The 288,358-nt window shown below is 44.0% G+C and overlaps 1 protein-coding gene across 3 annotated transcripts; it reads left to right on the plus strand.

Moving 5' to 3' along the window:
- Nucleotides 1-201: 201 nt before the first annotated feature.
- On the plus strand, nt 202-186,998 carry LOC115470009 (solute carrier family 2, facilitated glucose transporter member 5-like). 3 transcript variants are annotated; one of them, XM_030202851.1, is made up of 13 exons: nt 202-276; nt 5,537-5,604; nt 6,885-6,983; nt 10,785-10,945; nt 27,464-27,588; nt 31,711-31,856; nt 51,266-51,398; nt 73,762-73,949; nt 83,103-83,213; nt 98,936-99,037; nt 104,436-104,511; nt 170,320-170,447; nt 174,336-174,718. In XM_030202851.1, the coding sequence occupies exons 2-13, from the start codon at nt 5,560-5,562 to the stop codon at nt 174,546-174,548; spliced, it is 1,527 nt and encodes a 508-aa protein (XP_030058711.1). In that variant the 5' UTR covers nt 202-276; nt 5,537-5,559; the 3' UTR covers nt 174,549-174,718. The 3 variants fall into 3 exon arrangements, with proteins under 3 accessions (XP_030058711.1, XP_030058712.1, XP_030058710.1); XM_030202852.1 differs by lacking the exon at nt 202-276 and adding an exon at nt 186,825-186,998 and having other exon boundaries at nt 5,524-5,604; nt 174,336-174,528; XM_030202850.1 differs by lacking the exon at nt 202-276 and having other exon boundaries at nt 5,524-5,604.
- The last annotated feature ends 101,360 nt before the right edge of the window (nt 186,999-288,358 follow it).

A 288,358-nucleotide genomic window follows, 5' to 3' on the forward strand; every position in this document is an offset into this window, starting at 1 on the left:
TTTTCATGCATATCTCTAGCAGCCAAGTGGGAACACCAGAGCACTTTGCCAACCTGGAAGATAATACAATAGATTTTGTATCCATCCTCTTCCTAGGGAAAGTGTTGACCGAGTTATACCAACTGAAGCCCCGCTGCATCATCTGAGCCAGCTAATAATAGAAGAACTCAGTTAGCCACATGGAATTCTACACTTCCTGATCTTTTTATACTATCTGAACGAAAAGCATTGTGAGCTCAGTAAGTTGTTGCATCCTGAGCTCCTGGTAGCTTATCTGTGAGTATTATTTATTTATTTATTAATTTGTTACATTTGTATCCCACATTTTCCCACCTTTTTGCAGGCTCATTGTGGTTTACATTATGCCGTAATGGCGATCGCCATTTCCGGAATGAGACATACAAAGTAGTATTACATTAACGTTCATAAATGTATTGTATGAAGAAGGGGTCTCAAATTCCAATCCATAGTTTGCTTGAACGTAAAATTGGCCCTGATGTGAACCACTGAAACTTCATGTGACTCTTTTGAATGGAGAATGTTCATCTTAGAGCTCATTCTCCCTCCCCAGAACTGTGAAACATAGTGTGATACTAATTCTTGTGTTAATGCTTCAATCGAGCAACCCGGTATGAGCAGGGTAAAATGAACGAAGCAAACAGTGACTATGCAAATGCTGGAGAATGTTACAAGCGTTAATGCATGCTAGCAAGCTTTGCACAGATATATTATATTAAACCAATCGCAAACCAAAATGTTACACACAGGTTTTTCGTTGAGAGGTAAGTGACTTCAGATACCCGGTGCTAATTCACTCCATATTGAAAAGCACCGCTCGAGCCGCTGTGCCGCTGGTTTTCAAGATTACCAGTGTGGTTACAGGCGGGCATCCTCATAAGTTCAAAACCCTCCCTTTGATGCTAATTCACATACACTTTTTTTTATTATACTTTATATGCAGGAATTAGCACTTATCTTTTCTGGGCGTTTTCTAGTAGGTTCGCTCTACTGCGCGCTCCTGTTTCGCTTTAGCTTGATTAGGAGCCGAACCCCCGATATTATGTTACTTTGTGTTCTGTTCCTCGTACATACCATCTTAGGTCTATTGACATGATGAAACATTTTCAAGAGAAAGGCTACCCTCTTAAATGTATCAATAAGGGGTTTCAGAGAGCATCTGGTTGTTATAGAGATACATTGTTACAACCGGCTCAAAAGAAAACTAAGGATAAGATTATTTATACTTTACCTTTTAACCATATGTCCAACTCCATCGTGAAAATCCTAAGGAAACATTGGCATTTGCTGCAAAGAGTAGCCTCATTCAATAACAAAGAATTACTTGTAGCATACAAGCGTGAAAGAAATCTCAGAGGTCTGCTTGTACCATCTGCATTATCCAATCATACCATATACCATTAAGGAATTTATCTATAGGATATTTTCCATGCAGATCTTGTTCCATTTGTATTGTAAATATGAAAACCAAGATCTTCCACATTCCGTCTTCAAATAAAAAAGTATATCTAAAACAATTTTCGAATTGTAAAACTAAAAATGGCATCTATGTAGCTTTATGTCCGTGCGGTTTAGCATATGTAGGTAAAACTAAGAGGAAGTTTAACGCTAGAATAATTTAATACAAGAGTGCTTTGAAAAGAAACACACTAGACATAGTAACATAGTAGATGACGGCAGAAAAAGACCTGCACGGTCCATCCAGTCTGCCCAAGAAGATAAATTCATATGTGCTACTTTTTTATTTGTACTGTCCTCTTCAGTGCACAGACTGTATAAGTCTGGCCAGCCCTATCCCCGCTTCCCAACCACCAACCCCACCTCCCAACCACCAGCTCTGGCACAGACCGTATAAGTCTGCCCAGCACTATCCCTGCCTCCCACCACCGGCTCTGGCACAGACCGTATAAGTCTGCCCAGCACTATCCCCGCCTCCCAACCACCAGCTCTGGCACAGACCGTATAAGTCTGCCCAGCACTATCCCTGCCTCCCACCACCGGCTCTGGCACAGACCGTATAAGTCTGCCCAGCACTATCCCCGCCACCCAACCACCAGCCCCGGCACAGACTGTATAAGTCTGCCCAGCACTAGCCCCGACTCCCAACCACCAGCTCTGCCACCCATTCTAGACTAAGCTCCCGAGGATCCCTTCCTTCTGCACAGGATTCCTTTATGTTTAAAACCATTAGTCGAACATTCAGTTGCTCTGGGGCAAAAATTTGAAGATTTTTGTTTCTGTATATTATTTGACAAATTTGGAGAGGTGGACCTATTGATACTTTCCTTTTGCAGAAAGAACAACAATTCATTTTTGAATTAGAAACTTTGTATCACAAAGGTTTAAATATGGAACCAGATTTATCAGTATTTCTTTGATGTAATACAGCACAGATAGGACACTACCTTATTTTTAAATGATTTTGAATGCTTGTTTTTACTGTACAATTCTTACCATATGTTTTATTTCTGGCATAATATTGCCTTTTTATACTTTTATATTTTATTTTAATTTTTGGATTTTAATTTTTTTGTGTTATTTGAAGCACAAGATCGTTTGTCACATTAAGGTGTCTAGTGATTCATAAATAAGATCACAAATAGAGACTTTATTAGTTTTTATTTTTTACTATTTAGTTTTTTGACATTTTATGAGTATTTATGGACACACACTGCTTTTTATGTATACTTCTGGACACACACAGTAAAAACAAGCAATCAAAATCATTTAAAAATAAGGTAGTGTCCTATCTGTGTTGTATTACATCAAAGAAATACTGATAAATCTGGTTCCATATTTAAACCTTTGTGATACAAAGTTTCTAATTCAAAAATGAATTGTTGTTCTTTCTGCAAAAGGAAAGTATCATCAATAGGTCCACCTCGCCAAATTTGTCAAATAATATACAGAAACAAAAATCTTCAGTGGACATCAGTGAGTTCTGATATTTTGTTTCAGTTCTTTGAATGATGAGTAGTTAGAGATGCCAACTTGTTAGATAATGATGAGAATACCTTAATATAGTTTCTTCACAATGTTTACGTTTTTAGATTAATTCTTCTTTTCATTCGGATTTTGCCGCCGCTTTCACCCAAGTTAATCCTTGTATCACAGGAATAGAAGGTTGCCGTAAGTTGGTTGAATCCTGTGTAATTTAGTCTCGATTTTTTAATATGGAGTCAAAGCAATTAGTTTGTGGTAAGAGAGAAGAGAGTTCGCTCATTGTATCTGGAAGACAAGTTTTAGAGATTTTTTAGATGCTCTGTTCCTTAGTATATAGAGAACTTAGTTATCCACTTTTTTTAATAATAGTATTGCACAGTAGCCCACGGTACAAATGAGATGTAAGTTAATTGAGTTTCAATCTACATCTGCCTTCTCTCTTTATTTACTCCAGGCCTTGAGCGCTGTCTCCCTCTAATAAGTATTCTCCCAGCCATCCCTCCAAGCACTATCTGGCTTCCCATTCCCTTCCCTCCAGGCATGTCTCCTTTGTCTGTCTCTTATCCCTATCCCTCCCACATCCCAAGTGCTGTCTTCCCGTCTTCCAGACACTCTTGCTCTCTCCTTTCCTTCCTCTCCCTTTCTGTTCTTTCCAAGCAGTCTCTTATGGCAGCTGCTTCACAGGTTAACTCCAGGCTCTCCTCCCCACCACATCAGTTACATAGATCACCTTGGACCCTGACCCTGTCCTAATATTGGTGAGAGGTCCAGGCACTCTTGTGCGCCCTCTTCTCTCTCTGGCTGATTTACTGAGCTGGCGCATCAACAGTATAGCAGCGAGGTTGGTAGAATAGGTTTAAGTTTTTGCAAATGACACTAAAATCTGCAGGACAGTGGAGACAACTGAAGAATTAGGCAAAAATATGTAGTCATGCATGCGTGGTACATGAATCCAAGGGCACAGTAAACAAGTAGAAATGAGGCATGATATATTGTGACCACTGATCTCAAGAAAAGGAAACAGTTTGATAAGGGTACGGCCAGGGCCACAAGAATGCAACCCTATGTAGGAAAAGATATAACAGATCCTGATGACCGCATAGCCAGTTGGAAGATGCATGGGGGAGAGGGAGGTGGCATAGGGTGGGTTACTCTCCAACAATAAATTATACCTTCAGATTTTAACCTGGCTACACTACTACTACTACTACTACTACTAACTAGCATTTCTAAAGCGCTACTAGGGTTACGCAGCGCTGTACAATTTAAACATAGAAGGACGGCCCCTGCTCAAAGAGCTTACAATCTAAAAGACAAGAGAACAATCTAAAGACAAGTGAACAATCTAGAGGACGAGTGAACAGTTAATCTGATAGGGTGGATAGATTGGGGCATTCTATCTATCTCGAGCGGTTAGGCGCCGAAGGCAGCATTGAAGAGGTGAGTTTTAAGCAGAGATTTGAAGATGGGTAGGGAGGGGGCATGGCGTATGGGTGAAGGAAGATTGTTCCAGGCATAGGGTGAAGCAAGGCAGAATGAGCGGAGCCTGGAGTTGGCAGTGGTGGAGAAGGGTACTGAGAGAAGGGCTTTGTCCTCTGAGCGGAGGTTACGGGCGGGAACATAGAGGGAGATGAGGGTGGAGAGGTAGTGAGGAGCCGCAGACTGAGTGCACTTGTAGGTAAGGAGGAGGAGCTTGAATTGTATGCGATATCTGATCGGAAGCCAATGAAGTGATTTGAGGAGAGGGGTGTTATGAGTATATCGGTTTTGGCGGAATATAAGACGTGCCGCAGCGTTCTGAACTGATTGAAGGGGGGATAGATGGCTGAGTGGGAGGCCGGTGAGGAGTAAGTTGCAGTAATCAAGGCGAGAGGTAATGAGAGCGTGGATGAGAGTTCTGGTGGTGTGCTCAGAGAGGAAAGGGCGAACTTTGCTGATGTTGAAGAGGAAGAAGCGACAGGTCTTGGCAGTCTGTTGGATATGCGCAGAGAAGGAGAGGGAGGAGTCGACTAGGTTTTAGAAAAGATGGGAGAAAGGCAAAGCAACATTTTCTGCTACAAGTTGCAGTGTAGACATGGATATTATCTGAAAATGTGCCCTCCCTTTTCTGTCTCTCCTTATTCTCGCCTGAAATTCATTTCAGGCATCTATTTCTCACTAACATATTTTGAAATTGTAAACCACGTGCTTGTCATGTTAACAAAAAGGTCACTGTATTAAAGAAAATTAACCATAAAGCATAAACCATACACTGTTTTTTTTTGCTTGCTTAATCTTTTAGTAGTATGTCATATGATTCTCTTCTTTGCTGAAAGTCTACTGAAGATCAGCTATCGCTCTATATTTCACATTAGAGCCCACCTCCCGTTTATCATTGGATGGATCTTCTGATTGATTTGTAGACCACTTGTCAATTAGAAAGTTTTAAGACCTGCCCTCACGCTTACCAGTCAATTGTCCTAATTATATATGCATAAGACTTTGCTAGAGGCAAGGGGTGGAAGAGAAAACAATTTGCTTATTTGCTTACATACTGTGCTGTTGCTGTTTTTTCTGCTTCTCTCTTTATGTTCAGATGCCCAGTTACATGCTTTATAAATGGATGAGAAAGAGACACTTCTTTCTAACAGGAAGCTGGCTGGGGTAAGTTATTTACTCTATCCCTTTTGTATGATTTAGGCAATAGAGTCACTATATACGTGTAAGCCCCTTTTGTAGAGGTGCCTAGGCAAACGTCTAGACACAGCCCGGTAGGTGGGAGAAGGGGCACATAAGTTATTTATTTGGTGGTACTAGGGCTGGGGCCAACCTTAAGGCTAGAGGGCTGGGCAAGCCAGGCATCAGACTTTCTATCCACACAAGAATCCAGACTTACACCTTGTCACTTAAAAACTGGAGCTTTACTCTATTATCGGAACATTGAATGCCATGTAGAATGCCAACTTATATATACTTGGATATCCATTCCTCCTGCTCACACTTCTTAAACGCAAGGCTACACAGGGCAGGATGGGTATTCAGTGAGATGTTACATTTGTGCAAGTTGATGATTACACAATTTAAATTAAATACCTTAACTGCTATAGCCTGGTGCAGTTAAAGATGTTTTTTTTTTTCTTTAATTATTTCCTTCACTCTGCCATGCATGTTGGGTCCCATAGAAGCAGGGCTTTTTTTGAGGGGGTACTGAGTACCGGCACCTTTTCCATTGTCTGCTACAATTGACCCATGGACCCCAAGTTTCAATGGAAGAGCTCAGGCTCTACACACCAATTCTGCCTTGTCATAGATTCTGTGACTGGTTGCAGGGGGCCTGGCTGTTGTGGGGTGGGTTTCTCAGTGATCACCCCACCCCTGAAGGGTGGCCTAGCATTCGAGTACCGGCACCTTTTTTGCTAGTAAAAACGTACTGCATAGAAGAGAGGTATGGGATGCCTAGACTCGCCTTGCTTCTTCCCCAAGAGACTATGCAGGGTGAGAAGAGTCCCCACAGCCAGTGTTGTTCAAAATACTTAAGTAAAAGTAAAAATAAATGTATATTTTAAAAGTGAAGTAAAAGTACAATGAAGAACACATTAAAAAATTTTACTTAAGTAAAAGTAAAAAAGTTACTGCCTAATATAATACTTTGTGAGTAAAAAGTAAAAGTACCGTAACTACAGTGAATACAACTATTGTTAACATTTTATCCCAACAATTGTATTGCTCCAGCCTCTGAATCCTTGCTCTTTGCAAGTGCCACACATGTCTAACTGGTTGGGTATAGACTGGTTGATTCTTTTTTTTCTCAGAAGCCATCTGCAGGCATTGGCAAAGAGAGCCAAAAACGCATTTCAGATTCATTAAGGGAAGGTGAATGGGGGAAGTGCTGCAATTGGAATTGCTTTGATTTGCTATCTTCTATTTTTTCTTGTCTTTCACAGCATCTCACATTTCCCCTTTTGGCTGCTGGATTTCTTTCCTCCTTTGGATCTTCTATGCTCTATGGTTACAACCTGGCAGTGGTTAATTCACCAGCTGAGGTAAACCTATAGCTTGTCTTTAAAAAAATACATAAATAAAATAATTTTGAAAATATGCATATGCTCCAAGGTTCCCTTTTCCATCTCCTTGCTTCACGTCCCTCTCCCCCATACATGGGGCAAAAGAAATCATCAGATCAGTCAGCACCATTTAGAGCATCGGTGTGAACAAGGCAGCAGACAGTAGGGATCTCTCTTGATCAAAGAGATTTTTTTCCAACATTAGATGGGGTAGGCTGATGAAGACCGGAGGTAGATTGGAAGCAGGACCATGGGGTTGGAACCCCTCATGTTATCCACAGGAATTTGGGACCTTAGGGCAATGTTTTCTCTGAACTTGGGATGAACCTGTACAAGAGAGGAGAAAGTGAGTATGGGGGGGGGGGAGGTAGTCATTAGGCCACAGTGTCACATCTGTGGTTGTGACCCCCCTTAGGCTTACCTTATTTCTGGCGGTCAGCTTCTATGCTGGCTTCTGTCTGGTCTTTCTGAGTTAGTTCTATCTCTGTGTGCTGGCTGCTTCCAGCATGGCTCTGATTACTCCACTATACTGCACCTGTGTGTGTTAAGCCTCTCTGGATTGTCTATGTGCTGTTTCCTGTTCCAGACTTCAGCCCAGTCCAGTCCGGATCTTCCAGCCTGCCAGACTTGCTTGTCTTGTTTGAGCCTGCACAGCACCCATAACTGCCTGGTGATTGCTGCTGCTGAGCTTATTAGCCATTTGGAAACTCTCTGCTTTGCCTTTGCATCGCCTAAGGCCCTGGTTTGTTGGTGCTTGCTGCACTTCTGCCTAGTCCAGTTTATAGTCTGTATTCTTGCCTGATTCTAGTTTAGTCTTTGTTTAGCTTCTTGTACTGTATTGCTTGTTTCCCAGTATTGTTTCTTGTTTGTATGTCTTTGTCTAGTTCTAGGTTGTCTGTGTTTCTTGTTCAGTGGCTGCCTGGCAGCTTTCAGTTCTGTCTCTTATCTATCAGTGTTTGTTCCTTGTTTCAGTGGCTGCTTGCAGCTTTCAGTTCTGTCTCTTGTCTACCAGTGTTTGTTCCCTGTTTCAGTGGCTGCTTGCAGCTTTCAGTTCTGTCTCTTGTCTACCAGTGTTTGTTCCCTGTTTCAGTGGCTGCTTGCAGCTTTCAGTTCTGTCCCTTGTCTGTCGGAGAGTCCTAGTCTAGTATTCTGCCTAGCCTCCCTGTGTGCTCTAGTCTCTGAGTGTATCCTGCTGGTATCCAGTTCCGGCCCTGCCCGGCAAGTCCTGCCAGCCACCTGCACCCAGGGGCTCAACTCCTGAGGAACGGTGGTCAAGTGCAGGTGAAGTCTAGCTGGCCCTGTCAGAGTTCTGCCTTATCCCTGTGTAGGGTGGTTTTGCCTGCCACTGTCGCTCCTCGGCAGTGGCCCAAGGGCTCACAATCCTAGTTCCTGCGTTTTGGAAAACGTGACACACAGTAGGCTCTTTAATCATCTAGAAGGGGAGAAGGGTCATTGACCTGTACACAACCCTTTGTTGCCACTTGGATAGGGTGGAAGGGTTGGGGGATCCAAGCCAGGACATCAGCAGTCTTGTTAGCCTTCCAGATGCAGTTAGTTTTTTGATTAACCATTGAATTAATGCAAATTGTTTATGTTGATGTGATGTTTCTTAAGCCATTTTAATATTAATAAGATGTTTTGCATGAATTTGCATGTAAGGTGACTTAATGGGTTTTTTTCCATGGTAAGGCCAATTTTTTGGTATCGACTTTAAAGCAAGAAGATGTTATACAAAATAGGGATACTATTCGATGTGCAGGAGTGTGTTGACACAGTTTCTAAAATAGACCCCTAAATTAGCAATTATATAAAATTAGCTATGAGGCCCTTTTACTAAGCTAAGTGTCTAAAATGGAGTTACCGCCCAGCTACTGCGTGGCTCTTGCGGTAATTTCATTTTTGGCGCGTGTCCCAAAAAATAATTTTTATTTTTGGACGTGCATATTTGATGCGCGCAACGTGGCATTTGATGCTCGTAGATCATTACCACCTGGTTACTGCGTGAGTTTTTACCACTAGATCAATGACTGGTGGTAAGGTCGCAGACCCAAAATGGATGTGCGGCAATTTTGATTTTGCCGCACATCCATTTTCAGCAAAAATTTAAAAAAGGCCTTTTTTACAGGTGCGCTGAAAAATGGATCGGCACACGCCCAAAACCCACACCTATACTATCGCAAGCCATTTTTAAGCGTACCTTAGTAAAAGGACCCCTATATATGATATCTGATGAAATTTACAAACTCTTAAGAGGAAAAAGTTTTCACAGAATAGAGCCTGAACTGACCTAAATTTCTTTTTTTGGGGGGGAGGCGACAGGGTATAAAAAATGCCAAATATCTACAGATATTCAGCCATTTACAGCTGAGGAATTTTGTGTATTTCAGGGCATGCATATTTATATCCACTTTATAAAGAGACAACAAAAAGTAATTGTTTATATTTGTGGCATGAGTACATCAAATGACCTAGACCATGAAGAGAGAGATTTCACAGAACTAAATCTCAGAATAGACTCTGCTTCTTTGAGTGCCTCCTGTGTAGTTAACTTAGCAGCAAGCCCTGAAATAATGCTTTAATATTCTAATTCAAGCTGCATTGACCCCAAAATGAATTCTTAAGCTAGAAAATATGGATGAGAGCATTGTACAAAAAAAATTTATTTTCAAAACTTTTATACTGCCTACATCAAGTTGGCTGGCTTATGGTAAGGTCTCTATTACTGAAAAATCAACTGTGGTAGAGGGTGGAGGGGAGGAGGCAGCATGTGATGGAAAGGGTGAATAAGTCTGGTTTTAAATTCTTTCCTATGTGCATTCTTTTGAAATCTGTAGCTATTTCTAGACATAATATATAAAGCTGAAATCCTAATGTGAGCGTATTATCTTATACGCTGTGACGTATGTTTATTTATACAGAACAACACTATCAGGCTTATTTTCGAAAGAGAAGGGCGCCCATCTTTCGACACAAATCGGAAGATGGGTGTCCTTCTCACAGGGTCGCCCATATTAGCATAATCGAAAGCCGATTGTGGGCGTCTTCAACTGCTTTCTGTCGCGGGGATGACCAAAGTTCACGGGGGCGTGTAGGAAGCAAACTCCGGATTGGTCTAAAAACCTCCATGGATTTTCAATCTGTGATTAAATTATTTGTGATTTTTAATATATGTATATCCTTTTACTTTCTCTTATGTTCTTAATTCTAATATTCTGTGATTAACAACAAAGTACTGAAGGCACTTAGCTCAATATCCACGGAGGTTTTTAGACCAGTGATATTACCGGAGTCTGTCTAACGCCAGCATTGAAATGAGATATTTGCTGCTGTGCCCAGGCGTATGAGGTCTTTTCCTCCATTCTAAAGACATAGTGTTGTTTTGTATAAATATACATACATCACGGCGTGTAAGATAATAAACTCACATTAGGATTTCAGCTTTATATATTATAAATTGAATTACTTTTGTTGTAACTTTGCCAAATTTAATTTGAACGAGGGCTATTTCTAGACAGCCACCATCTTCATTAACTCATCTGTTGATTTCAATAATATGCTTTTAAAGACATAGGAAGCTTGAAATAAAAGGAACTAGATGATTTTGGCAATCAAAAGTGACTCAGTTAATGCAATGTTCTTTTGGTATTGGGAATTGTATGATCATTTCTGAGTATTTGTAAAAACGGAACAGATTTTCCATAGTTTGAATGTAGGTAGTTTTGGGGTTTGTTCACCCTGTAACCCAACCTGCACCTGTTACGTGTCTGCATTTATTTTCAGCATATAAAAGCATTCTACAATGCCACCTGGTTCTATCGTTATGGCCAGCCACTGACTCTAAGTCCGCTCATCCTGATATACTCACTGACTGTTTCTATATTTGCCTGCGGCGGACTGCTAGGATCTTTGATAGTGGGAAAGCTTGTCTCTGGATATGGAAGGTAAGTGAAAAGCTATTTTATGGTTTCAGAACTATAGGGTGCGACAAAAAAAAAGTAACTCCCTAGAGTTTTTTTGCAATTTTCTCAACAACCACTTTGAATTTCAACAAGAAATTTTACATACTTATTTAGTCAAAATACATATTAAAGAGCATTTAATTATCTTAAGCTTTGTTGATGTTATTGACATTTTAGCATTACTACCTAGTGCTTTTTGCGTATTAAAAATGTTCAATCTAATTAAAAAAGGGAAAAAATATTCAAGGTAAAACACACTAAAATAACATTATTCAAATGATATCATTAACAACGTGTCAGAATTTGAATGCTTAAAGTGTCCACTCCCCAACTTTAAGATAGGCCTTCAGTCATTTTGGGAAGCTCTTAACAGCTTTATCAATTGGTCCCTGTGGCAGGCTGTCCAAGATCATCTGCAGCACTTCCTTGAGTTCGGTTTGCGGCTTTGGGTGGAGCTTGTGATAGGCCTCCAACATTGCTGCCCAGACAAAAGTCTACATCACTGTGATGTCATTAACAGTAAGCTGGTACCCTGGGTTTCAAATAATGGTTGAATGCGTAAAAATCACTGGATGGTCATGCTAAAAAGTCAGTAATTTTTCCATGTTTAAAAAAGATCTCATTCTACTTGGCACTTAAACGTAGATAGTAACACAAATAAACTGTAAAATTTCACGTTGAAAATCCAAGCGGTTGCTGAGAAAACAGCAAAAACCTCTAGGGGGTTACTTTTTTTTTTTTGCTTCACCCTGGACAGTTTCTCTTTCTCTGTGCTAAGTAGAGAGATGTGGTATCCGTGTTAGTCCACTTCTAAAAGCAGTCAATAGAAATAGAATAAAATAAAACATAGAAAAGAAAATAAGATGATACCTTTTTTATTGGACTAACTTAATACATTTTTTGATTAGCTTTCGAAGGTTGCCCTTCTTCGTCAGATCAGAAATAAGCAAATTTTGATAAGTAACAGCATATATTAGTGAAACATCAAAGCCCCTTTCAGACTGACTGTTCACTTGTCTTTTAGATTGTAAGCTCCTTGAGCAGGGACTGTCCCTCTATGTTAAATTGTACAGCGCTGCGTAACCCTAGTAGTGCTTTAGAAATGTTAAGTAGTAGTAATAGTAGTAGTATTTCAGTGACAGTCTGAAAGGATGAGGGGGGGGTGGGCTAGGTGAGAAACAGAGAGGGCTGAGAGGATGAGGGACAGGGAGATATGTATGGTGATCAGAGGGTGACAAAGCAGTGAAATTTCATGGTTTATAATGGGCTAGAAAACCCAGATCTTTGTTAAGTCCTGTCCGGTGGGTGCCAAAATATTTAAACATTTTGACTTCAAAGGTCTTGCCTTGCTGTATTGTTTTAAAGTTTCCCTTAAGTATTCTCACCATAAAATCATTAGTACAGTGTTCTGGTTTTGTAAAGTGCTGTCCCACAGAGGTAACATCCTGGTTGGCACATTTTTTGATTAGCTTTTGAAGGTAACCCTTTTTCTTGAGATCAGATAAGCAAATGTTGATAAATATCAGTATATATAAGTGAAACAAAAAAGCATTCCAATGTCAGTCTCACAGGAAGAGAGTAGATTCCCTTCCTTCCCGTTCACATTAATTGATTTGATTTGCTTACTTTATTTATTTTTTGTCTATTAGATTGTAAGCTCTTTGAGCAGGGACTGTCTTTCTTCTATGTTTGTGCAGCGCTGCATACGCCTTGTAGCGCTATAGAAATGCTAAATAGTAGTAGTAGTAGATTGGGTTAGGTGAGAAACAGGGGGAGCTGGGTAGATGAGAGACTGGGAGAGATGGATAGTAGATAAAAGAGTGACAAAGCAGTAGAATTTTGTAGTTTATAATGGGCTAGAAAACCCAGATCATTGTTAAGTCCTGTCTGGTAGGTGTCAAAATATTTAATCATTTTGAATTCAAATGTCTTACATTCCTGAATTGTCTTAAAGTTTCCTTTTAGTATTCTCACCATAAAATCATTGATGCAATGTTCTGGTTTTGCAAAGTGCTGTCCCACAGAGGTGACATCCTTGTTGACATTGGCATTTTTCATATGATGTCTATGTAGATTAAATCTGATCTTTAGCATCTAGCTTGTTTCTCCAATATAGCACCCTTTTTCACACTTTTTACATTGAATGATATATCAATTAATTAATCTCTTGAAGAATCTCTACTTGAAACCAACTGAGTCAGTTACTAAAGTTGAAAAATATTCTCAGTCTTCAATTAGTTAACATAAGTTCTAAAATAATAATGTGGTCAGTTCATACCCATTCCAACCATTATATCCCCAAGGGAATATGTGGCAGTGTCACAGATGGAACCATCATCGCACATTAGGCATTTGAAATCCCTGAATTATGTATGTATGTACATACAAAGTTGCCTTCCACAGCACTATAGTTGATCTCTTCTACCTGTCCTAAAACAATTATACCTGCAAGTGTTTTGCAATGTACATTAATATATCGCTTTTTATCAGTGGCGTTCCTAGGGGGGTTGACACCCGGGGCGGATCGCCGATGCGCCCCACTCCCCCGGGTGCAGCGCCCCCCCCCCAGTGCAGCATGAGCCCCCCAACCCAGCGAAAGAACCCCCCTGGGTGCACGCCGCTGGGGGGGGGGTGCCGCGCGCCGGTCAGCTTCGTTCGTTTCCATGCTCCCTCTGCCCCAGAACAGGTTCCAGGGCAGAGGGAGCATGGAAATGAACGAAGCTGACCAGCGTGTGGCACCCCCCCCCCCAGCAGCGTGCACCCAGGGTGGACCACCCCCACCGCCCCCCCCCTTGGTACACCACTGCTTTTTATTCATTTATGCATTGAATGATATATACCACATTTGAAGACGAGCATGTGAAGGATTACTCTCTTTGAATATTTTTCCTTTGTGAATGACTGGGGGATCCTGTGAAATGTGTTGGCGCCTTTTGGAGCTGGATATAGTGCAAGGATGTATGTCACTCTCTTCTTTTTGTGTTTCTATTGGAAGCTTGCTTTTCACTAGTTTGTGTTTTAAATTGGGTGGCTGTCAGAAGGCCAGCACTGGCGGTGATGGGAATATCTCTTTCAGAGTGGCTGTACATCTTTTATGATTGCTCTCAATTTTTCTAGCTCTGGGTTGTATGTCACTACAAGGGGGATTCTCTCTGTGGCTTTCTTTTCCTTGTACTGCAATAGGTTTTCCCTGGGTATTTTAAGGGAAGAGGCAACATTCTTAGAGATTATTTTAGGGTTTTACCTTTTTGTTTGAAGGATTCAGTCAGGTCTTTGAGGTGTTTATCTGTCTCTTGGGTCAGAGCAGATATGATGGTATCTTGTGGCTTGGCTGTGCATAATGGATTTTTTTTTTGTATGTGAAGGGTGGAAGCTGGAGTTGTGGAGGTAACGGCATCTGTCTGTAGGTTTCCTGTGTATAGATGTTTGTACACAGCCATTGCTGATGTAAACTGTGGTGTCCAAAAAGATTGGCTTTTTCTGGGGAGTAGTCAATTTTGAATCTGATTGTAGCATGGTATGCATTGAAAGAACTGTGAAACTGTTTCTTCCCCCTCAGTCCAAATCATGAAAATATCATCAATATACCAGTAGTATTATAGGGGTTGTAGCTGGGTCCCCCTTCCAGGACCCAGCTGGGCTCGACCCTGCTTAGCTTCCTTCTTCACCCGACTGTTGCCTCGCTCCACACCACCTTGGCCTGTTCTGGGAACTCAGCGCCAGACCCCCTGAGAGTTTGCAGGACTTCCTCCTCTCTCTATTGTTTCCACAGAGGCTCAATCAAGGCAAAACGTTTATAGAAAAAAACCTTTATTTTCTTGCTTTCATTCAGCATAGACACAAAGGGAAAACACCTTACTCCCAGGTTGTTAAGGTTTGCTGCCAAAGTCTCATTCAGGGTTTAAACAGTCCATATAACTTCACTTCAGCCAAAATTACTTCTTTTCGGGAGGAGTGGCCTAGTGGATAGGGTGGTGGACTTTGGTCCTGAGGAACTGAGTTCGATTCCCACTTCAGGCACAGGCAGCTCCTTGTGACTCTGGGCAAGTCACTTAACCCTCCATTGCCCCATGTAAGCCGCATTGAGCCTGCCATGAGTGGGAAAGCATGGGGTACAAATGTAATAAAAAAATTATCCGAAAGAAAACACCATAGCTTGGTAGGTTGCAGGCCCAGACCTTTCCAGTATGAAACAGTTTACACAGTCTTTCTTACAGCACAGCTACACAGCTTTGGTCCCACCTGGTTCAGACTGGGGTTTCAATTGTGCCCAGCCCTCTTTCTCTCCCAGGGACTGCACCTGTTTCCTCTTTAGTAGAGATCTCCCCCAGCGCCTCAGTCTTTCTCCTCTAGTCTTCCACCAGTCTCTCCAAGGCACAGCTAGCCACCCTCTTACAACAGCTTTTCGGGTTTGAGCCACAGCTCCAATCTCCATCTGTTCCTCCTCTAGTCCTTCAGTAACCTCCATTTTATCCTCCTCTTCAACTTCCCCTGCCCCTAACCTCTCCAGCTGGCCCTCATCACCTCCCTCAGAGACCATTTCCCAATCTTCTATCTCCTCCCCTAATTCTTGCACAGCCGGGTGGGGAAGAGAGGGATTCTGGGACTGGTAGTTCCTCCTCTTCTTCCTTAACCCGGCCAACCTCTCTGACTCCGGTAGCGCAGCTTTCTGAATATGGGTGTTGTGCACATGAAGTCTGCCCCGTTGGGGTTCCCCGGCTGCCTGCACCCCCCTTCTGCGTGCCTTCCTGGATCCCCTTTCACCTATCACCTACCCTCTCACAGGGTTTAGTCTGATATGTATTCAAAAATGTCTTTTCCAGTTCTGCCATGAATAAGTTAGCATGTTGGGGTGCCATCCTAGTGCCCATTGCAGTGCCCATGATTTGCAGATAGATATCATTGTTAAAGTGGAAATAATTGTGAGCTAGAATAAATTTGATTAATTTTATAATAGTTTCCGGTGAGTATCGGTGGTCCAGGGTGGATGTTTTTAGGAGTTTATCACATGCAGCTATGCCATCTGCATGGGGGATGTTGCTGTATAGTGATTCTAAATCCATTGTGACCAGAAGGGCACCCGCTGGTAATTGTTTGATGTTTCAGAAAGTCTGTGGTATTTTGTATGAAGCTGTTTCTGTTTTAAGAATCACTTCTAGAAGTCCAGATACTTCCTCTGTAAGGGCCCCTTTTACCAAGCTGAGGCAAAAGGGGGCTGGCTTTGGCGTGGGTTTTACATGCAGGCCGAGGCCCCCTTTTACCGCAGCTGGTAAAAGGGAAGTCTCGCTTTCCTACAGGAAATGGTTGTTTCTCTTGCCGTGCGGTGATTTCGAGGGGGAGTCCTTACTGCCACCCATTGAGGGTGATGGTAACGGCTCCCGTGTTAACCCGTCAGTAACCGTGCAGCACATGGCACTGTCCAATTACCGCCGGGTATACTCCGGTGCTACAAAAATAAATAGTGTGGTCAGTGTGGGTTTCCCTGCAGGGCATCTGCTGACTTTCTTGATCTTTTAGTTAGTTTGGATTCTGATTCTCACATACCTCAGATGGATTGGAAAGTATATCTAAGTTATTTGGGGCTGCAGGTGTTGCAGAGCTGCCTGTGCTCAGAGATGAGATGTTTTTCTCTCTGTGGTTCTGCAGGAGAGGAGTCAGCTTTTTTTCCTTTTTGCGGATAGCAATGCGTTGATTTTTCACTTGGATTTTTTGCAGGTCCTCCTTTAGTTGGCTCATAAGGTAGGGATGTAGTTCCTCCATGTTCCTTATGATTTCATTTCTTTGGGTTTTTATCATTTTCTTCTTTATGTAAAGTTGATGTATAAGTTCATTTCATAGTTTCTGACTAGTGTGTTTGCACAGTTTGTCTGCAGAGTCAGAATCGTAAGTAATAGCCAAAGGATTTTTGATCTTCAGACCTTTGGGAATGATGTCATTTTTCTTGCAGATGCAGTGGCATAGGAAGGGGGGCGTTGGGGCGGTCCGCCCCGGGTGCACGCCGCTGGGGGGAATTTTGGCTCCGCTGGTTCCCTGCTCCCTCTGCCCCGGAACAGGTTATTTCCTGTTCCGGGGCAGAGAGAGCAGGGAACCAGCGGAGCCGATGCAGCTCCCAGTGACGTGCACTCGGGGGCGGATCGGCCCTCTCGCCCACCCCTTGCTTCCAAATTCAAGTAAGAATGTGCTCCGGGAGGGTGCGCGCCGAAGGGGGGGGGCGCTGTGCTGCACCCGGGGAGGGGGGGTGCGCCAGGGGCGCAGCCAGACTTGCGTGGGAGGGGGGTCCACAGCTCGAGGGGAGGGGGCACATTTTAGCCCCCCCCTGCCGCCGCCCCCCTCCCGCCGCCATTGTCGCCCCCCCGTCTCTGCCGACCCCCCCTCCTGCCACGAACCCTCCCCCGCCGCCGCCTACCTTCCGTTTTGCTGGCGAGGGACCCCATTCCCCGCCAGCCGACGTCCTCTCCCATAGAACGCAGCGGCACTGTCTGGCAGAGAAAGTCTTCTTCCTTGCATGCTGACGTCCTGCACGTTGTATGTGCAGGACGTCAGACTCAGAGAACAGAACTGTTCTCTGAGGACGTCTGCATGCAAGGAAGAAGACTTTTCTCTGCCAGTGCCGCTGCGTTCTACGGGAGAGGACGTCGGCTGGCGGGAGTTGGGGTCCCCCGCCAGCAACACGGAAGGTAGGCGGCGGCGGCGGGTTCGCCAGGAGGGGGGTCCCCACTGAAATCTATGGGGGCCCAGGCCCCCTCAGGCCCCACGTAGCTACGCCACTGGGGTGCGCAGCAGTGACCCGTCCCGGGTGTCAGCCGCCCTCGCTACGGCACTGTGCAGATGGTCAGAAAATAAAGATGACTGTTCATTGCTGTTTCTTTTTCTATAAGTTTGTTCATTTGCTTTTCCATGCGGCTGTATGAGGTATCTTCCATCTTGTGTCAAGTGATGTGGTAGCCATGTTAAGTCCACTTTTAAAGGTAATAAGTAGAAATAAAACAAAAACATAGAAAAGAAAATAAGATGATGCCTTTTTTCTTTTTTCTCTGTACTGAAGAATCATGGAGGGGTTAATAATAGGCATGATGTTGAGGAAATAATTAGAGGTATAGCAAAGAGAGGGAGCAAAGCACAAACAAAAAGTCCAAACAGCAAAACAGAAAGTACCAGGAGCCTTCAAAAAAAGGAATAAGAATTTTTAATCAAATGTATAGATAAAACAATCCTAGAATGGACCCGACATGGTCCGTGTTTCGGCGCACAGCGCCTGCGTCAGGGGTCACGAAGTGTAGCAAAAAACGTATGGCTGTGTTCAGTGGTCTCTACATATAATCTATATTTAATAGCACCAGATATGAGCCTCTACACTAGGGTTGTCCAACCTCAGTCCTCGAGGGCTGCAATCCAGTCAGGTTTTTAGAATTTCACATGCGTGTGATCTATTTGCATGAACTGCCTTTCATTGTATGCAAATAGATCTCATGCATATTCATTAGGGACATCCTGACAATCCGACCTGGCAAGGGCCGAGGTTGAACACAGATAGGGAAGGGATTTTGAATTTAGCTCATACCTTTTTTCAGTTGAAGCTCAAGGTCAGTTATATTGAGAAGTATTTTCCTATCCCCAGAGGGTTCACAATCTAAATTTGTATTTGAGGCAATGGAGGGTTAAGTGACTTGCCTGAGAAAACAAGGAACGGCAGAAGGATGATGAACCCAGTTTCTCTGGTTCTCATCCTTCTGCTTTAAGTATAGGACTGCTCCATATAGTAAGCATATCATATATGTTTTGCTGTGCGGCCCAAATTATACCTGCTTTTAGAGCGTCACAGAGAAATGTATAATCTATATGTGTAGTGATGTGTAGAGCAGGGGTTCTCAACCCAGTCCTCGGGACACACCAAGATAGTCAGCTTTTCAGGTAGCCACAGTGAATATGTATGTATGCACTACTTCCATAAGTACATAAGTATTGCCATACTGGGAAAGCCCAAAGGTCCATCGAGCCCAGCATCCTGTTTCCAACAGTGGCTAATCCAGGTCACAAATACCCGGCAAGGTCCCAAAAATGTACAAAACATTTTATACTGCTTATCCCAGAAATAGTGGATTTTCCCCAAGTCCATTTAATAACGGTCTATGGACTTTTCCTTTAGGAAGCCGTCCAAACCTTTTTTAAACTCCGCTAAGCTAACCGCCCTTACCACATTCTCTGACAACGAATTCCAGAGCCTAATTACACATTGAGTGAAGAAAACTTTTCTCAGATTCATTTTAAATTTACTACATTGTAGCTTCATTGCATGCCCCCTAGTCCTAGTATTTTTGGAAAGCGTAAACAGACGCTTCACATCTACCGGTTCAACTCTACTCATTATTTTATAGACCTCTAACATATCTCCCCTCAGCCGCCTTTTCTCCAAGCTGAAGAGCCCTAGCTGCTTTAGCCTTTTCTCATAGGGAAGTCGTCCCATCCCCTTTATCATTTTCGTCGCCCTGCTCTGTACCTTTTCTAATTCCACTATATCTTTTTTGAGATGCGGCGACCAGAATTGAACACAATATTCAAGGTGTGGTTGCACCATGGAGCGATACAAAGGCATTATAACATCCTCATTTTTGTTTTCCACTCCTTTCCTAATAATACCTAACATTCTATTTGCTTTCTTAGCCGCAGCAGCACACTGAGCAAAAGGTTTCAACATATCATCAATGACGACACCTAGATCCCTTTTTTGGACTGTGACTCCTAACGTGGAACCTTGCATTACGTAGCTATAATTCGGGTTCCTCTTTCCCACATGCATCACTTTGCACTTGCTCACATTAAACGTCATCTGCCATTTAGACGCCCAGTCTCCCAGTCTCGTAAGGTCCTCTTGTAATTTTTCACAATCCTCCCGTGATTTAACGACTTTGAATAACTTTGTGTCATCAGCAAATTTTATTACCTCACTAGTTACTCCCATCTCTAGGTCATTTGTAAATATGTTAAAAAGCAGCGGTCCCAGCACAGACCCCTGGGGAACCCCACTAACTACCCTTCTCCATTGAGAATGCTGACCAGTTAACCCTACTCTCTGTTTTCTATCTTTTAACCAGTTTTTAATCCACAATAGAACACTACCTCCTATCCCATGACTCTCCAATTTCCTCTGGAGTCTTTCATGAGGTACTTTGTCAAACGCCTTCTGAAAATCCAGATACACAATATCAACCGGCTCACCTTTATCCACATGTTTGCTCACCCCTTCAAAGAAATGTAGTAGATTGGTGAGGCAAGATTTCCCTTCACTAAATCCATGTTGACTTTGTCTCATTAAGCCATGCTTTTGAATATGCTCTGTAATTTTGTTCTTAATAATAGTCTCTACCATTTTGCCCGGCACCGATGTCAGACTCACCAGTCTATAATTTCCCGGATCTCCTCTGGAACCTTTTTTAAAAATTGGCGTTACATTGGGCACCGTCCAATCTTCCGGTACCATGCTCGATTTTAAGGATAAATTACATATTACTAACAATAGCTCCGCAAGCTCATTTTTCAGTTCTATCAGTACTCTGGGATGAATACCATCCGGTCCAGGAGATTTGCTACTCTTCAGTTTGTAGAACTGCCCCATTACATCCTCCAGGTTTACAGAGAATTCATTAAGTTTCTCCGACTTGTCAGCTTCGAAAACCATTTCTGGCACCGGTATCCCACCCAAATCTTCCTCGGTGAGGACTGAAGCAAAGAATTAAATTAATCTTTCTGCTACGGCTTTGTCTTCCCTGATCGCCCCTTTTACTCTTCGGTCATCTAGCGGTCCAACCAATTCTTTTGCCGGCTTCCTGCTTTTAATATACCTAAAAAAAAATTTTTACTATATGTTTTTGCCTCCAACGCAATCTTTTTTTCAAAGTCCCTCTTAGCCTTCCTTATCATTTGCATTTGACTTGACATTCCTTATGCTGTTTCTTATTATTTTCAGTCGGTTCCTTCTTCCATTTTCTGAAGGATTTTCTTTTAGCTCTAATAGCTTCCTTCACCTCACTTTTTAACCACGCAGGCTGTCGTTTGGTCTTCCGTCCTCCTTTTTTAATACGCGGAATATATTTGGCCTGGGCTTCCAGCATGGTGTTTTTGAACAGCATCCACACCTGATGTGGAACGGGTAGCATTTCAGAAAGATGAATGCTTTGTTTTTGAACTGATGGGCTGTTACCATATTTTGAAAAGATTATTTTTTATTTTTCGATTTGGATTTTGCTCACACCTTTTTCAGTAGTAGCTCAAGGTGAGTTTCATTCAGGTACACTGGGTATTTCTATTTGAAGATATCAAGATAGTATAATTGCAATACTGATGTCATTACTATCAAGTGGATATAATTGCTGCTCTTAAATGAAAATGAGAAAAAAAATAAAAACATATGGAGAAGATATAAAATAAGTTACAAACGTAAATAAACAAGTAGAGCTATTGGATTATGAAAAGTTCAGTATTTGATTGGAACCGGGATTCTTGAAGGTGGCAAAAAAGCAGTCATGGTACTGATTTGCCCCGGAACTACTGAGGTGTTTTCCTCCATTTTTAGATTCACATTAACATAATTGTGAGAACAATTAATAAAAATTGTTTATAAGTATTGGCACGTTTTTTGGGTGTTTTTGTGATTTGGTTATCATCTGGTTATTTTTTGGTCTGTCTTTTTGTATCCTATCTTTATATGACTAAGTTATCCATATAAAGTTACAAGTGAAATGGCTGTGTTCAGAATTATCTTGTCTGTATTTGGATCGTGCCTAAATATTGCCATTATCTGGATAATTCTGGGCCACTCTCTGGCATTCCTTAAATCCCACACCATTTTAAGGGGCCCTTTTACCAAGCTGCGGGAAAAACAGCTCTGTGCTAGCGGCGGGGGGGGAGGGGGGTTCCTGAGTGCCAGGTCCCTTTTTATTGAGGTGGCGATAAGGGTTCCCGCGGTAACCTAGCAATAACCAGGCAGCGCATGGCGATGCCCAATTACGACTGGGTTACCGCCACGCAAGCCATTTGTGGGGAGTTTCTTTTTCCCCTGGAAATGGTGTGCTCTTGGGGCAGAATTACTGCAGGCAATCGTGTTAGGCCGGCACTAGTCTCGATTTAGTATTCATTAAGCCCGCGTTGGGCTTACCAACACTTTGTAAAAGACCCCCTAAATTATCCGTTCAGAGGGGCAGGATTTGAAAGCAAATTATTTATCCATTTAACTAGAAATTAAGGGCCTTGTTTACTAAGGTGCGCTAGCGTTTTTAGTGCATGCTAGAAATCAGCACACGCTAATGCTAGATGCTAAATTAGCATGTGCTCATTTTTAGCACGTGCTAAAAATGCTTGTGCAGCTACAGCGCAGCTTGGTAAACAGGGCCCTCAGAAATCAACCAGAAACAAACAAATAAGCAAAGAATGAAATCAGCCTAGTGGTGGCAGAGGTAACCCACATCATAAAGGGGCGATATGATTGAGGTCTACAAAATCCTGAGTGGTGTAGAACGAGTAGAAGTAAATCGATGTTTTACTCGTTCCAAAAGTACAAAGACTAGAAGACACTCAAGGAAGTTACATGGAAATACTTTTAAAACAAATACTGTAGGAGGAAATATTTTTTCACTCTTTGCCGGAGGATGTGTAACGGTGGTTAGCATTATCTGGATTTTTAAAAGGTTTGGACAAATTCCTGGACGAAATGTCCATAGTCTGCTATTGAGACAGACATGGGAAGCAACTGCTTGCCCTGGGATTTTGTAGTATGGAGTGTTGCCACAATTTGGGTTTCTGCTAGGTACTTGTGACCTGGCTTGGCCACTGTTTGGAAAACAAGATAATGGGCTAGATGGATCACTGGTCTGACCCAGTATGGCTACTCTTATGTAAACTCTAGTACTAGAGGTACTTTTGCACTGAGAATGTTTGACTTTTGTTCATTTTGGGCTAGATTCTGTATATGGTGCCAAAAAATCAGCGCTGAAAGAAATGAGCACTAAGTGCTGTTACAAGAAATGATTTACTTGGGGAATATTGCTCTAAAGCACTCACTACTGTTTATAATTTAAGAGCAGGTGCTGTATTTATAAGTTTTAGGATATTAATTTCTCCACCAATCACCAAAGATGATAATTGCAATAAATTAAATAAATTAAGTATATATCTCTGTTGAAATGCAGTATTCTGTACTGCAAGATTTGAAAGCATGTACTCAGAGCATGGCACTAAGTTTAAAAGTGTCCATGCGCTATCAGTATAACCTTAACAGATACCATATACTCAGAACACAAAGAGACTATATTTTTAGCTTCAGAAAAGGTTTATTTTAAAATATAATTGCACACGAGAGATAGGTTTTTAAAGAGATCTTTACAGATAATCTGTACTTAAGTAAAGTAAAGTAGCAGGTCTAGATCAAAAGTTATGTTACTTACAAGTCCTTGTTACATAGTATGAACAGCATGAGGTAAGCACATGTTTGCAGAAGAGGTCCTCATAGCAGGCAGGTGGGCTACAGGTCCCAGGAAGAGAGAATCTGTAGAGAAGAATCTGTGTTGCAGTTGAAGGGAGGCATCTGCTTGTCTGGAACAGCTTCTATCTTTTATACTCTTGCAAGCTGCAGGAAGACATGCCATGTGAATCTCTGTCTTGGTTTCCTGGTTTGCACACGACCCGGAGTAGTTGCAAAGCATTGTGGTATTTTGGTCTCATGTCTTATGACATCACAAGACTTTGCTGTCTGGATTTTGCTGACAAATGGTTTATTGTAGTGCAAGGTTTTCCCTGCTTGAATTTCTGTGATAAATATTCTGATAAGATTTGTCTGGGGCGGCCAGCAGGTGTCCTTTGTTTTTAGTAGCTGTATTTCACACCTTTCCCACCTGCCTGTCTCCTTGCCTCTACTGGATACCTTTGATATTTGTTGTGTTGATCAGCCAGGCTTTTGATCAGAGGAAGAGAGTCAATTTAGCCTTGAGGCAGTCTCTTATTTGAGAAGTCTTTTGTTAACGAGGGAGAAAAAGGGAGAGGTGAGGTCAGCAGTACCTTTTGTCTTTTAAATGTCTTTTAAATGTCCCCCAAAGGGAGAGGGAAGAGGGCTTTGGAATGAAAGCCAGTTGCTTCTTCAAATATATTTTTAAAGCTGTATTTTTGTATTGCTATATATGATCCAGCAAAATATCATGCTACATATTTCAATAATAAACTGATACCATTAGAGTGCTACTCTATAAACGGCACTCCGAGTTGGGCGCTGTCTATAGATTAGCACATAGCTCCGGGATCCATGCTCAGTTTTGGGCATGAGGATTTATGCCAACTATGCCTTAATCTATAAAATTGTGCGCAAATTCTAGGAACGCCCCTGACCCGCCCATGCACATCCCATGACCACACCCCCTTTTTGGATTTGTGTGTAAAAATTTATGCACGTCTCTTTATAGCATACTGACAATAAAGATGTGCATGTAAATTCAAATTATTGCCAATTAGCACCAATAATGGATTGTTAGTGCCTACTTAGTGACGCTAATTGGCATGCTATGGAACTAAATTGTACATGCAAATTGGGCACTTCCAAAATTTGCGTACACATTTTTGAGTGCCATATATAGAATTAGAGGGTATATCTTTCAGGTATTTGGATATACCTGTCATGCCCACCCTTCATCTGTGATATACTTCTCAGGGATTAAGGTGCAAAGAGTGGTATCATACACTGCAGTGGGCTACTGCTCGGTTCACAGATTAAAATGTAAGAGTGATAAAGTAGTTCTCCATTAATGACTGTCTAGGAATTCACCAACACAGCACATTTGAATGCATTACCATCAACTTCTTACCTATGACATCACTTGCATGGCTTCAGTGATAAATACAGTTGTTACTAGGGTTGTACTGAATATTTGTATTTGATTCGACTCAGCCCCAAGTAGATAACCCGAATACTAAGGGTGGGAAAAGATGAAACATTTTAGTCACAATTAATTGCGCGACTAAAAATTTTAGGGCCCTTTTACTAAAGCGTGTAGGTGCCTACATGCGAGTAACGCGTGTCAAATTAGAACTACCGCTTGGCTACCGTGTGCCCTGGGCGGTAATTCTAATTTTTACTCGCGTCTGATACACGCGTCGGAAAGTATTTTTTATTTTCTGGCGTGTGGTGCTAACCAGGCGGTAATTGGCAGTGTACATGTGCTGATGATTACCACCTGGTTAACATGCGAGACCTTACTGCTAAGGTCTCAGACCCAAAATGGAGGCACACCAGATTTTATTTTGCTGCATGACCATTTTCGGCTAAATAAAAAGTCCTTTTTTGCAGGCGTCCAAAACATGCGCCTACACTAGCACAGACCATTTTTCAGCTCACCTTAGTAAAAGGACCCCTTAATCACACTATTAATCATGGCTAGGATTACCATTCGTCCGGATTTCCCCGGACATGTCCTCTTTTTGAGGGCATGTCCGGGGCGTCTGGCGGATTTTGCCCGCGCCCACGTTTGTCCGGATTTCTGGACAAACGTGGGCATGGGTGCGGGCAGGCGCGTGCATGCGGTGGGCGTGTGGGCGGAAGATCGGCGCCGTGGGTCTGGTCTTTCGTCCCCTCCCCTTCCTTACCATGTTCCCTGGTGGTCTAGTGACGTCTTCGGGGCAGGAAAGAGCCCCCTCCTTCCTGCCCGGAGCGCTGCCTCCCCTGTCTATCATCCTTCTCGGTCTGGCTGGGGATTCAAAATGGCCACCGAGAGTTGAACTCTCGGTGGCCATTTTGAATCCCCAGCCAGACCGAGGAGGATGCAGCAGGCAAGGGCAGGCAGCGCTCCGGGCAGGAAAGAGGGGGCTCTTTCCTGCCCCGAAGAGAAGACGCTACTAGACCACCAGGGCTAGATAGTAAGTGAGGGGGGGGGTATGTGACGGGGGGGGAGGGGACTATGTGACGGGGGGCAGGGAATAGGGGCGGAACGAGGACCCAAAGGGGACGTGGCAGGGGTGGAGCATGAGGCATGGTGGGGCGGGGTAGGGGGCGTGACATGTGTCCTCTTTTTCAGAGGACACAAATGGTAACCCTAATCATGGCATGCATTTTGGGCACCTGCATTTCAATTTTTTTAACATTGACCCAAACATCCTTATCCTGCACAACATGCTATTCAATTACGGGTGGGCAACGATGAAAAATTGTAATTAAAGTTAATCAGGGTATTAAAAATTGTAATCACACCTCTGGACTGGATAGCGTGTTACTAGTAAAATCCCACTGCATGGAAATATTTTATATCTGCTGAATATAATGAAAAGTTGCATACACACCCTTCTTTCCACAGCACATTGTTCCCCCTCCACTCCATACCTTTCTTCTCTCCTGCTGCATCCTTCCCATGTACATGGCACCCAAGAGTCGCTACTTCTGCTGCTAAACCTGCTACCCCTAACACACAGACACCCATTTTCTCCTCTCATTCTGCTGCTGCTCCTGACCCCTCTCACCCCCTCCACCAGCGCATAGGACCAGCATCTCCCCCTCCCCCACCCTCACATTTATCTTAACATTTATCTGGCTTTTCATAGGATCTCCACGTTATGCCCAGGTGAAATAGGATAAGCAGGGGAGAGAAAGCAATGCTGGACAACAGAGAGGAGTTAAAAATGTTGAGCAGGATTAAAAACTTTAATCCTAGTTAAAATGTTTAAAAAATAAGCAAATAAATAGTGGACTAAATGCGCACCCCTTCCGAATACATTATTCGTATTTGGCCAAATAGTGATTTAATTTTGAATATGAATAATCCAGAGTTGTACTGTGATAAATCCTATTGAAATAAACACTTGATTTCTGATTTCACGTTGGTTCTTTTATTAATTGTTTTGTTAAAGCTCAATGTCCGTTATTCCTATTTGGTATTTGTATTCAGCCGAATAATATTTTTATTATTTATATTTGGACGAATAGTAAAATATGTTATTTGGTACAGCTCTAGTTACTGCACATACTTTTGTTTTATCTTTCACTCCAGTAGTCTTAGAGATACCAGTGTGAGATAAGTTGTAAATCTATCCTATCTGTTTGCAAGTAAAATTCAAAGCTTATGGCTTATGCAACTTGAAAACTGTTTGATGTACCCCACTGTAAAACAGCAGGAATGATCCAGTCCAGAGGTGGCTACACTTCAAAACAAAAAGTGCCATGGGGGTGGGGGGGGGGGGAGTAACTTTTATTCATTTAACGTTCCATCAGCCTCAAGCTGAGAAAACTCAAGTGCTTCCAAATTCTGCATCTGTGGCATAGTGACAGAAAGAGCTACTGCTATATTTACAGACTGCTCTCTCCTCTTAAACTGATTGACGTCTCATGTGATCCTGACAAGCGGCAGTAAATCCTTCAAAGGTTATAGCACCATAATACAAAACAGCCATTCATCCTGTTTAAGGTTGAATGAACGGGGCATAGCGCTTCACTTCTTCTGGTTAGTATAACTCTGTGTGTCTTTTGTTTTACAGGAAGGGTACAATTGTGAGGAGTGCACCATTGGTTTTCATAGCGGGTGGCATAATGGGTCTCAGTCGCGTTCTACAGTCTCCAGAGATGGTCGTCATTGGGAGGCTTATCTCGGGACTTCACTCTGGTAGGATTTCCCAAAGTCTTGGAAGAGGTCTAAAGAGAACACTTCTAAATGATGCCCTGCTAAGTTCCTGTCCCTCGCTTGTCATATTTCATAGATACAGTATTAATCTTGTGCAATTTTTCGAATTCTGTAAAGATTGAGTTCAACTTATCTCTCCTGAAATAGTCACCTTGAGGTTAATATTCAAAAGGATTCACGAAGTTAACTGAATGTTGCCATTATCCCCAGGATTCTATATATAGCACACAAAATTGTGCATGCAAATTTGGGTGCACGCCCAATTTAATAGAGTAATGAACCAATTAGCACTGCTAATTGGGCACTAGTAATCAATTATCAGTGCTAATTGGTAATAATTAGAATTTATGCCAACATCTTGCTGGGTGTTATTCTATAAAGCTGCACGTGTAAATTCTTGTGCATGGAGGGGCAAGGGCGTTTCAAGAATCTGCACGTGGTGCTGCAGAATACACTAGATCAGGGATTTACACCAGGACGTTATGTGTTGATCCCAGCGCCACACGCTATTCTATAAGTGCACCCAAACCAGAGCACCATTTATAGAATAGCACAGTGATTGTCAACCTTTTTCATCTTGTGGCACACTTAGAAGGTGCAAACATTGTCGAGGCACATCATTGTCTGTCCCTGCTAAGATCCATTCTATCCTCACCCATACTTGTAACCTTCAGAAGTATTTATTTATTTACTGGGGTTTATTAACCGCCTTTATGAAGAGATTCACCCACGGCGGTGTACAGCAGGTACAATTTTACATAAAACTTAAAACTTTGTTAACAGCATAACAATAGTAAAATGACCAAGTTTAAACATACAATACAATAAATGAGGTAAACTTGAAACCTAATTATAGGGCTACCATGAAACAGTATCAAAAATATACACATTTACCAGCACTGGAATTCAAATACCAGAGATACAATTCGATGTCAGCATAATAGTAATGAAATAATGGTGGCGAAAATCAACTTGTAACGTTCTGTAAAGCATGCTGAAATACTCGTAACGCTCATGTCCCCCGCATGGAAACGCCCCCTTTGCAGTTACGCGTGAGAACACTTAGGCGCCAACTTATTGAAAAGCGCCTAACTGCCGTTTCAGCTCCAGTTTGATGCCTAACATCCATCAAGTCCCATTGCCGCGCCTAACTTCAGGCACTATTTCTAGAAATCTCCTGATAATGCCTAGAATACCGCCCTTATGCACACATCTGTACACATCCCCGCAAAAGTGCCAGCGAAGTGCCCTATGCGCTATTCTAAAAATGGATGGAGCATGGGCGGGGCAGTTTATTACATTTAAATATGCTACTGAAATACATTACAGCACCAGTATATCTGTTACTGGGAAACTGAAACAAGATGGACTATTACAGATTCCTACACAGACACCACATGCCAGCAGAATCATTTACCTCAGCTGCAAGTACAGAACAGAACTCTGTCCTGATACAAAATACAGAACCGCAAAAGAACATACAGACACAAACTGAAAGCAGAGATACAGGACTTTTGCATGTTGCGCAATGCCAGAGAAACAAAGAAATGCCTGTCCTCCTGTAAAGTGCAAAATAAAACCAGCACATGCAAATTCTCAACACTCACATTTCGATCACTAAACTGAAAATAAAATCATTTTTTAAAATCTGGCCCTTTATATTCCAAGAAAAATAGCTTTTTATGGGAGGGATAACAGCTTTAGGTGAAGGCGACATGAGTCCTGTTGAGGTTCCTACTACAAGCACATGTGTGTTTCAAAGAGGTAAGATAAGTGAAGATGCCAGTAAATTCTAGATGTACATATGGGAGATAGAGGTTGTCAACGTCTGGTTCGGTCTGTTAATAGGCAAAGTAAGTAAGGTCAGAAGTCTTGTAATTCCAGCCAGTGGCGTAGCCACAGGTGGGCCTGGGTGGGCCAGGGCCCACCCACTTAGGGCTCAAGCCCACCCAACAGTAACACTCATTTAGCAGTAGCTGGTGGGGATTTCTAGCTCCACCAGCTGAAGTCTTTCCCCTGATGGTAACAAAAACGCTACTCTCCACGATACCGGCACCTGCGCATTCTCAGTTTTCAGCACATGCCTGCTGCAGAGTGCTAAGGTGGAAAGAAGTGTTTTCATGCCAGCCGAGATATATTTTGGGTGGTGGTGGTGAGGGGAGAACACTTGGTGCCCACCCACTTCTTGTCTAGGCCCACCCAAAATCTGTTGTCTGGCTACGCCCCTGATTCCAGCAATACGTTGGACTTCTGCTGTAAAATTAAACCTTCACTTTGTTTGCATCGTATGATATCTGTAACCCAGATCAGCCCTCAACTAGCTCAGTTCAGGGTTCCTTTCACTCAGTCCGAGCTGGGTCACAAACATATTCTTTTCATCCCCTTTGTCACAGGGTCCACACACACCTCACTCACAGTTCCAGTTTGCCTGCAGTCGAGCTTGGGAGTGGGTTAATGGTCTGGAATAGAAATCTGGGGTACTTTTAGTTTAAGAGAGCCTTAACAGGGGTACTTCTCTCAGTCCAGGGGCAATCACCCTCTCTATCATGCAAGAAATCCACTCTGCACTCCAGGAGTTTTATTTAATGTAAAATAACCTTACTGGAACTTCTGCAACCAACAGTTTAACACCTCTAAACTCCTTAAGTATATTGTACTCCTGAAAACATCATGATAATCTCAGCCACACTTTGAGTATGACAATGCTGCACATCTATATATATAAAAGGCACCACCAACGTTCTATGAAGCCTCCAGCCGGAAGTGTGAAGCGCCAGAGATATCCGGTTTCCCCATGAGTGAAGGAAAACAGCACAGCACGAAATCCCTCTCTCTGTAACAGTGAAGGACTCAGAGGGGGGAGGGGAGAGAGATGCCCTCACTCTCTCTGTAACACAAACACAGAACAGCAGGAAACTTAACACTGAAGCAGTGGCGTAGCCAAGGGTGGGCTGGGGTGGGCCCAGGCTCACCCACTTTAGGTTCAGGCCCACCAAGTAGCAGCACACCTATAATGTGGCTGGCAGGGACCCCAAGCCCCACCAGACAAAAACTCCCAACAACTGTTTGCTGCGGTGAAAATCTGCTATTTAAAAGGTATATGGGGGAGAGGGGATGTTTGAAAGACCATATGGCATGCAGGTGAGAGAGGGAGAAACCAAATCACTTGTAGGACAAGTTGGAGTTCTGCCCACCTACCTTGGGTCCAGGCCCACCCAAACTTGGGTGTCTGGCTACGCCCCTGCACTGAAGGACTGGACTCGGAGGGGGGAGGGAGAGAGGGCAGAGGGCAGGGACACACACTCCCACATGTACACTCTGAAGAAAACCTTGCTAGCCCCCCCCCCCCCCCCCCCGTTTCATTTGCATCAGAAACAGGGCTTTTTTTTTACTAGTATTTACATAATCTCCTGTCTTTTACCCATCCTGTTGTGCCAAAAATAAACCCAGGGCTACTCCAGTTACTCCTGATACTTATCCAACTCCTTTGGGCACAGACCCCTTAGGCTGTCTTTCTTCCAGCAATGCACCTTTCAGGGCTGCATCCCGGCCTTGAACAGGCTTCCCCTGCTCTGGTTCCTGCTTCCAGGCTGGATTCCCCTTATCCACCTGAAGCTCTGTTTCCTTATCAGTTGTCACTTATAGGAGCAGCAACTCCTTTACTCAGCCTGCATTCATTTCTTTTACTCCAGAATACCCCAATGCCCCCTATAGAATCTATATGCAACCTTTTCTGTTGTATCGTTAAATTGACTGTGTTGTACAATATGGCAGTAGGAACTTCCCAGACGAATTAACTTAATGTTTGCTAAATGGAAATTGTATATAAAAATTCTTATGAATTCATTAAAAATAGATGAACACAGAAACATAATGAAGGCAAGCATGTCTCTGGTTTGTCATTTTTAAATATATAAAATATTTATCTGAATCTTTACTCTTTTACCATTTTCTTGTCTGCCTCTCTCTTTTGCCCTTTCTTTCTTGCCTTTATTCTTTAACTTTGCTTCTGCCACATGCTAGTCTCATTCTGTTCCCTGTTTTCCTTGTCTTCTATGGCTTCCTCCTCTGAACTCCCTCTCACTACATGTATTTGCTTTTCAGGCATTTCTCTCAGTGCAGTGCCCATGTTTTTAGGAGAAATTGCCCCAAAGAATCTGCGTGGCTTCTTGGGCTTGATGCCCAGTATCTTCATCTGCCTTGGAGTGTTTGCAGCACAAATATTGGGACTTCCCGAGCTGCTAGGAAAGGTAAGTGGTCACCCTGGGAAGCAGACCTGGGAGGAAATGCACCAAGAAGTTAAGAACAAACGTCATTCTGCTAGTACAGTGAAACCTCGGTTCTCGTTGACTTCGGTTATCGTCGGTTTCAGTTTTCAGTGAAAAATTTGTCTCGGATTTTGTTGGCATGCCCACGTGACTTCGCTGCTAATTTTGCGAAAACAAAGGGCGACCCACGCGTTCTCCTGCTCATTGTGGTGTTGTTTCTCATTGTGTGAGCATCACCCCGCGCGTCTAATGCAACGCGCGCAAGATAAAATCACATGTGCTCAAATCTCATTTTCCCTGTTAAGTGTTTCCCTTGCTAATAAGTTAACCCTTTCCCTTTAGCTCTATCATGAGACTATATTTATTCTCTATAAAATGTGTTTTTGGTATGTATTTTGGAGCGTCTAGAACGAATTAATTGGATTTATATTGATTCATATGGAAATAATTGCCTCGGTTTTCGTCTGTTTCGGTTTTCATTGATTGTTTTCGGACGGATTATCAATGAAAACCGAGGTATCACTGTACAACTAAAAATGGATGGTCAGGGCAAAAACAAGGAGTAGAGTTCGTAGACATGGCCAAAATTGTTTAATCTCATTTGAGCCTTATTTAGGGCCCTGTTTACTAAGGTGTGCTAGTGTTTTTAGTGCATGCTAAAAATTAGCACGCGCGCTAATTCTAGAGACACCCACATATAAGGTTACCATATTTTGCCCCCCAAAAAGGAGGGCACATGCACCGCCCCTTTCACACCCCGCCCCCTTTCACACCTGCCCCACCCCCTTTGAAACCCTCGCTCCGCCCCTGTCCCATTTCCCCTCCCCCCCTGTCACACACCCCGTCACTCCTTCTCCCCGTCACCCCCCTACCCGTACCTTACTACTGCCCTAGTAGTCTAGTGACCTCTTCGGGGCAGGAAAGAGCCCCCTCTTTCTTGCCCAAAGTGCTGCCCTGCATGCATCCTTCCTGCTCGTGATCTCGGCGCCGATTCAAACGAGGTCACTTCAACTCTCGGCAGCCATTTTGAATCGGCGCCGAGATAACAAATAGGAAGGATGCTTGCAGGGCAGCACTCTGGGCAGGAAAGAGGGGGCTCTTTCCTGCCCCGAAGGTGGAAGAGGTCACTAGACCACCAGGGCAGTAGTAAGTAAGGGGAGGGGAGGCTAGCAATCTGCCCGTTTGTCCAGAAATCCGGACATATGGGCAGATTGGCAAAACCCACCTGGTTGCCCGGACTTGTCCTCAAAAAGAGGACATGTCCGGGTAAATCCGGACATATGGTAATCCTACCCACATATCCCCTTATGAACACTTCTTCACTAGGTCACTTTAAGGGAAGCAATCTGGCTTACCTAGCTGGGAGGGAAGGGCTTAGGCTGAGAGGAAGTTAAAACCCCAAAGTGGGAACAGAACAGGGAGATCCCAAGGAAGGAATCCTCTTGGCATGTCCCAAGCTGGCTGCAGTACCGGGAAGAGAGGAGCAGCCTCACCTTTAGGTCTCCACAGTCCATAGGTAAAGGACTGCCAAGGTAGGAAGTTGCCTTGATTAATTTGTGAAGACCCTGGTCCTGGGTGTCCAAGCTTGAACCAGGCAAGGTTTTATCTGTGAGTGGTTTGAAACTGCTGTATGTTGTGTTTGGGCCTGGCCAGAAGCCCTAATCTAATCTAATATGGCTTTTATAAACCACTATTTCCTGCAAGGGTCCAAAGCGATGTACAATAATAATTAAAAAAAGAAAACAAATTCAATATAAAACATACAATTGTACAAAATCCAAATTGCACAGTACAATTATGCAGTATAAATCATCAATTAGGGTAGATCTACAACCAAACATTCAGCCTGGGCTGTGCCATTGGTTGGGAATTCCCCCTCCCATGACTGACTGCCCTGTGTCCTATTTTTTCAAATGATCATTCTGGTTTACACCATCTTGTCTTTAGCATTTCGGTAGAAACAAATAAATATACATATTTTATTTAACCCTTTAGAAACGAAGGCTGGCAGTTAAATTGTAGGTGATATTTTTTTGGTAGCCTATTTCAGTACATTTTTCACTAACCTAATGAAAGAACTGTGGGCCTTGTCACAAAATGCGTAGCCACCTGCCTGGGGTTACCCTGCAGCCACTTAGAGGGTCTATCTCCAGCACAGCTCAGGTCCGCCTGCACCTGCTGCTTGTACTCTACACTAGCACCCTCCTCCCACTGACTGGGTCACAACTGCCTCTGGGTGAGTCTCCCACTCTCAAAGTTTCCCCAGTGATTTCTAGGTTACTGCGGCCACACTCCCAGTAGTCCCACAGTTCCCACAAAGCACTTACAGACCCAACACACAAACCACCAGGATTCTTTATCAGTCCAGACAAGCAGAATGAACAAACAATTTTGTTTATTCTCATAAAAATTGAACACTGAACAAAAATGTGCAAATAGGAAACAGTAACAACTAACTGAAAAATGGATCAATTAGAACACTAACTAAGAGGCCCTTTTACTAAGCCGCATAAGTGCTTACACATGCCCAATGTGTGCCAATTCTGAGTTACCGCCCAGCTACCGCATGGCCCAGATGGTAATTTCATTTTTGACGTGCATCTACTATGCAAGCCAGAAAATAATTTTTATTTTCTGGTGCGTGGTGTTACCGGGCAGTAAAAGGCATTTGACGTGCGTAGACCATTACTGCCTGGTTAACACATGAGACCTTACTGCTAAGTCAATGGCTGGTGGTGATGTCTCAGACCCAAAATCGATGCACATCAATTTTCATTTTGCTGCACGTCCATTTTCGGTCAAAATTTTTAAAAAGGCATTTTTACAGGTGCGCTGAAAAATGGAATGTGCCTATTATTATTATTATTTATTACATTTGTACCCCGCGCTTTCCCACACATAGCAGGTTCAATGCGGCTTACATAGTAAATAGAATTACAAAGTCTTGAAGGAGAATGTTACAAGTTGTAGTAAACATAGTAGTAGTGGGGTTTTGAGGAAATGTAAATTGAGCATGGAGAGGTAAACAAAGATAGGATGAGGAAAAGGATAAAAGATTGCGAGGGGTAAGGAGTAGGAAGGATGGAGAGGAAGAGATTGAGGAATGAGCATAAGGAGATTGTGAGACATGGTCAAAGGTAATAATAATCATCGGGGCAGGAATCATGTGGGTGGGCTTAAAAAGTTAAGTTGGGTCATTAGGGTAAGCTTTCTGCCTACTCTACCGCAGGCCATTTTTAAGCACACCTTAGTAAAAGGACCCCTAAACATCTATATACTGTCTAAACAGTAGCTGGGAAGATCAGAACATATCATTCACCAAGCCTCAGCAAAGAGGTCTGTCTTTCTTTCTTCCTGGCTAAGGCTGAAGCAACAGTCAACATCTGCTGGGTAATTTTCAAAATTCCAGGCCAATCAGAGCCCAGAACAGTCAAGTTTCAAATAAAAACTGGTTACATCACTACAGATACTTTCTATTATCTGTGTACCAAATAAAGAAAGAGAAGTCAGTCCTCTGTAACAGCTTTAAGCATAAACATACACCATTTGCTGGCTAAACAGGAGAAATACACTTCAGAACATAATGCAGGAAAATATCCAATACATTTTACATGCTTAAAACACACTGTTTCTTCATAGGCCTCTTTTACCACCTCGCTAGCGATTCCCATGCAGCATTGCCAACAAAGACCCTTGGCTTTGTCAGCATTGCCGCACTGGGAATTGCTAGCGTGGTTTAGTAAAAGAGGCCCTATGTCTCCTGAAAGCAAATCACAAATTAGCGGCATCAGAAATAAAGGAAAACAAGCCAGATGTATCCAAAACCAGGGATTATTTTCTTGAATGGAAGGCAGAAAAAATGAACACACGACGTGGAGGGTAATTTTTGACAGGACATCCAATTCAGAATTGGGATGTCCTGCTCATAATGTCCAAAAGAAAGTCCATCTTACAGCCATTTTCAAACAGAAAATACGTGAGCATGTTCAAAATGAACAACCATTTTACACACTGAAACATCCAAATTATAAATGCATGGGAGGAGAACAGCAGCTGCTGGGGGGATTCATGAGGAGTCATGCCTTAATCCCTCCAGTGGTCAGTTGCTCAATCAGAGCACCCTGGACATGACTGAAACAGGTCTAAATAAAAATGTCTTTCTTTTTAGACTTGGATGTTTCTTCCTGTTCAATTATCACTGTTGGATGTCCTAATTTAGGCCCCCTCTAGTCCTGCCCAAAACACACCCACATTCACCCTTGCTATATGGACTAACTGCAGTGTAAGAGGTCCAAAATCTGCTGTTCCAAAATTGCAATTTGGATGCTTTTAGTAGATGAACACTTCTGTTTTGCCATTTTGAGACATCCATATACTTTGAAAATGAGCCCAATAGGGTGAGAAAAGTAAGGAGCAGGACCTGTTTCTCTGGATTTAAGAATAACTTTGTGTATTGGTATTTTACTTCAAATGGTGAACTTACCTTGGCTACTAATTATGGCTTATTTATGAACATTGGACTGGAGAGTTTATGGATAAGATGAGTTTCCTTATGTAAATAATGTGGACAAATGCAGTGATGCACATTGGAAAGAATAACACAAATCATAGTAACTTGATGCTAGGGACCACTTTAGGAGTCACTGCCCAAGAGAAAGATCTAGGTGTCATTGTGGACAGTACGCTGAAATCTTCTGCTTAGTGTGCGGCAGCAGCCAAAACCAAACAGAATGCTAGGAATTATTAGGAAAAGGATAGAAAATAAGAAAGAATATCATAATGCTTCTGTATTGCTCCATGGTGCGACTTCACCTTGAGTATTGTGTGCAATTCTGGTTATCGTATCTCAAAAAAGATATAGTGGAATTAGAAAAGATTCAAAGAAGGGAGACCAAGATGATTAAGGGGATGGAATTCCTCTCATATGAGGAAAGGCTTAAGAGATTAGGACAGTTCAGCCTGGAGAAGAGACAGCTGAGGGGGGATATGATAGAGGTCTACAAAATCCTAAGTAGAATAGAATGGGTAAACATGAATCGATTTGTTAATTCTTTCAAAAAGTGCACTCAATGAAGTTACATGGTGATACTTTTAAAAGAAATAGGAGAACATATTTTTTCACTCAACGAATAGTTAAACTCTGAAACTCGTTGATGGAGGATGTGGTAACAGCAATTAGCAGATCTGGATTTAAAAAGGTTTGGACAAGTTCTTAGAGGAAAAGTCCATAATCTGCTATTAAGGTAGACGTGGAGTAAGCCACTACTGATCCCTGGGATCGGTAGCATGAAATCTTGCTATTCTTTGCGATTCTACCAGGTATTCGTGCCCTGGCCGCTATTGGAAGCAGGATACTGAGCTAGATGGACCACTGGTCTGACTCAGTATGGCTATTCTTACGTTCTCGTGTAATGTTTCTTTTGTGCCATAAAATATCTGTTGGACTAACCTTTATGTAGACATTAGATACAGAAGACCAGTACTAATGGAGAAAATATTAAGAGGCCCTTTTACTAAAGTTCGGGAAAGTTTTGCACTTACCGAGCAGTAAGTGCAGTGTGTGCAGTAACGCCGTGGGGTGTTCTTGTACTTGAACGTAACTTGCCTTGAGCTACTTTAAAAGGTATGAACTTAGGGCCCTATTTACTAAGTAGGCACACTAATTTTGTAGAGCATGCTAACGATAGAGACACCCATTATATTCCTATGGGTGTCTGTAGCATTAGCACGCTAAAACATTTGTGCGTCAACAGTGCGGCTTAGTAATCTAAATCCCTTACCCATACACTTAGCACACAGACAAAATCTTTACTGTGTGGTAAGTGTACTGATAGCCTGGATGCACTTACCACTTCCCAAAAAAGGAGGCGCTATCTGCAACAGTGACAGCTTGCATAAGTTACCATATGCTGTCAGTAATGCACAGTCCATGCCCATTTCCTGCCCATAACTTACCTATTTTCCGAACCATAACAGGGCATGCAGTTAGTACATGAATTAGCATGCGCTCTCATGTTATCATGGTAATGGTTACCAAGTCATGTGCAGGGAGGTCAATTCTGCAAGAGGGTACCTATATTTAGTCACCTATGTGGTGCCTATTCTATAAAGGAAAGTAGGCTAAAGAGGTTAGGGCTTTTCAGCTTGGAAAAGAGACACTGAGTGGGATATGATTGAGGTCTACAAAATCCTGAGTGGTACAGAACGAGTAGAAGTGAATTGATGTTTCACTGAAAAAGTACAAAGACCAATGAAATTACATGGAAATACTTTAAAAACAAATAGGAGGAAATATTTTTTCACTCCATGAATAGTTAAGATCTGGAACTTGGTGCTGGAGGATGTAGTAACAGCAGTTAGTGTATCTGGGTTTGGACAAGTTCCTGGAGGAAAAGTCCATAGTCTGCTATTGAGATAGACATGGAGAAGCCATTGCTTGCTCTGGGGTTGGTAGCGTGGAATGTTGCTAATATTTGGGTTTCTGCCAGGCAGTGGTGTACTAAGGGGGAGGCGGTGGGTGCGGCCCGCCCCGGGTGCACGCCGCTGGGGGGGTGCCGCGCGCCGGTCAGCTTCGTTGTTTCCATGCTCCCTCTGCCCCGGAACAGGTTACTTCTGTTGGATTATTTGTAGTAAATAATTAGCAGATTTTAGTACACACAGCTTCAGCTTTAGAAATGTTAATTTCTTTCTTCATCTCTCTCTCATTCACCCCTGAATAATTCACTGCTGAGTCACTTTAAAGTTGAAGTAACAAAACATCTGTTTACTCACAGTTTGCAGTTAGATTATAATCAGACAGGCTTATATATACATATTACTATACATTTGTATTATCAGCTCCTTCCATGTGCTTAGATGGTAATGGATGCTCACACCACCATAGATCCTCTCAGGTTAGGAGAGATCATGAGCTCCATGTGCTCCATGTGCTGCATGTGCTGCATCTAACCCCCACAGGAAGTTGCATAGCTGTGTGACCTCTCTAAGTAATTCACATCAGAGGTCACAGAGTAATCACAGAGAAATAATAGGTGACAGGCAATGCATGTAAAATACAATTACATTCCAACAAACCCCTTCTCATGCATAACTGTCATGCAATTATTTATTCATACAAAGTCCAAGCTTTATACGCAGATTCACAAAATGTTCTCTGGGTAACGGTTTGGTCATGATGTCAGCTGTCATCTCACTGGTGTGACAATAGTGTAGACTGATGACCCCTTCTTTCGCCAACTCTCGCACGTTGTGGTATTTCGTTGCGATGTGCTTGGTGCGTGACTGAACCTTGTCATTCTGTGACAGTCGGATGCAGCTCTGATTATCTTCCATTATCTGGATTGGTCTCTTTTCAGCTATTCCAAAATCCAGCAAAAGTTTTTCAATCCACATCAGTTCTCTGCACGCTTCCGATACGGCCACATATTCAGCTTCTGTAGAAGACAAACTCACAATACTTTGTTTATGACTGGCCCATGAAATTTGTACATTTCCATACATAAACACATATCCACTTGTGGATTTATAATCAGAATGATCCCCTGCCCAATCTGAATCACAGTAACATATTAGTTTTGGATTACTATTGGCTGAAATCTTTAATTTACAATCAATGGTACCCTTTAAATACCTTACCATCCTTTTAACCGCAGTCCAATCTGATTTGGTAGGTGAGCTGACCCTTCTGCTCAAAATTCCTACTGCATTTGCTATATCAGCCCTGTATGTGGTAGCTAGATATAAAAGCTTACCTATGGCTGATCTATATTGGATGTTATCTGGTAAAGGTTCTCTTACTGTTTCATCCTTCAGAAAATCAGTGATCATGGGAGTGCTTACAACTTGGGCATCTTGCATACCTAAACTTTCAATAAGCTCATTTATTTTCTGCTTCTGGCTTAGAAGATAAGAACCATCATTTTGTTTCTCAATTTCTATACCAAGATAGTATGACACATTACCCAGTTCTTTTATCTCAACATTCAGGTTTAAACACTTTACAATGTCCTTGTACTCTTGCTCACTTTCGCTTGCAATGAGCAGATCATCAACAAAAGCTAAAATGTATGCATATTGTCCATTTGTGCACCTAGTGTACAAACATTTATCTGCTTCACCTTGCTTAAATCCTAAATTTGTCAATATTTCATGCAATTTTTCATTCCAACATTTTGCACTTTGCTTTAATCCATAAAGACCTTTGTTTAATTTACACACTAGCTGTCTTTGTTTTGTATTTATGAAACCTGTTGGCTGTTCCATGTACAAGTCTTCAGTTATATCTCCGTGAAGAAATGCTGTTTTCACATCAACGTGGTTGACTTGCATGCCTTTTGAGACTGCAATGCTCAGAAGTGTTCTGATTGTCGTGTGTTTCACTACAGGTGCAAACACTTCATCAAAATCTTCTCCATATTTTGAAGATATCCCTTTGCCACTAATCTGGCTTTATACCTTTCCACTTTTCCTTGTGCATTCCTTTTTAACTTGAATACCCATTTGCATCCTATAGCTTTCTTGCCAGGAGGTAATTTTGTAAGAATCCAAGTATTATTTTTATCCAATGCATCAATTTCTTCTTGTGCAGCTTTACGCCATTCAGCAGCTTCTTCTGCTGGCATTTTCTCAATCTCATCCCATGTTAAGGGCTCTTGAGCTTCTGCTGACTTTGTTAGGTAAGACAGTCTTGGGGGTGGAACACCTTTGTTTTCCCTGGATGAGCGTCTGACAACAGGTTGGTCTGACCTTTCCGCATCCTCTAAATCTGAGAGTACTTCTCCAATTGATTCCCCTTCTCCAACTGTACTGTCTTCTTCAATGATCCTTTCTGTGTCTGCTTCCTCTGCCTGTTCCTCGTTAGATACAGATGAGTTGCTTTCAGACATCTGCCTTGGTATGGCATTTATATATACTGGCATGTCTATTATGGTTCTAGTTTCATATTCTGGATGATAAGGCTCATCTGGGATAATCCAGCCTTTATCGACCCTTTTGTTTTCATCAAAATATGTAACATGTCTTATGCCAACAATGCCAGTTTTCAGATTCAAAATTCTATATCCTTTGTGTCCTGGAGTATAGCCAACTAAAATGCCCCTTTCTGTTGTGGAATCCAGCTTATGCCTTCTTTGCTTTGGTACATGAGCATATGCTGTACTTCCAAATGTTCTTATGTGTGACAGGTTTGGCTTCCTACCATGCCATGTCTCATGTGGTGTGCGCTCAGCGCCTTTAGTTGGCATTCTGTTTTGTAGGTACACTGCTGTGAGAATGGCTTCCCCCCATAGTCTTTTAGGGAGATTGCTATCTGACAGCATACATCTGGTCATTTCCACAAGTGACCTAAATTTTCTCTCTGCAACAGAATTTTGCTCTGGTGTATAAGCTACTGTTGTGATATGCTGAATGCCTTCTTGTTCTAGAAATGTGCGCATGCTTTGTGAAGTGAACTCACCACCATTGTCGGTCTGAAGAACCTTTGGTTTTCTTTCAAATTTATTTCTCACCATGGCTACGTATTTCTTCAGCATGTCTGTGACTTGACTTTTTTCTTTCAGCAAATAGGCCACACAGTATCTAGAGAAATCATCCAAGAATATTAGCACAAATCTGTTATTTCCCAATGATGGGATATTAAACGGTCCACATAAGTCACTGTGTATTAAGTCCAGTACTTTATTACTCCTATTTCCTGTGTATGCAGGAAATGAGGGTCTCACACCTTTTTGAGTAACACAGTCTATGCATTTCTCCATTTTACCAGCATTCTTCCTTACTTGCGCCATATGTGAGGCTTCACCTGAAATGCTCAGTTTATAAACATCATTATGCATAAAAGCTTCAGCATACACTTCATCATTTTTAGAGATGGTGCACTTACTGTTTTCAAAATGAATCGCAAATCCCTTCTTATCTAATGTAGATACACTAAGCATATTACAAACTGCTTGGGGAATATACAAGACATCACTTACAGGAATTTCTTTAACTTCATTAGACACTTTGCATTTTAAGAATCCAATACCTTTTGCTTGGATCTTAGCAGTCCCTGCGTTTGCAGTTTTAAGAATACCTTCCTCTGGACACATTTCCTGAAAGAAATCCTTAGAATTGGTTAAATGGCATGTGCTCCCCGAATCCAAAATCCAAGTACTTTCATTTGAATTATTATTTACCATAGTCAAAGATTTTTCTGCCATTAGAAAGCCCTTGTGTTTATCTTTGTCCTTCATACATTTCCTGGTTTGAAAATTCTTTAGTTCCATTGGCTTAGGTGAGCTAGAGGGAGTGTTTTGTGTTTCCTTACACCATTTAGATACATGTCCCTCCTTTCCACATGAGTAGCAAATCAGCTTGCCCTTGGGTGGAGTTTTCCCATAGCTCCGCCTTCCTCTGTTCTTTGCCAAGAAATTTGTTTCATTTCTCTCTGACTTGCTTTGAGAACACATCTCCTCAGAATCATTTATTATGCATTCCTGCCTTAGTTTTGATGTTGTCTGTTCAAAAGATTGCCCTTCAATGGCCTCATTTACAGACCTAAAAACATCAAACTTCTTTGATAGTGAGGTAAAAAGAAATGCTCTTTTCAATGCATCACACATGGGAATTCCAGAAAGTTCTAACTTTTGAAATGAAGACATAAGATGCATAATGTGATCATTACATTTACTTTTATCCCTTAATTTGGTTTCATTCAACTCTGCCAACCAAATTGGTTGCTGCTTTGCATATGTAGTTGCATACATAGTTCTCAGTTTATATAAAATGTCCTTTGGTGTATCTTTTCCCTCCACTAATATGGCTTGTTTCTCTGAGAGAGCTTCCAAAAGCATGCACTTCACATAATAGTTTGCATTGTCCCATTCAGCCATATTTTCAGCTGTTCTGTCTTGGTCTAAGCATATATTTAATCCTTTTGCTCGAAGGAGACATATGAATCTTAGTTCCCACTGCTGATAATTAAACTCAGTTAATTTTGGCACCTTGAGAGAATAGAAAAATGGTGAATTTCTTCCCTCAGCCATTTTCTTAGCCTTCTGTCTGCTGTGTGGGGGGGAGAGAGAGACAGACTGAATCTTTCCTTTAAAACTTAAGAGAAAAATGTGGCCTTTTTTTTTTTTTCTGCCTGGTAATATTTCTCTTCTTTTTCAATTCTTGAACCCTGGGCCCATAACCCTTTTGTTGGATTATTTGTAGTAAATAATTAGCAGATTTTAGTACACACAGCTTCAGCTTTAGAAATGTTAATTTCTTTCTTCATCTCTCTCTCATTCACCCCTGAATAATTCACTGCTGAGTCACTTTAAAGTTGAAGTAACAAAACATCTGTTTACTCACAGTTTGCAGTTAGATTATAATCAGACAGGCTTATATATACATATTACTATACATTTGTATTATCAGCTCCTTCCATGTGCTTAGATGGTAATGGATGCTCACACCACCATAGATCCTCTCAGGTTAGGAGAGATCATGAGCTCCATGTGCTCCATGTGCTGCATGTGCTGCATCTAACCCCCACAGGAAGTTGCATAGCTGTGTGACCTCTCTAAGTAATTCACATCAGAGGTCACAGAGTAATCACAGAGAAATAATAGGTGACAGGCAATGCATGTAAAATACAATTACATTCCAACAACTTCCTGTTCCGGGGCAGAGGGAGCATGGAAACAACGAAGCTGACAGGCACGCGGCACCCCTCCCCCCAGCGGCGTGCACCCAGTGGGGGGTTCTTTTGCCGGGGTGGGGGGGGTGACGAGGGGGTTTGCGCTGCACGGGGGGGGGGGGGGGGGGCGCTGCACCCAGGGGGCGGGGTGCATCGGCGACTGCCCCGGGTGTTAGCGCCCCTAGGAACGCCACTGTTGCCAGGTACTTGTGACCTGGATTGGCCTCTGTTGGAAATAGGATATTGGGCTAGATGGACCATTGGTCTGACACAATAAGTCTATTCTTATGTTCATGTTTGTATGTTTTCTTTATAGAATACTACTGTAATGTATGAAATATGCACTTATAATTTAGATGTGAGCATTCATGCAACCGTGGAGGGGCATAATCGAACGCAAACACCCATGTGTAAGAATGTCCATCTCCGAGAACGGGTCCGTGAAGGGGTGGGCCGAATCGTATTTTCGAAAAAGATGGACGTTTATCTTTAGTTTTGCAAATACGGTTTGTGCCAGGCAAATGCATTGGACGTGGGCGTTTTTGAGATGTGGGCGTTTGTTTGAGTTGGGCGTTTTTGTTTTTCAGCGATAATCGAAACCAAAGCGTCCCAGCTCAAAAACGACCAAATCCAAGGCTTTGGGTCATGGGAGGGGCCAGGATTCGTAGTGCACTGGTCCCCCTCACATGCCAGGACACCAACCGGGCATCCTAGGGGGCACTTTTAAAAAATAGGAAAAAACATTAAATTACCTCCCAGGTGCATAGCTCCTATATCTTGGGTGCTGAGACCCCCAAATCCCCCCCAAAACCCACTCCCCACAACTCTACACCATTACCATAGCACTTAATGGTGAAGGGGGGGCACCTACATGTGGATACAGTGGGTTTTGGGGGGGGGGGTTAGAGGGCTCCCATTTACCATCACAAGTGGTACAGATAGGGGGGATGGGCCTGGGTCCGCCTGCCTGAAGTGCACTGCATTACCCACTAAAACTGCTCCAGGGACAGGACTTGTTGCTGCTGTATAACCTTGGCACAGCAGTTCACACCGTAAGACTAATCTCGCTGAAAACGTCCTTTATTTCAATAACCGCGTTTACTCACAGTTAACTGCAGATCAGAGGTTGTGCCCCACTGGCAACGAGTCTCCCTGGTACTAAGATTAGCAGTAGCTCAGAGCTGGCAGAATGGTGTACAATGACCTCTTTCAGCAACAGTCAAGGTAAGAACTAAGTTCTGTAACGTGGCTAACACACGAAAGGGATCTAAAACGGACTTACAAAAATGGCCACTACCTTGTGGACTACCGGAAACAAAACAGGGCACACTTTGACCCAGTAAGCAGAGGGAAAAGCACCATCGGAGAAGAGCCTACCAACTACCAACACAAGCTAGTGAAATCACAGAGCCCAATACCCTACACCCACCACAATGCAATGCTGATGTGACCCTGCAGTGCACCCGAGAGCCACATCTGACCCAGGGAATGGCTGTGAGAGGATCGAACACATTCTGCTGTCATGGAGGTGGGTACGAAATTTGAGGGTGGCATAGAGGCTGGGAAATAAGGTTTTTCCAAGTGGGGTTTTTGGTGGGAGGGGGTTAGTGATCACTGGGGGAGTCAGGGGAGGTGATTCCCGATTCCCTGTGGTGGTCATCTGGTCATTTAGGGCACTTTTTTGGGACCTGTTTGTGAGAAAAAACGGTCCAAAAAAAGTGTCCTAAATTCTCGCTAACAACGCCTTTTTTTTCCATTATCGGCCGAGCGCGCCCATCTCTGCTTGGCCAATAACCACGCCCCAGTCCCGCCTTCACCATGCCTCCGACACGCCCCCGTCAACTTTATTCGTTCCCGCAACGGAGTGCAGTTGAAGACGACCAAAATCTGCTTTCGATTATACCGATTTGGCCGCCCACGGGAAACGGACGCCCATCTCCCGAACATGGGTGTTTTTCTCCTTTCGAAATTAAGCAGGATAGAGTACTATCTGTTTAACTAGGTCGCTGAATATACATACGATTGATAACTAACTATCCTCCCTGTTTACAAAGCCGTGCTAGTGGCTAAAGGTGCAGTAATGCTGACACAACCCATTCACTCAACTTTGTAAACAGGGGGTTAGGTCTGCTGTATAACAAGCCTAACATTAAATGCCTGACATCAATTTATTATAGGGGTTAATTCTATAACTGCTTGCCTCCATTTAGGTGCCCTGAGGTCACATGGTAGGACCCTATTCTATAACGGAACCAACGCACCTGGATTCTATTGTAGAATACAAGCACAACCTAGTATTGGCACATCTGACATCTCGGAGTCCGCAGTTACCCCAGCCATAGAGCTGGCATAAGTATGAATGCCTAAATGTGGCAGCGACACAGTGCATGTAACTTTAGAATATTCTGTAAGTTACATACATAAATGAGAGCCCCATCCATGTGTATGGACACTTGCAAATATGTATTATGCAAGTAGAAAGGTAGTTACAGATTAGCTTTTAAGTGGAATATTGGCACATATTTGCTATCATCCTAAACATTTACATGTGCAACACACGTGTAAAGGGTAGTTCCTAGTTTGTGTTAAAATGACTGAATTTCAGGACTTCTGGGGTAAGGAAGAGGAACTCTGGGTCAATCTAGAAAGAGGGAATGGCAAATGTATTCACACTGGTATGATACAGGGCTCGTTCACGGACATAAGAAGTGGGCTAACATTTATTTATTTATTTATTTATTTATTTATTTATTTATTTATTTATTTATTTTGTTGCATTTGTATCCCACATTTTCCCACCTTTTTGCGGGCTCAGTGTGGCTTACAATACATTATGAATGATGGAAATACATTTTGTTACAATTCGGTTATGGATTACATTGTGACGAGTTATACGAGACATAATCAAAGTAACGTTAAGGAATATATCGATGGAAAAGAACGTTGAGACATTGGAAGGAAACAACGAGGAGCCAAGGGGCAATATATCATGACAGAAAACATATGGTATACATTTTTGTGAGTAGAGGTATATGTGTGGTGAAGTTTCAGGATAGGAAATTCATAGTGGATGTGTTGATGTATGACTGAACATTGAGTGTGGATTTATGTGTTTTGGTTCTTTCCGTAAGTTTTCTCAAAGAGATGTGTTTTCAATAATTTGCGGAAGTTGGTTTGTTCGCAGATCGTTTTCAGGCCACGTGGCAGCGCGTTCCAGTCCTGTGTGCTCGTGTAAGAAAAGGTTGACGCGTGCAGCGCTTTGTATTTCAGGCCCTTGCAGTTAGGGAAGTGGAGGTTGAGAAAAGTTCTGGATGATTTTTTAGCGTTTCTGGGCGGTAAGTCGATTAACTCAGACATGTAGGCTGGGGCTTCTCCGTGAATAATTTTTTACATAAAGACATTCAACGTGTAGCAGTGAAAGAGGAAGTACTACTAATAGGTGATTTTAATATGACGGATACTTATCGTTTATTAAAACTTGCTATGCAGCCACGTTGCCTGGCGCCCTGTTCTGTTTTCAGTCGCTGTGCACATTCAGCTTCATTAAAACGAGCGTGCACAGCGACTGAAAACAGGACAGGGTGCCAGGCAATGTGAGACCAGCGAGGGACGAACGCTTTAGCTGATGGGGGTTGGGGACCCCCGCCAGCCAAACCGGGGGCCCCAGAGTCAATTTGGAGGGGGCCCAGGCCCCCATGGCCCCTCGTAGCTTTGCCACTGCTCAGGAGACACCTAAGGAAATACGTCACAGAAAGGTGGTGAATTTGTGGAACGGCCTCCTAGTGGAAGTGGTGAAGATGAAGTCTGTATCTGAATTTAAGCAAGCTTGGAACAAGTACACATAGGATCTCTGAGTGAAAGGGAGAGTAGATGACATGAATGGGCAAACTGGGTAGGTCATATTCAGGCATATTTTCAAAGCACTTTGGGAGGCTAAGTTCCATAGGTTTCTATGGAACTTTGGGAGGCTAAGTGCTTTGAAAATGAGCCCCATTGTCTTTCTATAACTTCATTTTTCGTTGTTTATAGAATTGCCCTTTATTATTATTATTATTAGCATTTGTATAGCGCTACCAGACGCATGCAGCGCTGAACACCTGAGACAGTCCCTGCTCAAAAGAGCTTACAATCTAAATAATACAGACAGACAAGACAGTTACGGGTGAGGGAGTAATGGGAGCTAAAAAGCAGCAGTGAAGAGGTGGGTTTATAGGATGGCTCTAAAAATTTTGCCTAAAGTTAGGTGCAGGGATAATATACACTAAGCATGAATTTTGTAATGACAGTGGTGCACACAATTGCCAGTACAGAGTGCTAGCGTAAGGCTACATTTACATGCCTAACTTTAGGCGTGAGCACTTATGCTAGCTCAGTGGCTAGCGTAAATACTTGTGTCTAACTGTAGGCAGTTGGGCTCATAAATGCTTGTATTCTGTAAGCCATGTGCATAACTGCCTGGCCCGTTCATGCCCCTTCCAGGTCCACATCCCCTGCAAAGTTGCATGCTCTGAAATTTGAATGTGCAACATAGAATACTGATTAAAGGCAGTTATGCGCATAACGGCTAATTGGTGCTACTTAGTTCCAATTTTGGCCAATTATAGCCTATTACTCATTAGCACCATTTATCAGCTAATTATTAAATTAAGTTGCGTGTGCAGCTGACCTTATTGTGTGGCAAATTTGCATACTAGTTGCAGATTTGTGCACACATCTTTCTATAATTGGGGGGGGGGGGGGGTGTACATATAAATGCCAGCTTTGACTTTGCCCTGTGTCAGTGTTAGCTGCTTTGTATGTGCATGCAAGCTGGCAGTTTAACAAATTAAATGGACTTGTCTTATACTTTTAAACACTGAATACTGAGGAATAAGCCATGTGCCGACAAACTGTGTAATCCTGTCCCTTGCCCATGGGGAGGGGAAAACACTTCAGCCCTAGAGGCTGGACTAAGAGAGGCAATCAGACTTAGATATAGGCGCAACAAGTAAAAATCTTTATTGGTATCTCACTAAGCCAATACAAAATAATTGTTCTCTCTGGAGCAGGTTGTCACCCAGTAGCCAGACACACAGACTGAATAACAAAATTGCTCAGCAAAAACTTTCTTAGCCATCACATATATACTGCTGTAAGTTTCATTTCTCCTAAATCATGTGATTTCTCCTAAACTAACTTATGATCATATATGGATCTTCCTGTTTCCTTCCATCACACAATATAGTAATATACAAAAATAGCAATTTCCTGTATTCTACCATCCTCTCCTACTTGTGTTCACATGCACACTTTGTGGCAATTGGCTAATTCCTTATCAGTAAAGCGTGCTCACAGCGTGCCAAATCCATGTAGCAAGCTAGTATGAAACACCTGGTGTCCTTTTTCTCAGAACACATATTTCCGTTGGAACATCTTGGACTCGCAGGGTCCTCAGTCTCTCATCACCACCAAGGTTATATCCAATTGTATCTGCCATATATGGGCCGCATAGCCTCATTTCCTCCCAAGTGTCACCTTGACATATAACATGTACTTTCCATTTACTGAGAAACCACTGTAGCTTACAAGCAGCTGCAGGAAGAAACTAAAAATATGCTGACAACAGCAAGGCTAGGAAAACTGAGGGCTAGCTGGGCCATATTACAGGCCTAGTATAGGAAGGAATATACAAATCACATATCTAGCTTTGAATATTGACTCCCATATGACCTTTAAAACTTCACTAGTTCTTTTTGTCTAAATATAAGACATGTATTTATTTACAATATGAGCAAATAACTCATGGAGTACCTATTTAAACAGCTGTAGAGTTTGTCATGATTTATTTATTTATTTATTGCATTTGTATCCCACATTTTCCAACCTTTTTGCGGGTTCAGTGTGGCTTACAATATGAGTTAAATATTGGAAATATAATTTGTTACAGATTGGTTATGGATTACATTTTGCATAATTATGCGAAACAATTGGAGTGTCCTTGGGAGTGTAACAATGGAGCACAAACATTGAAACATTGGGAGGAAACAATGGGAGTTTAGAGGGCGATAAGAAGGCATAAAGACATATGATATATATCTTTCTGTGATTGAAGTTATGAATGATGTGATATTACGGGAATGAGAGTTCCGAGGTGAATGTGTGATGCATTCGTGAATAGTAGGTGTGGACTTTATGTGTTTTGGTTCTTTCCGTAAATCTTTTCAAAAAGATGGGTCTTCAGTGATCTGCGGAAGGAAGCTTGCTCGTTGATTGTTCTTAAGTTGCGTGGCAGTGTATTCCAATACTGCGTGCTCATGTGAGAAAAGGTTGATGCATGTAGCGTTTTGTATTTCACGCCTTTGCAATTGGGGAAGTGGAGGTTTAAGAAAGTTCGGGATGATCTTTTGGCGTTTCTGGGTGGTAGGTTTATTAACTCAGACATGTAGGCTGGGGCTTCGCCGTGAATGATTTTGTGGACTAATGTGCATACTTTGAAAGTGATGCGTTCCTTTAGTGGAAGCCAGCGTAGTTTCTCTCGTAATGGTTTTGCACTCTCATATTTTGGTTTTCCAAAGATGAGTCTGGCTGCCGTATTCTGGGCTGTTTGAAGTTTTCTCAGTGTTTGTTCTTTGCAACCTGCGTATAGTGAGTTGCAGTAATCCAGATGGCTGAGCACGAGGGATTGTACTAGGCTGCGAAAGACGGATCTTGGGAAGTATGGTCTTATCCTTTTAAGTTTCCACATGCTGTAGAACATCTTTTTAGTTGTGTTGTTAGCATGAGTATCGAGCGTTAGGTGGCGGTTGATAGTGACTCCAAGAATCTTTAGCATTTCTGAGATTTGAAGGTTCAGGTTTGGTGTGTTTATGGCTGTGAATTCTTTTGTGTTGTATTGGGAGGTGAGTATTAGGCATTTCGTTTTTTCTGCGTTTAATTTCAGACGGAATGCATCTGCCCATGTGTTCATGATGTGTAGACTTTGATTGATTTCGTTAATGTCTTGTTTGAAGGGGATGTATATTGTCACATCATCAGCGTATATATATGGGTTGAGGTTATGGTTTGATAGGAGTTTTGCCAGCGGGATCATCATTAGGTTGAAGATGGTTGGTGAGAGAGGTGATCCCTGTGGAACTCCACATTCAGGTGTCCATGCTTTAGACGTGGTCGAATTTGATGTGACTTGATACGAACGTTGGGTTAGGAACCCTTCGAACCAATTCAGGACATTTCCTCCAATGCCAAAGTATTCGAGTATGTGTAGTAGGATTCCGTGGTCAACCATATCAAAGGCACTTGACATGTCAAATTGTAGGAGGAGTGTATTGTTGCCAGTTGCAATTATTTGCTTAAATCTAGTCATAAGGGTGACTAATATTGTCTCTGTGCTATGATTCGACCGGAATCCTGATTGGGCATCATGCAGTATTGAGTGTTTGTTTAGATAGTTTGTAAGTTGTTTGGTTACCATTCCTTCAGTTATTTTGGTTATTAGTGGTATGGATGCTACTGGCCTGTAGTTGGTTATTTCACTCGTGCATTTCTTTGTATCTTTAATAATTTAGGTATAAAATTGCAAAAATAACAAAATTGTGGCAGATTCTTTCACCATTTACAAATGAAAGAGAACAAAACCAGCTGGCTGTGTAGCTTAATATGAATCCATTGTATAAAATATGTGCATTTAAAGCCATTATGCAAATTAACAGTGATGTGAAGGAACCTTTTTATATCTGTTTTCTTGTAGGATGAATATTGGCCTCTCTTCCTCTCCTTAATAGTGGTGCCCACTTTTTTACAGTTCTTGCTGCTGCCCTGGTTCCCAGAGAGCCCCCGGTACCTGCTCATAGAAAAGGACAATCCTCATGCCAGCATTCATGGTAAGTGGGGAGGCTAGCAGTAAACTCACAGAGGGAAACAAGTTAGGGTATGTGTCATGGAACACCTAGCCATTTGCCTGGGGCTACCCTGCGGCCACGTAGAGGGTCTATCCTCAGCACTATACACTAAGTTCAGAATTTAAAATTTCAGATAAGCTGAGATGGAGGGCCAGTGTTCTTCACTAAGGAGGGGAGTGGCATGGTCATAACATTATACTTAATGTATACATTTCAAGGCTGTGGAATGGATCAACTGAAGATGCTTGAGAGACTTAAGAGGCAAGCCATTGTACAAGGTGTTGCAATAGTCTAGACAGGGAACAACCAATTCTTTAGCTGATTTTTTTTCTCTAAGAAAATTGCTCAACTTTGCTCTTCATTAGTGATTCCCACGGAGGGTGGAGGATCATCTAGCGACTTCCAAGCAAATTTGCTGGGTACATGGAATCTTTAACATCTATAATTAATCATATCTTCTATCTCTAAAACTTTCTCCTGTTTGGATCCTATTCTTCCTAAATGGATTACTATTCTTCATCATAGGTTAGTTCTCTTTGTGTTCGCTATGATGAATCACAGTCTAGAGGCTGGAGTAGTACTATCCGGTTATTACTTCAGTTAAAAAAAAAATCCCTCTTCTGATCCTGAAGATCCAACTAATTTTAGGCCTATCTCAAATCTTGTTTTACTTCAAAATTTGTTGAGAAATTAGTGCTAAAACAGTTGAGTATCTTTCTTGATAAAAGAAATGTATTATTTCCAAGACAGCCAGGATTTTGGTAGGGATATAGCACCACGAAGGTACTGACAGCATTTCTGAGTGAGGTCCACTCAGTGCTAGACAGTGGTCAGTTAATGCTTACTGTATCCTTAGATCTGGCTTTGGCCTTGTCTTGTAGATCATGAAATTCTCCTCCTGGGCTCTAAAATATAGGTATTATAGGAAAACTGTCGAGGTGGTTTGGCCTTTTCTACAAAACCATTCTTTGTTGTTTCGAAAAGACAAACAGTGTTTCTCTTGCACCGTGGTCTCCAGTGCTTTTTGACATCTGCTTGAGCCCTCTGACAACCCTGATACAGGAGGCTGGATTTAGTACTTACATCTATGCAGATGGTATTTTAAATGTAGCTAGAATTCACCCTACTTCACTTGATTTAATCCCTCTCCAACATTGTCTAAACTGAGTGCTATCTTAGCTTCAGAAAAACTACTTAGCCTTAAATTCGACTAAAACATCTACCCAGCCAGATTTAGTCCTCGTACTGTAGAGGACACCTATTACGACTGTAGATTGCTCCAGATATCTTGGAGTAATTTTGGACTATGGCCTAACCTTCTCACCACATATTTCAGAGGAAAGGCTAAACATAGTAACATAGTAGATGACGGCAGAAAAAGACCCGCACGGTCCATCTAGTCTGCCCAACAAGATAAACTTATATGTGTATACCTTACCTTGATTTGTACCTGTCTTTTTCAGGGCCAGACCGTATAAATCTGCCCAGCAGTATTCCCCGCCTCCCAACCACCGGTCCCACCTCCCATCTCCATCTCAGACCGTATAATCTGTCCAGCAGTATTCCCTGCCTCCCAACCACCAGACCCGCCTCCCATCATTGGCTCTGGTACAGACCGTATAAGTCTGCCATCTACTATCCTCGCCTCCCAACCACCAACCCCTCTTCCCCCCACCTGCTCCTCAATCCAATTTTGGCTAAGCTTCTGAGGATCTATTTCTTCTGCACAGGAATACTCTTATGTATATCCCACGCATGTTTGAATTCCGTTACCGTTTTCATCTCCACCACCTCCCGCGGGAGGGCATTCCAAGCATCCACCACCTTCTCTGTGAAAAAATACTTCCTAACATCTTTCCTGAGTCTGCCCCCCTTCAATCTCATTTCATGTCCTCTCATTCTACCACCTTCCCATCTCCAGAAAAGATTCGTTTGCGGATTAATACCTTTCAAATATTTGAACGTCTGTATCATATCACCCCTATTCCTCCTTTCCTCCAGGGTATACATGTTCAGGTCGGCAAGTCTCTCTTCATACGTCTTGGAATGCAAATCCTATACCATTCTTGTAGCTTTTCTTTGCACCGCTTCCATTTTTTTAACATCCTTCGTAAGGTACGGCCTCCAAAACTGAACACAATACTCTAGGTGGGGCCTCACCAACGTCTTATACAGGGGTATTAAAACCTCTTTTCTTCTGCTGGTCACACCTATCTCTATACAGCCTAGCAATCTTCTAGCTACGGCCACCGCCTTATCGCACTGTTTCGTAGCCTTCAGATCCTCAGATACTATCACCCCAAGGTCCCTCTCCCCGTCCGTACCTATCAGACTCTCCCCGCCTAACACATACGTCTCCCTTGGATTTCTACTCCCTAAGTGCATCACTTTGCATTTCTTCGCATTGAATTTTAATTGCCAAACGTTAGACCATTCTTCTAGCTTCCGCAGATCTTTTTTCATGTTTTCCACTCCCTCCGGGGTGTCCACTCTGTTGCAAATCTTGGTGTCATCCGCAAAAAGGCAAACTTTACCTTGTAACCCTTCGGCAATGTCACTCATAAATATATTGAATAGAATCGGCCCCAGCACCGATCCTTGAGGCACTCCACTACTCACCTTTCCCTCCTCCGAGGTTAGGGCTTTTCAGCATAGAAAAAAGACAGCTGAGGGGAGATATGATTGAGGTCTACAAAATCCTGAGTGATATAGAATGAGTAGAAGTGAATTGATTTTTTACTCTTTCAAAAAAGTACAAGAACTAGGGGACACTCAATGAAGTTACATGGAAATAATTTTAAAACAAATAGGAGGAAATGTTTTGCTCAGCAAATAGTTAAGCTCTGGAACTCACTGCTGGAGGATGTGATACCAGTGGTTAGTGTATCTGTGTTTAAAAAAGGTTTGGAGAAGTTCCTGGAGGAAAAGTCTGTAGTCTGCTATTGAGACAGACATGGGGAAGCCACTGCTTGCCCTGGGATTGGTAGCATGGAATGTTGCTACTATTTGGGTTTCTGCCAGGTACTTATGACCTGGATAGGCCACTGTTGGAAACAGAATACTGGGCTAGATGGACCATTGGTCTGACCCGGTATGGCTATTCTTACGTTCTTATGATTTTTTACACTGCAACAAAAACATCATTTCACTAGGACTATAGGTCACTTCATATCTGATAGTAGAGTGACAAGTAAGATTATGTTTTTGGATGTGAAGATTCGAGCAGGTGCCCAGAAATTGTTTACATCGGTATATGTTAAACCTACCGATAGAAATTCATTATTAAGGGATGAGAGTATGCATCCTATACATACAAAAACTAGTTTGCCTTTCTTGCAATTTTTAAGATATTGAAGAATTTGTGATACTGTGGACCTTTCAAATGTGAAGCCTTAGGTCTCAGAGAGAAGAGTTATCCCCGGAAAGTGGTGAAATCTGCCTATAAACAAAGAAAGATCCAGAGTACCTGAATGTAACTCACCTTGAGCTACTACTGAAAAAGGTGTGAGCAAAATCGAAATAAATAAATAATAAATAAATAAAATAGAGATTTGCTATTTCAATCTCATTCTAGTGAAGAATCTGGAGTGATTAATTGTATTTTGAAGTTCGCTGGACTTTCCCCAAAAGTTGCCCAGTATATTAAAAAACATTGGAGAGTTTTGTTTGTTTATGACCAGTTGTCGGAATCAAGATGTATGGTGTCTTTTTCTCATAATAAAAATCTGGGTGACATATTATGTAAATTGGATGTTTGGACTGAGAGATACTCTACTGAAAGGGGGCACAGAAAATGTCAGGTTTGTGAGGTTACCATAGAAGGCTCTACGTTTAAAAAGGAATATAACTGTCCATAATACTTGTTCTACTGATTGTACTTCGAAAAATGTGATTTATGTTATCAAGTGCACATGTGGATTGCTGTACGTTGGGCAAACCTCGGAGTTTTAAAACCGGAATGATTGATCTTAAACATTGTAGCTGTAATAATAAGCTTGAAGCCCCAATGATAAAACACTGTATGTTATATAAACATGACTTTAAAGATCTTCAATGATTGATCAGGTGGGTTTAACACTGCATGTTGGCAGCATCAAGAAATGGTTACACCAACGTGAACAACACTGGAGTTATCATTTAAAAACTGTGGCTCCAGAAGGATTGAATACAGCAATGGAATGGCATGCTTTCTTTTGAATCTGGTCCTTTAATTGAGAGGTGGTTTTCTATTGGCTGGTTTAGGGAAGGCATCTAGCTTAACCCCAGTAGCCATCTTGTTTTTGATTAATGTAGAGAGAAAGTTTCTTTGCTTGATGCAGCAATAAGCAAAACAAGTGACCCTTGTTGAGCTAGTGCAGTTCTTGGTGCTTGATTGAATACTGTGGACTGCAAAGCTGGGAGATGACCATAGGAAATGTTCTTTTTGCTACTTTGATTATCAGTAGGATTGGAAGGCGCCATCCCATGAAGCTAAGTAACTGTTCTCTGTACTCTTGTGCTGTATTTTTGGATTAAAATATTTTTTGGAACTATGATTTTTTTTTAGCAAAGTGTGAGTTGTGAAGTAAATTTACCCTTTTGATTATATACTTGGGCAATTTTTTTTGAAACAGTGATTTTTTCCCCCCCCCCCCCCCCCCCCGTAAGTAGTTCTTTGGGGTTTTTTTCCCCACTATTTGGGGTTTCCCCTTGACTATTGAAACCTATGATAGGACTGGACTCCATTGGGGCAATAGCTATTTGATTGCCAGCGGTCCCTGAGTTTTGAGTTTTCCTTTTATTAATATAATTGGGTTTTTATGTACATGGCACACACTTGTGTGTATTATTTTTAGTTTGCATCCTCATATTTTGTGCATCCTTTTTTGTGACATTTTCTATGTCTGTATTACCTTCCATGAGAGCTACCATCACAGCTTTCTGTTGAGATGAAAGGGATACTCCTCTGAGCTTTTTAGCTACTTGCTCCTTCCATAGGATGGATGGAGTCATAACTGGCATCAATCAGCCCTCTGTTTCAAGCTATGGCAACTGTTTTCTGGAGACCATGCTTATCTACATACCTGACTACATCCTGTATCCCTGTACTAAGCAGGAGAGGAGATTTACAAACGGGCTTCTTTGACATATCTTACTTCCTGAATATCATCAGGGCTGTTGATTGCACTCATGTGGGTTTGAGTTCTCCAAGAAACCTAAAGGACATCTACCAGAACCAGTCCATTGTACAAAGTAGAGAAAGCTCATCCCAGCTCAAAAGCAGTGCCACTCTGAGTATTCAGGTCTGCTGTGACTATTACTTACTGGTTCCCATCATGATGGCAGCACATGAACGCTTGAGATTCAGGAGAAAGCATTCTATTGGGTAAATCATCAGAGCAAATATTTACTTGAGTTTAGACCAGTAGTTGGTGAAACTCAACTTTGCCTTCCTCTTTCTCATCCCATTTTGAATAATTAATGCAATGCATCCACAATAGGTCTCAGAATGAAGACTTAGATGTTACTCTCTTCTCCGGATCAGCTTTCTTAACAGGACTGTCTTTATTTGCGACCTTATGATGGCTTACTTCAGGAGCCTGGAAGCACATTGAAAGATAAATGAATAGTTTCCTCAGCAGTCTTGTTCTTCACCTTGATTGTCTCCTTCAGGGAGAAAAACCAGTGCCAGAGCCCAATATTCACCTTTTCTTCGCCTCTCTTCTCTGTCTGCATGTTGAATTACCCTGTGCTTTCAAAGCAATGATCATTTAATATTGAGACACTGCTCCTGCCCTTTGCAAGGACTCATAATTGAAAGACTGAAAGAGAGGAAAAGGGGAGCAGGGTGATGTGTAGTCTCTGGCTGTTAGAACTGGATATAATATATGGTATCAAAAAAGCACATTATCTTGGATCCACAAAAGCAAGTGTATCAGAAGCCAAATGCTTGCTGTCTGATGTGAATCAGTTTTGTGCAACTTTCTCAAAAATCTGTATTTTCGGGGCTGGTGTCAAGATGCTTGAACTTGGTAAAATATGTTTGAATTAATAATAAGAACCTACAATTTTCAAAACAGACAGTTCACACCCAACCTAGATGTCTATTAGCTTCATTTTCTAATCGGCATTATAACACACATTAATGCCAATTAATGTGGGCTTATTACATGGTATTTATCGCAAGCCCCATTATGTTCAGGGGCTAAAACCAGCACTGGATCATCTTGTCCTGAAAACTGGCACCCCCCTCCCCTCTCCCGCATTGTCCGAGCATGGAATCTAAATTATTCTCTCACCCTTGTTGGTTCAGCCTTCAGAACGGGGCTAAGGCATATTGATGGGAAACTGTGTGAAACATTATACTGCTGCAGCCCATGTTATATCTGCTCAGAGGAGAAATGAAGGATTCAGTATCCAGTGCTGACAATCTACTACTTTTCATGTGGAGGTAATTCAACAAAACTGTTTAAAAAAAAAGAAGCAAATGCCAACCAGGTTGTTGAGTTTAGAGAGAAGTCAGACCCTACAGTGTTATTCTTTTTTATACACATACCCAATTTTGTTATTGTTGACAGAGTGTTGATGAAGTTTTAACACTTGTTAGTGTAGCTGACAGTTTGTTCTATACAGTACAACAAACAATATTGCCAGAAATATGTCTGCTTACATTTTACTAGGATCAAACGGACTTGCAGTGGGTAAGCAGTTTTCAAAAGTCACCTAATTGTGGAATTTTTTTTTGTACCCTGTGCTTTCCCACTCATGGCAGGCTCAATGCGGCTTAGGTACTTATTTGTACCTGGGGCAATGGAGGGTTAAGTGACTTGCCCAGAGTCACAAGGATCTGTGCCTGAAGTGAGAATTGAACTCAGTTCCTCAGTTCCCCAGGACCAAAGTCCACCACCCTAACCACTAGGCTACTCCTCCACTAGCAACATTCCATGTAAAGGTCTGCCCTTGCAGCCGTGCAGGCTTCTGTTTCTGTGAGTCTGACGTCCTGCACATACTCTGTGAGTCTGACGTCCTGCACGTACGTGCAGGACGTCATACTCACAGAAACAGAAGCCTGCGCGGCTGCAAGGGCAGGCTTCTACATGGAATGTTGCTAGTGGAATAGCAACATTAACATTCCATGTAGAATCTCAAATAGTAGCAACAGAATCTCAATAGTAGCAACATTCCATCTAGAACCTCCAATAGTAGCAACATTCCATGTAGAATCTGAAATAGGGAAAGGGAACTGGGACTTGATATGCTGCCTTTCTCTGGGGTGTACATAGTATATACAGGTACTTATTTGTACCTGGGGCAATGGAGGGTTAAGTGACTTGCCCAGAGTCACAAGGAGCTGCCTGTGCCTGCAGTGGGAATCGAACCCAGTTCCCCAGGACCAAAGTCCACCACTCTAACCACTAGGCCACTCCTCCACTCCATTGGCTATTTATCCCAGAAAAAGGGCTTTCTGAAAATTGCCCATATTGAATGTGGCTAAAAGTATGAGCGTTTGCTTGGAAGGCATGGTTAGGGTTGGGGAAACAGTAGCACAGATAGTTTTGCCTTTTCAAAAGTATGTGTGATGTTTTTGATGGACTAAGTACCTGCAGAGAAAGGAACTACAAATCTCCATCACGACTGTGCTGTTATTGCTTCAGTGTATTGTATTTTTATGTACTATTATGCATGTATTATTGCAACCCATTCAGAACTATGGATGGTGAGGCCTCTAACTTTATAAGGGAACAGTATTCAAAGCCAGTTAAGAGAGCCTCTTGCCCGGCTCTGAGTGGGTCCTGAGGGAATATGTAGCGGCACCTACCCATATAGGACTAGATTCTATATATCACGCCTAAAAAAATCAGCGCCAAAACAAAATACACCTAAGTGTATTCTATAAAGTATGCCTAAATTTATATGTGGTTTATAGTAGAGAGGTGTGGTAGCCGTGTTAGTCCACTTTTAAAGGTAATCAATAGAAATAAAACAAAATAAAACATGGAAAAGAAAATAACTTAATACATTTCTTGATTAGCTTTCGAAGGTTGCCCTTCTTTGTCAGATCGGAAATAAGCAAATGTTGGTAGATGACAGTATATATAAGTGAAACATCAAAGCATTTCAGTAACAGTCTAACAGGATGGGGGTGGATAGGTGAGAGACAGGAAGAGTCGGGTGGATGAGGGACAGGGAGATATGCATGGAGACAGGAGGGTGACAAAGCAGTACAATTTTATGGTTTATAATGGGCTAGAAAACCCAGATCTTTGTTAAGTCCTGTCTGGTGAGTGTCAAAATATTTAATCACTAGTAAAAAAGGCCCGTTTCTGACACAAATGAAACGGGCGCTAGCAAGGTTTTCCTCGGAGTGTGTATGTTTGAGAGAGTATATGTGAGAGTGACTGTGTGTGAGAGAGAGAGTGAATGTGCGAGTGTGTGTGTGTGTGAGAGAGAGAGAGTGAGTCTGGGTGCGAGTGTGTCTGTGAGAGAGAGAGTGTGTGTGTGAGAATGAGAGTGTGTGCAAGTGCATATGTGAGACACAGTGTGAGAGAGAGAGTGTGTTTCACACAGATACAGTGTGTGTGAGAGAGAGAGAGTGTGTGTGAGACATAGACTCTCTGTGAGACAGTGTATGAGACCAAGAGAGTGTGTGAGTGACTGTGTGATACATAGAGAGTGATTGTGATACAGTGTGAGACATAGAGTGTGTGAGAGACAGTGTGTGAGAGTGAGCGAGAGAGAGAGAGTGTGTGTATGACAGAGATACCTCCCCCCCTCTCTGGTGTCAGGCCCCCTCTCTTGTGTCAGCCCCCCCCCCCTCTCTCTGGTGTCTGAGCGTTACTGTGCAGGACGCTGAGCTCTGGCTGTGCTTCAAGGAACTGACCAATCCTATTTAAATAGAATGCACCTCCAATATTCTGAAGCCGAGAAACTTCGTGTGGTTGGTCACTTCTGCTTGTGACGAACCCGGAAGTAAGTGATGTCAATTCAGGAGATGGATACAGAGAGCAGGAATGCCTCAGCCATGCAGTCAGCTTCAGAATGTTGGAGGTGCGTTTTATTATATAGGATTCTGACTTCAAAGGTCTTATGTTCCTGTATTGTTTTAAAGTTCCCTTTCAGGATTCTTACCATGAAATCACTGGTACAGTGTTCTGGTTTTGTAAAGTTCTGCCCCACAGCCGTGACATCTTTATTGGTATATAGAATACACCGAGTGCCTGTATGTGCAACTAAATTTAGTCTCGAGCGGTTACGCTGTATAAAACTTGGTGTAAATGCCGACACCTAAATTAGGCACGGACCAGGTGTATTCTATAACAACACACATAGATTTTAGAAACACCCACGACTCGCCCATTGGTCCACACCCTTGGCCATGCCCCCTTTTCAACTATGTGGCTTAGAATTTACACGCATCGCGTTATAGAATATGCTTAGACTGTTGTGCTTGTAAATTCTAATTAATGCCAATTAGTGTCAATAATCTCTTGTTAATTTGCAATTATCAGCACTGATTGGCTTGCTAACTAAGTTGCACATGCAAATCCAGAATATGACCAGATTTGTGCGTGCAATTTAGAATCCGGGGGATAGTTCTGCTGAGTATCCCCTCTAATCCCTGAAACCAGTTATTGCACGGGCAGTCCGGGGGTACTTAATTGGATAAGCATCAATATTCAGCCCTTAACCGGTTAAACTAATTGTCCAAATAGGACTGCATAAATAGCAGTCTGATCTTTGGCCAGTGTTAGGTTCTCAAGTTCAAAACACGCAGGCACGGACTCTGGAGTAATCGTGAGCCCTTGGGCTGCTGACGAGGAGAGGCAGCAGCAGTCAAAACCCACCAACCAACACTGGGCTAGAACGCACCTGACTGGTATGCACTGAACTGGAACACACTGGACAGGAACACACGGGACTAGAACCAGGCTTCACCTACACTTAGCCGCCATTCCCCAGGGGTTGAGCCCCTGGTTGCAGGCAGCCAGCAGGACGTGGAGGGAAACTGGTACTGGAACTAGCAGGCTGGAACACCAGGAATCAGGATTCAGAAGTGCCCACAGGCACCTAGACAATAGCAGGGCAGACAGGGTTCAGAAGTGCCCACAGGCACCTAGACAAAAGCAAGGCAGACAGGGGTTCAGGGTACTCAGACAGGAGGGAAAGGAAGCCAAAAGCAGACAGGATTCAGAAGTGCCACCAGGCACCCAGATAAGAGCAAGGCAGAAGTGCTAACTGCACCAGGAATACAGGGTTCTCAGACAGGAGGGAAAGGGAGCCAAAAGCAGACAGGATTCAGAAGTGCCACCAGGCACCCAGACAAGAGCAAGGCAGAAGTGCTAACTGCACCAGGAATACAGGGTTCTCAGACAGGAGGGAAAGGGAGCCAACAGGACTGGAATCAGGATAGGATTCAAGGCAAGCAAGACAAGGCAGAAGTGCTAACTGCACCAACACTAACCTGGACCTTTGGCGTTTGCAAAGGCCCTGAATGGAAGAACACCACTTCCTTATCAAGGCCCTGACTGATGATGTCACAACTACTGGACACAGGCAGGAAGCATACTGAAGCACAGAGAGGCTTAACATACACAAGTGCAGTGTAGTGGAGTAATTAGAGCCACGCTGGAAGCAGCCAGCCCACAGAGACAGAGCTAACTCAGGCAACACACACAGGTGCAGTATAGTGGAGTAATTAGAGCCACGCTGGAAGCAGCCAAGCACACAGAGACAGAGAGAAAGCTAACTCAGGAAGAACAGACAGAAGCCAGCTACGAAGCTGACCACCAGAATAAGGTAAGTTTGAGAGGGGTCACGACCACAATTGTAACAGCCAGTTTAATTTAACTGGTTAAGGGTGAATATCGTAACTTACCCGGTTAAGTGTCGACCAACCACATATACCCGGATATTTAATGCCAGTACCTGAACATGACTGGGCATCACACATCCAGGCATAATATTGGAGGCAGCAGTCATTGTTTAAAAAAACAGCTATTACCCCTAAGGGCCAGATTCTGTAAATGGCATCTAAAATTTAGACGTGTCCGATTAACACGCCTAGGAGTGGTTCCTAAGCCATGGAAGCATGCTTGTGTGTGTCCTGTTTTGAAGACACCGCAAGGTAACTGTGTAGATGTATGGAATTATCATCCAATCTCTAACTTAACCTTTACTACTGAGATGGTTGAACAGGCGGTGCTTACATATTAATTGATTTTGTGGAAGGAGCAGGGGTCCTACATCCGTATCAGGCATCCTTTTCACTTTTCATCTACCTATTGGCTTCCCCCTCTCCCTCCCATCGTCCCTTCTGTCCCTCTCCTTTTCCAATCTCCTATCCCCCTTCTCATCTTTCACCCACTTCCTTACTCTCCCATTCCTATTCTCTGTACCCATTCTCTTAGCCCTCATCTACCCTCCACTGCCTCTCATCTTCTTACCAGCCCCAGCGCCATCTCCATCCCTGTCTCTCCTTCCTTCCCTTGCCTTCAGGCCAATTTTTTACCCTATACCCCATGTCCAACTGCCTCTTCCACCATTTTAACCCCATTTCCACCATCACATAATCCCTTCAGAGACCCATCCTCTTTCTCCCACATCCCTTTCCAGTACCCCCATCCCTTTTCAGTGCCTCTCATCATCTCCAGTCTTCCAGGTCATAAGTACATAAGTATTGCCATACTGGGACAGACCAAAGGACCATCAAGCTGAGCATCCTGTTTCCAACAGTGGCCAATCCAGGTCACCAATACCTGGCAAGATCCCAAAACGTATAATACATTTTATGCTACTTATCCCAGAAATAAGCAGTGGATTTTCCACAAGTCCATTTTAATAATGGTCTATGGACTTTTCCTTTAGGAAGCCATCCAAACCTTTTTTAAACCCCGCTAAACCAGCTGTCTTTATCACATTCTCTGGCAATGAATTCCAGAGTTTAATTACACATTGAGTGAAGAAAAGGTTTCTCTGATTTGTTTTAAATTTACTACTTTGTAGCTTCATTGCATGCCCTTTAGTCCTAGTATTTTTGGAAAGCGTAAACAAATGATTCCCATCTACCCATTCCACTCCACTCATTATTTTATAGACCTCTTTCATATCTCCCCTCAGCCATCTTTTCACCAAGCTGAAGAGTCCTAGCCACTTCAGCCTTTCCTTATAGGGAAGTCGTCCCATTCCCTATGTCATTTTCATCACCCTTCTCTGTACCTTTTCTAATTCCACTATGTTCCATTATGTTTCAAACTTACCCCAAACTTTATTGCCTTTTTTGCCCCTCTTTTCTTATCCATTTCACACCCTCATTCATTCCCTCAACCCATCAACATACCTCACTCATACTTACCAGTGCCAAGTACGAGCATTCCTCAAAATTCCCATGCCATCTGCCCTATCTGTTATTCCCTGCTCTACTCCCCAACACACTCTTATTCAATCACCAAGTCCTAGTCATCTTCTGATCTGTGCCCCTTCTCCCCTAGTTCCATCCATCTTCTGCTTTCCAACGTCTCCTGTCCATTTGACATTTCTTCTTTCTTCATGTCTACCATCATTCCCTCTGTGTTCTTGTCTGTCATGTCCAGCACCTCCCCTCTGTGTCCCTGTCTCTATTTCACTCATGTTCAGTAACTGCCCTCTGTGTCGTCATCTCTACCCTGTCCAGTTTCTCCTCTCCTCCTCTCTTCCCTTTCTTCTGTACACCCCCCCCCCCAAGCCAGCACTTCCTCTCTCTCCCCTCACCCTCCCCATGGTACCGCATCTCTCTCTCACTCTCTCTGGCTCCAGCATCTTTCCTACTCTCCTTCCAACCCATCTCATCTTTCTCTTTTCCCTCTGGTCAACCCCTCCCATCCCAGCATTTCTCTCTTTCTCCCCATGGGTTCAGCTTCTCTTCCCCTCTCTTCCTCCAAGCTCTCCCTTTCATGTTCCTGTCATTAAAATTGTCCGTAGTACCTGAAGATTGGAGGGTGGCCAATGTGACGCCTATTTTTAAAAAGGGTTCCAGGGGTGATCCGGGAAGTTACAGACCAGTAAGCCTGATGTCAATGCAGGGCAAAACAGTGTAAACTACTATAAAGAATACAATTACGGAACACATAGACAAACATGGATTAATGGGACAGAATCAGCGTGGGTTCAGCCAAGGGAAATCTTGCATCACCAATTTGCTTCATTTTTTTGAAGGCGTGAATACACATGTGAATAAAGGTGAGCCAGTTGATGTAGTGTATCTAGATTTTCAGAAAGCTTTTGATAAAGTTCTTCATGAGAGAGTCATGGGATAGGAGGCAAGGTTCTGGTGAGGATTAGGAATTGGTTATTGGACAGAAAACAGAGGGTAGGGTTAATGGTCATTTCTCTCAATGGAGGAGGGTGAACAGTGTAGTTCCACAGGGATCAGTACTGGGACCGGTGCTGATAAGATATGGAAATTGGAACGACGAGTGAGGTAATTAAATTTGCAGATGACACAAACTATTCAAGGTTGTTAAAACACTTGCAGACTGGTGAAATATTGCAGGAAGACCTTAGGAAATTGGAAGGCTGGGTATCCAAATGGCAGATTAAATTTAATGTGGACAAATACGAGGTGATGCACATCAGAAAAAATAATCCAAATCATAGTTACCTGATGCTAGAGTCCACCTTGGGAGTCAGCACTCAAGAAAAAAAATCTGGGTGTCATTGTAGATAATACGCTGAAACTTACTCAGTGTGCGGCAGCAGACAAAAAAGCAATCAGGATGCTAGGCATTATTAGGAAAGGGATGGTGAATAAGACCGAAAATACTATAATGCCTCTGTATGACTCCATGGTGCGACCGCACCTTGAGTATTGCGTTCAGTTCTGGTTGCCGTATCTGAAAAAAATATAGAGCGGAATTAGAAAAGGTTCAAAGAAGGTCGACCAAAATGATAAAGGGGATGGAACACTTCTCATATGAGGAAAGACTAAAGAGGTTAGGGCTCTTCAGCTTGGAAAAAAGATTGATGAGGGTAGATATGATTGAGGTCTATAAAATAATGAGTGGAATGGAATGGGTAGATGTGAATCGCTTGTTTACTGTTTACAAAAATACTAGGACTAGGGGACATGCAATGAAGCTATAAAGTAGTACATTTAAAACAAATTGGAGAAAATATTTCTTCACTCAACATGTAATTAAATTTTGGAATTCGTTGCCAGAGAATGTAGTAAAAGCAGTTAGCTTAGTGGGGTTTAAAAAAGGTTTGGATGGCTTCCTAAAAGAAAAGTCAATAAGCCATTATTAAAATGACTTATGTTCTCCTCCTCTCTCCCTGTGGTCTGGTGACATTTTTCTCCCTATCCCTTATACGATGTGGCATCTTTCACCTGCCTACCCCATCTCCCTCCCTTTCCTGCATTACCCCCAGTGTCCCTATCACTCCCCTTTCCAGCATTACCCCTCGTGTCCCCATCTTCTTCCCTTTCCAGCATTACCCCTCATGTCCCCATCTCCTTCCCTTTCCAATATTACCCCTTCCAGCTTATTTTCGAAAGAGAAAGACGGCCATATTTTGACCCAAATCAGGAGATGGGTGCCTTTCTCTCATGGGCACCCAAATCAGTATAATCAAAAGTCGATTTTGGGCGCCTCCAACTGCACTCTGTCGCGGGAACGAACAAAGTTGATGGGGGCGTGTCAGAGTCGTGGTGAAGGCAAGACTGGGGCATGTTTATCGGCCGAGGAGAGATGGGCGCGCTTGGCTGATAATGGGAAAAAAGGGCGCCAGAAGCGAGAATTTGGGTCACTTTTTTTGGACCCTTTTTTGTCATGAACAAGTCCCCAAAAAGTGCCCCAACTGCCCAGATGACCACCAGTGGGAATCAGGGGTGGCCTCCCCTGACTCCCACAGTGGTCACTAACCCCCTCCCACCCTCAAAAAAACAACTGTAAAAACTTTTTTTCCCAGCCTGTATGCCAGCCTCAAATGTCATACCCAGCTCCATCACAGCAGTATGCAGGTCCCTGGAGCAGTTGTTAGTGGATGCAGTGGACTTCAGGCAAGTGGACCCAGGCCCATCCCCCCCCCCCCTACCTGTTACCCTTGTGCTGCTAAATGAGAGCGCTCCAAACCTTCCCCAAAACCTACTGTACCCACATCTAGGTGCCTCCCTTCAGCCATAAGTGCTATGGTAATGGTGTAGAGTTGTGGGGAGTGGATTTTGGGGGGAATTTGGGGGGCTCAGCACCCAAGGGAAGGGAGCTATGCACCTGGGAGGTATTTTAAATTTTTTTTAAATATTTTTACAAGTGCCCCCTAGGGTGCCCAGTTGGTATCCTGGCATGTGAGGGGGACCAGTGCACTACGAATCCTGGCCCCTCCCGTGACCAAATGCTTGGATTTGTTCGTTTTTTAGCTGGGCGCCTTCGGTTTCCATTATCGCTGAAAACCGATACCGCCCAGCTCAAATCCGTCCAAATGCGATGCATTTGCCCGGCACAAACCGTATTATCGAAACAAAAGATGGACGCCCATCTTTTTCGAAAATATGGTCTGTCCCTCCCCTTCAAGTACCCGACCTCGGAGATAGGCGCCCATGGAGATGGGCATTCGCATTCGATTATGCCCCTCCTTGTGTCCCCATCTTCACTCCCTTTCAAGCATAACCCAACCTTCTGGTCACCATCTTCCCCCTATTCCAGCACTTCCCCCATGTCTCCATTTCCTTCCCTTTCATGCATAACCCCCCCCCCCCCTAGGTCCTCATCTTCTCCCTATTCCAGCACTTCCCCACATGTCACCCCTTTCCATCATAACCCCCTATGTCCCCCTCTTCCTCCTTTTCCATCATTGTCCTGTACCTCCATCTCCTCTCCTTTTCTAGTAGCGTCCATATCTCCCCCTTTTCCAGCATTATCCCCTTGTGTCCCTATCTTTCTCCCTTTCCAGCATAACCCCCTGTGAAGAAACTGTGTGTTTTAAACCTGTAAAATGTATTGAATATGTTTCTGTCTTATATACATCTGAAATATATTTCTCTTAATTGGCCAGCAGATGGTGCATGTTTATACTTAAAGCTGTTACAGAGGACTGACTTTTTTTTCTTTTATTTGGCACACAGATAATAGGAAATACCTGTAGTGATGTAATCAGTTTTTATTTGAAACTTGACTGTTTTGGGCTCTGATTGGCCTGGAATTTTAAAAATTACCCAGCAGTGGATGGCTGTTGCTTCAGTCTTAGACTGGAATAAGAGGGAGACAGATCTCTTTGCTAAGGCTCTGTGAACAACTATCCAGCTTATTTTCGAAGGAGATCGCCAGCCATCTTCCGACACAAATCGGGAGATGGCCAGCGATCTCCTGAAGCCGGCCAAATCGGTATAATCGAAAGCCGATTTTGGCTGGCTTCAACTGCGTTCGGGGCCGACAAAACTTCAAGGGGGCGTGTCGGCACGGTAGCGAAGGCAGGACATGGGTGGGACGTGGGCGTGCATTGAGATGGCCGGCTTCGCCCGATAATGGAAAAAAGAAAGCCGGCCTTGACAAGCATTTCGCCGGCTTCACTTGGTCCCTTTTTTTCAGGACCAAGTCCCAAAAAAGTGCCCGAACTGACCAGATGACCACCGGAGGAAATCGGGGATCACCTCCCCTGACTCCCCCAGTGGTCACTTTTTTTGTCAGCCTCAAATGTCATACTCAGGTCCATCGCAGCAGTACACAGGTCCCTTGAGCAGTTTTAGTGGGTGCAGTGGACTTCAGGCAGGCGGACCCAGGCCCATGCCCCCCTCTACCTGTTACACTTGTGGTGGAAAATGGAAGCCCTTCAAAACCCACCCAAAACCCACTGTACCCACATGTAGGTGCCCCCCTTCACTTCTTAGGGCTATGATAGTGGTGTATAGTTGTGGGGAGTGGGTTTGGGGAGGGGGGGCTCAGCACCCAAGGTAAGGGAGCTATGCACCTGGGAGCTACTTTAATTTTTTTTTTACTTTTTAGAAGTGCCACCTAGGGTGCCCGGTTGGTGTCCTGGCATGTGAGGGGGACCAGTGCACTATGAATCTTGGCCCCTCCCACTACCAAATGCCTTGGATTTGGCCGGTTTGAGATGGCCGGCTTCGGTTTCCATTATGGACAAAAACCGAGGCTGGCCATCTCAAACCCAGCCATCTCTGACATTTGGGTGGCCCCAACCGTATTATTGAAAAAAAGATGGCCGCCCATCTTTTTCGAAAATACAGTTGGCTCTGCCCACTTGCGGAGCCAGCCATGGAGATGGCCAGTGCCGTTCGAAAATGCCCCTCCACATGTCCTGATCTTCCTAGGTACTGTTGAGACAGTATATAGATATTTCGTTAGTTTTCTAATTGATCCATTTTTCAGTTACTTGTTACTATTTGCACATTTTTGTTCCATTGTTCAATATTTTTATGAGAATAAACACAATTGTTTGTTCTGCCTGTCTGGACTAATAAAGAATCCTGGTGGTTTGTGTGTTGGGTTTATGAGTGCTTTCTGGGAACTGTGGGACCACTGGAAGTGTGGCTTCAGTGACCTAGTAATCACTGGGGATAATTGGAGAGAGGGAGACTTGCCCAGAGGCAGCTGTGACCCAGTCGGTGGGAGGAGGGTGCTGTTATCAGCCAATTATCGTCACTAATTTTCTCATTACTCAATTGGGTAGCGTGTGTAAATTGACCATCCACACAGTTTAACGCACGCTACTTGCCGCGCCTTATTTTTAGTGCTGATACTTATATGGAGTTATACATTCACTGGAGACTGGTGAACATATTACTCTATTATCTTTGTATTTTTAGCCACTAGTATTGGTCCAAAAATCCATCTGAATAGCCCAATACAATCTGTAGAGTAAGAAGTTTCCTGGAGGAGTGAGAGCAGACCAGAGTTATCCAGGTAGCAGGAGTGTAGCCAGACCTCGCGGTGGGAGGGAACCAGAGCCCAAGGTGGGGGGGGGGGCACATTTTGGTGTGCCACTGCTGCCTCGCCGCTGCAAATATCTTGGCTGGTGGGGGTCCCCAACTCCCGCCAGCTGGTCGTCCAGCACCGGTCTCTGGTACCACCACGTTGCCTGCCCTGCTCTCTCTCTCTTCCCCTCACGTCCTGCACGCTCCTTTTAGTGAAATTGAGCATTCTCATTTTCACTAAAAGGAGTGTGCTGGATGTGAGGGAAAGAGAGAGCAGGGCAGGCAACATGGCGGTGCTGGAGACCGCCGCTGGATGAACGCTTCAGCTGGTGGGTGTTGGGGACCCCTGCCAGCAAAACCAGGGGCCCAGAAGAAATTTGGGGGCCCCACCTAGTTACATCACTGCCAGATAGTAGAAATTTTCAGCCAGATAACCTAAACATCGGGCTTAAAATTAAACATATAAAGCTGGATTCTGTAACTGGCACTCCAAAATTCGGTGTCGAAAAAAATTGGCGTGAACAGTATTTTATAACTGGTGTTCCAGGATCCGTACCCTTTATAGAATAGGGTGTAGCGCAGGGATCCGCACTCAACTTTGGGCATCAGGAGTTACACCAACTGAAACCACGTGCAAATCCCAGCATGTAAGTTTGGCGCAGATCTGCACTGTTCTACAACACTGCGCTCATTTTAAAGGAAAGCCTCTAACCCGCCCATGCCACTCCCATGACCACGCCCCCTTTGCATATCTGCTTGGAAACACTTAGGCGCTATTCTAGAAATGGTTGCATCAGTGTGTTTTCACACGGATCTGCCATTTCTGCCTTTTTTTCAGTTTGTTGCATCCATTAGAACGCTTTTCCATACTGAAAATTTGATGCAGAAGTAACTCCTGATATTCGGCACCATATATAGAATTCCCCTGAAAGTTACTGTGATGATGACCATGTAATACCTATATTCAACACCATGGACTATGCTGAATATTGGGCCCTGTACTTCTATTTCATACTTACATGATACAGTGCAGAACAGTGTTACTGTCCAGGTAAGTGCCCAGTGCTACTGTCCAGTGTTACTGACCAGTATGACTTCACAGTCAGTTAAACCACCTCCTCCTCCCCAAGTAGAAATCATTACCACTAGACTCTCAGGCCCAGATGCATCAATCAAACGTTAAAAAAAACCTAATAGGTAAAAGTCCTAACGAATCTGAAAAAACGTAGAATGCACCAAAAAAACAAGTCACACACGTTCAGTGCGGTATTGAAAAGTACAATGTATTAAACATTCATAATCCCCGTCGATAATCAGCCCCTAAAGCATGCACAGAGCAGCCAAGCGTTATGCTGGCTGCTCTGCGCATGCCACAAACGTCAAAACAAAAAAACCCCACAACACAAACACGTGGCTCCCCGCTTCCCCCTGCACTAGAAGAAAATAAAACAAAAATCAAAATAGATTGGGAGGGGGCAAGGCGCTCATCAGGAGCGTCCTGTATGGACGGCCTTGCCCCCCCCCCCCCCCCCGCGCTGTTCCCCGCTTCCCACCGCTTCCCCCTGCACGAAAAATCTTAATTTTAGCAGCCCGGTCCCCCTCCCTTCCTGTTCCTTTCTCTCTTCTCTGCCAAAGCTCCGCCTCCTGTCATCCTCCGCCCTGTGCCCCGCCCCCCTGAGGTCGTCGCCGCCGCTCCCCCCCTCCACCGGGACCACCCTCCACATTACCGGGCCCGCGTAGCGCCTCTCACCGCTGTCTGAAGGCGCTGCACGGGCAGGAAGAAGATCTGTTCGTCGCCGAGTCTTCATGACGTCTCTCCTTCTCTGGCCTAGGCCTGCCCCCTTCTGAGAAAGGAAAGAGAGAAAGGAACAGGAAGGGAGGGGGACCAGGGCTGCTAAAATTAAGATTTTTCGTGTAGGGGGAAGCGGCAGGAAGCGGGGAGCAGCGGTGGGGGGGGGCAAGGCCGTCCATGCAGGACGCTCCTGACGAGCACCCTTGCCCCCTCCCGATCTATTTCGATTTTTGTTTATAGTTTTCTATGGATGCAGGGGGAAGCCTAGGAAGTACTGCGGTAGCGTTTTTATTTAATCTCACTTTTAAACATGCCAGCTTGGATTTCTATGCTGCAGGGGGGAGCGGGGAGTAGCGGCATGTCTGACAGCTCAGGCCTTAAGGACAGCTCTGACTACACGTAAAATATATCGCGGTAAATGATTCGGTGCAATTGTCGGTATGGTTAGTGCATCCCGAATCGCCCACATTACAATGGTAGTTACTCTTTTGTATTCTGTTTTCGTTAGCTGCTTGCTTCGTCGGAAAAAGGCCTTTAATGCATGCAACGGTTAGGAATTTCCTTCGTTAAAGGGTTGTTAAGGTTTAGTGCATCTGGCCCTCAATTCTTAGATGAATCTTCTTTATTGCAATTCTCCCAATACACAAAGAGATTCCAGTCTACAATTCAGCCGCCTGTAAAGAATTGTGCCTATTGCAACATGGAGTCTGTACCCAGCCACCTTTGAGACAAGGAGAGGCCAGATCTCAGCACTGTTGAGAGGCACAGCTGTAAACTCAAGCAGGGAGAAGAAAGGGAAAATGCCTTTTACAGCAACCTAAGGGAGAAGCCTCTAAGAGACTTGGGAAGAAACTTATTCTGAGGAAAGAGCCTAAAGGAGAGAGAGCACTGTGAGAGAACTGGGAAAACCTTGGGGAAAAGATCTTTGGGGAAGCGAGTACCCAGGGAAGAGAGTATCTCAAGGAGAGAGAGAGAGAGTGAGTGAGGAGGAAGAGAAGGTAAAAAACTTTGATGGAACCATAGTGGAACCAAGAAAGGTCAGCTCTCAGAAAAGCTGCTAGCACATGGCAGGGGCGTAGCCAGACCTTGAGGTGAGAGGGGGCCAGAGCCCAAGGTCGGGGGGGGGGGGGCACATTTTGGCCGCCGCCCTCCTCCACTGCGGCCGCTGTACATCTTGTCTGGCAGGGGTCCCCAACCCCCGCCAGCTGAAGCACTACCACCCAGGGGCGTATCTGGACTCCGGCGGTAGGGGGGGCCAGAGCCAGAGGGAGGGGGCACATTTTAGCGCCCCCCCCCGCCCCCCCCCCCGCCGCCGAGCCCCCACCGCCACCAATGACTTAGTCTCTCCACCCCCCTCCCGCCGCCAACCCTCCCCCGCTGCCGTTCTTACTTTTGCTGGCGGGGGACCCCAACCCCCGCCAGCCGAGGTCTGCTTCCACCTGCCGCTGCCTTCAAACCTTCTTCTTCAGCCGGCGGGGGACCCCAAACCCCCGCCAGCCGCCCCGCGCTGTTTAAAATTCATCTTCGGCCTCCGTGGCCGTGCTGCTGGGATAGGCGGCGCTGTTGAAATCCACTTCGGAGTCTGACGTCGCAGCACGTACAACGTACAACGACGTCAGACTCCGAAGTGGATTTCAACAGCGCCGCCTATCCCAGCAGCACGGCCACGGAGGCCGAAGATGAATTTTAAACAGCGCGGGGCGGCTGGCGGGGGTTTGGGGTCCCCCGCCGGCTGAAGAAGAAGTTTTGAAGGCAGCGGCAGGTGGAAGCAGACCTCGGCTGGCGGGGGTTAGGGTCCCCCGCCAGCAAAAGTAAGAACGGGCACGGGGGAGGGTTGATGGCGGTAGGGGGGGCCAGGGCAAAATCTGCGGGGGCCCAGGCCCCTGAGGCCCCACGCAGATACGCCCCTGCTACCACCGCAAATGCCTTGGCTGGCAGGGGTCTCCAACCCAGCTGAAGACTTCATTCAGGGCTGGTCTCCGGCGCCACCACCACTGCATTGCCTGCCCTGCTCTCTCTTCCCCTCATGTCTGGCATGCTTCTTTTACTGAAACTGAGCATGCTCAATTTCACTAAAAGGAGAGTGCCCAACATGAGGGGAAGAGAGAGCAGGGCAGGCAATATGGCGGTGGTGCCACAGACTAGTGCTGGACGAAGTCTTCTGCTGGTGGGGGTTGGGAACCCCTGCCAGCCAACCAGGGGCCCAGAGCAAATTTGGGGGGGCCATGCCCTGTGGCCCCACCTGGCTATGCCACTGGCACATGGCATGCAAGACACAGGCTGAGCCTCGCTCTCATATGCAGCCTGCAGGGGCAAAGAAAAAGGGCTGGCCTTAGCTCAGAGCTAACAACCAATAGAAACAAGCTCACAAAGAGCCAATCACAGGACACTGCAACTGTAGACGGGGGAAGGGGAAGCCCCAGTAAACAGTGCTGTCTGTACAAATAATATTTCTATTAAATATACACAATAATGCCCTCTACCCCCAAGAATATGGGGGCAGCTGAAATATCAAGACAGCATAATGTAGCGAAAAGCCCATAATGCACACCTAAGCCATTCTCTGTCATCAGCAGGGAAAAGTGGCAAGCCATCTCATACAGCTAAAAAGTCTGGGTCAAGGTTGGGCAACTCTATTGAACTAGTCTTTACTTTATTCTTGTATCTTGTAGCACTGAAGTCCTACCACGGTGACTGTGATGTCCATGACCTCATTCAGGAGATGAAGGATGAGAAGAATTCCCTCTCCTCGGTGGAGATGTGTTCTGTTCAGGAGCTGTTGTCAGACCATTCTTTGAGGTGGCAGGTCATTACCATTGTGGTGATTAACATAGGCATGCAAATGTCTGGAATAGATGCAGTAAGTATTGTATCTATACGATTGTACAAGGGCTTTTTCTTTCCTTTGATTTCTTAATTGAATGTTGTGTCTAGAACTTTTGGTCATTTTTTGTTTCTCTAGTGTTTGTGTTTAAGTCAGTTATCAGAGGTGTTTTGTCTTGTTGAAACAGCAGTAAAGGCTGAATTCCACAGTTTTTTTAATACAGATATTTAGAAATGTTAAAAACAGGGCTTTTTTTGAGGGGGTACTTGGGGGTACTGAGTACCGGCACTTTTTCCACTGTCTGCTAAACTTGACCCATGGTTCTCGTATTTTAATGAAAGAGCTCACGTTCTACATATAATTTCTGCATTGTCATAGATTCTATGACTGGTTTCAGGGGTCCTGGCTATTGTGGGGTAAGTCCCTCAATGATCACTCCACCCCTGAAAGGTGGCCTGGCATTTGAGTACCGGCACCTTTTTTGCTAGACTACTACTACTACTACTACTATTTAGCATTTCTATAGCGCTACAAGGCATACGCAGCGCTGCACAAACATAGAAGAAAGACAGTCCCTGCTCAAAGAGCTTACAATCTAATAGACAAAAAATAAATAAAGTAGCAAATCAAATCAATTAATGTGAACGGGAAGGAAGAGAGGAGGGTAGGTGGAGGCGAGTGGTTACAAGTGGTTACGAGTCAAAAGCAATGTTAAAGAGGTGGGCTTTCAGTCTAGATTGGTTAAAAATATCCACAGTGCTTGCAGGATGGTACACACGGGACTGTGAACATATTTTCAAAGGGGAACTCCCCATGGAAATTGCGTTTGACAAGTTAAGTGGACAGTGAATGTGGCTCATGAGACCAGGTGTACTTTTGAACCTGCTTGAAAGCAGGTATGAATAACCCTTTTTTGCCCAATGAGCATCAGGCAGGTTACTTTAAATAATTTATAGATGGGTCAATATTCAAAGTGATTTAACTAGGCAGGAGAAGCTCCTGCCAGGTTAAATTGCCTGCATGGGACTAACCATGGATATATTCAGTGGCACTTTAACCAGATAGTGCCACTGAATATCAGCACTAAAGGGCTGATATTCAAAGTGAATTAAGCGGGGAAGAGCCTATACTGCCCGCTTAAATCGCTTTCCACCCACCTAAGTGGAGATATTCAGCAGCACTTAACTGGAGACAGAGCAGCAGCAGAGACAGTAAGAAAAAAAATGATTCCATCTCAGCGAGTGACTTTCCAGCTTTGGCGGGAGGGCGGGAGATGGCCCGCCAAAGCAGGAGTCTCCCGCTGAATGCGAGAGACTTGACAGGTCTGTACCTAGACAGACATCAGGGTCAGGACTGGGGGGGGGGGGTGTTGTTCAGGTGGGGAGGGGAGGCGAGAGGACTTAGGAACATGAAGGTTTATTTTTTTTTTAATAGTTATGCAGATCCCGGCTGATATTCAGCCCCGCACACTCTTAGCCCCCAGTATTCAGTGCCGGTGCCCAGATATGGCTTTGGAACTGAATAATGGGGGCTAATTGTGCCAGCAACGGTTCATATTTTTAAAAAATGCTGACCACTGTCGGCTGACTATTGAGGGGGTCTCTGCCTAAGCCGAAACTGGCTATTTAGTGAACGGACTGGTGGCGAAGTCTGGGTGGAGTTGGCACTTAGCTGGTTAAGTGCCGATATTCAACATTTAGCCGGTTAACTTAGCTGGCCAAATAACACCGCATAAATAACAGTCCTACCTGTGGCTGTTTTAACTTAACCAGTTGGCTGAATATTTGCACTTAACCGATTAAGTTCTGGCTAGCAGTACAAACCTAGCTGTTGAATGCTGGTTCCTGGACGTGGCTCACCATTGAATATCGAACATAAAACCAGCGGCAGCAAACAAATTGCTGGTTGCTGCTGGCTGAATATTTACCTCAGAGTTTGTAGGGAAATCATAAGCAGGACCAGTTTACACTGGAAGGCACACTGATCACTTGGGGGTCCTTTTACTAAGGTGTGTCGAAAAATGGCCTGCGGTAATGTAGATGCGTGTTTTTGCGCACGCAGAATCATTTTTCAGTGCACCCGCAGAAAATGCCTTTTTAAAAATTCTTGCCGAAAATGGATGTGCGGCAAAATGAAAATTGCCGCGCGTCCAATTTTGGGTCTGAGACCTTACCGCCAGCCTTTGACCTAGTGGTAAAGTCTCACACGGTAACCGGGCGGTAATGTAATGGCCTACGCTCGCCAAATGCCACTTGGTGCGCTACGCGTGTTCGAAAATAAAAAATGATTTTTCGGACGTGGGTATCGGATGCGGCTTAGTAAAAGGGGCCCCTTAGTCCAGGCCAGAAGTTGCAGTTCTGAACCAAAGGTTTATTCAAATTTAGATAATGTAGACAACAGTATGGGACGCTTACTACATAAACTATATTCAAGCAGAAATAGTAAGAAAAGCAGTTTCAATTGCTTAGTCTCTATAAAGGGTTCTTAGGAAGTCTATGGGCTGCAGGAGTTTCCTGTTGAAGGTCTTCTTTACAGCTGATTACAGCTTTACCCTTTCTGGACCTCTCCTCTAGAGAACAGCTGCTCTGTAAGTCCGTTATTTTTAGTTGAGCTCTCTGAGCCTTTACTTACAGTGTCCTTGGTCCTGCCAAGCCCAGTGGAAGCTGGAGCCAAAGACAAGGAAACTTCCACTGGGCTTGGCAGGGCCAGCCTTAGCAACTGTGGGGTCCTATGTGGACCAATTTGATTCCCCCCTCCCCTCCGGGATAAGATTTCAAATGAGGCGTCAGTGATTTATTTTTTTATTTAAACAGAATTCTTTAATCCTGACTACTATTGTCATGTAAGATGAACACACCAAAAATTCAACTAGTGGATCGATAACACTTCAAACAAACTCCATAATATGGAATATATAGTAGTATGTGCACACACATTACAGTTCTTATATCATTTCTTAAGTGTCTTTTTACTTTTTATTCTAAAAAAAAAAAAAAAAAAGGAAGAAAAAGACCTCAGTTGGCTGTGACTGTCTTACCTATCTGAAAAGCAGAGGTAGACATTTGTGTTTTACAAACTGTTCACAATTCTCTATCATTGGTCTTAAAAACCTCCATGATTTTTAATTCAAAATATAGACATAAATTCTTAAATCTTCTCAACAAAGATGAATATATACTGTGCGTGCGAAAAATCGTTTAACAGCAGGAGCAGTCCCAATGGGGACTACTACTACTACTTAGCATTTCTATAGCGCTGCTAGGGTTACGCAGCGCTGTACAAGTTTAAACATGGGGAAGGACAGTCCCTGCTCGAGAGAGCTTACAATCTAAAGGTTACAAACTATGTAGTCAGTGTAGGTATCATGAATGGGGAGGGTGGTTAGGCGCCATAAGCAAGGGAGAAGAGATGGGCTTTGAGTAAGAACTTGAAAATGGGCAGGGAGGGCGCATGGCGTATGGGCTCGGGAAGTCGGTTCCAGGCATACGGTGATGCAAGGCAGAAGGGGCGGAGTCTGGAGTTAGCGGTGGTGGAGAAGGGTACAGATAGGAGTGCTTTGTCCTGAGAGCGGAGGTTACGGGTGGGAACATACGGGGAGAGGAGGGTAGAGAGGTAATGGGGGACTTGAGATTGAGTGCACTTGAAGGTCAATAGGAGAAGCTTGAACTGTATACAGTAGCGGATCGGGTGCCAGTGAAGCGACTTGAGGAGAGGGGTGATATGAGAGTATCGGTTCACGCGGTAGATAAGACGTGCGGTGGAATTTTGGATAGATTGAAGGGGGGATAGATGGCTAAGCGGGAGGCCAGCGAGAAGAAGGTTGCAATAGTCAAGACGAGAGGTAACGAGCGAGTGGACGAGGGTTCTGGTGGTCTGTTCAGAGAGGAATGGGCGAATTTTGCTAATATTATAGAGGAAGAAGCGACAGGTCTTAGCTGTTTGCTGGATATGGGCAGAGAAGGAGAGGGAGGAGTCGAAAATGACTCAGAGATTGCGGGCTGAAGAGACGGGGAGGATGAGGGCGTTGTCAACAGAGATGGAAAGTGGGGGAAGAGGAGAAGAGGTTTTGGGTGGAAAGACAAGGAGCTCAGTCTTTGCCATGTTCAGTTTCAGATACCGGTTGGACATCCAGGCAGCGATGTCTGAAAGGCATGCCGAAACTTTGGCCTGGGTTTCGACTGTGATGTCGGGAGTGGAGAGGTAAAGCTGGGTGTCATCAGCATAGAGATGGTACTGGAAACCATGTGATGAGATCAGCGAGCCCAGGGAAGAGGTGTAGATCGAGAAAAGAAGCGGGCCAAGGACAGATCCTTGAGGAACCCCAACAGAGAGCGGGATGGGGGCTGACGATTAATGCGCTTAGTGGGGCGAGAGACAGATGATGCTAGGGTATCCAGAGCAGTGGAGAGAATTTCATTGTAGGTAGAGACAGTTGTGTCGACAGATTCAGAAGACGAGATGGAAGGGACCCGTTTCACCTCGTAGGCTTCCTCAGGGGAATGAGCTCTCTGCCAGCGATTTATGCTGCAAAAAACAAAATATGTTTAAAAACTGAAGACAAGAAAAAACAGTGCTCACAGCTGCTGTATTCTGCAGGGTTTGATGTTGCCTCATTTGAGGCTAGCATACACTGAATTGCAATAGTCGAATTTTGAAATCAGAAAGGCATGTATGGGTGTATGTAAATCAAGAAGTCTGCACAATGGGTGAAGTCTGTGCAGGGCGAGAAAGCCAGATTGGATAACACGAGAAGTTTGTGTATGGAATATTAGGTGTAAGTCGAGAATTACACCTAGGTATTGAAATAAGTCAACTGGACAAATATCCATATTAAAAAGATGAAGAGCTGAGGAGGGTTGAGGATGATGGCCTCAAATCCAGCAGCCCACTGTCTTTTCTGGGTTCAGGATCAATTAATGATCATTGAGCCATTGAGATAGTAAAAGTAGGCATGCTTGCAATGCTGTGAGATCAGGACAGAGTGGAGAGGTGGGGAAAACCAGCAAGATGTCATCTGTGTAATAGAATGCGCGAATGTTGAAATTTTGAACCAGTGTTGCCACATGGGCGTAGTTTGGGGGGGTGAGGGGGGCATGGGCCCCCCCTAAACACAGGCCTGTCGCAAAGCTGCAGGCAGTTCTCGGTCCCTCCTTCCTGCCCTCAGCTCCCCGACAGCCCTCCTTTCCGTTCCTTCCTCCCCACCGCGTTTAAACCTTTTATTTTCAGTCACAGTGGCGGCAGTGAAGAAGACAACACAGCGGGCTCACCTCCAGCTTCTCCCTTCCCTCACTCAGTGTGCCGCCTTCCAGCGATGATGTATTTCCTGTTTCTGCGAGGGCGGGACATTGTGTGAGGGAAGGAAAAGGCTGAAGGCGAGCCCACTGTGCTGTCTTCTTCGCTGCCATGGCAGTGAAGAAGACAGCACAGTGAATAGTTGGACATAGATGGGGGAGGGCAGAGGAAAATCGCTGGAAATGGATGGGAGGACAGGGAGAATCGCTTGACATGGAGGGGAGGGCAGGGGGAGAGAAGAGATCGCTGGACATGGAGAGGAGGGGAGGGCAGGGGAGAGAGGAGAATTGCTGGACATGGATGGATGGAGGGGGCAGGGGAGAGAGGAAATTTGCTGGATATGGATGGATGGAGGAGAGGGCAGGGGAGACGGTAGAACTAGAGGACATGAAATGAGGTTGAAGGGGGCAGACTCAAGAAAAATGTCAGGAAGTATTTTTTCCACGGAGAGTGGTGGATACTTGGAATGCCCTCCCGTGGGAGGTGGTGGAGATGAAAACGGTAACAGAATTCAAAAATGCGTGGGATAAACATAAAGGAATCCTGTTCAGAAGGAATGGATCCTCAGAAGCTTAGCAGAGATTGGGTGGCAGCATCAATGGTTGGGAGGCAGGTCTAGTGCTGGGCAGACTTCTGTGCCCCAAAAATGGCAGGAACAAATCAAGGTCAGGTATACATATAAAGTAGCACATATTTGTTTATCTTGTTGGGCAGACTGGTTGGACCGTACAGGTCTTTCTCTGTCGTCATCTACTATGTTACTAACCTCATATAATTTTTTGTAATCACCATGATGGTTTTCTCCTTGGTTTCACTATATCTTTCAGTCAAGCTGACTCTCTGGCTCTGATTTTCACACACTTGTTTTGAAGAATCTTCATTACCTTTTCCAATATCCATGGAGACATGAGGTTGATAAAAAAAAAATTGTTCTTCACTATACTTTGTGGCTTAGTGGAAAAATAGTGCTTTATCAGGATAATCTTCAGCCTGGCGAGCCCTAACAATCATTACTCTAGCCATTTAAAACGTGCCGTGAAGTTGCTTCGGTTAAACTGTTTCAGTCTCCTACCAAATGAAAAAAATAGCATAACCCTTCTGCCCATTAAAAATGACTTTTCTGTTCTTTATTGGACATTTATTATTCAAGGACTGTGATGGTATGTAATTACTGACAGATAAAATGGGCTGAGAGTTCCCTGCAGTCATAGGTGTCTGACCTGCTTCCAAATGAAATCTAAAATTCTGAGACAGTGCTGAACAAGAAACTCACAGATCATAACTTGAGGCTGATGTATAAAGGTTCTGTAGGATGTTATGGTCACTATGTTAACGTGACTTAAAGGGCCCTAATGCAGCTTAATTTACCGCGATGATATTTAAGTCACCGCAGGTTACACAGTAATGAGTTATAAAACATGCTAATTCCTGTTTTGCATCTCATTACTACCCGAACATGAAGTTGGGGCTACAAAATCATGGTAAAATAACCCCAGATTTTTGCTGGAGTCATTTCACCACTTGGGAGCATCTGGCCACAAAGCTGCAACCTGATACACCTGGGCCAACAAAGCAGGTTCCCCTTGGCTTACCGCACCCCCAAGCTGAAGCCTCCCACATGTCCCCATAGCCCTAAACGGACTACTGTAGAAGCATTGGTAGTCCAGAGGGTTCTTCGGGCAGTTGCCTCTGCCCAGTCTTACGTCTGCCACAAAATGGTGCCCATAGCGGTAATCTTGTGCAACTACTGCTGGGGTCATGTTCCTGGTGGCCCAATGCTTCCGAGAATAGCGCTGCTTGTGAGGTGGCTTGAAGTAGTGTTATTCTTTTGTCACTGGATTCAGCAACATGTGGTGTTGAGATCCCGCAGTTTGCTGAATCCCACGGTAAATTAAGGTGCAGTTAAAGGCAATCATCTGCTACATCTTGATGAATTCCCTCCCTAAATCTATGTAGACATACGTAATGGACTGCATTATTATATAAATTCGCAGTAAATAATGCACCTTAAAATATGTGAGCATCAATACATAGCCATTATTAGAATGGCTGCTTATATCCTGGAAATGAATGCATCGTAATTTGTCTTAAACATTGGCCATTGCCATACGTTAATATGCAATAACAACCTATTTCATCACATCTTAGTATGTCGGCCTTTCAGTCTACATCAGGCAACACTGGATTCATAATAATTCAGTTTTGATTATCCTTTCAAGTTTCTACTCTCCTTCTCTGCTTTACCTACCCTAATATTTGTAAATCCTTTTAAAGCCTGTATTTCCCATACTCTGTATCTATCATCCGTCTTTATCTTTAACCAAATCTGGGTTCTCTTTGCAGCCTTCCTCTTCTTCAGACACCCATCACCTTCCAGCAAACACGCCTACCAGGTGCTGAAGAGTTAAGCTGAGCTCAAAGAGTTTTATGCCCACAATTGTTTTTCATACAGAGAGGAATTCTGCTGATCAATGGATCAGAGGGACTTGCCTGAAGTCATTCCATTCTTTTTTGTTGATGTTAAGGCTTGACTTTTAGAGCAGTATTCAACTTAGCTGACCCCACAGTCAACAGTGATGAAATGCCTTTCCACAGTCCTGTAACACTATTTGACAATACTTTCCTTCTTTTGGAGAAAATAAATATTTTTTTAAAGAAAGTAATTTTCCTCTGTGTTCATGGGGTACAAATAATTCCTTTCCTGGTAACTATGTAGAAATGATCTTCCACGTACCGGTCTATACCTTGTGAAGAATGGGAACAGATATAATAGAGACATTTAAATACCTCTGTGTCAGGAATGCACAGGAGGCAGGCCTCTTTCAATTGACAGGAAGCTCTGGAATGAGGGGGCATAGGATGAAAGTGAAAGGGGACAGACTCAAGTAATCTAAGGAAGTATTTTTTTTAAGAAAGGGTGGTGGATAAGTGGAACTACCTCCAAGCGGAGGTGGTATAGACAAGACCTTATCTGAATTTAAGAAAGCATGAGACAAGCACAGCGGATCGCTAAGGGAGAAAAAAGAATTGTACAGCTTATTATATTAGTTGGTATGGATGTGCAGACTGAATAGGCTCTATGGTCTTTATCTGCCATCATTTTCTATGCTTGTGGTCCGAGGACTTGACAGATTTAGGACAGCATCATGGCAATCAAAGGCCTTTAGTGTTATAGGTCCAATGAAGTGGAACGAGATACCTTTGGCACTGAGAAATGAAGTTAATTTATTGTCCTTCCATAGCAACTTGAAAACGTTTCTCTTCTCAGCTGATTGTTAATTTTTGGAGGGAAGGGGCTAGCATTTACTTAGATTTTTACCCCCCACCCCTGTTTACTAAGCAGCGCTAGCGACTGTGGTGCGCTAATGCCCACACAGTCCATGGGCTGTGTTGGTATTTCCGCACGGCTTAGTAAACGGGGGTTAATGTTTAAATGTATTTTTAAAAGGTGATTTGATCTGGGTTGGCCATGGGGGGGCCTCAGGCTCAGGATTCTTGTATTTCTGGTTTCTATCCATTGATGTCTATTATGACTCTGTAAACCATTTTGAATGAATTTATTAAGATGGTATATAAAGCCTGTTAAATAATTAAAATAAATGTTTCTAAATATGCTACCTTTTCAAAAGACAGTCACATCCCACCCCGTATTTCAGTGGGTATTCTGTATCACTTGAAATAAGCAGGAAGGGAGGAGAACGCAGAGAATCTACCTGGGAAAATAGACAAGTTTCCAGCAACTGGCATGTCACTCATTCATTAATTGAATTTTCAGTCTATATGAATTCATCAATGTTGTTTTTGTTGGCAACATGCTAATTCTATTAGTTTTCTATTAGTTGCCTGTATAATATATTGCTCGTGAATGTTGCAACTTACTTAATTGTAATCTTGCAGATCTGGTTTTACACTAATGCCATCTTTGCAAATGCTGGAGTTTCTCCATCACAAATTCCATACACAACAGTGGGGACTGGTGCCATTGAAATCATCGCAGGGCTGCTTGGTGTAAGTTTAATTTATTCCTTATATTTTGAGATAAAAGGTGAATTTAGTGGTGCTTCGAATCACATGGCACTGGCGATATCAGCTATGCTGCAGAGAATGAAGTTACTACACTGGCTCCCTCTTAAAGAACGCATCACGTTCAAAATATGTACCCTAGTTCACAAAATCATTCACGGAGATGCCCCAGCCTACATGTCAGACCTGATAGACTTACCACCTGGGAATGCTAAAAAAATCATCCCGCACATTCCTCAATCTTCATTTCCCCAACTGCAAAGGTCTAAAATACAAACTAATGCATGCGTCAACCTTCTCCTACTTGAGCACACAATTTTGGAACGCACTGCCGTGCAACTTGAAAATGATATATGAACTAACTAACTTCCGCAGACTACTGAAGACCCATCTCTTTAACAAGGCATACCACAAAGATCAACAAATGTGAACCCCTCCACATATATCCAGAATTGACTTATAAAACTTGCTTGTTATACTATCATCATGCTTTATCATTATCATGTACCCAAAATCCTTCTGTAATACTAAATGTCTGTTTTCTTATGTATTTCCACCATCCATGATGTATTGTAATCCACATTGAGCCTGCAAAGAGGTGGGAAAATGTGGGATACAAATGCAATAAATAAATACTAGAAATGCTTTTAGCTTCTGGGCACAGAAGGACAAATTAACTTAGGTTTGGACAAATTTGGATGGGCTGGAGTGGGGCTTCGATGACAACTTCAGAAGTTGGAGAACAAGCCCAGTGCTGGGCAGACTTCTGTGGTCTGTGCCCGGAAAATGGCATGGACAAATCAAGATCAGGTATGCATGTGTAGTATCACATTATATCTTATGTTATGAGTTTATCTTGTTGGGCAGACTGGATAGACCATACAGGACTTTATCTACCGTCATCTACTATGTTACTCTGATACGTTACTATGGGGCTAATTATCGAAAGAGAAAAACTTCCAAAAAGTGTCATAAAGCACCATTTGGATGTTTTCCCTTCTCAAAATGTCCAAATCAGTATTTTTAAAACCTATTTTGCAGATGTTTATCTATGCAATTCATCTTCAGTGCATCCAAATCACAAGGGGGTGTTTCAGGGGTGTTTTGAAGATGGGGTTAGGACGTGCCTAACACTTGGATGCTTTACTTCCATAATGGAATAAAACAAAAACTTCCAGGACTAAAAACTAAGATGTTTTGGTCTAGACTTGTTTTCAGAACAAATAAGGCACAAAAAAGTGTCCTAAATGATCAGATGACCACTGGAGGGAATCAGGGGTGACCCCCCAATACCTCCCCAGTGGTCACTGACCCCCCCCACCCCACCTAAAAAATGTTAATAAAAATATGACTTACCAGCATCTATGACAGCCTCAGATGTTAAAGTCAGGTCTATTAGAGCAACATGCAGGTCCCTGGAGTAGTGTAGTGGTCGGTGCAGTGCACTATGGATTGGGGGACTCAGGTCCATATCTCCTTTTACCTGTCACACTTGTGGTGGAAACCCCTCCCAAAGTCACCAAAACCCTACTGTACCCACATACAAATGCCTCCTTCACTCATAAGGGCTATTGTAGTGATGTACATTGGGGGACAGTTCGTTTTGGGAGGGTTTTGGAGGGCTCAGGGGACAAGAGCAAAGTTGAGATGTGCACCTAGGAGCATTTTCATGAAGTGCACAGAAGTACCCTCTAGGGTGCTCCATTGCTCTCCTGGGATGTCTGGGGGACCAGTCTACTAAAAATGTTGTCTTCTCCTACATCCCAATGGCATGTATCTCTACGTTTTGCACTTATTCAGGGTTTTTTTTTCTCGAAAATGGACCAAAAAAACAAAATGTCCAAAGCACAAAACCTTTTTGAAATAAAAAGTTAGATGTTTTTCTTTTTTGAGTATGACCTTCTTTCCTATTCGGATTTTGGACGTTTTGTGCAAAACGTCCGAAGTCGGACTTAGACATCATATTGAAAATGCCCCTCTATGTTACTATTAGCTTTTGAAATCCAAGATAAGGTCAATTATAATGAGGTACAGTAAATAGTTTTTAAAGGGGAAAGAAGAGAAGGGATTTTGGATTTTGCTCACACTTTTTCCAGTAGTACCTGAGGATGACTTACATTCAGGGGACATACAGACTATAAATTGGCGCCTCAGTTTACACAGCCCAATGCCGTGTGCTTAGCATCGATTCTATAATGGCATCTTGATGCCAAACTATTGTTACAGAATATTAGCATAAGGTTGGCAATGCTGTGCTCATGTGTAGGCAATGCCTTCTTACACCATGTCAATGGTGACCATCTCTGGGGAAAAGACAACTAAAGTCACCAAAATCAAAGAATGAGATTTTAATGAATTCTGTTAGAGCAAACAATTTGTAATACAACAGTCCAAACCCCATCCATTTTTGTGAAAAAATAAAAATAAAAACCTTACAGAAGTTCAAACATACAACGTTTTCAGACTGCTTAGGGCTCCATGACATGAAAAATTGGCCATTCTCAACGTTTTGCATCTGCTACTTCAGTCCCCTTTTCCCAGAGGTGGTCACAAACGCATAGGCCGTTGTTCAGTTATAAGTATCTTATTGCTAAAAGTATTAAGTATTTTCCCAAAGACAAAAGAGGGCAATTCTACAACTATAGTTAAGCACCTGGTAGGAGCCTACTCTATGAAGGAATCAAGGTTCCTGCTTTCCTTTGTAGTATATTAGCCTAACATTTAAAAGTTAGGCACCAGCAATAGAGCTGGAGTGTCAGCACCTAAATGCTGCAGATACATGCATAACTTACAGTAGACTTTAAACTGTGCAAATTTGAGCCATGCCCAGTAGACACTTATCTGATTCTGGGTTCCATTCAACTCTGCAGTCCAGGAACCACACGACACTCCAGTAGGCTTAATAATAACTTGAACTTTTATTTGCAACTTCTGGCAAACTCTTGCCTCAATAATTTCCCAACATAGTCAATGAAATAAATAACTCAAGGTCAGACTTCACCGTGGGGGACATCTTTCCCTACATCTTTCAGGAGTATTTACCAGGAGCAGTTTCCTTTCCAGGCTATATATATAGGCACAACCGCTCTATGCCTATCCTGCAACCAGATGTAACCCCAGGGCTGATTTCTCCTCTGATACACTCTGTTATCACTAGGTCTGGACCTGTCATAGCTGTCTTTCTTCATGGCTGTCACCTCACAGGCAAACCCCAGCAACGGTCAGATCTCATCTTACCCTGAACCCCACTTACAGACCGGACTCCCCAATCTGCCTGAAGCTCTGGCTCCTTTATCGGCTGTTGTGAAACTTGACAGCAACTGTCTCTTACATTTAGCCAAATTGGAGTTGGCACTTCAGAACCCCCCCCCCCCCTTAGTTCTTCCGCAGGTCACTTGGCAAGGGGCTTGTAGGCAACTCAAGACCTAGGCATCCAAGGACACTTTCCCACTCTAATTCTGTTCTTTTATTTCCTCTCAAACGTCTCCCAAGCTGTAATTCTACAAATCAGGGGCACTATTCTTCTGCATTTTATTCCATACGCCCTCCCCTGGGCTAGGGCTTTCTCACACCCAGGGACCTCCCAGTCATTCCCCCCAGTGACTCTCTACCAGGCTTACCCCTTCCGATAATTCCCAACCTAGCCAGGGGTTTCATGTACATCCCTCTTACAAATGTGTGCAGTGTAAGTTAAGCGCATATTTATAGAATAGGCCTTGGGTGGAATTTTGATAGCTAGGCATTATGCTAAATGTGTGACCTACTGAGCGCAACGGTACCAAAAGTGAGGTTACAAATAACAGAGATAAAGGCTATAAAAGGAAGGGTAGATTTGGGCAACTTTCATTTTTGAAAGTTTTGTGTACTATAGGGTCAGAAGGAAAGGACTATGCCATTTGTTTTCTTACGGATTGCAGATTCTCACTGACTTGTTCTTGCCACTCCTAAACAGGCCCATTTTGAATCCACATGACATGCCACTTTCTTTTTCATTGCACCTAAGCTCTGGAACGATCTTCCCTCTTTTTTGAGATCTGAACTTTCTTTTTCACAGTTTATGTCCCAGTTGAAAACCCATTTTTTTTTCGTTAGCTTTTGGTATCTCACCCCATGAGACCTAGTGATGGCTGGTGTGATTGACATTGCTGTCTTGACTGACTGACTCTTTCCTATCTAACTTTGGCGTTCCTTGTAATCGATTTTTAGTTTTCTTTTGTAAACCACTTTGACTTTGATTAGAAATGGTGGTATATCAAATGAACTCCTCCACATATATCCAGAATTGCCTTACAATATTCGCTTGTTATACTGCTATCATGCTCTATCATTACCATGTTACTCAAGTTCCTTCTGTAATACTAAATGTCTATCTTCTTATATATTTCCACTATTCTTGATGTATTGTAAGCCACATTGAGCCTGCAAAGAGGTGGGAAATGTGGGATACAAATGCAATAAATAATAATAAATGCAGTAATAAACATAAACAGAGATATAGATGTTTTAAGTTATTTTTCAATTGTGATTTTCCGAAAAACATACTTTTTTATTGATAAGTTTCTCATTTTTTAAAGACGTAATTAGTCTGTACCTGAGGCTGAAATTTTGCAGGATTATGCAGTTGATATCCCTCTATCTTGTGGTATAAATAAGTCACATACCCCACTTTTGGTACCTTGTGTAAATATTAGGCCAAAGAAGGCATTCCATAAAGGGCCATCGTTGATCTGGACTTCTAGAGCCTCTTCCATAACGAAAAGTAAGAGTCTACTTTCTTTATAGAATATTAGTGTAACCAGCAGTAGTATACCAAGGGAGGGGTGGTGGGGGCAGTCCCTAATGCCAGTTCTCCCTCTTGATCCCTTCCCTGATGCCAACACTCCTTCCTGATCCCTTCCTCTGAGCATCAGAGCCTCAGTGTTTTGGTTAAACCCTGGCCTCAGCCGCCAATATAGATCAGTGACGTAGCTACATGGGGCCTAGGGGGGCCTGGGCCCCCGTAGATTCTGCCCTGGCCCCCTGCCGCGACCTTCTTGAACCCCCCTCCTGCCACCAACCCTCCCCTGCCATCGCCACCCATCCCACCGCCGCGTGACGTACCTTGTTTGCTGGCGGGGGTCCCCAAACCCCGCCAGCCGAAGAGTCTGCTTCAGCGCCGGAGTTAGTAGACTCCAGTGCCTTCATTCAACGAAGTTCGTGTGAAGAAGATCAGCTGGTTTTGATGCCTTACGTCCTGCACCTTGCATGTAGCCCCAGCACTGAAGCAGACTCTTCGGCTGGCGGGGTTTGGGGACCTTCGCCAGCAAACAAGGTACCTCATGCGGCGGCGAGATGGGCGGCGGCGAGGGAGGGTTGGTGGCGGGAGGGGGGGTTCAAGAGGGTCGGCGGGGGGGGGGGGGTCCAAAACTGGCGGCAGTAGTGGGCGCGCGGGGGTCGGGGGGTCGGCAGCGGGGGAGGCGGCTAAACAGTGCCCCTCACCTCGGGCTCTGGCCCCTGTCCCGGCGAGGTCTGGCTACGCCCCTGATATAGATTGGGATATTCAGCACCAGAATCTGGAATATGGCCTAGGATGACTATCCAGACAGAGCAGCAAGTGTCACTGTGAACTGGATATGGCACTGTCCAGCCTGCTCTCTGAAGAGATATCCAGTTATAGTTAGGAAGCCTTTGTGCTGTCTGGATAGCACTTGAGAGAGCAGGCTGGATATTGCCATATCCAATTCACAGTGACGCTGCTCTGTCTGGATATTCATCATAGGCCATAATCCAGATTCTGGTGCTAAATATCCCAATCTATATTGGCTGCTGAGGCCAGGGTTTAACCAAAACACTGAGGCTCTGATGCTCAAAACTCCTGCGCTGTTCTGAATAGCGCTGTAAAATTACTACCGTAACAGTGCGGAAAAACAACACCCTAATGCTCGACGCGAATAAGATGCAAAAATAGGAGCACTCATAGCATTGAACATTAGGGAGTTTGTCGAGAGGATTATGTTTTGGTGCGGGAGAATTGTGCTTGGCGCATGCGCAGAAGAGTTCCGCGGTAACCTCGGCTCCTGTGCGCTTGCGCCTGGTAAAACCTGGCTGTGAAGCACACATTGGCGTCTATTTTTTTTCAGCTTGGATGCTTATATTTAGGTGCAGGAAAGAGACGCCATTGTGTGCTTTCACTTGGGTCTGCTGTTTCTCGCAGCCAGCACTTAAGAGCTTGCACGGGCTTCCTTCTGCTTCCAAAAGCAATTGGAACCAGCAGCTTTTGCAGAAAGAATCACGAGAGAAGCATGAGAATCATGGGAAATCCTCTCTTCAGCACCCTAACGCCTTCTTCGACCTGTCACTGGTTTTTACAGTGGTAAGGCAGTTTTGTTTCGGGTGCTCTTTTCTGAGCATTGGGGAGGAATACAAAATGACCTCATTTAAATGAGCTTGACTACATTCTCATGTTATCTGCGCTAAGGCCTGGGGCGCTCATTTGCTGAGTTAGACCCCTCTGAACATTCTGCGCTGGTAAGTGCAGGTGCTAGTACGGCACTAATGGCCTCTAGCGCCCGCGTTTACTTTTGAGCATTGGGGCTTCAGTGCATCAGCTGAATAATGGGCGAAGAGCTCTATAGCATTTTCGATACCTTGTGACTTTGAAAAACTTCCTGGGTGTCTTATCCTTCATCTCACTTTGGATTTTTTTTTTATGTTATATTGTATTCATATGCTGCCTGTCTTAAACCGAAGTTTGACCAACTTTGAGTTTCCTAACAGATCTTCATAAGGTGGTCATGATCCACTTATGAATCTCAGCCCTCAGGGTGAGTGCCCGGGAGCCAGGTTCTGTGCTGATGTTCAGCTGGGGCCGGCAAAGATCTCCAATAGAGCAGGTTGTGCTAAAAGGCATGGGCACTGCTGATCACTCTGGTCTCGTTGGAGTCAGCGGTTATTATGCTTTCTGATTTAGAACCTGCAATTAAGCTTTTTTTTTTTCCAACAGCAAAAATGTCCCATAAAGGAATAGAAAATGTATCTTTATTATAGAGAAAAATATGATGCTTTCCCTCCCATAAAGAGTAATAAAGACTGCACTTTAATCAGCAGGTTCTCTCCAGTCCCCTGCTTCCTGCCTTTCTCCCCCCCCCCCCCCCAATGCTATCCCAGACCCCCTACTTTAACTGCTCTAACAGACTCACTTAGCTGGAGAGTTACCACAGTGGAGCATAGATTTATAACCCAACGTGGCTTCCATATTTTTAACCCAGGGCTGGCCTGAACTATATAACACTAAATTAGATTTTTGACAATTAGAGAGACTAATGTGAGCCACTGGATCCCAGGAGCAAAATTTCACAGCACGACCTTTCTTTAATAAACATAACAGACTGCAGACGTGAGAACTTGCATTTTCTCTTTCGCTTACTGGACCAACCCCTCTATCTTCTTTCTTTTGTCTTTCTCCACTCTCTCTCTGTCTCTCTGATCGGTTGGGTAAGTGGCCATAGCTTTAGCTACATCCTTGCTAGAAGCAATAAGGCTGTTTGAAATGGTGGAGAAGGGAAGATTTTTACAGCAGGCGGCTCACATTCGCTCAGGCAGACTCATAGCTCTGTCAGTCTGATTGGTCCTGAGTGGAGGCAGGAATGGCACCCAATGGTCACCAGGAGATTGGTTATAAAATTACAAGCATTTGTTCTGCTGTCAATATTTTTTTGCTGCTTTTGCTCAAAGCTTTTTCTTTCTCTCTCTCTCTCATTTTCCAGTGGGGGAAGAAAAGTTAGTGCTAAACTGGTGCTTTTTTTTTTTTTTTTTTAAATCTCTATTTACTCCCACCCTCCTACACTTATTGAATCCTTTATTATGGAATTTGGTGTTATATATTCAGGGTTAATGGCACATTACCTTACCCGTTATAATCTCAAATTTTTGAGTGATTGAGGAAAATAAATATGGGTGTGTTTTGGAGGTGATAAGAAGGGGAGAAAAAAAAAAGATCAGTATAATATCTTCTGTATACAAAATTCTCTTGGCATAGTTTACTGGGAGACACTGCAATTAAAAAGAAAAACGGTAAACCTTCAGATGCTGTAAAGGTCAGATGTCAGCAGTATTCAGTTTATTGTCTTTCAAAATTATCTTCTGATTTCCATAAGATCTCGATTTGAATCTTCTCAGAAAATAGTTAAAAGTTGACTGTGGTTGAAAATTAGCTGCACAAAATATACAATAATGAGAAACCGGTTTGCCAGAGCATAGATCTATAGGCGAGATAATGAAGAGAGGTGAATTATCAAGCAGGTTTTTATTTTAACTCTATGGAAGATGTAAAAACATTTTCAACTAGGGTTACAACAGGGACTCTTCAACTTGAAGAACACTACTCTTCAAGCTAAATGAGAATATCTATTAACCATGTTCTTAGAACTGTCTCTTTTTATGCATCAGCCACTGGCAACGATTTACTATATATTTCTCAGGCTTTAACAAGTACTCAGACTCTTCTTACTCTGAACATTTATCTGCATTGTTTTTCTATTTGCATATATCCAAGTTTTTATAGATCAAGCTGGGTGTAGTTTATACCTCAATGAAAGCAACTAGGTGCAGATCTTTTGCTGCCACAGTGAGAGAGTCTCTGTCCCAAGTGGAATTAAGATTAGTAATATTTAGCTCAGAAGTAGAACTGAGAAACCTAGGCTTATTAGTTTAATCCAGGGGTGGGCATCCTCGGTCCTCAAGGTCCGCAACTCAGTCAGGTTTTCAGGATTCCCCCAATGAGTATGCATGTGATTTATTTACATGCACTGCCTCCATTGCATAGAAATAGATCTCATGCATATTCTTTGGGGAAATCCTGAAAACTCGACTGGGTCAAGGCCCTCGAGGAGTGAGGTTGCCCACCCTTGGTTTAATCCATGTATCTGCACAGGCAGGGTTGGTCAGCCAGGCTTCCCTAGTGCTGAGCTAGGACCACTGGACAAGAACCCTGCCACTAGTTGGGCACTAAGAGACACCATCCCTCTATGGCAGGAGTAGGTATGGCCATGGTGGTATGGGGGAGGTGATGGTGCTGGAAAAGAAAAATAAGTTTAAGGCACAAATGTTTTCTCTCGGGGGATGGGGAAAGACAGACAATAACCAGATGAAGGATAGAGCTGAGCAAATTTTGTTGGGTTTCTTGGGTCAGAGTAAACAGAGTAAAGACAGGGTAACATAAAATATGGTCAAATCCTGGCATAAAGGTCTCACCACTGGGCGCCTCGTAGTCTGCTCTCCAATGAAGCACCGGTGTTTTGGATTGCTGGATATAGTAAGGTCTCTTGACGCGAGGATCCTGTCCCACACTCTGGGCTGTGATGCCCTCCTGTCCTTTATTACACCTGACGCCGACTACCAAAGGCAAAGTGAACCCTCACATTCCTGGCTGACAGGCCACACAAGGTTCTGGGCTTTTCATACTGAGGTCGGCCTACTCTGAGTGTAGGCAGAAAACAACAAGGCAGTCGGTACGCCAGTTCCAATATGGAAGATAAAACAATGAGGCAGACCTTGTAAAAAAAAAAAAATGTCTTTATTAGTAGATTAAAAGCTCCCAGGTATTCAACATAAAATGCCAGACATGGCTATGTTTCGCCAGTATAAAAATGGCTGCGTCAGGGGCAATAGGTCACCAGCTGATATAAAACTTCAAAATAACCAGGCTGGTGTGGCTGTAACAACATATAGAAAGCTAGATTCTGGGAACAGTCTCTCAAAAAATGCTGTGGTACTCTTTGGGTCAGAGTCGTGACTGTTGCTGTAGGGGAAGTGTTGCTATAGCCCTTGCTGAACAGAGTTCCACTAGGGGTAGGGGAGGGTGAGGGGAAAGGGAGGGGGCCATGGGGCAGTGGCGTAGGAAGGGGGGCGGTGGGGCGATCCGCCCCGGGTGCACGCCGTCTGGGGGGTGTCGTGCCATCGCTGGTTCCTTGCTCCTCTGCCCCGGACAGGTTACTTCCTGTTCCAGGGCAGAGAGAGCAGAGAACCAGCGAGGCGCCGACACCACCCCAGCGGCGTGCACTCGGCGGAATTGGCTCTCACCGCCTGCCCCTCACCCGCCTTCCAGGTTATGTTCTCGGGAGGGGGTGTTGCGCTCCGGAGGGGGGGAGGGTGCATCGCGCTGCCACCAGGGGGGTGTGCGCAGCGGCAACCCGCCCCGGGTGTCAGCTGCCCTCCGCGACGCCACTTGCCATGGGGACAGTCCCTCTCTTCTGGAAAGGTAATTAATGTATTTTTTCTATCACTTACCTTAGTGAGACTAGTTTGAGTGGCTAAAAGCTGGTGACTTAATGTTTCTGTTGAAATGGAATGGAGGAATAGCCTAGTTATTGAATCAATGATCTCTGAACAGGGAAGTCAGCATTTCAAATCCTGCTTCCATTGATACTTCTGTATGACCTTATGCCTTGGGCAAGTCATTTCATCCTCTATTGCTTCATGTACAAATTTACAGGGTAATATTATGGCGTTTATACAATAGTCCCAAAGGTATGCATGCATAAAAGTAGATGCTTGGAAAATGTAGCACCTACTTTTATGTTGCACTGGAAACAGTGGATATAATCCATGGAACAAACATCCAGTGGTACAAAAAGACTTCTATTCAGCTCAATTGGATTCTAATTCATCTTCAGACTCGACATGAGCTGTGTTTCGGCTGATAAGCCTGCAGCAGGAGTCTAAAGTCATTTACATCAATGGGTAATGCTGATACTTCTAAAAGCTTGCAGAAACCAGATAAGTTGAATAATGAAGTTTTGAATATCATTAGTCCAGCAAAGAGTTCCAGAGCTTAACTAATCTTTGAGTGAAAAAATACTTCCTTGTGGTTAGTGTATCTGGGTTTAAAAAAGGCTTGGACATGTTCCTGGATAAAAAGCCCATAGTCTGTTATTGAGATGGACATGGGAGAAGCTACTGCTTGCCCTGGATTTGGTAGCATGGAAAGGTGCTACTAATTGGGATTCTGTCAGGTATGTGTGACCTGGATTGGCCATTACTGGAAGCAGGGTACTGGGCTAGATGGACTATTGGTCTGAGCCAGTATGGCTATTCTTATGTTCATATTCTTATGTTAATATTTGCCAACTATTCACATAAATTTGGTATTTTATAATATATGTGTGTACTTGTGTGCTCCGCCCACAATCCATCCAAATTTCACCTAAACCTAATTAGCAAAACACGCATCTTCATTTCATACTACGTACTTTTGTTTCGGTCGGTATTTTAGTGAATTATTTTATTTTATTATTTTATTTAGTATTCGGTCCTTTATGTGCTTGTATATGGCCATGTCTGTGCATAAATGACTAAAATAACATTAAAATGGGTATGTATGCATCTCCTTTTATAAAATTACCCTTCTGGAGGAGGCATCTACATTTAGGCGCCTATAACTTGCCTACTTGAAGAAAAGTGAACCCAAAGTGGAGGAGTGGCCTAGTGATTAGAGCACCGGCCTTGCAATCCAGAGGTGGCCGGTTCAAATCCCACTGCTGCTTCTTGTGATCTTGGGCAAGTCATTTAACCCTCCATTGCCTCAGGTACAAGCTTAGATTGTGAGCCCTCCTGAGACAGAGAAATATCTAGTGTACCTGAATGTAACTCACCTTGAGCTACCACTGAAAAAGGTGTGAGCAAAATCTAAATAAATAAATATACCAGCCAGACCTGTGTGTAGATTATAGGATTCTGTAATCTACGTGCGTAAATGTATGTTCTATCCATGCTCTGCCCAAACTGCACCCATGTGAACGCTCACCTGCAAGCTACGCATCATTGCATTTAGACATCATTGTACAGAACAGCCTGTCGCTGAAATATTGGCATTAATATGCGTAGATTTGCATTCAGGTTATTTACACACATTCTTGACACTTAAACCCTTACATGATTGCTCTCCTAATATGTCAGCTTTCTCAGGGGCAGAATGTGTGGAGAGCAGATCGAATCAGCTTTGATGTGTTTATGTTATAAAATGTGCAGATTACCCGCATATACACACACAAGAATAGACCTGAGCAGGTATAATTGTGTGCAGCAGCCTTTGGGTTTTTTTCAAAGAAGAGCGATCAAAATGATAAAGGGGATGGAACTCCTTCCGTAAGAGCTTACAGCTCTTCAGTTTGGAAAAGAGACAGATAAGAGGAGATATGATTGAGGTCTACAAAATCCTGAGTCGTGTAGCCAAGTAGAAGTAATCGATTTTTTACGCATTCCAAAGTACAAAGACTAGGGGACACTCGAGGAAATTACATGGAAATACTTTTAAAACAAATAGGTGGAAATATTTTTCACTCAACGAATAGGTAAGCTCTGGAACTTTTTGCCGGAGGATGTGGTAACAGCGGTTAGCGTATCTGGGTTTAAAGAAGGTTTGGACAAATTCCTGGAGGAAAAGTCCATACTCTGCTATTGAGACAGACATGGGAAGCAACTGCTTGCCCTGGGATTTGTAGTAATGGAGTGTTGCCACAATTTGGGTTTGTGCCAGGCACTTGTGACCTGGCTTGGCCATTGTTTGGAAAACAGGATACTGGGCTAGATGGACCATTGGCTGACCCAGTATATGGCTACTCTTATGTTCTTATATATTCTTAATTAAGGTTTTCCTCTTTGAAGAATATCCATTTTAAAACCATTATTGAGAAATCCTTTCCTTTCTCTGGGGTGAGACTTTGGAATGAGTTACCAGTAGATTTAAGAGATGCCGTATTTTCAAAGCACTTAGACTTACAAAGTTGCATTGTAACCTATGTGCTTTGAAAATGAGCCCCACCTGTGCCTCTTACTCTTTACGAAGGTTTGAAGACGTATCTCTTCCATAAATAGTTAAACTTGGTTGGTTGCTGTTTTAAAAAATTTTTAATGTTGATTTTTTTACGATGTTATTTCTCTCTATTGTAGAGTTTTCTTCTTTGATATGTAACCACTGTGCATCCTTTTTTTAGAAAGTAGGTTGTATATAAGACTCAATAGTAGCAAACGAGTTATTTCACTATGAGCTTTAAATCTAAAATCCAGATCCAGTAAAGACTTAAGTATTCTGCTTCAGGCCAGTACACAGAAAACAAAGGGACCAATTTAAATAGTGTTTTCACCATGGACAATTTTTATTTTGTTCACGTATTTGCAAAATCTGCAGGCACTTATTATCCATACACTTTCACTTTGACAATGTTCTATAAAAAAAAACCGACCCAAACACACTTGCACCTCCTTTATATACAGATACTGTTTTGAGCCCGTGCCCCAACTCTACTCCCAGGACTGCCTATCCCAAATGTGCACTATGGTATATCTTTACTTGCATACGTGGTGGAAAGTAAGGATGGGCAGTCGTTTTTAATGACAACAGAAATGTTAGTGACATTTCTTCTGTTGTTTCCTGTTTTTGACAAATGCAAATGGAGAGGGTTATGTTTGCCAATGACAGGTTTGCAAACAACAGCCCCCTGCCCTCTCCCCTCCCACACTTTGAGCTACCTCCCTGGTGGTCTAGTGGAGTACAATGGGGCAAGAGTGATGGCCACATCCTGTGTGGCAACCTTTGTCCATAGTCTTGTGATACCAACAGTACTGCGAGACCATTGAGAAAGGTTGCAGCTACAATATTGGATGTGGCCTTGGCCAGGGACAGGAGCAGATCAGTATCATTCCTGCCCCAACAGATCCTGCTAGACCACCAGATTGGTAGGTCATAGAGGTGACCTTGGATCATAGATCACGGGGGGGGGGGGGGGGGGAACAGAAAATTTCTGTTTTGTTTCATCTCTCATGATGACACAAAGGGGGTGGGGCACCCAAACAAAGGGGCCCTTTTGTACCGCGGTGGTAAGCCCAACACAGGCTTACCACTCGCTCTTCCGGGACTACCACTAGCCCAACACGGCCTCTGGCAGTAGTTCTGCCCTGAGTATGCGCCATTTCTGGGGGGAAAAGAAAACCCCTGGAAATGGCTTGTGTGGCAAAAACCTGGCGGTAATCTGGCATCACTGTGTGCGGCCCAGTTACCGCTGGGTTAGTGTGGGAGCCTTTATCACCACTTCAATGGGCTCCCCACCGTGTGGCCATTTTGGGGGGGGGGGGGGGGGCTTTTACCGGCTGCAGAAAAAATGGCCCTGGCGTGCGGGAAAAACAGCCCCTGCCGCTAGCACAGGGCCCTTTATCCGACAGTTTGGTAAAAGGACTCAAAATGAACATTTCCCTAAATGATATCGGAAATGACACAAACAAAAATTTTCTTGGCTGCCCATTCGTAGTGGACAGTTTAAAAACAACTTTTTATCAATATCTAGTACTGTTTAACCTGCTTTGCGGCTTGATTTTATAACAGGCCACCTACATGAAAAATCCAAATAAGGATTCAATTTTAAACTTATTTTATAAAAGAAACACAGGCACTTTTGTGCATTTATAAATTAGGGGGTAACACTGAGCCCACACAATAATCCACAAGATCCTCCATGGCGAATCTCCAAGCTACATGACCAACTTGATCAAAACGGGTCCAGATCTTCCCGAACATATCTCAATCTTCATCTTCCCAATTGCAAAGGCCTCAAATACAAAACCTACTATGCATCCAACTTCTCCGTTATAGGCGGCCAACTTTGGAACGCCATACCTCGACACATCCGAACAACCAATGAACACTTACCCTTCCGAAAGCTGCTGAAAACGTACCTCTTCAAACAAGCCTACCCAAACGACCCAACTTATTTCTCGAACCTAGTCCATACCACTAGCACTACCCATACTCAAATCCTTTCCCCCCACATCTCTTCCTATTGACCTACTCTAAATAACTGTATTATCTCTGTGATACTATGTACCATACTTTGTAAGCTGCACTGAACCTGCTATCGAGCGGGAAAGAGCGGGGTATAAATGCTACAAATAAATAAATAAATAAATAAAATTTACCGCCTTTTTGAAGGACTTCACTCAAGGCGTTGTACAGTAAGAATAGATCAAACATGGGCAATAGGCAATTACAGCAGTAAAAATATTCGAAAACAATACAAAGTATGGCATGGTATACTAGCAATGTCAACACAATGCGTAATAGAACATTATAATTGGTAGTGAAGGGTAAGGCAAAGTTGTAACATATAGATGGGTAAGAAAGTAGGAAGAATTAGAAAGTAAGGTGACTGATTTGAAGAAAGTTGCACGTGGAGGAGTGGATAAACATGTCCCGCTGCAGTAGGTGCAGCCCGAGTCACTCCATGTGTGTGTGTGTGTGTGTGTGTGTGTGTGTGTGTGTGTGTGAAACTAACAAGTTAGTTACTTCTTCCATTAAAGGCTTGGTTGAAGAGCCAAGCTTTCACCTGCTTCCTGAAGTAGAGGTAGTCTTGTGTTAAGAATACCAGTTACACTAGTATTCTGTAACAAATTCTGGGTACACAGATGCCATTATAGAAGAGATGCTTCACCTTTGGCATCAGGATGCCTTACAGGCCTCTTAGGGCCACTATTAACATGTGTTGTTTTACCCCTTCACCCAAGTTATTAGTAACTAGGTCGGACTTAGGTCCATTGCATAAAATTGGACATGTGGTAGAATAGCATGAGTTAGTGGTAAAAAGCATGTGTTAGCAAGAGCATATGTTAGTAACTATGACCCTTGATCATCCAAAAAGTGCCAAAAGACTTTGAAGCTGAGAATCTACTTCTTTTTGCAGTGCTTTACTATTGAGAAGTTGGGAAGACGACCGTTATTGATTTCCGGATTCGTCATCATGGGCATATGCTGTGCTGGAATTACAGTAGCTTTGGAATTACAGGTATGCTGTTTAGCCTTCTTCACATGGAGATCTGAGGAGGTTTTTTTGTTTGTTTTTTTGAAAGCAGTCATAGCACAAAACACAGATGTACAAAAATGATGTAATTTTTACCGGAGCTGGCAGTGGCACACAAACCTAAGACCGTATTCAGATTTCCTATTGCAATATTCACTCTCGGCTCAATATTCAGCCTGCAGTGATAAGCGGTTGGAAGTAGTTCACAGCTATGAGATGAATTAACCCAGGATATTCATTGCTGGGGCATATCCAGCCTCTGGAATTGAATATCTGGGTTAGTACAGCAACATAGAAGCTAACCACATACCAGCCAATGTTCAGATCAGTGGCCGGTTAGCTTTGTGGATAGTTAGGACAGCCTTTAAGCTGTTCTAACCTAATCGGTTAGTGGACTGAATATGACCACTGACTGGTTAATCATTGGCTCCACCCACAGTCTGCCCCCAAACTGCCCTAACCTAGCTGGTTAGTGCTTTGGCAATCAGAGGGGGATATTCAGTTGCATTATCCGGTTAAGTGCTGGTGAATATCTGGGAAAGGCCAGCTCAGCGTGGTTTAACCTGCCTGGTTAAATCTTTTTAAATATCAACCTCTCTATTTTTGAATAAGTCATTTTGGATGAGATTCAGTTAATGGTGCCCAAATTTGGGCACTAAAAAAATTTACACTGAGTACTGTTCTATAAATGGTGTTGCAAATTGGGTGTCGTTTATGGAATAGCACATGGTGTCAGGATGATAAGAACATAAGAACAACCATACTGGACCAATGGTCCAGCTAGCCCAGTATCTTACTTCCAGCATGGCCAATTTAGGTCAAAAGTACCCGGCAGAAACACAGTTAGTAACACCATTCCATGCTACCAATCCCATGACAAGCAGTGGCTTCCCTGATATCCATCTCAATAGCAGACTATGGACTTTTCCTCCAGGAACGTGTCCAAACCTTTTTTAAACCCAGATACACTAACCACTATTACCACATCCTCTGGCAATGAGTTCCAGAGCTTAATTATTCTTTGAGTGAAAAAATATTTCCTCCTATTTGTTTTAAAAGTGTTTCCATGTAATTTCATTGAGTGTCCCCCCTGGCCTTTGTACTTTTTGAATGAGAGAAAAAACGTTTCACTTCCACCCGTTCCACTGCACTAAGGATTTTATAGACCTCAATCATATCCTCCCATTCAGCTGTCTCTTTTCCAGCTGAAGAGCCGTAACCTCTTTAGCCTTTCCTCATACGGAATCAGTTCCATCCCCTCTATCATTTTGGTTGCTCTTCTTTGAACCTTTTCTAATTCTACTATATCTTTTTTGAGATACGGCGACTAGAATTGAACACAATACTCAAGGTTAGGTCGCACTATGGAGCAATACAGAGGCCTTATAGTATTGTTGGTCTTATTTTGCATCCCTTTCCTAATAATCCCTAGCATCCTGTTTGCTTTTTTTGGCTGCTGCCGCATACTGGGCAGATGATTTCAGCGTATTGTCTACAATGACACCTAGGGCTTTTTCTTGAGTGCTGACTCCTAAAGTGGACCCGAGCATTAGATAACTATGATTCGGATACTTCTTTCCAATGTGCATCACTTTGCATTTGTCTACATTAAATTTCATCTGCCATTCGGATGCCCAGTCTTCCAGTTTCCTAAGGTCTTCCTGCAAAATTTCACAGTCTGCACGTGTTTTAACAACCTTGAATAGTTTTGCATCATCTACAAATTTGATCACCTCACTCGTCGTTCCGATTTCCATATCATTTATAAATATGTTAAATAACACCGGTCCCAGTACACATCCCTGCGGCACTCCACTGTTCACCCTCCTCCATTGATGAACCTTTGGTCTGACTTAGTATGGCAGTTCTTATAAGCAGTTACAACAACAATCAGGGAATAAATCCACCCCAAAACCAGATTAAAAATTCAAAGTCATGCAGTTCTAATGCACGCCATAAACTCTGATAGGAGAGGGAAAAGGCTTCAGAAGTCTGCGGTTTGCAATAAGTATATAGATGGAACCCTGCAGACAATCTTCAATCATCGTCCAAAAAACCTCTTCTTCCCTGCCTATCTATATGTACCTCTAATTACATTTATTAAACTACTATTACACTTTTTTACAGAAATTATAAAGTAGTCTTGCCACTATTATCCATACAGCACACTTATCTCAAATTTGTAATACTCTGCACTTCCCAACGGGGACCCCGTTTCACTCCAAAGCTTCGTCAGGGGGCAGCATGCTTATTAACAGTTCTCTAAAAAAAAAAAAATACAAAATAAAAACTATGTCAAGCTTCTTTATGGTGACAACTATGTGAACTCTCAAAAGTCTTCAAACTTACACATTGCTCAGTGAGACTTTAAGAGTTGGCATAGTTGTCACCGTAAAGAAGCGTAAATTCTAATTATTGCCAATTAGTTCTCATTATTGCTTGTTAAGTGTGCTGTTATCAATGCTGATTAGCTTGTTACGCCAATGAAGTTATGCACACTGTTATGGAATATGCTTAGATTTTGGCGTGGAACGCCTGGCGCGCTATGTAGAATCCGGCAGCATACCTTATAGAATAGTGCACAGCCAGAGGCATATGCAAATTTTAATGAGTGCCAATTAACTTAATAATTGGTTGTGAGCTCCCAGTTATTGATATTTAAGGGCTTGTTGCTCAATAAATACGCACATGCATCTTGGGCATATGCAGAAATTTGGGCACGCACATCTGGGTGCTGTATATTGAATCCTGTGTAACCCCTACTGTGCTGGGGACTCTTACAGTTGCCATTTTCTGCAGACCAGGGGCACAACTTCAGGGAGATTACACTGTAAATTGCAGGTCTAACTCTCTGGGAATTTACAGTTCCATTTCGGGACTGAGTTGGCCATTGGCAGCAGAATCTGCTCACTCCAGCCCTTCACTTCCAAGAATTCAGTCCAAGCAGTGACGTAGGAAGGGGAGGGGCGGTGGGGCGGTCCGCCCCGGGTGCACGCCGCTGGGGGAGGTGTCAGCTCCGCTGGTTCCCTGCTCCGTTTTCCCAGGAACAGGTTACTTCCTGTTCCGGGGCAGAGAGAGCGGGGAAACAGCGGAGCCGACGCAGCTCCCAGCGACGTGCACTCGGGGGCGGATCGGCCCTCTCGCCCACCCCTCGCTTCCTAATTCAAGTAAGAATGCGCTCCGGGGGGAGGTTGCGCTCTGGAGGGGGGAGGGTGCGCGCCAAGGGGGGAGCGCCGTGCTGCACCCGGGGGGGGGGGGGGGGTGCGCAGCAGCAACCCACCCCGGGTGTCAGCCGCCCTCTCTACGGCACTGAGTCCAAGCCAAGTCTTTTAAGGGTCAAAAAGTGCCAAAGCAAATGGCAAAAGTACAAAAAAAGACAAAGATACCTTCCTTCAGCTGGGGCTTCCTTGAGTCAAGAGAACCCATCTCTTTTCCCCCATGAGTGCTGTATGGAGCAGAATGCTGGACTCAGATGTGATCACAGGTGCATCACTTTTGTGGAACCTGGCCCTCTTTGTCTCAGAACCCAGGAGCATCCACTATATCCCCCTTTTCCAGGATCAGAGCACCTCTCACTCTCAGGTTACTATAAGGCTTCTTCTGCCTACTATTCCTTCTTTGGGGTGCACCTTTGTTGAAGGTGCTTCATTGCCTCTATGTTTATGTCGTATTATTTTTAAGTTAGTTCCATAAACAACATGAGAAATTAAGAAAACATAAAATCGGGGCTGTATAGCCCTACAACCTATGGCTAGGTTCTTAATTCGGATGCAATGAAGAAAATTGCCCTGGAACACATCAGAATTCTTAAGGGGGTATTATCTTACAACCCAATGCATAGCACCCTTTGTCCTTTTCAGTTCTTCCCTAGAAAGCTTGATGGTAACGTTTTAGCCATCTTATTCTTAAATTTAATTTGAATGGTTCTTTCAATTCAAAATTAGATCAAACTCAATGCCACATGAACCAAAGGGATTTGCCTATTTTATATCAATGGGGAAAATGCCTTGTACGTCTGTCCCTTAAATAACTAGTTTGAAAAAGTGGGAATTTTTTTTTTCAAATGTGGGAAATCCATAGATATGTATTTGAAAGACCCACACACTGTAGTGATTATGGTTCTGCCTTGGACATTGATACCTAAGCTGAAACTGTTTCTGCCAAAGTATGATTTTCAGATTATGGTTCAGAATTTAGTGCTTACAAAACTAGATTATTGTAACAGTCACTTTTTGGGCATTCCAGGGGCTAGACTCCATGCACTGCAGGTAGTTCAGCATGCTGCAGTATATATGATTTTTGGTTTAGGACGTTATGAGTCGGTCATGGGTGCGATGAAAGCTCTTCATTGGTTGCCTATTGCCTATAGAACTCGTTTTAAATTGTTATCACTGGTTTTTAAGTCTTTGCATGATTCAGCTCCTGAATACTTTAGGAAGGTGTTGCAGAATTATAAACCAACGCGAGTACTGCGTTCTGAAAACACACAGCGCTTGATTGTTCCATCATTTAAATGTATGCGCTCTTCTGCTCTAGAAAAGACAGCATTATCGTAGGCTGGTCCCAATGAGTGGAATGAATTACCATTAAGAATACGTGAGCTGCAAAGATTTGACATGTTTAAGAAATAGCTCAAGGCATTGTTATTTGCACAGGCATACTTAGGGTTTTAATTTCATGTTCCTGTATTTTATGATGATATGACAGTTATATGATTATTATGCTTTGTATATGTTTTTATTGGATTATTATGTTTGTTTTTTGTAACCCGCCTAGTTTTATTTTATTTATTACATTTGTATCCCGTGCTTTCCCACAAGTTGCAGGCTCAATGCGGCTTACATAGTAAATACAATTACAGAGTTTGGAGAAGAGTATAACAAATTGTAGTCAACAAGTAGTTGTAAGGTTTGAGAAAATGTGTGTAGCTGTAAATGCAAGCAAAGAAGGGATAACAAAAGGAAAAGAGATAGGAAGGTTAAGGAGTAGGAAGGATGGTAAGGAAGGATAGGGAGGTTGGAAGATATAGTCCAAAGGGATAACAGTCATTTTAATCAGGATCAAGTAGCTGGTTTGAAAATTTAATTACAGTCATTCGGGTAAGCTTTCTTAAAGAGGTGGGTTCCTGGTCATTGATTTTCCGGATGGGTCTTGGCAGAGCGTTCCAAAGCTGGCTGCCCAAGAAGGAGAAACTAGATGCATAGGAAGTCTTGGGAGGTGTAAATTAAGGTGGTCTATTTCTGGCTGGGAGGTCGATGAGGTTGTTCATGTAGTTAGGGGATTCACGTTATAAGATTTTATGAATCAGAGTGATTCATAGTTAATAGGCAGGCTATAAATATTTTAAATAAATAAATCTATCTTGTATTCTCTTTTCTCTCAGGAGAGAGTGCGTTGGATGAACTATGTTACTGTTGCCTGTGTCATTGGAATTATTGCAGGATTTTGTATAGGACCAGGTGAGATGACGATTGTCTTTTTTTCATATTTTGATATTCCTACATTGTTTTTTAATCCAGCTGCTTTAGAATCATTCCTGTAGAATTAAAACTCACAGAAAACTGAATGTTTTTAGCTGTGGGGGGAAATAGCCCCCCATCATATGGGGGAAAAGATCAGTACTGAGGGGTGGGGTTACATAGAGGTGTATTTTTAAAGCACTTAGACTTACAAAGTTCCATATGTTACTATATGGCTCATTTTCAAAAGAGAAAAACATCCGAAAAGTGGCATAAATCTGCTGGCTGGTGATCCCATTGTAACAAGGCTAAATGTGCCCAACATTAGTGGTTCTTCATGCCTTGAGGCAGCTTATCGCAAAACTCCGGCCAAATTCGGTGTGACGGATTGACCACTAACACATTGCCTGTTTGATTTGAATAATGAACTAAGTTACAAAACTTTTTCTTCACTTAGTTTGGGGATCCACTTTAAGTCAGTACTGTGAAGTCAGCATTTTTACATTATGCAAATTGAAATATAAGGGTTTTCTTTGGAGCACGTGAAGATATGACAGCCCGTTGATTTTACTCTTCCCGTGTTACTTGTAATGTTTACTTGGGTGGTGGGTTGGGCTTATTGCTGAGGCTTTCCCCCTCTTCTTTCAAAACAAATTATTTATCTGAATCTATTCTTTAAATGCGCTTCACAGAACAATAGTCATATACGTAAAAATACTCCGTGCCAATATGTGAGAGATACTTTTGGTAACATAGAGGGGCATTTTCAAAAGGACATTTAAGTGTCAAAAATACCATCCAGCACAAACTGCCCAAAAAAACAGCCATCTCATATCACGCCAGTTTCGAACAGGAAAAATGTTGGGGTTTCCTGGTCGAAAATATGTGAGAAGGACATCTTTATGCTGGAGACGTCCATCCTGAACAACCATTTTACAAACTGAAACGTTCAAATTATAAACGGGGGAAAACAAGGCCCATCTCACAGCCATTTTCGAAAATACATGAGAACATCCAAAATGAACAGCCATTTTCCAAAATAAAATGTTCAAATTATCAACGCCAAAATACCAAGGACAAGGACGTCTGGCAGCATTTGTACAAAAATGGCCACACAGATGTTCCAGCAGAGCATAGGGACAGCCTCCACTGCAACTCTGTTATTTTAAATGGTGTGCCCTCCAGAGATATGGAAATACCTACTGTACCTGACTGTTACACCACCTTGATAGCGCTCAGGCTTGCAGGTTTCTTTAATATTTAGGTACAGTAGGTATATCTGGTTCTGGAGGGCTTGAAATTTTAAGGATAAACAAAGAGTGTTGAAGTGGGATTTGAACCAGGGTCCCCTGCTTTACAGTCCACTGCACTGACCACTAGGCTACCCTTCAGGCCTACTTGCTGTTGTGTTCAGAATGCCCATAATACCTGATGTTGTCAGGGAGCCTAGTTTCCCTTTCTGGTGTCACTGTCAGGGGTTAGGGAGGGAGACCATGACCACTGGGGGATTCATAAAAGGGTCATACCTTAATCCCTCCAGTAGTCAGCTGCTCAATCAGAGCACCTTTTTGTACCCTGGACGTGATTGAAACAGGTCTAAATAAAAACATTCTTTTTTTTTTAGACTTGGACGTTTCTTCCCGTTCTATTATTGCTGTTGGATGTCCTAATTTTGGGCCCTCCCTAGGCTGGCCCAAAACATGCCTACAATAACGCCCTCTTGCTATTTGGTCGCACTGCAGTATAGGATGTCCAAATTCTTCCGTTCCAAAATAGCAATTTGGACATTTTGGGCAGATGGACATTTTTGTGGGACATTTTGAGACGCCTATCTGCTTTGAAAATGAGCACCATAGTAACATAGTAGTATAGTAAATGATGGCAGATAAAGACTTGTATGGCCCATCCAGTCAGCCCAACAGGGTGGCCAGAGTTGTATCTGCCACTCATAGGCGTAGTTTGACTGTTTCATTTGGGGGGGCAAAGGAAGGGGCGGGGCATATTAGCATATTTATTTGCATATATGTATATGCAAATTATGCTAATATGGAGGAAGGAAGGGAGCAAGAGCTGGCTTTTTTGGGAATAACCAGTGTTCGTTTGCCAATGGATAGCCACTGAATCAGAGAGGCAGCGGGTTTGGCGACAGGCAGTGGTGTGCTGGCAAATGTTTAACAACAGGCTCTCCCCCCAGTCCCCCTCTGTGCCCCCCCCCCAAATTGCAGAGCTGGCTATAGCCGGGGAGAGAGCCTGGGGGGGGGGGGGGTATAAATAAGTAAATATAAACTTTTAATGCTGAGCACCTGATTCTCAAAGTGAACATATTGCAAACACTATAATGAAAATAAAATGATTTTTTTTCTACCTTTGTTGTCTGGTGACTGTTTTTCTGATCATGCTGGTGCAGTATCCGATTCTGGTGCTATCTGTCCTCTTAACTCCGTTTCCAGGGCTTCCTTTCCATTTATTTCTTTCTTCCTTTCTTCTTCATTTCTGGTCCTCAGCTTCTGCCTATTTTCTTCATCCATGTGCAGTTTTTCTCCTCTCTTCCTTTTCCCTCATCTCATCTCCTTCCTCACTCTTTCCTCCCCTCCATCCATGTCCAGCATTTCTTTTCTCTCCCCTGCCCTCCATCCACCCAGTCCAACAGTGACCCTCCTCTCCCCTGTCCCCATACCCAGTGGCCCTCCTTTCCCCTGCCCTCCATCCACTCAGTCCAGTAGTGACCCTCCTCTCCCCTGCCCCCATGCCCAGTGGCCCTCCTTTCCCCTGCCCTCCATCCACTCAGTCCAGCAGTGACCCTCCTCTCCCCTGCCCCCATACCCAGTGGCCCTCCTTTCCCCTGCCCTCCATCCACTTAGTCCAGTAGTGACCCTCCTCTCCCCTGCCCTCCATCCACCCAGTCCAGCAGTGACCCTCCTCTCCCCTGCCCCCATACCCAGTGGCCCTCCTTTCCCCTGCCCTCCATCCACTCAGTCCAGTAGTGACCCTCCTCTCCCCTGCCCCCATGCCCAGTGGCCCTCCTTTCCCCTGCCCTCCATCCACTCAGTCCAGCAGTGACCCTCCTCTCCCCTGCCCCCATACCCAGTGGCCCTCCTTTCCCCTGCCCTCCATCCACTTAGTCCAGTAGTGACCCTCCTCTCCCCTGCCCAGTGGCCCTCCTTTCCCCTGCCCTCCATCCACCCAGTCCAGCAGTGACCCTCCTCTCCCCTGCCCCCATACCCAGTGGCCCTCCTTTCCCCTGCCCTCCATCCACTCAGTCCAGTAGTGACCCTCCTCTCCCCTGCCCCCATGCCCAGTGGCCCTCCTTTCCCCTGCCCTCCATCCACTCAGTCCAGCAGTGACCCTCCTCTCCCCTGCCCCCATACCCAGTGGCCCTCCTTTCCCCTGCCCTCCATCCACTTAGTCCAGTAGTGACCCTCCTCTCCCCTGCCCAGTGGCCCTCCTTTCCCCTGCCCTCCATCCACCCAGTCCAGCAGTGACCCTCCTCTCCCCTGCCCCCATACCCAGTGGCCCTCCTTTCCCCTGCCCTCCATCCACTTAGTCCAGTAGTGACCCTCCTCTCCCCTGCCCCCATGCCCAGTGGCCCTCCTTTCCCCTGCCATCCATCCACCCAGTCCAGCAGTGACCCTCCTCTCCCCTGCCCCCATACCCAGTGGCCCTCCTTTCCCCTGCCCTCCATCCACCCAGTCCAGCAGTGACCCTCCTCTCCCCTCCCTTCATTCCGCCCTCTCCCCGTTCCTTCTCCCCCCCCCCCCCCCAGCGAGCCAGTTCTCCTCCCTCCCTCCGGATCCGTCCCTCACCAACGATCTTCGAATTTTTCACCTGCCCGGCCCGCTAGCGCTGACTCTCCACTGCCGGTTCACGCTTCAAAATGGCCGCCGAGACTTCTCGCAAGGCCGCCTCTGAAAGTCTCGGCGGCCATTTTTAAAGCGCGAACCAGCAGGGGAGAGAGCGCTAGCGCCTAGCGGGCAGGCAAAGGATTCGAAGATCAGGTCGGTGAGGGACGGATACGGAGGGAGGGAGGAGAGCCGGCTCACGGGGGGGCCGGGGGGGGAGGAGAAGGAACGGGGAGAGGGCGGGGCGAAGGGAGAGCTGCCTGTTGCCGGCCCTGCGTTTGGGGGGGCATTGCCCCCCCTCGCCCCCCCCAGTCTACGCCCATGCTGCCACTCCATGCTGGTTACACCCCTCTATGCCCTGTTTAAAGCAGGGGCATAGCCAGACCTCGGAGGGAGGGGTGTTCAGAGCCCAAGGTGGGGGGGGGGCACATTTTAGCCAGCCTCCCCCAGCCGCTGACCCCCACCTCTTTCGACACCCCCCCTGCCGCCGTCCCTCCCCCGCCACTTTTGACCCCCCCAGCCGCCGCTCCAAGGTACCTTTGCTGGCAGGGATCCCCAACGCCCACCAGCTTTAGTCTTCTTCAGCGCCGGTCTCCGGCGCGTTTGCTCACTTCGCTGATCTGTGCACAGTGAGTGAACAACGCACCAGAGACCGGTGCTGAAAAGACTACGGCTGGTGGGGGTTGGGGAACCCCCGCCAGCAAAAGTAACTTACGGTGGCGTCGGCAGCGGGGAGGGGATGAAAGTGGCAGAGGAGGGTGAGGCGGAGGGGGTCGAAAGTAGAAGGGGGCTAGGACTAAATCTGTGGGGGCCCATGACCCCATGGCCCCACCTAGCTACACCCCTGGTTTAAAGTGTGAATGTCTTTAAGGTTATACTTTGATTCCATGCTGTTTCTATTTAGCGGACTCTCTGTGTATATCACACGCTGCTTTGAATTCAGTCATTGTTTTTGTACTCGCCACTCTCTCCATGAAAAAGTATTTTCTGAAGTTACTCCTAAGTCTATCACCCTGCAACCTCAATTCATGTACTCTGGTTCTACTGCTTACGACGGACTGGCTGAAGCATGCACAGGAGCATCATTTTGAAATGAATGTACATTCCTTTCCATACCTGCTTTGTGCCTGCAGAACAATTTTCCCTGTATACTTTTCCATCTGTGATAATGGCTGCTGCAGGATTCTCAAAGAGAAACTCCATTTCTCTTTGAAAAGCAGCTTGCAGTCTCCCAGTGGTAGTTAGTGTTTTCTCTGTGTAAAACATGTTTTCCATGTGCAAAATGGCTATTTTAAAATTTTCAAAAAAACAAGGGGTTCACACTCTCCACAGAAGTGAAACACAACGAAAACAGGGTGGAAAAGAACCAAGTTCAAGAGATCAGTCCAAACACCAGGATAAGATGCTCCAAACACAACTCTATTTGGACCCAACACGGTCCATGTTTTGGCTAAAAGCGCCTTCCTCAGGGGTTATAATGTAATAAATAATTTTTGAAATTTTATTTTATTTGTTTTGATGAATTGGGAAATTTATATGTTCGTATGTTCTTATTGAGACAACTTGTATAAACATGTTTTCAAATATATGTCATTTTAGACCCCCGAGGAAGGCTCTTGCAGCCGAAACACGGACCGTGTTGGGTCCAAATAGAGTTGTGTTTGGAGCATCTTATCCTGGTGTTTGGACTGATCTCTTGGAGTGGAGGAGTGGCCTAGTGGTTAGGGTGGTGGACTTTGGTCCTGAGGAACTGAGTTTGATTCCCACTTCAGGCACAGGCAGCTCCTTGTGACTCTGGGCAAGTCACTTAACCCTCCATTGCCCCATGTAAGCCGCATTGAGCCTGCCATGAGTGGGAAAGCGCGGGGTACAAATGTAACAAAAATAAAATAGATACTATTGGAGATTCTACATGGAATGTTGCTATTCCACTAGCAACATTCCATGTAGAAGGCTGCGCAGGCTTCTGTTTCTGTGAGTCTGACGTCCTGCACGTATGTGCAGGACGTCAGACTCACAGAAGCAGAAGCCTGCGCGGCCACATTGGTGATCCACAAGGGCCGACTTCTACATGGAATGTTGCTAGTGGAATAGCTACTACACCAGTCCAAAGAAAAAAGAACTAATCATGTGTGCAGCGTGCACCTGTAGGAATCGTTGTATTTTTTCAAAAAATTGTTCTTTTAATAATAACAACATAAATCCCAACTTCTAAAGATATATTCAATTGCATGAATGTATTAACTGCAGATACATAAATACATGCCAAACTTAGTATGGGAACCCTCAGAAGACACCACTTACGGCACACTCATAAATGTTTTGTTGCCTGGTGGCATAGCGTCTCCTCATCGGGCAATCCCTTAGTAAGCTATTTAATAGTGCTATTGCAAACACACATACTTCTAAACGTGCTCAAAGCTACAAGTGCTAACCGCGTCCGGGTGAATTACCGATGTCCGGAAGTACAGACTGTTGTGAATAGCAGATGGGCAAGTTTTAACCCAAGTCCCTGACGAAAGCGATGAAACCCGCGGTGTCGGGCGTGATCTAGGGAAAGCCTAAGTGGACTCCAACAGCATAAGACATGATGGAGAGGAACTTAAGATAAGTCCTTCCAATAATTTTTTATTTATAGCACTTGTAGCGGTTAGCACTTGTAGCTTTGAGCACGTTTAGAAGTATGTGTGTTTGCAATAGCACTATTAAATAGCTTACTAAGGGATTGCCCGATGAGGAGACGCTATGCCACCAGGCAACAAAACATTTATGAGTGTGCCGTAAGTGGTGTCTTCTGAGGGTTCCCATACTAAGTTTGGCATGTATTTATGTATCTGCAGTTAATACATTCATGCAATTGAATATATCTTTAGAAGTTGGGATTTATGTTGTTATTATTAAAAGAACAATTTTTTGAAAAAATACAACGATTCCTACAGGTGCACGCTGCACACATGATTAGTTCTTTTTTCTTTGGACTGGTGTAGTATCTAGTTGAATTTACCAAAGATTCTAATATTTAGGAGAGTTTCAGTGGTTTCAGTTGCTAGTGGAATAGCAACATTCCATGTAGAATCTCAAATAGTAGCAACAGTGGAGGAGTGGCCTAGTGGTTAGGGTGGTGGACTTTGGTCCTGAGGAACTGAGTTGAATTCCCACTTCAGGCACAGGCAGCTCCTTGTGACTCTGGGCAAGTCACTTAACCCTCCATTGCCCCATGTAAGCTGCATTGAGCCTGCCATGAGTGGGAAAGCACGGAGTACAAATGTAACAAAAAATAAAACTTGGTTCTTTTCCTCCCTGTTTTCGTTGTATTTTAAAATTTTGCCAGGCTGCTGTCATACATATAAAAAGCAGGTTCACCAAAAGATAGTGGCTACCTGTGCATGGATGTTACTGAGGGCATAGTTTGGATTGAGCCGAGGCAGAGATACAACGTATGCACGCATTTTATAAAAAGCACATGTGCACACACATATTTACATGGGTAGACGTGAATTGTTTGTTTACTCTTTCCAAAAATACTATGAGGTACGCAATGAAACTACTAAATAGTAAATTTAAAATATATCGGAGAAAATATTTCTTCACTCAACGTGTAATTAAACTCTGGAATTTATTGCCAATGTGATAAAAGCAGTTAGCTTAGCAGAGTTTAAAAAAAGGGTTTGCATAATTTACTAAAAGAAAAATTCATAAGCCATTATTAAGATAGACTTGGTAAAATCCACTGCTTATTTCTAGGATAAGCAGCATAAAATCTGTTTTACTCTTTTGGGATCTTGCCAGGTGTCAGGAAGTATTTTTTCACGGAGAGAGTGGTGGATGCTTGGAATGCCCTACCGCGGGAGGTGGTGGAGAGGAAAACGGTAACGGAATTCAAACGTGCGTGGGATAATAAACATAAAGGAATCCTGCTCAGAAGGAAGGGATCCCCAGAAGCTTAGCCGGTGGTGGGAGGCAGGATTGGTGGTTGGGAGGTGGGGATAGTGCTGGGCAGACTTATACAGTCTGTGCCAGAGCCGGTGGTGGGAGGCGGGGCTGTTGGTTGGGAGGCAGGGATAGTGCTGGGCAGACTTATAAGGTCTGTGCCCTGAAAAAGACAGGTACAAATCAAGGTGTATACACAAAAAATGGCACATGTGAGTTTACCTTATTGAGCAGACTGGAAAACTCTTTTTATTGGAAAAAACTAAAAACAAATAACATACAAATCAAAAACAAGCCCCTAGCTATACACAGTCCTCCTATCTATGTACACACCCTCCCCTCCTCAATACTACAGTGGAAACTGTGTATTAGAAAAACCCAAGAAAAAAAAAAACCGGACATGCAAATCAAACCCCAGGCTCCTAGCTAGACATGGTCTGCCTATCTATGTACACCCCCTCCTCAATAATACAATGGATCAACCCCCCCCCCCCCGACCCCCCACAACCCCTTCAGACAACTGGCACACAATCCCCTGGGAAGCATGTCCCCTCATGGTGGCTTAAGCCTCACGTGTCTCCACCACCTCGAAGCCACCCCCACCCCTTTTTCCACCCTTTCCCACTTTGCCGCTTCCTGCACCGCCCTTACCACATCCCAGCTGACTACCTCCGCCGGCCGGACCTCCTGGTACAGGGACACCCTGCAGCGCGCCATCCAGAGGCAGTACCGCAATATCACCGAAATCAGAAAGCGTGTTACCGGATCCCCGCGTCCCCCTCCACCCTCTGGGCCGTACACCCAGTCCGCATAGCTGTAGTTGCGGAAACTGGGGATCTGCAGCAACGAGGAAACCCGGTCAGAGACCTGGACTGTAAATGGGCACCTCACCAGGAAATGCTCCATCGTCTCTTCAGTTCCAGCACATTCCTCCCGTGGGCACCCTCTATCCCGCACATTGCGATATTTCAAATTTCCTCGGACGTACAGTCTACCGTGAAAGGACAGCCACGCCAGGTCTTTATACTTCACCGGGATGCGGTTCGAAGCAATCAACCGTAACCCCTGCTGCATCCGTGGGGCCGGCGCGTCCCTCAGCGCCAGAGGAGCTGAGAACACCTGCGCCCGTACTCTGTCCATCCAGACCCCCCGTTGTCCTGCCTTCACCTCCCCCACCGTCAGCCCCCACACCCTCACCAATTTCACTAGGGTCTTGCAATAACTCACCCCCCCCGGGGCCCCCCTTCGCAGTGCCACTACCCTCCCCCCCTCCCGCCATAGGTCCCAATATCTCGGCCACCACTGCAGGACACTCCTAGCCCACCCCGGTGGCTCCCGCCCTACCGCCCTCCCCAGATTGAACTGCAGGAACAAAGCGCTGAAAAACAGGACTGGGTTTATCATGCCCACCCCCCCCTCCCTCCTAGGCAGATAGGTAACATTCCGTTTTACCGGATTCGTCCTGTTGCCCCAGAGCAGCCGGAAGAACACCCCATACAAGGCCGCGTACTGGCTCTCCGGCAGCAAGCAGATGTAACTGACGAACAGAAACAAAGGAACTAAGTGTGCCTTGATGAGCTGTACCCGCTCCCCCATGGTCATTTTCCACCCCTTCCATCTATCCACCCTCCCCTTCACTTCTTGGAGACACCTATCCCAGTTGTAGAGCCTATAATCCCCCTTCTCGAAATATATTCCCAAGACCCGTATACGTTCCACAGCTGTAGGAAACCTACCTCCCAACTCAAATTGCAGCCCCTGATCCCCAACCCACAGGCTATTGGACTTTTGAAAATTGACCTGCGACGCTGTTGCCTGCGAGTATTCCTGGATCAGGTTCTGCAATCTACCTCCCTCCCTCTGGTCCGCTACCCACACTGTAACGTCATCTGCATACGCCACGACCCTTAACTGGTTATTGTCCCCCACCTCCACCCCTTCCAGCCCCTCCGCCCCCCCCTTCTCCAGCCGTCTTATAAAAGGGTCGATGGCGTATGCATACAACAGCGGGCTGAGTGGGCACCCCTGTCGGACCCCTGCCCCTACCTCAAACCCCTGCCCTCTCCACCCGTTAACCAGGGGGAAACACCCCGCATGCCGATAAAGTAGCTGTAATTGCTCTATCCAGCCCTTCGGAAACCCATAGCGCTCCAAAATGCTCCATAGGACACCCCACTGCACTCTATCAACGCTTTTTCCTGGTCGAGTGTTACCAACAGCCTACCATGCCCTCCCACTCTACTGCGTTCTACCCCCTCCCGCACCCACGCTGCCGCTTCCAAGACCCCTCTCCCTTTAACCCCACATGCTTGTGAGGCTGCCAGCAAATCCCCAGACACCTGCCTCATTCTCTGGAATAGCATTCGCGCAAAAATTTTCCGATCTGTATTAAGCAGTGCTATAGGCCGCCAGTTGGCCAGCATCGCCGGGTCCTTCCCCTTACTTAGTAGGATAAGAGCCGCCTCCGTCAGGGACCTAGGCAAGGAACCCTCCAACTGGGCTGCCCCCCATACCCTCACCAGGATCGGCACCAGCTGCTCCTTAAAGGCCTGGTAGAACTCAGTTGTTAGCCCATCCGGCCCCGGCGAAGTCTTCCTGTGGAGCGCCCCGATGGCTTCCTCCACCTCCTGTTCTGTCCACGGGTTCAAGAGGGCCTGAAGCTGGGGTCCCCCGTGACCTATCCCCGGGGTTTCTTCCACATAACACTCCATCTGCTCTATATCAATCTGCTGGGCTGAAAGGAACGCCGCAAAGTGGTCCCTCACTGCCCCCAGAATCCCCTCCCTGGTGTCCTGCAGGACCCCCTGTGCGTCCCGTACCCCCTCCATCACCCTGCGCGCCCTCCGCTCCCGGCAGCATGCGAAGGGGTCCGGGCTACACATTTTCCCGAAGTCCCGCTCGTACACCAAGGAGGTGTAGCGGTTGTACTGTACCTGTTCCAGGAGTGCTTGGAGATCATGTATTTCTTCCTCCCTCCCCCCTTGTGAAATCAGTGTGTCCCTCTTTTTCTTTATCGCCATGCCCAACTTTGTCCTTTCCCTCCCCTCCCTTCTCGCCTGTCTGAGAAAGAATCCCCGCGTTCGTCTTTTCACTGTATCCCACCACTCCCCCAATGACTGAAATGCCCCCTGCACTGACACCTGATCTTCCAAAAACCGGCGGTACTCCTCCCGCACCTGCTCGCTACCTAACCACTTTAAATTTAGTCGCCATAGCCCCCTCCCTGGCCTCTGCGCTGCCGCCCCCCCCCACCTGAAGGAGGACCATGTGGTGGTCTGAAAAGTCCACGTCCACGGTTCGTGGACCCCCCAGACAAACCCCCTTCTTTACCAGGAATCTATCGATTCTACTTTTACACTGCCCTCGAAAGAACGTGAACCCCTCCTGTTCCTCACAGAAGGCCACATGCGCGTCTACCAGCTCCGCCTCCCGCATGATCCCTGCCAGCCTCACCCCGTCATAGCCCACCTGTACCGATCGTCCCCCACTATCCTTTTTCCGCAATATGGTGTTAAAATCTCCCCCCCAGACTACTTGGCGCGAAGTGTATAGGTAGGGCTTGATCTTCCCAAAGAGGAGCACCCTTTCCTTCTTGCTTTGGGGCCCATACACATTCACCACCCTCAGTGCTCTATCCTCCCAAATCGCATCCACAACAAGACATCTCCCCACCCCCAGCTCCATCACTCGCTGAATATTCACCCGGTGGGACTTAAATAAGATCCCCACCCCACCATACCTCTCCCCCGCCAACCCCCACACCGAGGGACCCCACTTCCAGGCCCGCCTTGCCCGCCTGATCACCTCAATGGACCGCAGCCGAGTCTCCTGGAGCAGGAAGCAATCTGCTTGGACCCTCGCGAACCAGTCATACGCTAAACCCTGCTTCTTCGGAGAGGCGATGCTGGCCACATTCAGCGTGGCAAATGTCAACACTAAGCCTGCCATCCTCATTGCGAGTCACGGGTCTGCTCACTCCCAACTTCTTTCCTTATCTCCTGGGATACCCCCTTCTTACCCTGAAGCAGGTCCTCTGCTATGCGGTCTACATCATCCCCTGCCACATCCCCCTCCCCCCCCCTGCAGCCGTCCTGTCTGCACCTTACCCCCACCTCCCCCTTTCTTCCTTCCTTTCTTCTTTGCTCTATCCGGACCCACCCCCTGATCCCTCCCTCTCCCCTCTTCACCCCCACCCCCTACCTCCTCCACCGAGTCCTCCACCTCCCCCAAGTCCTCCAAGTCCTCCAGATCCTCCTCTAGCTCCACTCTGTCCCCCCAAGCCTGCACTTGGGCCTTCACCACCTGCCCAGCCCCCTCAGCTTTCCTCTTACTCCCCTTTCCCCTCCCTCCCTCCCTTCCCTCTTCCTCCTCCCTCACCCCTCCCCCTTCCCCCAGAGCCTTCCCGCCCTTCTTCCTACCACCAGTACCCTCCTCCAGTGCTTCCTCATATTTCCGTTTGCCCTCTCCAATCCCCCCTGCCGCCCCCTCTTCCTCCATTAACTCCACCTCTTCTCCTTCCCCCTGTTCTTCCTCCTCCCTCCCAACCTCCCTATCCTCCTCCTCCTCCTCCAACACCTGAAATCTGTTCCCCCCCCTCTTCCCCTGCAGCGACCCCTCCCTGCCCACCCCTAGTTTCCCCCCCCTCCGAAACTTCCCTTTCCTCTGTGGCACTTGTACCCACTCCCCCTCTCCCCCCTGCTCCACTCCTGACCCAGCCCCCTGCCGCCCCCCCTCCTGCATCCCCTCCTTCTCCCCCCCTTGCCCCTCCCTGCCTATCACCCCCTGCCCTATCCCCTCCTCCATTACCCCCCCTCCCCGTCCCTTCCCCCACATATCCCACTCGTTATGGGCCGCCCTAGGGCAGTTCCGATATGCATGGCCTAACCCGCCGCAGAGGTTGCACCTGATCGCGGTGCAGTCCTCTGTGGCATGCTGATCCCCGCATCTTCCACACTTTACCACTGGGCATGACATGCTGAAGTGCCTAAACGAACCACATCTGAAGCACTGCCGCGGCTGCCCCTTGTAAAAGCACAGTATCCTGTCACGACCGATAAAGGCAGCCGAAGGAATGTGCTGGACCACATGGCTCTCCTGTCTCAATTTGACCAGGGCTCCCCAACCTCCTGCCCAAACCCTGCTTGGATCCGGTAACTTTGTAAGTGGGGATCTCAGCTCCGCGTACCTCTGTAGCCAGTAGGCTAAATCTGCCCCAGAGATAGACTCATTTCTCACGAGCAGGGTGATCTGCACCAGGTCCGGCTTGCTGACTGGAATGGCCCTGAGGTCCCGCCACTCCCCCTTTCCCCTCACCCCCTCGTACCTTTCCCAGAATATTTCCATCCCCCTCTGGGTCATGAAGCTCAAGTCATATTCTGGGATGTTGATGGGGTGTATACACGCGTAAAAGTCCTCGGGTATAAACCCCATCCCCATCACCAGCCTCAAGACCCGATCCCTGGAGGGCATTGCCCCCTCCCCTATCCATTTGAGCTGTACCACATTTCGCCGCTTAGGCAGCTATCCACCCCCTGTCCCCGCTCCCCCCCAACCCCTCCCTGGGCCCTCAAAACCACCCGATCTCCCCCCCTCCCTCCTTCCCCCTCCCTGGACTACTGCCGCAAAGGACTTGGACCCCAGCCCCCACCGCCCCCCCTCCACACTTGTTCCAGCCCTTCCCTCTGCCTCCCCCCCTTCTGTCCCTCTGCCCCTCCCCTCATCCCTCTCCCTTCCTCAATATCCACCGCCCCCTCCCCCTCCCGTTGTCCCCCGTCCCCTTCCCTCTCAGACAAACATCCAGCAACGTCCATAGTCAGTTCTGCGGCTTGGGCTGCCTCCAACTGATTGTCCTGCCCATCTCCACTTCCTGGAACGTCCCTGCTCGTCCCTGCCACTGCAGGCTCCAGCCTCTGGGCTAATCGCCTCCTCTCCTCTGTCTCCTGGCGATACTCTGGCACCTGCCCAGTCAGGTCTGCAGCTGGCGATACCAGACTCCCTGCTCGCTCTGCCCCCGAACTCCCTCCAACCTCCGGCACCAGGGGCGAAGCCTCCGGAACTCCGCCGCTCCCCTTGGCTCCTCGCTCCCAGCCGTCCTGCTGGCAGGTCTGCTCCACCACCCGCTGCACATCTGTTAGACTTGCCATGTCCACTTCTGTAGTCAACGAAAGTCTCTCAACAATCGGGTTACTTCCCCCTTGCTTCTGGTGCAGTCCCTCCTGCGTTCTCCCAATGGCTGGCGCTTCCCGGGGGCATGGCTTGTCTGTTCCTGATTCCGCCACAGGCTGGCTGTTAGCACCCCCCGATTTCACCTCTTGTAATGGACAGCTGGTCAAATGAGCTCCCAGCTGCTGCCCGCTCCTATTCCTCTCTCTCCGACCCCTCTCCTGTAAACCGCCAGCTACTCCATGCTCAGGGAAGACCTCCCCTGCTCCCGGACTTCGTGGGCGGGGCTTCTCCAGATGCCATGCTGCTTCGGTTTCCACTTCAGTCATTGCAGACCCGGCCAAAAATACCGGAGTCTGCCTCTGCTGACCCTTTTCCAACAGGGCCTCCTTCACGGCAACTGTCTCTGCTGTTTGCACAACTGCAGGTAAGCCCTCTGAGACTTCGACCACCACCTCTGTAGAAAACAGGCTGCTACCTGCGTCTCCCTCTGCTGCCTCCATTATCTGGAGTTTTGAAAAGTTACTGAGTTCTGTCCTCCCCTCCACAGGTAGGATCTCTACTCCAGCCCCCACCTCAGAGCCATGTCCTGCCGCTGCCTCCTGTTTTAATTTCCCCCTCTTGGACCTCTTTCTGACTCCAGATCACACGGGGGACTAAAGATATCTATTTCACATAACAGGTTCTGTGTGGTTTCTCCAACCTCCATTGTCACCCAATCACAAGGAGGTCTGCTCTGGGTTTGCATTAGGGGCTGTAATCGAATTCTAATTCCCATAACTACTGCTTTCTGTCTTCCTGGATCTAGGTATACTCTGGGCCATTTATGTTCCCAGATAATGCTCATTAAAATTCTGTCTAAGTTTCTCCAGAAACTGAGTGTATGTGATCTGCCTTGTAAGTTAAATGTAAGGTAAAGAGAAAACAGAATAAAGACAGAAATAGGTTTAAATAGATAGATACATTTTATTTCTTACCCAAAGACAAGTCTTCAAGTTGGTACAAATACAGACATCAGACTTTAATCAGGTACATTCAGCAGACAGATTCTTGGTACAATCGGACAGAGCTTCGCCGTCTGAGATAAGCGTTGGGGCAGACACCAAAGCTATGGCAGATTGTCCCCTCTTTTATACACAACCTCTCCATAGAAGTCAATGGTGGGAAACCTAGCTCTCAATTTCTGAGATGATACGTTCCCACGCGGGCTTATCAGTATGTTTTGGGAACAAGTTCTTTTTTTCACATCTCATTTCTGAGACACCTGTTCCCTGTTGCAATAGTTTTCACATACTTTTCACACCATCTTAAGAACTCTGTATAACCCTGTATAACCTCTGTTGCCTTTTATACAAAACTCATAGACTCCATTTTGTTCATCTGATTTAAAGTGACAGCTGTACCAGTTTGTGTCAGAACTCATGGTTCAGACCTGCTTTTTACAGATATTTGGCCTAGTCAGTACTTTAGTTATCTTAGGCTTCATAGCCTTGGCCCTCACTATTCCAGTGGTAGATCCAAAGCTAGGCCATATATTAACATTCCCCTCTTCACCCTATCCCATAGGGTGACACCAGGGTTAACATACCGTGGTACCATCCATTCCAGAAGGTATTCTATGAGGCCATAAAATTATCTGAGTCTTAAGGTCAACTGGTACAATTTGGATTGCTAGTAGATATTATGCCAGACAGAAAACTTCATTCGTAGGTGGTATATTTCTGGGCATATGGAATTCCCTTTATATTACTCAACCCCTTTGGCCTTAATCTTGATATTACCCCTCTTGAGGCGTAAATGGGACAAAACCATGAGTTCATCTACAAAATCTCACGAAGTATATGTATACGGGTAATAGCAATTTCAGGTGGATCATACTAATACTTTCAGGTTTTTTTCTATGACTTCTATTGTATCTGTTGCATAGTACATGGGGAGATAATCTAATGTATCTTTCTCAGTGGTCTTGAGAAGAAATAGTGGTTTTGATTAAGCATTGTTATGGTGGCTCAACAAATATATGGTTAGTATTCAGATTGCTGTTTAAGGTTGTAGGTATTCAGAATCCTTAAACAGGTCGGAATTCTTGGATCTTATTATTACTCATCATTGGCATTCAATCATGAGCACTAATAAGTGGATAGCAAGTATGAGGTTGCCTCATACAGCAAAAATGGTAACAAAGGTCATGCATGGATCTTGACATATGCATAATGACCTGGAAGTATGGGAAGCAATTTATATATCCATTACCCCACTTGGAGCTTAGTCAAACCTACAGAAAGACATGTAACGTAAGTAAGCCTACACCAGAGTTAAACAATTGCATAACTCTTGTATCTGAGCAATATCAACTTCAATTTGAGTTACATACAGAAATAACGGGGAAACTCTTAGAAAAACAATTAGAACAATAAAGGAAATAATAGGAAAATAAAATAAAACCTTTTCTAGACAGGATTACTGCTAAAACTAAAAATAAAACAAAATATGAATCTATAATGTCCATAAACAGCAACAGTAGTTCTCAAATTAAGTATCAGTTCTAAATTCTTTTTCATCGATCATGGTTGAGGCGGTGGAAGCGCTGAAGAATCTGGACGGAGATCTAACAGGGCTGGATTTTCAGGCTGGCTTGCTGAAGGAAGTGGCTGGTCTTGAGATGGTTGGGGGATCTAACATCATTTGGGCCTGGATAGATCTTTATTCTAGGCATACACCATCATAATCAGTCCATCAAGAGCCAGAGGCTGGCAAAGGAATAAGCAAATAACTGTATGCCTGAATGATATATTGCTATATCTTAGTGGGCATAGTCAGGGTGAATTGAATAGACATGAAAGACAATGTAAACATGGAGAAAACAGTGCTAATTAAGTGCAAAAGCAAAAGGGAAACCAGAAGGGTTCAATAATGAAAAGCCAATTTACATAAACAACAATAGTATATATGAAATTATATCTCCTGATTGGTAGGGGTCAGAGCTTCAACTTCAACCCTCTTAATACTAGGAATTGGGATTTGCATAATATATCTACACTTCTGGCTTGCATAATGTGCAAGACAGATTGGTAATTATTACAAAGACAAAGACATGATCAAATAACAATGGTAAAGTATATGGAACAAAAGAGAAGATTATAAAAAACAATTAAAATTTAGAGATGATGGTAAATGTTAAGGGTAGATTAGCAAATAGTCATATTCAGAGCAGAAGTCTAATGTGCAGAAATTTAAAAACTCATAAGTAGTCCAAGTGATGGAAGTATCTTCTGAAATCACGGTCGCTGTCTGTTGTAATAGAGAGCTGATACGTAAAGTGACATGTAGGTTCTGAAAAAGATGAGAAGTCTGCAAAAATATTCAATACAACAAATTATTTGAGAGCATAACCAAGAAAGTCTAAATTAATGACATCATTTGGACAAAAGAAAATTCTCATTGGAGAAGTTGGTGCTTCTTTTTCTTGCCAGAAGTCAGTTGCAGTAGAAGTACTAAACTAGAGGCGGTAGATCAGAAATTGGATTGACAGTCTTCACTCAACCTACAGGACTTAATAAATAGAGGTGATATAAGAAGTAAAATCAAGTGGTCAAATCTTAGCATAGGACCATTAGAAAGAATAGATTATAAAATGCATTGTTAGTTCCTTTGCGCATCAGTAGGTGGAGCATAGTGTCAATATATAATATCACAAATTACCAGTAGGAATAATAAAATGTTCTTTGTAAAGTTGATGTTGCTGGCACGGGAAGTAAGCAGAGTCTGAGGAAACATTGTGGTCAGAGTCTGTTCCAGGAAAATGCAGCTTTTAATATGATATTTAGAGAGATAGAGAAAAGCTAATATCAGAAATGTAAAAAACTATATATTTCTATGAGGCCTCCTCACGTGACCTTTACAAGGTTAAAATAGGTCAAATGAGAAGGACAATAACCTATAGTCCTCTGTAATAGGTCAGAACCAATTTGGAAAATAAAACTTATATTAAATTTTAATTTGATCATTTCTATGCTTTCACAATTTTGGGCCCTAAATTATGACAGCATATCAAGATTCACATTCAGAGGGATAGCTAAAAATAAGCTTATATATTCCCAGCAATCAATTTACAATTTAGAGTATATTTTAAATACAGAGGAGAAGCAGTTTTATAAGCAGCAAACAAGTAGAAACATTTTTTTTTAAACATTTTAGTAAAATTCAAAAATCAAAGATATAATAACAATTTTTATTAATGCAATAAATGTACAAATTGACCAGTATGATCTGAATTCCAAACAAAAAGTAACAAGGATAATACAGAATCATAGAATAGTTATTAAAAATCTGAAACACGTAATGAATTCCTGTATCATATACTGAGTCCAAAGCATTTGTAAAGATGAACTCTAGAGAAAATAAGAACTACAAGGGTTAATCTCTGTCATTCAGTCTTAAGGAAATCACGAAATAACGGTGCTTCCTGTATCTAATTTGAGTTTATTGCTCACTGCAAGCAGTGGATATTATGGTGACTGAAAATAGGTCTATACATCAGACAAAAACTGTAAGTTGAAATTTCTATATTAATACTTCATGCTGGTGTAATTAGTCTTCATAAAAGTAATACTTCAGGAGAGGAAAACAAGTTAATTACTTTAACTGGTTCCAGAGGTACGGTTCTCAATAAAAGGAAATTTGGCAATTGGAGCTAGTCTTATCTGAACATAGCTTTAAAATAATAGCAACCTTAATTTCTTTAGTTTTGATTTACCAGTTAGTTATGTTATGCAAGGGTTAATCTACAAACCCTATTGAGAACCAAAAATGCTGGAACTGTATCGTAAAACTATAAATCTTTAAGAGGCAGGGAAGGAAGTTTGAAAGTTGTAGATAAGACTTGAAAAGAAAACAGTTCGTTCATCTCAATAGAGAGCCAGGAAGTGAATATCAGCACTAGTTATTTTAAACAACATCACAAATAAACAGTGTTTTAGATGGCATATAATATAGAACCTTTCATAGTAATTTTCAAAGAACACATATTATAGAGAAATTTCAAAAATGAAGGCTTTATATTCATGAAAAAACTAAAGAAGTGAATGTCACATTAATTTAAACAGCATAACAGTTAAAGCAGAAAACATTTTAAAAATGTGCAATACACAGCTTTTATTTAAAAGGGATCCCGTATAGAGAAAAATGGCATAAATAAGTCAGTTAAGGTTTATATAAAAAAAACATAAAATGAACATCCTCTGGGGATCGCTTATCCCTGCAGTTGATAAGAACTCCCCAGGGAAGGTATGCAAAAAAACAAATAAAGAACTTGCTGACTCAGTTAGGTCATTTGTATGGTACCATAAACATACACTTGCAATTAAACCTAAAAAAAAAAAATATAAGATAAAGACATGTCACCTGTAATAGAAACAGAAACATACAGAGAAATGGTTTCTGGATACTAAATGAGGAGCTGAGTAGTATGAGTGACTGAGAGCAACAAAATCAAATCGGGTTTGGGGTAACGCCTAGTCATTATGGGGTGGGTAATATTGATCCCTAAATCTGTGGTCACTGCGGACGGTGTTGATCCGGGTTCCATAAAGGGAATTGGGTACCGGAACTCTGGTATGGTAGAACACCGATATCTGGGTTGTGTCAAATTGTATTGGCAAATCTATAAAAGTCCTTTATACTCACGCGTCTTCAAGAGCGTCCCAGTAACGGAACCTAGAATATAAATTACTAATTGGCGGAAAGCCCTATGCTTTTGCCGCACATTAGAATCATAGACGAACAATAGTAGCAAAGGTGAAGGGAATACGTAAGAAATTAGATAGGAACAAGTGGTGTTTATTATTATGTGTATAATGTAGTCCAATATATGCTTCAGAAAGGTATATAAATAAATAAATGCCTAGTATCTGCTTATTTATGTTTCTTATGTTAAAATCAAAAAAACTGTTTCCCCAGGGTAGGCTTCCTACAACTAGGATTCTGCTCTACCAGCCGCCAAGAGTCAGCTCCATTGGCCATGATTCGCTCCAATGGTGGAACCCTCAAAGGAGGGGAGACTACTACCCCTGAAAGTGCTCAGGAAACTGCGAAATTAGTTCCCTGAACTGGGAGAACAGATACCCTTTGGATTTTCGCTGGATAGGAAGATTCTGCTCTATTCAAATGAAGATTCCGCTCAATTCGACTAACCTCCATCGGATATTTTAAATATACAGGTAAAAATTTAGACTGAAGATTCTGCTCTATTCAACTGAAGATTCTACTCAATTCAAACAACCAAAATACCTTTAAGAATTTAGATACGCCCGAATCACCTTGTACACAATCGCAACGAAAGTCGTTAGACGTCTCTTTATTAACCCCGCGCTCATCTATACAAGTAACTCATAGGTGGGCAATAATGCCGAATCCGCAGGCCACTCCGACAATGGAATGGAAATCTGCTTAAAATCTAATAAATAAGATACCGTCATCCATTGAAGGAGCACCTTCGATGGATGTGAGTCCCAGACATCGGTATCGAAGTTAATGGCGTGACACTAGTAGAAGGAAATTAAATAAATAAAAAAATTAAGAAATAAAGAGAAAAAGGAAAAAGCAAATAAGAACCTCAGAAATCTAATCCAGTGAAAAGAAAGACCGATTTCAACAAAAGGCAAGAAAGACACTCAGAAAAGGAACAAAGTAAACAAAATAAACAAAATAAACAAAATAAACAAAATAAACCCCAATGCAATGGCAGAAAGCTTTTGTAGAAACTGATGGGCATAGCGCCTAGCTTATAACGGGAGCAAGATATAATCCATATAGCGTCTAAGCAAATTTCAAATAGGAGAATAAATAACAAACCTTAAGCATTAATTAAGAGTATAACATTATCCCAAAATAAATTGTAAATTAAAAGGGTGTGATAACAACTGCTAGGACAAGTACAAATTTAATAAAACAACTGAAAATAGTAGCCAAGAGACTATCAAAATCAAAAAGGAATATATTTAAATAAGTGGCAGAGAAGAGAACGTAACCTTACAGACAGACAGGCTATATGTAAAAGCAGGAGAAAAGAAGGGTGCCGTTGCAGTACAGGGCGAAAAGTTATTACCGGAGATTATTAGAAACAGGATAATACATTCCAAAGCTAGAGATTAACAGATACGAGAGACAGAGAGGGCAGAGAATGGAGGGGAAGTTATTTATAAAACAGCCACGGAAAAAGAGGAAAATAGACAGCTATGCACTGGTAAATGGGGAAAGCAAAAATACAGAGAAATGAGACTGCAAGTATAGAGCGAGAAGTCTCAGTCATAAAAACAGCCGTCGAGAGGAAACAGACCTTTCCTTTATTAGAGAGAAGTAAAACAAAAGTGGCTAGAGAGCTGAACGCCGTAATCGGTGCATCCAGCTAACGGTGAAGGAAAGTTATAAATAAATAACAAGAGGAAACCAAGGTAGCTGTGCAGTTTTAAATAGAATGCAGAAAGTGTGGTTCACAGCTAGAAAGGTAGCAAGAAAGAATTTTGTTTTAAAGGGAGAAAAACATGTAAGCTTTTCGGGTAAGGCACCTTAGTTTACAGTGTATACAAAGGTTGCCACACAGCAAATTATGAAAGGAAAGCTTGGAGGTAGTAGAGCGGAACAGAAAGGAAGCTAGGGCAAGCGGTACAAACTCAGTCATGCAAGACGAACAAAGCTGAAAAAGACTGAGAAATACTAAACCTTGTAGGACAGTTTTGACATACGTAGCTTAGTGTTAAAGATTATGGATGGGCAGCGGATCAGCACTGCCATTATAGAAGTAAAAGTTATGAGAATTTGAGCACAAATATTTTTACAAGAAAAAGTCTGTAGCTAGCATGCACTGGAAATCACGCCATACCCCTGTGTTATAGAACATCTGTAGGAATTGAATAATACCATTTAAAGTACGAAAACCAGGATCATGAAGCATAAATCATGGGGGGCCACGTAAATGGACAATCAGCATATTACCAAAAACATATTAAAGAAACACTGTAATGTAATCACCGGAAGCCACACTAGGACAAAGAAGGAGAAAGTTCCAAAGGGGTAAGTTATGTATGTTTGAAGGAAAGATACTCTTGTAACACTTTGTAAGCACATAGTGTAGCACAATGAAATCTATCAGGCTGTCACTAGCAGCACAAAAATAAAGAAACCTGTCTCGGGTTTAAAATCATGACTCAGAGACAGAGTGAGAAAGCATTAGGGTATCTATTGTTTAAGGGAGGTGAGCTGAAATAGAGGGCAACGCACAAAAGTCAAAGCAGTATGAGCATAAATTTTAGATGCAGTGCCATAATCTTAAAAGTGAAAGAAAAAGAATACATCCGTACATTGTTACATCCTCAGAGGTGCCCGTATAACGGACTTGGCAGCATGAGGCATGAAAAGATAAGTCATTTAACAATTATGATATCTGCTAAGGAAATATACCAGAGAATCAGATATAGTTAGATAAATTTAGGAGCAATACAGTTGACGGAGGATAGACAGCAAAAGGTTCACAATATCCCTGTGTAAATGATTGGTTAACTTGTACCACTTCAGCATAGAACAGAAAAAAACGGACGGAGAAGGGGAAAAAAAATTACTTTCTGAGCTTTTAAAAGTGAACTGTAGCCTCTACCAAAGCAGTGCTGGACTGACTGATAAGGCAGCTAAAATGGGCAAGCTTCCCAGATTCTCATGTCCTTGAGATAGTGAACTACAGCGCTTGTTAGAAAAAACTTTTTAAAAGTTACGGAAAGAAATGGCAGTTTCGGAAGCCTGAATAAGGATATTAAAAAAATGTGAGAAAACGAGTGTGTAACTTACAGCTCGTCGGGCAAGTTTAAATAGATTTACAAAGGCAGAGGGAATATATATATAGTAAGCTTTGTTCCGGAAAGAAAAATAAGACTCACAACACATGGGACTGAGAAAGAAAAAGATTAGTTTTATAAGGAATCAAAAAAAAAAATGATTTCTAGTTTGCACAAGAAGCCAAAAAGGTGTATGTAAAGAGTTAAGTTACCCCAATTGGTACCGTGCGGCCCATAGCCTTATAAATTTTACACAAACCAGGAGTCGGTAGAGCATCAGAGAGGAGGGCAGGGAAGATTGTTATGGCAAGGAAAAAGGTGGGGGTGAGAGCAATCAGTTGAACTACGCAGCAAATAAATCAGACGGAGTGCAGAAACATACAGAAAGAATGCAAAAGAAAAGGAGCGGACACTACGCAGTTATTTATAAAAGAGCAGGAAATGTGTGTAACATGTGAAACGATAGCACTAAATCAGAGGGTGTAATACAGCGCTAAGAAAAATACAGGAAGAAGGGGCCTGGGGCTGTTAAAGGTTAAAATGGGGGTATTCTGGGAAGTGTAGTGCACAAAGGTTTGGATACGGATGGCAAAGAACTGAAGGAATATACAATTCTTGCACTTATCAGCTGGACAAATAGAGTGACAAATCAAAGTCATGAGAAGCAGGGAAGTTTAAGACAACCGCAGATAAGAGACAGATATATACTGAAAGAGATAAGGGGAAAACAGTAGTTGGACAGCGGCAAGCCGCTGCAAAGCTGAACACCGTAATTAGAGTTTTCAGCCGAGAGGAAAAGAAAGTTGTAGGAAGTAGGAAGGACAGTCCCGAGGCATTTAAAAAAAAAAAATCTCGAGGATAACTGTCAGCACAAGCAAAGGTATGTGCCGCACACACAGAGTGAAGGCAATAGCAGATGTGGAAAGGTGGGGGCTGTCAGTACTAGGAGCAGAGAAACCAGAAAGATTTTAGAAGGGAGCAATCTGAGAGCGTGCTGTTCTCCCAGAGTAAAGAAAATTCCCCCGATCCGGGAACATACAGAAAAGAACGAAGCAGGATTAGACCCAGGGGATTAATAGGAAGAGGTAGGCAGAGGAAGTTAGGATGCAGGAGAGCAGGGAAAGGGATTGGGGGGGACGACAGAAGAAGAAAGAACAGAATACATAGTAAGAACAGGGGGACAGGGATTTGAAAAGGGGGGATTAAGACAGAACACAAGATGGAATGGGAAACAGAAAATGCCCAATCTCTAAGGATTGTTAAGCGAGAATGCTAGCATAAAGACCAATCCAAAGATTTTGAACATTGAAATAAATCTTACAGCAAACCCCAAATCGCAGTCGCCTGGATTCGGTGTTATGCCCCATTCACACAACAAGCACAGTCTTGCGTACATCACGCAAATCAAAGAAATGGACAGAATAGGAGAAAGAAAAGGGGGTGAGAAAGAACAGAACAGAATATAGAAAAACAGAAATGAGAGTCTGAACTCCCCACTGGGTTAACAATTAGGGAAAGAGATCAGCACAGAAAAGGGCAGAGAAGCAGGTGTGTTAGTTCAGCGCAGGGCATGGAGACATTCAGGGAAGAAAGTAAAAGACAGAAGAATAGAAGAGTATTTAAAGTAGGGGTGAAAACGGACAGAACATTGGTGCCCAATACCCCTGAAGTGGGCAGTGTCCGTGATAGGGGAAAAATGAAGGAATAACAGCAGGGAGATAAGAGAGAAAGAGAAAAAAGAGATGGAAAGATGACATAGAACATTTGAACGCACAACGATATAAGTATCCCCTCTTGCGTTCAAAAAAAGAAGAGAAAGAAGGATAGAGTGAACGGTCAGCATACGGCTGGTCACCACTGTTTTAATTTCCCCCTCTTGGACCTCTTTCTGACTCCAGATCACACGGGGGACTAAAGATATCTATTTCACATAACAGGTTCTGTGTGGTTTCTCCAACCTCCATTGTCACCCAATCACAAGGAGGTCTGCTCTGGGTTTGCATTAGGGGCTGTAATCGAATTCTAATTCCCATAACTACTGCTTTCTGTCTTCCTGGATCTAGGTATACTCTGGGCCATTTATGTTCCCAGATAATGCTCATTAAAATTCTGTCTAAGTTTCTCCAGAAACTGAGTGTATGTGATCTGCCTTGTAAGTTAAATGTAAGGTAAAGAGAAAACAGAATAAAGACAGAAATAGGTTTAAATAGATAGATACATTTTATTTCTTACCCAAAGACAAGTCTTCAAGTTGGTACAAATACAGACATCAGACTTTAATCAGGTACATTCAGCAGACAGATTCTTGGTACAATCGGACAGAGCTTCGCCGTCTGAGATAAGCGTTGGGGCAGACACCAAAGCTATGGCAGATTGTCCCCTCTTTTATACACAACCTCTCCATAGAAGTCAATGGTGGGAAACCTAGCTCTCAATTTCTGAGATGATACGTTCCCACGCGGGCTTATCAGTATGTTTTGGGAACAAGTTCTTTTTTTCACATCTCATTTCTGAGACACCTGTTCCCTGTTGCAATAGTTTTCACATACTTTTCACACCATCTTAAGAACTCTGTATAACCCTGTATAACCTCTGTTGCCTTTTATACAAAACTCATAGACTCCATTTTGTTCATCTGATTTAAAGTGACAGCTGTACCAGTTTGTGTCAGAACTCATGGTTCAGACCTGCTTTTTACAGATATTTGGCCTAGTCAGTACTTTAGTTATCTTAGGCTTCATAGCCTTGGCCCTCACTATTCCAGTGGTAGATCCAAAGCTAGGCCATATATTAACACTCCTTATCCTCTGGCTGCTGGGTAAGTGCTCTGGACTGTGTTGCCAACTGTCTCATGTATTTTAAAGTGGGGTCACCTCTGAACCCAGACAACTCTTTTGAGTCTAATGCTGCTGAAGACACTGAAGCTTGCTGCAACTGTAGTGTTCCTGAACCCCCAGACTGTGGTATTGAAGCCATCCTTTCTCGGTTAACATAGAGCTCCCTCAAAGGATTCACAGAGCCCTTTTTTAAACAGTTCAACAAGTGTTCTTTTTTCCCCAACAACTTTGATATCCGGGCTTCCTCTTTAACATACATTTGTCTGTGCTCCGCTGGGGCAAATTTACATAGTTCTTGCCATTTTCAGACGTTTTCCTAGCTCCACTACTTCTTTTTCCACCAGCTTAATTCGTCTTACAATATTTACCACACTACTTGCTGGATCATCAGGGTCATAGCTCACTTCAAGGAACTCCTCATCTGACGATCCACTCTCCTCACTCTCACTCTCAGCTGCCTCCAGCAAAGGCTTCTGGCAAACTTCCATCGCCTCTTCCTTCTCCCTTCCTTGGAAGCGCCCTTCTGGGGCCTGTACTATCTTCCTCCCCCCTCCACTGTCTTCTCGCTTACCTTCCGCAAGCTGGGCCATGGAGGGGGAAATGCTCTGATGGCCTCCACTGGGCTGCTTCTCCCTTCGGTCCACTGGACTCCTTTCCCTTCTCCCGGTAGTCAAACCAGGGAGAGAGCCACTCCTTTCGGCCTTCTGGTCCCGGGCCCCAGGAGGCCCCATAGCCTGGGACTTTCCTGAGGCCTTCTCCCCAGGGACCCTCCTCATCTTTGGGGAGGGAGCTAGGTCTCACTCCCTTTCCACTGGAAGTCAGCAGAGCTCTCTAAAACACCTCCTTCCTCCTCAGCAGACTGGATAGACCGTGCAGGTCTTTTTCTGCCATCATCTACTATGTTACTATCCAGCTTATAATCGAATGTGATCGCCGGCCATCTTCTGACACAAATCGGGAGATGGCCGGCGATTTCTTAAAGGCGACGAAATCGGTATAATCAAAAGCAGCATTTTTGACAGCATCGCCGCTTTCCCGTCGCTTCGCCGGCAAAAGTTCAAGGGGGTGTGTCGGTAGATTAGTGAAGGCGGGACATGGGCGGGCATGGCTTTTGCCGATAATGGAAAAAAAAAGCGTCGTTAAGCAGTATTTCACCGGCTTTACTTGGTCCTTTTATTTTCACGACCAAGCCTCAAAAAGGTGCCCCAACTGACCAGATGACCACTGGAGGGAATGGGGGATGACCTCCCCATACTCCCCCAGTGGTCACCAATCCCCTTCCAAACTAAAAAAAATAAAACTAAAAACCTTTTTTGCCAGCCTGTATGCCAGCCTCAAATGCCGTACCCACCTCCATGACAGCAGAATGTGTTGTATCCTCCAACAGCCTTTCCCTGGTTGCGATGTGGCTCTCGGGTGAGTGTGACACCTTTTCTGTTAGGTGCCCTGCAGAGTCACATTAGCAATGCATTTTGGTGGGTGTAGGGTACTGGGTTCTACTCCCATGGTGCTTTCCCCTCCTGCTAACTGGGTCAGAGTGTGCCCTGTTTTGTTTCCTGTTGTAGTCCATGCGGTAGTGGCCATTTTTGTAAGCCAGTTTTAGTTCCCTTTCCTGTGTTACCCATGTTAGAGAACGTAGTTCTTACCTTGAATGGTGCTGAAAGAGGGCATTGTACACCATTGTGCCAGCTCTGACCTACTGCTAATCTTAGTACCAGGGGACTCTTTGCCAGTGGGGGCACAACCTCTGATCTGCAGTTAACTGTGAGTAAACGTGGTTATTTCAAGAAAGGACTTTTTCAGAGAGATTAGTCTTCAGGTGTGAACTGGTGTGCCAAAGTTATACAGCAGCAATAAGTCCTAGAGGCCGTATGCAGGTCCCTGGAGCAATTTTAGTGGGTGCAGTACATTTGTGGGTAGTGGGTTTTGGGGGGGCTCAGCTCCCAAAGTAAGGGAGCTATGCACGTGGGAGCTTTTCTGAAGTCCACCGCAGTGACCCCTAGGGTGGCTGGTTGGTGTCCTGGCATGTCAGGGGGGCCAGTGCACTAAAAATGCTGGCTCCTCCCACGGCCAAATGCCTTGAATTTGGCCGGGGTTTGAGATGGCCGACATAACTTTCCATTATCGCTGAAAAACAAACCCGGCCATCTCAAACCCGGCAAACACCACGGCATTTGGCCGGGCTAAACCGTATTATCGAAAAAAAAAGATGGCTGGCCATCTTTTTCGATAATACGGTTCCAGCCAGCTGTAGCGCCGCTGCCAACATAGATCGCCGGCGATCTATTTGGCCGGCGACGTTCGATTATGCCCCTCCATGTTACTATGTTACTATTTGTGACCTGGATTGGCCACTGTTGGAAACAGGATTCTGGGCTTCATGGACCTTCAGTTTGTCCCAGTATGACAACGCATATGTTCTTATGTAATTTGTATGCTATTGGCATTTTAAGGATCTATTTTATGATGGGTCAACTCACTTCAGGCTCCAACAAGGACAATTGTATATAATCCAAAAATATCATATAACAATCCCACTGTAACATATAATCACTTAATTACTAAAGGTTAGGAAAAAGAGGGAGCAGAAACAGTTCCTCCAATATTCAAAACCATTTAACTGGCCAAGAGTGGCACCTGGCTGGTTAAATGGCACTTAACCGGCTATCCGGCGACATAGGAGCCAACTCTGTGGGTGCTGTGGGTACTTGAGCACCCCCAATATTTAGAAAATTCCTTGTATGTGTCCAGGGAGGGGTTATTTCCATTGAGCTTAGCACCCCCAATAATTTTGAAAAGTTGGCTCCTATGTCCGGCGATATCCAGCGGGGGATAACCGGTTATCCCCTGCTGAATATTCCCGGTTAGCTGCTAGGAAATAACTGGCTATATTACATGATATAGCCGGCTATCCCTGAATAATCAGGGGGTCTTTTATTACGGCACGCTCACGTTTTTAGCGCACGCTAAATCTTAGAGATGCCAATGTATTCCTATGGGCCCCCCTCAGCTCTTAGTCAGCTATTATGAGCGGCCACATCGGGCCGCATAAATAGCTGAAATATGTTTGACCAGTTTAAACTTAACCAGCTATCTCTGAATATTAACTTAGCCGGTTAAGGTTAAACCAGCCAAAAATAAACCGGATATTCAGTGCTGGTCACCAGAAACAATCCGGCACTGAATATCTGGGCTGACTGCCGACTGGGTGGATGTGCATAGTTTTATGCTCCCTACTGTGGTTTGAATATTGGCCCCAGTATGTTTAAGGTTACCCATTTTTTCTGAGGCTTTTGCCTACCATTTAGTAATTAAGGGCCCCTTTTACCAAGCTGTGGCAAAAGGGGGCCAGCACTGGCATCGGGGTGTGTTTTACATGCATGCCGACCGAGGCCCACTTTTACCACAGCTGGTAAAAGGAAAGTCTTGTCTTCCTACAGGAAATGGCCAGGTGGCACGTAAAGTAGTTGCCGTGTGGCCATTTCAGGGGGGAGGCCTTACCTTCACCCATTAAGGTGACGGTAAGGTCTCCCGCGTTAGCCTGGTGGTAACCGGGCAGCGCGTGGCACTGCCCGATTACTGCCGGGACCACTCCAGAACTCCGGAAATGACGGCGCACTAGGGGTAGGAAGTACCACTGGGCTGCTGCGGTAGCCCAGCGGTACTTCCTGTACAGCAAGCGGTAAGCCTGCATTAGGCTTACCGCCACTTAGTAAAAGGACCCCCCCAGTGACTGTATGTTACAGTGGGATTGTTATATAATATTTTTGTTGCCTGCATAAAATATGCATTTAATGTTTTGGCACCTTGTTATGAAATCATCCATTAAAGGTACAGAGAAGGATACGAGGTACAAATCCGTGGGTGGCTGAGGTACAAACTGCACTGAGGTAAGAATACTTCTGTCCATGCTAAGTCTGTAGCCCTTGAATTGGTAATGGTTTGTCTATAAAAGTGTTGTTTTATGTACATTGTATTTCATGTTTTATGTGGATGTAACTGCCTGGAGCTTTTTGGGCAGGCGGGGATAAATCAAATTTATAAATATATAAATAAAAGTCTACTGTAAAGTACTAGAGTGGTTATTTGAAGGAAAGAAGATGGGGAAATGTTCCGGTGGAAGCATGTCGTGCTGCTGTTGCTACGCCTCGGGCCTAAGGATTTGTTTGAAGGAAACTGAGGGCTTTTATTCTTTAAGGTGAGCGGTGAGGAGTGTATGTGAGCAGTGGCAGGGGACTCACTTCAACTACAGTAATAGTCCGGTTTTATATGCGGTGACATCTTTCATCCAAACAGGATTGCCATACACTTGGAAATCATAACACTGCTGGAACTGGAATGCAGCCACCTCTGGAGTAGGTGCTGTGACAACTTCTCAGGGCCCGAAATTCAGTGCGATTTAACCGACCAGAAACTGCTCCTGACTGGTGGGTAAATATTTAAATAGCCGGTTATCTCCACTGAATATTAGCGCTTTCCAGTGGCGTAGGAAGGGGGGGGCAGTGGGGCGGTCTGCCCCGGGTGCACGCCGCTGGGGGTTGTCGGCGCCTCGCTGGTTCCTTGCTCTCTCTGCCCCGGAACAGGTTACTTCCTGTTCCGGGGCAGAGAGAGCAGGGAACCAGCGAGGCGCCGACACCCCCCAGCGGCGTGCACTCGGCGGATTGGCTCTCCCGCCCGCCCCTCACCGCCTTCCAGGTATGTTCTCGGGGGGGAGGGGGGGTTGCGCTCCAGAGGGGGGAGGGTGCGCCGCGGCGACCCGCCCCGGGTGTCAGCTGCCTTCGCGACGCCACTGGCGCTTTCCCCCAAATTCTGAATAGCGTGCCTAGATATCCGCGTCGAAATCCAAGCGTATTCTATAACCGCGTGTGTAACTTATTTGGCTTAACAAGTAAAACCTTTCTTCCCAAGGATTATTTTTTTGCAACCTGGTACAATCAATGGTCCTGAGTCATCTTGATTATTGTAATGCACTCTATGCTGGCTGTAAAGAGCAAATCATCAAGAAACTTCAAACAGCTCAAAACACTGCAGCCAGACTCATATTTGGAAAAACAAAATACGAAAGTGCCAAACCCCTAAGAGAAAGACTACACTGGCTTCCACTTAAAGAGCGTGTCGCGTTCAAGGTCTGCACTCTGGTCCATAAAATCATTCACGGAGATGCCCCGGCCTACATGTTAGACCTCATTGACTTGTCACCCAGGAATGCTAACAGATCAGCATACACATTCCTGAATCTTCACTTCCCCAGTTGTAAAGGACTAAAATACAGATTAATACATGCGTCCAGCTTTTCCTATATGAGCACGCAGTTGTGGAATGCACTGCCACTTCCCCTGAAAACAATCTACGACCTAACCAACTTTTGTAAATTACTGAAGACTCATCTCTTCAACAAGGCATACTACAATGACCCATAACAGGAATCTGCAGCGCATCACCCTTTACCTGATATTCTGAACGCTGTCTCACTATACCTGATTGCTTAATTCTATTATGTTTTCCATGTTCTTTATGTAACACCAGTTGTATCTTTTAGTCTGGAATGGCGAATGCCACGACGGAACATTGTAAGCCACATTGAGCCTGCAAATAGGTGGGAAAATGTGGGATACAAATGCAACAAATAAATAATCAGCATTGATAACAGCTGTTAACAAGCAATAATGAGCACTAATTGTCAATAATTACAATTTACGTGCACAAGTCGCTAAGCATATTCTGTAATGCAGTGCGCCTAACTTCTAACGTGCGCAGGCGAAAAGAGGCGAAGTTGTGGGCGGGGAAATGGGTGGTTCATGGGTGTTCCAAAATTTACATGCGTGGTTATAGAGTATGGCCCAGTGCACCTAAATGTACGCACTGGGATTTACGCCATGTTTTTGTTGGTGTAAATGGAGGCGCATAGTTTTAGGCACTGGGGTATCAACTAAGTATATTCTATATACGGTGCCTAAATCTAGGCGCTGCTTTTAGAACATGCTTAGCAGAAATGTTTTCCGCACGGATTTTTAGGCGCCATGTATAAAATCCCCACCTTATCGGCTAACTGGCTGCATCACTTGATATAGCCGACTATCTTTGAATATTAAAGCGCTGGCTGGCTAAGTTTAACGGACAAATTGGACTGCATAAGTAGCAGTCCTATCTTTGCCTGCTGTTAACTGGCCAGTGCTGAATATTCACATAGCCAGTTAAATTAGAGCCGGCCAAAAAAAACTCCCGGATATTCAGTGTTGGTCATCGGAAACAGCCCGGCATTGAGTATCTGGGGTCATCGCCGGCGGTGGCTGCTAACCACGCTGCCTGCCGCCGGCTGAATTTTGGGGAGTCGGTGTTTAAATACAGCCCAGCATCTTCCAAAGAAGAAAAAATAAATAAACTACATTGTGCAGTGGCGTACTGTGGGTCTCCAGTGCCTGAGCATGAATGCTTACATAGTCACATAGTAGATGACGGCAGAAAAAGACCTGCACGGTCCATCCAGTCTGCCCAACAAGATAAACTCATATGTGCTACTTTTTGTGTATACCTTACCTTGATTTGTATCTGCCATTTTCAGGGCACAGACTGTAGAAGTCTTGCCCAGCACTAGCCCCGCCTCCCAAACATCAGCCCCGCCTCCCAATCCACAGTTTCTCAGGGCACTTTGGATCTAACTGGTTTCCTGGATATTTTTGCGAGAATAGCTTGTTACATCTTCAACACTTGAGGTGACACTTGTATTGGACCCGGATAGGGCCTGGCTTCTGAGGAGGTACTTCAGACATAGGAATTTCCCTTTTCTTTGAATGTTAGAATGTTTCCAGATGTTGCAAAGGTCACTCAGACATCAGAAGCAGTTTTTACTCCTAAATCCTAGAGTGGGGGATATGGGGGCTTTTTTCATACTTGAATTTCCATATAAATTATAAAATATCAAGAAAAAAACGTATTTTCTTCGAACCATCTCAGTTGGTATTATTTTTGACTAACAAGATTGTTGAAGTGGGTAGCTCAACACAACCTCAGACTAGTGATGCAGTATGAAAGAAATTATGTTTGGCTCCATCCGAAGAAGGAAGAGATTATAGTTTCCTCCCTTTTTGTGTTTATTTCCACTTTTCATGTTAATTTTATTCCTTAAACTTTTTTGAGCTCTTGGGATCCCAAAATTCAGGACTAGGTTATGTTGATTGAGGAATATCTTTTTGCTTTGGACTTTATTTCCTATTTGTACTGTTCCTCTCAACTGTTTTCATTAAGGAAGAATTCCTGTAAATTTCTTAAAACTTAATTTAAAACAAATTTCAAGCCATATACTCCCCATCAAGTAGAGCTGGCAAACAATCCCACCACCCATTACAATGACCAATAACACATCCATTGGATCCATCTGTTCTGTTATTAGTTTGATATACCAACTTTCATGACAGCAAAAACAGCGAGGGTCCAAACGTACACAAAGCAAAGTAGTACACAAAAAAAGTACAAAAGGGCCACAGAACTGGAAGCAATGATATAATCTATAATGGATTGGACCCGACACGGGCTGTGTTTCGGCGCACAACAGCACCTGCCTCAGGGGTCAGTATCGATCTCCTCAATTATATTAAAGGATAATGGAGTGTCCTTGTGAGTCAAATTGCCCTTGTTCCTCTGGTTCTACCCCACCCCCTCCCACACACATATCACCTGCATCCCTCTTCCCTCCCCCACCCCAGGCAGTCCAATCCCACCTGACAGCAGGACAGCACAACTGATGGTGCAACAGGCCTAGTGATACTCCGATCTGCTTTTCTTTCACCAGCACCTCTCCTGCCCTCCTAGTTCACAGCTCCAGGTGATCTGTTTGAACTTCCTGGTGCTCTGCAGAAATGCTGGCCCTATCAATAAGCTACTAGCGCTATCCAGGATAGCGCCGGGTTTTGATCATTGGCTCATATTTGTTTTGCTCTGGTTTTTCGCCTTGATTTTTAGCCCTTTCCGACTTATGCAGTGAAGTTGAGCAGTTGGTCTCTGAACATGGGCCCACATCCCTCTGCATTCCCCACAGACCACTGCTCTGCAGATTTCTACTGTACACTGGGAGTGAGGCTGACTGAGAACAGGAAGCATGGATTTCTACTACTACTACTTATCATTTCTACTAGACGTACGCAGCGTTGTACACTTGAACATGAAGAGACAGTCCCTGCTCGACAGAGCTTACAGTCTAATTAGGACAGACAAACAGGACAAATAAGAGATAAGGGAATTACTAAGGTGGGAATGATAAAATATGGATACTGACAAGTGAGTAGGGGCTGGGAGTTAAAAGCAGCATCAAAAAGGTGGGCTTTTAGCCTAGATTTGAAGACAGCCAGAGATGGAACTTGACGTACCGGCTCAGGAAGTCTATTCCAGGCATATGGTGCAGCAAGATAAAAGGAACAGAGTCTGGAGTTAGCGGTGGAGGAGAAGGGTGCAGATAAGAGAAATTTACCCAGTGAACGGAGTTCCCAGGGAGGAATGTAGGAAGAGATGAGAGTGGAGAGGTACTGATGAGCTGCAGAGTGAATGCACTTGTAAGTCAATAAGAGGGGTTTGAACTGATTAGAGAAACACATGGCCTTTTATGCCACTAACGTTGTATAAGTCTGTGGTGAGGCCTCATTTGGAGTACTACGTGCAGTTCTGGAGACCGCACCTACGGAAAGATATAAACAGGTTGGAGTCGGTCCAGAGAGCGGCTATGAAATTAGTAAGCGGTCTTGAATGCAAAATTTATAGAGACAGGCTTATGAACCTCAACATGTATACGCTGGGAGAGAGGAGACATGATAGAAACGTTTAAATATCTCAAGGGCATTTATGTACAGGAAGAGAGCCTTTTTCAAATGAAGGAGACCTCTGGAATGAGGGGGCATACGACAAAGTTAAGAGGAAATAGGCTTAGGAGTAACCTAAGGAAATATTATTTCACAGAAAGTGTAGTGGAGGCGTGGAATGGCCTCCCTGTGGAGGTGGCGGAGTCTAGGACTGTTCCAGAATTTAAAAAGGCATGAGATAAGCATGTGGGATCACTTAGGAACAGGAAGAGTTAGGGGTTACAGAGGATGGGCAGACTGGATGGGTCATATGGCCTTTATCTGCCGTCATGTTTCTATGTTTCTAACTCCATTCTCCTGCAGACAGCTGGAATTGGACGACAGAGTTTGAGGAATGAAAGAGGTGGGAGGCATGAGAGAGGCGATGGACAAACCTTTGAGCAAGGGGGAGAGACATTAATAGGTACTTAAAAGAATCAGAGCCCAGGCTTGTAGAGCGTCTACCCAAGATTTTGATTATTACAGCAATGGACTGGATTCTGTAAATGGAATCCAAATTTGGGAGCTGAAAAAAATGAGCGCTAAATGCTATTCTGTAAATGGCTCCCAAGTTTGAGCACTGTTTATAGAATAGCGCTTAGCCTCAGGATCCTCGCCCAATTTTGGGCACACAGATTTACATCACCTGAAACCTGGTGTAAGTCCTCGCGCCTAAATTAGTGCAGATTTGCCATATTCTATTAACACTGCGTGCGATTTCTAGGAATTCGCCTCTTTAATTTTGTACATCACTGTGTTATCTTTTTGCGGAAAGGCAATTAAGTCCTAATATACCAAAGCCTAGATAGCGTTAAGTGCTGATTTTTTTTGTGTGCCGAATTTTGATCACCATTTACTGAACCTAGTCCTATAGAACTGCATCAGAGTGTAAGTCATTTAATTAAAATAGCACGTGGGTTGACCTGGTGGTTCATTGGCAAGTAATGTGTGTTGCCATGTGGAGGACCTGGATTTGATTCCTAGGTCAAGCTCCCCAAGCCAACTAGTTTGGGGGATGCAGCAGAGGTAGTGTTTGCAGACCTTAATGGAGGGAGAATCGAGGGTGTCTCAGTTATTACTTACTAGTGACACCTAGTGGTTGGGTTTAAGGTCCATGTTATCTAGGTTTGTGGCCCTCTGGACTGAGTGGGGACCACCAGGGCCATACCTGCACAAGGGAGGCAAGGGTGCCAATAAAATTGCTTTCCATCATTTGTCTACTCTTGGCCACAATGCAGTGTGAGACGCAGGGTACCAGGGGGGCGTGTTACACATAGCGCACGACTCTGGCTCAGTGTGCTTCTGGGGAGCAGGATATAAGAACAGTGGGATACACTCCAGGCAGTTGCAAACGAAGAGTCATAGCACTGTAGCACAATAAAATACAGTTCTGGTTGATCTGGAAGCTCAAAAAGCAGGAACCCCCCCCCCCCCCCCTACCATGGGCCCAGTAGTCAAAGCAATTGTGTGTTTGCTAGCAGGTGGTGAAGTCATAACTTGCTTTAGTCAGATATTATAAATCCTTATCTGGATAAGTTTGGACTATTTAACTAACTAGGTGGCTCTTATACCTAGTCACGCTAAAAAGTGGCCGGCGCTGTTGATACCGTGTGGGTTTCCCACATGCTGCAACCACTTTTAGCACGTCTGTAAAATGGCCACAATTTCGTTTGTGTCATTAATGGCCACGTGCTCGTTTCCCAATCAGTGTGTGGCTATTACCACGTGAGCCCTTACCACCACCTATTTTGTAGGTGCTAAGGGCTCCTGCGCTAACCCTGTGCTAATTGTGCAGTGCGTGGCAATTTGCCTGTGCTACCTGATTAGCGCAGGGCACACCTACTCTCCACCTGGATACACACCCCTCGCTAAAAATATTTGATGTTTTATAGCGCATCACCCCCTTCCCCCGTGAATCACGACACCCTCTCGGTGCGTCACCTCCATCCTCCCAAGCGCATCACTCTTACCTCCTGGGGGTGCAGGGAGCAGCCGCACGGCTGTCGGCTCCACCGGTTCCCTGCTCCCGGAACAGGAAATAATGTCAGAGGGAGCAGGGAACCGGCAGAGCCGACAGCTGTGCAGCTGTTCCCTGTACCCCCTTGCGGCATACATCCGGGGCAGGCTGCCTCGCCTTGGTACACCACTGCTTCTTAAATTTATTTTGTATTTATTATTTATCTATTCGACTCTTTATATACTGTCTTTCTGTGATACCATCAAAAGTAATTTACATATTGCCTTCAGGCACTTTCTCTGGCCCTGGTGGTCTCATGGTCATTGAATATACATATAAAGTTGGGGCCTGCACTTAACTTTACCTGATGGCTGCCCTGACAGAAAATCAGGCCTAATATATACAATCAAATAACTGAGGATTTTTTTTTTCTTTATTGAATTTTAAATTTTACAAAGATTAAACTTTGAACAGATATACCAATATATCAGTACCAACTTTCCAAAAATATATTTCAAATAGACAAAATAAACATTGTCCACTAAAGATAATATCTTTACATTGGATTATAGTCCACAATATGGAGGAAGGAAGCAAAAACTTATGAATACCATTGGAAGATGGCTTATACATAAAGAAAAGTCAAGTAAGAATAATCGAGTAGGAATTAACCCCTATAAACAGATAAACCTCGTATCCTATAACTGCTCTGTAGTACTTTGCGCATTAAGAAATTCTCGCAACTGTTCGGGCTCATAGAAAACGTATTTCTTCTCATTAAAGAAGAGTAAACATTTGCATGGAAATCTCAACTGAAAAGTTGCTTTTTTTTTTTCCATAGATTCTTTCTTCATTTCCAAGAACTTTTTCCTTCTAATTTGCGACCATTTAGATATGTCCGGAAATATAGATATTTTTCCACCTTTAAACTTTGGCTATATTTTTTTAAAGTACAGTTTCAACAAAGTTTCTTTGTCCTGCAAAAACATAAATGATACCACCAGAGTAGATCGAGTACTGAGGATTTGCTTCAACTCTGCATTGACTTTCTTGTGATTGTTGTTGTTGTTGTTGTTGTTGTTGTTGTACATGGCTATATTATGAGTACCAAAAATTATGGATGGGTAAACTGTACAGAATAAAGTAATAGAAACTCGACGTTTCTGTTGCTCAGTTCTAGTTGCAGTGCACCAGACTGCTCGTCTTTCTTATGCCAAGAATCAGGTAAAGATCCTGAAGGAGCAGAGAGGGGAAGGTAGGAACAGTGGAACATATAAAACTCTGTCATGCTAGAAAACAGGAATTTTTTTTCCTGACACGCTGCAGTTGTTAAGGGAAATATAATTGAAACTGGGGCGGGAGCAGATGCTGGAATTTCAGCTCATCTTCTGTATGTTCTTTCTTTCTTTCTTCCTTCTCTGCTGAAAGAAATGGTGTGCTTGCAGGTTGCCTCTCCATCATCACTGCTAGCTTGAAACGCAATTGCCACCATCCTGCCAAGCAAAGCTAAATGCCAGAGCAGCAGTTTCAGAAGAATGGGGAAAATATTAGTAGAAGATTAAAAAAAAAAAAGGAAGAAGACAAATATAATTCAGCAAAGACCAAGGGATAAATATATTAAGCTTCCACTAGCAGCAAAAGAAACTTTTTCACATTTCTCTTCTAGGTCTTAATGTCCTCTTTCAAAAATGAGCTCCACAGCTTCAGGACAATTGGATCTAATGAATCTTTTAACAGCTAATTGGCTCAGCTCCATCTTCTCTTTCTCCGCTCCTACCCGTTTGAACTGTATCTGTAAAGAACAAGGCTGAGAAAAGTGGGACGGAGGGAGCTGAGCTGTAGAAGAATGTCCTACACCTGCAGACGTTGGGGTGAGGCGATCTGGAAGGAAAGGGTCTCGTGGCAGCATGAGATTTTGTGTAGTGATGGTAAAAGGCCCGTTGAAATTAAACCTGTATTGCTAGCTTTTGTCAGCTCTATCTAAAAATGATGGATGAGAGCCAGGGTGGTTTATCCAATTGATGTATTAGCAGTGCCTCCAACAAATCTATAATTCATTTTCAGACGAGAATTTATTCAGTGTAATTACATCTTTAATTAGGATTTTTATGGCTCATTGTTCATAAACAATGATGAATATGACTTTTAAAACAACCAGAAAAAAAAAATTCTGGGTGAACTGTGAACACCATTTCATATTTTGTTCTGCTTGAATTTTCCTGCATTAAACGTCCTTTATCTGGCATGATGTGGAAATAATGGACTGCTGCTTTAACTTCTTCCTAAAGTCATTAAATTCATTACACTGAAACAAAGAGGCGAGGAAATCAAGAGCCCCTCTGAATTTTTGTGCAAACAAGTGGCTTTCTGCCTGAGTCATTTAAAGACTTTGTGCTTTACAAATTCACTAGAATGGGTGACTGGGGGGGGGGGGGGGGGGGCTCCCAGTTCTTAAGGATGCACATAGTTTTGACCTGTTGCTTGTATGAACATGAGTTGGGCCATAGTAAGGACTGATTTAGCCTTTCTCTGATGACCCAGAGCTATCTGGTGATCTTACTTCAGTGTTACTATAGTGGATTGTGATATAGCCCCTGTGAGTGACATTGCCGAAGGGTTACAAGGTAAAGTTTGCCTTTTTGCGGATGACACCAAGATTTCCAACAGAGCGGACACCCTGGAGGGAGTGGAAAACATGAAAAAAGATCTGAAGAAGCTAGAAGAATGGTCTAACGTTTGGCAATTAAAATTCAATGCGAAGAAATGCAAAGTGATGCACTTAGGGAGTAGAAATCCAAGGGAGACGTATGTGTTAGGCGGGGAGAGTCTGATAGGCACGCGGGGAGAGGGTTCTTGGGGTGATAGTATCTGAGGACCTGAAGGCGACGAAACAGTGCGACAAGGCGGTGGCCGTAGCTAGAAGATTGCTAGGCTGTATAGAGAGAGGAGTGACTAGCAGAAGAAAGGCGGGTTTAATGCCCCTGTATAAGACGTTGGTGAGGCCCCACCTGGAGTATTGTGTTCAGTTTTGGAGGCCGTATCTTGCGAAGGATGTTAAAAAAATGGAAGCGGTGCAAAGAAAAGCTACGAGGATGGTATGGGATTTACGTTCCAAGACGTATGAAGAGAGGCTTGCTGACCTGAACATGTACACCCTGGAGGAAAGGAGAAACAGGGGTGATATGATACAGACGTTCAAATATTTGAAAGGTATTAATCCGCAAACGAATCTTTTCCGGAGATGGGAAGGCGGTAGAACGAGAGGACATGAAATGAGATTGAAGGGGGGCAGACTCAGGAAAGATGTCAGGAAGTATTTTTTCACAGAGAGGGTGGTGGACGCTTGGAATGCCCTCCCGCGGGAGGTGGTGGAGATGAAAACGGTAACGGAGTTCAAACATGCGTAGGATATACATAGAGGAATCCTGTGCAGAAGGAATGGATCCTCAGAAGCTTAGCTGAAATTGGGTGGCGGAGCAGGTGGGGGGAAGAGGGGGTGGTGGTTGGGAGGCGAGGATAGGGGAGGGCAGACTTATATGGTCTGTACCAGAGCCAGTGATGGGAGGCGGGACTGGTGGTTGGGAGGCGGGAAATACTGCTGGGCAGACTTATATGGTCTGTGCCCTAAAAAGGACAGGTACAAATTCAAGGTAAGGTATACACATATGAGTTTGTCTTGGGCAGACTGGATGGACCATGCAGGTCTTTTTCTGCCGTCATCTACTATGTTACTATGATTTGATTGGCATGGAGATGTTAAGTCACTGCTTTTTTTCTGTAATATCAGCTACTTTTCATTATAAAGTACTAGTATAGTGGCTGAAAACATGCTTTACTGTATTTCATAATCTAGGCAATACTTGCTAGTATTGCCCATTCTCTACCCAAACTCCATGTGCAACCCACAGTGAAAAGAAGCACCAGGAGCGTAGCCAGATGGCAAATTTAGAGTGGTCCTGAGCCCAAAGGAGGTGGGCCCAAAAACTCATCTCTTTCCCGCCCTTCTCGGCCCCCCTCCGGTGCTCTCACCACCCTCCTCGGCCCACATCTGTTGCTCTCCCTGCTCTACTTGCCCCCCCCCTCCAATTCTCTTCCCCTGCCCCCGCAATCAAACCAAGAGATCACTACACAGATTTACAACTTATGCAAGTCAGGTTTCTTTGTTCTACAACAACTTCGATTGGTCAGAAGTTGTTTCGATCATGATACATTTTTCATTCACTAATACTTTCTCTTCTAATGACAAAAATCGATTATTGAAACATTACTACTACTACTACTTAACATTTCTAGAGCGCTACTAGGGTTACGCAGCACTGTACAAATTAATAACTAAGGACGGTCCCTTCTCAGAAGAGCTTACAATCTAAAGGACGAAATGTCAAGTTGGGGTAGTCCAGATTTCCTGAGTAGAGGTGTTGTGATTAGGTGCCGAAAGCGACATTGAAGAGGTGGGCTTTGAGCAATGATTTGAAGATGGGCTCAGGGAGTTTGTTCCAAGCATGGGGTGAGGCGAGGCAGAAAGGGCGGAGCCTGGAGTTGGTGGTGGTGGAGAAGGGTACTGAAAGGAGGGATTTGTCTTGAGAGCGGAGGTTACGGGTAGGAATGTAGGGGGAGATGAAGGTAGAGAGGTAAGGGGGAGCTGCAGATCGAGTGCATTTGTAGGTTAGTAGGAGAAGCTTGAACTGTATGCGGAACCTGATCGGAAGCCAGTGAAGTGATTTGAGGAGAGGGGTGGTATGAGTATATCGGTCCAGGCGGAAGATAAGACGTGCAGCAGAGTTCTGAACGGACTGAAGGGGGGATAGATGGCAAAGTGGGAGGCCAGTGAGGAGTAGGTTGCAGTAGTCAAGGTGAGAGGTAAAACTTAGGAGCTTCTTGTTATTCCCTAAAGCGTCTCCAAACATTACAAAACACCGCAATTAAACTCCTCTGTCATGCTAAAAAAACAGACTATGTTTCACCTCTACTTAAGAAATACCACTGGCTTCCTATAGATCAAAGAATCACTCATAAACTTCTCACTCTTACTTTCAAGGCTTTCCGGTTAGGATTCCCAGATTACTTAGCTAATCTCACCATTCTATATTCACCTCCCTGCCTCTTGCGATCACTCAGTGATTACCGTTTAGTTCTGCCAAACCCCAAACAAGCTGGTCTAGCATCCACTAGACACTGTGCCTTCAGTTATGCAGTCCCAGCCCATTCTCTTCCTTAAGAAGTTCGTGCTGAACTGTCCTTTAAAAAGTTTAAATGTGCCTTAAAGGCTTGGCTGTTTTGTCAGGCATTTGATCATCAAAGTTAGCCATTCGTAGTCTACAGCTGTTGGTTTCGAACTTCATCCCCTGCCCCCTTCCCTTCTGTATGTCTCCCTCCTGTGGTTGCCTCACCCCTGTCTGGATATGTCTTGGTCCTTTTGAGTGCATGTGCTATCCGCTTTCCTATCAGAAATTTGTAGTTCCTTTCTTGTGCTTATTCTGTTTTTACTATTATTTTTTAAATTGTAAACCACCTAGGTCTAAGTGTTATTTCGTGCGGTATAGCAAATTACTATACATAAATAAATAAGAAAATCCTGAGCTGGCAGGGTCTGCAAGCCCCACCGGACGAAGACTTCCTCCTGGCAGAAAGAACAATTACACCCTGAGCAGCCGGTGGCAGTGTACCAGAGCCACCTCTGTGCATACACGCAAACTGAGCATGTGCGAGAGGTGGAGCAGCAGCGGCTCAACAACACTGCTGGCTGCAGATGATGTAAGTGTTCTTTCTGCCAGGAAGAGATCTGCTGGCGGGGCTTGCAGATCCCTGCCAGACACACCTACAGAGCACTGATTTCAGGTGGGCCCTGGCCCACCCATGGCTATGCCACTGATGCTAGCAACACATGTACTGTTATGCTTTTCGGTATTTAAAGAGGTCATTTATTTGCATGAGTACCATTTGTCCACATAAATGATTAACATACCAGCATTTACATGTGGATAAAGGTGAGCCGGTCGATATCGTGTATCCGGGTTTTCAAAGTACCCCATGAAAGACTCCTGAGGAAATTACAAAATCATGGGATAGAAGGCAGTGTCCTATTATGGAATAAAAACTGGTTAAAAGAGAGAGAACAGAGAGTTGGGTTAAATGGTCAGTATTCTTAATGGAGACGGGCAGTTACTGGGGTTCTCCAGGAATCTGTCCTGGGATCTCTGCTTTTTAACATATTTATAAATGATCTAGCTATGGGAATAACTGGTGAGGTAATCAGTGGCATAGGAAGGGGGGGGCGGTGGGGCGGTCCGCCCCGGGTGCATGCCGCTGGGGGGGTGTCGGCTCCACTGGTTCCCTGCCCTCTGCCCCGGAACAGGTTACTTCCTGTTCCGGGGCAGAGAGAGCAGGGAACCAGTGGAGCTGACACAGCTCCCAGCGACGTGCACTCGGAGGCGGATCGGCCCTCTCGCCCGCCCCTCGCTTCCTAATTCAATGTAAGAATGCGCTCCAGGGGGGAGGGTGCGCTCCGGGGGGGGGGAGTGCACACCTAGGGGGGGGCGCCATGCTGCACCCGGGGGGGGGGGGCGCAGTGGCGACCCGCCCTAGGTGTCAGCCACCCTCGCTACGGCACTGGAGGTAATTCAATTTGTTGTTAACACAAAGTTATTCAAAGTTGTTAAATTGCTAGAGGACCTTACAAGACTAGGAGGCTGGGCATCCAAATGGCAGATGATGTTTAATGTGAGCAAGTGCAAAGTGTTGCATGTAGGAAAGAGGAACCCAACAATAGCTATGCGATGCAAGGTTCCACATTAGGAGTCTCTGCCCATAAAAAGGATCTAGTTGTCATCATTGATATGTTGAAACCCTCTGCTCGGTGTGCAGTGGTGGCTAAATGGCCTGCGGTAGTGTAAACGCGTGTTTCTGGGTGCACGCAGAATTATTTTTCAGCGCACCTACAAAAAAAATGCCCTTTTAAAATTTTTTGCCAAAAGTGGACATGCTGCAAAATGAGAATTGACGAGTGTCCATTTTGGGTCTGAGACCTTACTGCAAGCCATTGACCTACCGGTAAGGTCTCGTGTGGTAACTGGACGGTAATGGCCTAAGCGCATAGCTGCTGTGCACCAGAAAATTGAAATTACCACAAGGGCCACACGGTAACTGGGCAGTAACTCCAATTTGGTGCACGTGGCACTTACGCAGCTTTATAAAAGGTTCCCTAAAAGAAATAAGCTATTATTAAGGTGGATTTGGGATAAGCAACATAAAATCTGTTTTATTATTCTGGGATCTTGCCAGATATTTGTGACCTGAATTGGCCACTGTTGTAAATGGGATGCTGGGCTTGATGGACCTTCGGTCTGCCCCAGTATGACAATGCTTATGGTCTTATGTGTTCTTGGCACCCAAAATCTCATATATTAAGTGCAAATTCTATAACGGCAATGATGTAAATAATTGCTGTTATAGAATACTAGTGCAAGTCTGCATTTATGTGTGTAACATTAGGTGTGAACACTTACACTAGCTCCTTGAGAAGCGAAAATGTGTGTGTGAAATGCAGCAGTTACGTGCATAACTGATGGTATTCTAAAAGCTTACCCCCCATAACTTTGTTTTCTTTTTTAAGCCCCCAAACCCCCCCCCCCCCCCCCCCCGTCAACGTCCTCTCTTCATGTAGTGCCGCGAGCTGCTGTGAGAGGTTGTGGCAGCCATTGTAGAGAATTGCCGCAAGGGATGGACCACCAGGGATACAGGTAGGCACTTGGGGAGAGCCTACCTGCACAGCTGGGGGGGGGGGGGGCTGGGGGGGTCTATATTCAGAGCCGGCACCCACATAGCTAAGTGGTCTTATTTAGGCTGGCTCTTGAGCTGTCCTAAATGAAGCCACTTAGCTATGCGGTTGCTGGCACTTTAGTATCATTCTGAATATTATTCTGAATTTATTAATTTGAATATGTCAACTTTGGGAAAAGGGCATCTCTGATATCTCGTATTTCAGTTTCCATTTCTCTAGTTTTTCTTTACATGCAGAGTATGACATCTTCTGGTTCCTAGTTTATTTTTGCATCATATTTAGGGCCATGTTTACTAAGCAGCGTTATAGGCACGTTAACGTTTTTAATGCACATTAACCATGTACGTGCCTACAATATCCCTATAGGCGCCTACATGGTTAGCGCGTGCGCTAAGTGTAGGCGTGCTAAAAACACTTACGCACCTTAGTAAACAGGGCCCTTAATCTCTTCTCTCCCCTCCCCCCACCCCCAGTCTCCACTTGGGAAATGGTCTTATAAGGGCCTATATTAGTTTTTCTGCCAGGGGCCCATTCACGCCTGCACAAATAGGAGCAGTACTCCAGGAACTTCCTCATTCCTACATATGCAACTTACTATGGATAATTTGAAATGGGAGGGTGAAATGAAGATTTGATTTAATTTGATTTGTTCATAGCAACCAATATGGTTATGGAGACCAATAAACCTATTAAGGTCAGTACTGAGCCACTATGTAGACTGTATCAGTTTTACCACCAGCTCCTGTATTGGGGCTGCCTTCTGATACCTGGGACATACTTCATAAGACATAAAAAACAATTGGATTTATTTTTAGGAACTGATATTGCTTGTTTTTTTAAGCAAAATGTGCTTATTTTTCCACAACTACCAATTCACTGAAGACCCTGACAGCACATCCCTACCATAGCTGCATACTTAGCAAATAACACCTGCTGATCCACTAGCTCAAATACATTAGATACATCCAGTAGGATAATTAGTACCTCCCTTCCCTTATTAAAATGGCTCAACACTGTATCCATCCCAGAAACAAGCACAAGATCTGTGCTGAACCATGACCATTGTAAACCCAGTCCCTGCAAATCCTCCAGAAACTCGCTCAGCTCAGCTGCATGTGTACCATCATCTCCAGAACCTTTGCTATGAATGGTTGATTAACAGTAGGCCTACAATTCTACACTTTGTTTTACCCTGTGACCAAGGTTTCAGTTTTGGTCTTTTAATAGTCTGCTTTAAAGCTTCAGAGACCTTTCCCTCCAATAAGGAAGAATTAAGTATTCCCCTTAAAACTACTCACAATTCAGAGTCACACCATTTGACCACACGTCTCATCGATCTCACCCTGCCCAACTCAGCATTTAAACCTTCTACTGACAGTGTAAAACGTTTCCAACACCTCTACATTCCCATCATGCCCTTCAAACACAGTAGGTGTACCAGGCATAACACACCCTCCCCTCCCCCACCTTACTCCTGAATTTTCTGTATTTTCTTATCAACTCTATAAATAGACACCTCGTAAGAGCATATTTTATAAAGGAATGTAGATGGCTATTTTCACTATAGAAGAGTAGAGAATGACATGGGGACAAAGTTTGGCCCCATCCCCAGGGGCCCTGTCCCCCGTCCATGTCCCGTCCCCACAGACTCTGTCTCTGTCCCCACCCCGTTCCTGCAGGCTCTGTCCTCATCCTCGTGGGCTGTATCCTCATCTGCAGAAGCATCGCACACTTATGATTTTATATTTAAATCTTTTTATTAAAATAAAAAAGGAGCAGCATTCTGTGCAGCTGTTGTTTATAAATCATTAGTCTACCATAACCTCACTTTGTATTTCTTCGTACCGGTATTGGCAATCGCCTCTACTGTACTATCCAGCTTATAATCGAACGAGAAAAACGCCCAAGTTCCGACCTAAATCGGGAGATGGGCGTTTATCTCACAAAAACGAATAACGCGGTATAATCAAAAGCCGAATTTGGGACGCTTTCAACTGCACTCCGTCGCGGATGCGGACAAAGTGGACGGGGGCGTGTCGAAGGCGTGTCGAAGGCGGAACTGGGGCGTGGTTATCACCCGAACAGAGATGGGCGCCCTTCGCCGATAATGGATGCGTTTGTAGCTAGAATTTAGGGCACTTTTCCTGGACCCTGTTTTTTCACGAATAAGGCCCCAAAAAGTGCCCTAAATGACCAGATTACCCCCAGAGGGAATCGGGGATGACCTCCCCTGACTCCCCCAGTGGTCACTAACCCCCTCCCACCACAAAAAAATGATGTTTCACAACTTTTTATTTTCACCCTCAAATGTCATACCCTCCTCCCAGGCAGCAGTATGCAGGTCCCTGGAGCAGTTGTTAGGGGGTGCAGTGGACGTCAGGCAGGTGGACCCAGGCCCATCCCCCCTACCTGTTACAATTGTGCTGCTTAATGCTTATTAGTCGTCCAACCCCCCCAAACCCACTGTACCCACATGTAGGTGCCCCTCTTCACCCCTTAGGGCTATAGTAATGGTGTAGACTTGTGGGCAGTGGGTTTTGAGGGGGATTTGGGGGGCTCAACACACAATGGAAGGGTGCTATGCACCTGGGAGCTCTTTTACCTGTTTTTTTGTTTTTGTAAAAGTGCCCCCTAGGGTGCCCGGTTGGTGTCCTGGCATGTGAGGGGGACCAGTGCACTATGACTCCTGGCCCCTCCCACGAACAAATGCCTTGGATTTATTCGTTTTTGAGCTGGGCACTTTCCTTTTCCATTATCGCTGAAAAGCAAAAACGCCCAGCTCACACATTGGCGAATAAAACATGGGCGTCTATTTTTTATCGATAATACGGTTCGGTCCGCTCCTTCACGGACCCGTTCTCGGAGATTAACGCCCATGGAGATAGGCGTTTCTGTTCCATTATGCCCCTCTATGTAAGCCACATTGAACCTGCAAGTAGGTGGGAAAATGTGGGATACAAACTAACAAATAAATAAGTAAAATAAACAATAATAACAATGAGCAACTATAATACCCCCACCCCCCTACCCTTCCAATTGCTGACTTCTAGTACCCCAAGAAACCTTAATCCACCCTGTTAAAATGTCCAGGGGTACATTCTTCCTAGTGGGGAAGAAATATGCCCTATGAAGCACTGTTATGATTTTTTAATTTTGAATGAATACATGGAGGGGCATAATTGAACGAAAACGCCTATCTCCATGGGCGTTTATCTCCAAGAACGGGTCCGTGAAGGGGCGGACCGAACCGTATTTTGGGAAAAAATAGACGCCCATGTTTTATTCAACAATGTGTGAGCTGGGCGTTTTTGTTTTTCAGCGATAATGGAAAATGAAAGCGCCCAGCTCAAAAACGAATAAATCCAAGGCATTTGTTTGTGGGAGGGGCCAGGATTCGTAGTGCACTGGTCCCCCTCACATGCCAGGACACCAACCGGGCACCCTAGGGGGCACTTTTACAAAAACAAAAAAAAAGGTAAAAGAACTCCCAGGTGCATAGCACCCTTCCCTTGTGTGTTGAGCCCCCCAAATCCCCCTCAAAACCCACTGCCCACAAGTCTACACCATTACTATAGCCCTAAGGGGTGAAGGGGGGCACCTACATGTGGGTACAGTGGGTTTGGGGGGGTTGGACGACTAATAAGCATTAAGTAGCACAATTGTAACAGGTAGGGGGGATGGGCCTGGGTCCACCTGCCTGAAGTCCACTGCACCCCCTAACAACTCCTCCAGTGACCTGCATACTGCTGTCAGGGAGCTGGGTATGACATTTGAGGGTGAAAATAAAAAGTTGAGAAACTTCATTTTTTGTGCTGGGAGGGGGTTAGTGACCACTGGGGGAGTCAGGGGAGGTCATCCCTGATTCCCTCCAGTGGTCATCTGGTCATTTAGGGCACTTTTTGGGGCCTTATTCGTGAAAAAACAGGGTCCAGGAAAAGTGTCCTAAATTCTAGCTAAAAATGCATACTTTTTTCCCATTATCGGTGAAATGCGCCCATCTCTGTTCGGCAGATAACCACGCCCCAGTTCCGCCTTCGCCACACCTCTGACACGCCCCATCAACTTTGTCCGCATCCGCGACGGATTGCAGTTGAAAACGTCCAAAAATCGGCTTTCGATTATACCGCTTTATTCGTTTTTGTGAGATAAACGTCCATCTCCCGATTTAGGTCGGAACTTGGGCGTTTTTCTCATTCGATTATAAGCAGGATAGTAACATATACATAGTAGATGACGGCAGAAAAAGACCTGCATGGTCCATCCAGTCTGCCCAAGACAAACTCATATGTGTATACCTTACCTTGAATTTGTACCTGTCCTTTTCAAGGCACAGACCATATAAGTCTGCCCAGCAGTATTTCCCGCCTCCCAACCACCAGTCCCGCCTCCCATCACCGGCTCTGGTACAGACCGTACAAGTCTGCCCTCCCCTATCCTCGCCTCCCAACCACCACCCCCTCTTCCCCCCACCTGCTCCGCCACCCAATTTCAGCTAAGCTTCTGAGGATCCATTCCTTCTGCACAGAATTCCTCTATGCATATCCCACGCATGTTTGAACTCCGTTACCGTTTTCATCTCCACCACCTCCCGCGGGAGGGCATTCCAAGCGTCCACCACCCTCTCCGTGAAAAAATACTTCCTGACATCTTTCCTGAGTCTGCCCCCCTTCAATCTCATTTCATGTCCTCTCGTTCTACTGCCTTCCCATCTCCGGAAAAGATTCGTTTGTGGATTAATACCTTTCAAATATTTGAATGTCTGTATCATATCACCCCTGTTCCTCAATAATAAGTAATCAACAATCTCAGGATTCAGTCTGCCTTCCACAGTCCTTTCTGCAATAGAAAATGTCTTCTCAGAAGATGTGCTGGTGGCAGGAATGCACAGGAACTCTGTGCAAATGTTGCCAGCTGTGGCCAGTACTTTTGCTTGTTTTTCCAAAAAATGAAAACATTGTTGTCTGTATCTCTTGAACATAAATAACTATCCAGTTCATTAACAGCCTGCAAAATAGAGAATGACAAAATTTGTCCCCATCCCCGCGGGTTCTGTCCCCGCTCCTGCCCTATATCCACAGGCTATGTCTGCTCCCCATCCCCGCGGGCTCCTCTTTCCCGTGTCATTCTCTGTACTAGAGTAACCACTTAAATACATGCTTAAAAATTAGATGATTCCAAGCACTTACACAAGCCAATAGAGCTGGATTAAGTGTTCCTGCCTAAATGTTGGAGATACGCACTTGACTTACAGTATTCTATAGGTTACGCATGTAAGCATGAGTCCCTCCAATGCTTTCCCATATGTACACCTCCTTGCAAATGTGCACTGTATAAGTTAAGTGCATATTTAGAAAACAGCACTTAGGCAGAATTTTGGCATTTTGTGCATATATGTGCAAACCTATGTGCATTAATGTCATTATTCCAGTGGCGTAGCAAGGGGTGCTGCCACCCGAGGTGGGGCGGTTCGCCGTTGCACCCCCCGTGGGTGCAGCACGATGACACCCCCCTCCCCTCGGTGCATCGACACCCCCCTCCCGACCCAGTGCCTACCCTCCTCCGTGCAACCAGCTCCCTACCTTTAAAAAAATATCGGAATCCGAGGCGAGGCGCAGCGCCTCGCACCTGCACGTAAAAGAAATGTGGACCGTCTCATCGGACCTTCTCTTGCTCTGTCTGTCCCGCCCTTGCGGAAATAGGAAGTTGCATCAGCGGAGGGCGGGACAGATAGAGTGAGGGAAGGCCCGATGAGACAGTCCACATTTCTTTTATGTGCAGGCGCGAGGCGCTGCGCCTCACCTCAGATTCCGATATTTTTTTAAAGGTAGGGAGCTGGTTGGATGGAGGAGGGTAGGCACTGGGTCGGGGGGGTGTCATCGTGCTGCACCTGGGGGGGGAGCTGGCAGGGAGCACCCCCCCTGAGCTGACACCTGGGGCGGACCGCCCCTCCCGCCTCCTTGCTACGCCACTGCATTATTCTAAACATTTACCTACTAATTCTATAAATCTGCACATGCATTTTTACACTTAGGGATAAATTCAGTAAATGGCGGTTAAAGTTAGGCACCGGGATACAGGGCGCTGCCATTATACCAGGGCTTGACAAATCCTAGGCGCCAGGTCACCATGGTGCCAAGAAATTGCACCCTGGCGCCCAGGATTTCAAATCACTGAATTTTTTCCCTTTCGCAGCACTCGGAAAATGCTCTGACCAGCTCTACATGGCAATCGGGCTCTCTATAGTTGATCCGCGTGGTGTAGAAGATTCAGGAAGTCTTGCAGTTTCAAGTGAGTCCCATGAGACTTCCTATATCTCCTGCCCGAGGCTGCCTCCCCTCCATGCAGACTTCATGTTAGAGTGGGCAGAAATGCAGCCTGCCTTAAGCGCACATAGAGGCTGAGGCTCTACGCTGTGTTCTTGTTGTAACTGTTGGCCTTCCTTCTGATTTGCAGCTGAGATGCTGGACCACCAGGGGCGGGGGAGGGAGGGGCCAAGTGGGAGATGTCAGACTACCAGGAAGGAGAGGAAGAAGAGGGGTGGATGTGGACAGTCCGAGAAAAATAGGGAAGGGGATATGCTGGACTGGCTCCTAAGCTTCTGGGCTGGCTCCTAGATTCAATGAAAATTTGTTGAGGCCTGCATTATACAATACAAGCTTAAGTCCACATTTTTGTGCGTAAATACAAGTATTCTATAAAACTGTGCCTAACTGCTGAGCATGCCCCTGACCCACCCATGCCCCTCCCTTGGCCACACCCCCTTTGGAGATGCACACTGTTTATAGAAAAGGGGTCTAGAACAGTAACACATGTGGCTACTAATTAGTACCAATTAATGCTTGTTATTAGTGCCAATTGAGCCCATTAGTTTACACACATAAATGGCCCTATTCTATAACCGCAAGACCAACTGTGTTCCTATCTGTGGGCACCCTTTATAGAATTAGTGGCTTGACGTGCAAAGTTGTGCACGCAATTTATAGAATAGGATCAGTTACGCACATAATTTAATAATTAGATGCTATTTGGCAATAACAACTAATTATTGGATATACTGGTTGGCACGCAAAGTATTAAAGCAGTTTACAATAAAAAAATAAAACAATTTATAATAAACATAAAAAAACAACTTAACATAATATACAATAGAATCTAAAAAAATCAATGCATTTATATAGTCAAAATAGTCACGCTTAATCAAAGACTCCCATGAAGAGCCTTATGGAACGTTTTATAGCTGCAGATATCGGTGATCTCTTTTGGAAGAGAGTTCCAAATAGAAGATGCAGCATAACAATGCTCGCTTTCTCGTTGAGTCAATTTAATCAGTGGCAACAATGGATATCGAAGAAGAGAACGTTGAGAGGACCGAAGTTGATGCTTGGGTACCTGCTCAATAATCATATCTGAAAGATATTTATGAAGGCCATTTCGTAAAGCCTTAAACACAAGACACGTCATTTTAAAAGTAATTCTCGCTGACAAGGGTAGCCATTGCAATTCAGACAGCACTGGAGTAATGTGATCAGTTTTCTTGTTTTCTAGTAACAAAATGTGCTGCTAGTGTTTTGAATTAAGTGTAATCTTTTTATATTAGTTTATATATTTTCTATTTAGTTTGGTGTTAAATGGCGTTAATTTGCACTAATTAGCAGTTACGCGCATAACTGCTCTTAGGCGTGATTCTGCAAATTATTCACGCTGTAGTCCATGGTGGTCCAGTGGGGGTCTTACAGGCAGGAGCCCATTGGGGCAGGAGTTTTTTGTCTTGTGGAGGAAGGAGAGGGGATTGAAACCAGGAGAAGGGATCAGATGGGCAGAGGCACTGACAAGACTTTATGCGGGTCCCAGCCGATACACAGCCAGGGCCTGCATATGTGGGTCCCATCTGAATATTGGTTGGGACCCACATAAGTTCGGGTGGCCAGTGCACTTATGATTTGCATCGGATTTTCAGTGCACATGCCTGGACATGGCCTAGGACTGCATCTCCGGGGCTAATTCTGATCACCGCAGGCTGAATATTGGCCGGTGTATGTATAAAATAATTCATACATCAAAATCCATAGTGCACAATTGGAAGGGGGCATGGACTTGGAAGGGTCAGGACATGCCTACCATTTACATGGGTGGGTTACAGAATACTATCAATTAGGCAGGAGAATTTACAGTAGCTTTTCAGTTAGGATAAGTGTTTGCACCTAAAGTTAGACGTGTAACTTTGGGCTCATGGCAGTATTCTAAAATAGCTATTGCACATGCAATTACTGATGTAGAATATTTGCTTAGCATACATTATCCCAGGCCTAACTTTAGATGATCTTTTGAGAATTATTTCCTTACTGCTTAATAGGTATATAGCTGAACTTGTTATAGAATTGCCCCTTATTTTTAGACCTGCTATCAGGATAATTAGAAAACCTGCCCTCGTTCTTCCACAGACCAGCCCCTTTCTATACAGATAAGTATCGGATCATGTTGGATGGATTACTGGCCCAGTGCTGTTTGTGTAGGGGATGAAAATCCATGGATAAGGAACTTATATTTTCACTGGCTGCCAGTGGATATACAACTTCATTTGAATATTGCCCAATTTACAGTCTGGTACTGTAGGCAATTTCCCTGTCCCCAGAGAGCATATAATCTGAGTTAGTAATTGAGACAGTAGTAAGTGACATACCCAGGATCACACGGGAGGCGGGGCTAGAGGTTGGGAGGCGGGGATAGTGCTGGGAAGACTTATACGGTCTGTGCCAAAGCCAATGGTGGGAGGCGGGGCTGGTGGTTGGGAGACGAAGATAGTGCTGGGCAGACTTATACGGTCTGTGCCAGAGCTGGTGGTGGGAGGTGGGACTGGTACTTGGGAGGCGGAGATAGAGCTGGGCAGACTTATACGGTCTGTGCCAGAGCCGGTGGTGGGAGGCAGGGATAGTGCTGGGCAGACTTATACGGTCTGTGCCAGAGCTGGTGGTGGGAGGCGGGGCTGGTGGTTGGGAGGTGGGGAATAGTGCTGGCCAGACTTATACGGTCTGTGCCCTGAAGAGGACAGGTACAAATAAAAAGTAGCACATATGAATTTATCTTGTTGGGCAGACTAGATGGACCGTGCAGGTCTTTTTCTGCCGTCATCTACTATGTTACTATGTTACAAGGAGCCAGAGTGGGATTTGTTCCAAACATTAGCCCACTCCTCCATACACCAGCCTCATTTTGATGATTTAATTATTTCTTTTCAAGCGACTCATCCTGCGTTGGAAGTATCCAAGGTGCCACCTGTATGGTAGATAGCTCAACATTTTTGGTTTTCTTTTCATTTAAATTTAATACAAGCAACTATGCCTTTATTCATATTAAGTGGTTCTCTAATCTGCAGACAGTTCAATGTGTTAAATGTGCCTAGAACAAAGTCATCCTGACAATAAAGACATGTAAAAACTATTCAGCTTCCATGTGTGGACTGTTAACTAATCTTTCCTGACTTATGATTTGTTGAAAGTTGTAAAAGTTATGAGGCGCCTGCCCTCTCCCGGTCAAGAGAAATATAGGAGGATAGACTTTATGAATTAAAGCAGAGTGAAGTGAAAAGCCAACTGGCAGGCTTTGATATATAGTAGATTAAGGGGCTCATCAGTTTCGGTTTGTTATCAGGCAGGTTTGTTAACTCTCAACCTGCCGGTGGGCAAGGAATAAAAGGCCTTTAAAATGTAGAATGAAACTTATTCAGACAACAATAAGCAACAGAGAGGGGAACCTGGGAAGACATCTTCGTCATTCCTGCACTGATAAATTTTTTATGACCACTGTAGTTCAATTCCGCATGTTTTACATTTTGTATTTATTTGTATTCAGATCACATTAATAATACAGAATAATAAAAAGAGGTTAACAGAATGTCTTTGTGGAAATACATGTTAATTTGGATCTAGAATAAAGATGTTTCTTCTACTGGGTGCTAGTTAAGTGTATTCCTTAAGGGCCCCTTTTACTAAGTGGCTGTAAGCAGCCCGGCGGCACTTCCTACTCCTAGCGCGCCATCATATCCGTCGCTACAAAAATATATTTATTTTTGTAGTACCAGAGCGTACCCATCGGTCACCAGGCAGTGCCGCGCGCTGTTACTGCCAGGTTAGTGTGTGAGCCCTTACCGCCACCTCAATGGGTGGCGGTAAGGGCTCCCCCCGAAATGTATTTGACTTGCCAAACCACCATTTCCTGCAGGAAAAAGAGAGTTCTCTTTTACCCACAGTGGTAAAAGGGTGCTTTGGTGCATACACTCTGGTGCATTTTGGTGCATTCACTCTGCAGCTCCTTAGTACCTCTCCACTCTCATCTCTCCCTACATTCTTCCGAAGGAACTCCATTCACTGAGTAAATCTCTCTTATCTGCACCCTTCTCCTCCACTGCTAACTCCATACTCCGTTCCTTTTATCTTGCTGCACCATATGCCTGGAATAGACTTCCTGAGCAGGTATGTCGAGCTCCATCTCTGACCGTCTTCAAATCTAAGCTAAAAGCCCACCTTTTTGATGCTGCTTTTAACTCTTAACCCTTATTCACTTGTTCAGAACCCTTATTTTATCATCCTCACCTTAATATTCCCTTATCTCTTATTTGTCCTGTTTGTCCTAATTAGATTGTAAGCTCTGTCGAGCAGGGACTGTCTCTTCATGTTCAAGTGTACAGTGCTGCGTACATCTAGTAGCGCTATAGAAATGATAAGTAGTAGTAGTTTGGTGAATGTGAAAAACATGCACCAACGCCAGCATAGGCCCCCTTTGGCCGCAGCTTGGTAAAAGGGGCCCTAAATATTTATGGTTTGTACCTGGTGGTGATACAGAATTATTTTTAAACACTCAATTCAAACAATCCTAATAGCTCGCTAGTGGACTAAATGTGTAAACCAGGGGCGTATCTGCGTGGGGCCTCAGGGGCCTGGGCCCCCGCAGATTTCGCCCTGGACCCCCCTACCGCTGCCAACCCTCCCCCTCCGTTGCTCGCCTACCTTCGCTGGCGGGGGACCCCAACCCCCGCCAGCCGAGGTCCGCGTCCTCCTGCCGCTGCCGGCTGCCTTTGGTCCTTTAATTCTTCCATTGAAGCTGGCGCCGACGAAAGTTTCTTTTGAGTCTGACGTCACTGCACGTTGTACGTGCAGGATGTCAGACTCAGAAATTGTTTCTGAGTCTGACGTCCTGCACGTACAACGTGCAACGTGCAGCGACGTCAGATTCAAAAGAAACTTTTTCGTCGGCGCCAGCTTCAATGGAAGAATGAAAGGACCAAAGGCAGCCGGCAGCGGCAGGAGGACGCGGACCTCGGCTGGCGGGGGTTGGGGTCCCCCGCCAGCGAAGGTAGGCGAGCAACGGAGGGGGAGGGTTAGCAATGGCAGCGGCTGGGGGGAGGGGGATCGGCAATGGCGGCGGGGGGGGGGGGGCTATAATGTGCCCCCCCTCTCTGGCCCTGGCCCCCCCTACCGCCGCAGTTCAGATACGCCCCTGGTGTAAACTCAAAAAAATAGCCAGGAAAAGAGCACCAAAATTAAAGGAGTAATGCCCCTCAGACGCTTAACACACCCACGTGGCAGTTAACATCAGCAACTGCTATAGGGTGAAATTTGCACTTCGTTCATTGGGCAACGTACTCCGGGTGGAAAAGTGTATTTATGTGCTAATAAACCTAAATGTGCACCCAAATATTTTTAAATCAAGATTTTCAAATGTTTTTTAAAAATCAAGTTGTTCCAATACTTCAAAATTTCTTTTAAAAAAAGCCAGCATTAGAATATACACGTTCCGCATCCCACCATTAGCTTGTCATAAGTACATAAGTAATGCCACACTGGGAAAAGACCAAGGGTCCATCGAGCCCAGCATCCTGTCCATGACAGCGGCCAATCCAGGCCAAGGGCACCTGGCAAGCTTCCCAAACAGTTATTCCCGGAATTGTCACTTTAGAATGATATAAAAGTACTTATTGGCCTAGCGTCAATAATAGAAAATAGACACCGTGGGCACTGTAGATGCTGTAAGATGCAAAAAGATGCAGAGTCTTAACATAGACCAAGCCAAGCTCCCCTGCTCTTCTTGCATGGCAGATGGCCCACACCTGACTCCCTGATGAAAGATTTACAGTGAAACCAGTGGTGTCGAGCATTTTCAGAGCAGGGGAGCTTGTCGTGGTCTCTGTTATGACTCTGCATCATTTTACATACACCGGCCAATATTCATTAGCCCCGGATATGCAGTGCTAGACCATGTCCAGGTACCTGCACTAAATATCTGGTGCTAATCACAAGTGCGCTGGTCACTAGAACTTATGTGGGTCCCAGCCAATATTCAGATGGGACCCACATATTCAGGCCCTGGCTGTGTATCGGCTGGGACTCGCATAAAGTCTTGTCAGTGCCGTTGCCCCTCTGATCCCTTTTCCTGGTCTCAATCCCCCCTCTCTCCTCCACAAGACAAAAAAATCCTTCCCCAATGAGCTCCTGCCTGTAAGACCACCACTGGACCACTATGACCTATGAGGTAGGCTCCATGGGAGGGAGGAACTACAAAGGAGGGGGAGTGGATGGGGGCAGGCTTAGGCCAGGATATTTTTTTTGTGTTATGGAGGAGGGAGAGGGAGGGAGGGGTATAGAACTGAGCGGGTCAAGTGCCACTCTAGCTAGTTAACTGGGCACCGGTGAATATTCAGACCGGTGTCCAGTTAACTCAGTGGCTAAAGTTAGGCCAGCATTCTTGCTTAACTGGTTAGTGGTCTGAATATAGCCTCTAACTGGTTAAATTCAAGCTTTGTCTAAGCTCTACCCATATACTGCCCCAATGGTTAAGTGCTGCTGAATATCAACGCTTAAGTGGTCAGATTGTATTTAACATGGCAGGATCCTCTCCTGCCAGGTTAAATCCTTTTGCATATCAGGCAGATCGGTGGTAACAGAACACTTTAGGTGAAAAGTCCAATAAGGGAGGTCCAATATAACCGCTGAAGGGAGGCTCCATGCAGCTGTCTATATTTTCTAAGGGGAAGCATAAGGGTAAGCCAAGGACTTTGAGTCTCAAATTGCTTCACCTTAATGGCAAGTGACCATTCCGGATCTCCTGGTTCAGTCATCTGAACCAGCACTGGGATGTTTCTGGCTTGGACCCAAAAGATGCATCGGCTCCTTCACACACTGATACCGCTCTGTTCAAGGTTCAAATGACAGAGAGAGGGGAAGGCTAACAGATTAGCTTGAGATGAATTCAAAGAATGGGATGGACAATAAGGAATAACCGGCGAATGGAGGCAATGTGTTAAGCCTGAGTAGACTGCGCAGTCAGCCAAGATTAAGATCTTAAATTAAATATAACAAGTGTTAGGAAGCCAGTGCTGAGCAATGAGTAGAAGTGTCACATGATCAGAATGTATAGTCCTGTAGAGAAGTAAAATAGATGGATTTTGCAGTAATTGCATGCACATCAGGCTATACAATGCAATAACAGCTAAAGAGTGAATTGCAGTAATCCAACCTACTCAGAACAGAGACAATTCTCTTTTAACATGATGAGGGTAATTTTCAAAACCATTTCCAGCGGCATATCAGTGTTCCACACCCAAGAATTGTCTATTATAAAATTTGCCCATCTGATATGCAGATATAAGCTTTCCCAGACTGAATGGAAGCATTTAGAGGGTGGGGTTCAATAGGGACAGAAGTACAGTAATGATGCTACTAAAGCTTTTATTTTATTTATTACCTATTCAAAAACAGCTTCAGTCATAGTATACATAGTTAATTTTTATGGCTTTGACTAGGCTGGTTTATCTCCTGATTAGAATTCAGACTGGGGAGATTCAAATGGAGGTATGGTTAAATACGCAACTAAAGTTGAAAAGCCATATTGCTAAAGCCATTCAGCGATTATTTGGAACACTGCATATGGTGGACAGCTCCAGCTGTATTTATATACAAAGAACTTAACTGCAGTAGTACGGGCATGTATTCTTCCCAGTTTAGATTACTGTAATGTTATTTATGCAGGATAATCAAGACAATTACACCACAGTTCAAATTTTAGATGGGTTGAGGAAAGTGGATTATGTTACACTAGTGCTGAAGCAGACATACCGGTTTCTAGTGAGGCATAGGATTAACAATATAAAATGTGCAAGGTCTGGAGTAATTGCGAGGTGAAATCACCTTATTCGTTTCCTTCGTCCCTACCTTACTGACAAAAGTTGTGTCACACTTCTTTATGCCCTGTTGGCTTCTAAGCTCGACTGCTGTAATATCATTTATGCTGTTCTCTCAATGGCCTCACTTAAGAAAGCACCACCATTGGCTTCCTATTTAGTCTTGTATCTTTCATAAGGTCCTCACTATCACTTTCCATGCTATTTGTTCATCTTCCCCTCCTTACCTCGCTGCTCTGATCACGCCTTACTGCCCTCCGCATATCCTGGGCTCAGCATTTGATTCTCATTTCACTGTTCCTCCGGTATATATGGCTAGAGTCCACTCTTCATTCAGCTTTCTTTCACCTTGCACCATCTCTCTGGAATTCTCTCCCTCCGGACCTCTGTTCTGAGCTTTCATATCCTCATTTCCATTGCCTCCTGAAAGCCCATCTATTTTCCCTAGCATTTTCTGATCCTCCCTAATTAGTTTGTCTTTTTTTTTTCAACTGGGGGAGTGGGGGCAACCTGCCTAAGTCTTGGCAGATGGTTAGCATTTCTCCCCTTATCCTTGCTCTCTTCCTGTTCCTTCCCTTATTTCCTGTTTTCCTCTTTCCTATACAATGGAGTTCTTTTTCTTTTCACATATTTAGTATTGTACACCGTTTTGATTTTCCCTGGCTAAAAGGTGGTATAACAAGTATCTGAATAAACATAAAATGAATACTTTTGGCCTGCACATTCCTATCTAAAAGTCTGTTGGGAGAAACAAGGCAATCTGCCCAAATGCCATATTGAATAGCCATGCTTTTACTGTCTCTCTGGAAAGTAAAGATGCTTTCGACTCTTGGTTCGTCAGTCATTTGGTTTCCAAAGAATTTGGCCAGCAGAGGAAAAACATTTCTTATTGGTCTAAGTTAATCTGAGATCCATTAAGTGCCCAGTTTTCATGCAATTTAAATGAATTGTGCCATATAGAAGTGCATTTGTGACCCATCTGCAAGTAAGTCCAAAGCTAATGCTTAAACTAATAGAACTTAAGTCTCAAGAGAGTAGAATGATTCACAAATTCTGAGCCATGATTGAAAGGTCTAGCTTGAGACTTTTCAACCTTTCACAGTTCCTCATTGTGATCATGATGTGAAACTATGATTTTCAACTTGCTCTTTCTTTTTTTTTTTTTTTTGTTCTTTTGGCCAGAAGTTCCTTCTTATCCTTTTCCTTCTAGTACATTGAAAACAAGGACTGAGATTTTTCCAGCATGAGTCTTTGTACCTACCTGGGGATTTCTCCTCTGTTTTAATAGAGCCTCCTACTTTCCTGGACTAGTCTTTGCAGAAACATTTCTAAGGCCAGAACAGCTATGCATCAGTGCCCCTTCCTGAACCCTGCATCATGGGCTTTATATATGGCCATCAGGTGGCACCATTAATAATGACCACAACTCCCTTCTTTTCCTCCAGAGAATTTGAACATTGCCTCCATAGCATCTCCGGACAACCTGAGCTTGGAAAGCCTGATTTGGGAATCAAACCAAGGCTGCACTGCATGGCAGTATGCAGTGCTGTCCCTGAACCACCAGGCCATTTTAGCCTCACTAATACTCAGGGGAAGCAGTTGTTGCTAGTGCAGAAGTGGGGGCTGCTATTTGTAGCTGAGACTGAAAGTGCAACTCTGACATGAAGCTGGTACAGGGACTTATAGCTGGAGCTGAGGCTGAAACTGAAACAAGAAGTTGAGTCTGGATCTGAATGTGAAATGTAACAGGAGCTAAAAGCTCTGTCGGGAATCATAACAAGGTTCGGAGCTTCACCACTGTAGTAGGGAGTTCACTAAAGAGCTAGGGTAGTGGTGGTTTGTGACTTCCTTCTGTAGAGCATTGAGGCATCTGAATACAGAGCAGGAAGAAGGTCCTAGGAGGTATGCTGTCTGCCAAGTTCCAAAATCCAGAATGTTACAGTGAGATTGCCAAGCCTCATCAAGCTTACTATTATCCAACACTGCTCATCCATGTTGGCACAAGTGAAACTGCTGGGTGTCCCCCAGATGTATCAAAAGTGACTTCATTGTCCTGGGAGAGATGGTGAAGCAGACAGGTGCAGCTGTTGTTCTCCTTAATCCTCTTGGTTGCGGATAAGGAATAACGGGGAAAGCAGAGACTTGGGGATCTGGCAAGGTTTTTGCCAATGAGACAATGACACTTCTATGGCTACATCAGAGGCATCTATCTCCACTATAGAGGGAAGCATTGGATCTAGGTGTAAAAGCCGTTTTACAGAAGTGAAAGAAAAGAGGTCACCGCTCTACAGCTGTTCTTGGCTTTTACTTTTACACAAAAATCGAGAATGATGCCGTTTTTTATAGCTCTTATCCTGAGTTCCATCCAGATTGGTTTATTACATAAGCACTTTTGATTGGATTATCTGTGTTTGCCAATTTGAAGACCCCTGAAGAAGGCCTCTTGGCCGAAACACGGACCGTGTAGGGTCTTAATAAACCATCGTTTTTGACTGTCAACATCTGTGACTTCAGTCTGGTCCTTCTGAATATCTTCCGCTTGACTTGTTGTTTCTTTGTGTGTTTTTGCGGGAGAATTGGACTCTCTTTGTTGTTCTTTGGATCTAGGTGAACCAGGAGGAGAGTAGGGGTAAATGCCTCCACAAGCTGTTCAAAGGCCTTTTGATCCTCAGGTGTCAAGGATATCTATGTGGACACAATTCTTGTATGGATCATCTTAGCCTATATACCACTGAATGAGAAGGTAATTTTATAATAGGACTTCTAGGCTATTGTGGCAGACAGACCGATATTTTGCATTTGTTTTTTAAAGAAACATATGCATGTTATGTGCCTTTATAAAATAATCCACCAGAAAGTTGCTGCAGTTACCTCTGCTCTGAAATCAGATAAGAAATTAATGTTTACGCGTATTGTATAAAAAGACATATTCATGAATGCAGATGCTTCCCCTAGGAATGCCAATGTGTACCACACAGAAAAGTAAGAACTATGTTTTTCTAGCAGCTACTTTTATGCATGTAATGCTGGAGAAACTTTATAAGTGCTTTCTTGAATATGTAGAACAGTCATTTTTTAAGTATTTATAAGCTTATAAAATTATCCTGGCACTTAAAACGATCACTGATATTGAATGGAACAAATTAGTTTGGTGGCATCAGTTCTAAAGTGCACTTAGGATGAATTAATAGATGAACTAACTTGAAAAAAATCCATCCAAAGGTGCTGGGCATGTAGATTGACAACCAAATAACTAAGTGGTAGTAAGAGTGAAAGAAGCCCCCTGATAATCAGCTGGCTAACTTATCCCCCAATATTCAGTGCCAGGCTACGGCATCGGCACTAAATATCAGGGATTTTTGGGGCTGGCTGGGTGCCTGGCACTTATGCGGGCCCAGCCAGGACTGCATAAAAGTTATGCTGCCTAACTAAATATCGAGCCGGCCAACCTGCATAACTTGTAAGAGATCTATCTATACCGGAAATGGTTTTCAAGGGTGCAGATGCAGAGGAACTGAAAGAAATCTCAGTGAGCCTGGAAGACGTACTCAGCCAAATTGACAAATTAAAGAGTGATAAATCACCTGGACCAGATAGCATACAACCCAGGGTGCTGAAAAACCTTAAACATGAAATTGCTGATCTGCTGTTAATGAGCTGTAATCTGTCATTAAAATCATCTGTAGTACCTGAAGATTTGAGGGTGGTCAATGTAACGCCAATTTTTAAAAAGGGTTCTAGGGGTGATCCAAGAAATTACAGACTGGTAAGTCTGACTTCCGTGTTGGACAAAATAGTGGAAACTATTATAAAGAATAAAATTATGGCACACACAAGCAAATGGTCAGAAACTTAGCTAGATTTCATGAACTTTATTTCTAACATATGTGTTTCCTACCCTAATGTAATTCTACTGGGAGACGCTAACTTAAATCTGGAAAATCTAGACAAAGAACGCAAAAGCCTACAATGAGTTCCTACAGCAATGGGAATTTCAACACCCACACACCCCAATTACACACATAAAAGGTCAGCTTTAGACACCGTAGCATATAGACCACCAGAAGACCAAAAATTCAGGATTGAGGAAGTCAACTGGAAAGAGGTCCCATGGTCAGATCACTACAAGCTAATCTTGACCATTAGATGAAAGGAGAATACAACCAAAGTAAAGGAACCAAAACGCTCATATGAAACACAAGGTAAGGTAAATGGGGACAAACACTTACTAAACATATACAAAGATCACTGGTCTCCAAATTCTGACACCGTTAATTTCATCTCAGAGTGGAACCAAAGAAGCCAGATGTTACTAGAACAAATAGCCTCCATAAGAATAAAAAAGACAACAAGGCAGAAGCCAGTCCCATGGTTCGATAATACACTAGGAGATATGAAAAGAACATGCAGAAGACAAGAAAGAAAATGGCTGAAAAATAAATTACAAGATAATAAAGAGGCTTGGAAAAAGGTAGTGAAAGGACTATAAGACCAAAGTGAGACAACCTAAAACATTATTCTACAGCAGACAAATTGGAGACGAATATAATAACACAAAAAAATTATAAAGTTTTTGTATACCATCTCAATCTTTCAGCTTTGGACAGTTTACAAAACAGCCAGTATCTTAATCCATAAATAGATATGTTGGATCTCCACAAAGTTAAAGGTGGAAAAAACTTAATAGAATTACCTCCCTAGAGGGTTACTTTTAGAAAAAGACAACCAGATGGAGTGGTCAAGTGGACACTTGTTTTGGGTCTATATGCCTTGATAAAATTGCTCCAAAAATACAACAGAAATTCTAATTAAAATGGAACCATAGAAATGTACACCTGCTTGGGAAGAGCTGTAAATGTTTATGTATAAATTTGTACATACTTATAATGAACATGCATAAATTGTGACTTTACTGATCTTCTACCCAAAACCTGCTCTGAACATGCTTACCATGAAGTTTGGTACAAATAATGCCACATCCTTGTTATTGCGCGCACTCGTACACAGAGGATAATTATATAGCCTGCTTTTCATGCATATTTGTGGTCATATACATGCAAAAATGCCTTTACATAATTACTCATCATGCATTAAATATATAACACAAATATCAATGCAATCTTCTCAAACCCTAAGTGGCCTTCATTTGACTTAGGGCCTGATGTACTAAAGAATGTTAAAAATTAGCCATTAACGTACGCAAATGCAGAGTTTTACATGCATACTAACAACACTTTACATGCATATTAAACAGATGTAAATTAGGTATGGATTACAGCAGATGCCAAAGTAAGCACTGTCAAGTAAAAGAATACTTGCAACTGCATTGCAAAAATGTAACTACACATCCATGAGTTGTAATTAAGATGGTTGTGTTAATGCATCCATGAAGCAGTTACACATGTACTTTTCCAGTGTGCTAATGAGGTATTTTGCATAGCTTTGCATCCAGGGTAAGATTAACCCTTTGATGGGCTCTAGGCAAGCAAGTGCATCCAAGTGCTCCCCCCACCCCCATTGTAATATAATTCAATCGTAAAACTCTTACAAATGGGGTCCTGTGTGATTCTGACAGAAGATGAAGCAGCAGGTAAGAAGCACTGCATGCACACTCCTCCGGAAATCTGGAGAACAATGTTCCGGCAGTAGTGACTCCAGTCCTTCTCTACCTTTTCTGCCAGTGGCTGATTTATCAGGACAAATATCTGCCTTCCAAGCCACTGACAGTGCCCCTCCTAAACACTTAGGTCCTAGGCAGGTGCCTGGATTTACTATGCTTTTATCCTGTTCTGATTGTATCTCAACATATTTCTTGCATTAAAACTTTTGCCTGCTAGTTAAGGTGTGTTGAGACAATAATGCACATTATTTGCCCTTTCACATTCATTAAATGGCGATAATGTGTGTTATATTACAATAACACATATTAGGTTACTGTGGACTATCTAATAATAAGATGCAAAGCATGCCAATGAATGCAAAACACCTCATTATTATGTAAATTGCATAACACAGCAAAGCTCCATTATGTTTCCTGTCTGGGAGCATCAGGTCACTAACAAAATAACTGGAAAAAAAAAAGCAGCTGCTTCCCCCTCCCTCTTCCTCCTGGAGATACCCCTGAATACCCCCCCCCCCCCCCACACACACACACACACATACACCAGAGGTAACTCTATATCCCCCAGTCCCAGAAGACACATTATTGCTGGTAAACAAGTCCTACCCCCTTCCTCTGAGAAAGACCTGTACCCATCCAAAGACCCCTCCCTCTATAGGCCCTCCCAGGCCTATCATAAGACTTCACAGGTGGTCTAATGTAGGGCTGGTAGGAGTGATCTCCAGGCACTCCTGCTCATGATGGTGCCAGGTTCAAAATGGCTGCTATAATCTCTAGTGGTAGTCTCATGGTACTATCACTAGGGCCAGGCTGCCATACAAGGGCTATAGGGGTCAAGATGCCCTTATACAGTAGCATGTCCACTAGAGGAAGGGGGCAGGACTTGTCTACCACTAGAGTACCTTAAGACTGCCCCTAGGGGTCATGACAGCCAATTTGAATCTGGCACCGACATGAAAAAGAGCAACTGGATATTGTTCCTGTCCACTCACCCTAGACCACCGTGGATGTGTTACAGTAGGTCCAGATGGATGTTTATGTTTATTAAACTTTCTATATACCACTTTCCAATAAAAACAAGCAAAACAATTTACAAACAAAAATGTTGTGAAACAGGAAAAGAACTACAATAACTGACTGAAAGAGAAGAATAGAAGAGGAAGGCAAGGAAAACATGTAGTTAATGCAAGGATTAGCATGTGCTAAGGGGGCAGTTCTATAAAGGGCACCCCCACCTACAGGGTTGGGGTGTTTGGTGGAGCGAGGGTGGTACTTGTCTTTGAGGGGTGTCTTCCAGGACTGTGGGGTGCAGGATCATCTTTGGGGGGAGGATTCAGAAGTATCTCTGAGGGGCAGGATGGATGAGGGGGAGCCACTACTTTTTCCTTGCGCTGGCCCCTTTAAGATAGGATTCCCAGGAGTAGAATAAGGCAGTTTTTGAAATTTATCACAACTTTCATTATTCTTGTATTACGGGAATCACACTAGCCTGTGGTGCTGAGATACTGCAGGTTAGTGATTCCCATGGCAAACTAAAATGTAGTAAAAAGCCAACTTTGACATCACCTTAGGAACGACTTCCCTAAAAGCACTGTGAATGCACATAAACTTGATTGCGCATGCTGACTGCTCTTTTATCATATGTTAACACTTGGGAAAGGATTAACACATTGTTGTATATTGACCCTTTAATAATGTTTACTCCTCATAAAATAAATTGTGTGTCTTTCTTTCAGACAACAATGTTGAAGAGGAACAGTATTCACCAGAAACAGCATTAATGTATAAGAGGGTTCTGTAGGCCTCTAAAAGGTTTGCTTTTCAGTAATTGATGTTGGTTTTATGCTTCCTCCCTAGCTGGTGTTCCATTCATACTGACTGCAGAGCTCTTTAAGCAATCCCACCGGCCTGCTGCGTACATTCTGGGAGGGGCTTTCAACTGGATATGCAATTTTATAGTGGGCTTGATCTTCCCCTTTTTCCAGGTAAATCCCCTCGACCTGCCTACATACTTGTGTGCACAACTCCTGCAGCATCATGTTAGCGTATGGGTTTGACACTTGAGGGGTAATTCTGTAACGAGGCTGCTGGCAAGTTTTAATAAACTATTAATGAACTAGGTACCTAGAATAACCATGTAAATAACCAGAATACTGTCATTTATGTTCATATATACATACATATATATATAAATGCAAATTTTATGCGCTATTCTAAACTAAAAAATACTTTCATAACGAAAATACCTTATCAGTTCTATGCAGTTTACAAACAAAAAAAGGTCAAGCATACCTGGGAAAATATAGTCAAAGTATTCCTCAATTGCATAATAATATCATAACAAGGGGAAAATTATCAGTGATGTCATATATTCAGGCGCTAGGCCATGTATTTTAAAAATAATTGTACAAACCTTAAAATACACTCTAGCCTGGATGGGAAGCCAATGGGCTTTAACCAATAATGGGGTTACTCTATCAATCTTTTTTGCAGAATAAACCAATCTAATTGCTATATTCTGCAGAGTTTGTAACCTCTTCAAAATTAATTGCATGGAGCCCACAAAACGTGCATTACAGTAATCTAACTAATTTAGGATTAGGGCCTGAGCAATCAATCTAAATTGCAAAGGTTCGAAGCAAGGTCTATCTCTTCGTATTCTTCTTCAAGTAAAACAGATTTTCTTTGTTAGCTGAGCTACATAAATCTGAAAAGAGAGTTTAGTGTCCAACATCGCTCCTAATATTTTTTAACACTGATTCAACTGGAAAAACAGGAATCATCTGTTCTATAAATGCAATGACATGTAGTTTGAAGGTGGGCATATGCATGGGTGGAGTCTAGGGAGCAGTGGCAGGGTGCACAGTTATGCTCATGAATTACAGAATATTTTTAGCATCTAGGGGTGAGCACTTATATCAACTCTGTCGCTGGTGTAAGTGGTTGCAAAATTATATGCACAAATTTGCACTGCTAAGCTAGTATTCTATAAAAGAAAGTAGGTGCCTACTTTCCTATATAGAACATTTATTTATTAGGATTTATTTACCACCGTTTTGAAGGAATTCACTCAAGGTGGTGTACAGTAAGAATAAATCAAACATAAGTAATAGACAATCACAGCAGTAAAAATATTCAAATAACAATACAAAGTATGGCATAGTACACTACTTACAATGTCAACACAATACATATTAGGACATTTTAATAGACAGCGTAGGGTATAAGCAAAGATGGAACATATAGATAGGTAAACGAGTAAGAGGAGTTAGAAAATAATTTAAAGACACATGAGGTTAGAGAGGTGATTAAATGTTAGCTAGGGTAAGAGTGGATAAACATGTCCTACTGCAGTATGTGCAGCCTGTGTCACTCCGTGTGTGTGTGTGTGTGTGTGTGTGTGAGACTAACAGGTTAGTTATTTGTTGTGAACATGGGATAAATCAAAGTAGTTCAGATGTCCTGATCTGTGGACATAAAATGGAACGTCTTGAAGGAACAGCTGATTCTTTTCTCACTGTGTGTTTTTTAAGTAATTTAGCAAAGAATTTAGCTTCACCATAATGTGAAGTTTCATGGGGGTGGTAGACTAAATGATTATACACCAAATAGGTGACTTCTTGGCACTTAAAGTTAGGTGCCCCTTTATAGAACTGCCCTCTTAGCATATGTTACTTCCTGTATTAACTGACAAACATGGAATGGACACGGACTGTGCCTTACATGTAACATGTTGTCCAGTATTGCACATTAAGGGCCAGATTTTGTAAATGGCGTCTAAAATCTAGATGTGTCCAAAAACAAACACTTGACGCTATTCTCTATAACATGCCTAAAGTTAGTTGCAGTGTATAGAATGATGCATAGGGTTGGGGAGCATGCCTACCTTTAGGTGCGGCCATTTACGCCACTAAAAACCTGGTGTACATACCAGCACCTAAATCTAGGCGCGTTCCCCTAAATTCTATAACAACGCGTGTAAATTTGAGAAATGCCCCCGACACACCCACACTCCTCCCGTGCCCACGCCCCCTTTTCAACTTTGAGCCATAGAATTTATGCACGCCACTTTTTACAATACGCCTAAAAGGAAGTGCGTGTAAATTCCAATTATTGCCAATTAATGATGATAATTGGTTGTTATCAGCCAATTATCATCACTAATTGGCTGATTACTCAAGTACCATGCGTAAATTGGGCATGCGCTACTCGCCGTGCCTTTTATAGAATCCAGGGGCAACTGTTAATGCAGTAGTGAATGTGGCATTGACCCCTGGATTCGATATAGGTTGCCCAATTTGGGCATGCAGATTTGAGCACATATCACAGATCCATGCACAAACTAGTTATTTTTATGTATATTAAAATATACTATACCACCAATTCTGAGGCAGTGTACAATACTAAAATATACCACAAATAATAAAAACGAGAAAAGAATTCCACTGATAAGACAGGAGAAAAAACACCTTATACATATATATTTATTTGTTGCATTTGTACCCCACATTTTCCCACCTATTTGCAGGCTCAATGTGGCTTACATAGTACCGTCAAAGGTGTTTGCCCAGTCAGTTGATAACAAATACAAGGTTGTATAGTGATTGTATGAGGTATAAGTGGAGGGTCGGAAGGGATGACGATTGCGTGTTGTCCAGTACGATTATAGTCATGCTGTGTTGCTGACTGAATTTGTCACTCACTCATTCCAATAGTTAAACAGATTTCTTTTTTTTTTTTCTTCAAATCTTTTTATTGATTGGTAATACAAAAATTAAACATAACTTGTGAACAATACCAAATATACAAAGAGGCAAATGTGATGGCAAAGGTGCATTTATACGAGAAAGATGAGTCAATGAGATGTTGCTGCACTATATTCCTCGAGTGCTGCCCAAGTCCTTTGGAAGCTGGGGAGATGGGGAGATTTGATTTTCTTCATATTTTTTAATGGCGCAAAGGTGGCTCCACCATTCTTAAACACTAAGTTGGGAGTTGTTTTTCCAGTTAATGTATGTTAAACACACATTAACCCATGTTCTTTAGCCCAGGTCTCACTTTAATGGCATTAGCACACACTAATGTGACAGCACAGTTTAGCAAATCTAGCCATCTGTGTTCTTGCTTCTATTCAAAGAGGAAACAGGAAACACTTTTATTTTCTAGTTACCCTCAGAGATAGGTAATAATAATGCAAATTTGTTTAGTACCTTCCATAAAAACAAGATCCCTGCCTGCATTTTCCGGAGATGGGAAGGCGGTAGAACGAGAGGACATGAAATGAGATTGAAGGGGGGCAGACTCAAAAAAGATGTCAGGAAGTATTTTTTCACGGAGAGGGTGGTGGATGCTTGGAATGCCCTCCCGCCGGAGGTGGTGGAGATGAAAACGGTAACGGAATTCAAACATGCGTGGGATATGCATAAAGGAATCCTATGCAGTAGGAATGGATCCTCAGAAGCTTAGCCGAAATTGGGTGGCGGAGCAGGTGGGGGAAGAGAGGTTGGTGGTTGGGAGGCGAGGATAGTGGAGGGCAGACTTATAAGGTCTGTGCCAGAGCCGGTGATGGGAGGCGGGACTGGTGGTTGGGAGGTGGGAAATACTGCTGGGCAGACTTGTACGGTCTGTGCCCTGAAAAAGGCAGGTACAAATCAAGGTAAGGTATACACATATGAGTTTATCCTGTTGGGCAGACTGGATGGACCATGCAGGTCTTTTTCTGCCGTCATCTACTATGTTACTATGTTAGGATGTCAAGAACATGCATGCATGCACCTTTGGAATACATGGGTTGATATACAGATCCATGCCCAAGTCTGTACTAGGGTGGAGACCTTGGAATTCATTAACTCTTGCTGTTTTTGGTTTTGCAGATATCCGCAGGAGCTTTTGCCTATCTGGTATTCTGTGTGATCTGCCTGCTAGTGGCAGGCTACGTTTTTTTAATTGTCCCAGAAACCAAGAACAAGACCTTCCTGGAAATCAGCCTAATGTTTGCATCTCGCAAACCACATGTCAGATTCTCGTCTGCCGATGGAATGAAAATGGGTAGATTTAGTGAATATGGTACTTTGGAAAGTAACTGAATAGAGATTCCCAAATCTGAATCTTTAAAAGTATATTGCCCTGGTATAGCCTGTGATAAAATAATATATTGACACCTATAGGAATTTTTAACAATGTATTACAAAATTATTGTGCTAATTTTTGTGGGACTGAAAATCAAACACTTGAGAATCAAAGACTCCTGTCAAGTTCTTTTAATTTTGGCCCATTTTACTGAAAGTTCTTCCTCATTTAAACCCCCCAAATCTACATAACCAAAACCTTTTTCCAAAAAGAGCTGTTTTTTCAGTGTGTATGCTCTCTAGTATTTAACAACTCTTCTCAAAATATAAAGTACACATTAAAATAGTTCACAAATCTTCTTTCTGCACTTCAAATACTCAGTGCTTAGTATGTATGTAAAACTCCATTTCGTCCAGCATAGCACTGTGTTTCAAACTGAAATTGTGCTTCAGATGCAGAGTTCAGTTCCTACACAAACTCTTCAGCGTCTGACATAAAAAAACAAAAAGAGCAGCCATGTTCTTTTTAAATATCAGCTGACTCGAACCAACCAATAAGGTGCTTGATTCCTTTTCCTTAAAGAGAGAGCCATTCAAATTCAGAATTCAAACCATACAGGCTGTTTCTAAGGTGAAAATCCAATGTTGTTAACATTTAAATTCATGTCACAGTCCCCACCTTGCCAATGTGCCTTCATTTTCTCTATAATGTAATAGCATAAATCCTGAAACTGAGGATGTATTTTAATACAACGATCCACTATTAGGGCCATAATTGGTGAGGTAGGGAACATGACAAGCATTAACTTTGGAAGAAGAACATTGGATGCTCACTTTAGATGCAGTTAGCCCACATGGTTTGAATTTTGAACTTATATGGCTATCTTTGATTTTTTTTTGTTTTTTTGTTTACATTTGTACCCCGCACTTTCCCACTCATGGCAGGCTCAATGCCGCTTACATGGGGCAATGGAGGGTTAAGTGACTTGCCCAGAGTCACAAGGAGCTGCCTGTGCCTGAAGTGGGAATTGAACTCAGTTCCTCAGTTCCCCAGGACCAAAGTCCACCATCCTAACCACTAGGCCACTCCTCCACTGTTGCTACTATTTGAGATTCTACATGGAATGTTGCTATTCCACCAATGTGGCCACGCAGGCTTCTACATGGAATATTGCTAGCAACATTCCATGTAGAATCTCCAATAGTATCTATTTTATTTTTGTTACATTTGTACCCCGCACTTTCCCACTCATGGCAGGCTCAAAGCCACTTACATGGGGCAATGGAGGGTTAAGTGACTTGCCCAGAGTCACAAGGAGCTGCCTGTGCCTGAAGTGGGAATTGAACTCAGTTCCTCAGTTCCCCAGGACCAAAGTCCACCATCCTAACCACTAGGCCACTCCTCCACTGTTGCTACTATTTGAGATTCTACATGGAATGTTGCTATTCCACCAATGTGGCCACGCAGGCTTCTACATGGAATATTGCTAGCAACATTCCATGTAGAATCTCCAATAGTAGGAACATTCCATGTAGAATCTCCAATAGTATCTATTTTATTTTTGTTACATTTGTACCCCGCACTTTCCCACTCATGGCAGGCTCAATGCGGCTTACTTTCCCACTCATGGCAGGCTCAATGCGGCTTACATGGGGCAATGGAGGGTTAAGTAACATAACGGCAGAAAAAGACCTGCATGGTCCATCCAGTCTGCCCAACAAGACAAACTCATATGTGCTACTTTTTGTGTATACCCTACTTTGATTTGTACCTGTCCTCTTCAGGGCACAGACCGTATAAGTCTGTCCAGCACTATCCCCACATCCCAACCACCAGCCCCGCCTCCCACCACTGGCTCTGGCACAGACTGTATAAGTCTGCCCAGCACTATCCTCACCTCCCACCACCGGCTGGCTCTGAGTCACAAGGAGCTGTCTGTGCCTGAAGTGGGAATCAAACTCAGTTCTTCAGGACCAAAGTCCACCACCCTAACCACTAGGCCACTCCTCCACTCCAATTTAATGAGAAGAAGCATGGATCCTATTGATTGGTTTGAGTCAGCTGCTATTTAATAAGAACATGGATGCCCTTTCTTGTTTGAAGTCAGCAGCTGAAGAGTTAGTACAGGGAATGGATTGTGCCCCTGAAGCAGAATTGTGATTTGAATCATAGTGCTATGTTAGACAAAATGGAGTTTCAGATAAGTACTAAACATTAAGGGGTCCTTTTACTAAGGTGCAGTAGGCCTAACACGGGCCTACCATGCACTAAAAGGGATGCACTGAGGAGTCCCATGATAGTTTTCTGCTCAGTGTGGCCTAATCCCACACTAGAAAATATTTTTTATTTTCCAGCAGAGGCATGCCCATAGCAGAGAGTAGATGTGCCCGCGCTAATCGGGAGCACAGGCACATTACTGTGCGCTACCCAATTAGCATGGGAGTAGCGTGGGGGCCCTTATCGCATCCTAAATAGATAGCAGTAAGGGCTCCCGTAGTAATAGCCACGCACTAATGGGGAAATTAACATGTGTCCATTATAAAACAATATAGCACGACTAAAAGTGGCTGCAGTGCGCTGAAACCCCACGCGCTGACACCAGTACCGGCCACTTTTTAGCACGGCATGGCAAAAGGGAAATGGGACTTGATATACCGCCTTTCTGTGGTTTTTGCAACTACATTCAAAGTGGTTTACATATATTCAAGTACTTATTTTGTACCAGGGGCAATGGAGGGTTAAGCGACTTGCCCAGAGTCACAAGGAGCTGCAGTGGGAATTGAACTCAGTTCCTTAGGATCAAAGTCCACTGCACTAACCACCAGGCCACTCCTCCACTCCAAAAGGACCCCTAAGTACTTGAAATACAGAAAGAAGATTCAGGAAGTATTTAAATCTACACATTACAATTTGAGAAGAGTAGTTGAATGGGCTTATATTTATTGTAAGTATCATTCTATGCCATAACGTATATTGTAGTTTGAATAATTATTTCTGTTGAAATTTGTCTTGCCTATTTCCAGCTTGTTCTTGCTGTACACTACCTTGGGTGAAGTTCTTCAAAAAGGCCGTACATAAATCCTAATAAATAAATGAATAATATTGGATAGGATATTGGATTATATAGATTTGGGGATTTTAATGAGCCCTTTTACAAAGCTGAGGTAAAAAGTGGCCTTAGCACGCCCTTACGTGGGTCTTTCCCACATGCTAAAGCCACTTTTTGCCACGGCTGCAAAATGGGCAATTTTCTATTTTCAGCATTAATTGCCATGTGCTAATGTTGTCATTAGCACACGACCATTAGCGCATGGGTCCTTAACCACCACTCATTTTGTAGGCAGTAAGGACTCGTGCACTAATCACATGCTAGTCAGTTAGCATGCGGCAACCTGGTTGTGCTAACTGATTAGCGCAGGCACGCCCGTTCTCTATCCCCCAGACATGCCACTTGTATGTTATGTATTATCATTTTATTTACCCTACCTACCTGTTGTTCTTGTACATTAATTGTAACAATATGCTGAATCTCTTACTCTGTTAATGGTGATGCCATTGCTATATAATGTAAGCCACATTGAGCCTGCAAATAGGTGGGAAAATGTGGGATACAAATGCAGCAAATAAATAATAAATAAATACGCACATTGGGATTTTTTCATGGGACACCTCAGTGTGCCTCAAAGTAAGCCCTTTGAAGCTGTGGTAAGCATGAGTTAGTGCTTATCGCAGCTTGGAAAACGGACCTCTAAATGAGGAAGAACTTTCAGTAAAACTGACCAAAATTGAAAGAACTTGAGAGGATTCAACAGTGGCTGCTCTTTTTCTTTTTTAAGTCCACAAAAATTAGAAAAATTATTATAATATATTGTAAAATTTTTCTATTTGTTTTGATACATTATTTAGTTATTATCTATTTTGATGTATTGTTTTGGCTTAGTAATTTGTTAGTATAGCCCAGTGGCATAGCCAGAAGACAATTTTTGGGTGGGCCAGTGGGTTGGATGGGTGGGTACTACAACCCCCCCCCCCCCACACACACACACACACACACGTGCGCGCACGTCTGTCCAGCACATTTAAAGTTAATGGCACTGCCTCCACTCACCTTCTCCCACCATGGCGCTGCCTTCTCTCCTGCACTTCATGGTCTCCGTCTCCCACCCCCGCGGCAGCGCTCTATCAGCGCTGCCTGCCTGACAGCTGACAGACGCGGTGCGATGACATCCTGCTCCGGGACCTTCCCTCTGCTGCATGCAATCCGCCCTGCATAAACAGGAAGTTGAATCAACATGGCAGAGGGAAGGCCCCAGAGCAGGAGGGCGTCGCGCCGCATCTGTCAGCTGTCAGGCAGGCAGCGCTGATAGCAAATTGAAAGCGCCGCCGTGAGGGTGGGAGACAGAGACAGTGAAATGCAGGAGAGGAGGCAGCGCTACGGCGGGGGTGGGAGAAGGTGAGGATGGGCCTGAGACAAAACTGGGTGGGCCTGGGCCCATCCAGGCCCACCCGTAGCTACGCCCCTGGTATAGCCTTTGTCAACATTATGCAATGTACCCAAGATTCCCTAATTAGAGTGAACTGCTCAATGCATGCCGTGTTAATATGTCCTCCAGACGTCAGAAAAGAGATTTGCTAACACTTAAATGTGAGCTAGGAAACCTAGTAACATGATGAAATTTAGTCCAACCTGTTAATTTATTTTCCTTGAATCCTGACACAAGCGGGGATGTACCCCTTCCTGCCAGCAGATGGAGATAGAGATCTGAGTTTTTCAGTAAGTTCTCCAGCATATAGGCCAGTACTCCTTGGAACTCTCCACTATGCTTGTCAGTGCTAAAGCAGCGTAATATCCAGTGTGCTATACCCAAGCCCATATACCACTGTGGCATAATTAGATTAAGAAATAACCTGAAACCATGAATTATACAAACAAACAGCGTTTCCTTTGGTATGACACTTGGCCCTTTACCTCCTGTCACTGAGTGAGGCCAAGGGAAAAAAATAATACACAGACGAATAGTACTAGGCATAGAATCTGTACCAACATGAAGAAACTTATCATCCGCTTGAGGTAGAGAAAACACTGGAGAGTTCCAGGGAGCAGCGACCTATATGCTGGTGATCTTACTGGAAAACTCAGTTCTCTACTTCCATCTGCTGGTGGGAAGGGGATAAAACTTATTCAGACTGGTGTGGCAAGGACAATATGTAAATAATGTATTGTTAAGGCTATATGACAGTCCAAACAGTAATTTTTTTCTCTTTCCATAACACCAATAGCAGCCACTTTTTTTTTTGTTCCTTCAAGGATATTAATTCTCAGTTCCTGCGTGTGGTACAACACTAGTATAAGGATTTACATACCTAAAACATATGTATCTGACTGGTTGCTTTCATTTCTCAAATTTACTGATTCTCCTACATTTCCTAAATAATACAAAGATATTTTTAAAAAAATGAAACCATTCCTATTTCTGATATCTTGATCAGTTCAGTAAGTAGACTTTATGTCTTTCATTGCACGTTTCATTGGAACCTCAAACACTGACTGGACTCATACTTATGATGCTCGCATAATCCAAAGAAATAGGGAATTATCTTTTCAGATTGCATGCATCCCTGCTCCAGTTGGGATTAGTAGAGGAGAACTACACAGTCTTGAAAGATCATATAAACAGCATCTTTAGATAATTCTTATCAGGATTCTGCGTGGAAAATATTTATTTTAGTTTTTTTTTTAATTTGTTTGTTTCATTTTTGATTCTTACTTTTTGTTCTATTTCATGCTATTTTTAGTGTGTGCTCTGTTTTACAATGTATACTGCTGCTGGGGAGGTTTTGCAGGCCATCTGCATATTCCTCCCTGTGTCCTCTGGGGTGTCTCCCAGGTCAACCCCAATCCTTTTGGGCCTCGGGTGCTGCTACCCAGTGCCTCTACTGGCCACCTGCCAGGTGTTGGGGCAGTTTTACTGCCCATCTGTGTATTCCTCCCACAGTGCCCTCTGATCCTTTTGGGCCTCCACTCCTGTTACCCGGTGCTTTCACCAGCTGCCTATCAGGTGGTATGCATCTGATGCTACATGTCATATTTTATCTGCAAATGTTTGTATTTTCCCATCTCCTTCTATTTCTTATGGCTTTACTCGACTTTATTTTTCTGATACTAACTCCTCTTCATTTTAATTCCCATCTCAAGGCACTACATACCTCAAGACCACATTGCCCATTTTCTGCTTTCATCACCTCGTCCATTTTGTCTTCTGCCTTCTCAGCTCTCAAGCTTCAACAGTTTTTTTCCTTTCATTCAACCATCTCCATTCTGTCTGAGCGCATCTCATCTTTGTCACAGTCGTCATATCCCCAGCAGAGAGGAGGAGAAGAAGCAGGAGAGTGAGGGGTATCAGTTCCAGTCCTGGCCCTCCAAATCAACCTCACCCTACCTGTGCTGGTCAAACCACAGCATCTTCAATCTTATTTCTTTTCCTCTCCTTTTTCCCTTTTCTCTTCCTTTCTCAGGTGGAGTGTCTGCTCTGTCTCCAACAAACCTGCCTACATTTATGACCTCTTTATCTCTCATACTGTCCAACTTTGTGCTCTGAGGCTTAGTTTTTCCTTGGAGACTCCGCTTCAGTTGCTGCCCTTTGTCCCAGAGGTTACCTTTTCTCCCATATACCCAGTGCATTTTGTCTAGCAAAAAAGGTGCCGGTACTCAAATGCCAGGCCACCCTTCAGGGGTGGAGTGATCATTGAGGGACTCACCCCACAATAGCCAGGACCCCTGCAACCAGTCATAGAATCTATGACAAGGCAGAATTTGTATGTAGAACCTGAGCTCTTTCATTAAAATACGAGAACCATAGGTCAAGTTTAGCAGACAGTGGAAAAGGTGCCGATACTCAGTACCCCCTCAAAAAAAGCCCTGCATATACCTCTCCTGGTTGGCTATGGCATTGGTGTCAGGTTGCTACTCTCATCTTATTATAGATTTCAACCTATTTTTCCACCTCAGTCTCACTGCTGTTCTTCCTTTGAAATCCACTCCTTCTGCCTATTCACTCTACTACCTCTCTGGGTAGCGGTTATTTGTTGACCCTTTGATAAGTCCTTCTCTTCCTTTCTCACTGACTTTGACTCCTGGCTTTTTTTCTTTCTTGAACAATCCTCCCTTTCCCTCATTCTTGGGGGCATCAACATTCAAGCTAATGACTTCACTGACTCTTATGCCTCTAAGTTTCTTGCCTTAACAGTCTCCAGCTATGCTCTGCTACCTCTACTCACCAGCATGGCAACTGCCTCAATCTTGTCTTCTTTTTCAGCTGCTCACTTCCTAATTTCTCCACCACAATTCTTCCCCTCTCTGACCATTTTTATTTTATTTATTATTAAAACTTTAGACCGCATCATCTGATAACCTTCGCACTTAATCACCCTTCCCCTCAATCTCATTCATTCTCTACCAACACATTTAGGAATCTTCAGGCTCTTGACCCTTGTACTCTCGCCACCACTGTTTCACCTCTTTTCTCTGCTATATTATCCAAGCCTGTCAATGAGACTGTCTCTTTCTATAATACTATTCTTTCCTCTGCTCCATACACTCTTGCTTCTCCCATTGCCTGTTCTATAAGTGTACCAAACCCCAGCCTTGGCTGTGTAGGAGTGAACAGTAATCACACTGACCTCTACTGGACAGTGTAGGATAAGACGTGCAACTAATACATTTTGTATAGTACTTTGGAATGACTTATTTAGCAGATCCTCCTTATAAACTCCTTTTTTAAACTGATAGTCTACATAACACCTGTAACTAATGATAAAAACAAGGAAAGATTTATTTACAAGAATGAAATATAAAACAAAAAAATTAAGATTTAAAAGTTAAGTATAAGCATTCAGAATGTAACAGAATGAAGCTCAGAATAAAAGTTCTTTACAGTTCCTTAAATCAAAAATGAACACTTGTCAGATATTAATTGGAATAAACACACACTCCCTGTGATAAAATGTTTCCTGTTTGTCCCATGGTAGGAAAAGTGATTACAGAACTTGACTTATACAAACCGAGTAGGTGATATACAGTAAGTCTCTTCCTTCTTGGGAATGGCTGGAACAGAAGATGGTTGTCACAGGCAGTACTGATGATGGTCATTTGATGAGATAAATGGTAAGTATGTAAGTGTCCTTGCCATGGCAGATGCCCTTTTATATCATCAGATGCCCTTATCAGCAGTGTCTCTGATGTTCTGACAGCATCACAGAAGGTGATTGACTGAGCCCTTTATGTTATGGCTTGAAAAACCACAGGACTGTCTTATGACATCACTCGGGAGGCTTTTTGCCTGAATTCAGGCTCCAGGTAGGCTGGGGTCAATATGACCAAGAGCCCTTGTCATGGTTTCTCACATTCCTTTGTCTTATATCAGCCAGATTGCAATCTCAAAAATTGAACATGATCACAGGTTCTTTTCTTCAGAGGAGGCAAGTCTGAGCAAGTTTTAATTTTTTCAGTATTAAAGCACAGAGCACTACATATTCTAGGATCTATATAAGCTGTAACACTGGTATGGCATAATCAATCTCTATAATACAATAGTTATACTGTGGCAGGGGATTGTACACCTATAGATGACCTATGGAATCCACTCCTACACTCCTATGCCCGTTCTGCTGAGTACCTTTGGTTAAAATCCCATGCCTATGCTGACTTTATATATTTCAAATTCTTGCTGACCTCATTCCAGTTTGCCCTTGCACTTTCCAAACAAGACTACAACATCCATTGGACAAACTCTATTGGCTCCAACCCTCACCCTCACCTCACTGAATTTTCTCTTCAAAATACGTCCACCACCAACCTGCCATTCACTTTCCACCCAAACTATAGCTTAGTACTTCTATAACAAGGTTCACAAAATTAACTTTGATTTCTCCATCAGGATGTCTCTATATCTTCTATCTCCATTTCATTCTCACAGCTTTCCTTTAATCCCTGCCACCCTTTCTTCCTTTTCTAAAATCACTGAAGAGGAAAGTGCACATTTTCTTTCCTCCTCCAAACTCACTACCTGTTCCTCTGAACCTATTCCCACTCATCTATTCAGCTCTATCTCTCTTACTGCTATCCCTTCCATCTGTCCTATCCGCAGTCTTTCACTTTCCACTGCAATTGTTCCCGATGCCTTCACTCAAGCTGTGGTTACACCACTCCTCAAAAAACCTTCACTGGACCCTACCTGCCTTTTCAACTATTGTCCTATCTCCCTCCCCCCAATTTTATCTAAGCTACTTAAACCTGCTGTTCACCGCCATTGTCATGAATTTGTTTCATCTCGGTCTGTTCTTGATCCATTATAATCCAGCTTTTGACCTCTACATTCAACACCGCTTTTACCAAAGCTTCCAGTGACCTGTTCCTGGCCAGATCCAAGGGCCTTTATGTAATTCTAATTTTTCTTGACCTATCTGCTACTTTTGACACTGTTGATCACCGCCTCACTTGGATTTTGTGGCTTTGTTCTGTCTTGGTTTTCTTCTTGTCTCTTCCATCACACTTTTAGTGTGTGCTCTGGTGAATTCTCCTCCACTGTTATCCCACTATCACTTGGTATACCTCGGGGTTCTGTCTTGGGGCCTCTTCTCTTCTCTATACTTATTCCCTTGGTGCTCTGATCTCCTCCCATGGTTTTCAGTATCATCTTTACACTGGTGACTCCCAGAACTACCTCATCACACCAGATATTTCAGCAGGAATCCAGGCCCAAGTCTCAGCCTGTTTGTCTGACATTGCTACCTAGGTGTCTCAATGCTATCTGAAACCTCTCCTCTTCCCCCATTCTCTATTTCTGTGGATAACACTCTCACCCTCCCTGTCTCATCAGCTCATAACCTCAGGGTCATCTTTGACTCCTCTCTCTCTCTCTCTGTCTCTTCACATATTCAACAGACTGCTAAAACGTGTTGTTTCTTTCTGTATCCACAAATAAGCTGAAAAATCTTTTGCCTAGCAGCACTATATATATGTTTTTATATTTTTTTAATTAAAAATATATGAGAAGAAAAAAAGACCTCAAAAGTCTGCCTTTAACACTTTTAACTAGCAGTGTGTCAACATTGGCTTGACTCCGATCTTATCATCGGTCATAAAAAGCCTTCTCAATTTTTTTTAAATCATGAATATGCACAGAAACATTATATTTTAATAAACATAACCAGTACTTAGCTTTAATATAAAGGTCCCAACAGGGATCTCCGTTTTATGTATGGTAAAACTTCTTCAGGGGAGCTAAGTGTGGTACCCATGAAAAATCATAATATTGAAAAACTTGGCGTTTCTTTTACAAAAATGGTGCCCTGCATTTTCACAGATGCCTCTCTATAACATCTCTGAGCACACTACAGAAACCCTTATCCACACTTTCATCACCTCATACTTAGATTACTGCAACTTGCTTCTGACAGGTCTCCGACTAAAGTGTAAAAAGAAAAGGTGGGAGTTTGACCACGGGTACCAGAGACTGGAGAGATGCGATCTTGAGTTTAAAAAAACGTTTATTGATAAAAACATACTCGACAACGAGGTCCTATTCCATATCTAAGCTAAAGCCCACGTTTTTGAGGCTGCTTAACTCTTAGCCCCCTTCTGACCTGATCAGTGCCCAAGTTTGTTTTAATCATTCCCACAATAAATAACTCCCTAGTCCTTTATTTGTCCTGTCTTGAATAGATCATAAGCTCTGCTGAGCAGACACTGTCTCTTATGTGCTTTAGTGTACAGCGGTCGTAGCACTATAGAAATAATAAGTAGTAGTAGTTGTATTTTTAAAGCATATGTTATTTTTTTTTAATACTGCACTCTGGGATTAATTTTAAAAGGCATTTCTGTGGGTAAAAGAACATTTTCTATGTGCAAAAATAGTTATTTCTATAATTGCTCATAGTATATGCACTTAAACGTATGTGCGTACAGCCTATGTGGACACATGTTTCTTGGACCAGGGCTGAGGAATTCCTATGAGTGGGATTAAGGCAGGGTTTGGATTTATGCACATACTATATATGATATGCACATAAAATATACACACCAAAAATGCAAATAGTGGATCAACAGCACTTCAAATCTACTCCAGGATGTGAAATATATGGTATACAGTGATCATACAACCGCACAGTTCTTATAACATCTGCGTTGCAGTCTGCTAAAAGGTAATGGATCCTCAGAAGCTTAGCCGAAATTGGGTGGCGGAGCAGGTGGGGGAAGAGAGGTTGGTGGTTGGGAGGCGAGGATAGTGGAGGGCAGACTTATACGGTCCGTGCCAGAGCCGGTGATGGGAGGCGGGACTGGTGGTTGGGAGGTGGGAAATACTGCTGGGCAGACTTGTACGGTCTGTGCCCTGAAAAAGGCAAGTACAAATCAAGGTAAGGTATACACATATGAGTTTATCTTGTTGGGCAGACTGGATGGACCGTGCAGGTCTTTTTCTGCCGTCATCTACTATGTTACTATGTAATGGTAGGCGGATACAATCTTAAATCGCTGGCTTTGAGCTCATTCCCTTGAGGAAGCCTATGTGGTGAAACAGGTCTCCATTGGGGCCGTTCCTGCTTTGAAGATAAGTGATTTTTTTACATGCACAGTATACACTTATTCTTGATGAGAAGATTTAAGAATATATGTTCATATTTGAATAAAAAAATCATGGAGGTTTTTTTTAAGACCAATGATAGAGAACTGTGAGCTGTTAATGAATTATAAATGTCTACCTGACTGCAAGTTTACCTACTTTTTTGGTTAGGTAAGACAGTCACAGCCACCTGAGGCCTTTTTCCTCCTTTTTTTAAGAAATGTAAAGGAAAAAAACAAAAATCAAAAAAGAAATTAAGCAAAAGGACATTTAGAGATGTTATAAGAACTATGTGGTTGCATGATCAATATATACCATATATTTTACATCCTGTAGTAGATTTGAAGTGTTATTGATCCACTATTTGCATTTTTTGGTGTGTTCACTTTTCATAGTGGTTCTCCTTTTTTGTATATTTACCATAAATAAAATGTGAAATGTTTTATATGCCAAGAGCAGGTGTAAATGTGTGCTTGCTTTTTCTGTGGGGTAATGTTCAAATTTTAAAATTGGGGGGATTTATGCACAAGTTACACAGCCTGTTATAAAATGGTCTTCTAAATATTTAAGTGAACACTATTTATAAAATAATGCACACTGTGAAAATTTATAGTACTTGGTAAAATGGCAAAACAAAATAAAATTTTGTTTCATTTCTGGGTTCATTTTCAGAATAACCTGGATTGTTAACATTTCCTGTGTCGTTTTGAAAGACAGCACAAACCTAATTCTTACGTTCATCCAATAAACGGCATTACAACCCATGGACAGTCTTCTTCTTCAATGTGGTTACTAAAGCTAAAATATAGCAGTAGAGGAGATCGAGCATAAAACATTTGGAAAATTGATAAGAGGTTGAATTATGAAACCAAGCAGGCTTTTTTAGAAGGCTTTCCTGGCATTTAAACTTGTAATTAGCAGCATTTACATGGGTTGATGCCTTTGTACCGAAACAGTGATTTAGGAAAGTTGCTACCTATCCTGGGCTCCTTTTACTAAGGTGCACTAATGGATATGCTAAATGCTAAGAAGCCTGTTTTATTCCTATGGGCTTCTTAGCATTTACCGCATGATATGGGGCCCTTTTACTAAAGGGCTGTAGGGTTACAGCTCACACCGTTTCCCGCACTAAAAAATAGAAAATATTTTCTAGCGTGGGGGGCGGGGAGTAGGCATGCCCGGTGGTAAACAGGCAGCGTATGTCCATCGCTGTGCGCTGCCCAATTACCGCTGGATTAGCACGTGAGCCCTTACTACCAAGTAAATGGGTGGCTGTAAGGGCTCAGGCAGTAACCACTAATTGTGAAATTTGCGCACGGCCATTAAGGACACCAATAGAAATAAAGGCTTTTTACGGCCATGATAAAAAGTGGCTTTGGCGCACGGAAATCCCACACACCAACACTACCACAGGCCACATTTTACCATGGCTCTGTAAAAGGATCCCTAAGGGGGTCTTTTACTAAAGCTTAGCTCGAGTTATCTGCAGCAGGGCCCGTGTTATTCCTTTGGGCCCTGCTGCTGATAACTCGAGCTAAGCTTTAGTAAAAGACCCCCTAAATTCATTAGAACACTGTAGTATGCAGCTTCCTAGGGGGAATGTAATGGCCATATTTTGGGTGGGCCTGAAAGTATGCTTGTATACTTGATTTTTGTAGTGGCAATACATGCATATTTTAACATTTGTTGACATCTGTGTTTACGCCTTGTCTGAGATACATTTGAACTGGGGATTTGCAGGAGTGATTGAGAGGGTGCTTGTGCTTACTTCTCTGGTGTTTAAAACCACCTCTAAAATCCAAAAGTTAGGGGGTTTTCAGTTTGGCTCTTGCTTTGCTTCCGCATGGAGCAGCCAGTTTGGTAAAATCTGGTATTTATGCATGGTTTTAAAATCTGGCACTTACATGAATAGGTTTAAAATTTGCTGATTAACATTGTTTAAGCGCTGGCATTAACACATTCAAAAACCTTAGTGATACTGATCTTTTTTCCCAATGTGTTCCTTTCTAAAAATGACTGTTCCCACAGAACATTTTGCAAACCAAACATATATAATAATAACAATGTGTTCATATACATATACATACTTGATAAAAGGCTCCACTTTCATCAAACCTTTTATAAAATACTTGGGCAGTTGTATATGTCCAGATTGGAAAGTTCTATTTCTCTTTGGACATTGAAAAAAAAAAAAAAGAACCTTTTAATATAAGAAAGGACTCTGGATATTTGCACACCATACCGTGGGTGTCCTTCTTTGTCTCTACTGTTTGACTGTTTCCTCGGATCAATTTGTGGAGTTTCTTTCTTCCTGTTTGGTTTTGTTCTATTTCCTATCCAGGCATCCCAAGCAAAATTGAGCTTTAATTATCATAGCTACACATGGTAACGGCAAATATCATATAATTTGTAAAGGCACTTGTACTAAAGGTAGTCCATGCAGGAATAAAATTTATACCTGAAAAATTCTTCCAGTTCTCCTTTCCTACCCCACCCCCTCCCCCAGCTCTCTATCTGTGAGGGGAAGTCAATAAAGTGAATTGAGGTATACCATCCAAACAGTAAAAATTCACCTTACTTATTGGCTTCCCTTCTTTCTATTTCGTGTTTTAAAACACTGTTGTACCTTTCTAGGCAAAGTATAGTGTAGCTTAAACAGCCAGCATAAACCATCCCCAAACAAAAACTTTACCAGTAGACTCTCAGTTCTTAAGCAAATCTTTATTGTAGTACTCAGAATAAACAAAGAAAATCCAACGTAAAGTTCAGCTGGTTTGTAAAAGAATTGTGGCCTTCTGCCCATAGAGACTGTATCCAGTCACCTCAGAGGCAAGGAGATGGCCAGAACCTCAGCACAGCTGAGAGGAAAAGCTGTAACACTCAAGGAAACGAAGGGGAGGGGGAACACAGATAAAATAAATTGGGAATGACTTGGGAAAGTCTCGAGGAGAATGCCTTGGGGAGATGGTGAAAAGATGGAATTACAGTAGATTAAGGAGGGATCAGCCCCTAGAACAGCTGCTGATCACAGAGGCATGCTAGGAAGACTGGACTCTCTCACATAGCCCACAGGGGCAGAGAAGGAGGGCTGGTCCTAGCTCAGAGCTAACAGCCAATAGGAAAAATTCACAAGGAGTCAATCACAGGAACTGTAAACTATAGGAAAAGCAGTCCAAATGCACAATGCTATCTATTACACAAAGCAATTAAATACAATCACAATATACCTTGCCTTCATGAATATGGAGGCAGACACTCTCCTCCTGGTTTTGATAAATACCACTATTTAACTCCTCAAACTATTAATAATATAAGCATGTAAAAGTCCAGTTATACTGGAACTTAAACTTGGCAAATTCTTGCTTATCTCCAAATCACTGTTGCTCTGGCGACTTCTCTCTTGTCCAGAAATTGTGGAAGCATATATCTTCAAAGGGTTGTTGAAAAAAAAAAGCATAACGGATAAGTCACAAAAGGTAGCAACACATTTCAGAGTCGTAGGTGTAGGACAGATCTCGCGTCGCTACCTTTTGTGACTTATCCGTTATGCTGTTTTTTTTCAACAACCCTTTGAAGATATATGCTTCCACAATATCTGGACATTTTATACAGCGATACTAATATTTCCTCGACTGTAAAGGAATATTATATAGCCCCTGACGCAGCCCTGTTGGGCGAAACACGGCCAGTGTCGGGCTGATTCTGAATATTTTTGTCATATAATAAATTGATATTTTTCTCTCTTATCGATCTGCTCTTTTGTTTTTCCATTTTTGTGTCTGCAGACCGGTTGCCCTGTTGTTTTCTTGGACCCTCCCTAAAAATACTGGTGCAACTGATGAGACCGCCAATACATAAAAAATGAGTGATCACAACATGGTGATAAAAAAAGGTATATGAAGCACTGTGGTGCAAAACAAAATGATTATAGTCATCTGCTGAGAAAAGGCAGGGGGAGGATAAAAAATATGAAAATACAGTGAAAAAATAAAAAAATAAATAAATGCAGCAAAAAGAAAAAATTATGTGGGATATATATAAAGAAACATGGATGCCATGTCAAACACTGGAAAATGCCATTATGTAAATGATATGTGTGAATAACAAGACCATTTGGTGCAGAAAAGTGACTGGAGAAATGTATCCATGCTAAAATGAAATTGTGCGCATACTGTTGATAAACGTGAGTGTTCACTTAATACAGTAACATAGCATAGAAACCGGAGTTGCCTGATCAAGTGAAGGCAAGAGATGAAAAACGTAAAACTAGTGTTATGTGGAGCGTCTTCCTTGCAAAAAGGCTTCCGTAAATATTGTAGGCACAAAGTGCTGATATCACAGTACAGAAGGATGAATGCTGGTAGTGAAAAGATTAGTAATGGTGGAGTGGACATACACAAGACCCAACATAAAAAAACGGCTTAAATGGGTAAAGTGAATGTCATGCGAAAAATATATTAGCAATGTCATAAAGTGTGTAAACTGCACAGCTTTGAAATTAGAAGCAAGTGAAAGAGTGATGGAAACTTATGGTTAAGTAGTGCTGAGCATTCGTGCAGCTGTCCTCTGTAATAGAAAAACTGAGAAAATGTGTGATGTGGTTTAAAAGTCTGTCAAACGCATGGGAAAGGGGGCTTATGCGTCATCCTGCTGAGACTTATTGATTACTTTGGAGTCTGAGGGAATGTCTTTGCCTGGCTGGCCAGTTTTTTAACCACCAGGACCTACCAGGTGAAGTCTGGCTCACAATTATCCTCTCCATGCAACCAAATTTGCGGAGTACCCCAAGGCTCGCCACTCTCCCCTACTCTTTTCAATGTAATGTTGATTCCCCTGGCTGCAGCCCTTTCGAAACTTGGCCTTCACCCGTTTATCTATGCAGACGATGTCACCATTTACACAGTGGCGTAGGAAGGGGGGACGGTGGGGTGGTCCGCCCCGGGTGCACGCCACTGGGGGGGTGTCATCTCCGCTTGTTCACTGCTCTCTCTGCCCTGGAACAGGTTACTTCCTGTTCCGGGGCAGAGAGAGCAGTGGAACCAACAGAGCCGAATCAGCTCCCAGCGACTGCACTCGGGGCAGAGCGGTCCTCCCGCCCGCCCCCCTTGGTAAGACTGCGCTCCGGGGGGGAGGGGGGGGTTGCACGCTCTGGGGGGGGTGCAGCGGCGAACCGCCCTGAGTGTCAGCTGCCCTCGCTACGCTTCTGCATTTACATCCCATTCCATACGAACTTTGAAGAGATTGCTAATGACATCAGCCTTGGAATAAATACCATGTTTGCGTGGGCCAACACCTTCAAATTAAAACTTAACATTGAAAAAACTCACTGTCTCTTTCTTGCCTCTCCCTTTAATAAGTTCAGGCCCACCAACTTATCCATGCCAGGCTTCACCTTGTCCACCTCTGAAAGCCTACGAATACTAGGTGTTATAGTAGATCGGAACTTAACGCTGCTGGATCATACCATCTCAACCACCAAGAAAGCATTCTCCTCCCTCTGGAAACTAAAATGAGTGAAACCGTATTTCCCAAGGGGAGTTTTTTGCAACCTAGTCAGATCATTAGTCTTGAGCCGACTAGATTACTGCAATGGCATCTACGCAGGGTGCACTGGCGTACTCTTAAAGAAACTACAAACCGTCCAAAACACAGCAGCTCGACTCATATATGGAGTATGAAAGTTCACCAGTTCCAGTCCACTTCGTGAGAAATTACATTGGCTTCCTGTGCAAGAGCGTATAACTTTTAAGATCTGTGCCCTAGTCCACAAGATTCTCTTGTCCACCTACCACCAAGAAACTCTCTCAGAACTGCCTGTTCCTACTTAACTCTCCATTACCCTGCGTGTTCTAGGCTGAAGTATAAAACCTTGTATGCTTCCTCCTTTGCCTACCTCGGCACTCACTTGTGGAATACCCTATCAAAATCAGTGAAAGCGATTCAGGATCATCTGACTTTTAGGAAGTCACTTAAGACCTGCTTATTTGAGCAAGCATACCCCAAAGATCCAGGCCAGCCTCACTAACCTCAGGACGTTGCCATTATGGTCTGGCACTGCTATTATGGACCCATTTCTTTATCCTTACCTCTCTGCCCACTCACCCCTTTCCATTTACTGTACCCTGTCTATTTCTTATTCAAATGTTGTAAGCCACATTGAGCCTACCAGAGGTGGGAAATTGTGGGATATAAGCACTGTAAAATAAATAAATAAATAGTGAATGAGAAACTTCCTGTGCTGTGGGTGAAAAAGGGATGAACACCCAAGTAAACTGTGCGGATGAAAAACTGAGATAGGTCACAAAACAAAATAGATGTCGTGGTAAGGAAATGAGAAAAATCAACATACTATAAATGAATGATGGTACATCTTGACTAAAATGGCAATTGAAATGAACTTTAAATGAAATGTTGTGGATGTGTAATCAGGCTAAGCTGCTGAAACAAGAAAGAACTACTGATAAAGACAAAACTTCTTACTGGTAAAGACAAAATGTTCCATTGTTTGTTACATTTTTTTAACATAGAAATGTAAAAGAATCAAATGACCAATAATAAATATATACTTCGCAATGTCAAAAAGTACACAAAAAATGTTGCAATGTAAAAAAGTACACAAAAAACCTGATGTATGCAATGAATAAAACAGTAATCACATAATAAATTATGTAAGTGTTAAGATTATTCTATATAAATTGAAAGAAGCATAAACCTAGAGAAATGGATGGAAATCAATCGCTTGGTTAAGGCCAGATGGTCCAACAGTATTGAACTCATAAATAAGCCTTTGTTCTTCTCTTAGAAGAAAATTGTCGATGTTGTTCTTACGCCAGTGAGGTTTAAAAACCTTAAATACTAGAAACTTAAAATCATCTATAGAATAATTAGTACTATGCCAATGATTTACCAAAGGAGCAGTCTCAGCATTTCTATTATTGCAACTGCGATGTTCAATAAGTTGGATTTTAATCATACAGTTGGTTTTGCCTATATATAATTGCTGGCAGGGACATTGGATAATATAAATTACATTGGAGGTATTGGAATTGGAATTATGTTTCAAAGTGTAAGTCTTATGCGTAATGGGATGGATGAATACAGATATCTCCCAAACATGTTTACAAAGCTTCATCTTCTACCACATTTTTGATGTCCCGAAAAAAACTTCAAATGGTTCAGCTTTTATTTCAGGGAGAGTGGATGGCACTAGCGTTTCTCTTACGTTCTTGCCTCTTGAGTATGCAACAGTAAGATGTTTGTCTCTGAAGCACTCGTGATTCTCCAATATATGCCAATGGCTCCTGATGATTTTTTGAATCTTGTTAGCTAAGTAAGAGTACGGAAGAGTGCAAATTATATCCGGAGTATCCTTCTCTTGTCTTGGTTGTAGCAGTTCATACCTATCTTTCTGGCATGCTTTGATGTAACTCTTTGATACATAGACATATACAGTGGTGGAAATAAGTATTTGATCCCTTGCTGATTTTGTAAGTTTGCCCACTGACAAAGACATGAGCAGCCCATAATTGAAGGGTAGGTTATTGGTAACAGTGAGAGATAGCACATCACAAATTAAATCCGGAAAATCACATTGTGGAAAGTATATGAATTTATTTGCATTCTGCAGAGGGAAATAAGTATTTGATCCCCCACCAACCAGTAAGAGATCTGGCCCCTACAGACCAGGTAGATGCTCCAAATCAACTCGTTACCTGCATGACAGACAGCTGTCGGCAATGGTCACCTGTATGAAAGACACCTGTCCACAGACTCAGTGAATCAGTCAGACTCTAACCTCTACAAAATGGCCAAGAGCAAGGAGCTGTCTAAGGATGTCAGGGACAAGATCATACACCTGCACAAGGCTGGAATGGGCTACAAAACCATCAGTAAGACGCTGGGCGAGAAGGAGACAACTGTTGGTGCCATAGTAAGAAAATGGAAGAAGTACAAAATGACTGTCAATCGACAAAGATCTGGGGCTCCACGCAAAATCTCACCTCGTGGGGTATCCTTGATCATGAGGAAGGTTAGAAATCAGCCTACAACTACAAGGGGGGAACTTGTCAATGATCTCAAGGCAGCTGGGACCACTGTCACCACGAAAACCATTGGTAACACATTACGACATAACGGATTGCAATCCTGCAGTGCCCGCAAGGTCCCCCTGCTCCGGAAGGCACATGTGACGGCCCGTCTGAAGTTTGCCAGTGAACACCTGGATGATGCCGAGAGTGATTGGGAGAAGGTGCTGTGGTCAGATGAGACAAAAATTGAGCTCTTTGGCATGAACTCAACTCGCCGTGTTTGGAGGAAGAGAAATGCTGCCTATGACCCAAAGAACACCGTCCCCACTGTCAAGCATGGAGGTGGAAATGTTATGTTTTGGGGGTGTTTCTCTGCTAAGGGCACAGGACTACTTCACCGCATCAATGGGAGAATGGATGGGGCCATGTACCGTACAATTCTGAGTGACAACCTCCTTCCCTCCGCCAGGGCCTTAAAAATGGGTCGTGGCTGGGTCTTCCAGCACGACAATGACCCAAAACATACAGCCAAGGCAACAAAGGAGTGGCTCAGGAAGAAGCACATTAGGGTCATGGAGTGGCCTAGCCAGTCACCAGACCTTAATCCCATTGAAAACTTATGGAGGGAGCTGAAGCTGCGAGTTGCCAAGCGACAGCCCAGAACTCTTAATGATTTAGAGATGATCTGCAAAGAGGAGTGGACCAAAATTCCTCCTGACATGTGTGCAAACCTCATCATCAACTACAGAAGACGTCTGACCGCTGTGCTTGCCAACAAGGGTTTTGCCACCAAGTATTAGGTCTTGTTTGCCAGAGGGATTAAATACTTATTTCCCTCTGCAGAATGCAAATAAATTCATATACTTTCCACAATGTGATTTTCCGGATTTAATTTGTGATGTGCTATCTCTCACTGTTACCAATAACCTACCCTTCAATTATGGGCTGCTCATGTCTTTGTCAGTGGGCAAACTTACAAAATCAGCAAGGGATCAAATACTTATTTCCACCACTGTACCAAACCATCTGGTTCTAACATGTGCCACCATAGCTTTAACAAAAAATTACTTCTGTTTTTAGGATACATATTACCAGCAGGTTAAGGGAAGAGCGATGGGAGCAAGTATGGCTCCTGATCTAGCCGATTTATACATTGTGGATTTCAAAAGTAAATTCCTGACAGATCATCCATTTAAAAATTATATCAAAATATATAGAAGGTATATTGATGATATTTTTATACTGTGGCAGGATAATAGTGATTCCCTACTTAGGTTTCTTGATTGGCTCAATATTCAAGACAGCAACCTGAAATTTAAAATGAATTACAGTCAGGACACTGTACTTCCATTTCCCAAAATGACATTGAATTTACCACAACAATTTACAAAAAGCCTACAGATCGTAACGCTTATCTTCATTATACCAGTTTCACAATGGCAGTTTAAAGAAAAACCTTCCACTTTCACAATTTCTCAGATTAAGAAAAATTTGTTCAGCTTTCGATGATTTTCATATACAATCACACACCATGGCACAAAGATTCATCAATAGAAGATATTCTGAGGAACACGTATCAAAGGGTTTGTCGTCATCCTTAGTGACTTGGAACACTGAGCTCCCCAGATGTTCTCCTTAATCTGGTGGAGAGGTGTCCTGACAGATGGTTGCGCCAGGGTCAGGTTCTTCCCAGCTGTAAACCTCCATCACTTGCAGATGGTTATGACAAGGCTGAACAAGGTAGTGTACCCATTTTCCAAGCTGCACATTTTGTAGACATCCACACTAGGTCTCAGACTGTTAAGGTAGACTTCACCTATTATCACCCATCCCAGAGGGAGTCGGTAGGCATATGGAACATCAAGTGGACCTGCATGTGACCCACAAATTCTGATCAATGTTGGTGCATCTCTTCCCAACAAAAGTAAGATCTTGGCATTTGAGTCCAAAGGTTGCAGATACTTAGCTATAGATTGCAGGTTATGATGGTGTTGCATGACCTCTGGTATGGGAATTTCTTCTCGGCTGCCAGGTATCTGATTACATTCAATAAGAGTCAGTAGATGGGTCTTGTTACTACCATCCATCGCTTCTATCACATATCCATTTGCTCTTCTCCCAGTCCTCTTTGTTATCCCTGCACAGGTCTTGAGGTTGTAGGGATAGTGAGCTCCTTGGATGTCAAATAGGTCAAAGAACTTGGTCCTTGCCAGGGACTGGTTACTCTGTTCATCTATGATGACATAGATCTTTACTGCCTTTTCTGGTTGCTCTTTTGGATATACCTTAGCTAACATATCTTGGTGCATTACCACCCACTGCGACCTTCTCCATACACTTGTGTACAATTTTGAGTAATGTTTGGTAGTGACACTTGCTCTACCTCCTTCTCCCCACCATGGCTTGAGTCTGAAGCTGGGGTTCCTGCAGAAGTACGCTTACTTCTTGTCAAGGTGTAAGGCACTGACATGCTGGTCACTATTGCACTCCGTACATTTGATGGATGCTTTAGAGTCTTTAGCCATGTGCTTAGATGAGGAGCAACATTTTAGCAGATTCTGTAATTTTTCAACAGACCTTTACATTATCTTAAGGGTTTCTCCCTAAACCCATTACATTTCTTAAGGGAATGGGGTTTCTTGTGTATAGGACTCTACTTTGTAGTAGGAGGGCGATCTTTGGTGGGATTGCTGTGGGTGACACATCCGTCATATGTACAGCTATAGGCTTCTTGGTGCTGCCGTACTTCCTGACTGGCCTTTCACTCAGTAAGTAGCTTGTCTTGACAGCTTCAAAGTACATCAAACATGAAGCTGGGGTCATTTCTCCTCTTTGCCAAATCTCAGATGAACAGCTTCAAAGTACATCAGACATGAAGCTGGGGTCATTTCTCCTCTTTGCCAAATCTCAGATGAACTTCACAAAGATTGTGAAGGGAGGAAACTTCTCTTGATGGTCCTCTTTATACTTGGAACCTACTGATGACCGTTTTTCTCTTATACAATCCAAACAAATGTAGTCTGAAAATAAGTTTTACAGTCCTAGCACCTAATCCACAAGGAAACTACCCTTAAATGAATTATTAAATACCATGACCTCAAATCTCCCGATAGGACCAACACATAAAGTGATAAATATGCCACTATCAAACATAAGAGTCCAGTACTATCATTGGTCAGAAACGGGGTAAGAGGAGAAAAAAGAACCAGCACAAAAACTCCCCTACAAAGGGAGAAACATTGTTGGTTTAAAAAAAAACAACCTTCCCCAACACTTTTTTTGGATTTTCTTGGGTTTTTGTAATTTGGTCCCTGTATTTTGTAGAAGTTCTCCATTTTTCTCTTATGTCATATGGCAGCTTGGCTATAATCTCATTTATACCCCAGGCTGTATCCAAGTAGTGCAAGACAGGAAGGTTCAGATCAGCATTGAGTGCTTCCAGTTCCTGGAGGAGGTCTCCCAATACTTGCAACTTGTTATTATCTCTATTTGTCACCTTTGGGTAACTCCTTATTCTTTTCATCAGTGCCTGTTGGATAGCTTCCGGGCTGGGAGGAGTGGCCTAATGGTTAGTGCAGTGGGCCTTGATCCTGGCAACCTGGGTTCGATTCTCACTGCAGTTCCTTGTGACCTTGGGCAAGTCACTTAACCCTCCATTGCCCCAGGTACAAAAAACTTAGATTGTGAGCCCTCTACGGACAGAGAAAGTACCTACATATAATGTGTACAGCACTGTGTACATCTAGTAGTGCTATAGAAAATGATTAGTAGTAGTAGCCATAGCGCTGATCAAGTCTCTCCCACATTTCTTTTAAACCCCTTGAGGGATCATGCAAATATGCATCTTTACGCAATTGGTTGATTCAGTTCCCAGCCACTTTACCATCAGCTTCATCTCATGCACGGGATTGAGCTTCATAATTGCTGTGGCATTCTTAAAGTTACATTTCCACCCTCTATACTTTTCTGGGCAGTCACTGAACTGGTAAAGCCCCATGTTCACCATCTTTTTGCAAGCCATGTATGTTGCTAAATCTTTTCTCTCTGTAGTGCACTGGCAGCAGATACCTGTGGCTGGCTATGTATTGGGGTCGGGCATGGAGTGTGGGTGGTCAGGTGGTTCTTGCTTAATCACAGGTTGTTTTGCTGGGCATAACTGCTCAACTTTTGTCTGAGCCCAGTTGCTGGGCAGTGCCAGAGTCTGTGGTTGAAATGAAGCATTTCTCTTGATGTGCTTTCCTGGAGTGAGAACCAGTGCTAATGCATCCGTTTGTGTGTGAGCATGTGGATCACTCTGCTACAGTGGTGTGCTGGAGCTGGCTCGCACCGGCTCGCAAGAGCCGGTTGTTAAATTTTTTACCATCTTGTGAGCCGGTTGTTCTTCAGGGCGAGCCGGCTCTCCTCCTTCCCTTCCCCGAGCTACAGGGTCCCAGGCTCCAAGTCCAGTGTACATACCTGAAGAAGGCAACCACCCTGGTTGTCCAGTGGATTCTTCGGGGCAGGCAGGAAAGATCCCCAGTCTTGCCTGCCCGCTGCCGGCGCTGACCCTCCCCCGCTGCCGGATCGCTCTTTAAAAATGGCCACTGAGACTTCCAGCGGCGGCCTCGTGAGACTTCTGCTGAAGTCTTGGAGGCCACCCTTGTAAGTCTCAGTGGCCATTTTTGAAGAGCGATGCAGTAGCGCCGCAGGAGAGTCAGCGCCAGGAAAGACTGGGGATATTTCCTGCTTGCCCCGAAGAATCCACTGGACAACCATGTTGCCTTCTTCAGGTATGTACTGGACTCAGAGACTGGGACCCTGTAGCTCGCGCGGGACGGGGGAGGAGGAGAAGAGTAGAGCCGGCTTTGGGAAGCACAGGACCACTAAATCAGTGGTGTCTGCTTCAAGTGCTTCAAATGTATGTCCAGCCTTTAGCTCTTTTATTATTCTGACGTTTGCTCCATATCAATTTGTTAAAGCAAGCAGGCAGATTACAGGAAACAGACATTGATTACACAGTTTCCAAATTCCAACAACTCAAGGAAAAAAAATAAACTTGGTTCCGTGTTCTTACAATAAGCTTTAATACGGGATGTGTCTCTTGCAACACTCAGAAGCACATAGCATTTTATGTATATATATTTTTTCTTCTATCTATAGCATTAACCCTTGATGCTCCTCTTTGGCCCTCTGTATACTATTCTCATATATTTCTTTCCTGGCCTTCTGACCATGCCCTCCTGGCTCCACCCCTCTCATGATACTTTCCTCATGGGCGGGACTGCGATGTCTGTGTAAGAAAAAGAGTCTTATACTACATATGGTTAGAAACTGAAAGCCAATGCTGTGCTCCCAACAAAGGGGTACCATAATCTGATTATTTGGCTCCAGATATCAATTTATAGTAATATTTTATAAAGTTGGAGCCTCCTAATCAAATAGACCCCATGAAGAAGAGAATTGGCACATTCCAAACGAATCAAGACCAAAATATGGAACAGTGTTTTAAGAGCCCTTTTGTCTAATGATGATTTTAAAGATTTAATTAATCTTAGAGCATAAAAGGACTTCTGCACAATGTGGGATATAGATAGATCAACTGTAAGGCAGCTATCTTTGTGAATTCCAAAGTAAAACACAGAGTCGTTAAGACAAATGGGCTCAGAAATTATCATAGGTTGAAAGGGACAAGGGGACTGATGGCCACAGAACCAAATAGCTTCTTAGGATAAAGAACCAACTGGATGATCCATTTTGAAATGCAGCAGAGAGAGTCAGACAAGTAGCTTAAAAAAGGAAGGGTCCCAGGTGTCTTGTTGGGCAGACTGGATGAACTGTACAGGTCTTTATCTGCCATCATCTACTATGTTACTATGTAGGTGTTGTGAATATCATCGGCACTGAAATATGGTGAAATTCCTAAGTCTTGAATAAATGTGGTTGTAGGAGCTAAAATAGAGCCCTGAGGGACTCTGCAAGCAAATGGGACTGTTTGAAAAACCATATGACCAAATGAGACCTGGATAGAATGCCTAGAGAAAGAAGAACAAAACCAATGAAGGTTGCTGTCCTTAACGCCTGTTTTCGGATTCTGTGAAAAGAGAAAAAAATGATTGTGCCAAATGTTGAACTCAAATCCAGTTGAACATCTTTCCTGGCATCCATGTGACAAATTATGTCACTTAGCATGGCCGCCAGAGCCATTTCAGTACTATGGCCCTCACAAAAACCTGATTATTTTGAGTGCAATGTATTATTTGAATTCCAAAATGTAATGCTGAAACATAAGTTTGATGATAAATGGAAGGTTAGCTAGAGGGTAGAAATTAACTGGAATTGAATAATCTAAAGCTAAATAATCATAGATTGTCTCCCAGACATGGGGACTAAACCTTGGGCTAGACTAGAGTTGAGTAGATCAAGAAGAATAGGTGATAAGGAGGACCAGCAGTCCTTCAGCTACCAGGTAGGAGCAATTTCCAGAAGGGAGCCAGAGTCTAACAGAACCAATAAGATTTTCTGAACTAATATATGATAAAGGGACAAAGGATGAGAAAGTACTATAACCCACCACAGGTGAAGAGGGCCTAGACAGAGAAGGTGAAGGAGATAATGGAAGAGGGGAAAACCAGCAGATTAAGTGAACCATGAATGGACTCAGGCTTCAGTAGTATAAATTACAGGTAAGTTATAGGGGAGTACTCAGTCAAAATAGCCCCGACAAAATGGCCCCTGACAAAATAGCCCCAACAAAAAGCTCCCGACATAATAGCCCCTGACATAACAACCACTGTCAAAACGGCCTGCCCACAATATAGCCCATGACAAATTAGCCCCCAGACAAAAAGGCCCAATCAGGCTGCCCAGAATATGGCACTGCATTTTTCTCCCTAATAATCTTACCTTGCCAAACAGGCTAAAGTTGGTAAGACTATGAAAATGATGCCAATATTGTTGTTGTTGTTGGTGGTGGTGGTGGTGGTGGTGGTGGTGGTGGTGGTGGTGGTTTTTTTTTTAATTGGCATGTTGATGGAAGAATAGTTTCCTTAAACAGCAGAACAGATCATGAATACCAGTTGGTAGCTATAGAATTTTGTTTATTTATATATGCTTTATACAATGTAATGCTGGTAGGAGCCTTTATCAGTGAAGATTTCACTTGTAGATTATCATCTTTTTTTGTGATGTGTTATTTTTTTCTAGGGGGCTATTTTGTCAAGGGGCTGATTTTTCAAGGGCTATTTTGTTACAAGGCTGATTTGTTGGGGCTGTTTTGTCAGGGCTATTATGTTGAGGTACCATATAGGGGCAAACTGCAATGTGAAAGATACAGAATACAGTGAAAAGCAAAGAGTTTCAATGAAATAGGATAGTTCTTTAGGGTAGTAGTTCTTGGCAACAGTGGAATGCTTGCTAATGTAATTATTACATGATTCCCTTGACTTGCTTTGTCTATTTCTTATTAGAATTTAATGTCGTAACATATGGTTTTGATTAGAAATCAAGGGAGACAGGAGGTAAGTGGACTCAAGAAAAGAGAGAATTGTTTAAGGAAGTGACTTTTTTGTTACTTGCTGAAGACGTAACTGACTGGAATTCACAACTGGTGGTTGGGAGGCGGGGCTAGTGCTGGGCAGACTTATACGGTCTGTGCCGGGGCTGGTGGTTGGGAGGCAGGACTAGTGCTGGGCAGACTTATACGGTCTGTACCGGGGCTGGTGGTTGGGCGGCGGGGATAGTGCTGGGCAGACTTATAGGGTCTGTGCCAGAGCTGGTGGTTGGGCAGACTGGATGGACCGTGCAGGTCTTTTTCTGCCGTCATCTACTATGTTTACTATGTATTGAATTTAATTGCACCAGTCAGCTGAGTGAAAAGCAAGTTTTCTCACTCTCCTTGGTACTAGGATTATTTGCATCAGCTAAAAAGTGAGTGTCATAATATGGAAAGGACTTGGATTTGCTTGGGTAAATTGAAACAAAGAACATTAAGCAATGCAAAGTTAAGATAACCGAGGCTAAAGGAGTTGTATATGAAAGTTATAAGCAGGAGGGGGAAGGACAGCAAAGCTCAGAACTTATTTTGCATATAGTGAATTGTTTAAAATTAATGATCTAAAGGACATGAACATCTGCATGCCCTTAATATATGCGTACAATTTGGTGCTGTCACATAGGTAAACCCACTGAGCTTAAAGGGCAATTCTGTAACTAGGTGCCACGTTTTTATGTCTCTTGCATTTGTTAATTTCACTGTATAGAATTGCCTCCTTTTAGGTGCCCTGATGCTGTGCACTGAGAACCTATTCTATTATTCTATAATGGCAACTTGCCCCCCCTCCCTCCCCAATTTTATTATAGAATGCAAGAATAACCTGCCATTGGCACATTTGCATTTATGTGCCCATAGTTACACTAACCATAGATGTGCTATAGCTGCAGGTGTATAAATGTGGCATGTATCATTTACTGTTTTCTGTAAATTGAGCGCCTAAGTGGCTGCTTCGCCCATGTGAACGCTCCCCTTGCATGGGTGCACACTTACAGAGTAGCACTCAGTTGCTTTGCTGCCACCTAAAAATATAAGTGTTGCCATACTGGAACAGACTGAAGGTCCATCAAGCCCAGTATCCTGTTTCTAACAATGGCCAATCCAAGTCACAAGTACCCGGCAAGATCCCAGAACAGTAAAACAGATTTTATGTTGCTTATCCTAGAAATACACAACTATGGATAGGAAGAGCGATTTACTTCAACCATAATATATTATATGTAAAGGGACGTCTCATACTGTCACACAGGTATATATCAGGTATATACCTGTGTGACAGTATGAGACGTCCCTTTACATATAATATATTATAGTTGAAGTAAATCGCTCTTCCTATCCATAGTTGTGTATTTTTACAAAAATAATAAGGTAGAGCTTTGCCATTTTCTTTATTTTTTTGAATATCCTAGAAATAAGCAGTGATTTTTTTTTTCCAAGTGCATCTTAATAAGGGCTTATTGATTTTTCTTTTAGGAAATTATCCAAACCTTTTTTAAAACCCTGCTAAGCTCACTGCTTTTACCACATTCTCTGGCAACAAATTCCAGAGTTTAATTAGATGTTGAGTGAAGAAATATTTTCTCTGATTCGCAAGTATACACTTACCCACAAAAGAGCCAGTATTCTGTACATTTACATGCACAAGAGGCAGCCCTTCACATATGTAAGCCCTCAAGCTACAGGGAAAATATATATTGTACCTGAATGTATGAGACACTATTGAAAAGGTGTGAGCTAAGTCCAAATCCCCTTTGCTCTGCTCTCCTTTATTAGCCAAATAGACTTGGGAAAAACCACCTCTTATCCCTGGGAGTGTGCCACAAGAAACGGATCTGCTCTTTGGCATGTACCAGTTACCCCCTAGTGACCTAGACTGGTTCTGTCAGAGACAGGTTGCTAGGCTCAATGGACTTTGGTCTGACCCAGCATGTCATGTCTTGTGTTTTTATGATGCCTGCACATATTTTGAGTACCCTGGAAACCTAATCGTGGGGGTGGTGGAATTAAGAAGTGATTCAACTAATTGCAGCCCAAAAAGAACTCTCGAATTCTCAGCAATATGGTGTGTGTGCGTATTCTACATGTATAATGGAATGTAAATAACCAAAAAAGTCTGTTGTAAATAGACTCCAAGTTTATCCTTTATTAATGAGGCACTGAGTGCCCTGCTGTTTTAGAGCAGCGAGAGCTTCATAATATCCAGACCTAAATTACACTTGTGTTTCTTAGGAAAAGCCCAGGGAATAAGAGAATAATTTGGTTTGTATGTTTTTTTTAACAATATATAGTTAACATCTTACTTCTTCCTTTCCTCACTGCAGTGTTTCACAGATTAACAGTGCACCACAACACACACAAGAATTGTTATTTCGCTAGCACATAGTGATGATAATTTGATAACAGACCATCTCATTTGTGTGGGAAGTGTGTGCGTAAATCACACAGATTTTCAAAGAGAAAGCACAACTATACTGACCTCCTGTTGACACTTACCTCTCTTTTACATGTGTATTTTACAAAAATACATAACATAAAATTAGCCATACTGGGTCAGACCGATGGTCCATCTAGTCCAGTATTCTGCTTTTAGCAATGGCCAATCCAAGTCATAAGTACCTGGCAGAATCCCAGATAGTAGCAAGATTCCATGCTACTAATCCCAGGGACAAGCAGTGACTTCCCTCATTTCTGTCTCAATAGCACACCACAGATTTTTCCTCCAAGAACTCGTCCAAACCTTTTTTTAAATCCAGATACGTTAACTGCTGTTACCAGATCCTCTGGTAATGAGTTCCAGAGCTTAACTATTTGTTGAGCGAAAAAAATATTTTCTCCTATTTCTTTTAAAAGTATTTCCATGTAATTTCATTGAGTATCCCCTACTCTTAGTACTTTTTGAAAGAATAAACAATCAATTCAAGTTTACCCATTCTACACCACTCTGGATTTTGTAGACCTCTAGCATATATTTTGTAAAGTACCAGCGGAACTTCCTGGTGTTGCACAGGAAATGTGATATTACATCCAATCAGATTTTGAGGCAAACTGACTGCTGAGCACCCTTGAGAACTGCTAGGTACACGCTTTGTGCTTGCTCACAATGTGTTCCTCAGACGCTCTGTGATACTATCAAACCCCTCTGCTGTAGTTACACTGTGCTTGTGTGCTCTCTGTGTTTTTCAGGCTTGCTCCAGTTCCCTCAGAAGCTTTCTAAAGGCGTTAAAACCACCGAGAACGTGGCGGTTCCATGGTGCTGACCCCGCCCACTCTGGCAGTGATGTCCACGGTACTCTGCCTTACCTACAACTGCTACAGTGGTGCATGCCGTGTAGGCATGCGCTCTGTGCATGTGTATAAGGAGCAGGACGTGTGCACCTCGCCTTTCCCTCTTATTTTCCATCACAGTGCTACTCTTCCATATGTGTCTCTCCCAGCCCAGTAATTTGGGAACGCTGACTGCAATTGCCCCACCATGCAACCTTCCTGTCATATTGTTTACTGTCTACCCCTTATTTCTCCCCCCTACAAAAGGCCACTGGCCAAGTTCTACCCTTAATATTGGACTATTTAGTGACCATTCCTTGCGAAGCAAACATCACCTTATACATGACCTTATACTCTCACACAAATTTGACATTTTCTGTCTCAAGGAAACATGGCTTACCGATGCAGATATTGCCTACATTAATTATGCCACCACCCCCCACCCCAATTACCAGAACTGTGTCATCAACAGAAAGAACCGTCACAGAGGGGGGTCTCACTGTCATATATTCCTCACACCTTCAACTGTCACAGTCCACCCCCCTCACTGGTAGAATCTTTATACTTTAAACTCTGAACCTCCTCTCCAATTAATTTCTTGTTAACCTACCACCCTTCTTCCATCTCTATTTACTCTCTTCAAGTACTTCAAACACTACCAGCAGACTACTGCTGGGCCAATTCATCATACCTAATCATCTTGGGTGATTTCAACCTTCACTTCAATGATCCCTCCTCCCCACTAGCTCAGGACTTTCATCTCATTTATCTCAGACCTCAACTTCAAACAATACATAGTAAGCCCCACCCATTCAGGTGGCCACACCCTCAACTTAGTTCTTTCACCTTTCACTACAATCTCTGGATAACTTTGCCATGCTCGCTCTACGTTGGACCGATTATTTTTTAATCTTCTTTATTTGCAGTTCAAACACACCTTTAATCACCCAAGACCCAATACGCTCTTCCTACCAGGATCTCAGCAAAATTACATCACAATTATGGCTGCAGTACTCTAAACTGGATATCTCTACCTTTTCCCATTTTTCACTAGATGGCAAAGTGGAACAATGGGACACCTCTCTTCGAAATGCCCTTAATACAATTTCCCCAGTTCAGATACATTCGTTCACTTCCCTAAGCAAAACCAAGCATCAATGGTACTCATCTGATCTGCGACTATTAAAACAACAATTAAGGTTATCAGAATGCAAATGGAGACCCAGTGCTTCTAGAATATATTGTCCATTTTACACTGCCACTACCTATAAGACAGCTATCCTAAATGCTAAAAGAAAGTTCTATAGGGAGCCTTACCGGACCAGCTTCTGGACATCTGAGGTGCTGCCAATTGGCCAGACACTTCTGCGATCTCCTTGTTGGTGACATCATTTGGGGGCATTGAGCCCTATATGAACTTGGGCCTTCCTGCTGCTTACCGGACCGGCATCTGAACATCTGAGGTGCTTCCGCTTGGGCAGGCACTCTGGAACTTGAAGACAAGGCAAGGCTGGAACCTGGAGACATACAAGGCAAGGCTAGATGATGCACAGCTCCTGGAGACCTGTTGCAAAGGCAGCAGTGAAGAGTTCTAAGGTCCCTTATAAGGACCCGACAGATGAAGTTATCAACAAGCATCCCATCCAGTTCCTACTTCAGGATCTTCAAAAGAAGACCGCCTGCACGCGTGCATACCTAGGTGGTGCCAATGCCAGAAGCAGGGCTGGTCTTAGCAATTATGGGGCTCTGTGCAGCCCAGTTCAGTGGGTCCCCCTTGCCCCACCTAGCCCTACCCCTGCTTAGCCCCACCCCTTGTTGACAAGATGTGTTTTAAAATGTTTTACTTATGAAATTTCAATTAAAGACAAATCAAGCAAAACTTGTACAGAAAAACTAATTCAAATAAGCACAAAGCTATCACAGGAAATCTAGTATTAAGCAATGAAAATAGCTAGAAATCATTCAGTTTAAGTCCACTACAATTAGGCGTTACAATTCTCATAATATTGAAGAGAATATAAAGAAAATATTAATTAACTAAGAAAAGATCCAGGTATGTGAGCAAAGTACTTTAAAATTCTCCCATTACTGTAAAAATTGACACATGTATGTACATTCGATGATTATTTCACAAACCCTGTCTGGTGTTATGACAAACTAAAAGAAAAAGTTTTAAAGTCACCTCAGTAAGGTCAACACACAATTCCTCCACTGCAAAACACTAAGCACAAACACACTAAGAACCTTACTGTACTAACAGCACTAACTCCCAGGATGCAAAGAGAAACAACCTTATCTGTGAAAAGGCCGCACTGTAAATATTACAGCAGACTCTAAAAAACCCAATACACTATTTAGTGAGAAAACAGAACAAGTGGGACTGCTACAGATCTGTACACAGAAACATGCTTGCAGAATAATGCACCTTGCTCACGCGTGCAAAACACAGACCATCAACAAACAAAAATGGAAACGCAAGATATCAAAGATGGATATTTCCCAAAGCTGACATGTTCTAACTGATAAATTCAAAATACATTTTTTTCTGCCTTTGTAGTCTGAGCATTTTACTTTTCCATTCAATATGGTTCGTGTCTCTTTTACTTTTCCTGGATCTCCTGTCCATTGGACATTTCTTCTCTCTCCGTGTCTGCCATCCATCTTCTCTCTGCGTCCCTATCTGTCCTGTCCAGCATTTCTCCACTGTGTCCCTATTCAGCATTTGCCCTCTTAGCATCCCTATCCACCCCTTTCCCAGAATTGCCCTGTGACCCTGTCTTTATTCTTACTCCATGGCCAGCATCTCTTGTCTGTGCTCTGTCCGTCTCCTCTCTCTTCCCTTCCTCCCATACCCCACAGGTCCAACATTTCACCCTTTCTATCCCCTGCCCCTTTGTGGTCTTGCATAACTCCTCTTCTCCATCTGTGGATCCAGCATCTCTCCTCCTCTGTTCCATTCCTCACCCCCCCTCCCCCACCTCTGATCCGGTCTCTGTCTCTTCCCCAGTCTGATCTCTCTCTTTCTCTCTCCCCTCTTGTACTCCCCTTCCCGGCAGGTCCAGAACATATCTACTACTACTAACTAACTACTAGGAGTGGCCTAGTGGTTAGGGTGGTGGACTTTGGTCCTGAGGAACTGAGTTTGATTCCCGGCACAGGCAGCTCCTTGTGACTCTGGGCAAGTCACTTAACCCTCCATTGCCTGCCGCATTGAGCCTGCCATGAGTGGGAAAGCGCGGGGTACAAATGTAACAAAAATAAATACTTAGCATTTGTATAGCGCTACCAGGGTTACGCAGCGCTGTACAAGTTTAAACATGGAGAAGGACAGTCCCTGCTCGAGAGAGCTTACAATCTAAAGGTAACAAATTATGTAGTCAGTGTAGGTATCATGAATGGGGAAGGTGGTTAGGCGCCAAAAGCAAGGGAGAAGAGATGGGCTTTGAGTAAGGACTTGAAAATGGGCAGGGAGGGCGCATGGCGTATGGGCTCGGGAAGTCTGTTCCAGGCATAAGGAGGCTCATTTTCAAAGCACTTAGCCTCCCAAAGTTCCATAGAAACCTATGGAACTTAGCCTCCCAAAGAGCTTTGAAAATATGCCTCAAGGTGGTGCGAGGCAGAAGGGGCGGAGTCTGGAGTTAGCAGTGGTGGAGAAGGGTACAGATAGGAGTGATTTGTCCTGAGAGCGGAGGTTACGGGTGGGAACATAGGGGGAGAGGAGGGTAGAGAGGTAATGGGGGGCTGCAGATTGAGTGCACTTGAAGGTCAATAGGAGAAGCTTGAACTGTATATGGTAGCGGATCGGGAGCCAGTGAAGTGACTTGAGGAGAGGGGTGATATGAGAGTATCGGTTCACACGGTAGATAAGACGTGCGGCGGAATTTTGGACAGATTGAAGGGGGAATAGGTGGCTAAGCAGGAGACCAGCGAGGAGAAGGTTGCAATAGTCAAGACGAGAGGTAACGAGCGAGTGGACGAGGGTTCTAGTGGTCTGTTCAGAGAGGAATGGGCGAATTTTGCTAATATTATAGAGGAAGAAGCGACAGGTCTTAGCTGTCTGCTGGATATGGGCAGAGAAGGAGAGGGAGGAGTCGAAAATGACTCCGAGATTGCGGGCTGAAGAGACGGGGAGGATGAGGGTGTTGTCAACAGAGACGGAGAGTGGGGGAAGAGGAGAAGAGGGTTTGGGTGGAAAGACAAGGAGCTCAGTCTTTGCCATGTTCAGTTTCAGATGCCGGTTGGACATCCAGGCGGCGATGTCTGAAAGGCAGGCCGAAACTTTGGCCTGGGTTTCGACTGTGATGTCGGGAGTGGAGAGGTAGAACTTGGTGTCATCGGCATAGAGATGGTACTGGAAACCATGTAATGAGATCAGCGAGCCCAGGGAAGAGGTGATCGAGAAAAGAAGCGGTCCAAGGACAGATCCTTGAGGAACCCCAACAGAGAGCGGGACGGGGGTGGAAGAAGAGCCATTAGAAAATACTCTGAAGGTGCGTTGGGAAAGATACGAGGAGAACCAGGAGAGGACGGAGCCCTGGAACCCGAATGAGGACAGTGTGTCAAGAAGTAAATTATGATTGACGGTGTCAAAGGCGGCAGATAGGTCGAGGAGGATAAGGATGGAATAGTGACCTTTGGATTTGGCAAGGAACAGGTCATTGCAGACTTTAGAGAGTGCTGTTTCTGATATCCATCTCCTTCTCCCACCAACCACCCTCCTCTAGGTCCAGCACATCTCCATATCCCTCCTGGCCCAGCACATTTCTATCTCCCGCCTTTTGTGAGGTAACTTCCTGCTTCCTCACAGGCAGTACCATCAGAGGGAAGGTCCCGATGCTGGCCACAGCAGTGGGCCTTAATTGCAGCCAGTACTGGGGATGAAGCAACTTTAGAGGGAGGGAGATATGCTGGATTTGAGGTGGGGAGAAGGAGAGAGAAGGACTTGCCAAGGCCACCATGGGGCTCTTGGGAGCACGAGGCCCTGTGTGACCACCCCTGCCTAAGATCGGGCCTGGCCAAAAGCAACAGAGGACTGAGTGGCCCACTAGACTGATGGAACACTCCAGCATGTAGCCGCAGCACCAGCGGCCCACTGCGCTGAAGAACCAGTCTGGGACCCAGAAGCCTTGAAGACTGAGTGCGCTGCAGGACTTGATGGAGAAACAGGTGTGTCGGGGCAAGAGGCAGAGCCGTGACAGAATAACTTTGTGTCACCAGCAAATTTAACTACCTCACTGGTTATTCCCATCTCTAGATCATTTATAAATATGTCAAAAAAAAAGCAGTGGTCCCAGCACAAACTCCTGAGGAACCCCACTATCTTCCTTTCTCCATTCAGAATACTGACCATTTTACCGTACTCCCTGTTTTCTATCTTTTAACCAGTTTTTAATCCACAATAGGACATTATCTCCTATCCCATGACTTTCTAATTTCCTCAGCAGTCCTTCATGAGGTACTTTGTCAAATGCCTTTTGAAAATCCAGATACACAATATCTTTAATTAACAACATCTTAGATATATCTCCTCCTTGCATAGTACAGATTTGCAGTAGAACTATAAATTGTAAATCTGTTGCTGATTGTTGTGCCATACTCCAATGCTCCACTAGAGGTGCCTGCAAATGAGTATTTTGAACAGTGCACGCGCTGGTGTCTTAATAGTGCAGGAAGGGTGAGGTTCTGGCAGGTTTTTTGTTTTTTTTTACATTTGTACCCTGCACTTTCCCACTCATGGCAGGCTCAATGTGGCTTACATGGGGCAATGGAGGGTTAAGTGACTTGCTCAGAGTCACAATGAGCTGATCGGTGAACAATTGAAAAGGCTGAATTGCAAGATTTTATTGGGCACAGAGTTATGGTACATGAAAATTTTGGAGCATACAAATATCCCTGATTCAGCATGAATTTTGTGAAATTCATATCCAGCATCTGGATCCAGAGACTAAGCTAAGTGTAACTCAGAAATATTGAACTGAACTGAAAAATGTTGTTTAAAGCTGTTACTGGACCGGTGAGATGACCAAAATCATCTCACCGGAGGAGTGGCCTAGTGGTTAGGGTGGTGGACTTTGGTCCTGGGGAACTGCAGAACTGAGTTCAATTCCCAGCACGGGCAGCTCCTTGTGACTGTGGGCAAATCACTTAACCCTCTATTACCCCATGTAAGCCACATTGAGCCTGCCATGAGTGGGAAAGTGCGGGGTACAAATGTAACAAAAAATGAAATAAATAAAAAATATCTTCATTTCATGGCTGAAACAAGTTTGGGATTCTGAGCACCTTCACATTAATTAATAGCAATTCAGAAAATTAAACCTAAAAAAAAAGTCTTGTTTAATGTTATAGATATTATAAACGGGGAAAATATTCCAAGAAGTGAATCCCCCTAGAATTTAGAATTTGAACGGAAAGAATTCTGTCATAGTTTGGTGTTGCTTCTGCTCATTTTCATCTTCTGAGAAAGGCCTGTAGTAACTGAGCTTTGCAGCATGAGGTGGTTGGTTGAATGATGCCTAATGTTGCCCTGAGGGATGACTGAAGGGTTCAGGTGACCAAAAATGCTAAGTTTGTGATGACCTCTAGGTGCACTGGCAGGCTTGTCCTCTCCATGCATTGGGCTCTAGGTCCTCCTCTGATTGGTTCACTGCCACACTGTGCTCCTTTGGAGGAGACATTTTAAATTATCCTGGTAATACTGAAAAATACAGAGCTACAGGAAAAGATAACCATCAACCAAAAAGAAGGCAAAAGAGCCTACTCCTTTATTAGGGGTCCCTTTACAAAGGCACGCTAGCAGTTTTGGGGCACTCTAATCATTAGAAATTATATAGAAATATATGGGCGACTAACATTTAGAACGTGCTTATTTTTAGTACACACTAAAAACACTAGCGCGCCTTTGTAAAAGACTCCCTTAGTGCTGCTTTCCTGTTAAAAAGTGATAATGGATGTACCTCAGAGCTAAACACCTCCCCCAGGACCACAAAGGAGGCTACAGCTGTCATCTGTCATCGGTATCACCTCATACCAAAAAAGAGATGACAAAAATACTCCATTATTTCAATCGAGTGGAGAAAAAAAATAACCTTAAAAACATATGTCAAAATATCTCAAAATTCAAACAGAAAAGGGATACAATAATAGTAAATAATTACAAAACAGGTCTTCTCTTTAACAAAAAAACCCCCACTTAAATAGGTGCCAGCCACAATAATGCTGCATTTATAGATTCAAAAGGACAAAATTAGCAAAATCAGTCACTGCAAAGCTGAAGCTCAACAGTAGATGAGTCTACAAGGCCAGGTTTTCAGAATATTCACAATGAATATGCATGAGACAGATTTGCATGTACTGCCTCCTTAGTATGCTCTCTCATGCATATTCATTCTGGATATCCTGAAACCCTGGCCTGCCTGTGGACCTCAAGGACCAGAATTCAGTAGCCCTGCTGTACAGGATTGGGGAGGGCAGAGAAGTAGCTATTTACAGCAGTGGTTCCCAAACCCGGTCCTGGAGGCACCCCAGCCAGTCAGGTTTTCAGGATACCCACAATGAATATTCATGAGAGAGATTTGCATGCACTGCCTGCCTCTTCTGCATGCAAATCTCTCTAATGAATATTCAGTGTGGATATCCTGAAAACCTGACTGGCTGGGGTGACTCCAGAACTAGGTTTGGGAACCACTGATTAGAGGAAGACAGGCCTGACCATGCAGTGAGATATTAACCAGCAGCACAATGCACCAACCAATGCTCCAGGTCAAAAGAGACACCTTCTCTGCCATTTAGTCACTTTTTATAAGAGATATACATTTGGGCATGTCTTTTATGTGACATTCAGAGAATATGGCCTGTGTGCTTGGTTTCTGGTCCTGCCCAGCACACACCTACTATCCACCCAAACATACCATCGTTCAGGGCACAAGTTTTGCCATTAGAGAATACGGCTGAGCACTTTCATGGCTTTTAGGTGGCCTGTTGATTTTGTACGCATGAATGGCATCTAACCTTTATAGACTTGCCATCAAAGTGTATCTCTTCTTGTAGCGCTGGCTTTAGCCCCTGCATTGGCCCTTCCCAGAATGCTCAGCTCTTTCTGCTTTGGTTCACACAGGCTAAGAGCTTGTCAGTTGCTGGAGGGAGTAGTGTCAGCAGTTGCCCTTAAATCTCTGATGGAAGGGTATTTACATAAACGAATTGCCTTTGCTGCATCCCCAAGGTTGTGTACCAGCAGACGGCATTAAAAAATTTATTGCTACAGCAAGCTGCCTCTCGGAGCTCACTCATGTAGTGGATGTCCTATTATATGGACAGTTGAGTTTAATAGTCATTGTGTACTTAAGCACAGCAAAACAACAGTGGGGAAAAAAAACCCTACACTCCACTTTGAAGGCCTTTTCTCCAGCCTGCCAGTCTATTTGTACTGTAAATTAAAAATATGAATCTCATCTTTGTAGCCTCCCAAAACACTCATGTTGTCAAGCTCTGTGTTGTCTTCATTTGTATTACCTTAATTTAATGTTAATTATGTTCTTCATTTACAAAGAACAAGCATTAAATTCTACGTCTAGGGATTTTCCCTCCCCTCTCTTTCTCACATTCTCTGGCTACAGGCATAAGGGGTGATGCAGGGCCTGGGGGCTCATTAGTAAAATGTCAGTCATGGACATAAAAGCAGAGCATTTAAAGATTATAATCCACGATACAGCTCTGGCAAACCAGTATTGTAAGTTCAGTGGCAACCTATTATGTATTTCACCATGTTTTCTTTTTTTTTTTTAACTTCCCTTTTGAAAACACGCAGTTTTATCAAATACCAATGATAAAATTCATTACTTGATTGGGCTTTTAATAAGTGTCACCTCCCAGTGCAAAACATTGCTTGGGAAGCAAAATAATGTTATTTTAATCACAGCATCATTTTACAGCTGCTGGGAATAGTTGTATTGAACCCCTCGCTACACCTCAATAGAAGCTATTGACAGCATTCGACAGTGTTTACAAGTCTGCAAAATCTTTTGTTTCCAGAAGCATTTAACTGGTGTTACAAGGGAGATGATATTGCCTTCCACGTCATGCATTTTGGCAGCCTTATAATCTTACAAATTGGTGATTTGCCTGTCTTGAAAAGAAAGCATGGCAAATACATTTGGGTACGTATTCCCATATGTAAAAAAAAAAAAAGCATGAATGAATGTTGAAATGGATGCGCTTCTCAAATATAGGACAGGAGAGAACCAGACTGGACAATCTCTAGGACACACTGATAGAACTGAAAAACGAGCTTGCGGAGCTACTGCTAGTGATATGCAACTTATCCTTAAAATCGAGCGTGGTACCGGAAGATTGGAGGGTGGCCAATGTAACGCCCATTTTTTAAAAAGGCTCCAGGGGAGATCCGGGAAATTATAGACCGGTGAGTCTGACGTCGGTGCCTGGGAAAATGGTAGAGGCTATTATTAAAAACAAAATTACAGAGCACATCCGAGGACATGGATTACTGAGACCAAGTCAGCATGGCTTTTGTGTGGGGAAATCTTGCCTGACCAATTTACTTCAATTCTTTGAAGGAGTGAACAAACATGTGGACAAAGGGGAGTCGGTTGATATTGTGTATCTGGGTTTTCAAAAGGCGTTTGACAAGGTACCTCATGAAAGGCTACAGAGGAAATTGGAGGGTCATGGGATAGGAGGAAATGTCCTATTGTGGATTAAAAACTGGTTGAAGGATAGGAAACAGAGAGTGGGGTTAAATGGGCAGTATTCACAATGGAGAAGGGTAGTTAGTGGGGTTCCTCAGGGGTCCGTGCTAGGACCGCTGCTTTTTAATATATTTATAAATGATTTAGAGATGGGAGTAACTAGCGAGGTAATTAAATTTGCTGATGACACAAAGTTATTCAAAGTCGTTAAATCACAACAGGATTGTGAAAAATTACAAGAAGACCTTACGAGACTGGGAGACTGGGCGGCTAAATGGCAGATGATGTTTAATGTGAGCAAGTGCAAGGTGATGCATGTGGGAAAAAAGAACCCAAATTATAGCTACGTCATGCAAGGTTCCACGTTAGGAGTTACGGACCAAGAAAGGGATCTGGGTGTCGTCGTCGATAACACACTGAAACCTTCTGCTCAGTGTGCTGCTGCGGCTAAGAAAGCGAATAGAATGCTGGGTATTATTAGGAAAGGTATGGAAAACAGGTGTGAGGATGTTATAATGCCGTTGTATCGCTCCATGGTGCGACCGCACCTTGAGTATTGTGTTCAATTCTGGTCGCCGCATCTCAAGAAAGATATAGTAGAATTGGAAAAGGTGCAGCGAAGGGCGACTAAAATGATAGCGGGGATGGGACGACTTCCCTATGAAGAAAGACTAAGGAGGCTAGGGCTATACAGCTTGGAGAAGAGACGGCTGAGGGGAGACATGATAGAGGTATATAAATAATGAGTGGAGTGGAACAGGTGGATGTGAAGCGTCTGTTCACGCTTTCCAAAAATACTAGGACTAGGGGGCATGCGATGAAACTACAGTGTAGTAAATTTAAAACAAATCGGAGAAAATTTTTCTTCACCCAACGTGTAATTAAACTCTGGAATTCGTTGCCGGAGAAAGTGGTGAAGGCGGTTAGCTTAGCAGAGTTTAAAAAGGGGTTGGACGGTTTCCTAAAGGACAAGTCCATAAACCGCTACTAAACGGACTTGGAAAAATCCAAAATTCCAGGAATAACATGTATAGAATGTTTGTACGTTTGGGAAGCTTGCCAGGTGCCCTTGGCCTGGATTGGCCGCTGTCGTGGACAGGATGCTGGGCTCGATGGACCCTTGGTCTTTTCCCAGTATGGCATTACTTATGTACTTATGTACACCACCTATTCAGAGTTACAAATATCCATTCCTCTTTCCCTTTCCATATATATAAGTGAGTGAAAAAAAAATTGATCAACTGATATCTAGAGATATGCTTTCGTTTGACATGACAGGGGACACGTCAAGATTTCCCAGGGTGTTTCATACTGATTTCTGAACAAAACAGTAGGAAAACAACCCTGAAATTTAAGTTTATTTTTCCAGTGTTAATACTGCACACCATTGCTCAAAAATCAATAGCATGCAGTACTGAAGTATAAAGTGTGCTTACTGATAAATCATACATTCCATTGAGTGACAGTGAGTGCTGGTAATGAAATTACCCCTGTAGCAAAAATGTAAAAACAAAACAAAAACCCCTCAAAAGACAGGGAGAATTAAATAAAGCATTATTTTAGTCTCTACTCCCCTACTGATTCAGTGTATATCCGATGAGTATTCGTAAACGTTTACTGTAAAATTTTCAATTGTGGTTGAACACCTCAAGGAACTTTCACTATGAAGGACAAAGATAAAGAGAGAGAAAGATGAGATGGAATTTGTACTATAGGGGATATGTGTAAACTGGTTGACCTTTGTGTTTTACAGCTGCTGCTATATTCTCTGTTTCCATGTAAAGAGCTAAAAGGGTTGAAGACGAGTAAGAAACATTTGTCTGAAAATGTTGAACAAATTCACTTACAGTACACAGAAGTCTTAAGACCATAAGAAAAGCTATACCGAGTCAGACCAAGGTCAATGGAGCCCAGCATCCTGTCTCCAGCAGTGGCTAATCCAGGTTACAAGTCAAGGGGGTTAGATTGAGAGAACAGGAGATGGCATGAGCCTAACTAGACAAGCGAAAAGGAGGAGCAAACTTCACGTGAACGTGAGCAATAAACAAAAAAAGTGAGGTAGATCCAAGGAGGATATCAAGTACTTTTTATTGGAAAAACAGCTAAAAGACGACCCGACACGGCCGTGTTTCAGCACAAAAGGCCTGCAACAGGGGTCTGGTGAATCTCTGATGTTATGGTAGAAATGCTTAACAACGAGATTGTGGTCGAAGTACTTGCTGTAAAATCCTTGTAATATCCTCAGCAGGGCAGAAGCACTAAATAGCAGTGGCCATCCAAACGGCGAGAGTCAGTGCTGCTCTCCACTCCGAGTCAGAGAGCAGATCATCAGGAGAGAGGGACCCGCGGCAGCCACCAGAGAGGAGGATGGAGGCAGAAAGCGCAGTGAGTCCGGGAGCTGGAGGGAGAAGGGGGAGGGAGCCAAAACAGAGCTATGAGCTGCTGCATCTACGATGACTTGCTTTATTTTGGGTAGCATTTTTATTTAAGCTCACTTATATTTTCAAACATGTCAGCTTGTGCAACATATGGATGTACACAGAGAAAGTATAAATTTTTCATAGGTAGAGTAGTAATTTGTTAAAAATCGTAATCAGTGTGTCATTTAGAAGGGCTGGTTACAGGGACACCCTAGCAGCACGTATTATGTGTTGTATCGTAAAGAGATTTTTTTCTCTCCTGGTAAAGGGCCACTAAAACAGACATCATGTTATGAGAATCAGAGTTTCTATCTATTTACTTATTTACTACGTTTATATCCCACATTAAACATGATTTAGGTTGAAACCTGGAAGAATGTAAAATCGTTTTTTTCCTGTGCCTAGATCAAAAGAGAGATGGTTTGTGGTAGGAGCTTGAACTTTTTGTTTTGTGGGTGGATGGATTATGAATTTGTGCTAATTAGGATGACGCTGCTGATTATGGTGCTAATTATGCTGTCTGATTCCACTGGTCAGATGCATGGGTTTCTGGGTCCTTTGGGGGCTGACAAGCAGCAGCGTGCTCCGAGAGAGATGCCCTCTGGTGAGTTGGGCCCGGGGACATGTACTTCTCCCACGGTTATAGCAGGAACTGCCGCCGTTTTGTCCACAGATGCAGAGGCTTTGAAGAGGCCACTTGTTGTTGCAGCATGATGCTCCGGGGGCACTATGCCTGGACTAAAAGACAGCATAGAATGGAATGCCACCTTATGAACTACAAACAGGGGTGAGAGGTCAGCCGGGTCATCTAAGGACTGCCTAAACAATTTTAAGTAACTTGTTTAGTCAACAATTACCCAATTGAAGTACATGTGATCAGGTGTTTGGGGCCCTTTACTTCCGATATAAAGGGCACTTCCACCACGGGCTGGTAACCTTTTTATGATGGAGGATGGATATGGGAGAACACTGGTGTCCCTGAAGAAGAGCACAGTCTTGAAACAGAATTTTCTGTAGGACGTATTGTACTACTACTACTATTTAGCATTTCTATAGCGCTACAAGGCGTAAGCAGCGCTGCATAAACATAGAAGAAAGACAGTCCCTGCTCAAAGAGCTTACAATCTAATAGACAAAAAATAAAGTAAGCAAATCAAATCAATTAATGTGCACAGGAAGGAGGAGAGGAGGGTAGGTGGAGGCGAGTCGTTACAAGTGGTTACGAGTCAAAAGCAATGTTAAAGAGGTGGGCTTTCAGTCTAGATTTAAAGGTGGCCAAGGATGGGGCAAGACGTAGGGGCTCAGGAAGTTTATTCCAGGCGTAGGGTGCAGTGAGACAGAAGGCGCGAAGTCTGGAGTTGGCAGTAGTGGAGAAGGGAACAGATAAGAAGAATTTATTCATGGAGCGGAGTGCACGGAAAGGGGTGTAGGGAAGGACAAGTGTGGAGAGATACTGGGGAGCAGCAGAGTGAGTACATTTATAGGTTAGTAGAAGAAGTTTGAACAGGATGCGAAAACGGATAGGGAGCCAGTGAAGGGTCTTGAGGAGAGGGGTAGTATGAGTAAAGGGACCCTGGCAGAAGACGAGACAGGCAGCAGAGTTTTGAACCGATTGGAGAGGGAAGAGGTGACTAAGTGGGAGGCCAGCAAGAAGCAGATTGCAGTAGTCTAAATGAGAGGTGACAAGGGTGCGGGAAGAAGCAGAGAAAGTTGCAACCCAGATTAGTGGGCTCCTGCGGGGCATTTCCATTCCAGTGTCCAGAGAGTTAAACCAGGTCCTGTCATTAGCCAGGACTGGGCTCGACTATAGCGAAAATCAGTATTTCCTCCAGGTGGGGATAGGGGACACAGTATGTTTGGAGATTATTTAGGGGTTATTAATATCTATATGTGAATTATCACTATTGGGTTGAAGCATTCACTTTATATATATATATATATATATATATATATATATATATATATATATATATATATATATATCAAAGATTAGATTTGGGAGGATAATAGATGATGTGTAGAGCTATTCAGGTGAGCCGCTTGTTAGCGGTGTGACTCCCTGATATATTGCTCGGCTGGAATCATAGCCTATGCTGAAGCTTCCCTTAACCTTTAAAGATATATATATATATATACGTATGAAAAACAAACATAAATAAATAAATAAATAAATAAAAACATAGATACAAAATAAACCCTTTAAACAAGATAAGAAAGTGTAAAACAAACCCGCTCCATGCATGCTGTAGTCCCTCGATCACCAGTGAGTACATTTATTTATTTATTTATTTATTTATTACATTTGTACCCCGTGCTTTCCCACTCATCGCAGGCTCAATGCGACTTACGTAGTAACAAGAGAATACAATCTGTAGTACAATAGGGATTGATTATATACACATACAGTTTATTCATTACAAAAACAGGTCTAGCTCAAAACTTCTTAGTTTTAGTCCTGGACAGTTTTGTTTTGTTCCATTATGGCTGAAAAACGTCTGTTAGAAATGCTCAGATCCCGCCCTTAACATGCCCCTGACACACACCCTTATGATTTGAACGCACTTCTGATGGACTTCATAGAAAAGCATCTAAAAATTGGTTTTGAAAATACAAAATGTCCAAATGCAGATTTATGGCACTTTTTGGATGTTTTTCTCTTTTGAAAATGAGCTCCATAGGCACATATGTTACTTAGGACAGACAAACCAAAAGACAAACAGATGAGCTCTCTGCGACAGGTTTATGTTTATTAAAACTTGCTGTACCACCCAAGCTGACTAGCAGAACTGGGTGGTTGACAAATTAAAATGCGAGTAAAAGAAAGAAAAGAACTACAATTATTTGATAGGAAAGTCAAGTGAGACAAGTAACCAACAATCAGGGTATAACAGTAAAGGTAGACAGAGGGGAGGGCAAGGCTAAATAAAATTTAAAGGGAAAACGGGAAGGGCAGGTTGGTGATTCAAGTGCAGGCAAATTCTACATTAACTGTCAAGGTGAAAAGCCTCTTTAAAAAGCCAAATTTGTAAGGCTATTTTAAACTTTTTGAAAGACAGTTCAGAATTCCAATACTTTATCTATTTATTTCTAAAACTTATACCCCACTTACACCTAAGTGGTTCATAATAAAACATATCCTATATAATAATTTCTACCTCCAACATTCTAAGTCTGGATGCCTGGGTTCGTAACATCCATTTCCACTCATTGTCCCGCCCTCGCGTCAAACCGTAATGACGTCAGAGGGCGGAACAATGAGGGGGAAGGGAACGCTAGAGGCGAGATGATGTCAGGAGGAGAGAATCATGGGACATCGAGGGGAGGGAGGAAGGGAAGGGGAGGGCAGGGCAGAGGAGAATTGATGGACATGGATGGGATGGGAGGACAGTCATAGGTGCCCCCCCAAACGCAGGGCTGCCTGGCGCTCTCGGACAGTCCCTCCACTCCTTCCCGCCCTCAGCTCCCCGATCGACTGCCCTCCTCTCCTTTCCTCCCCCCCTTGTACATGTTTAACCCTTTTACTTTCAGGCGCAGCGACGGCAGTGAAGAGGAAAACATAGCGGGCTTGCCTCCAGCTTCTCCCTTCCCTCACACAGTGTCCCACCTTCTGCGATGATGCATTTTCTGTTTCCACGAAGGCGGGACACTGTGTGAGGGAAGGGAGAAGCTGTGTTGTCCTCTTCACTGCCGTCGCTGTGCCTGAATGTAAAAGGGTTAAACGTGCAGGGGGGGAACGGAGAGTAGGGCTGTCATGGAGCTGAGGGAGGGCAGGGAGAATCACTGGACATGGATGGGAGGGTAGGGGGAGAGAAGAGATGGCTGGAATGGAGAGGAGGGCAGGGGGAGAAGAGATCACTGGATAGGATAGGACAGGAGGGGAGGGCAGGGGAGAGAGGAGAATTGCTGGACATGGACGGATGGAGGGGAGGAAAGTCAGGAAGGAGATGCACATGGATGGAGGGGAGGGAAGAGAGGAGAAATGCTGGACATGGATGGAGTCTGCATACTCTTTATCTTTAAAAAAAATACTATAAATAAAAATCACACAAAAAAAGAAAGATTAATACAAAAAAAGAAAACATAGATAAAACAATCCGTATCTCATACCCCTGGACTATATTACTCATTATACACCCTTCCCAATTATTACTTATCATGACAGAACATTTCTCCTAACGGTTCCCTTAAAAATATAATCGCCATTACATGATAACCTTGCTAGCGCCCGTTTCATTTGTGTGAGAAATGGGCCTTTTTAAACTAGTATAATAATATAAAAACATTCATACATATAAACAGTTCACATCATCTTCAAAAATTACAATGAACTGCTGCTAATTCCCAACTGCATCAAATAAAGAATGCCTGAATAAAAAAAGGTTTTCAAAACTTTCTTAAACTGACCTACATTTACAAGAAGCGGAGATGCCCAGGCAAGGCATGCCATAACACTGGGTCTGCAACTAAAAACGCTGCTGCCCTCGTGAGAGCTTAATGTGTTGTTGCAAATGAGTCAGTTACTAAGTTCTTTCCAGAATCAGACCTTAACCCCCTAGCAGATACAAACAGTATTACCACAGAATGTAAATACCATGGCACATTCCCATAAACAGAACTTTAAACTGTGTCCTGAAACATATAGGTAGCCAATGTAACTGTTTCAACACAGGAGTCGTAGGAGCCCAATTTGTTACACCCACCAACACCTGCACAGCTGCATTTTGCACCACCTGCAAGGCCTTAACTCTTGCTTTTGAAACCCCCAAATTAAAGGAATTGCAGTAATCAATCCTTGATATCACCATACTTTGCACTACAGTCCAAAAATCAGAAAGGGATAATCGGCTTCAGGCGATAAAGCAAATGCAGCTGCACAAAAGATGCTCGAACCACATTAGCAATTTGCATTCGTATAGTTAAATGTGCATCCAACACTTCTCCCAACAACTTCATTTCAGTCTTCACAGGCATATCTATACCACACACTTGTATTGTCTGAGGCCACCTTTCATCCTCCTTTCTCATGTTTTCTCTAACGCAAAAATTATTCTCTCCCATCTACTCTCTAACTTCTTTCATATAGCCCAATATCTGATTAGACAAACTGATTCCCCATGCCACTATTGGGGGGGGGGGGGGGGGGGGAACTGTACACCATCAGCATACAGACAGTATTCTACCCCTAGCCATTCAAAGACCCGACACAATGGTGCTAAATAGATATTAAACAGCAGGGCAGCAAAAGCCGACCCCTGTGGAATGCTTCTTCTAACTTCAATAAGATCAGAAACTTCCTCCCCACTATAAGCCTTCATAGAGTGCCCTGACAAGTAGGAGGAGAACCAGTCATACACTGTATTACCTACCCCCAACTGTCTCAATCTAAATAACAACCGAGAAATTTCCACCAAATCAAACACTGAGGAGACATCTAGAGATGTAAGGCAGAAATATTGATTCCTATCCACACACTGCCTCAACAATCTACTGTAGATAACAATAAAGTTTCTGCCCCATGGGCTCTATAAAACCCATATTGAAAACGGTCCAAATAACCATTCTGCTCCACAAATTCCTCCAGCTGGTACAATACCGCTTTTTCTAATACCTTCCCTACAAAAGGAGTAACTGAAATAGGTCTTAGCCATAATAATAGAGGGATCCAGCTTCTCCTGTTTCAATAAAGGCCTCACAGTAGCCTGTTTACAAATCATAGGTAGACAATCTTTTACCAAAGACTTATTCACAATTACTGACAATTGTGGAGCAACTTTTCCTGCCAATAAATGCATAATTTCCTAGGAGCAAGAATCCAATAAAGACCACATAGGAGTAATTGTAGCTATAATTCGTTCTACTGCCAAATCATCCTCTAACTGAAATTCATCCTATTTTATCAACAAATTATTACTCTCTTCCAAATTAACCCATCCTTACAATACCAGCCTTCCTATCTAATTGAGTCAGCATATTCTCCAAATAATCAGAATAAATACAGACATCCGGCTCCAATCTCTTCCCATTAACCCTTGACCCATTCACTAAACAATTCACAGTCTGGTATAACTCCCGAGGCCTATTTAAGACATCACACACACTCTTCCTAAATTAGTCATTCCTCAAAGGCTTGCAAAGGCTAAGAAACTCAACAAGATGCAATTTATAACTCTCCAAATCATTGGCATCTTTAGACTTCCTCCACTGTCGTTCTGCTTGCCTTAGTTCCTGACGAACCTGTTTCACGGGTTCAGTTCTTCACATACAAGGCTTATAATTTTCTCTTTGAACAAACTTCGCAGGGGGAGCAACCTCATCCAAAGCTTTCAATAAAGTCCTATTCCAAACATCCAGTGCCACATTAACTGAGGAATTCTCATCAGTGTGCAACATGGACAACCAATGTTCTTCTAACAAATCAATGTCAATTAGTGGCTGTACCTGAATCTCTTTCCTCTATCCCTGATCCTCCACATCCACAGATGTAAAACGTAATGCAAAAGATATCAAACAATGGGTTGACCATGTCACCATATGCACAACAGGAGAATGACATAACAGCCTCTTCAATCCAGGAGATTAAAACACCATATGTAACATATGTCCTGTGCAATGTGTTGGCACTGATATCATCTGACTTAAATCTAATGCAGGCAATGAATAAAAAATAACATGATCTCACTGCAAAAACACATCTTCTACCGGATCAAAGGGGATATTAAAATCACCCAACATGTAAACATTATCTAACTCAGACAGGCATGACTCAGCAACACTGTCATCAAAATGGAGCAGTCAGCATTCAATACACCTGGAGGACCATAAAGTACCACAAGCCACCATACATTTATTCCTCATTACCAAAACTTCACCAATATCACATACCTCCACACAAACCACCTTAAAATCTAAAACAGCCTTAAAAAACACAATCACTCCCCCTCCACTCTTTTGAAAATGGCAAGCCCATTCCCACTTAAAACCCTCTGGACAGCATTGCCTTGCTATCACCAAATCAGTCTTCAACAACCACAACTCAGTCACACAAAGAACATCATAACCCTCCTTATAAATCATACATCAACAGCCTTATTCTTGACAAACCTAGTATTAATCAGTCCAAACCTTTTCACTTCCTTAATCAAACATGCATTCCCACACATTACAGCCAAACACCCAGTAACCCCAGGAGCCTGACGCCCACAACTCGAGGCCCACGCTAACTGCCCATATCTGCCCTGCCCAGTAATCACTTCAATACCAGCCATACACAAAACCAACACACACTCCAAACTTAAAATACAAAACCTCACCAATCATCTCAAGGTCTGCCGTGAAGAAAAAGGCGTGGTGACATGAACACGAGCTATGCAGCTTTGGGACCAGGGAAAACAAGTCAATGATCGTTTATTGAACATAAAAGTCTGACTGGAGAGTAAGGGATACTTAAAGATGTCAAATAATCAGGAGATCCAAATCTGAGTACTTTAAAAGTAAGCATAAAAAGTTTGTATTTGATATGTTGTTCCATGGGAAGCCAATGGAATTTATGAAATAAAGGGGAGATGCTATCAAACCTACGTGAATGGCAGATGAGTTTAATAGCCATATTTTGGATTGTTTCAAGTTTTTTGAGGTTTGACTGAGAACAATCAAGAAACATGATATTACAATAATTGAGTCTAGTGATAAGAAGGGACAAAACAAGGGTATGAAAAGTAAGTTGATCAAAATAACGACGAACAGTGCATAACTGGCAGAGAATCAAGAAACCAGTTTTACATAAATTCAAAGTCTGAGGGATGGATGTCAAGTGGGAATCAAGAGTAGCACCAAGGTAAAAGAAAGAACTAACCAATTGAATCACAGTACCAAGGAGATTTCAGGGAATGAAAAATGCTTAAATAGGCTGCTTTGATTATTGAGCAAATCTGCTATACTATCAAAAGATTAGATGTTAACTAGATGTTAACTACAGTCAACCCCAGGGCTTTTACCTGCAGGAAGAGTGGACAATTTTCAAATAGCTCATTTATCTGGGTAAATGACTTTTGGAAATTGCCCTCATTATTTGCCCTCATTAGAGTGAAGTTTAATATTTAAATCATGTCGTCTTGTGGGCAGATTAGGAGCCTGGAACTTAATTGAACAGGGAATGGGCTGGGGTATAAAGCTGAAGGTTTGCCTAGGGCACCCAATACTCTTGCACCAGCCCTGGATGGATGCACCTCCTCTCCATCATTAACCATGAATCTTCCCAAACCTGGAAAGTTCCTCACGTTAGTCAATATTGGCTCCTGTTCCTGGTAGAACCACTAGAGGTCTCTACATGTCTATCATCTTACATAACAAATTGTTTAAAAAAATACCACGAAGTGTAATTTGCTTGGAGCTACCACTGAAAACATGTAACCACAAATTCAGTTACTTGTTTCAACTTTTCAATAGCACATTGTCCATATTCTTCAAATGCAAATAACATTTTTTTACTTTCCTTACGGCTAAGAAACTTGACATGTTTTAGCTAATGTCCTCACCTTGTCAACTCAATATTGACCACATTAGGCCTGATATTTTAAAAAGGATGCAAGAGGGTAGGAGAAGCTTCAGCTCACTTAAATTGCACTGACAAGTGACAAGGTGATCCCCAAATTGTCACATGCACAAAACCAGACATTGCTGCTGATAATCTGGGATGACCACCACAGCATTATCCGGACAGGGCTGAGGAGATCCGTGAGCAGAGTATGGGCAAGGTCGGAGGTTATCCAGTTAGTTGCCATATTCAGATCACTAACCGTTCAGCAATCAGGCCAGTTATCAGACATGTCTCCTCAGCTGCTTAGCAGAGTGACATCATTACAAAGCTGCATCTTTGGAGTTTGAAGGTTATACAAATCAAGGTGACAACCTACCAGTCACCATTTCATTGTATTAAACATTTATGATTTTGTCAAAGCGGCTTTAGAAAATAATCAAAGCACTTGAAAGGTGTCAAATGGAGTGCAGGATAAACTTAGTTAATATTTTTACTTTTATGCTAGGCAATTTGTGAGAAGAGGTGGAAAACAACAGTTTTATCTTTCTGGTGTAACCACTCTGTATAGCATAAGGCAACACAAAAAATAACAATATACGAATTACAACACTTTTCCAATTTTCAAGATGATGTTTAATTTCATATTTCTTGTACAGCTAATAAGGAGGGAACCACCTTATTAACTACTGGTGCTATTTTTCCTATCTCAGTTCTGTATCAGCCCATTAAAACAACCTTGAGATGCTGCTGAAGGACAAGATAGTGAACTATCTACAATCCATGCAATATGATTTTACTAGAGACAGACTACGCCAAATGAATCTGATTGATTTCTTTGAGTGGGTCACGAGAGAACTAGGTTTTGGGCATGCATTAGATATTGACTATTTGGATTATAGCAAAGCTTTTGATACCATGCCTCATAGGAAACTCATGAATAAACTGAGCATCATGGAGTGTGGGCTGAGTCCCAAGGTGGTGAACAGAGTTAGAAATTGGTTGAGAGATGACAGAGAGTGGCAGTAAATGAATTCACCCTGAGGACATATTGGTCAGTATTTTTGTAGGTGATATTGGTAAAGAGCTAGAAGAAAAAGATTACCTTATTGATAATGACATGAAGATTTACAACAGAGTGGACACCTCTGAAAAAGTAGACAAAATAAGGAGTGATCTACCAAAACTTAAAGACTGGTTGAATGCTTGGTAGTTAAGCTTTAGTATGAGAAATGCAGAGTGGCTCATTTGTATTTGGGATGCTGAAATCCAAGGGAGCTGAATGCAATGGGAAGGAGAGGCCAATGTTCATGGACCAGGAGACCCACCTCAGGATCATCGTGTCTAATGAACTCAAGGCAGTAAAACAATGTGGTAAAGCTGTGGCCAAAGCTAGCAGCATACTTGGCTGCACAGAGAAGGACATAACCAGTAATAAAAGAAGGTGATAATGGAGTATTCTTTAGCTGGAATACTGTGCTCAATTTTGGAGGCAGTATCTCAGTAAGGGGTCCTTTTACTAAGCTGCGTGAAAAAGGGCCCTGCGGTAGCGGCGGGGCTGTTTTTCTCATGCCCCAGGTCCCTTTTTACTGATGCCCCCCCCCCCCCCATTCTCTGGCAACAAATTCCAAAGTTTAATTACGTGTTGAGTGAAGAAACATTTTTATTAAATTTACTACTTTATACCTTCATCGCATGGCCCCTAGTCCTAGTATTTTTGGACAGTACACAAATGATTCACGTCTACCCGTTCCACTCTACTCATTATTTTGTAGACCTCTATCATATCTCCACTCAGCCATCTTTTCTCCAAGCTGAAGAGCCCTAGACACTTCAGCCTTTCCTCATAGGGAAATTGTCCCATCCCCTTTATCATTTTCGTCGCCCTTCTCTGTACCTTTTCTAATTCCCTGAGTGTGTACAAAACAGCACTGAAATGAGTTTTGCACTTCTAAGGAAACATCTGGTTAGGGACCTATCCCACATCCAGCTTAACCACTTTGTGTCCCTATCCATGTCTGTCCAGCATTGTGTCTTTGTGTCTCTCCCCCTTTGTCTAGAATTGGCTCTCTGTGTCCCTATTTCCTCCATGTCCCTGTGTACCCCTGTCCCCTCACCATCAAGCATCACCCCCCCCCCCCGTGTCCATGTCCCTATGTTTCTTCCATGCTCAGCATCTCTTCTGTGTCCCTATCCCTTCCCATGTCTAGCTTCTCCTCTTTCTCTTTCTTTCCTCCTGCATCCCCCAGCCAGAGGCCAGCACCTCTCCCCTCTCTCTCCCATGCTCCACTCCATGGCTCCAGTGTATCTTCTTCTTCCACATTCCCCCTAGTCTAGTATCTCTCACACACCCCTCCACTCCCCTCCTTGGATCTAGTATTTCTCTCCTTCTATCCAGTCTCTCTTTCTCTCTCTTAATCTCTCACTTCTTCCCCCTCCTGCTGTCTCAGACCTGGCATCTCTCCCTTCCTCCCCCTTCCCATCCCCCAAGACCTCCAAATGTGTACTGTCACCTACAGTGGCAGCAATTTCTCTCTGCCATATCATGTCCAGAAGTTGCATCAGGAGAGGCAGGACATGGTAGAAGGAAGGTCCTAGAGCTGGTTGGAGCCAGCCTATCTTAATCGCTGCCACTGCCAACAATGGAAAGCAAATTTGGAGGACTGGGGGGTGAAGTAGATAGAAAGAGATATTGGATCCACAGGAGGGGGGACCCAAGAGCAAAAGGAAGGGAGAGATGCTGAATTGGAGCAGGAGCAGGGATAGAATGAATGAAAGGAGGGCCCTTCAGCGTGTGAGCTGGAGAAGGGGGCCACATGACTTGGCATGTCTGGAATAGTAGGTACAACCCTAAACAGAGGCATGAAGGGGTGACAGTTACACCTTTAAACAACTGCATGAGGGTAGCCTTCATATAACAGCGGTTACAACTCCAATTACTTCACTGGGCAGACTGGATGGGCCACTTTAGTCTTTATTTGCCATCATTCACTATGCCGTTTTGTGAGAATTCCCATGTAGATCTTAAATAGAGGGACCTTTGGCATTCTATAATAAAAACAAAGTTAAGCACAGTAGCCAACTGAAGTTGTGCATATAGAGAAAGCCATAATGAAGTGCTTCTGACAGTAGACAGCCTCAGAACAATGGTGTGCAAGGTTGGGAAAATGGCTAGAGAGGAAATGAGGCCTGTAACAACATGCAAGTAAACTCAAGCATTCTTGAAAGCCATTAACTAGTGTTTTTGCATGGGGTGATAGGTTAGGGGCAATCCTATACCATATTAAATATTCATGTAATATGTACCCTTCACCAAAGAGGAATGTTGGAACATTCTTTATACTCTTTCTAGATCACCAGGTGAACAGAATCGATAAAACGTTGTTCTTTTCAGTTTCTAAAAAGTGCTTTTTCCCAGAAAAGAAATACTGTCATACCATGTTTCTGTGCTTTATCATATTGTTATTATGTTTTTGCAGGAACTATAGATTTCTAGGTAAAGCATCTTGAAATGTTTACTATAATGGTTAAATTATATTTTCTATATTAAATAAACCATAGTAAATATAGTAAATTATCCTATAGTTGACTCTGTTTATAAAAATGCCATTGGGATTAATTAAATTACTCTTAAGAGTAGAAAATTCTTATAATAGAAATGACTATCATAGAATCAAGCTGGCTGAGATTCTTTTTTTAATTTTATTTTTATAAATGCATTTTACAAGTATGAGGAAGACATCCATCTTACTCTCATATGAGCCAGAATATAAGAAAGCTTTAAGACAGAAAACAATAAATACTATAAATATTCATCATCCTTGTTAAGCCCACACTAACGCAGAAGAACAAGCTTTCAGCTAAAATCCAACAGAAAAGGAATATATAGATAAAAGCAATGAACAATAAACTGCACTCCTAACCAAAACCAAGGTCAGACATTATTAACATATTATCATCTAAGATAAGGGGTAGTTCTACAAATTGGTGCCAAGATATAGGTGAGAAGAGTCAAACAAAGTAGGGATGGACGAGGGATTTCCACTAAGAGGAGAAAAGAGGCAGTAGAAGTAAAAAGTCAATAATAAGTTAATCAAAACCAATAAAGATGGCAATGTCCATCAGTATGCATGAAAGGGACAATAGGTCAAAACGATGTCTCTCCAACTATTGTGTAAAGTCTACCAGAGAATGGTGCAACTGAGTAAATGGACCCGACACGGATCCATGTTTCGGCACAAGTGCCTGCCTCAGGGGTCACGGTTTCTGATGAATGCAGTGTTGGATATAGCATGCAAGCAACACCACTGTAGCGAAAGCAATGAGCAACAAAGAGCAAATCAGAAGAACAGCATGTAGTCATTACAGTGCAGCAAGGCAAAAAGATATAGATACTATAACGGGCTGAACTTTGCATCAATTCTATAATGGCTTCTGGGCATGCCTGAGCCATTATAGAATACTAGCACAAAGCCACTGTGGGTGCCGAAAGTTTGGTGTGCCAACTTATGCCACCACAATAGCTGGTGTACGTTGGCGCCATTGTTTCTCTGAGCGAGAGTCTTCCAACTGCATTGCTGCCAGTGGACGTTGGTGCTTCAATATTATGTTTTCAATCACTAGGGGCAGGCAGGTTCTCTGGAGTCCTGTAGAGCTTGCCTGTCGCTCACTATTGAAAATGTGATAGTGAAACAGCACCACCTACTGGCAGGAATTCAGAATGTAGATAGAGGACTCCCACTCAGCTTAGAGGTGCCTATGCGCACCATGTAATATGCACAAAGCTGCCAAAATCAACAATATTGTATCTGGAGGACAAATATTTTTCTTTCAATATTGTATTTCTCAATACACATCAGGACACATTTTATTACTATTAATTCACAAAAATAACATTATAAGATTTGGGGGTGGAGTTGTTAAAAATGTGAGCTACTGTTAAGACATATTATTTTACTGTTACTGGGTTATTAGTAACTAGGAGGAACATTTTTGAAAGGACATCCAAGTCAGAATAGAGACACCCAGCTCATAATGTCCACAATGGACAGCCATCTCACTTGCATTTTCCAACAAAACAATAAGTACACTTTTTTTTTTTTTAAAAAGTAGAGCTGTACCGAATTGCATATTTTACTATTCGGCTGAACACAAATGATGAAAAATATTATTTGGCTGAATATGAATACTGAATATGAATAATGGGCATTAAGCTTTATATTTAAATCAATTTATTGAGTGCACTCCAATACCGAACACATAGCAAGCCGCAACAATTCATCAAAACAACATAATAGATTCCCAAGCAACTACACAAACTGCTGGTAAATACACTCAGAATTTCAATAACTAGAAACTCCCCATCTAGACTCCTACCCACCCATATCCACCCTCACCCTCATCCTAACCACCTTGGGACAGGTCAATCTAAAAAAGTTTTTTCTTCAAACCCATACAGTGAGCATCAACAAATCTTCCAACAGTTCAAAATTCTTTTGTGTGCAGTGGTAGTTAGAGTGGTCTAGAAAGGTTCCCAAGTGGCCTGAAACTGCTGATCAGCTGGTGATGTCAGATCCAAAATTCAACGCCAATCCATTGTAAGGACCTGGAGCATGGCGGCGCACCACTGTTCTGTGGGTGGATTCTTTGACATATGAATATTATTATTTGGCAGCCCAGGCCTGACTTAAGGCTCAGGATCTAAAAATGACAGGAAAAGTACAGGCCTTTAACTGTAATCTGAACTCTGAAGTTCCAGTAAGCTCCTGAGCTATTGGGACACCCCATGCTGCAAAATAAGGAAGGAGCTAGGGTGCAAAACCCTCATAAACAGCAAGACATGGTTTACTAACTTGCAGAGTGGCATGAATGTGGCAATAGGGTGGTAACAGATGTTTTTGAGAAACAGATGGCTTCACAGGAAGATGACCAGGTGTCACAGAAAACGTTTTGAGGAAGATGTGGTCAAAAATGTAGAAATGAGGGGTCTTGCAAGAACATGACTTAGTCTTCCAGAAAAGGGTGGTCTTTTGCTAGCTTTTCCAGTAAACACTCATTGGAATAGCCAATCAGTGTTAACTATGACATTAACATAGATCGAATCAGGTGTGCTTACTGTCATATTACCCGTATCCTGAGTGGACCTATAAAAATGGGTGTACTTCCTACTTCAAGCCAGAGAGGGGCGGCCACGGCTGCTCTCTCTCCATGGGAAACCAATGTAGCACATCAGAATTGGCAAACTACCCAATTGCTTTCTCATGAATACCTCTGAGTGATAAAATATATCACATAAGACTAAGACCCAGAAAGCACCTATGTGCAGCTGGGATACTATATTCCTGTAATCAATTGATTGTACATGCCACTTGTATATTCCTTGGTGTCTCAAATATAGAAGTAATTTCATGTAGAAATATTCTGTAATAAACTTGAGAGCTAATTTCTCATATTCACTAGTTCTTCTTGGTTAATGTCTTCTGAACTACCTTGAATGAGTGCACATCTCTAGTACTTAAGGAGTCTGCATAATATGAGGTAAATATATTAAAAGCAGCCTTGGGAATTTCCTGTGTTCAGGATACCTTCAGCTGGTCTGAGGTGTCTTGAGGACTGGAAATAACCCTGAAAAATATACACAGCTATTGAGTTAAGATCACTTTTAACACCATCAACGCAACCCATTGTATGAATTTGAGGGCGCCCTTTCTGATATGTTTCCAAAAATAAGGCCTGGCATCACTTGCATCTGAAGAGACCATATATGGGATACAAAATCATCAGCAAAGACCAAAGTTTTCAGAGTGGTGGATCCAATGGCCAAGCCCCCAATCCCTACAACGTCACATGGAGGGGCATAATCGAACACGAACGCCCATCTCCATGGGCGTCTATCTCTGAGAATGGGTACGTGAAGGGGCGGGGCAAACTGTATTTTGGAAAAAAATGGGCGTCCATCTTTTTTCCGATAATATGGTTTGTGCCAGCCAAATGCATCGGATTTGTGCAGATTTGAGCTGAGCGGTTTCGTTTTTCAGCGATAATGGAAACTGAAGGCGCCCAGCTCATAAATGAACAAATCCAAGGCATTGGGTCGTGGGAGGGGCCAGGATTTGTAGTGCACTGGTCCCCATCACATGCCAGGACACCAACTGGGCACCCTAGGGGGCACTTGTAACAATTAAAAAAAAAAAACAGTTAACTACCTCTGAAGTCCATAGCTCCCTTCCCTTGGGTGCTGAGTCCCCCAACCCCCCCCCCCCCCAAAACCCATTGCCCACAACTCTACACCATTACCATAGCACTTATGGCTGAAGGGGGGCACCTAGCTGTGGGTACAGTAGGTTTTGGGGGCGGTTTGGAGGGCTCCCATTTACCACCACAAGTGTAACAGGTAGGGGGGGATGGACCTGGGTCCACCTGGCTGAAGTCCACTGCACCTACTAACAACTGCTCCAAGGACCTGCATAATGCTGTGATGGAGCTGGGTATGACATTTGAGGCTGGCATACAGGCTGGAAAAAAAAAGTTTTTAAAGTTGTTTTTTTTGGGTGGGAGGGGGTTAGTGACTACTAGGGGAGTCAGGGGTGGTCATCCCCGATTCCCTCTGGTGGTCATCTGGTCATTTAGGGCACTTTTTTGGGACTTGTTCGTGAAAAAAAAAGGGTCCAAAAAAAGTGACCCAAATTCGCGCTAAAAACGCCTTTCTTTTTTCGATTGTTGGCCGAGGATGCCCATCTCTCCTCGGCTGATAAACATGCCCCAGTCCCGCCTTCACCATGCCTCCAACACGCCCCTGTCAACTTTGGCCATTTCAGCGACAGATTGCAGTTGAAGACGCCCAAAATCAGCTTTCGATTATACCGATTTGGGCGCCCACGGGAGAAAGACGCCCATCTCCCGATTTGGGTCGAAATATGGGCGTCTTTCTCTTTCGAAAATAAGGCGGATAGTGTACAAAGTAGCAGTTCTAAGGATAAAGCAAACAAAAGGGGAGAGAGTGGACAACCCTGTCTCATGCCCCGCTCTATAGGAAATGCTTGGGTATGAATTTCATTGACCAGCAATGAGGCAAAGGGATGTCTGTAAAGGGCCTTTACCACTTTGACGTACCAACCTGATATCCCAACAGGCTCCAACGCAATGAAAAGGAAGGGCCAGCTGACTCTGTCAAACACCTTGGCTGCATCCAAACTAACAATGAATGCAGGAACATTATGATGTTTACAGAGTGTCAGGATCAATAACACCTTATGCACATTATGAACCAATTGATAGCCCACTACAAAGCCAATTTGGTCACCTCCCACCACCAACGGTAAAAATTCCAATAGTCAATCTGCTAGAATATGTGACACCAGCTTTACATCCACATTAATAAAGGATATAGGGCAATATGAGCCTGGGTCATACATATATGAATAGAAACCATTCAAAAAATAATGGGGTGGAAAATGCTTCAGACATTGCAGGTCAATCCAGTGTTTCAAATGAGCCTGCTGCAATCACTAGCATAAAAAACGAACCCCGAACATGAAAATTTATCTTTACTTCCACTTTTTCTTCATTTTGAATGATTTGTATTCATATATGTATGTCTTTATACATTTAAATTGAAGATGTATTTATTTATTTATTTAATACATTTGTATCCCACGCTTTCCCACTAAAAGCAGGTTCAATGCGGCTTACATAGTATTAGGTTATACAGAATTTTGTTAGGTAGGAAAATTAAATGTAGCATAGGAATAGCTTGGATGGGTCAGTAAATATAGGCGATATGGGGTAGTGATTGAATGGATAAGTGGAAGAATGGATGGGTTGATAGGGATAGGTGATGTGGGGGATGATGTGGGAGATGTAGTCTGGGTCAATGTCGTTGTCGTTGCTTCTTCGGTGTTCGTTAGGTAGATCGGTTCATAAGTTTAATCAGGGTCTTTAGGGTAGGCTTGCTTGAATAAATGGGTTTTTAATGCTTTCCTGAAAGGTAGATGGTCATAGATTGATCGGATATGTCTAGGGAAGATTGAACTGTACACTGTTTTAGTGAAGTGCATTAAATTTTGATATTGTGAAGCTTCAATCCTCTAAATCTATGAGTTGTCACACTCTATACGATTACAGGGAGATAATCTTTATATTGAATGCTTCCTCCGGACTGTGCTTGTTTCACTTGCCTCACAGTTCTAATTCCTGCTGGCTCAATCTTGTCTCAGGTGCGAAACTTCCCTTGGCGCTACAGCGGAAAATGGAAAGAGAAGCCAAGCGCTTCTTAAGAGCGATGCGATGACGTCACCAGAGGGTCTGTCAGATACGCCAGACGGTCAGATTAGCGAAGGTCAGATAATTGAGACTGTACTATATTTGGTGATCTAGAGAAAGTGATTAGATATACCAGAGAGTGAAACAAGTAGATCCAGAGAGGATGACCCACTAATGATAAGATGTTGCCACTAGAGATTAGAGAAGGCAAAAGTAGAGACTAATAGACGATTCACCACTGGAGACGTGAGTCCAACAGTCTTTATTATATCAGAGATAACGACCCGACACAGGCCGTGTTTCGACGCTAAAAAGCGTCTGCATCAGGGGTCAATAAATACACCAAGTAATGAATGCAAAACGAAGAGTCCTACTTGTATATGTGTTGTCAACTCACTGATCACGTAGCACTGCAAGCCACGAATGAGAACATGATGGGTTTAAAAACAAACATCTAATAACAAAGTATCCATGTAATACCAAACAGAATATGCTGGATACAAACTATCAGAGCTCGGGTCGTTATCTCTGATATAATAAAGACTGTTGGACTCACGTCTCCAGTGGTGAATCGTCTATTAGTCTCTACTTTTGCCTTCTGTGATTTGTCATCGTAGAGAACTTTTCCTGTTCTATATTTTGGCCACTAGAGATTAGTCCAGTAGAAAAGATGTATCTGGCCACAGAAGGAACAAACAAGGCAGACTCAGAAGTCAAGGGAAGCAATAACAATTTGTTTTCCTTGACTTCTGAATCCTCCTTGCTTATTCCATCTGTGACCAGATACATTTTTTTCTACCGGACAACTTTTTGTGTTGTCATTCCCTCTGTTTTGCTGCCACTGAAGGTTAGACATTTTCAGCTTCAGTGATGAACTGAGTGTCAAACAAAGCCTGATTTACAAAGGTCAATGACTGTGTATTCTAGCTGGAGCCAGGCAAAAGATGCCTGAAAGAGTTCATGCAATTCATATTGGTATCAATGGGTGCATTTGAGTGTTAGAGAGGTACTTTTTTGGCCATCCTTGAAATTTGAAAGTGAGAGCTTTGTCCAGAGTGCTGTATGTACTAAGATCCAATTGGGCACTGCCTGAGAACTCCTATGCCATCTCCTGGCACCTAATAGAGCAGAGCTTGACAAACCCCATGGCGCCTAAAAAATAAAATAAAATCGGACCTGGCGCCTAGGTTTTGTACCCCCAAAATACTTTCTTTTTGTCCATGCCTGAAGTCCTTCATTTTCCCATGCCCTGGAGCAGCCAGTGTCTCTCCTTCTTCCCACCTCCATGCTTCTGAATTTGTCTCTCACTCACCTCCTTCCCCCCAGTCCTCTAAGCTCACCTCGATCGTTGACAGCGGCAATGATTAAAACACACTGCTCTGATTGGCATTGGGACCTTCCCTCTGCCAGGGCCCGCCTTCCATAAGGTAACATCCTGCTTCTGCACAGGCAGGACCCAATAGAGTGAAGGCCCCGATACCGACCAGAGCAACATGCCTTAATTGTTGCCACTTCTGCGATCGAAGCAAGTTTAAAGGACCCAGAAGGGGTGTGTGTAGGTGAGGGAGAGACACTGTACATGAGATGATATGAGGGAGAAAGATATGTTGAACCCATCGGGGGGGGGGGGGGGATGAGGAAGGAAGAGGGACATTGATATGTGCTGGACCCTGGGAGGGGGCTGGAGGGAGATTGAGATGTACTAAACCTGGAGGGAGGGCATGGAGGAAGATGGAGATGTGCTGTACCTGGGGGGAGGGAGCTGGAAGAAGATGGAAATGTGCTGGTTTGGGGAGGGGGGTGCTGGGTGAGATGGAGATGTACTGGGCCTGGGGAGGGAGCTGGAGGGAGATGGAGATGTGCTCCCCTTCCTGGCAGGTGCAGAACAAGAGGGGGAAGACTGAATTGGGGGGTGGGGATGGAACAGTGGAGGAGAGATACTGGACCTACAGATAGAGAAAGGAAGTTATGCCAGACCATGGGGGGAGGGGCGAGGGAGAGATATTGGACCTGGGGTATAGGAGGAAGGGAAGAGAGAGGGGATAAACAGGGTACAAACAACAGATGCTAGGCATGAATAGAGAGAGAGGGACACAGGGCAAAGCTAGAAAAATGGTGGGATACGAACACAGAGGGGTGTTGTTGATCACAAGAGGAAGGATTGGGACAGGGACACAGGAGAAATGTTGGACTGGACAGATTAGATAGGGACACAGAGAGAAGATGGATGGCAGACATGGAGAGAGAAGACATTTCAAATAGACAGGAAAACCTAGAAAGGCAGAAAAAAAACAGAGAAAACCAGAAGAGACATGGACCAATAGGAAAATAAAATGCTCAGACTACAAAGGTAGAAAAATATTTTATTTTGAATTTATCAATTGCTTTGGAAAAATGTGTATTATCTACAATGACACCTAGATCTTTTTCTTGAGTGCTGACTCCTAAGGTGGACCCAGCATCAGTTAACTATGATTTGGATTATTCTTCCCAATGTGCATTACTTTGCATTTGTCCACATTAAATTTCATCTGCAATTTGGATCCCCAATCGTCCAGATTCCTAAGGTCTTCCTGCAATTTTTCACAATCCACATGTGTATTGAGAACTTTGAATAGTTTTGTGTCATCTGCAAATTTAATCACCTCACTCATCATTATGTTTTCCAGATCATTTATAAATAAGTTAAATAGCACCAGTCCCAGTACAGATCCCTGCGGCACTCCGCTATTCACCCTCCTCCACTGAGAAAAATGGTCATTTAAACCTATCCTCTGTTTTCTTTCCAATAACCAATTCCTAATCCACAGAAGGACATTGCCTCCTATCCCATCATTTTTTAATTTCTCGGGAGTCTCTCACTATACACAGATACACTTGTCTCCCATCGCTCCACCAACTACAACCTAAAGCCTCTCTCCAATGCCAGATATGCTGTAGGTAATGTAGGGGACAGCAGTTGTCTCCTATCTGCTCCTTTCCTGCTACTGTGTTAAATAACTTGCTGTGCATCATCTTGAGCACATTATGAATGTGCAATTTATAAATATGTATAAATCGATAAAAATTCCAGTCATTCCGGCACTTAGATTTTTGGGCTGGCTCCTAGATCCTTTGTCGAGCCCTGTACTAGACCATGGCAAAAGGTGGAAAGGCCTATTGTGCTCTTTATGTACTAAAAGGTGGGAATCGACATATTTCAATTCAAGGAAGTTAAGCACCTCTTAGTAGTGGACTACTTGAGCAATTACTTGGTAGTTGTTTACCTAGATAAGAAGACGTGCAAAGATATCATATATTGCCTGAAAAAGCATTTTGTGTATCATGATATTTCGGAAGAGGTGTTTAATAACAACTCTCCATTCACTTCCAGAAAGCCTGTAGAACTTGCATGACTCTGAGTGTCAACAAATGACATCCGCCCCCATATACTCTCAGTCAAATGAGTCAGAATCGGATGCCGGAGAGACTTCCCGACCAGGCTCACCTGAGTCAACTGGCCCCGCAACCTCACGGAAGAGCAAACGGGTTGTGAAGAAAATCACTCGGTTTCCCCAATCGAGTCCGAAAAATGCCCTCCCTTCCAGCCACAGAGCGGGGATTACCAACTTATACCCAGTCCGACTATCTACCACCTTTACCCCTAATCCGGCGGAAGAAGGGGGCCAGCCCATTGAATCGACCGTCTACAGCCACGTTCCCTTCTCCAGTGCCGACTTGTACAACTGGAAATTGCATGGGCCCTCGTACGACCAGAAACCTGAACAGCTGGTAGAATTGGTGGAAGGCATCATATATAGTTATAACCCGACATGGGGTGACCTTAGGCAGTTGAGCGCCCACATTCTAACCACTGAAGAACGCCGCCTCTTACAACAGAATATGGAACAAGCTGTCCGGGATGCAAACCCAGGCCATGCCGGCATACAGAACCTCATAGAGGCGGAGGCGCCCACCGCTGCCCCTGCGTGGGATTATCGAACCGCCGAGGGTCAAGCCGTCATCCGCCGGTATCAGCAGGCGTACCTGGCAGCCCTTAAAAAGGGAAAACAGAAGGTTACCAATATGGGAAAAATCCACAGCGTAGTCCAACTGAGGGACGAAAGCCCAGGGGACTTTCTTGAACGACTTATGGAGGCATTTAGAAGACATAGTCCGATAAACCCCGAAGATCCCAAGAACCTCCCCACAGTGGTTATGAGTTTTGTCAGTCAGTCAGCACCGGATATACGAAGAAAGCTACAGAGAACGGAGGGGTTCGAAGGGATGAGTATCAGCCAACTGAAAGCTATAGCTGATCGCGTATTCGGATACCGCGACCAGGAGGAGAAGACGGAAGCCCGGAAGGAGTCGACCAGACGGATGCGGGAGAAGGCAGATGTGTTGGCCACGGTACTGGAAGAACGCCTGGGGTCTAGACCACGGGGCAGAGGAAGGAGCCGGAAGGGAAGAGGAACACGGTCCCCCATAGGACGTAACCAGTGCGCAAACTGTCGAGAAGAAGGGCACTGGTGGGCTGACTGCCCAGAGAAGCCACGAGACCAGACGAGAGAGGAGGAGAACGACGACCGCCCAAGAGGTCCCAGACGAGGCCGAGGACGTGATGAACAACAGGAATGGCAGATGGCCCTTGACGCCACCCGGGACCATACTGCATGAAGGGACCGGGAGGGCAGAGTCCCCACTGACCCTCTGGTGGAGATCCGGGTGGGGACGCAATTAATGAAGGCCTTACTAGACACTGGAGCCCAGCGATCTGTTATCACCACTGCCATAGCCCCGGCCACGAAAGAAACCATACCGATTGTGGGGGCCTCCGGGAAGTCACTCACAGCTCCCCTCCTCAAGGAACGCCAAGTCCAGATTGGAGGGACAATGGTGTCTCATCAGTTCATACATATCCCCGGATGCCCAGTCCCCTTGATTGGCCGAGACCTACTTTGCAAGCTCCAGGCCACCTTAAAGTTCAAGACCACGGGTGAAGTGGAAGCTCACTTTGAAGACCAACCAGTGACGCTTGTCTGCCCTGTGAGAGAAGAATGGAGGCTGCACGCCCCCCCCAATTGCAGGCCCCGACGACTACCGTTACGCCCAGGATACCCCTTTTGCTCAGCAGAGGCGAGCCTTAATGGATGAGGTGCCTAACGTATGGGCAGAAGTGAATCCCGGCGGACTGGCCGTTAACGCTATCCCCATCTGGATTGAACTTAAGCCAAACGCTCAAGTCGTCAACCAAGGACAATACCACATCCCTTATGCAGCCAGGCATAGTATGCAAACTCATCTACAGAAACTCCTTCAACAAGGGGTCCTTACACCGATCAGATCTGCGTGGAATACCCCACTGCTGCCCGTTAAGAAGCCGGGAACATCAGAGTACAGACCCGTCCAGGACCTGAGGAAAGTCAACAACCAGGTAGCCGACATAGTTGCCCTCGTACCGAACCCCTACTCTATCCTAGCCCAAGTGCCAGCCCAGACCAAGTGGTATAGCGTTATTGATCTGAAAGACGCCTTCTTTTCCATCCCTCTTGCTGTCGACAGCCAGAAGTTGTTTGCCTTCACGTGGGAAGACTTACAGACTGGAAGTAAGCAGCAATTCACATGGACCCGGCTTCCACAGGGATTCAAGAACTCACCTACCCTCTTTGGTGACCAACTTGCACAGGACTTGAGGACGTATCAAGACGAGTATGGGCCGGTCGTTCAATACGTGGACGACCTGTTGGTGGCCCGTGAAACGTACACGGACTGTGCAGAAGCCACCCTTTACCTCTTGAAAACCCTGGAAGCCCAGGGGTACCGGGCCAGCCGGAAAAAGGCCCAGGTATGTGAGATCGAAGTCGAGTACCTGGGTTTTCGCCTCCGAGAAGGAACCCGAAGGCTCGGTACCCCCCGAACCCAAGCCATCCGCAACCAACCCACTCCTGCGAATAAGAAGGAATTGCGGGCATTACTAGGAGCAGCCGGGTACTGCCAGATCTGGATCATTAACTTCGCTGTTCTGACCCAAGACTTGTACGCCAAACTGAAAGGACCTGAACTCGAGGGCCAAAACCTCCAGTGGGAGAAACACGAACTGAAAGCCCTTCAGGACCTCAAGGAGGCCCTTGTGGCCCCACCAGCGCTCGGACTGCCAGATGTGACCAAGCCGTTCCATTTGTTTATCGACGAAAAAAAGGGACTGGCACTTGGAGTTCTTACCCAACTGGTTGGTACCTGGCAACGCCCTGTAGCTTATCTCTCCAAGGGCATGGACAACGTGGCACGAGGATGGCCAGGGTGTCTCCGAAGCATTGCGGCGGCTTGTCTGCTGATACACGAGGCTAATAAACTCACCTTTGGCCAAACCCTCTTTGTGACTACACCCCACACCATCCGCGGCCTACTCGAGAGCCACGGACCCAAGTGGATAACCAACTCCCGATTGGTTAAATACCAGGCCCTCCTGTGCGAAAATCCGGAGGTACAGATCCTGGACACAACTAACCTCAATCCCGCGACTCTCCTCCCGGCCCCTGAACCGCCACTCCATGACTGTGAAGAAGTAATGGCTACTGTGTATTCTAGCAGACCTGATCTAAAGGATCAGCCCTGGCAAGGGGGTGTCATCTTGTTCACCGACGGGAGCAGCCAAGTGGTAGAGGGAACTCGAAGAGCTGGCTATGCTGTTGTGTCTGAAGACCATGTCATCGAGGCTATGGCTCTGCCGCCCGGAACCTCAGCCCAGAAAGCGGAACTGATTGCCCTCACCAGAGCCCTCCAGTGGGCTGAAGGAAAAGTTGTTAACATCTATACCGACTCCAAATATGCCTTCCTCACTCTCCAGGTGCACGGGGCCTTATACAAAGAGAGAGGATATCTAACTGCTGAAGGAAAAGGCCTCGCAAACGCCACCGAGATTTGCCAACTACTCGAGTCAGTGTGGAAGCCAAAGAAGGTAGCCGTGATGCATTGCAGGGCCCATACCGGCCGTACGGATCCTATCGCCAGGGGAAACCAACGAGCGGATGATGCCGCAAAAAGGGCTAGTCAACTCCCTTATGTCTCTCATTCCTCTGACCCAGTACTCGTCGTTCACCTCCCCACAGAGACCCCCATCTATACCCCCAAAGAAACTGAATGGGCCCGACAAGAGGGCCTGGAATCACGCAATGGCTGGTGGATACTACAGGATGGGCGAATATGGATACCCGAAGCCCTGGCATGGACGGTGGCTAAAGAGGCCCATAGCCGCACCCACCTGGGCAGGGACGCTTTGGGGCGCCTGCTCGAGAAGACCTACTACATCAACAAGATGTCCCTGTGGACTAAAAACGCTTCCAGTCAATGCGCAACTTGTGCCCGGAACAACCCCAGGACGGGACCCGGTCCTACACCAGGACATCTCCTCCGTGGCACTAGCCCGTTCCATGTCTGCCAGATTGACTTCACACATATGCCTCCAGCGCGGGGCTACAAAGCCATCCTTGTCGCCGTGTGTACCTACACCGGATGGATTGAAGCCCAGCCCACCAGAACGGAAATGGCTAAAGAAGTCACCTCCTTACTGATTCATCATATCTTACCCAGATACGGTCTCCCCAAGCAGATAAACTCCAACAACGGGCCTGCATTTGCCAGTGAAGTAACCCAACAGCTCAGTACGAAGCTGGGCCTCGATTGGAAGTTACATTGTGCTTGGAGACCCCAAAGTAGTGGAATAGTGGAGAGAGCTAATCGATCCCTGAAGAACCAGCTCGCTAAGCTATGTCAAGAAGCTAAAGCCAAATGGCCTGACCTACTTCCACTGGCCTTGCTGCATCTTAGGTGCACCCCCAAGGCTACCGGCCTTACTCCTTACGAGATGATGTACGCCAGGCCACCACCACTACCCTCTTTTCCTGACTCCTTGCAGATACAGGGCGAGAATTCCTTAGTGAAACAGATGAAGGCCTTACGCGAGGTAGTGCAAGACATCCAGCAGTACACTGAGAGGGTAGGTCCCCTAGTTCTCACTAGTCCTACACATCAGTTCAGGGTAGGGGAGGAAGTCTGGGTAAAGGAGTGGGATGAATCTGACTGTCTAAAGCCCAAATGGAAAGGGCCCTCCCTTGTTCTCCTAACTACCCCAACCGCTGTTAAAATTGCAGGAAGCCCTGTGTGGATACATTGGACCAGGTTGAAGCCCGCTGCACCTACTGGTAGCACCCCTAAACTTTGGACTGCTCATCAACATCCTGACGCTCCACTACGGCTGACCCTAAGGAAGACGTGAACCAGATCCATGCCTACCCAGCAACAGAAGCTCAGCTATTGGACCCACTGTGTCTTTGGCTCCCTGTTTATCGCAGCCTTCATCTTGGGTCTCATTATCTTCCTACTGCAAAGATTGGGATACCTTCCCCCAAATCTATGATGCTGTATCCACTCTTCTTACTCCTCCTCTGTCCATCCTCCAACCAGCCTCTTCCCCTGAGTCAGAACTGCACTGAGTGTTTGCGTTTAGTGCGCCATCGCATAGAGGGGGGCTATCACCTGATCACCACCCTCATCCATCAGTCGCAGCCCCCGGAAGGTGATTGCCGACCCCTTCCGGCTTGTGCCATTACAACTCCAGCTGGACTCCAGCAGTTTCACAGGTGTCTCCAGGGCAATCTCACTATCTGCCACAGTCCAGTCAAGCCACGATACTACAATGTCACCCTCAGTGTGGGCCTCCCCCAATACGTCGGTTCTATGGGAGTCCAGGGAGATGGTATCCTGTATTATGTGAATTCTACCCGCATTATTGCAGGTGGTACTCAGACTGTGGCCACCCTTACCTTTGATGTCTGCGCTGCTATCGACAGACACCCCTGGTCCCACAAGTGCGGGAGTCTAGCTTGGCGCAAGGCCTACGCAAATGATCACAAGTATGTTTGCCCCCTTACCTTGGACGGAAGATATGGGTCTCCTTGGTCCTGGTTACCTTGTGCCGCAGACACCCGGACCTCGGGATGGGAACGAGTGTGTGCCTACACCGGAGGCGGTTACCCTGGATGTCCCGGCCTAGGTGAAATTCGCAGGGGCTCCGATAACACCGTGCTCCTTGAATGGCCGCTGAGGGGATCGGAGAGCCCCTGGAGACAAACTTGGGGATTTGGCATCGATGGGGCCGGAACGGACCCCATAACCTTCATCACCATTAGCCAGAGCCTCGAGCAAAAGACACCCACACACTATCAGACCACGGTTGTCGGGTACCAGGATGTGTTCGATGAAATTGCTCGCGCTGAGGAGGCAGCGACTAAGTTCCCCATTTCTCCCGAGGCTCGGAACATGTTTCTCAACCTCGCCGAAAATATTGCTCTCTCCCTAGGAATTGCCAATTGTTTCGTCTGTGGAGGCACTGATATGGGTGAACAATGGCCCTGGGAAGCGAAGGAGGTTCGCCAGCATATGTGGGACGCTCTCAACACCACCAACATTACCTTTCCCCGGCGTCCGAGGCCCTACGAATGGGCCCTGAGAACCAATATCATAGGCACCCTCTGCGCTAGCCGAGCGCCATCGAAGCGTTATTCTGTACCAGTGGGAGATTCCGCTTGCACGGGGGTCCTTCAGTTTAATGGAAGCCGAAATACCTGGTGGCAGACGGACAACCTGCCCGCCCCGGAGCCCATCTGGACTGAACCCACCTTGAACACAACATGGACATACGGAGGAAACGCCTCCCTTAAGTGGATAGCCCCGGAGGGCTACTACTATATCTGCGGTCGCAGGGCCTATGAACAGCTCCCGGCCCGCTGGTACGGTACCTGTCTCTTGGGCACCGTCCGTCCTAGTTTCTTCCTTCTGCCCCTGCGCGTCGGCGAGACGTTAGGTATCCCCCTCTACATGGAAAAGGGGCCTGGTAACATTGGCAGACGTAAACGGTCCCCTCCAGACACCAAACCCAAAGTCCAGATAGGAGACTGGAAGGACAACGAGTGGCCGCCAGAAACGTATCATTCATTACTATGGACCGGCCACATGGCTGAAGATGGTACCTAAGGGTATCGTACTCCTATCTACATGCTGAATCGCATTATCCCCTACAGGCCGTGCTCGAAATCCTTACCAACGATTCGGCCTTTGCCTCAACATCCTAGCCCGCCAGAACACTAAGCTCATTACCGCAGTTTACCAAAACTGCTTAGCTCTTGACTACCTCTTGGCCCAGGAGGGGGGGGGGTGTGCGGCAAATTTAACCTCAGTAATTGCTGCCTACAAATTGATGACCAGAGCCATGTCATCAGAGAGATAACTGACCGGATGGTTAAGTTGGCTCACGTCCCCGTCCAAACCTGGAACAGCGCTTGGGATTGGACCTCCTCCCTAACCAACTGGCTACCGACCTCTGGGAGCCTCAAGGGCCTCCTCATTATGGGTGGCCTGTTTTTGCTGTCCTGCCTATTAATCCCTTTGTCTCTCCCCTTGGTTTTCAGGTGTCTCCGCTCCACCAAGGAAAGTATCGCTGATCGCCGGGCTGCTGCCCAACTTATGGCTCTCCAGATGTACTTCCCCATCCCCCAATCTGATGAAGCAGAATCTTGTGGCTGACGCGGACTTCTGTCCTCCTGAGTCAATTCATGGGCCAATACCCTTGTGCCAGCACAAGACCGGCTACAAAGGGGGGGGGGGGATTCCACTAGGGCCCTCCGTCTCAACCCCGGTGAAGTAACCACCGGCTGCGCAAGGGCCTAGGGCTCCTTCTTGCCTCCTTGCTAATGCTTCTTGTCTCTCTTTTCCCTTTCAGGGTTCTGGGAGTGATACTCTCCATCAGAATGACTGTTCTAGTATCAAAAGGGGGGAATTGTAGGAGTGGAACGCCAGATACTACTCGAATACTACTGACCAACAGAACAACCTCATGTTTTGTGCATACTGATGGACTTATACTTATGCATACTACCTCTGCTTTTGCCTTTTGGCCCTACTTTATGAATGCACTGGACATTTGTGCCTTACCCAGTTTTGCTGTTTTCTAATGCAAGACAGAATGCAGGGCTATTAGATATACAGCTTGTAACAGTAGTAGCAAGGCTTACACAAGATCAGCTTGCATGTAGGCATCATATGAATAGATGACCTTGGAGGGTGTAAACACCCCCACCCTGCATCTCTGAGCCTAACGAACCTTATCTCCTGTGCTAGAAAGGAGCATTGTGTGTGTGTAGAAGAAGATGCTAAGTTTCGTTTCCCTTGCCAGTATCATTTCAGTATTATGATGTGTGTATGTACTGTGAACTACAAATGTGTACTGTAAGAACTACAAATGGTTACTGCGCATGTCCACTGTGATGTATAAGGGGCCTAATGCGCAGGCCCAGCAGGGAAGTATAAATGTAACTGTCAGATGATTTGTGACACACAGTATCCTGAGAGAACTCAGTACTGTTCATTGCTAGCAATAAAGTTGCATTGCTTTGGAACCAATTTGGCCTTTTGTCTTCTGATTCACTTAGCCTGTTTCATTGGCGAGCCAGCCAGGAGTGTTTACAAAAGGGAAATTGGATTATATTCTTTCCCCTCCCCCATTGCGGTCAGGTCGGGTCATCGATCCCCTCCCGAGAAGGTGGTGAGTGGCCACCGCTGATTTCAGTGTCCATCTCCCGGAGGAGGGTCGATCAATTCCGCCTGACTGGAAAGGGGTTGTGTGGTTCCAGCAAGGCACCTTTTCTTTGACTCCGGAGAAAAGCACACCGATGGCGCGGCCTGCGACCCCGGCGGACAGGCGAGTATACTCAACGTAGTGACCGGCCCAGTAAGGACCGAAGAAGAGGCATGATCACCCTCTTTTAGCCAGTGACTAATACGGACTAGGTCCCGAAACTCACTAGGCTCGGGCGAAGAAAACCGAACGGAGGGTTCTTGTGGCTTATGAAAGTGTGTGAGTGGGCTTGCATTTCCGGACCGGGCGACCGCGTTCCGGTCAGGCCGAGTGTTGACCCTTCCGTGTCTGGTGGAACGAGACCCCTTACTCCTCCACCATCCTTTTCCCCCTTTGTCCGTCTTCTTTCCTTTGGCACTCAGGTTAGGATGGGCGGGGGTGGATCCACACCTCTAGATTTAATGACGGAACACTTTAGCGAAGTGTTCGACCAAGATAAATGTAGTAGGGCCGGGATGATACAGCGATGTCAATTTATGTGGCCAGGGTTGGGGATCGCTGAATGGCCGCCGGAGGGGTCATTTGAGTATGAGAAGGTGGCAGCGGTTATGGACATCGTTATAGTTGAGGGAAACCCAGGCAGTCCTGAGGACATACCGTATATAGAGGCGTGGTTGAATGTAGTCCGGAACCCGCCGGACTGGGCCCAACGTAAGGTAGAAAAAGCTGCCCTTATGGTGGTGAACCAGAGAAAGGGCCGGAAAACTAAACTTAAAGCCCTGCAGACCCATGCCTTCACTCTCCAAACCCCGGCAACCGCTGCCATTCAGAAGGCTGCAGGGACCGCCCCCATAAGGCCGACAGCCCCTAGCATTGAAGCCACCGAGACCACGCCCCGTGCTACTATTGCTAGGACAGAGACCACGCCCCATACTACCAACACACTTCATAGAATGAAACCCCTGAAGGAAACCCGAGGGAAAGTTCAGGGTTTGCCCGAAAAGGTGCCTCTGAAGGCCCCGATACTTGCTACGACGGAGGCGTACGAAGACGATATTGCGCCACCTCCATACGCCCCCATATACCCCGACCTCCCGGGCCTGGCAGAGGGTCCGGATAACGCCGAGGCTTCCGAGTCAGAATCGGATGCCGGAGAGACTTCCCGACCAGGCTCACCTGAGTCAACTGGCCCCGCAACCTCACAGAAGAGCAAACGGGTTGTGAAGAAGATCACTCGGTTTCCCCAATCGAGTCCGAAAAATGCCCTCCCTTCCAGCCACAGGGCGGGGATTACCAACTTATACCCAGTCCGACTATCTACCACCTTTACCCCTAATCCGGCGGAAGAAGGGGGCCAGCCCATTGAATCGACCGTCTACAGCCACGTTCCCTTCTCCAGTGCCGACTTGTACAACTGGAAATTGCATGGGCCCTCGTACGACCAGAAACCTGAACAGCTGGTAGAATTGGTGGAAGGCATCATATATAGTTATAACCCGACATGGGGTGACCTTAGGCAGTTGAGCGCCCACATTCTAACCACTGAAGAACGCCGCCTCTTACAACAGAATATGGAACAAGCTGTCCGGGATGCAAACCCAGGCCATGCCGGCATACAGAACCTCATAGAGGCGGAGGCGCCCACCGCTGCCCCTGCGTGGGATTATCGAACCGCCGAGGGTCAAGCCGTCATCGAAGCAAGTTTAAAGGACCCAGAAGGGGTGTGTGTAGGTGAGGGAGAGACACTGTACATGAGATGATATGAGGGAGAAAGATATGTTGAACCCATCGGGGGGGGGATGAGGAAGGAAGAGGGACATTGATATGTGCTGGACCCTGGGAGGGGGCTGGAGGGAGATTGAGATGTACTAAACCTGGAGGGAGGGCATGGAGGAAGATGGAGATGTGCTGTACCTGGGGGGAGGGAGCTGGAAGAAGATGGAAATGTGCTGGTTTGAGGAGGGGGGTGCTGGGTGAGATGGAGATGTACTGGGCCTGGGGAGGGAGCTGGAGGGAGATGAAGATGTGCTCCCCTTCCTGGCAGGTGCAGAACAAGAGGGGGAAGACTGAATTGGGGGGTGGGGATGGAACAGTGGAGGAGAGATACTGGACCTACAGATAGAGAAAGGAAGTTATGCCAGACCATGGGGGGAGGGGCGAGGGAGAGATGTTGGACCTGGGGTATAGGAGGAAGGGAAGAGAGAGGGGATAAACAGGGTACAAACAACAGATGCTAGGCATGAATAGAGAGAGAGACACAGGGCAAAGCTAGAAAAATGGTGGGATACGAACACAGAGGGGTGTTGTTGATCACAAGAGGAAGGATTGGGACAGGGACACAGGAGAAATGTTGGACTGGACAGATTAGATAGGGACACAGAGAGAAGATGGATGGCAGACATGGAGAGAGAAGACATTTCAAATAGACAGGAAAACCTAGAAAGGCAGAAAAAAAAACAGAGAAAACCAGAAGAGACATGGACCAATAGGAAAATAAAATGCTCAGACTACAAAGGTAGAAAAATATTTTATTTTGAATTTATCAATTGCTTTGGAAAAATGTGTATTATCTACAATGACACCTAGATCTTTTTCTTGAGTGCTGACTCCTAAGGTGGACCCAGCATCAGTTAACTATGATTTGGATTATTCTTCCCAATGTGCATTACTTTGCATTTGTCCACATTAAATTTCATCTGCAATTTGGATCCCCAATCGTCCAGATTCCTAAGGTCTTCCTGCAATTTTTCACAATCCACATGTGTATTGAGAACTTTGAATAGTTTTGTGTCATCTGCAAATTTAATCACCTCACTCATCATTACGTTTTCCAGATCATTTATAAATAAGTTAAATAGCACCAGTCCCAGTACAGATCCCTGCGGCACTCCGCTATTCACCCTCCTCCACTGAGAAAAATGGTCATTTAAACCTATCCTCTGTTTTCTTTCCAATAACCAATTCCTAATCCACAGAAGGACATTGCCTCCTATCCCATCATTTTTTAATTTTCTCGGGAGTTTCTCACTATACACAGATACACTTGTCTCCCATCGCTCCACCAACTACAACCTAAAGCCTCTCTCCAATGCCAGATATGCTGTAGGTAATGTAGGGGACAGCAGTTGTCTCCTATCTGCTCCTTTCCTGCTACTGTGTTAAATAACTTGCTGTGCATCATCTTGAGCACATTATGAATGTGCAATTTATAAATATGTATAAATCGATAAAAATTCCAGTCATTCCAAGTCTGGCACTTAGATTTTTGGGCTGGCTCCTAGATCCTTTGTCGAGCCCTGTACTAGACCATGGCAAAAGGTGGAAAGGCCTATTGTGCTCTTTATGTACTAAAAGGTGGGAATCGACATATTTCAATTCAAGGAAGTTAAGCACCTCTTAGTAGTGGACTACTTGAGCAATTACTTGGTAGTTGTTTACCTAGATAAGAAGACATGCAAAGATATCATATATTGCCTGAAAAAGCATTTTGTGTATCATGATATTTCGGAAGAGGTGTTTAATAACAACTCTCCATTCACTTCCAGAAAGCCTGTAGAACTTGCATGACTCTGAGTGTCAACAAATGACATCCGCCCCCATATACTCTCAGTCAAATGAGAAAGCCTGAGTCGATTCAGTCCTATTGTAGGAGTGGAACGCCGGATACTACTCGAATACTACTGACCAACAGAACAACCTCATGTTTTGTGCATACTGATGGACTTATACTTATGCATACTACCTCTGCTTTTGCCTTTTGGCCCTACTTTATGAATGCACTGGACATTTGTGCCTTACCCAGTTTTGCTGTTTTCTAATGCAAGACAGAATGCAGGGCTATTAGATATACAGCTTGTAACAGTAGTAGCAAGGCTTACACAAGATCAGCTTGCATGTAGGCGTCATATGAATAGATGACCTTGGAGGGTGTAAACACCCCCACCCTGCATCTCTGAGCCTAACGAACCTTATCTCCTGTGCTAGAAAGGAGCATTGTGTGTGTGTAGAAAAAGATGCTAAGTTTCGTTTCCCTTGCCAGTATCATTTCAGTATTATGACGTGTGTATGTACTGTGAACTACAAATGTGTACTGTAAGAACTACAAATGGTTACTGCGCATGTCCACTGTGATGTATAAGGGGCCTAATGCGCAGGCCCAGCAGGGAAGTATAAATGTAACTGTCAGATGATTTGTGACACACAGTATCCTGAGAGAACTCAGTACTGTTCATTGCTAGCAATAAAGTTGCATTGCTTTGGAACCAATTTGGCCTTTTGTCTTCTGATTCACTTAGCCTGTTTCACTATGTCTACTGGATTGCAGGAATACTTTATCCGAGGCACTAGGAGAATCTCCAACTCAAATCATGTTCAAGCAATGTACCGGACTCTTCAGCCTACTATGAATGCTCTGTTGGAGTCTCCACCGTCACACATGATAAACAGGCCTACCCATACAATAGGAGGGTCAAGTACCGAAAGAAGTTCAGACCATCCAGATCAAAGTTAATGCCAACAACGACTTGTGGAAAGAAGAGGTTACAAACAATTCTCACATCACTCATTCTTGGTCAAAATTAAGGAGGGGTCAGAGCAGAGAAGAATGCCCAGACACATTTAACAGAGTCATGACTCCTCAGTTGTGGTGAGAGATCTGAATTGCACTGCCAGGGTAAGGGTACCTTCTGTTATCACTGAAGAGGTACCACACATGCAGGACACCCTACAAATGAATACTCCAACTAGGAGTTCAAGATATCCAGAAGCTTCATAGTCAGCTGTGGAACTGTCACAGATCACAGTAGTACCCACTATGACGTGTTTTGGTCAAGTCATAAGAAAACTGGCCCTATATATAGAAAACTGTCAGTTAAAGAAAGGGAGATGTGATGGGTTATGCTTACAAGTTTCTATGATCTCTCTAGGAAGTGAAGGGTGCATCTGGGTGGAATATATCACTTCTTGTTTCTGTGAGTAATAATAAAGTAAGTAGTTGCAACTTGCAAGTAGTAAAGACTGTTCATCTGGTCCACATATCCACATGTAAATTGTGACCATTCTAAAAGCACTGTTTTCACAGGGATACCGCTTGCATGCAGGGCCGATGAGAGGGGAGACTGGGAGGACAAGATTTCCCAGGCCCAGCCTCCAAGGGGGGACCCAGTGCCGGCAAGGTTTCGAGGGAAGAGAATATTCTTCCTGCCTGCCTGATTCAAGGTCTGTCTCAATCCTGCTCCTGGGTGCCAGGACCTGGATGATTGCATTAACGTGATAACCTGGGTCCCGGCACGTAGGAACAGGAGACGACAGACCAAGGGAGGAGCAAACACAGAAAGGTAAGGAGGCGGGGTGGCGGCCCGAGTGTGGGGCGGGGTGCGCAGCAGCTGTCCAGGTGGGGGGACGGTCCTGCCCTGGCTGTGTCTCTCAGCAGTCCTACCTGCATGTGTAAATGCCAGCCTTTCCACAGACCAATCGTGCATAGGCCTTCTAAAATAATGGCATAGTCTAATTATTTCATTGCCTTAAAAGCCTTAAAATTATCTCCTATTCCAAAGAAGCATTAAGAGCCATAGGGTTAATGTTTAAAGTGAATCGGATAGGAGAGGCTTCTGCCCAGTTAAATCAGGCTCAGTGGGCTGGCCGCTGATCATCAGTGCAATTAACTGGACAGTCATGCTGAATATCAGCTCTAACCGCCTAATCTGAAATTGGCGGAGTAGGGGGTGCTCCAAGGGCAGAGTCTGGGAGGAGCTCACACTTATGTGACATAGCCATATTCAGTCCTGGTGCTTGCATAGCTCAGCAGCCAGATAGGACCGAATAAATAAATATCTATTTCTGCTTAGCTATGCGGGTGCTGGAACTGAATATCGGCTGGCACCCGCATAACTTCTAGGACTCCCTATCTAATTCTGACTGCCCTTTCCATTTTCTACTGATTCCTGTACTCTGTTCCCAACCCCCATTCCCATTCTGATCCCCTCCCCCCCCCCTCCCGGCGCAACCCCTGGGACTTACCTGTAGATGATCCCTGGCATTTAGTGGAACAGGGCTGCAGCAGTTTCCTTTCCACTCCTGCCCCATCAGCTCAGAGTCTTATGGTTCTACCACTAGAGGTCACCCTTCCATACAAGGGCAATCAGTTCATTAATCCCCAATAACGTAGAACTCAAATCTCTTTGTATACATAATACATATTCCAGCTCCTGGCTGGTTAAATAGCACTTAGCTGGCTAAGCACTAATATTCAGCACGGGATAGCCAGCTATCTTCGCTGAATATTAGCACTAAACGCATGCGACATAACTGGCTAACCACAAATATTCAGCGCTTTACCAGCAAAGTTTAGTGGCCAAATTGGACCGCCTAAATAATTTGGCTGGTTAACTTTCAGCAGGCCCAACCCCCCCCCCCCCCCCCCCTGATATTCACTGCTGGTCACCGGAAACGGCCCGCTTGCCTCCTGCGGACTGAATATCGGCCAGAATGTTTTCTTGGTCTAAAATCCTGTGTCCTGCTCTCTCCCCAAAACAATGCCTACATTCAATGACAAAACTATCTGTACCAATATCCTATCCCCTTTCTTCCTTCTCAGTCCCCTATCTATTCTCCCACATAAACTGCCCTTCCACACACTACCTCAGTAGGCTGTTCCACTGTCTTCAAATTGCCCATACTCTCCTCTCCCATCTCCAACCCCCTCAGCTGAGCTACAGAAGGCTAAGATTAATTATTTTAATACGTTGATTGAGCATGCTGGCCTCCCACTTAGTCACCTCTCCCCTCTCCAGTCAGTTCAAAACTCTGCTGCCCGTCTCATCTTCCGCCAGGGTCGCTTTACTCATACTACCCCTCTCCTCAAGACCCTTCACTGGCTCCCTATCCGTTTTCGCATCCTGTTCAAACTTCTTCTACTAACCTATAAATGTACTCACTCTGCTGCTCCCCAGTATCTCTCCACACTCGTCCTTCCCTACACCCCTTCCCGTGCACTCCGCTCCATGGATAAATCCTTCTTATCTGTTCCCTTCTCCACTACTGCCAACTCCAGACTTCGCGCCTTCTGTCTCGCTGCACCCTACGCCTGGAATAAACTTCCTGAGCCCCTACGTCTTGCCCCATCCTTGGCCACCTTTAAATCTAGACTGAAAACCCACCTCTTTGACATTGCTTTTGACTCGTAACCACTTGTAACCACTCGCCTCCACCTACCCCCTCCTCTCTTCCTTCCCGTTCACATTAATTGATTTGATTTGCTTACTTTATTTATTTTTTGTCTATTAGATTGTAAGCTCTTTGAGCAGGGACTGTCTTTCTTCTATGTTTGTACAGCGCTGCGTATGCCTTGTAGCGCTATAGAAATGCTAAATAGTAGTAGTAGTAGTAGTAGTAAGGCCCAGAAAATCTATCATGTTTTATGGGGTTTACAGCCAACCCAAAAAGCAGTGGCAGAACAGCCCAGACCATAAGTGGATGTATTGGCTAAATTTTTTCATGAGAAAATAAATGGCCTGTGGGATGGTTTACAGAGAGATGGGGGTATATATCAGGAGGGTAGTGTGGAAGTTGAGGAGATGAGAAGGTCAGGTCCTGAGGAGGTTTAGGACAGCTTTCGTCATCCCACTTGGGGGGATTTTATAAGTTGTTTCAAGGGATTAAAGAGTTGTTTTGACTTAGATAACGAATGATTACCAGGGTTGGCAGAGGTTTATACATGATATGATTGTTAGGAGTTTGAGGGAGGGAATAGAGCCTGAGGACTGGAAGAGGATGTTAGGCCAGCATTGAAAGACTTTACGAGGGATAATATGATGATGGACAATTACAGGCCTATATCTAATTTGGGTGTGTTTGCTAAGATTGTGGAAAAACTTGCTTTCCAGCTGTTGGTGGAGTACCTTCCAAAGTTTGAAGTTCTGAGCCCTTCCCAGGTGAGAATGGGTTCCAGGGGTGATCCAGGAAATTACAGACAAGTAAGCATGACGTCAGTGCCGGGTTAAATAGTGGAAACTATTACAAAGAATAAAATTGCATAACACATAAATAAACATGGTTTAATGGGACAGAGTCAGCATGGGTTCAGCCAAGGGAAGTCTTGCCTCATCAATTTGTTTCATTTCTTTGAAACAGTAAATAAACATGTGGATAAAATTGAGTCATTTGATGTAGTGTATCTGTATCTTCAGAAAGCTTTTGACAAAGTTCCTCATGAGAGACTCCTGAGAAAATTAAAAGAGTCATGAGATAGGAGGCAATGTTCTAGTGTGGATTAGGAATTGGTTATTAGATAGAAAACAGAGGGTAGGGTTAAATGGTCATTTCTCTCGATGGAGGAGGGTGAATAGTGGATTGCCATAGGGATCAGCACTGGGACTGGTGCTATTTAACATATTTATAAATGATATGGAAATTGGAATAATGAGCGAGGTGATTAAATTTGCAGATAACACAAAACTATTCAAGGTTGTTAAGACACATGTGGATTGTGAAAAATTGCAGGAAGACCTTAGGAAACTGGAAGACTGGGCATCCAAATGGCAGATGAAATTTAATGTGGGCAAATGCAAAGTGATGCACATTGGAAAGAATAATCCGAATCATACCTGATGCTAGATCTAGATGTCACTGTAGATAATAGACTGAAATCTTCTGCTCAGTGTGCAGTGGCGGCCAAAAAAGCAAACAGCATACTAGGAATTATTAAGAAAGGGATGGTGAATAAAACCAAAAATACTATATTGCCTCTGTATCGCTCCATTATGCAACCTCTTCTTTAGTACTGCATTCAGTTCTGGTCGCTGTATCTCAAAAAAGATATAGCAGAATTCAAAAAGGTTCAAAGAGCGACCAAAATGATAAAGGGGATGGAACTCCTCTCATATGAGGAAAGGCTAAAGAGGTTAGGGCTCTTCAGCTTGGAATAGAGACAGATGAGAGTAGATATGATTGAGGTTTACAAAATCCTGAGTAGTGTAGAACGAGTAGAAGTCAATTGAGTTTTTTACTCGTTCCAAAAGTACAAAGACCAAGGGACACTCTGTTCTGTCCTCTGACAGCCTTGCACTAATTTATAATGTGATCCTAAAATGTGTTTAATGCTTTTACTGTTATTCTCACTTCTAAGGATTTTCGTTGCTGCAGTTCTCACTGCAAAGATACATGAGCAATGCATTGTGTGTAATGTAGTTCACATGCAATGCAGCCACACTTGTCTGTCTGTATAAGAACTGTTACCATTGGTTTGTGCGGTTGCCCAGACCTCCTCTCTTTCTCAGCCAAGCTTGGCTCCTTTGTCTACCTGCTATCATTTCCTGGTCATTCTTACTGTCTCTGTCCTGAGAAGTCAGCCAGGTATGGCCTTTCCCTCCAATCGAGGGCTATCGTCTGGGACCACCCTTGCCACCTGGTGGCAGGCTCTGTCCCCATTGGTCTTTACCTCCTCCTCCCTAGGCCTTTGTGAGCCCTTCTTGCCCCCTCCCTCTCTCTCCATGAGGCATTCTCCATCTTGTTTCAGACAGCACTTGTCCTGCTAAAACTCCCTGGAACGAACTTGGTTTTTTACCTTGAATATATCCTCCTAATGAGATATTGCACTCTCCAGTCACCCAGCTCTGAGCTACTTCTACCTGTTCAACTATTCGCTCACCTCTGCAATAAAGCTGCCTCTCCTCAGATTTCTACTTCCAACCACTGATACAGCTCTCAGAATTACGGAGTCTCTGTGCCCTGGGACAACACTTCTGAACATCTGACTGTGAGTAAATTATCTGTATTTATTCAATAAAGGAAACTTCAGAAAAGAAAGAGATTTCAGGTGTGTTTTGGTGTGCCAAGGTTATACTTCAAGGCTTTGCAGTTAATAAGTCTTGAGAGACTTGACACACTCAATGAAGTTACATGGAAAAACTTTTAAAACAAATAGGAAATCTTTGCCAGAGGATGTAGTAACAGCAGTTAGTGTATCTGGGTTTAAAAAAAGGTTTGGAGAAGTTCCTGGGAAAAAGTCCATAGTTTACTATTCAGACAGACATGGGGAAGCTACTGCTAGCCCTGAGATTGGTAGCATGGAATGTTGCCACTCTTTGGGTTTCTGCCAGGTACTTGTGACCTAGCTTGGCCACCGTTGGAAATAGGATACTGGGCTAGATGAACCATTGGTCTGACCCATTATGACTATTCTTATGTTCTTATGTACTGAATCGCTTTTAGCTTTGATATTATCTGATGTTATGGCAGCCATGGACTGTGGCAAGTGTGTGCTTGTCATATCTTTGGATCTTACACCTGCATTTGATTTAGTGGATCATCAGATTTTGATTGCTAAGTTGTCAGTGATAGGCCTACAAGGATAGGTTTTGAATTGGTTTTGTTCTTTTCTGAAGGATAGGACTTATTTTGTGCAGGATCATGGAGTGCGATCTTTATGTTATAGTTTGCCATGTAGAGTCCCACAGGGCTCATCACTCTCTCCTGTGTTATTTAATTTGTTTCTGGCCCCTTTAATTATGTTAATCAGTCAATTTCCTATAAAAGCTTATGTTTATGTGGATGATGTACTGTTGATTAGGTTTTTCTCTCCTAATACACCAGACTTGATTCCTATGAATGATTATTGACTAGATTTGGAAGCATTAACTGGTCTTGAATATTGAGAAGTTTAAGATGGTTAATGGGCCATTTACCTCACATGGACTTAGTCCCCAAAATATTAGAGGGGAAGATCACTCTGTTTCAATATTTGGGTGCGATATTGGATAGTGAGTTGTGGTTTGAACAACAGATGTTGTGAGTATTGCGGGGAGGCTTTGCAGATGTTGAGAGCAGCCAGGTCGTATTTTGATTCTGTAGCCTTTCATGTTTTATTGCATTCATTTGTGATCTCTAAATTGGACTATTGTAATGTTGTATATTTGGGATTACTCAAATATATGTGGAATCGGTTGAGGACCCTTCAAAATAGTGCTATCAGGTTACTGGGAAGAGTTAGTTCCAGAGAGCATGTGACATTATATAAGCACTTGCACTGGTTACCTGACCAATTTAAAGCATCTTATAAGGTTTTAGTTTATGTACATCAGGCCTTTAGATTGTAAGCTCCTTCGAGCAGGGACTGTCCTTCTTTGTTAAACTGTACAGCGCTGCGTAACCCTAGTAGCGCTCTAGAAATGTTAAGTAGTAGTAGTAGTCCTTCATGTGGGTTTGCCACCATACATACGGTCTCTGATTCAGTTATATGTCCCTGGTAGGGCCTTGAGATCTGGTCATACTGGGTTGCTTGCGGTTCCTTCCAGTTCAAGAGCTCAATTAGTAGCGACTAGAGAGAAGGCTTTTATTTTTTTGGTAGGTGCCAGTTCTATGGAACAGCTTACCGGTAGAGTTACGGATGGAGGCCTCTTTGAAGCAATTTAAAGGAAAATTGAAAGCTTTTTTTTTTTTCAGAAAGCTTTTGAGGGTGCTTAGAATTATGGGCATAGTTGGGGGGGGATTCCATTTTTAAAGATTAATATGAGTAAATGAGTGATTGTTCTTGTGAAGTACGTGCTTTCCTATCTTTTATGGAGTTCCTTTCTTTTTATTTGCTTTGTACTTTAATTGTAAACCACCTTGATTATTAGTAAAGGTGGTATATCAAATTTTATAAACTAATAAACTATCCCAAAACATACCATATACACAAAAAGAATCTATGAGAAGAAATGCAGACGTCCTCATCTAAAAAATCTAATCTTATAAAATCTACATTTCACCACATTCCATCTTAATTTCAGAATATAGCAATAACAAATTATAAATCCAAAGCCAAAATAAATAATGAAAATCAAAAATAAACAATAAAAACAAACAGGGCCATGCTACCTTAAATCAACACTAAGGGTCACAATAAAGGCATGGCTCTTTGGCTGTTGGTTCGCCTATGGACGAGGCTCTTTGTAGACTGATGTCCAATGGCTTCCCCTGGCAAGAGAGCAGGGTCAGAGGTGACTGCTATGGGAAACAGAAGAGTTTCATCAGTTGCAGACCAAATGAAGATAAGTATGAGTAGGTCATTCGGAGCATTCTGTTTAAGGGGGGGGGGGGGTATCAGCCACCCCTTCCCTAGTGTGAGCTATGGTGGGATCCAGCTGATCCCAATTGCTAGGCAATGGAGTTGGGGTTCACTTTGAGGGCCGGGCCAACCTTGCTGGAAGGATCTGCCCCACAACCCAACTAGGCAGGAGGTTTAAATTTTGCCCAGCGGAAATTGTCCACCAATGGGGACAATTTTCCCAGGCCTAGGGGAGGGAATAGCGACTCTATTTAGGCCAGTCCCCCCCCTCAACAAGGATCAGCATCCTTCCTGCTCCTCAGAGGCAACTTGCATACCCTCCCTTACTTTTCCAATTGTTGAATGTAATTGTAATGGAGCTCTTGTCGCAATTGAGGGGGGGGGGGGGGAGTACCCAAGCTACAGTCTGTTCAAAAGGAGTTCCTTTAGGACAGGTCCTCAATATTCACCAGGAGATGGATGTTGGGACCAAGCTCAAATAAGATCCATGCCTACCCCCCCTATTTACTAAGCCACGCCAGCGGCTGCTGGTGCAGCAATGCTGACACAGCCCATTCACTTCAAATGTGCTATGTAAGCCTTACTGTACGGCTTACTAAACAGGGGGCTATATTTTACTTCTAGCTGCTATGGCGGGGAATTTATTTGCATAGTTTACAGTTGTTGCACTACGACTCCTAGCTGCTAATGGCGGGCAGTCTGGTTTATCATCTGTAAATAAAATATTCTTTTGCACGCCCTTTTGTTAGCTCGGGTTTAAGAATTCACCAATAAACAAAGCTGCGGCCAATAAGTTGCCTGGTCTTATTCATTGCTTTAATATTATTAGTTATTAAATGCTAGTTATATTATGAAATGATGGTTGTCTTTGTGAAGGAATAGGGAAGAGAGTGATTAGTTTTGTATTTCCTATTAAGTTAAGCAGAGAGAACAAGACCAGTCCAGGTTTTAGCAAGAAAGAAGTGCTCCACACAGCAGTGGAGCGAATTTGGAGAATTGGTATTTTATCTTAATTTTAATGATATTTTTGTGTGTTTTAATATAATTGTTCATGTATTATTTGTTTTAGGTTATTTATGATTCAAATATAAATCACCAGGAGTGTCCTGGTTAAACATCTCCTAAATATGAATGAATACAAAAGTTAATTGAAAGCCAGTACAATTGTGTTCATCAGTCCCACCTTGGCCTGGCCTCAGATGGAGCAGAAAAAAACAATCAATCACGACTGCGACAAGCCCCATAGGGGGATTTATCAGATTATGATTGCTAATCATGATAATCTGAACCCCAAAAAATTAGCAGAAAGTAATAAAGGTCTGGGTTTTATGGGGAACTGTCGTCATTTTTATGCATGTCTCCCAAGACTGAGTAACTATAATCCACGACCAAAATCTAATAAAACATACCAACAGATACCCCAATAATTGGAGGAGTTGCCCCATCTCCAATTATGCATGATCCTGCCCCTCATGTTTAGAAACAGCAGGGCTGTATCAAAGCCACATGCTCTGTTCAGGATTCTTTAATTTCTGTACTGCAGCATATGGTGTCTCTGTGAGGTGAAGAGTGGCATGTAGAAAGGAGGCTGCCGCACTGATGCAGCCTCAGATTTCTTCAAGCTGGCTGAGAAATGCTTTTATGTTAGAAGGAAAAGCAGATGCACAGCAAGAATATTATTGGCTAGGTTACAAAAAGCTCTGAACACATATCGACTTGGTCTACAGCCTTCTTTCCCCAGTAGTCTACCCACCCCTGATTAACAACATTCACCTTTACACTTTTTTTCATTCTGGTCAGCTCAGACCCAAGCACCTTTAAATGGATTTTAGGAAATGTGATTTGAGCTGGTCGCTTGCACACTCACTCACATGCATTCACACGCACCAAGCCCACACTCGCACCCCCAACACACACACACACATCCAGACGCACGCTCTCACTAACATTTTAATTAATGACAACAGATCTTTTTTTCCCCTCATAAGTGCTTTAATGTGTGTTCATTGCTGCACCAGTCCCCATAGCCACAGAAATATTATGTTGACGGATGTGCTCTGTCGCCAGTGCTCCCTCGACGGGGCCAGCTGTCAGCTCGAGATGATGACATTAACACGGAGAGAAAGTGATGACAAATGCCCGTTATCAGCGAACGAGGCCGGTGACAAATCGAATTGAGGCTCCCGAGCAGCCCCATTACGCTGTAATAAAAAAAGATGGATGGTTCTCTTTGGCGGGCCCCTGCGTTAATGCGATTTCAGCTGGTCTCTCTGGGTTCCAATTAAGGAAGAAAACAGAGAGAGAACAGGAGCTTTAGAAAGAGAAAGAAGAAAAGAACAACAGGGAAAAAAAAAAAAAGACCTAGCTACGCAAGCTATACTAATTGAGTCTGAAGAGCCAAAGGCAATCCCTCACCTATAAGCTCCAGTAAAGATGCTCCATCTAGTGACCTCCCCCCTTGCTTCTCTATAACACAAAAACACACACTGTATGTATAATAGATACATAGAGAGAGAGAGAGAGATTGAGAATCGATTGATGGAACAAGTAAGGCTGATCTGTTATACTGTTGCTACCTCTCTGCCTGCTGGATGGAACCACTGGACAGATGTGTGTTTATGATACAAAAAAAATGCTAGCAGAAATCTGCAGTTGCCCAGACAGGTCTTATTTAGTAGCGATTGCTCCAGGATTCATTTGAAATATTTAATCTGATTCATGTATCTGTGATGCAAAACTAGGAAAGTGACTGTTTGAGGCAGCTTGTCGATTGCAGGTAAATGTCACCTCTGCCTCTTGGTTTATTGGGCTTAAACAGATTGAGAGGGAGGGAGGGAGCGTTCACAAAGACGATAAATAGAAAAGCATGTAATCACGAGAAGACATTGGGGTTTGTTTGTTTTTTAATTTAGAGTTACTCTGCCCTCTTATCACACACAAGAGGTGGGTGAACTTCCTCTGAACCAGACAGAATTCAGAAAAAGTATTTGACACGGTTTTATTCAGTTAACTGAAGGCAACTTCAATCCATTTCAAATATGATTTATTTTGGTTTGGTTTATGTTACCTGATTGGTTCGGAGTTTTGCAAATTTCTGCAGATCCTATTTTAAGTATTCCCAATATTGTGTAAAATCTGGGCAATCCACAGTATAAGTAGGTATAAAATATTAAACTATAAGAGATATGGAAGTATGTTGAGACAGAAATGGTGACTCATATTTATACAATTGATTCACAGCTTGTCCTGTTCATCTTGCTATCCAGCACCCCATTCCTCACTGTGGTGCAGATGAAAGATGTCAGATTTAATCCATACCTATTGGAACCTCTGTAGTACATACACCTGTAGATTTTAAGCTAGAATAGAGGTTCTCAACCCAGGCCTTGGGAGATATCCACAATGAATATGCTTGAGATAGAGCTGCATACAATGGAGGCAGTGTATGCAAATGTATCTCATGCATATTCATGGTGGGTGTCCTGGAAACTTGATTGGCTAGGTGTGTCCTGAGGACTGGGTTGAGAATCCCTGAGCTAGAATAATACTATACCAGGGGTTCTCAACCCAGTCCTCAGGACACACCTTGCCAGTCAGGTTTTCAGGACACCCACAATGAATATGCATGAGATAGATTTGCATGCCCTACCTCCATTGTATTCAACTCTGTCTCAAGCATATTCATTGTGGGTATCCTGAAAACCTGACTGGTTGGATGTGTCCCGAGGACTGGGCTGAAAACCCCTATGCTATACTATGTCACAGGCACACATACATTTGTAGGTCCCCCCCCCCCCCCCCCCACAATATAGAGATACATTCAATCTTTGCTTGCTTCTTCCCCTCCTGGGAACTCCATTCATACCTTTCTCCCCCCCCCCCCCCCCCCCCCCCAGGTTGCTCTCCCCATAAGTTCACATCTCCTGAAGTGGCTTGGAGTACTGAGAACCAGAGAAGCCAGGCTTTAAATTCTGCTTTTTCCACTGATATTCTTTGTTATTTTGAGCAAGTCACTTAACCCTCCATTACCTGAGGTGCCAATTTAGATTATAGGTTCTCTTGGGCAGTGATCTAACCATTGTACTATCTAAGGGCTTTTTTTTTTTTAACAAAGCCACGCTAGTGATTCCCGCGTGGCAAACAAGAGAAAACCCATAGGAATTGAATGGACTTCCTCTCGTTTGCCATGCCGGGAGTCGCTAGTGCAACTTAGTAAAAGAGGCCCTAAATTAGTAATTTGCCTTGAGCTTTGTTTACAAAAGTTGAGTAATTAAGTCGAAATCCAAATGCCCAGAGGCTGTGCCTCCCATCTACGAGCAGGAAGGCCATATTGTACATGTAAGCATGCATTGATTTAGCCTTTGCACTCACTTGCAAACTACTGCCATACTTAGGAACAGCTCCTGTAGCTTCCCAGGGCTGCTTTGAAGAAATGAGTAGGGGGAAAAGGAGGGACTAGAAGCGTAATCAAGAGGGGAGAGAGATATGTGGATTCATGAAATCTGAAGAGGGATTGGAGCCATATAGAGGAGAGTAGGGTACATCTTCTGTCCTGGGTGTAGGCCATTGGCAGATTAAATTGGCAATATAATTGCCATTAACGTTTTTGCCAGACACTGCCTTCTTTTAATTAAATTCACTGGTTGGCAACCCTACTTTGGCCCCAAGATTCCAATAACTGTCAAGAGTTTACCATTCCTATATGGGAGACTGGTCAGGTATAAAGGGTATTCTTAACTTTAGGGTCTGTGCATGCACTTAGTTTGCCTGTGCATTAATCCTGTGCTGCTTAATCAATACATTCAGGACCTTTTCACCAAAAACAGGAGGTCATTTGTCAAGAATAAAGCTATAAAAGTCAGTTTCTTAGTCACAGGAAAATAATTCTACGTAAATAGATTCAGAAATCTGGGGCATTACTGAAGGCATAAGTTCAATTGAAGTGTGGCCACTGTGGCTGTAAAAAAAAGTCTGGATATTTAGTGCCGGCATGGTAGGCTGATCGTAGGAGTCACTACGGGGTGACAACCACCTCAAAAATATGGCTTTCCACCACACCATTTGCCACCACAGACGCATGAGTTTATTTCTCCCGGAACCTGCCTCCAGTGCCCCAGGGCTTTTCTTCTCAATTTACGCCGTCCAGCCATCTCTCTTTAACCCTTGAACTACCAAGCTTTTTTTTAATAATATGCACTACCAGGGGGGTGGTGGTTACCACCATGTTCTGGAGCCAAACTAAACAAGCAGTCAACAAAGTTGGTTTCTAGCACTATGCGGAATAATTAATACAAAACAACGTCTGGATTACAAAACATTAAAGGATTTCTTGCATCTGCACCTCTTTTACTCTTCATAAAAACAACTTAAATTGCCAACGAAGTAGGTAAGTTGCAAACAGAAAGGTTTAACAAGATTCTAACTACTGCCTTAATGCTAACAGATAAAATTAATTCATGTATAGACCTAATACTTCACGCACTGCTGCATAAGGTGCAGGTGATCGTTTTGGCCAAGTGCTTCAGGCATGCTGACTTCTTACAAATTCTTCAGCGCTGCCTAACTCTGTTGGCATTGTTCTTCCGCTTCATGCAACCCTCTCCGTATGATTCCTTCACGCACACGGAACAGCTTAATGTGCTGTAGCTGACAGATCATGCTGCTGATCATGCTGCTGATCATGACGTGATTGGTCTTCCCAGAACTGCACCGATAGCTTGCTTAACGTTGTTCTGGAGTTCCACTAAATTTGCCTCCACCTCTTCAACCACTGGAAGAAACAGTGACATGTCGAGCTCAGTCAGAAATAAGCGGCGTCGCTGACATTTCTTTTTTTCCTTCCACTCTGGATGTTTGTGCATCCAAATGACAAAGGAGTTTATGGCTGCTGCATCAATGATTGTACATAAAGCTAACACTGGCCATCTTCCTGATGCAACCTTACAATGGTAAGTATCAAGCATCTTATCTACAACATCGACGCCACTTTTATCTTCATTACATGCCAAAATAACTTCTGGTTTGCGATCCTCTCTCTAATTGTGTTCTGTTGTGAGTAGCAAAACATTCCTTTTTGGTTTGGGAATATGTGACAGCATCATAACTGGGTCAGACAACGCAAACTTTGTACTCAACACTACCCTGCTGTCGATTTTCTTCCTCAGGAATATGCAGCCGATTGGAGTTGATTGTTCCAACAATTGTTAGATTATGGTTCATAATCAAGTCCTAGGTGAGGTCGATACTTGTGTAGTAACGGTCGGTCCATTGTAACGTTTCTTCTGGAGTCATAGAGATGCTGGCACAACTCTTTCATGATCACTGAGGGACTCTGTGGAGGTGTGATCTTTTCCTATGTATGGAACCATGGGTGGCACATCGATGTTTGGCATCTGTCAGAATGCAAAACAACAAGCTATACTTCCCAGGTTTCTGAATTGACATTTGCCTCAAAACTTTTGCAAAGTTTCATCAATGGTCACATGGTCAAACAACGTGCAGTTATCTCTGCATCTGTCATTGAAAATGTCAAACACTTTGCATATAGCTGCAAAGTTGCCAGATGCCACTCTGTCATCTCTTGTGGCCTTGTCGTCAAAACGTAGCACACAAAGCAGCAATTCAAACCGTGAATGTGGCATTGTGGTAGTAAATATGGGACAACCTGACTGAATGTTCCAGAAGCCTTTCACTGGCTCACAATAAGCATGGTAAATCCCTTTCAAAACCATGAGTCTATCAATGCCCACATTTCATTGGCGCAAGTAGGCTCAAACCTCATGATGCAAGATGGATGTTTTTTGTTGAACTTTTCAGCCATTATCTCACCTTCTTTATGAGCAGAATCATTTCATCTTTGACAAAAGTCTTGAAGACTTAGTTTATTGAAGTCGCGTTCAAAGCCAAATTACGTGGGCCAAACCTTTCACTGACAATATTAGCAGGGCAGTGTTTCACAGTAGCTGATGGAGCAATCAATTGCCATTTGTGACTGGAGCATGCAGTAATCAAATCAAAGACTGGCATTCCTCTGGAATGATCTGTGCTGGTCCGCTGATGCTGAGCTCTACCAAGACTACAAACTCCTCTGCCATAATTGCCAGCTTGCGTACTTCTCGTCGACGGTAATAAAGATGCAGTCTCTTGTGGAATTTCGTGGAATTTCATCACAACTTTCTTCGTCATTCTCACCACAAGTTTCAACGTTGTCCCTTATCTCTGAGACATCCTCACTTGGCAAATAATCACTGCTATCAGAATTAGTGACTTCAACATCACTATTATCATTGTCAGCTAAAAGAATTTCTAAGGCCTATTTATCAGAAAAACACTTACTACGACCACGTGCTAACACCATGTTTACAATAAATTGACCACTGATGATGTCACATCTTCCAAGATAAATAAGTAAGTACACTCACCAAATTAGGGGAAGAAATTGAACATCACATTCCTTCTAGTAATGAACCAAGGGACAAATTCAGAGCAAAGCAGAAATCTTTCAGTGGCAGGTGCCATGACCTGTTCTTGGGGGATGGTATGACAGGTCCAACTTCTTCCTCTATTTACACTTCCTATTTCACAGAGTCAGACCTGCCAAGAGAGGCACCACTTGAGCTGGCTTCTTGCGCTGTTTCATGCAAGTTTAAAGTGGCAGTCCGGGCTGTGTCCATGGGTGTAGTTTGGTGGGGGAGAGGGGGGTATTGCCCTCCCAAACACTGCAGGATGCAGTGCCTTGTTCCCCATGTGGTTCAGCATCATCTCACTCTCCCCCCGCCCCCCCCCCCCATGGTCCACCCCCTTCCCTCAACACTTACTCTCCTTCCTTGGCTCCTTCCTATTCCCAGAACTTTCAGCACTGATAAAAGAAAAACAAAAACAAGCAAAATAAATGAAAGGGCAGCCAGCACAGAGCCTCAACCTGAAGCTGTCAGCCAGGCTCTGCCAGTCCCGCCCTCTCTGACCCACACTTCCTGGTGCTATTGTGGAGGGATTGGCAGAGCCTGACTGGGAGCTTCAGCTGTGCTGACTGCCCTTCCATTTATTCATTTATTTATTTCCAGTGCTGACAGTCCTGGGAGAAGGAAGAAGCTGTGGGAGGAAGGCAAGTTGGAGGGGAGAGTGGGGGAGATGCCGCTGAACCAAGGTGGGGGAACAAGAATAAAAAAATCTGAGACCATTTTGGCAGAGATCTGATGTGGGGCTTGGAAGAAGGAGGAGGCTGACTGACATATGGGCATATGCCGGGGCTGGGTGTTGAGGTGGGATAAAGGTATGGTGCTGGGACTTGGAGAAGGGGACTGAGAGCTGATGCTGGGGTATGGGTTTGAGTTGGAAGAAAAGGGCTGATTTAGGGAGAGGAGTCTGATGGTGGGGCTGGGAGGAAGAGACTGAGGGCAGCCTCTGACGTTTGGGGCTGACCTATGGAGAAGGGTCTGATGATGGTGCTGGGAGAAGGGAGCTGAGGGCTGACACATGGACTGGGGATCGAGCTAAGAGAAGAGGATTCTAGGAGAAGGGGGACGATGCTGGCAGGTGGCAGTGAGAGAAGGGGATGATGCTGGGGGAGTAAGAAAGAAGAGGAGGACAGACATTGTAGCAGGGGTAAAACAAGGGCATATGCAATGGAAGGTATAGGATAGATGCTAGGGCAAAGAGAAAAAAGCAGAGTAAATGAATACTGGAGGAGGAGGAGGTAGGTGGGCAGATGCTGGTGAAAAGGGTTGGAGGAAGAGAAGGATGCTGGAAATAGGGGAGAGGCGGGGCAATGGATGTTGGGGAAAAGGGATAAAGAAGCAGAGGGCTATGAAGAGGGTAAGAGTCAAAGGAAGGAGGCAAGTGTTTGAAGGAAGTGAGAGAAGATGGAAATGGGGAAGTAAAAGGGGGAACGGAAGCCTGTTTAAAGGGGTAAGACATAAGAAAGGGACTGGAGGTGCAGAGGAGATGAGTGACAGGGAAGGATCAGGGTTGGTGAGGGGATGAGAGGCAGAGGTAGATGAGGCTGAGTAAGCTATGAGTACAGAGAGTGGAAATGAGAAACTAAAAGGTGGTTAGACAGGAATGAGAGGTGGAAATGGAAGGACTAGAGAATATATATGAAGAGAAAAGAAGAAATAAAATCAAGCTAAAAAGCTAAAAAGGCAATAAGGGAAATGGCAGAAAAAGATGAAACAGAAGGATCTCTAAAGAAGGTGAAAGAGGGTGGAAATGAGGCAAAGAAGATGGTGTAAAGGGGCTAATGAGAAACTATATATGAGGATAAGAGACAGAAGAGTGGGCTTGAGGTTAGGGAAAGGAGTTTGGGCTAATGAGGAGATGAAGGCAGATGAGAGCTGAGGGGGTAAGTACAGAAAATGGAAATTAAGGACTAGGACAGGAGTAGGTTAAATATAGAATGGGTATAGAATAGAGAGAGATAGTGACAATGGGAGCTCTGGAGAAGGGGTGATACTGTGTTAGCATGGAGCGTATGTGTAGGGATTTGTAGTTGTTTTCCCAACAGGTGTAGGTGGAGTTCTCCAGGCTTTTCATAACTACTTAGACTATAGAAGGAAAATGAAAGCTATATTGTTTCATAGATATGCCCTAACTTCCTAGTTTTTAGGAATGTTTATTTTGGTTTTTGTTAATAGATCTCAGTTTTGTTATGATTTTATTATAATGTATATCCCAGTATATGCTCTGGTTCTCTTACTGTGATCTCCTTAAAACTTACAAAAGTTATAAGTAGAATATAAAATCTAATGTTATGTTATGTTATGCTTTAGGGCACCTTGCAATATTTATGGTGCTGCCATTTCCTAGGCACAGTTCTTGTTTGAGTTCTAGAAATTAGTGTTAGGGGATAAAAAATTTGTCTATAAATCCAGAGTGACTTTTTTGTAGGGTTTTGTATTACTTCACAATAGGCCTGTTGGATTCTATGATGAAGGGGTCCTTTTGCTAAGGTACACTAATGGATTTAGCATGCACTAAATGATAAGATGCCCATTATATTCCTATGGGTGTCTTATCATTTAGCACACGCTAAATCTGTTAGCACATCTTAATAAAAGGACCCCAAAATGTCTGAATTCTACTTTGTGTGTATTGTTCTGGGAGGAGTTTCTGTAGATACAGAATATATATATTCAAAAAGAAAAAGTAAGAAACACAGTTCAGTTAATAATGCCAAAATGAAATTTATTATTTTTAAATGTCATTTCTTATATACCACCTGCAAGGCTGAAAGCTATCAAATTTGGGACAGTGGCGATCCTAGGTCAGCTGCCACCCAGGGTGGATCGCCGCTGCGCACCCCCCCCCCCCCCCCGGGTGCAGCAGCATCCGTCCCCCCAGGGTGCAGCACAACACCCCCTGGCGCAATGACACCCCCCTAACCCAGCACATCAAGCTCCCCCCTGGCGAAATGACACCCCCCTCCCCAGTGCATCAAGCCCCCCCCCCCCGGGTGCATTCTTGGCTGCTGGAGGGTGCAGAAAGCAGCCGCGCATCTGGCGGCTCCACTGGCTCCCTGCTCCCTCTGCCCCGGAATAGGAAGTAACCTGTTCAGGGGCAGAGGGAGCAGGGAACCAGCGGAGCTGACAGGCACGCGGCTGCTCTCTGCACCCTCCAGCAGCATGCACCTGGGGCAGACCACCCCCACCGCCCCGCCCTTGCTACACCACTGATTTGGGGCCTTGTTTACAATGGTACACTAGAGTTTATAGCGTGCGCTAAACACTAGAGACACCCATATATTCCTATAGCACACACTAAAAACTCTAGTGCGTCTATAGTGCAGCTTAGTAAACAGGGCCCTTGGTGTTTTTCTGCCTCTGGAGGGCTTTACTAAAACTTAGCACACACTAAATACTGCACATCCTATTCTAAACCTATGGGCTTACATGGCACTTAGGGCACACTGATGTACATTAGCACACACTAAGCTTTAGTAAAAGAGCATCTAAATTTGTACTTGAGACAGTGGAGGGTTAATTGATTTGCTCAAGATCACAAGGAGTCATAGGGCCCCCTTTACCAAGCTGAGGCAAAAGGGGATCTGCGCTAGCATCAGCGTTTGTTTTTCATGCGCATTGAGGCCCCCTTTTACCACAGCGGGTAAAAGGGAAGTCTCTCTTTCCTGCAGGAAATGGCCATGCGGCAAGTAAAGCACTTGCCGCGTGGTCATTTTGAGGGGAAGCCCTTACCACCACCCATTGAAGTGGTGGTAAGGGCTACCATGCTAACCTGGAGGTAACTGGGCAGTGGGTGGCACTGCCCGATTACCGCTGGGTACACGCCAGCATTACAAAAATAAATATTTTTTTGTAGCGCCAGATATGATGGCGCGCTAGGGGTGGGAAGTACTGCCGGGCTGCTGCGGTAGCCCAGCAGTACTTCCTGTTTAGTGAGCGGTAATCCCGCGTTGGGATTACTGCCGCTTAGTAAAAGGGGCCCATAGTGGGATTTGAACCAGGCATCTCTGGCTTTCAGCCTGCTGCTCCAAAGGGGAAGGGTAGCTTCTCATTTTCCCCCCAAACCCACCTCCCCACTCCCCTGTTTTCCATTTCTGTTGATGGCTCTCTCATTACTACTACTACTTAACATTTCTAGAGCGCTACTAGGGTTACGCAGCGCTGTACAATTTAACAAAGAGAGACAGTCCCTGCTCAAAGAGCTTACAATCTAATAGACAAGTGAACGGTCGGTCCGATAGGGGCAGTCAAATTGGGGCATTCTGGATTCACTGAACGGTAAGGGTTAGGTGCCGAACGCAGCATTGAAGAGGTGGGCTTTAAGCAAAGACTTGAAGATGGGCAGGGAGGGGGCTTGGCGTAAGGGTTCAGGAAGGTTGTTCCAAGCATAGGGTGAGGCGAGGCAGAATGAGCGGAGCCTGGAGTTGGCGGTGGTGGAGAAGGGTACTGAGAGGAGGGATTTATCCTGTGAACCTCAGCTTGAAACCTTGGGGTCATCTTTCTCTCTCCTTCTCTCTCCTTCTCTGCTCATATCCAGCAGATCGCCAAGACCTGTCGTTTCTTTCTTTACAACATCCGTAAAATCCGCCCCTTTCTTTCCGCGCACTCTACCAAAACCCTCATCCACACCCTTGTCACCACTCGTTTAGACTACTGCAATCTGCTTCTTGCTGGCCTCCCACTTAGTCACCTCTCCCCTCTCCAATCGGTTCAGAACTCTGCTGCCCGTCTCGTCTTCCGCCAGGGTCGCTTTACTCATACTACCCCTCTCCTCAAGTCGCTTCACTGGCTCCCTATCCATTTTCACATCCTGTTCAAACTTCTTCTACTAACCTATAAATGTACTCACTCTGCTGCTCCCCAGTATCTCTCTACACTCGACCTTCCCTACACCCCTTCCCGTGCACTCCGCTCCATGGATAAATCCTTCTTATCTGTTCCCTTCTCCACTACTGCCAACTCCAGACTTCGCGCCTTCTGTCTCGCTGCACCCTACGCCTGGAATAAACTTTCTGAGCCCCTACGTCTTGCCCCATCCTTGGCCACCTTTAAATCTAGACTGAAAGCCCACCTCTTTAACATTGATTTTGACTCCTAACCACTTGTAACCACTCGCCTCCACCTACCCTCCTCTCCTCCTTCCTGTACACATTAATTGATTTGATTTGCTTACTTTATTTTTTGTCTATTAGATTGTAAGCGCTTTGAGCAGGGACTGTCTTTCTTCTATGTTTGTGCAGCGCTGCATATGCCTTGTAGCGCTATAGAAATGCTAAATAGTAGTAGTAGTAGTAGGTAGTTGATATGGCTGTAAGAGAGATTGGCGGAGACACAGCATTTTGGCAGGTATGCTTGAATTTGAGTGATTTGGTAGGGTTTCCATTAAATAATAAAAAATGGGCAGGGGACAGGACTGTGTTTCTTCTTCAATACTGTTTAACAATATTGTTCTTTGATTTGGAGCCATATGTTAGTGGTGTTCATCTGAACGTTGATGCATCTTGTATCTGTCTGTTTCTGCCGTTTATAAATAAAGTATACAAAAAAAATTAGGCTACTTCTCTACTCTCACTTAAAATTATAATAATTTTGTGGTGTTATAAACCGCATTGTAGTTCTCACTTTTTCTTCTTGATCCTCGGTGTATGAGCAGTTTTGTTTTTACAGAACATAATTGCATTTAATACAGTGCCAGTCCAGTGTGCAGTATCATGAGTCAGTATTTTATATATTAGAGTTCCAGGCTGCATAATTGAACTGCTACAGTTTTTGCTGCATATAATCAGCATTGCAAATAGAGATGTGCACAACCAAAAAAAAAGAGTTGGTTTGTCTTCGTTTTAAATGAAGCGTTAGTGAAATGTTTGTGCAGTTTTCCACACAATTTTGTGGGGTTTTTTTTTTAAAGTTTAAACGATTTTTATTAACTCACCAACAACATACATCCATGGAGTACACTGTAGAACTCCAGCAACCAATCACAGTACACATGTACAGCGCAATACAAGCAACATGCGAAGTAAGTTTTAAACATTTTCACCCCTATCCCCCAACAACCCACCTTCCCCCCCAACCCCCCCTCATCAATGGTAGCACTCCCACCAAATCTTAACTAAATTACTATAACCTAACTCTAAACCACCCCGAACCCTGTTATGTAACTACAATATAATGAATGACCATCAAATATAATGTTCCTGAAATGGAGACATCCATTACAGCAAGACCATAATGTTTAGAATACACTCCAACTGTAACAACCATCATCAACAGTATTTCTTAAGCTATCCCCTCCCCTCCCCACCAGAAGTGCCGTCTTCTTATAGTGGCCTTCCAGAGCCGAAACTCAGTGGTCCCCGGGTGCCAGAGTCTCATAGGGTTCCCAGGCATCCGCACATTGTAGGTATGTAAGTACTTTTTTGCATGAGTAGATCAATTGTATGTACACAAGTGATTAACACATACTTTACATTGTTAGGCACCCATGCAAACTATACATGCTCATTAAAGCACATTCCTAACTGCAAAGCCTTTTATTATTATTATTATTATTATAGCCAGGGAATATAAATTGCTTTCTTTTCTCTTGGGACAAACATCTGACCAGTGTTCTGAGTGAGGAGATCCTCTGCTCCCCTGACAGAAGATTTGATGAACCCCTCCCCCCCCCCTCCCAATTTGAATGCCTTTTGGGGGTCACATTTTCCCGCATCTTGGGCAGCACATTGCCTTGAGTTACTCCTGATTTCTTTACTTCAAATCCTTTTATTCAAGAATAACATTATATTTAAGAAAACTAAATTAAAAAAGCAAAAATATGAACAGCAACAAAACGAGCAATCATATGTTAGAACAGGTACAAAAGCTGTAATCAACTACAAAATGACTCAGGTCGGAACAGATAATGAGCCTCTAGGATATTCTCATACTGCTTGATTTCTAGTTATTCTTTTGCCAACGAATTTAAGAGAATCAAAACTTCAAACCGGCTATATGCGATCATCCCTTAGTGGAATGCTCCTGCAAGGGGTACTTCTTTCTCATTCCCCCACCTTCCTTTCCCAATCTCCCTTCCTTCCACTCTTTCAACAGAACCATTCTGAAAAGCTTTCTACTTCCTCTCACAGTTTTGTATAGTTCATAAACTGCTTTGTTGTATCTCGTAGTTAGAAAAGTGGTATATCAGGAAATAAAACTGAACTAAAACTTCAGAGAAGGATCCCGATTGGGAGGGAAAAGAAGCATCCTTATTTCAGTAGCAGTAGTATTCCCCCTCCTATTTCTTCCTTTGTAACCACTAATCCTGGTATTCTCTCAGTTTGTTTTTTCTAGCGAAAAAGGTGTCGGTACTCAAATGCCAAGCCATTGAGAGACCCACCCCACATTAACCAGGCCATCTGCAACCAGTCACAGAATCTATGACAAGGCAGAATTGGTGTGTAGAGCCTGAGATCTTCCATTAAAACTTGGGGACCTTGGGTCAATTTTAGCAGACAACAGAAAAGGTACTGTACTCAGTACCCCCAAGTACCCCCTCCAAAAAGCCCTGTCTCTAACACCTCACCTCTCCCCCAATCCCTGTATCCCTGGTACCCTCTCAAATATGCACCTACTACCCCTACACTAGAGCAGGTGCTAGACAAAATGGCACCCTAACAAGGTTTTCAGTACTTCCTTTCTTGTTTGAGCTTATGCTTACCGAGTGAGTGAAAACAGTGCATGCTGCCCCCTCTCCTAACTGGTACCCTAAGAGGTCACTCTTCTTGGCCACTTTTTACATTTACCCTACCATACAATTATCCCCTCTTTTTCTCACACACACATACACACATATATACACATACAGTCACAGAATTAGTCCCCTCTCACTCTCCCTACAACTGAACCCCTCAAACCTTTCCCCAAGCCTTTTCTCTTCACTACAGCGTATCACGAAAATCCTTAACAGCTACAACACATCAACACTCCTTCTTTTACATAGGCGCCCGGTATAAGAGGCTTGGGGAGGCTAAGCCTCCCCAGCCCAACCGCTGCCCCCACCCTGCGCGCTGCAGACTTCCCTGCTCCCCAGTCGCCAATCATCTCCCTTCTCTGCCTTCAGCTGCTCAATAGCCCTCGTTCCTTTCCTGCCCTCGCCCTACCTTAAAATATTGTAATTTTCCTTGAGCCGGCGGCGCTGGCATTGCAAGCAGCAGCAGGTTCCAGCCTTCCCTCGCATGGCTCCGCCCTCTTCTGACGTATTTCCTGTTTCCGCGAGGGCAGAACCATGCAAGGGAAGTCTGGAGCCTGCTGCTGCTTGCAATGCCGGCGCCGCCCACTCGAGGAAAATTACAATATTTTAAGGTAGGGAGGGCAGGAAGGGAATGAGGGCTATCAGCTGAGGGTAGACATGAGATTGTGGAAGGTGGTGAGCCCTGTCAGTCTCTCCCTTCTTTCGGCATTGTTCTCTTAGTTTGTTTTCCGCTTCTGGGTTTTTAAAAAAAAATCCTTGCCTGTGCACCTATTGCTCTATTGCTGGGAACCTAAATTTGAGGCAGCGGTCCGAGGGGGCCTCTTGTTGCTTCAGGGGTGTCACATCCGGGGGGCTGGGTCTGTCCCCCCCCCCCAAGTTCACCCTGCATTCAGTGTTGCTAGGTGGGTGGTTTTACCGCCCAATTGGGCGGTTTTCCGCAACCCGCCGGAGGAAATTTTTGCCCGCGGCGGGTTGCGTTTTTTTGGGCTTTTTTTGGGCCTTTTGGGCGGTTTTTAAAGCGGTTTTTTTGGCCGCAGGGGGCGGGGTTAGTGACGTTCTGGGCGGGGCCGATGACGGGGGAGGCGGGGCCAATGACGGGGGAGGCGGGGCTGATGATGCGGGGGTGGGGGTGTCAGGGGCGGGGTTTGACTTTGGGCTGGATTTGGGCTCGTTTGGGTGGGAAAAAAAATTTCCACCTTGTTGTTTTTTGGCACCTGGCAACCCTGCCAGCATTTTGTCTGCTTACTATGTGGGTCTGTGGGAAGAGTTTCTGAGCACGGGAGAGGCAGCTGCCCTTTTTTCTTCTACAAAAAAAAAAAAAAGGCATCTGAAAACCCTTAAAGATAAGGGTGTCAGATAGGCAAAGCGGCTCTCTTCTCTATCGCTAACTTTCACTGTCTAAGCTCCTCTCTGCCAGTTCGCCGGCGGTGTTTGAAAAAAAAAAAAAGAAAAGCAGGGAGGGCAAGCCGCGTCGCAACTATCCTGCCGGAATGATTAAAAATGGTTAAAAATAATGGATGTCTAATACAGAGTAATATAATGTGAAAGGTTCCCATGGACTTTGCATATGCAGAATGAGCAGCCGGAAAATGGTTGCAAAAGATAGCATATATTTCAGTTGTAGTCACCTCCTCTCTCGGTGTCCCTAAAAGTAGTGTCCTGTGAAAGTTCACACACACACTCCTGCTTGGACTGAGAAAGGCAGCTGTTAACCTTGTGTTTTAATGCCCCCCTTTTAGACCCCTTTTAGATGTGTGAAATTTGCTCTCCTTAACATTCCTGCAGATAACCAGATCTTTTTAGTAGAGGTGGTGGAGATGAAAACGGTAACGGAATTCAAACATGCGTGGGATAAACATAAAGGAATCCTGTTCAGAAGGAATGGATCCTCAGAAGCTTAGCCGAGATTGGGTGGCAGAGCCGGTGGGGGGAGGTGGAGCTGGAGCTGGTGGTTGGGAGGCGGGGCTAGTGCTGGGCAGACTTCTACGGTCTGTGCCCTGAAAATGGCAGATACAAATCAAGGGTAAGGTATACACAAAATGTAGCACATATGAGTTATCTTGTTGGGCAGACTGGATGGACCATGCAGGTCTTTTTCTGCCGTCATCTACTATGTTACTATGATTGATGACGGGGGGGGGATAGTGGGGGGCTGGAAGAAGGCAGGAAATGGCTGGCAGAAGGGAGATGGTTGACATGGGCTGCTGGATGGAGGGGAGGGGAGGGCAGGGGGGAGAGGAGAGTTGCTGGACATGGGTGGATGGAGGGGAGAGGAGGGTTGCTGGACATGGATGGAGGGGAGGGAAGAGTGAGGAAGGAGATGAGATGAGGGAAAAGGAAGAGAGAAAAACTGCACATGGAGGAAGAAAATAGGCAGAAGCTGGCTCCACTGGACAGTCAAGTCTGTGGAGGACCCAGCTTTTACTTATGGATGTAGGGCAAGAAATGAAGAAGAAAGGCGGAAAGTAAAGAAATAAATGGAAAGGAAGCCCTGGAAATGGAGTTAAGAGGACAGATAGCAGCAGAATTGGATACTGGGCCAGCATGATCAGAAAAACAAAGTCACCAGACAATAAAGGTAGAAAAGACCATTTTATTTTCATTATAGTGTTTGGAATATGTCCACTTTGAGAATTAGGTGCTCAACATTAAAAGCTTATATTTATTTACTTATTTATGGCATTTTATCCCACATTAAACATGAATTAGGGTGTTTTGTGGCTCTACATGTATCATGATATTATGATCCCTTGTTTCATATTGTTGACGGTCTGCATTTTCCTTATGGGTGGTATATTGGTGTATTAGGTTCTGCCCAGTGTAATATTTATGGTACAGTAAGGTTCTGAGTGTGTTTTTGCACAAAGTTGTGCATAGTGTTTTGCAGTTGAGCGATTGTGGTTAGTATATGCTTTGAGCAACCACTTTATTCTTTGACATATGATACATATCTAATATCTAAATTTAATAAAAGGTATTAATTGTGACTTATTTTTATTTATTTTTTCTGTGTGTTATCAGACAATTATGGATTTAAGCTCCACCCCCAACCCCGCCCCCTTTAGCCTCCCCAAACAGTTGGACCACCGACTGCCTATGCCCTCTTACTTTGATCGTTTTCTTTCTATAACTAATTGAACAGATTGACTGTTAGCCTTGTTATTACCAATACCTTTATATCTCCAAATGTATCTCTGTACCCTGTAATGGTGATGCCATGACAGGTTTTTTGTAAGCCACATTGAGCCTGCAACGAGGTGGGGAAATGTGGGATACAAGAGCAATAAATAAATAAATAAATACTCCTGCCACCACAGATCTCCTACTTCATCTCCTGCAGTTCCTTCTCCTGCTGCTCCACACTCACACTCTGTGTAGTTTGGGGGGTTTCTGATAGTTTTTTCTGACCCCACCCCCACCCCAGCTGCACATTGGCCACAGCCCTACACTAATGTAGCCAATGATAGCAAGCCCTACACTGTAAAGTGCTCTTCCCTCTCAGTATATTTGATATGGCATGCTTGTGCTGGTGCTAACACTGCTGCAAATGGTGAAGGTTTCCATACTAGTGAGTAGAGAATGATATGGGGGTGGGGACCCACAGTAACCACGGGGATAGGGACAGGGCAGAGATAGATCCCACAGGGATGGGATGGGGACAGAGCCCACGGGGATGGGGCAAACTCTGTCCCGGTGTCATTTTCTACTTTGAAGCCTGTTAATGAACCGGACTGTTATTTATGTTTGAGTGATGCAGACAATGATAGTTTGATTTTTTGGAAAAACAAGCAAACATGCTGGCCACAACTAGCAAAATTTTCATGGGGGATCCTGTACATCCTGCTACCAGCATATCTTCTAAGAAGACATCTTTTATTTCAGGAGGGACTGTGGAAGACAGGAGATCTAGACTGAATCTTGAGATTGTTGATGACTTCTTATTCATCCACAGATTAAAAAATCATAACAGTGCTTCATAGGGCATATTTCTCCCCTCTAGCGCACACAGAACGAGTTGTATTTTGTACCCATGGACATTTTAACAGGGCGGATTAGGATTCCTTGGGGTAGTAGAAATCAGCTATTGTTAGGGTTGGAAGGGTAGAGGGTGTGGGTGAGGAGGGTTATTATAGCTTCTCACTGTTATTATTGTTTTCTGTTTGTAATTTATACACAACAGTTGCACAGCATATTGTTTGTTTTTATACTTTAATAAAAAGATTTAAATATAAAATCATAATTGTTCGAGGCTTCTGCAGATGAGGACAGAGCCTGTGGGGATGGGGGCGGGGACAGGGACAGAACCTGCAGGGACGGAGACAGAACCCTTGGGGATGGGATGGAGACAGAACCCACGGGGATGGGGCCAAAGTTTTTCTCCGTGTCATTCTCTACTAGTGAGGATCCCAAGATAAGAGTATGCTTTCTGTGTATTTTACTAGCATTCATGTCTCACATATAAGCCACTCTAGTATCATGACACCGTAGCCCAATGTAGCCCAAAGCTGCAGCCTGACTGCAGTGGCGTAGCAAGGGGGCAGGAGGGGCGGTCCGCCCCGGGTGTCAGCTCAGGGGGGGGTGCTCCCTGCCAGCTCCCCCCCCCCTCGGCGCATCGACACCCCCCGACCAGCTCCCACACCCTACCTTTAAAAAGAATGTCGGAATCCGAGGCGAGGTGCAGCCCCTCACGCCTGCCCTGCACGTAAAAGAAATGTGGACCGTCGGGCCTTCCCTCGCTTTATCTCTCCTGCCCTCCACTGACACAACTTCCTATTTCTGCAAGGGTGGGACAGACAGAGCGAGAGAAGGCCCGACGGTCCACATTTCTTTTACGTGCAGGGCAGGCACGAGGGGCTGCGCCTCGCCTTGGATTCTGACATTCTTTTTAAAGGTAGGGTGCGGGAGCTGGTAGGGGGGAGGGGGGTGTCGATGCGCCGAGGGGGGGGGATGTCATCGTGCTGCACCCGGGGGGGGGGGTGCAACGGTGAACCGCCCCGCCCCGGGTGGCAGCCCACCCTGCTACGCCACTGCCTGACTGTATGTATACATACATATTAAAGAGAAAGTAGCTGCTTAGTTAGTAATATACTATAATACTCATACTTGTCTGTTCAGGAACATAAGAACATAAGAGTAGCCATACTGGGTCAGATCAATGGTCAGTCTATCCCAGTATCCTGTTTCCAACACTTGTCAAGCCAGGTCACAAGTACCTGGCAGAAACCCAAATCGTGGCAACACTCCATGCTACCAATCCCAGGGCAAGCAGTTGCTTCCTATGTCTGTCTCAATAGCAGACTATGGAACTTTCCTCCGGGAACTTGTCCAAACCTTTTTTAAACCCAGATACGCTAACCGCTGTTGCTATATCCTCTGGCAAAGAGTTCCAGAACTTAACTATTCGTTGAATGAAAAAATATTACCTCCTATTTGTTTTAAGTATTTCCATGTAACTTCCTCGAGTGTCCCCTAGTCTTTGTACTTTTGGAACGAGTAAAAAATCGATTTACTTCTACTCGCTCTACACCACTCAGGATTTTGTAGACCTCAATCCTATCTTCCGTCTCTTTTCCAAGCTGAAAAGCCCTAACCTCTTTAGCCTTTCCTCATATGAGAGGAGTTCCATTCCACTTTGTCATTTTGATTGCTCTTCCTTGAACCTTTTCTAATTCTGCTATATCTTTTTTGAGATACAGCGACCAGAAAGAGGGAGAAGGGATGCTTACATAAGTACATAAGTATTGCCATACTGGGACACACCAAAGGTCCATCAAGCCCAGCATCCTGTTTCCAACAGTGGCCAAGCCAGGTCACAAATACCTGACAAGATCCCAAAAAAGTACAAAACATTTTATGCTGCTTATCCCAGAAATAGTGGATTTTCCCCAAGTCCAATTTAATAATGGTTTTTGGACTTTTCCTTTAGGAAGCCGTCCAAACTCTGCTAAGTTAACTGCTTTTACCACATTCTCGGGCAATGAATTCCACAGTTTAATTACACGTTGAGTGAAGAAATATTTTCTTCGATTTGTTTTAAATTTACTACTTTGTAGCTTCATCGCATGTCCCCTAGTTCTAGTAATTTTGGAAAGCATAAACAGATGCTTCACATCTACCCAATCCACTCCACTCATTATTTTATAGACCTCAATCATATCTCCCCTCAGCCGTCTTTTCTCCAAACTGAAGAGCCCTAGCCACTTTAGCCGTTCCTCATAGGGAAGTCGTCCCATCCCTTTTATCGTTTTCGTCACCCTTCTCTGCACCTTTTCTAATTCCACTATATCTTTTTTGAGATGCGGCGACCAGAATTGAACACAATATTCGAGGTGCGGTCGCACCATGGAGCGATACAAAGGCATTATAATGTCCTCATTTTTTGTTTTTCATTCCTTTTCTAATAGCACCTAACATTCTATTTGCTTTCTTAGCCGCAGCAGCAGACTGAGCAGAAGCACCCCAGGAGGTAAAAGTAATGCACCCGAGGAGGGGTGTTTTGAGGTGAGGTGCTGGGGGAAGGGGACGCTGCATTTAGTTCCGCGGTGGGGAGTCTTGTTCCTAGGGGCTGTTCTACTGGGTCCCTGCTGTCTACAGGAACTCTTTGGAACTGTCCCATCCACATTCCATTCCCTCACCAAAGGGCAGCTGCAAACCCCTACCAATAAGCCGGCACCACCCCAGGATTTCCTCAACCCCCTATTCTGAGCTGGTGATCTCAATGCTTTCTGGGACCTAGTTGGTTTTTCCCACTACCATAACAAGCCCTGGCTACTGCCTTGTCACAGTGCACTAACGAACATTAGCATGTGCTAGGTGCCGTGTGGCCCATAGGTACAAAATAAGACACGCGGCATTGAGTGCACACTAGTTCCATTAGCACATGCTAAACTTTACTAATAGGGCCCCTTGGATTGTAAACTGTCTGGGTACAGGGAAATATCTACTGTATCTGAATGTATCTCATCTTGAGTTACTACTATGTAAAAGATCTGAGCTATTAAAAACTGTTATCAACTGTACCCTGAATTACCTGTTCATAATAGTGAGAGTGCACTTTGAAACACAATAACAGCACTGCATGATGATAAATATTACAATTGCCATCCAAAAATATTTTTGCTTGCACTGACGCTCAGAGTGGAGGAGTGGCCTAGTGGTTAGGGTGGTGGACTTTGGTACTGAGGAACTGAGTTCAATTCCCACTTCAGGCACAGGCAGCTCCTTGTGACTCTGGGCAAGTCACTTAACCCTCCATTGCCCCATGTAAGCCACATTGAGCCTGCCATGAGTGGGAAAGTGCGGGGTACAAATGTAACAAGAAAAAATAGCAATAAAATAGTGAAAACAAGATATGAATATGGTTTGCAGATAATGTGTGTAGTTAGATGAGTCACTAGAGTGCTGAATTACAGCCTTACTGCAAAGGTTGCTAAAATGACTCAATTTTAAATCTCACTGGAAAAATTTTTTTAAAGGGCAGAGCTTATCTTTAAAGTTGCATGCAACTAAATTTACCTCAGATATAATGGCTGAGGAGAGATCATACTGGAATCTCTTTCCCAGTGCTCCCTTCTATTCACTAATTTTGCAATACCAAGGAATTGGAATTCATTTCTCAAAACAAAAGCTAACAACTAAAAAGTGCTACTGTATTTCTGAATGCTTAACACACATTGCATTAATATGTAATATTTACTTCCAGTTCCATTTTATGCAATGGGGCTATTAATTAACATGCATTAACAGCATTTTGCATGCAGTAGTGAGGTAGCGCATTTTAGGAAATCTAGCCCTACATATGCCCTATCACAGCATTGGTTTTTTGGTGACTATCCTAATTAGAGCATAGTCTTCATGATCCAGCTGTTGCTTTCCTAATGTTGCAAGAGCTTAGTATGATCTCAGGCCCCGGTAGCAACTCAAGAGAGCCCATCCCCTCCGGTCCCTCATCAACTCCCTTCCCCCATCCAGTTCACTTTCTCAGTAGCATTATTGACCTGCCATTAGTTATAATGCCTGAGCCCAAGTACAAGGTCAGAGCAGGTTGGCCCTGCCATTAATCAACTCAATACCAGAGGACAGCAGAGCAGACGAAGGGAGGGAAGGTGACAGAGACCAAGCTGAACTAGTATGATAACAACATAAAGGGCACATGCATTTTTCCTTCAGTCCAACAAAGAATGTGTGTAGTACCACCAGTGTTTCATAAATGGCTCTCTTAAATGATTATAACTTTGCTTACCTACTGGGTTCTCACAGAAAACGTCTGGGTTGCATCCTCCATTTTGGCAGATTTCATGATCTTGATAGGTTAGACGGAAGCTTGAGCGAGTACTGGGGGGGGGACCACATGGTCACACAAACCCTGAAGCCACATGTGTGTACATAAGAGCCAGCTTTGTGGGCACCAGTGGGTGCTGAGCACCTCCAGTATTGAGCAAATCCTTCATGGTGTCCAGGGAGGGATAATTCATCTACAGTACACAATACACTCAATAAACTTCCTGAGCCCATACGCCAAGCCCCCTCCTTGCCCATCTTCAAATCCTTGCTCAAAGCCCACCTCTTCAATGACGCCTTCGGCACCTAACCATTATACCTCTATTCAGGAAATCTAGACTGCCCCAATTTGTTTGACTGCACATTTTGTCCATTAGATTGTAAGCTCCTTTGAGCAGGGACTGTCCTTCTTTGTTAAACTGTACAGCGCTGCGTAACCCTAGTAGCGCTTTCGAAATATTAAGTAGTTAAGTAGTATTATGAGTTCAGGCGCACATACTTCATGAGATTTATATGTTTGTGTTTCCGAGCGGTTTACTGCAAGGAGGACATGTTATCATTGCACTGCATATTTGCTAATGAGCCTAAAGGTGATTGTAAGCTCTTTAAGCAGGGACTGTCTTTCTTCTATGTTTGTGCAGCGCTGCGTATGTCTTGTACCGCTATAGAAATGCTAAATAGTAGTAGTAGTAGAGAGTGAGAGAGACTTATGCATCCAACAAAAGAGAAATAGCTACAATTTGGTAAAAAATAGGCATACGGCAGTTTGGCAGACAGTGGTATGTACCTGCAGGGCCGTGCCAACACGGTAAGCGAGGTAAGCACGGCAGGAGGGCGCCATCCTCTGGGGGGCGCCCCGCCGCGCCATGCTTACCTCGCCCTCTCCCATGTCCCAACTGCCTGCCCTCTTCTCCCCCCCCCCCCCCAACAAGATCCCTTTTTAATTTACCTCCGGCAGCGAACGAAGGCGCAGCGTCAGTGAAGGAGGCGGCGCTCCCGACGTCTCTACTAGTCTTCCCTTCGCTCAGTGTTCCGCCTTCTTCTGACGTCAAGGAAATGACGTCAGAAGAAGGCGGGACATAGAGCGAAGGGAAGACTAGAGATGTCGGGAGCGCCGCCTCCTTCACTGACGCTGTGCTGCGCCTTCGTTCGCTGCCGGAGGTAAATTTAAAAGGGATCTTGGGGGGGGGGGAGAAGAGGGTGGGCAGTTGGGACATGGCCCAGGGAGCAGGAGGGCAGCGATCACCTTCACTGATCATCTGCAGGGGGGCGCCACAGACCCTTGGCACGGCCCTGTGTACCTGTATATCCCAAAGGGCGGAGCCAGAAAAGTTTTACAGGGGTGCATCTCCCCCACCCCCATCTCCCCTTGTACCTTAAAATCCTCTCTGCCACAGTCTTCACCCCAGCAGCGACAATCATAGGCTGCCAACGGCCTGCACCGGGACTTCCTCCCTGATCTGTCCCATCCCTCCGGTGCAGGCCGCAAGCAGCCTACAAGTGCCGCTGCTACAGCCAGGGTGAAGACTGTAGCAGAAAGGATTTCAAGGTGGGGGCGGGAGGGGTTGGTTCTGACAGGGGGGGGGTGCGTATGCCACTGACGCACCTAGTTTAAATACACCACCAATTCCAAATCTGTTATTTTTTCTCTAATTTGCAGTAGTTGAAGAAGAGAAGCCCCAGTACCAGATTGCAGGCTGACAGAGAGGGACACGTTGACCCAGTAACATTACTTACAACAGTAATTCTGGGCTTCGGTGAAATAAGTACTTGAAGCAGCAGTAAAGAGGAATCCAATGGGGAAAGACTCACAGCCAAAATGAGAGCAAATAAATTACAAAGATATTGCTTTGACTTTATGTCTGAGTACACCACAAGTCTTTTTGAGATAACTAAACTATCCACCACTATAGCTGATTTGAGCAGCAATACTTGCAGGCCAGCAGGTAACTCCTATCAGGCAATACTACTACTACTTATCATTTCTAAAGCGCTACTAGACGTACGCAGCGCTGTACACTTGAACATGAAGAGACAGTCCCTGCTCGACAGAGCTTACAATCTAATTAGGACAGACAAACAGGACAAACAAGAGATAAGGGAATATTAAAGTGAGGATGATAAAATAAGGGTTCTGAACAAGTGGATAAGGGTTAGGAGTTAAAAGCAGCATCAAAAAGGTGGGCTTTTAGCTTAGATTTGAAGACGGCCAGAGATGGAGCTTGACGTACCGGCTCAGGAAGTCTATTCCAGGCATATGGTGCAGCAAGATAAAAGAAACGGAGTCTGGAGTTAGCAGTGGAGGAATAGGGTGCAGATAAGAGAGATTTACCCAGTGAATGGAGTTCCCGGGGAGGAATGTAGGGAGAGATGAGAGTGGAGAGGTACTGAGGAGCTGCAGAGTGAATGAACTTATAGATCAATAAGAGCAGTTTGAACTGTATGCGGAAATGGATAGGAAGCCAGTGAAGTGACTTGAGGAGAGGGCTAATATGAGCATAATGACACTGGCGGAATATTAGTCATGCAGCAGAATTTTGAACAGATTGAAGAGGAGAGAGGTGGCTAAGTGGGAGATCTGTGAGAAGCAAGTTGCAATAGTCTAAGCGAGAGGTGATAAGAGTGTGGATGAGGGTTCTGGTAGTGTGCTCAGAAAGGAAGGGGCGAATTTTGGTGATATTATAGAGAACGAAATGACAGGTTTTAGCAGTCTGCTGAATATGTGCAGAGAAGGAGATGGAGGAGTCGAAGATGACCCCAAGGTTACGAGCTGATGAGACAAGAAGGATGAGAGTGTTATCCACAGAAATAGAGAATGGGGGAGGAGAAGCGAACACCCAAAGAGTAAGATTTTTCAGATGGTGTGTCTGGGATATAAATCTAGAAACCCTGAAGTGTCATATTGGTTTGCAAATGAAAGAAGTAATATAAGATTATAGTTGTGAAACTCTAAGGTCCAGGTGAGCATCAGGTAGGCTACACGAATATATTTTCCTTGGACTTGTTTGACGGCAGAGCCAGGACTAGAAAAGCTAGAAGGCCACTAGCACATAATCCATGCACTCGGCGCTCAATTCTTACAGACTGTAAAGCAGTCCACACTTCTGAATATGCTCAAATAGCTGAGACGATCATCCAAGAAACTATTTACATCATTGTATATGCCAGTAAGTTTAGGTAAGAACATTAGTACAAGTGACATTCCTCAAAATTCTCCTTCTTGATTCTCCTCTATTATTTACAGTTCACAAAGTAAAGTGGGTTCCTCCAGGATGGGGATAAAGAGACCATAGGAGCCGGTGCTGTGGGTGCTTGAGCACCCCCAATATTGAGCAAATTCCTTGATTGTGTCCAGGGAGAGGTCATCTCTATTCGGTTTAGCACCCCAATAATTTTGAAAAGCTGGCTCCCCTGATTTACTTGAGTGTTCTTCTTCTTCTGCTCCAGCTGGCTGAAGTAGCACATCTTGCCCTTCTTCTCTGTTTGTTCCATGAAAGCAGGGTCCGTGTACCTGTGTTCCTTGGAAGTAGCTCAGCAGCTCAATGTCTCTTAGGCTGGTTCCCACTCTTGGCTCCTCAGGATCAGCAACTGTGTTGGTCCAAGATCTGTTTCTGTCTTAGTAAAGAGGATGATGCAGCTTGGAGATTGAAAGTAAGTTTAGTTCCCTTGCATAGGTGTTGAGGGAATGGCCAAACCCTGGTCCCCAAAGGTGCTTAAGCCTGAGATATGGAACCAAAGACAAAAGACCTTCCCCCTGGGCTGGATATCTATATGAGCCCAGTTCCCCCCCAAAAAATCATCCCAATAGCTCTACTCCAATAATGAACAGAAGAGAGTAACAGGACTGGTAATTATGCTATGCAGCTGCAGCTTGAGTGATATGAGCAGAGCACAAAAACCAGCACAAAACAGTAGAAAAGGAAAATATTTTTAAAATTTCCTTTTTTCTGTTCTTTCATTATTCTTTCTTCTCTTTTAGTATAAAACACCATACTCGTTATTTTTAAAAAAAGCATGATAGGGCAGCTGATCGCTCCAGGCAGCAACAGCTAGAGTGGCACTAGCAAAAGTACAACAGGGCAGGGCACTGAACCAAAGTAGGCCAGGAAGAACCAGGCCTGGAGCAGGCAACACAGGCAAAAGCACGAAGGTTGGGACAAGAGGAGGTTTTACTTTCTTTTTCTGTTTTTCTATGTGGGTTGATAGAAACCTCTAGAACCAAGACAGCAGGCCAGGCAGAAGCAGACAGGATAGACAGTGACATCAGCACAGAGACACAGGGAAAGAGGATTTTCTCTCTCTTTTTTTTTCGTATGTGGACCTAACAGAACCCCTTGACCTGTGCTGGCGGAAGCCTTTAGCTCTATATGTTAGTGAGTAGTGTGAGTGTGACTACTGAGGTATTTTTTTCTCCACTTTCTGAAATTCTTTTAGATTTATTTATCAGTCAGAGTGATACTGTTTTTGCAATCTCAAACAAACTTGATTTTACTGTGATTTTCAAGAATAAAAGTTTCTAGCTCGTGTGAGTTAATCCCTCTTGAGCGACTTTCTGGCCTTGCTGTGGAAAACCGGTTTGGGATTTACTGAAAGTCAACGTAATGAACTATTAAGCGCGCCCTCTCTGACTGTGGGAGATGGTTCTCTCCTGCAGCTGGATATAACAAAAGAGAGGGAACGAACTACAAACTAAAGTCCAAACAAAAAAAACAGCACCACGGGCCTTTAAAAATGGAACACAGTTCTTTAATGAATGAGCCTTGACAAAAAGACCCGACACGGGCCGTGTTTCGGTGACTAGCACCTGCGTCAGGGGTCCCCACGTCTCATATAGTAAAAGCTACAAAGCACCAAGGCACTTTCACTTTCTGTATCCAAACGGATGAAAAGCTGTGCTCTCAGAGCCTTTTGAGAGCACAGGTTTTCATCCGTTTGGATACAGAAAGTGAAAGTGCCTTGGTGCTTTGTAGCTTTTACTATATGAGACGTGGGGACCCCTGACGCAGGTGCTAGTCACCGAAACACGGCCCGTGTCGGGTCTTTTTGTCAAGGCTCATTCATTAAAGAACTGTGTTCCATTTTTAAAGGCCCGTGGTGCTGGTTTTTTTTTTTTGTTCTCTCCTGCAGCTGGCCATAACACATCATATAGGCTGGACCCCCTTGGTAGCTGGGGGCTAAGAGATTCAGTAGTCTCTAAAATCCATGTTCTCAATCACCTAATGGAATAGTCATCCATAGAAATAATACTCTTGATACATGTCTGCAACCTTTAATGCTATCTGCTGCTTGCTTCAGGATAGTGATACCAAACACCACCCCATCTCTTCCATGATGATTTGCTTACATGGGCATTGCAACTGCTCATCTGCCACTTCACTGGGTGAAAAGGTTGGGGCTTCAACCTGACAGACATATTTCCTCTTTTTCTGACGTTCTCATGCTTCTGCTGATGACACAAAGTTAATCAAAGTTGTTAAATCGCAAGGGGATTGTGAAAAATTACAATAGGACCTTACGAGACTGGGACTGGGAGACTAGGCATTCAAATGGCAGATGACGTTTAATCTGAGCAAGTGCAAAGTGATGCATGTGGGAAAGAGGAACCCAACAATAGCTATCTGATGCAAGGTTCCATATTAGGGGTCACCGACCAGGAAAGGGATCAGGTGTCATTGCTGATGATACATTGAAACCCTCTGCTCAGTGTGCGGTGGCGGCTAAGCAAGCAAATAGAATATTAGATATTATTAGGAAAGGAATGGAAAACAACAATGAGGACATTATAATTCTTTTGTATCACTCCATGATGCGACTGCACCTCGTATACTGTGTGCAATTCTGGTCACCACATCTCAAAAAAGATATAGTGGAATTAGAAAAGGTACAGAGAAGGGCAATGAAAATGATAAAGGGGATGGGACGACTTCCCTATGAGGAAAGGCTAATGTGGCTAGGGCTCTTCAGCTTGGAGAAAAGACGGCTGAGAGGAGATATGATAGAGATCTATAAATAACGAGTGGAGTAGAATGGGTAGATGTGAATCTCTTATTTACTCTTTCCAAAAATACTAGGACTAGGGGGCACGAAATGAAGCTACAAAGTAGTATATTTAAAACAAATTGGAGAAAATATTTCTTCACTCAACGTATAATTAAACTCTGGAATTCATTGCCATAGAATATGGTAAAGGCGGTTAGCTTAGCCAAGTTTAAAAAAGGTTTGGACGGCTTCCTAAAGGAAATGTCCATAGACCATTATTAAATGGACTTGAGAAAGAAAGAAAAAAGCCCTATATTGTGTGGATTTCAAGTACGCTAACCTTGGACTAGGTAAAACCAAC

The sequence above is a fragment of the Microcaecilia unicolor genome, chromosome 5 (assembly GCF_901765095.1).
Source record: "Microcaecilia unicolor chromosome 5, aMicUni1.1, whole genome shotgun sequence".
NCBI classification, from domain to species: Eukaryota; Metazoa; Chordata; class Amphibia; order Gymnophiona; family Siphonopidae; genus Microcaecilia; species Microcaecilia unicolor.

Bases quoted from the DNA above. Each gene is read 5' to 3' on its own strand.
- LOC115470009 (XM_030202851.1), top strand. From the start codon at position 5,560: ATGGATGAGAAAGAGACACTTCTTTCTAACAGGAAGCTGGCTGGG. The intron at 5,605-6,884 runs GTAAGTTATTTA...TGTCTTTCACAG, and splicing joins CTAACAGGAAGCTGGCTGGG to CATCTCACATTTCCCCTTTT. The intron at 104,512-170,319 runs GTGAGATGACGA...CTTCCTCCCTAG, and splicing joins AGGATTTTGTATAGGACCAG to CTGGTGTTCCATTCATACTG.